General features: G+C 38.0%; 10 protein-coding genes and 1 long non-coding RNA gene across 13 annotated transcripts; 7 read left to right on the forward strand and 4 right to left on the reverse strand.

The window, feature by feature from the left end:
- Positions 1-7678: 7678 nt before the first annotated feature.
- On the reverse strand, positions 7679-86403 carry pax7a (paired box 7a). 3 transcript variants are annotated; one of them, XM_089124834.1, is made up of 10 exons: positions 85541-86403; positions 83945-84061; positions 82724-82959; positions 82437-82581; positions 82115-82243; positions 56270-56469; positions 42662-42827; positions 41075-41271; positions 14527-14770; positions 7679-10298 (listed from the first exon to the last, which is right to left on the reverse strand). In XM_089124834.1, the coding sequence occupies exons 2-10, from the start codon at positions 84027-84029 to the stop codon at positions 10183-10185; spliced, it is 1518 nt and encodes a 505-aa protein (XP_088980960.1). In that variant the 5' UTR covers positions 84030-84061; positions 85541-86403; the 3' UTR covers positions 7679-10182. The 3 variants fall into 3 exon arrangements, with proteins under 3 accessions (XP_088980960.1, XP_039530192.1, XP_039530191.1); XM_039674258.2 differs by lacking the exon at positions 85541-86403 and having other exon boundaries at positions 82452-82581; positions 83945-84619; XM_039674257.2 differs by lacking the exon at positions 85541-86403 and having other exon boundaries at positions 83945-84618.
- Positions 86404-88829: 2426 nt separating this feature from the next.
- On the reverse strand, positions 88830-97557 carry LOC148970493 (uncharacterized). The gene is made up of 3 exons (XR_016148528.1): positions 97445-97557; positions 93040-93167; positions 88830-89654 (listed from the first exon to the last, which is right to left on the reverse strand). It is a non-coding gene; the product is annotated as an uncharacterized LOC148970493 (long non-coding RNA).
- LOC120480834 (small ribosomal subunit protein bS16m) lies at positions 96033-97634 on the forward strand. The gene is made up of 4 exons (XM_039674254.2): positions 96033-96204; positions 96337-96363; positions 97108-97368; positions 97491-97634. The coding sequence occupies exons 2-4, from the start codon at positions 96351-96353 to the stop codon at positions 97604-97606; spliced, it is 390 nt and encodes a 129-aa protein (XP_039530188.1). The 5' UTR covers positions 96033-96204; positions 96337-96350; the 3' UTR covers positions 97607-97634.
- A 12813-nt stretch (positions 97635-110447) lies between these two features.
- LOC148970494 (uncharacterized) lies at positions 110448-134509 on the forward strand. Its single transcript, XM_089125008.1, has 18 exons — positions 110448-112226; positions 112842-113510; positions 114435-115249; positions 116171-116520; positions 117262-119433; positions 119476-119876; positions 120186-120744; positions 121006-121272; positions 121924-122250; positions 123835-126374; positions 126705-127062; positions 127324-127591; positions 127739-128082; positions 129343-131891; positions 132213-132835; positions 132983-134067; positions 134110-134192; positions 134498-134509. The coding sequence occupies exons 1-18, from the start codon at positions 110448-110450 to the stop codon at positions 134507-134509; spliced, it is 15201 nt and encodes a 5066-aa protein (XP_088981134.1).
- Positions 134510-135347: 838 nt separating this feature from the next.
- LOC120480337 (uncharacterized) lies at positions 135348-163381 on the forward strand. The gene is made up of 24 exons (XM_089125009.1): positions 135348-137541; positions 137584-137906; positions 138285-139107; positions 139252-139863; positions 141130-142275; positions 142528-143945; positions 144861-145671; positions 145816-146163; positions 148195-149895; positions 150154-151010; positions 151389-152190; positions 152335-152650; positions 152888-153168; positions 153211-153542; positions 154302-154380; positions 155056-155625; positions 155980-156101; positions 158765-158829; positions 158911-159113; positions 159485-159650; positions 160497-160673; positions 160747-160799; positions 160919-161015; positions 161926-163381. Coding segments are annotated over exons 1-24 (13497 nt in total). The 3' UTR covers positions 161927-163381.
- Positions 163382-164977: 1596 nt separating this feature from the next.
- On the forward strand, positions 164978-167978 carry LOC120480339 (small ribosomal subunit protein bS16m). The gene is made up of 4 exons (XM_089125090.1): positions 164978-165138; positions 165267-165293; positions 166033-166293; positions 167724-167978. The coding sequence occupies exons 2-4, from the start codon at positions 165281-165283 to the stop codon at positions 167837-167839; spliced, it is 390 nt and encodes a 129-aa protein (XP_088981216.1). The 5' UTR covers positions 164978-165138; positions 165267-165280; the 3' UTR covers positions 167840-167978.
- Positions 167979-183120: 15142 nt separating this feature from the next.
- On the forward strand, positions 183121-191737 carry LOC148970495 (uncharacterized). Its single transcript, XM_089125010.1, has 5 exons — positions 183121-184540; positions 186350-187587; positions 188617-189229; positions 191195-191625; positions 191723-191737. The coding sequence occupies exons 1-5, from the start codon at positions 183121-183123 to the stop codon at positions 191735-191737; spliced, it is 3717 nt and encodes a 1238-aa protein (XP_088981136.1).
- Positions 189376-190976, forward strand: LOC148970496 (uncharacterized; the record flags this gene model as incomplete). Its single annotated transcript, XM_089125347.1, has 5 exons — positions 189376-189688; positions 189722-189793; positions 190022-190057; positions 190277-190578; positions 190947-190976. Coding segments are annotated over 5 exons (753 nt in total), but the record flags the coding sequence as incomplete, so codon positions are not given.
- Positions 191734-205172, forward strand: LOC120480335 (uncharacterized). Its single transcript, XM_089125011.1, has 13 exons — positions 191734-192802; positions 192845-195618; positions 195799-196523; positions 196671-197376; positions 197479-197716; positions 198055-198176; positions 200301-200365; positions 200448-200650; positions 201015-201180; positions 202055-202231; positions 202296-202348; positions 202461-202557; positions 204203-205172. The coding sequence occupies exons 1-12, from the start codon at positions 191734-191736 to the stop codon at positions 202529-202531; spliced, it is 6369 nt and encodes a 2122-aa protein (XP_088981137.1). The 3' UTR covers positions 202532-202557; positions 204203-205172.
- LOC148970497 (uncharacterized) lies at positions 199113-200157 on the reverse strand. The gene is given in 6 exon segments (XM_089125193.1): positions 199113-199293; positions 199295-199326; positions 199398-199459; positions 199462-199526; positions 199625-199699; positions 199810-200157. Coding segments are annotated over 6 exon segments (588 nt in total). The 5' UTR covers positions 199983-200157.
- Positions 205173-209379: 4207 nt separating the features above from the next.
- errfi1a (ERBB receptor feedback inhibitor 1a) lies at positions 209380-216444 on the reverse strand. Its single transcript, XM_039673822.2, has 4 exons — positions 216307-216444; positions 212356-212554; positions 212118-212185; positions 209380-210611 (listed from the first exon to the last, which is right to left on the reverse strand). The coding sequence occupies exons 2-4, from the start codon at positions 212502-212504 to the stop codon at positions 209500-209502; spliced, it is 1329 nt and encodes a 442-aa protein (XP_039529756.2). The 5' UTR covers positions 212505-212554; positions 216307-216444; the 3' UTR covers positions 209380-209499.
- Between the last annotated feature and the right edge of the window lie 54503 nt (positions 216445-270947).

Here is a 270947-nt window from a genome sequence, read left to right on the forward strand (position 1 = left end):
ATAAACAATTCCGACGTGAAGATGCGCCGCGTTCCTCTCTGAACTCGAGGTGAGACGTGCTCTCGAGAAGTGGAGAACTTCTTTAGAAGTTGAAGACGCACTCGACTTCGACGAGGGCCCCCCGAGATGACAATGACGCATTCAAAACGAATCGACTTGAAATATCTTAATTCGACTTGCTTTTGCAAATTTAAGGCCTTACATGAAAAGGCAATATTGGAAGACGCTCTTTCGGAGATCTCCCGCTGCCAAAGATGAGACTGAAATCCCAGCTTACAGAGGCCTCTGTCTGCGCAAAGCTGGAGTCAAAGTAGGACGTCAGACAGGCCGCGGCGCAGGTACATTATGTATCGTGGAATAATTACGGGATTTAGAGAATTACGGGTCTCCGCAAGTGCTTTCACTGTGACAGCCATGACAGTCGGAAACAGCGCGGCTCTCTTAAGACACATAAGCCTCAGAGAAGAACACCTCCACTGTAATCTGACTGGATCAGGTCCTCGGTGGCTCTTTAAACCCTCATTTTCTTACATATATATGTAGATATAAAAAAGGCACTCTGCCTAGATGTGTTCAAATGATATCATGCCGATTTGTTGTTTTGTTTGCATCCACAGGCCTAAAAAAATCACTCTAGGATCCTATTTGTTTCACCTTATTGGTAATGAGATTGAATGGAGAGCTTCAGAAAGGCCGCATTCACACTGCAGGTCTTGATGCCCAATTCTGATTTTTTGACCATATCTGATTTTCTTACATCTTCTTTTAGAAGTGACCCATATCCGATATCTGCATTTACACTGGTGAAGCAAATTAAGGCAGACAAACTGATCCTGAAAAGCTTCCAAAAAAGGAAGTAAAAATGGCACTATGTGCTTTTTTCCTGCTTCCACGTTCGGTCGTATCCGATCCACGTAGGAGGAAAAATTCGGAGTTTGGTAACTTGGACCTGTAAATGAGGCCTTAATCGTGCTTAGATTGAAAGATAACACTGTAAAAACAATACACTGCCCAGATTTACTAAAAAAAATGTAGGCAATGTGTTTGGCCAATTCGACTTTACCTGTTTTCGACATGCATCTTTAACTACTAAAGCAATCACAATTTTCCATTTGAACACACTAAAAGTACTCTTAAAACTAAATTTAACAAGCTCCAATCAACCGGTAATGCTACGTTCACACCGAACGCGAATCGCGCGTCAAATTCGCGCCTGACGCGTCTAGTTTGATGCTTGACCACTTTGTGTTAATTCGCGTTTCAAGAGTGAAACTGACGCGCGTAAAAACAAAAGTTTGAAGCGAAATTTACGCGCGTGATGCGCGTCAGAATCGAAATCCATTGGCGGCCATTGTTTTTATGTCGACCGAGCATTCATCGAGAGATCACCGACCTGTATTTAGTCTGGAGAGCAGAACAGTAGCGTGGGGATCATCGTCGCCGTATGTTTGTGTCCTCCGGACCCTTCTGAGGTGAACCGTTTGGCTAGTTTCACCATTTGCTCGCTCCAGGAGCTGCGCTGGATGACGGCCGCTGTCAGCGCTACTTCCGCCTGTCCCGCGCCAGTTTGATGACATGTTGTCCCGCATCGGAGCGAAGATCACCCTCGCCCTCATCCACCTAAGCTGTCATTTATTTTTGTTTTGATGATAAATAGAGCCAGCTTCCAAAAGTTATTAACTTGTCCTGTGATTTTTTTTCTCTCTCACGTCCAGACACGAACTTATGCACATATGTTGATTGTCTTTACATCATAATACTATTTTATATAATCTAGATATGGAATGAATAACATTCAATACAAAATGAACATGTCTCGTATAAAGAAATAATGTTTTAAGTGATAAAATATTTGCTTTGTTGTGCATATTCCCACCATGCATTTATTACAAAATAATTTATTGAAGCATCCAGACACTTCACCACGTGAGCAAGCAGCTAGGCTCCTGATTGGTTAACGCGGCGCGAATTCACGCCAAAGTTTAGATTTTTCAACTCGGGCGGCAGGTGCGAATGGGCTATATGCACGCATAAGTTCCGCATTTGACGCAAGGATGCTCGTCCATTTCCGGTTGTGGAGATTAAAGGGGAAAACGGGATTATGGCAGAGTCTTCAATATATACTGTCCTCCAGTCTTTGAAACGAAACGTACATACGTTTAGATGTAATTTTATATATAGTTATGTTTATTTAATATAATTTTAAAAAGAAGCATAAACACAACGAGGGGTGTCTGTTTTTATCTGTTTTTGTGACTAACGTTTCTTTAGTATAACCATGGAGTATAAAATTCAGTATATATTCTCGGTATTGCATTGGACTCTACGATCAGCGGAAGTTATCGAGCATCCCTAATGCTTCACCGGAAATACCGCCGTGCATAGAGCCCATTCGCGTCAAACGCGTGAATGCACAATTGGCACTAACTGAATCATTCGCGCGTAACGCACTTAACGCGCCAGACGCTCAATTCGCGCCATTCGCGCGAACTTGACACGCGAATGAGGCGTATTCGCGTCTTCCGCGCCGCAGGAATTTTTTACGCGTCTTTGCATTGACTTAACTATTGAAATCATTCGCGCCTGACGCGCTGTTCGCGTCCGGTCTGAACGTACCATAAAAGCATCTCAAACATGTTTTTCTCACAACAACAGACGCAAACTTTTGCTCATCAAATATAATATCATGCAAATTTCTAGCCGTCCTGAACCTAAGCCTCTTCAACAGACTCTTCAAAATCCAACTCAACTGGGGAAAAACAAAAGACAAAGTTCATAGTTGAAACATTTTAAAGATGTCTGTAATCAAGACGTAATGTTTTTATACTAATCTGAGAGAAGGTAACTTGAATGAAAGTCTACGTGCTACGCGAGCAACCTTTGAAACGTTTTGCCGTTGTTCAACTCCAGAAAAAGTGGGGCAATCATGGCTTCATTAAACTGTCCTCCACTCAGTTTGTTGGCTCTCGCTGGGCCAGGTCCATCAACCTCCTCATTCTCCATGCCTGTCCAGTCCTGCTTCCTCACCGCTAGCTTTCCCTTAAATGAGATCCAAATCTATCAGCCGTCCTCTCTCCGAGCGGCCAGCTCAGTCTATGCAGATGCCTCTCGCTGTGGGGCCTGCGTCCTGGGAGATAGGAGTCCACCGGCATGCTCCTCTCCGCGGCTCAAGAGTTTCATTTCCATCCCTCTGATCTAAACAAGCCCATTACCGGCAGGACACAAGCCCGGGCCCCTGGAGAAAGCTCTCGGCTAAGCCACCGTGGCTCATAGCCACCTTCAATGGCCATACGTCTGGTGCAGGGACCACATATACGGGCCGGCACTTTATCAGAACCTCTCCAGAGAAGCGAGGGGAATTGGCTCTTGTGGGTCTCGTTGAATCCTCCTCCTGTAGTCAATCAATTACAGGATCAAAAGGGGAGAGAGGAGAGGGTAACAAAGACGAGGACACGCGGTCGTCTGGGCGGTGCCTCGTGGAGGAAGAGAATTGAAGAAGAGAGGCCCGAGGATCGGTGTTGCAGCCAGAACACATGCTTTCGCTTAATCCAGAAGAGACTTGAAACATCTCACACATGCATCCGAGGGAAGTTGATGATGAAAACACAAAGCGTTTGGGATAAAGACCGTCACACAATCATACGTGGCTGTCAAGAGGTTAAAACTCCAGCTCAACCTATTGATTTATGCTCCGCAAAGCCATTCAAATGAATCACCGTGTGGCACTAGCATGCATGAATGGGAATGCATGAACTGATCAAATGTATACCTTGAATGCAATGTATGATGCTTTGGATAAAAGCGTCTGCCAAATGCATAAAATGTCAAATGAATCATAGAGGTACTTTCACTCAAAAAAACTCATTGCTAGTAAATTTCACAATTATTCACAAAGAAACGTTACATTTTTGAAGTAGAAAGGCTGAAATAGTATTTTTGTTTTATTTGCAATATACTTGCAACACTAAACAGCTGAGAATCACACTCTACCAGACTTTTCAAGTCGAAAACAACAAACTTAAGACGCACGAAAAAATGAAAACAATACGCATTCTAAAATCAGCTCAAAATATCAAACGTGTTTCATATCCTCTGACTGGATGGAATCATAATCTGAAGCTTAAAAGTCTAATTCTGGACCCATCATATATGTGCGTTTGAACTAGTATAGTCCAGCCTTTACTTGGAAAGGGCCGGGCTTCAACTTAATGGTTTGAGAGGAATGCATACTTGCATTCTTTTTTTAAATACAAAAAATATACATAAAAATTAATTATTGTATTAAATATTTGAATGTATAATACACTCTCAGAAAAAAAGGTACAAAAGCTGTCACTGGGGCTGTACCTTTTTAAAAGGCACACTTTTGTACCCAAAGCCTGCATATTGGTACCTTAGTGGTACATATTAGCACCTAAAATGTACATATTAGTACATACGTGTACATATTAGCACCTAAAATGGACACATTAGCTCCTGAAATGGACATATTAGCACCTAAAATGTACATATTAGCTCCTGAAATTGACATATTATCACCTAAAATGTACTTAGCACCTAAAATGTACATATTAGGACCTAAAATGGACACATTAGCTCCTGAAATGGACATATTAACACCTAAAATGGACACATTAACACTTAAAATGTACATATTAGCACCTAAAATGGACAAAAGTTTACCTTTTGAAAAGATACAGCCCCAGTGACAGCTTTTGTACCTTTTTTTCTGAGAGTGTATATTTTTTTGCCACCATGCAAATGGCAAACACCGTTGGATTCACCAATGAACACTTTCTCACAAAGGAGAGCGTTTTGTTGAGCTTTATCAATCTGTCACTATAGGTACAATTATGGTTGATATTTCAGATATGAATCTGCCCTTGGAATTAGCTAATCAGGGTTATTCTTTTTTGACAGGAATAAAAAGGAGGCTGAGACTTATAATCTTTACAATAGCAAGCACTAAAGATGCCAGATCACATGATTTTCACAACTTTAAAAACTGTTTTATGGAGTTTTTCTCTACTTATTTTCTTCCCCGGAAAGACATTTCGTTAGCTGAACAATCGATATGTTGTTAAACAACAGTAATCAACCGTAAGTCTATCTCGTTTTCACTCGTCAAAAATAAACGGTGTCTAACCTTAACCAAGTTCTGTTCTGTGAAACTCTGATGGTGTGGTGATAAATACAGATTAAAAACGGCATTTTTATCAGAAAGCAACAATGGATCCATTGAGCTATCATCAACATGATGAATTGAAATCACCTACAGTGTGTAAAGTCGGTGTGAGGACAGCAGCAGCTGGTTTTGGTATCATGCGAATCGGTTTGGTATCTGCAGCATACCAGCAGTTCCTATGTGACGGCGTCACCCACATTCATTCTGCAGAACCTGCCACACGAGTCCAGGCCAAACCGGACCACAGACAGACTGGCAGTTCTGGAGGAATGTCATAACTGGACAATAAATGAATGACTTCCTACAGCTGTGCATTTACTGGAACTTGGGTTTCAGTGTCTATTCATGTGCACAAAGAACCTATTCAGAAAAAAAATATTTCAAATAATTTTATGGGATGTTTTTTTTTTGTCAATTCCAATTAATAATATGTACAGTAAGAAAAACTAGCTCTGACAGATCATTTATGATTTAAAGAACAGATTGGGGAGCCTGATATGCTGATATTTTCTGGAAGGAATGGAGCAATCTTATCGTTTCTAGAAAGAACAGAGGGTGCCGACCTCATCAATTCAACATGACGTCACACACGCACACAATGGGGGGCAAGACCTTTAAAGGGATTTTCACTTTGAAATTAATTTGTTGGTATGTTTTAGCTTACCTCAAGGCCAGGGCATCCAAGATGTAGGTGTCTTTGTTTCCGCAGTATTTTCAATTTTTTAGGTCAAACTGTTCGTGTCTGTCATATAATGCAGGTCTATGGTCACCACCTCAAAGAGCATGCACAGAGAAGTCCAAATTAAACAGGATTTAATGACTCGTAAATGTAAGCACACATTGATGGCCTAAGACACACAAAACGAGCGGTTTGTGTGAGAAAACGAACAGTATTTATATCATTTTTACCTCTTTTTTATTTTTATTGATGCAATATTTACAAACAGAATAAGTCGACACATACAAGCAGTATTCTATCAAAACAAGAAGAAATTATGAAACCGAATACATTAAGAGAGGAGATTTAAAAGAAATGTTCGTTTTTACCTCTTGTAACCACAGCCAGATCGTGATCTGAGGCCGCGGGCGCAAGCGCCGGAAGTGATCTCTCGCGCGATTGTGAAAAAAAAAAAATCAACATTTTCTGTTTATCTATGGTTGATATATCGAAATCGTCTTCTATTGCAATTTCTTGTACATCTAAATATGTTTAGATCTTCACAGTGAAAGGTAACGTTTTCGAAATCTCTGTGTAAACAATGAGTGACGTTCATGTGCGAGAGATCACTTCCGGCGCTTGCGCAGACCGAAGCGTCCGCACCCTCCGTGTACTTGGAAGTGACAGTGGTTAAGAGGTAAAAACGATATGAATACTGTTCGTTTTCTCACACAAACCACTCGTTTTGTGTCTTAGACTATCAATGTTTACTTACATTTAAAATGAATTTCAAGTTTCATGTGTTTCTGAGACCCAGGCAGACTGTTGTCCTCTGTATGTAACTTAGCGGATTTCTCTGAGACCATACAGTACATGTCACAGATTTTGCTCTAAATGTCTTGTAAATTTTTGGAGGTTTCACCATGACATGGTCTTTAAAAATGACTGACATTGACTGAATGATCACATTTACTCTTGAGGAATTATGATCATATTTTGTAATTATCATTTCAAACTGACTTTTTTTAACAAACTGTTTGCTATAAATAAAAAGGAAAAGGAAAACGTTATGGGGTTTAAAATAAGACTATGACTTTCCATTGCGAAACAGGGCATCGATTTCAACATCCAGTAGCACTTACACAGAATGTTTATCAGGCTTTTGGGGAGATAAGTGAATCTGGAAAGAAAATATATATTAATATTTCTTTGAAATATGAGATAAAAATGTTGCCAAGTTGCTACTCCCATTATTAGGTACACTTCTTTTTTCAGTACGCCTTGCCCCAAGAACACATTAATATGCAACTGTAAAAAGTTAAATAAAGATTTCAACTTTAAAAAGCAAGGGTACATGCTGCCTTAAAATTTTAAGTTTAGTCAAATTGAAATGAGAAGTTGTACCACTTAAAATTTTAACGCAGCACGAACACGTCTTTAGTTGATTTATTTGTATTTTTTTACAGTGATGCATGGTATAGAATGGAATTACCCATTTATGACTGTTTACACACACACACTGAATTAAGTAAAATAGCATATCAAATATGCAACCTATATGCCTGCAACCTAAAAAAATAAATATGAATAAAACATGTTTTTGCCTATACATGTCTTTTACATTTTTAAATATAGCAGCAGGTAATGTACTGTACAATATATGGATGACAAGTGCCCTAAACTTGCTTTCTTTGCATTTGCAAATTGTGTTTCAAAGAAACACAATTTCTTTGCATTCTATAAACCACAGAAAAACATGAAAATATGCATACAAATATAATCTAAAACCTTTTAAAATTTTGTTAAGCAAACTCAATACACTTTAAAGACAATGATCCTTATTTCAGTTTTAGATCTTTAATTGATAACATTTACGCCAGTGTTACAGTAAAGACACCAACAGGCTGAAGGTAGTAAATACCAAATACAAGGTTCCCACTAAAGCTACTACTTCATACAGCAGAATAAATTATACCATGGTAACGTACACACACATGCTGAAAGGAAATGGGAGGAAAGCATAAACACAAATGCTAACGAAAGCAGGTCCCCAGTTTGACGTCCCAGAGGGGCATGATGGATCATATTTTTAATATCCAAATGTTGATTAACAAAGGTGTTAGCCGTGAATGCTCTATACTAGAAGTCATTTCAGTTTTTTGATGGAGATATCGACAGCTGAAAGCCAGGGGACGGGGTTCGATAATCGCTCGAGGATTCGTTGTAAGTCAGAAGCAGTCAGTTAGCACCAAACACTGCTGTGTTTCCCACAGTCCATCAGTCACTTCCATCGCAAAGTTTCAGCTCCAAACGGGTCGAATGTCAATATTTCATCGCCACTATGGATCCACAAATGTGCTGAAGCAGAAGCACAGAATCATAAGCGATACACACTTCCGTTCAGTTTTAAGTGTTAATGTTTTTTTTATCGAGAGCTTCTCACACACACTTTGAATCCTAAGAAAAATGATACATACGAAACCAAAGCAGTAAATATAAACACAAAATTACAATATAAGACTTACAGATATCCCCTGCTTCATCTACCACACAACACCTTTTCTGTTTTAGTATAAAACATATTCTTTATAAACAAACAATAAACGATCTGCTTCATCTACTGTACAATTCCATTTATGTGTCAAAATGTCCAACGTTCTTTGTACAAACTTGTGAATGTGAGAGATCTTAATTACAGGAGCCCTGGGTGTGTTTTCTAATACAAAAAAGAGAAAAGGAAAACCGGAGAGGAAGAGAGCAACCAAGAAAGAGGTTAGGGTCGGGAATGTTGTCAAAATTACACACTAACACTCTAAAAAATGCTGGGTTGTTTCAACACAGATTTGGGTCAAATATGGACAAACCCAAATGTTGGGTTAAACATGTAAGTTGAACATTTTAAATGACATTTTTAACCCAACATTTGTTTTTGTTCATATTTGACCCAATTTTGGGTTGAAACAACCCAGCATTTTTTAAGAGCGTATACCATTCAAAACTTTGAGGCCAGTAAGACTGTTTTGTGTTGTTTTTGAAAGACAAAGATGCAATACATTGAACAGTAAAGATGTTTATAAACTCTTAAAAAAAATGCTGGGTTGTTTTAACCCAATTTTGGGTCAAATATAGACAAACACTGGGTTAAAATGTCATTTAAAAAATGTAACCCAATGGCTGGGTGTGTCCATATTTGACCCAGAATTGGGTTTTAGCATTTTTTTTTTTGTAAGTGTAATATTACAAAAAACTTCTTTTGTTTGTTTTCTGTTCATCAAACGAAATGTATCATGATTTCCACCAAAATATGAAGCAGCAAAAACTGCATTCAACATTTATCCAATAGGAAATCAGCATATTGGAGTGATTTCTGAAGGACACTGAAGTTTGATCACAGGAATAAATTACATTTTACAATATATTCATGTAGAAAACAGGTATTTTAAAGCAAAATAATATTTAGTGTTTTTATGGAGCACATAAATGCATTTTTGGTGAGCATAAGAGACTTCTTTAAAAAAAAAACAGCCAAACTTTTGAACGGTAGTGTACTTGGTCTAAAAAACACTTTCTACATAGTTAATAAAAAAGTTTGCATTGCTTAACTCAAAATCATAATATGCATGTTTGAAAAAAAAAAAACAGAATCTCTTGATTTTTTTGTCTTCTATAGTTCGAGGACAAAGTGTTGCTTCTTTCTAGAGAATTCAAGAATAAAGTTCACAATTGTTTTCCAAACAATGCTGTTTTCTCCCCCCTCCCCTCCTAGATGATCACTATAGACGAAACAGGGATTTGAGCGAGAGAGAAACGCCTGGTCCTCTAAACGCACAGCTGATTCCCAGCAGAAAGCCTAAAGCCAGGCGTCCCGCAGAGTGGCCATGGTTTGCATGGAATGTCAAGTGAAAAATGAAGCGGAGAAGGTCAAACCGCTCGGGGCGAGGGAACCCGGAAAGCGGAAAACCAGCAGTCACACTTTCAACACACACACACTAGCCCACTGCTAGCATTTCACATTAAAAAAAACCCTTAGTGTTCAAATGAATAAAAAAAATGCTACGTGTGGATCTTGAAACAGCGAAACGAAAACAATAGTTACGATAATCATAATTACAGCAACTGTAAGGGCAATCGTAATAACAATACCGATAGAAAACAAGCGAGATTATCCGTTGTAATGACACTGATTCATACACAACTATGCACAGCAAGGTGAAAGTACGTTTTGGGAATGCGTTCTGTCCGAGTTAGAGGTCCATGGCCCGAATCTCGGAATGGCGAGAGTCTCGTCTTGGGAATGAAGAGCTCCAGCTGGGGGACCTCAGGAGGTGTGTGTGAAGCTTCAGTAAGCCTGTCCTGTCTCCACCTGGAGGAGTCCCAGCACTGCCGAATGATCGCCCAGCTTCATCCTTCTCTGAGTCGACAGACTCACGTTCTTGGCCAGATAGTCCACAGCGGCTGTAGGAAACACACAGACACATGGCATGAGCAGCAAGTTCCACATAAAAGCGTCTGTATGATGTTTACTAAACAGTCTCGTGACATAAAACAATCTGGTGTATTTCTAAAAGGAGAAGAATTAGAAATCGTCTCGGAATTTAAGTACCTTGGTCTGACTGACCCTTGATTCTACATTAAGTTTTAAAAAACATGTCAAAAAAATATTGAATAAAGTAAAATTTAATTTACGAAATTTTAAACAAATTCGTCAATTTATACCATTTGGGGCTGCTAAAGTGTTTTTACATTCGATGATTCTATCGCATATGGAATATTGCTGTACCAGCTGGACTTTGACCGGTATGAACACATTTACAGTAAATCAATAGAATTACTCTATAAAAATGCCTTAAAAGTCCTTGATAAAAAGCCAATGTCCTTCCATATTTGTAAGATTTTACAAAAACACAACATATTAAGCATAGAGAATTAAATTTTTTTTAAATATGCCGGTTTTGTTTACAAAGTGTTACATGGATTAGCCCCACCCCCCTTGTTGGACTTTTTTAAACTAAACACTAAAAGTGGTGCCAGGACACGGGCCTCTGTTAGAGGTGACTGTGAAGTTCCGTTCAGAAGAACAGCCTTTGGACAGAATTCTCTGTCTGTGAAGGCCTGTAAGTTATGGAACAGTATCCCCATCTCTGTCAGGGAATGTTCCACATTTCCTATATTCAAAACCAGACTCAAAGTGTGGCTTATAGCAAACCAGTCTTGTGACCCCTAAGTGTTTTCTGTGTTTTTTGTTGTTGATTCCGGCTTGTAATTTTTATTTAGTTTTTTTGTTTATTTTGTTTTTGTTGTTATTTTGTTTGTTGTAATCTTTGTATTTTTTGTTATTTGTCTAGGGACTACGGATGTAAATTAGCCCTGTGGCTATAATCCGGCATGTTTACGTCTGTTTTGTTGTCTCAATTCAGAAGTTCATTAATGTGCATTGTCCCTATCAAATAAATAAATAAATAAATCTCACAGCAATTTATGCATTAATAAAACCTTCGTTCAAATGGTTTGTTTCAACGAACCGCTTCAAAAGCTGTCCAATTGTTAAAAACACATTCAAAATCACAATGCTTTTCATTTTTCATTATATATTGGTTGTTTTTAGCGTAAAAGACCTAATTATGCTCACGCCAAATGATGTTTTTAACATGTGTTAATACCAAGCACAGATTTTTTTACCTCATGCTTTGACACTGTAAAAATTTTGTTGTCAAATCAACTTTATAATAATTTATTTAGTTGAGATAACTTATTATTTTGAGTTTCTGATGGTTAAATTAATCTCCTTCATTGTATTAACTCACTTTTTCCAGTTCAATCAACTTAAAATTTTAAGGCAACCCAGGTTACTTACTTTTTTAAGTTAAACCAACAATATTTTTTTACAGTGTAGTAATCACAACATTTTTTCTTTTGTCAAACCAACTTAAATAATTTATTTAGTTCAGATAACATAATTTTGAGTTTCTGATGATTAAATCAGTCTCCTTCATTGAATTAACTCACTTTTTCCAGTTCAATGAACTTTTTTAAGTTAAACCATCAATATTTTTACAGTGCCGTGTTTTAATAGTTTAGTTTTTAATAGTCACGTCGTTTTTAAAAGTTTAGTAATTTTATTGTGCCTTAGTGTTTTAGATTTAAATTTAGCTTTATTTTTATTTGATTTGTTTTAGTTTTGGTAGCTAATTTTATTACTTAAACTTATTTCAGTTTTATTACTTTAACTTATTTAATTTTATTTTAAGTCTTCAAAGTGCAAGTTTTTAAAGTTTTTTAATTCATATTTTTATTTTGTTTCAGCTTTATTTCTATTGAATTGAAAGCCATTTTTAATAGTTTGAGTTAATAACAACACTGGTCCAACCGAATCATTCAAATAGAACCGACTCATCACATGAATGACTCTTTTGTGATTCAAAAATCATATCACTGATGAGCCCGTTCTCATCCCAAGGCCTCATATAGTGACGCTTTTGACAATGCATAGACATCCAACGCACACGCGACATATATAGGCCAGAAGGCGCCACCTAGTGGCCGAACCCTAACACTACCCCAGACCTAAACCTACCCATAACCCAAGCGTGGTTTATTGACGTTAAAGGGTGCCATGTGCGTTGGATGTCTACACATTGTCAAAAATGTCACTATATGACGCCCTGGGATGAATACCGTCATCGGTCACTTTTTTAAACCTCTGACCAGAGTGTTTACTCAAATAAAGAGTAATGAAAGATAACACACACACACTAAATTGAGCATTTAGCCATTCAAGGGCCAAAGAGACAGAGAAGTCCTGGTGTCATTCATTCAGCTCTCCCTCTGTGTGTGTGTGTGTATGTGCCAGTCTTTATTACTCTAAGCGTTTGAGATTTCATGCTTCATACTCGCCTCATTTCCAGCAGCTCTCTCATCTGACTCATTAAACAGATCAGTCCTCTCAATCTCACTCATAATTAACCTGACATTCGCTCGTCAGATCTCTTCAATCAAGCCTTCTGCACCTTCTGATGGACCTGACGCTACTTCACACACCCACACAATTATCTAGTTAACTAACTGGAGACAACCCATAGACCTCTGCTGTTCGTACCTCATTCATTATAACCCAAACTAGCAACATACACCTTAACAGAAAACTTTAAGCAGTTTTAACCATTTTTACCTTTGAAGACACCGAGTTTGCTGGAGTCAGATCACCTCAACACTACCATTCAAAAGTTTGTTGGACATATACGTAACGAAACACACAATACAAACACACATATAATGGCGGGGGAGAGAAGCCACTGACTTCTGTGGCAACATCAGCCTCTGATTATGTTAATTTAATCAATCAAATCTTTCCTGTCCCGAAGCTTGTGTGTGTGTGTGAGAGAGGTGAATAAAAGGACATTAGGACCCTAGGGGTGTAAAGTGGGCTTTGAAGTGCCCGTTTCCCAGTCAAGGGAAGAGTGCTGTGACTAACAGAGGAGCCCGGGGCCGATGCTGGGGTCTTTATCAGGAGCATGTGTGTGTGTGATGGGCACAGGGGTCAAAGTGTCCTGAGATGGTCAGTGTCGGGCACTGCTCACCGAAATAAACGAACTCGGATGGGCATCAGTGTGATAAAACAATAATGGCTTACCTACTGAAAATATCAGCATGTGTTGAGCTCCAAAATACAGTAAAAACAGCAATATTGTGAAATATTATTACAATTACAAATAACTCAACTCTATTTGAATATATTGTGAACTGTAATATATTCCTGTGATCAAAGCTATATTTCAGATCATTCAGAAATCACTCTAATATGATGATTTACTGCTTAGAAATGGCTTAATGGGCAATTTACTGAATAAAAGTTTACATTTCTTTTAAAAATAAAGAATAAATACAGAGGCAGTTTATAACTTGACTTTATTAAGCTGAATCTCAAATGTTCAACATGTTTTTAGCACCAAACACAAGCTATAGACCAAACTATGAAGTAGACGATGAACAGTTTTCATTGCTTTATCACAACGGTCTAAAAAAAAAAAGCCTTAACACTTAATGGTCTTAACAGAGATATATTACTATTGTTTAAAAGTTGGGGGTCAGTAAGATATTTTTTAAAGACATTTAAAACATTTATTCATTAAGGTGACAGTAACCACAATTATAATGTTACAAAATATTGCTGTTTTAATAATACTTTCTATTTATTTAAGAATCTTGAAAAACAAATATTACGGGCTGACAAAAAAATTAAGCAGTGCAACTAATTTCAACATTGATAATAATCAGAAATGTTTCTTGAGAAGAAAATCAGCATATTAGAGTGATTTCTGAAGGATCATGTGACTCTGAAGACTGAAAATTCAGCTTTGATCACAGGAATAAATTACATGAATTAATACAATTACGAATTACATTTAAAAAATGTAATTGCGACTTCTTATCTCACTTGCAATTTTGAGAATTGCGAGATAAAAAGTCACTTTTTAATTTTTTTTGTTGTGGCGTAAACACATACATACAAGACGGTTATTTTAAATTGTAATAATATTTCACAACATTACTGGTTTTACTGTATTTTTGATCAAATAAACCCAGGCTTTGTGAGCAGAAGAGACTTGCAAAAACATTACCGGCATTTACAACATTAGACATTTAGTCATATACACAGAGTGTTTAATGGCGGGACAGTACGTACTCTGGCCGTACTGGCTGTACTGGTATCCAGCAGTGACGGGGTCCACGCTGTAGCTGGTGGCGCTGTATGTGGGGGGACAGTAAGACTGGGACGAGGCCAGACTGTCCTTGATGGTGTCTGAACGCTGGCTACAGCTCGCTGAGATCGAGTTAGATGCCTCCAGACCACCGTGGAGAGGAGAGATGGAGAAATCGTGCTGAGACTGGGACGGGACGGCACTGGGGTTACTCAAAATACTCATCACCTACAGAGACACAGAGACAGAGGCGGGTGTTTAGAGACGGATCCGCTGGTTTGCGTCTAATTCTGCCCATCACTCTTAAAAATAAAGGTTCATTATTCTCATGGTTCTATGAAAAATATTTATGCATACACATTTTGTATAATAACAATAAGGTGCTTTATAGTGGAAAAAGGGTCCATAGAGATTATTACAATTCTTCACACTAAGAAAAACTATTTGTTCCCCTTAGGCAACAACATCAACAACTCTGTAGTGTAAAGGAGAAGGACTTCACCTGGACTTCAAGACACGTCACGTCACGTCAAGTCACGTTAAGTCACATCAAGACACGTCAAGTCACGACACGTCAAGTAACGTCACGTCAAGTCACGTCACATCAAGTCAAGTCAAGTCACATCAAATAAAGTCATGTCAAGTCAAGTAACGTCATGTCAAGTCAAGTCACGTAAAGTCACGTCAAGACACGTCACATCAAGTCAAGTCAAGTCACGTCAAGTCACATCAAATAAAGTCATGTCAAGTCAAGTAACGTCATGTCAAGTCACGTAAAGTCACGTCAAGACACGTCAAGTAACTTCAAGTAAAGTCATGTCAAGTCAAGTAACGTCATGTCAAGTCAAGTCACGTCAAGTCAAGTCAAGTCATGTTAAGTCACGTTAAGTCACATCAAGACACGTCAAGTCACGACACGTCAAGTAACGTCACGTCAAGTCACGTCAAGTCACGTCAAGTCACGTCACATCAAGTCAAGTCAAGTCACGTCAAGTCACATCAAATAAAGTCATGTCAAGTCAAGTAACGTCATGTCAAGTCAAGTCACGTAAAGTCACGTCAAGACACGTCAAGTAACGTCAAGTAAAGTCATGTCAAGTCAAGTAACGTCATGTCAAGTCAAGTCACGTCAAGTCAAGTCAAGTCATGTTAAGTCACGTTAAGTCACATCAAGACACGTCAAGTAACGTCAAGTAAAGTCATGTCAAGTCAAGTAACGTCATGTCAAGTCAAGTCAAGTCACGTCAAGTCAAGTCAAGTCAAGTCATGTTAAGTCACGTTAAGTCACATCAAGACACGTCAAGTCCCGTCACGTCAAGTCAAGTAATGTCATGTCAAGTCAAGTCACGTCAAGTCATGTTAAGTCACGTTAAGTCACATCAAATCACGTCAAGTCACGTTAAGTCACATCAAGTCACGTCAAGTCACGTCAAGTAACGTCATGTCAAGTCAAGTCATGTCACGTAACGTCACGTCAAGTAACGTCATGTCAAGTCAAGTCACATCAAGTCACGTCATGTCAAGACACGTTAAGTCACATCAAGTCACGTCAAATCAAGTCAAGTCAAGTCACGTTAAGTCACGTCAAGTCAAGTCACGTCATGTCAAGTCATGTCACGTAACGTCACGTCAAGTCAAGTCACGTTAAGCCACATCAAGACACGTCAAGTAACGTCATGTCAAGTCAAGACACGTCAAGTCACGTAACGTCAAATCAAGTCACGTCAAGTCACGTCAAGTCAAGTCACGTCAAGTAACGTCATGTCAAGTCAAGTCATGTTAAGCCACATCAAGACACGTCAAGTAACGTCATGTCAAGTCACGTCAAGTCAAGTCATGTCACGTCACGTCAAGTCACGTTAAGTCACCTTAAGTCACATCAAGACACGTCAAGTCACGCCACGTCCCGTCCAGTCAAGTCACGTCAACTCAACTCAAGTCAAGTCACCTTTATTTATATAGCGCTTTTTACAATACAAATTGTTTCAAAGCAGCTTCACAGAGATAACAGGAACATTATGCAACAAAGTTTGTTTCCAGAAGAAAACAGTGCCACAGTAAGTTCAGTATTTTTTCATTTTTGTTGCTAAAAAGTTATTAATGTAGTTCATTTATATATATATAGCTGCTCTGGAACATACCATGATGTCATCGTCCAGCTCAGTTTAGTTCTCATATAATGGCATCAATGCAGGGAGATCAATATTATTGTTGAATATTAAATTAAGGGTTAGGGCTATGAAAAATGCACAAAAATATTAGTTTAACTATTTATCTGAAATATTTATTTTCAAAAACACATTTTACTCTAAAACTGTAAATCTAAGTTGTGTTCCAAATTTGAGGTTGATATCTCAAAAAAGAGCTCGATTTTTTTTTTTTTTTGGCCGCAGTACCAAAAGTTGTCACTAGATGAAATTTGTCTCCCATTAATTTCCAATGTGCTCATTTTTCACAGACTATTTGTTTCAGGATCATTTAACCTTTTAGAATCATGTCCATTATTTGTGTGTGTTCACATAGCAAATGCTAAAACCTTTACCAAGTTTCGTACCATTTCAATGAAGAAAAAAATTATATTTTAATAAAAACAGTTAAATATTTTGGTCAAAAATGACAGAAGAGCACCATTAAAAATGGCAGGTGCCAATTCAGCCAATCAACATACACTCACATCACTGGTAGTTCCCATTGTGCTGGGTTAGACCCAATACAAGCTAAGTTAGTCCCCGCAAAAGGCATCAAAGAGTGGGCACCTCTGCCAGTGGTTATAGGAACTATGGAAACCACTCGTCTAAAATGACCAATAAACCACAGTTGGCTTTCCTGCAACCATTAGACAGCAGAATATATAGATGTGCTCAAGAATATGAGGTCATTCTCTGAGTGCAAACAGAGGGAAGGGACAGAGAATGAAGCACTGCCAGCGTCCCGGAGTGATTCGAAACGGCCAGAGAGAGTGATACAGCAAAAGAAAGAGACGAGGAGCGAAGCCAGACCCATCAGACCCCTGTACCGAGGCCTCCAGCACAACAAGCACTGAGGGAGAAGATAATCCCGCCCCCAGGCTCCAGGAACACCCCCACGCTCATGAATAATAATGAGCAGCGGTCTGACTCTGAACAGAGCCAAGTACATGATCTCCCATCCCGAACACAGGCCCGGCTCTTCAACCAACACCGATGTGAGCTCAAGCTGCTTGTATGTGAATTGAGAAACAATACTTTCACAGTTGGGTTGTTTCAAGCCATGTTTGGGTCAAATATATACAAACCCAACAGTTGGTTTACATTTTGTTATTCAATTTTACACTTGGTTTTGTCCATATTTGACCCAAACATGCGTATTATTTATTGGCAAACTCAATCAATGACTAAGTTTGACCTATTTTGACCTCCTCAATTCATCAAAATGTGTATACCATCAGAATATATTGTATTCCACAATGCAATGCACCATTCCTAGTGTCTGGGAATGACATTATTACACTTTCAAACAGCATTAACTAAACATGCATATTAGTAAGATCAAGTGACAACGACTACTATTATAAAGTATACAGTTTCACACAATGGACGGCATGCATGACACACAAACCAAATTTTGTGTCAATCGTCCATAAAGACACAGGAGTGATTTTATGAGTAATTATCACATATTAAATAAATAAATGTTTTTATTTAGGTTTTTATCACATAATATTCATTTAATATATATATATATACATACACGTATATAATTTTTTTATTTATAATTTATTTTAAATGTTTAATTTTATTTTGGGCCTATATATATATATATATATAAATTATACATTTATTATTTATTTTACATTTTTAATTTTATTTTGGGCCTATTAAAGGTAAGGTGTATATATATATATATATATATATATATATAATAAAAAAATAAATTTTTTAAATAAAATTTTAACATTTAAAAATAAAAATAAAAAAATAAAAAAATAAAAAATAAAATTAAACATTTAAAATAAATTATAAATAATAAATTTATATACGTATATATATATATATATATATATATATGTATGTATATATATACACCTTTAATAGGCCCAAAATAAAATAAAAAATTTAAAATAAATTATAAATAATAAATTTAAAAAAAAATTATGCCTACAGAATGCAGGAAACAGTGTGCCGTAAACTAGCATTTCTTTGCAAAGCGGTCAATTTAGTCAACTATATTCTAGCTATGTTGCTCATAGAAAAGGGGTCAGGTCAAAAGGTCATGCAAGAAAACGTATCATGTAAAAAACACATAAGAGAGAAATATGAAATAGTGTTTGGGTCTGGAGAAGTGTTTTCCAGGAAGCCTCACACATGGTCTTCCCTCTCAGGCGACAGAAAGCATCCTTCCCAGCATCAGGTTCACGTTGCGTCTCGATACGCTACGCTGACCTTTGACTCCCTTTGGCTGCTAAACCAATTAGACCATCACGGAGCTGGTTAAACACACACACAAACCGAGTTTAAACGCAGTTCACATCAGCTAACCAAAAAAAAAAAAAAAAAAATCAACCTGCAAAACAATCGGTGACAACGCGGCACACGCGAGCGCACGGGGGAAATGAATAACATTATGATAAATATTCCCAAAATGTCTTGCAGGAAATATGGAAGACTCGAGGCACGTCGGACGCATAACTCTGCTTAGTGGTTTCCTCAAGCTAATTCTATCAGTATGGAAGCCCCTTCCACGCACATGTGACATGCATCCACATAAGTGGGAGATTCATTGCCGTGTCTTTATAAGAGACACATGAGATGTGGCCATATGGCTGGAAGATTCATACGTTTCCTGATTATGGCAGACACAAGTAGCCCTTGTTGGTGGCCACACGAGGGGGCCGTGACGGCAGCTGCAGGGGTGGGACAGATTTAGTCAACGGTTAATTGAAGCTTGATTACACTGCTTCCTTCTTTATATGCACATTAAATTAAAGCGGCAGACAATCAGGACTGACTCCTCTATCAGCGCTTCTAATTATAAAACACCAAATTCCAGCAGCGCTTCCTCAACAGAGCCGCACTGACCTCCTTTACAGAGCGAATGAAGGGAAATCGCTGGACTTTTGCTGGAAAGTCTGCTAATGTTACACATTTACTTTAGATAAAATACTAGTGATGCATTCACATCACATTGTAGAAAGGATAGTAAATGGCTCAGTGTATAATTAGGGGTACATTTCACATAAACAGAAAAGTATGTTGGTTTCATTGTATACGTGTTTGCCACCACACACTCTGATTTTGCTATGGATCAGTCCTCAATTTCACAATTTTGATTATTTCAAATGCTACACAGAAACATTGTGCAACAGGCATGCTACACAAAAGAAAAAACTACTATAGCTTACTTAAGATTTGTTATCACAACATATTTTCTTTTGTCAAATCAACTTTATAATAATTTATTTAGTTGAGATAACTTATTATTTTGAGTTTCTGATGGTTAAATTAATCTCCTTCATTGTATTAACTCACTTTTTCCAGTTCAATCAACTTAAAAATTTTAAGGCAACCTAGGTTACTTACTTTTTTAAGTTAAACCAACAATACTTTTTTACAGTGATAGTAATCACAACATTTTTTTCTTTTGTCAAATCAACTTAAATAATTTATTTAGTTCAGATAACATATAATTTTGAGTTTCTGATGGTTAAATTAATCTCCTTCATTGTATTAACTCACTTTTTCCAGTTCAGTCAACCTAAAATTTTAAGGCATCCAGGTTACTTACTTTTTTAAGTTAAACCATCAATATTTTTCAGTGTATATACATGATTCCCAAGGAGAATCCTAACATTAGCATATCGCTAAGCTAATAGCAACACAATGCACAAAATAAACTTTTAGATAACCGCTCGTTTTGAGTCATTAAATCATGTTTAATTTGTCTTCTCTGTGCATGCTCTTTGAGGTGGTGACCATAGACCTCCATTATATGACTGACAGACAAGAACGGTTTGACAAAAAAATATCAAAATTGAAACTACTGCGGAAACAAAGACCCCTACATCTTGGATGCCCTTGGCTTGAGGTAAGCTAAAACACACCAAAAATTTATTTCAAAGTGAACTATCCCTTTAAGAGCTCTCCAAAAATGTCTAACATACTGAAATATTTATCAGTTTATAAGTCGTATAAGTCGACAACTACTTTTGAATGGACATCAAACGGGTCGGCGCGTATGGTTGGGTTGCGGAGAGTTTGTGAGATAGTGGTTTTCTAACACCGACTCCCGTATAATGGAAATCATTATGAACATCAGCTATGCTAATTATTTCCCATCTGCCTTTCTGCTGTTATCTCGGGACACTTGTCCCGAGAAAAATGGCGTTCGTCAGGTCCAGATTTGTCACAGGGATTTCGGATGCCCCAACGCCTGTGAAGAGACAACTCAACGCCGGCGATATGTTATGGCGCCGTTTATACATAAACAATATTTACAGTATATTTAATATTTATATATAAACAATATGAATGTAAGCCAGAGGAGAACTGGCCCCCGACTGAGCCTGGGTTCTCCCAAGGTTTTTTCTCCATCCAATCTGATGGAGTTTTGGTTCCTTGCCACTGTCGCCTTGCTTTTGGCTTGCTTGGTTGGGGTTATTTAATATTTTATATTTAACAATATTATTGATCTGTGTCATGTTATCACTGTGAAGCTGCTTTGATACAATCTGTATTGTGAAAAGCGCTATATAAATAAATGTGACTTGACTTGACATCAATGAGGAACGGTCTAGTTATGCCATACACGACTATGCTTGACCTCTATAGGATTCATACAAGGCACAGGGGCCAATGAAGAGACATTGGATGCATCCTTAATTAAAACGTTGTTCGGTTTTTTAAACTGTTATATTTCCACATCGGGAAACTGTGACCTTGACGCACACCTTGACCGCTGAACTTCGCTGCAGGGGAAAGATTAAGCTCAGCTGAGATTGTATTACAAATCTACCCAACCCAGAACATTAACACAGCTAAATAAACACAAATCAATATCATTCAGACTATTAATCTGATATGGGAGTGTGTGACATATCAGACTCCATGGCAAAACAAGCACCTCCGGCAAACGCAGCCTGTAGTTCACCAACTAAATCAACCCTCATTTCACATATTTGAACCCCCCCTCCTCCTCCTCCTCCCAAGAAGACTATACATTTCTTTCCTTTGTTTCTCTATTGGACTATATCTTCCTCAGCGCTTTTCTGGTTTGTTGTGCGTCGTGTGCGCGGCAGATAATGGAAGTCAGGGCTCCAGTGTTTAAAGGACACAGCCCACAAGCAATGCCAAATAGATTACTCCATAAATAATAATAAAAAAAACTAATTAATTCTCCAACTTCTGAGACCCTCCAGCCTGAGGCGGCGCAAACCCAGAATTGTAAATTGATACAATGTGCATCCTTTCAGATAAACAAATAGTGCATGTGCAACACACTAAAAGGGCTTCTTTCATAGCACTCTAATTTCCTTAACAGTCAAATTATACTTTTTTTTGTCTGCATAAATGTACGACGAGTCCTTTCGTGTTTAGTCAAGCTCTGGAGAAACAGCTCGACAACTGCGGAGCTGAAAGGAATCTGTCTGGTGCAGATGACAATGTTTCAAGAAGGCAATTTTCCCAAAAGCCAAACAACTGCACATGCACTCAATTTTACATCTTAGAAAAGGAATAGCACTGGAAACGAATCAGTATTGGAAAATGGAACTTTATACTTCCTCTATATTAACATTATAGCTTTTAAATTCTCCTTATTGGAGTCAAGAACCCCAAAGTTCTATTTGCACTGCAACATCCAACAATAACTAAAAAAAATTAGGGTTGTCAAACGATTAATCCAAAATAAAAGCTTGTGTTTACATAATATATGTGGGTGCACTGTGTATAATTATTTTATATATATATAAATGCACACACATTGCATTTATATTTAAGAAAAAAATATTATTTATATTTAAAATATTTATATTTATATATAATATAAATTATACATAAAACTGTATATACATGAAAAATTTCTTAAATATATAAAAGCATGTGTGTGTATTTATATATATAAAATAATTATACACAGTGCACCCACATTAACTGTATTATGTAAACACAAACTTTTATTTTGGATGCGATTAATCGCGATTAATTGTTTGACAGCCCTAATAAAAACTATATATAAAAATACACACACATGCTTGTATATATTTAAGAAATATTTTCATGTATATAGATTTATATATAATTTATATTATATATATATATAAATAAACATATTTTATATATAAATAATGTGTGTATATATATATATATATACAAAATAATTATACACAGTGCACCCACATATATTATATAAACACAAACTTTTATTTTGAATGCGATTAATCGTGATTAATCATTTGACAGCCCTAATAAATACAAACATTTTATATATAAATAATATTTTTTTCTTAAATATACATGCATGTGTGTGTATTTATATATATACAAAATAATTATACACAGTGCACCCACATATATTATGTAAACACAAACTTTTATTTTGGATGCGATTAATCGCGATTAATTGTTTGACAGCCCCCCGAAAAAATATAACAAATATCTTTTAGTGTCTCTTTCTGACCTCTGTTGTGTTCTTACAAATATGCCTTATGCTCTTTCAAGAGCTTGTTGTACATATCAAATTAAATGGCATCTACTTAGACTAAATCTGGTCACCGAGCTAAAAAACAGACATACAACATTTCCAAATGAAACATGCGATAAATGAAGCAGCAGATCCAAAGAGAAACGCAGACAGATAGAGGGATTTGAGGAGGGTTTTTTTTTTGGAGAGACAGGGGTTTTTTAAGAGTACAAAGACGCCAGTAGGACTGAGTTTGCCTTAGGGCCAGCCTGCCAACAGAGCAGATAGCACAGGCCTCTGCACCCTCGCCAGGCTCTCGGCCAACACACACACACACACACTACTCTTAATCTAGCCCAGAGTGGATTAGAGAGTTCCTCTCACCACTAACTTCCCCCAACCCCAATGCCCTCCAGTGGTACCTTCAAGTTTAGCACAGGTCAGGAGGGCAGACGGAGGGGAATAAGCCCACTCAGTGTGTGTAAGTTATCTGAGACTGACAGAATATCATCTCTTCCCTTCACAGATCTGTGCGACCGATAGTCGCCTGCACTGGAAATTGTGAGCGGGTTTTCACACTCCTGCTGTCGATTGTTTGTCTGTGTTTCAAAGGACAGTCCTGAGGCCAAGATTATGGCAAATAACGCTTTCTGCAATTTATCAACCCCTTCGACCGACACCCATTCAGGATTACTGCAGAGCAATGTAAAAGAGAGGACCTCGGGAAACAATTCAGCAATCAATTTAGTGAAATTATCAAAAATGTTTCAGGCACAGCAATGTCAATATTTAGTTTAATACTGCACTTGGTTTAGACCAACATATTGCTCAGTTAGACCAATTCATTGTCCAATATATGCAAATTTTTATATTTTCGTCATTGGTCGTTTAACAGAAATGTTCATTATACTCTAATTCTTACACTCTAAAAAATGCTGGGTTGTTTTAACCCAATTTTGGGTCAAATATGACCAAACACAGTCATTGGGTTGCATTTTTAAATTACATTTTTTACCCAATGTTTAAGTTTGTCCATATTTGACCCAAAATTGGTCAAAAAAAATTATATTTAAAAATAAAATTTGTATTAAGTTTAAATAAGTACCGAGTGATATTTATTTGTAATAAATATAATTAAAAAATATTATTCGAAAATATTTTATACTTTAATATTGTAAATAGAGATTGAGTAACATAAATAATAAATGCAACTTTTAAAAGACATTAACATTTAAAAAACTTTATTTAAAAAAATGCTAAAGATGGTAACAAAACATATATTAAAATGCTTTTTAATTTAAAATAGTTTTATTGACCGCCCTGCTTTTATAGATATTTAAAAACACATCCCAGGTTGAGTTACATTTTTGATTTTGATTTTACATATTTGACCCAAAATTGGATTAAAACAACCCAGCGTTTTTTAGTGTAGAGCCGTATCAAATGACATCTAAAAAAATTATATTTAAAAACAAAATTCGTATTAAGTTTAATTAAGTACCAAGTGATATTTATTTGTAATAAATATAATTAAAAAATATTATTTTTAAATATTTTTTGATTGAGTAACAAAAATAATAAATGCAACTTTTATTGAGTTAAAAGACATTAATATTGTTTAAAAAACAAATGCTAAGGATGGTAACAAAACATATATTAAAATGCTTTTTAATTTAAAATAGTTTTATTGGCCGCCCTGCTTTTATAGATATTTAAAAACACATCCCAGGTTGAGTTACATTTTTAAATTACACTTTTTACCCAATGTTTAAGTTTGTCCATATTTGACCCAAAATTGGGTTAAAACAACCCAGCGTTTTTTAGTGTAGAGCCGTATCAAATGACATCTAAAAAAATTATATTTAAAAACAAAATTCGTATTAAGTTTAATTAAGTACCAAGTGATATTTATTTGTAATAAATATAATTAAAAAATATTATTTTTAAATATTTTTTGATTGAGTAACAAAAATAATAAATGCAACTTTTATTGAGTTAAAAGACATTAATATTGTTTAAAAAACAAATGCTAAGGATGGTAACAAAACATATATTAAAATGCTTTTTAATTTAAAATAGTTTTATTGGCCGCCCTGCTTTTATAGATATTTAAAAACACATCCCAGGTTGACCATCAATCATGGCCATGCAATTAAATTAATATAAATTATTTGGGGGGATATTTATATATATATATATCATTTTTAAATCTCTCTCTACACATATAATCCACACGGATTGGCTTTTTAACACGACTATGGCTTAACCGCTCTCCTACACTTGCCATAGTGGAGCTCATCTGAGACAAAATGACTATTTAAAAATAACAGAGGTTGCATAAATTCAATTAGAGGCTTTTGGTCACGGTGGAAGAGGAGCGAGGGCCAATTAAGCAGCCTGGGAGCCCTGAGCCAGCCTGACTGCTGACACAGAACAGATGACGGGGCCGCTCGCTGTTCACAGGCGTAATTGGCCAAAGCACATTAATCAAAACTGAAAAGAGGCTTCTGAATAGAGAAGGGAAGGAGAGAGATACGAGGAAGAGAAATTGGGGAGTGGGGGTGAAAGTGAAATGAGAAAGATGGACAACGAGAGGTGAGAAAATGAAGGATGCACACAACTAGAACGTTCCTGTAGCCGTCTAACACAGCACAACCAACATAAGTGACTGATTTGGACCACTCTACAATAGAGTTTAGCATTAGCATTTTTCCAAGGCTTTTCTAAGGTTCGAGTCCCGGCTGAGTCGTCTGTGTGATGTTCTCACTGTGTCTGCATGGGTTTTCTCCCAGTGCACCAGTTTCCCACACAAAAACCAAAAAAACATGCAGTATAGGGGAATTGGAGACGCTATTTATCCATAGGTGTGTATGCGAGTGTGAGTCCCGAGCCATGTAACCTGGCGACCTTCTCCGGAAAAACATCACCAAGAAATTCATGGATAGCCCAATGCTATCTCTCACTCTAAAAATTGCTGGGGTATTTTAACCCAACTTTGGGTCAAATATGGACAAACCCAGCCATTGGGTTAAATTTTTAATTACATTTTTAACCTATAACGTTTGGGTTTGTCCATATTTGACCCAAAGTTGGGTTAAATCAACACAGAATTTTAAAGGGATACTCCACTTTTTTTTTTTTTGGAAATAGGCTCATTTTACCACTCCCCCAGAGTTAAGCAGTTCAGTTTTACCGTTTTCGAATACATTCAGCCGATTTTCTGGTAATTAGAAGAATATCAGTAACCAGACAGTTTCTGGTCTCATTGACTTCCATTTTTTTTCCTACTATGGAAGTCAATGAGACCAGAAACTGTCTGGTTACTGATATTCTTCTAAATATCAGAAACTCGGCTAAATGCTTTTTAAAACGGTGAAACCCAACTGTTTAACTCTGGGGGAGTTGTAAAATGAGCCTATTTCCCCCAAAAAAGTGGAGTATCCCTTTAAGAGTACACTCTAAAAAATGCTGGGTTGTTTTAACCCAATTTTGGGTCAAATATGGACAAACCCGAAATGTTGGGTTAAAAATGTAATGTAAAAATTTAACCCAACGGCTGGGTTAGTCCATATTTGACCCAAAGTTGGGTTAAAACAACCCAGCATTTTTTAGAGTGTACCAATTCGTACAAGTGGCAGATTTGTCTAGGTTTAGGGGCGGGGTCAGGGGTAGGTCATTCGTACGAATTCATAAACTCTAAAAAAAATAATGCTGGGTTGTTTTAACCCAATTTTGGGTCAAATATGGACAAACTCAAACATTGGGTTAAAAATGCAATTTAAAAATGTAACCCATATGGCTGGGTTTGTCCATATCTGACCCAAAGTTGGGTTAAAACAACACAGCATTTTAAGAGTACCAATTCGTACAAGTGATTAAAAGGTGGCGGATTTGTCTAGGTTTAGGGGCGGGGTCAGGGGTAGGTCATTCGTACGAATTCATAAACTCTAAAAAAAAAAAAAAAATGCTGGGTTGTTTTAACCCAATTTTGGGTCAAATATGGACAAACTCAAACGTTGGGTTAAAAATGTAATTTAAAAATGTAACCCAATGGCTGGGTTTGTCCATATTTGACCCAAAATTGGTTTAAAACAATCCAGCTTTTTTAGAGTGTACGAATTTGGCAACTCGTAAAACGATTTAGCAAAAAAATTGGTACAAATTAGCCATCTCGTAAAATTCGTACGAATTGCCGTGAGATCGGATTGGATGGCCCAGAGAATCACCAAGAGTCGGATCGGATGCGACTTAAAGGGTTAATCAATGATGATGATTTTACTGATTCCCCCTTGGATGATTGTTTCCACAGTGCATTCTGGGATTGCTGCCTTTGAATCCTTTGGAAGTCTTTATTCATTTCCATTTATTCATTTAGCTGACGCTTTTATCCAAAGCGACTTACTATGTCAGAGGTCGCACGCCTCTGGAGCAACTAGGGGTTAAGTGTCTTGCTCAGGGACACATTGGTGTCTCACAGTGGATTCGAACCCGGGTCTCTCACACCAAAGGCATGTGTCGCCATCACCACCCCATATCTTTATACCCATGAGCAGGGCGGCTGGTCCTCTGGAGGAGAAGGGAGTGTGTGATAATCCTGCTCCATTACACTCTGATTGACACTGACAGAATCTGGGCACGGACACACAGGACGCAGATGAAAGCCATTATCGGCCGCTGAAACAAGCTGTCAGTCCTCAGAGGATGTTTACTGTACTAAAGAGTGTGCATATCACCTCTCTCCTCGGGTCAGTCACACCTCAGGACAGCAAATACACTGACAAACACTGCTCCAAAAGGATGCGTGATGTCATATCGGCCAGGATTAGAGTTTTAAAATGATCGCTTGATTAGGCCGACATTGGAAGCATATAAAAATAAGACTTGTTTCAATTCAGTCAGCACACTTTTCTTTTATATATAAACATAAGCATGACTATTTTTTTCTACTGTACATTATACTGTAATATTTTGATACTTAGTGTGTAGCAGTACAATTCTAGATTGGATCCTTAGTGTTACAGACATAAAAAAACATCATGATTGGTTATCGTAACATAATCTGTTATCACCAAATTTCTATATTTCTCCATGGGTGCATCAAATCAATTAAAAAACTGATCAATATCTAATAAAATAAACTTGAGTAATATTTGGCTAAATCATATTTTTGCAGGTTGTATTGCCCAATATTTAAATACAATGGTGCATCTATAATCTGTTGCTGTAACTCACCAATAACTGATCATTCAGTAACATAAACTTATATAAACTTGCATAATATTGGCAACACAAAAATATTGTATGGTCCAGAATTTCTATATTTCTACATCTCTGTTCTATCTCTAAGCATATTTTCATAGAGATAATTAATTAAATTGATAGAATTTTGAAATTGATAATTGATAGAAATTGATAGAAAACTGATAGAATGTCAGAATAAGAAGCTTTTATATTTATAATCTAAAAAAATATGTTTAATCACCAATAATATTATTTTTGCACATTGTATCACCCAAAAGTCCTATTTGAGTGCATCTATAATTTTTTTAAAAAGTATAAAGTCAGTGTTTTTTTTATATTGACCTTATACATTTTTATACTGACCTTATACCCTATTTTAAATATCCCCAAGCACAGATCATGGCCGCAGTCTATCAGCTAACTGAAGGTTAATATGCCAACATGTGGAGTCACAATAGTCTATTCTTCTCCACTGATATGCTTGAGTGAGTATGGGATGGATTCAGCCACCAGAAACAAGCCAAACCACACACACACACACACGCATGCACACACAGAAACGCACACCAAAGCTCTCTCAGAGAGAGAGAGAGAGAGAGAGAGAGAGAGAGAGAGGTTTGTTTGCTAAAATCAGCAGGGGATCAGCACAGTGAAAAATGTCAGGTCAAATTGTTCTTGACAGTGTTAATATCTGCACCTCACAGCAATAATTACATGTAAATAAACAGCGAAATAGTGCTCAGCTGGAGTCTAAGAGGAAAGAACTGCTCGTGTGAGATAGCCAGCTGAGACAACCGCTTACAGGCTCGTTTTACAGAAAGTGAGCCAACATGAGAGGAAAAATAGACAAACTCAACTGAACTTGGGGTTCGCTAAGACAAGCATCACTTTTATTATTGCTTATACGTAAAGTTAGTGATCTGAACAAGCCCTAAATACTAAATACTTACCCTGTACTGTATCATATGTGATATGTGAATTTCTAAGGCCTCTAATTTATCAACATGATCAAACTTTGCTTTAAAACCTGTTGCACACAATACATGCTTTCTGTCGTCGGATTTATAGTTTATACATTTTAGCAAGTAAAAGGTGTTTCCTCCCCCTCCCTTCGACTTGTGCTTCTCCTGTCTTTTTGCTGTGAAATCTGCACTTTTGATCGAATAACTTTTATATTTTTAGTAATATTTCAAGATGAACACCTACTGGACTGAAGCAACTTAGGGTTACTTGAATATCAACACATAATAATAAAAAATAAATATTATGTTTTGCCTCCCATAATAAAAACTAGAGCTTTGATCATAATTATATGTAGACAAATTATTGGATACATAGAGTGACAACATATTTATATGCATTTTATGTAACTGTTATGCTGTTATTAAGATCTCCCTGATTTCCAAGATATAGAAATTTCATCTTACTTTTTGACCATAACAATTTCAGTATCTGCGTCAAAAAAATATTGTCTGTTTTCCTCCGCAACTATGAGCTTAATATTCTCGCTATATCATCACTCTCAGAAAAAAAAGGTACAAAAGCCGTCACTGGGGCTGTACATTTTTCAAAAGGTACACTTTTGTACCTTAATAGTACATATTCGCACTTAAAATGTGCATATTAGCACTTAAAATCGACATATTAGCACCTAAAATGTACATATTAGGACCTAAAATGGACATATTAACACTTAAAATGTACATATTAGCATCTAAAATGTACATATTAGGACCTAAAATGTACATATTAACACCTGAAATGTATATATTAGCACCTAAAATGTACATATTAGGACCTGAAATGGACATATTAACACTTAAAATGTACATATTAGCACTTAAATTGTACATATTAGGACCTAAAATTGACATATTAACACCTAAAATGTAAATATTAGCACCTAAAATGTATATATTAGCACCTAAAATGTACATATCAGGACCTGAAATGGACATATTAACACCTAAAATGTAAATATGAGCACATAAAATGTACATATTAACACCTAAAATGTATATATAAGGACCTAAAATGTACATATTAACACCTAAAATGTATATATTAGCACGTAAAATGTACATATAAGGACCTAAAATGTACATATGAACACCTAAATTGTATATATTAGCACCTAAAATGTACATATAAGGACCTAAAATGTACATATTAACACCTAAAATGTATATATTAGCACCTAACATGTACATATTAACACCTAAAATGGTCAAAAGTTTACCTTTTGAAAAGGTATAGCCCCAGTGACATCTTTCATACTTTTTTTCTGAGAGTGGACTATACGAGTCATAAAAGCATGATGCATCAGACATGAAACAACACATGTGCAATGTTTTTAATACTTTGTCTAATACACTTTAATACACTGTTCCCTTAAAAACAAAAATCTTATTTCCCTGTTATTTCACATGTCAGGTTTTACATGCGGTCAAACTCATGTGCGTAACTGTTCGTGCCTCATACATCATCACAGTTCAAATCACTTTTTCACGATCACACGCACACCTTTCATCCGGCAGATGATAAAATGGGTGAAACACAACTTTCATTGAATGAGTGAGACCAGAGCTTGGACACCGAGACGACAGCTGTCCCGTCCCAGTGTCCCGGCCCAGCCGGTGAGGGTCAGTCCGGAGTGTTTGGGTGTAGATGTGTGTGTTGGCATGGCGGTACACTGCTCATTGGAGTATTAATCACACCGGTGCACCTGTCAGAGTGGCATGTGGAACTAACACGACGCACATTTCACTAAGACGACATCCAAAAAGCCAAGGGATACCGAGGGAGGCTTATCTATGCCTGTTTAACCCCACGGTGACCCTGCAAAACCTCACCGGGCAAAGGTTGCCTGGCAAAAAACGGCTTCACCTGCTAATAGGTGTTAAAATCCACTTTTACAACAGTGACAATAAATTGCAGCGGCAGCAACCAAAAAGATACCGAACGTGCCTCTGAACTTGATACGCCTAAGCGTCGTAAACAGCGTTTTACTTGTGGCTACAAACGCTTTTGGACACTTGAGTCACCCTTAAAAATGTCGGAATGTCATTGCATTGAAAATCAAGGATCATTTCTCGTCTCTAACTTCATAATGTCTTTTAATCAGCAGGGGTTTTGGTTATTTTTAGTGCAAAGCTAGTTCTCAAGTTCACACAGATGTAGTTCATTAACAATGGCTATCAACACACTCTAAAAAAATGCTGGGTTGTTTCAACCCAAAGTTGGGTCAAATATGGGCAAACCCTGTTGGGTTAAAAATGTCATTTCAAATGATGGAATAACTTTTATATTGTTAGTAATAAGATGAACACCTACTGGACTGAAGCAACTTAGGGTTACTTGAATATCAAATACATAATAATAAAAAATAAATATTATGCATTGCCTCCCATAATAAATACTAGAGCTTTGATCATAATTATATGTCATAATTAATAATGGACATATTATTGGGATACATAGAACGACAACATATTTATGTGCATTTTATGTAACTGTTGTACTGTTAAGATCTCCCTTATTTCCAAGATATAGAAATTTCATCGTACTTTTTGACCATAACAATTTCAGTATCTGCGTCAAAAAAATATTGTCTGTTTTCCTCCGCAACTATGAGCTTAATATTCTCCCTATATCATCACTCTCAGAAAAAAAGGTACAAAAGCTGTCACTGGGGCTGTACATTTTCAAAAGGTACACTTCTGTACCTTAATAGTACATATTAGCACTTAAAATGTGCATATTAACACCTAAAATGTACATATTAGCACCTAAAATGTACATAAGGACCTAAAATGGACATATTAACAATTAAAATGTACATATTAACACTTAAAATGTACATATTAGCACCTAAATTGTACATATTAGGACATAAAATGTACATATTAACACCTAAAATGTAAATATTAGCACCTAAAATGTATACATATTAACACCTATTGCATATTAAAGTTAGTTCTCAAGTTCACACAGATGTAGTTCATTAACAATAGCTATCAACACACTCTAAAAAATGCTGGGTTGTTTCAACCCAAAGTTGGGTCAAATATGGGCAAACCCATATTTAAATTTTAACTCAACTTCTACTTTCAACTGTATTTTTTTTTAATTACATTTTTAAGCCAACATTTGGGTTTGTCCATATTTGACCCAAATCTGGGTTGAAACAACCATGCATTTTTTGGAGTGCATATCCATGAATCACAACCACATAATACTGACTCTCTTTAAAAACTACACCAGTTTTAGCATTTTAGATCTTTTTACCCAAAGCAATGACATTCAGAAATTTAAAGAGTGACTTCAGTGTTCAAATACTTTGTTGGGTCACTATATAATAAAAAAAAACTAGTCTAAAAATTGCTGGGTTGTTTTAACCCAACTTTGGGTCAAATATGTACAAACCCAGCCATTGGGTTAAATTTTTTAATTACATTTTTAACCCAACGTTTGGGTTTGTCCATATTTGACCCAAAGTTTTCTCGGAAAAATGCTGGGTTGTTTCAACCCATATTTAGGTCAAATATGGACAAACCCAACTGTTGGGTTAAAACAAAACAAAAAAATGTTTTCATTTAAACCAATGAGTTGGCGTTCCATATTTGACCCAAACATAGGTTGAAACAACCCGGCATTTTTAGAGTGTAACAAATCTAAGAAACTTCAATTACACAATATGAAATATAATAGATTTGGCCTTTGCTAAAACAATAAATATAAGTCATTCAGCATGTTGTGGTCTCTAAGTAATTGACATGGAAGATACGATCGGTGCATGTGTGTGAGTGTTTGTGTGTATAGGTGGCTATATGCTCTCCATTCTCCATATTATGGGCATTTCCAGTTGCGTGGGACACACGGCATATGAATTGGTCTCAGTCGTTCCCTCCTTTAAATCCCTATCTCCTAGGATTTGCTGAAATTTATATTGGCTGCCTCTGCAAGATAAATGTAAATCGCATTCCCTTATATTTGCTATTTATCAGGATGCGGCAGCTCACTTTCGGCAGGGGAAAATATCTCTCACCCGCATACAAACAGCCTTGCATTTAAATAGCATTTTTATTGTCCGCCGTAGCCTTTCATCTGAACGGCGGGAAAAGCGTCTTCCTCTCCAGGGGAAGGAGAGGGAGGGAAAAAGAGAGACCAACACAGAGTTGTCTCGAGCAGCCTTGAAGGAAAAAGTGCAGCGAAATAAATAAATAAAGAGCAGAACTCTTTTTCTTTGAGACGAGAGAGTCGGTATTGGACTCAACGGGTGAAGCCAAAGATGGAGGTTAAAGAACACAGACAGGCGTGACCTGAACTCACGAGAATGACCATCTCTGAAAACACCTGAAGAACTAAAATCTTCAATCGGACACCTACTCTTTTTTGCATTTTATATGCACGTGAGAGGTTTTGTCTAAACCCTTATAAGTGGTTTCTTTCGGGTCCAACTCAAAAGTCAACCCTCAAGTCTCCATGACATTCAGGAGCCTCCTATCCTTCAATGGAAATCTAATGGATTTTTTTAATCAACCACCAAACAAAATGTATCTTTTATATTCAAAATCTTTTTTAAAGAAATCTCTCATGCCCACAAAAGCTGCATTTATTCGATCGAAAATCCAGTGAAAACAGTTACGATCTGAAACATTTTTACAATTTAAAATCGCAGTTTTCTATGTGAATATATTTTAAAATGCAATTTATTCTTGTGATCAAAGCTGAATCATTACTTCAGTCTTCAGTGTCACATGATCCTTCAGAAATACGATGATTTGCTGCTCGAGAAACATTTCTGATTATCATCAATGATGAAAAAATGTTGTGCTGCTTAATATTTTTGTGCGTTCAGGTTTCATTGACGAATAGAACGTTCAAAAGAAAAACATTTAACTTGCGTAACATTATAAATGTCCTTTCTGTCACTTTTACTCAATTCAATGCACCCCTGCTGAATCAAAGTATTCATTTCTTTAAATTAATAAATAACCTGAGCCCAAACTTTTGAAGAGTATCATGCCAAATTTTATTACTTGCAAAAATCCGAGCTAAGTTTGAGACAACGCATTCTCATCCAACGCACATGGCACCCTTTAGCGTCAATATAAAGCGCATCGGTTATGGGTAGGTTTAGTTCTAGGGTATGGTTAGGGTTAGACCACTAGGTGGCGCCTTCTGGCCAAATATATATCTGCGTCTCATATTGACGCTAAAGGGTGCCATGTGCGTTGGGTGTCAAAAGCGCTTTGGAATGAGAACAGGCATGGTTTGAGAAACAGATTAAGTGACCCAAACGCTTAAAGTTCCGTTTGGAACCTAAAAGAGTTTTACTGTAGAACACAAAGACCTTTCTAATGTACTGATGCTTTAAAGAACCCAGAAACGAAGAACATTTACAGAATAGGTTCAATGGCCGTCAAACAAGTGTCCAAGAAAAGGTTTAGAAAATATATTAGCCGTCAATCAGGTATGGTGTGACATACTTGTCATCAGACCTTTAATGTCTTCTTCAGAGTGCCTTACACCAAACGTTTTAGTTGTTTAGCCTGTGGCGATGATTTTGGTTGTCTGATGTTCTTGGCAGCTGCCAAGCAGGTCTTGTTTTTTTTTTTTTTTTTTTTTTTTTTTTTTTTTTTGGAAAGCCTCTTATAGGTCTTTTCCATTACTGCCAAATATAAACAGTATCTGGCTTCTAATTATTAAGTATCAATTCACCCTCTCGCAGCGAGCGAGCGAGCGCGCGCGGGGTGCGGATAAATGCCGCGCGCTCATCCGCTTTGATTCGTTCGTCGCGAGAGCGTGCCAGCTGACACGGTGCCCAGTCTAAGGCTTAATGCACAAGTTTTTAATAATGTGTGGGACTACATGCGTCTCCGCGGCTCATTGATATTCACGTGCCTAATGTCTTGTCAAAACCGCGAGGCGAGGGAGCCGGCAAGAGAAGCGAGCACTTTAAATTTCTGAGGTAGGTTTCTTTCCTTTTTAGTCAACGCCAGCACAGGGTTCTTAAACGTAATTCATCCTCTTTTTTTCCAAGAAGGACTAATGGAAGAGGGAGAGGGTTGAAGCTTCTGCGCGCTTATCTCTGTCTGACAGTAGCGAGCAGCGGTTGGCGAGGGCTGGTGTTAGCGCGATGCTGTGCGGTGCGGTGCGGGCGAGCAGGCCCGGGGACAGGGATCAAAGAGAGGCTCGGGTGAGCGCAGTTTCTCTCTCTGATCCCTCCGGTGCCGAGACTCAACCCCGCTCGTGCGCACTCACTCACTCACTCACTCACTCACACACACACCCATCCGTCCGTCCGTGAGCAGAACCTCATTCCACAGCACAAACACACTTTACACACACCTAACCTACCCCTAAACCTATCCAGAAAACTTTCTGCGTTTTAGATTGTCAAAAAACCTCATTCTGCATGATTTATAAGTTGGTTTCCTCATGGGGACCAAAACAATTTCCACACAAGGACAAGGATTTTGTCCCCATAACACACATGAATCTCAAACAGACACACCGATGTCAATTACTTAGAGACCACAACATGGTGAACGGCTTATTTATTGTTTTAACAGAGGCCAAATCTATTATATTTAGTGTAATTGACTTTTTTTTTTTTTTTTTTTTTTTTTTGTACACTCTAAAAAATGCTGGGTTGTTTCAACCCATGTTTGGGTCAAATATGGACAAACCCATGTTTAATGGGAACATCACATAGGTAATGATTTTTATACTTTATACACTCTAAAAAATGCTGGGTTGTTTTAACCCAATTTTGGGTCAAATATGGACAAACCCAAATTATGGATTTAAAAATGCAATTAATAAATTTAACCCAACAGCTGGGTTTGTCCATATTTGACCCAAAATTGGTTTAAAACAACCCAGCATTTGAGTGTGTATATTCTCTACCCCTAAACCTGGCCATCATAGAAAACTTTTTGCATTTTAAAAATGTTAAAACATTGCATTTAGTATGATTTATAAGCAAAATGAACTGGTATTACTATCCTTGTGGGGACACGCCACGTTTTTTTCCTATACACTCCAAAAAATGCTGGGTTGTTTTAACCCAATTTTGGGTCAAATATGGACAAACCCAGCCATTGGGTTACATTTTTAAATTGCATTTTTAACCCAACGTTTGGGTTTGTCCATATTTGACCCAAAATTGAGTTAAAACAACCCAGCATTTTTGTTGAAAAAGTATTACACAAAAATTATTATTCTTATACGATATGATCGTTATGATATTTAAAATTCTCTCTGCAACAACCTTTTCAATCTTGCAACACTGTACTACTGATAAAAACTGTACTAAAAACTACTGATAAAAGTATTGGACTATAGCATTATGATATTGCCATGGTATTTTTTATTGGACATGTACCGTATAAATTGTGGGTCAAATTCAGTCAAAGAAAGCAATTAAAATGTTTTGGTTTTTTTTAAGCATCGCTCTTCCCCCCAATAAAAAACATTTTGAAATTCAATGTAATTTTCATATATGAAACAATGACTCCCCAGCTGAGTGTGCAGATGCTGTTTTCCTCTCTCTCCCAGCAGGTGTCCCTGTCAGGCAGAGCAGCGTCTCTGCCAAACAACACATTTCCCACTACCACTGCTAAAATCCCATAATAGCCAGCATGAGCACCTGACATCCCGATGTCCAGCGTAGTCTCTCTGGCGCTACCGTTCTCTGTTTAGAAACAGGAAACTTCTGCCTTATTTTCTCTAGATAACATCAATTAGAGATTTTATGCTTGGTTACGGGGCATATTAGCCACATCATATGGATAATTGGAGGGTCATCGGGACAAAATATAAAATGTTTGGAAAATAAACAGCTGGAGATTTGATATTTTGTCTATTGCAAACTTGTTTTCCAGCATCTTCACATAGTTTTGCATGTCTTCGGGGGAAAAAGTGTGACATCTCCCAGAGCACATGTCCTTATCCATCGCCTGCTGTGCGACAAAATGAAACGGGGCGATATGGCTCACCTCAACCCAAAAGCAGACCTGTGGACCAGCCAACTAATGCCTAATAGACCCCATCTGACACTGCATCACTCCCACAGCCTAAACTTCTAATCAAGGACTACGACAACAACAACCGCCGGTGGATGGCTTTTCTACCGGCCTGTAATGGGAAAATGTGCGCTGTCTGGATGGGTTACAACAAGACCTGTGCTGAGATCAGCGGGGGTCCATTACCGGCCACCACAACCCATTTACAGCCAATCGCCACATTTTGGTCAATCTGTACCAGCAACCAGTAGCCCATCAAAAGCAGACGTTAGGAGAAATAGGTCTGTGGTCTGAGCACATGCGCCTATCTCCGCCAGACAGGTGGTGTCTGCAAACTTCCAATATCAGGGAGTTATCTTTCATCTAAAAAATAAACACATTTTATTTCAAAAATACGCTTTTTTTGACATTGTCACAGGAGGCAAGGTTACATCTGATGATTCGGAAAGAGAAAAGGTTACCGGCAGCAACAGATCCACTTTCTTTTTATTGAACGACCAGATTTATTTTTACTAAACAACTACTGACATACGACCTCAAGTGCAAAAGAGCATAAAAAAACACCACTAAATTCAATAAATTGTTAAATATTATTAATAAAATTGAGCATACACAATTCTTCCACCTATAAATTGAACGTACGGGTTAATGAACAATTAACAAATGTATTGCTTGCAAGTTGCAGTAAAAAGTGATCAGTTGACTTGACTTAAAAAATTGAGGAAACCCATTGCATTAAAATTATTAATTAAATAATCTTCATGTAATTGAAAAAAAATAAGTTATGTGAACTTAACAATTCAACATGACTTATTTTTATTGCAAGCATGAAGTTTATTTACTTAATAATTTTAAGGCAATGAGTTTCCTCGCTTTTTTAAGTTGTCAACTAATCACTTTTTACAGTATTATATTATACCTATATAAATATTAATTGAACGTGAACTGAGTATTAAATGATTTTGAAGTGACGCCTGATATGACCTCAGCAGATGCTCTTGCACCTTGAGGATTTTCTCTCCTGTCAGAAACTGCATTTATCTCCTCACAACGAGAGCTTGATGACTCTCCCATATGGACGAGAGGTGCATAGAGAGAGAAAGAGGGGTCCCAGATAAAAAAAAAAAGACATTTTAAAAGAATAATTCAATTAAAAATAATGTACAAATGAGGGCATCCTTAAAAATATTATAATATACACTACTAATCAAACTCCATTAAAATAATTGAAATTATATTAAAAGCATTATTGCTGTCATTTAAAAAAACAATATATAATAGCCTATATTTACAAAAACATTATTATTATGATATAAAATAATAGTTATTAAAACTAAGAAAGCTAATTAGCGCGTTGTTTTTTTAAATAAAACAAAAATGTATATATAGGTCCAATTTATATGAATCAATAAAACTATCATAACACTTTGCAAAAAGGTCTAATTGGTTAACATTAATTAATGCATTAAATATATTTATTAATGTTAGGTTATAAAAATGTTCTTGTTAGTTCACAGTGCATTAACTAGATGCCACTTTTGATCTTAAAAATGTATTAATAAATGTTGTTGAGATTAGCATTAGCTAGGATAAGTCAATAATGTGTTGTTCCTTGTTAGTTCAACTAATTGAAAACTTATGGTAAAGCATTACCAAACTATATCAAGAGATCAAAACAAGCATTCAAACGTTGTTTAAAAATTCAAAACACGGCCATTGTAAACGTAAATCTCCTCCATTTAAATCCTGCATTAGGCAAGAAACATGTCGAGAACGTGTTTAAGAGCAGCTGAGAAGGAAGCGTGTGTTAAATGCTCCCATTAATAGAAAAAGACCTCCATGTCTGCTGGTATTTACGGAGGTTTGGAGCGAAGGCATTAGTGCTCAAAGCCCCTGTGCCACGATTAACAATCTCTCTCACTGTAAGACGCCCATGTTATCCTTCCGACGTTGTAGTTACGAGGGGAAAAGCTCTTTTTTGTCACCAAATCCTTAATTCTTTCTTCTCTGGAAAAAAAGAGGGTAATACAGAGAATGTTTCTCAATCTGCTTTGAGAGAGCAGCGAAGAGAAAAGGAAACCCCCAATAAAACATGTGTGAACGAAAGGGTAATTGTGGACAAATGCAGCATTGAAATTCATTTTCAACTCTTTACACACCATTTCAATCTTATTTTATGCTTGTTAGCCACATCTTGTTGGTGAGGGTCGGCAAGACTGCCCAGTATTGATGGATAATTGTGTATAATTCACTCCTTACATGCGATTTGCATCAATAAACATTATTTTTTTTAATGCTGGGGTATTTAAGACAAAACCATTTCTGGAGAAAGTCAGCCTTAATACTCATTAATGGGGACCAAAGAGGATCCCAGCAACAACAATCCAGACATGACACAACAACAGATCCGCAAAACACAGCATTCGTGTCAAAAACACATATTCTCCAATGCTTTAGTTTAGAGGAATAACAACTGAGTGTGACGTTAATGAATAAAGCGACATAGATTTCATTTTACCCAAACAATGTCTTTAGGTTTAAATGTTTAAACAGTCGATTTCCTCTTAAAATCAACATGGACATGATTACTTTATTTTTGTCACATAAGCCGCACAGGGATAAATGTCGTCCAATAGCGAAATTGTTATTCAGATATTGCTTTATAAAGATATAGAGATATATATATAAAAAAATGGAACGATTTGGGAATGATTATATTAAAGTTTATACATGACGCAGGTGCTCTCTATTGAAAAGCTGACTTTAAACTTAAAGGAGTAGTTCACTTTTAAAAAAACTTTTGCTGATAATTTACTCGCCCCCTTGTCATCCAAGATGTCCACGTCTTTCTTTCTTCAGTCGAAAAGAAATTAAGGTTTTGATGAAAACATTCCAGGATTTTTCTCCATATAATGGACTTCAATGGGGTCCAAACGGCTCAAGGAGTTTCAGTGCAGCTTCAAAGGGCTTTAAACGACACCAGACGATGAATAAGGGTCTTATCAAGCGAAACAATCGGTAATTTAAAAAACAAATAAAAAAGTTTGAGTTTTATAAGCACAAATGCTCGCCTTGCTCTGTTCTGTGATTCGAAATGACTCGAAAAAAGATTCATTCATTTTGATGAACGAGTTCGAACATTTGAGCAAGTCGAGCATTTGTGCTTATAAAACTCAAACATTTTTATTTATTTTTGAAATGAGCGATCGTTTCGCTTGATAAGACTCTTGATCTTCGCTTGATTCATCGTCTGGTGTCGTTTAAAGCCCTTTGAAGCTGCACTGAAACTCTCATTTGGACCTTGAACCATTTGGACCCCATTGAAGTCCATTATATAGAGAAAAATCCTGGAAAATCCTTAATTTCTTTTCGACTGAAGAAAAAAAGACATGGACATCTTGGATGACATGGGGGTGAGTAAATTATCAGCAAAAGTTTTTTTTAAAAGCGAACTAAGCAAACTTCACAGGGTTTGTGCTTTCTCCATCTCAGAGCAAACATGATCTGTTTCCACACTAGAAGCTGACGCTAGCTTAATTCTCCAGCGTTCTTGATCTCTGAAGCATGCTGGCGTTCATTCAACCTTAGAGGCGTCTGCACTAACCTGTGGCGAAAGGCCGTTGCTCACGGGATTCATGTGGTTGCCCGAAGCTGACGGACTCATGAACGTGTCTGAATAGCTGGAGAAGGAGTGTCGATTGGAGGAGAGCCCGTAGGCAGAGCCGGTGTCCGCCGAAAGCCCACCCTGATGCATGGAGGACGGAGGCAGAGGCTGTGGCCGGTGTAAAGTACTGCTGCCATCTGAGACACAAACACAGACACCGTGAGACGGGAACAGCTATAAATGTACTTACCCCTGTACCAATACGTAAGAAAGTACAGGGTAACATAAGGTGACTACATGGGTTAAGGTTAGGTTTAGGGGTTATCGTCTAACATTAAGTAGCACAATGTTACTGGGAATATTTTTGGACCTCCATATTAATTCAGATATGTACCATTTTATTGCATTTAATATGGTAAACATTTATAACATGAAACCAATTTGTGTAAGCACGTTGCATTTTTGGAAGAAGTCTCTTGTACTCACCAAACCTGCATTTATTTGATCAAAAATGTTATATTGTGAAATATCATTACAATTTAAAATATTATATTATATCAATATGTTGAATCAATATGTTGAAAGCTCAGCATCTTTTGTAACGATTTCTTTGCTGTCGCTTTTGATATGGAAGCTTGTTTCTGCCACAGAATGAAAAATAAAGGTAATTCCGACTTTTTATCTCACAATTCTGACTCTTTTTTTTCTCAGAATTGCGAGATATAAAGTCACAATTGCGTATTATAAAGTCAAAATTTGCAAGATATAAAGTCAGAATTGCAATCTAGTGTATCTCACAATTCTGAGAAAAGATGTCAGAATTTCAAGATAAAAACTCACAATTATGTGTTATAAAGTCAGAATTGCGAGATGTAAACTTGCAATTGTGAGAAAAAAGTCAGAATTGTGAGATGAAAAGTCGCAATTCTGTCTTTTTTCCCACGATTGCGACTTTATATCTCAGAATTGCGACTTATTTCTCACAATTCTGACTTGCATCCCCCAATTGTGAGATAAAAAGTCGCAATTATATATATATATATATATGAAGAGTTCAGATGCAAAAGCCTCTAAATGCCATTTGAAATTTTCTTCTTTAATGATGATTTTTATCAAACTTGTATATTTAAGTTCAGTGATTTCACTTAAATAACAATTAATAGGTAATTATCATAGCCATTTAAGTGAAATCACTGAACTTAAATATACAAGCTTGATAAAAATCATCATTCTAGAAGAAAATTTCAAATGGCACTTAGAGACTTTTGCATCTGAACTATTCATATATATATACAGTATATATACACTCTAAAAAAAAGGTTCTTCAGCGGTTCTTTGCGGTGGTTTTGGTGCTATTTAACTTAAAAGTGGTTCCCCTATGATTACAAGCCAATGAACCACTTTTAGTGCTATATAGCACCATTTTTGTTTATGTATATTTATTCAGTGGCAAAAACAAGCCTCCATATCAATTTAATGCATCCTTACAAAAAAAAAAGAGCCTATAAATGAAACTCTTACTGTCCACAAACTTTTAACCAGTAGCGTGCATCTACAGACAGGGGGTCATGGATTACTGTGCATTACCTTGCGAGAGAGCCGTGCCTGGATACGTCGACTCTGGAAGCTGATAGGTCGATAAGGTTGGCATGCCGGTAGGCGGAAACCCTCCGGGCAACAAATGGTTAAACGCTGCCAGCTGATTGGCTCCTGCTTGTTTGCGCCACCTTGCTCTTCGGTTGCTAAACCAGACCTAATGAAAGAAGATGGAAGCACAATTTAGAAAAATAAACAAGACGGACAGTTGTGCAAAGAAGATTTCATCCACATAACCTGTAGTCTCCGTTCATGACAGGTTGATGTGCATGTGTGTGGCAGAGAGCGCGTCCTCATGGGAAACCGTCTCTTAGCTCATGGCGAGGTCCCTGTTGTTCTAGTTAAGTGGCTAAAGCTGTGATCTGTATAAACAGGCCGCTTTGAGCTCGAGAGGTCGTAAACAGGTCAGAGGTAGCCCACACATCTCCGCAGACATCTCGAGTATGTTTATCTACCTGTCGGACACTTTAAAGACTTTCCTGCAGCAGTGTTGTGTGAAACACACACACATCCATCTTTCACATTTCACATTCATAATCAAGCGACCGGTGTCAATTTACTAAATTAATGCCCACTGTAAAAAAATATTTTCAAGATTTGTTATCACAACATATTTTCTTTTGTCAAATCAACTTTATAATAATTTATTTAGTTGAGATAACTTATTATTTTGAGTTTCTGATGGTTAAATTAATCTCCTTCATTGTATTAACTCACTTTTTCCAGTTCAATCAACTTAAAATTTTAAGGCAACCAGGTTACTTACTTTTTTAAGTTAAACCAACAATATTTTTTACAGTGCACTCACTGTAAAAAAAATAATATATTTTCAAGATTCGTTATCACAACATTTTTTCTTTTGTCAAATCAACTTAATTTATTTAGTTGAGATAACTTATTATTTTGAGTTTCTGATTATTAAATCAATCACCTTCATTATATTAACTCACTTTTTCCAGTTCAATCAACTTAAAATTTGAAGGTTGCCTCAAACAGGTTGCCTTAAATTGTAAGGCAACCTTAAAACCAGGTTACAACAATTTTTTTAAGTTAAACCAACAATATTTTTTATAGTGCCTGAACAAAACTACAAGTTTGAGACTTTTCTCATTTATTGTCATGAATGTGAACGCAAAGTTGACAGATCAGTGTGTCCTCCCTATGATGCCGTCAAATTGACATCCCATTGGTTTCTATGAGATTCGCCAAAAATCAACACTTGATAGAAAAGATTCATAACATTGAATAATCAATACTAGTAAATATCTAGTAATTATCATCATCCAGCTGTTTATGGATATACATATTTAACTTTATCTGCATATATTGCATATCTAAACTGCTTGATTGCTTGTATCGTTGCAAAACGTGAACTAAATTATCCTCCAGCTTTGCTAAATGAGACTATACATCAGATTTTATAAACATTAACATAATGATTTTCTGCGAAACAATGTGTATTTTTTTAAAGTGCTATATTAATACATTTTACTTGATTGATGTGACTGTATTGTAGATAGCCAAATATGAAATCTTTTATCATTTGAACCCAAGCGGAGGATCTATTTTAATCACCACAGGCACTTAAATGGCCCAAAAAAACAAGAAGATTTAATCAAAACGATTCAGAAGAAAATTTGAGTGTTGCTTGCCCATGCATTGCTTATTTGCCAATCCAAGTCCATCTAAAAGATCCAAACAAATGCTTATAAAGCACCAGAGAGTCGCAGTATTTACATTATTCAGGAAGTAAGTCGTGCACATTAAACAAGAAATGACTTCAACATTGAAAAAATGTCAGACCAAACTAACCAACCAGACTGACTTCAGACGAGGACAATTTGCACATTTTAAACAGCTTCCCCTCCATCAAAACATGAATATAATTAGCGTCTCTGAAAGCAGGGAGAAGACCGCGGGCCTGCGTATGTGAAAGGTCGGAGGACATTGATCTACGCCATGCACTGGCAATTCATCCGCGTTTAATACACTGTCAGGGCAGTTCATCTACCGTTGTGTTTAAAACGGGCCGGTCCATTGTGCGTCCAGATGAAAGGTGGGGACAAAGGCCTCTCCATACACCAGGCTGAAAAGTGTCCACAAAGGGTGGGCGTCCCTTTTTAAACGTGCTTTTAAGATGGTACGCACACAAGGACACACTCTATTCTGATGCAACGACACCGTAGACACACTCTACAAAACACACTGGCCCTTTCTTACAAAGCGCTGCTTACATTGTCCATGTGCAGAACTGTCAGGCCACTAACAGCTAGCATCTCATTCAGATGACTTCAATGGCTGGCCAACGTTTGATGCCACTAAAGATGACTCTTACCCATCTGTCATGCGTCGGATTCGACCGTAGGAGGAGACGCTTCACCCCCTCGTCTGCCTTGAGCCTAAACCTGGTGTTCCAGACTGATAAAAGATGCTCTCGCCTCCTGAACAAACTCGGGGAATGCATCGAACGTAGAGTGGGAATCGGTTTGCGAAGAATGGAAGAACGCTGTGGCCTTCCCCCACAAGTGTCCCGTTATTCTGTGCCTCCTGACCCATGACCTCTGAACCCCACACTCCAACCTTTCATCCTTTGATGGCCTCTTCCTTCTTTCAGACACTCTCTTCTGTGACATCAGTGAGGAACATTTAATCGTTGGTTTCTTCATGCACTGGTCCAATTTGGGATTTTTGGGCTATTTTGCTTGCTTAAAGGAGTAGTTCACTTTTGAAAAAACTTTTGCTGATAATTTACTCGCCCCCATGTCATCCAAAATGTCCATGTCTTTCTCTCTTCAGTCGAAAGGAAATGAAGGTTTTTGATGAAAACGTTCCAGGATTTTTCTCCACATAATGGACTTCAATGGGGTCCAAATGGTTCAAGGTCCAAAAGACAGTTTCAGTGCAGCTTCAAAGGGCTTTAAACGACACCAGACGATGAATAAGGGTCTTATCTTATTTTCAAATGTTTGAAATGTTGAAATTTTACTGATTATATACTGTTTTGTGGCTTCACTTTGTAAAGCACTTTGTGATTTTTATCTGTGAAAAATGCTCTATAAATAAACTTTACTTACTTACTTACTTATCAAGCGAAACGAGCGGTCATTTAATGAATAAATAACAAAGTTTAAGTTTTATAAGCTCAAATGCTTACCTTGCTCTGTTCTGTGTAGCGCGTTCGTGACTCTCCTGTTCGAACTCGTTCATCAAAATGAACGAATCTTTTTCCAAGTCAATTCGTTTGTTTTGTTCGTTAAATGAACCAAATGACTCGGAAAAAGATTCGTTCATTTTGATGAACGAGTTTGAGTCACGAACGCGCATCACAGAACAGAGCTTATAAAACTTAAACTTTGTTATTTATTTATTAAATGAGCGATTGTTTCGCTTGATAAGACCCTTATTCATCGTCTGGTGTCGTTTAAAGCCCTTTGAAGCTGCACTGAAACTCTCATTTGGACCTTGAACCGTTTGGACCCCATTGAAGTCCATTATATGGAGAAAATCCTGGAATGTTTTCATCAACAACCTTAATTTCTTTTCGACTGAAGAAAGAAAGACATGGACATCTTGGATGACATGGGGGCGAGTAAATTATCAGCTAAAGTTTTTTTACTCCTCCTTTAAAGTCCCTAAAACTCATCTTAGATCACCAAATTTTATATTTTTTCCTTGGAAAAAAAGTCGTCATGCCTTAAAACAGCTTGAATGTAAAACTCTACACCCTTGCCTCATTTAGTATGTGCAGTTCTATGAATATGCAAATGAACCCCATCTCCACTCACAGCGGCTCAGAGATCCACTGGTTGACGATCAGACGTTGATCTGATTGGTTACAAGGTCGTTTGTGACGTCAGAAACACCAGCGATTTCAAACCTCGTTTGGTCTTTGGTTCACTGCAGTTTTAAGGAGGAAATACTGTCGAATTTGCACGTGGTTTCTCTTAAAGGATAAACAAAAGGAGGACTTTGACATGTTCTCTTTTAAACTAGTAGAACGAAAACATCCAAATGTACGTTTTATGCATTTATTTTATTACACTATATTTGCATCGGGAGGCTGTTCTCTCAAACAGAGTTTTTTTACAGACTGATTTAGATAACATTTCATTCCTATAATCATGGTGATTTCTCTTCTGGCTGTTGACAATATTTTGTGGTAAAAAGAGAAAAAGCTTCTTTGTAAAAACCCAGGACTGCTGAGAAAGTCAATTCAATCATATTGACTTTAAGCAAAAGGTCATTTAATCTCGTCAAAGTCTAAGAGGTTTTGTTTTCTGCGGGAATATGTCAAAGCAAACTTTGATCGCCTTAAATAGTGGTTGTTTCTTCTCTTTCATCCTCGCACATAAACTAATCTCTGCACATGCAAGACCACACAATCTGTAAGATGCATAATGCTTTGACAATTCAGAAAGAGATTTCTGATCCATCGCTGTACGTGAGCCACGGCGTGCGTTCCTGTGTCGGAGCGTTTACAGATCTTGTGGCTTTACCATGTGCTCTGCAAAGACTCCCGTCTGCCTTAATCACACCAGCAGCCTGTCAAGCATTTCTGTCTAAGTGAATTTGCTGCTTTTGAAAACAACGTGGCGTCACAGAGGTACACAAGTTAACTCTTATCAAGTTAAACATTGATGCCTAAATAAATACAGTTCTGTTTTATAGCAGGGAGAGATGCGTCACCGCAGTGCCTGACCCCAGATTATGTGCGAGTGTTTTCTGGGTCGCTCCAGTCGTATCCTCTGAGCTGGATTTGGAGCCCAATCACAAAGTCACCTTGAACAGTCCCAGATCCCCCTTCTCGCTGTCTGCAATCCAGCCTAATTCCTCCACTGAGACGGTTTTCATCCAACCCACACCAAACCCACATGAGGAAGAGTTTCAGCGGCGTGACGCGTCCAACAGCGATTCTTAGTGTGCGATGACGGGCGAGAGGGAGAATGCAGAAACGATGGGGATGATACAGAATAAAGAGGTTGAAATAAATAGATGAACACGTTTGGTTTATATGGAAGCTTGTTTCCACCACTGAATAGAAACAAAATTGCGAGATATGAAATCGCAATTCTGAGAAATAAAGTCGCAATTGTGAGATAGAAAAAAGACAGAATTGAGACTTTTTATCTCACGATTGTGAGTTTACATCTTGCAATTCTGACTTTATTTCTCGGAATTGCGAGATATAGTCGCAATAGCATGTTATAAAGTCAGAATTGCGAGATGTAAAGTCGCAATTGCGTGAATTGAGATATAAAGTCAGAATTGCGAGACATAAAGTCAGAATTGATTGATATAAAGACAGAATTGAGACTTTTTTTCTCACGATTGCAAGTTTACATCTTGCAATTCTGACTTTATTTCTCAGAATTGCGAGATATAAAGTCGCAATAGCATGTTAAAAAGTCAGAATTGCAAGATGTAAAGTCGCAATTGCGTGAATTATGAGATATTAAGTCAGAATTGCGAGATATAAAGTCAGAATTGATTGACATTAAGACAGAATTGCGAGATATAAAGTCAGAATTGATTGATATAAAGTCGCAATCGCGTGTTATAAAGTCATAATTATGAGATATAAAGTCAGAATTGTGAGATATAAAGTCAGAATTGATTGATATAAAGTCAGAATTGTGAGATATAAAGTCAGAATTGATTGATATAAAGTCAGAATTGTGAGATATAAAGTCAGAATTGATTGGTATAAAGTCAGAATTGTGAGATATAAAGTCGCAATTGCGTGATATAAAGTCAAAATTGCGAGATATAAAGTCACAATTGATTGATATAAAGTCGCAATTGCGCGTTATAAAGTCAGAATTGATTAATATAAAGTCAGAATTGTGAGATATAGTCACAATTGCGTGTTATAAAGTCAGAATTGTGTGTTACAAAGTAAAAATTGATTGATATAAAGTCAGAATTTCGAGATATAAAGTCAGAATTGTGAGACAAAGTCAGAATTGCGAGATATAAAGTCAAAATTTGCGAGATATAAAGTCAGAATTGCGAGATATAGTCACAATTGTGAGATATAAAGTCAGAATTGCGAGACAAAGTCAGAATTGCGAGATATAAAGTCAATATTTGCGAGACAAAGTCAAAATTTGCAAGATATAAAGTCAAAATTTGCGAGATATAAAGTCAAAATTTGCAAGATATAAAGTCAAAATTTGCGAGATATAAAGTCAAAATTTGCAAGATATAAAGTCAAAATTTGCAAGATATAAAGTCAAAATTTGCAAGATATAAACTCAAAATTTGTAAGATATAAAGTCTCGCTATAAAAACAAATTTCAATTAAAATCAATACCAATGCATTCTTTAAAAAAATCTTCTTTCGGTTGTGCAAAAGAATGTAAGTAATAGAGGTTTGAAATTACACGTAAATGATGACAGAATTGACATTATTGAGTGCACTACTCCTTTAATCAATTACTCAGCTTCTCACACACTTCAAGATTTGCGGTGTGCCGAAGTGATGTGTGTCTGGCCGGTCGTGTGTACATTTGTTTTGATCATTACGGTCTATAAACCCAAAGACAGAGCAGTGTCTGCGGGTGTCTGTGGAGATTTGTGTTTACTGCACACCCCTGTCACGGATAAACGGGATAAACCTGTGTGTACACGCACAATGTTTCTTATTCATGTCTTTTATAAGACATTTCCCTTGTTTGTCCACTGTGGACACCAAAACACACACAAACACCTGTGCACTCCATACGTCAGCGCAAACAGTCGCCCGTAAATCCAGGATAGACTTGGACACGACGACGGTCTCCTCTGAAATCTGTTTCTTCTTTAGGAAAATGTTGTTAAGGGAAGGTTTCAGGCCGTTCACCTCGTGTTTCAAAGGAATAAACATTAAACAAGGGCGACATCTGTTTTTATACCAGCAAATGCGATTCAGTCTAACAAGCAATGTGTTGACTACATCAAACAATCATTTTCTTCTCTTTCTTCTGTGGCCTGCTTGAATTCTCTCACTCTCTTTCTCTCCGTCTGGCGCTATGCTAATTAACATTACTGGGAACGCGAATTGCAAAAAGGAGACTGGGATTACTTAGATAAGAATCGACGAACACAAAGCGGCTAAAAGAAAGTAATTTAAATTCTAATAATGCGAAACTGTTAGAACATTCTTACTGAAGCATTGCAACAATTTTGCTCTTTATACAGTCTTCATAAATCCTATTTATTCCTTTATGGTGCACAAGCTAAGACAGATAGGAACAGAGTTGCCTGTTGGGCTGGATGGGATTTTCTTGCTCACATTTTCCTGGTCTCTGGATGCAAGGAATAATATATACACTGTAAAAAATAACCGTGATTTTAACGGTAAAATACTGTAAAAATGCTACAGTGCAAAACTGTTAATTGGTAAACAGAAAGTTTCCGTACTATACACGGTAAATAACTGTGATATAATTTTACAGTAAAATACCGTTAAATTTACATTTTTTGAAAGTGACAAAGAACAAATCGTTGTATAATTTACAGTGAAAAACCGTAAATTGACATTCCCACAATTCCCTGTGTGACACTTCGCATTTGATGTATTTTTGTTGAAATAACTATAGTTCCTCATAGTTTTATTGTTTTTTTTCTAATCAGTTATGTACATTAGGGTTTTATGTTACATTTAATGTTGTTAAATTAATGTTTATTGCATTTTTTTACATTTAAATAGTGCTTAATGTTTGTGTGAATGACACTGTGCAGCTTCTTTAATTAAGTATTGCTTTATACGAGTATTCACTTGTGATGAGCTGTGATTGCTCATGTAACTCTCATCACTGCTGTGATGATTATTGGTTGTCAGTGTGTCACAACGGTCCAAAACAGATATCAATACATCAATAAGTTGGTAAATCAACATTTTACCAGAAAATAAATTACGGTTTATTACTGTAAATTTTAAGTTAAGTCTGTAAAACCATTAACGTTCCTACCGTATTTTTAACGGTAAAGTTCTGGGAACCAGAGCTGCCGTTTTTTTACCGTAAAATTTACGGTTTATTTTTTACAGTGTAGAATATTGCCGCAAGTTTGCATGCAGTGTGTGTTATAAAAACTGACATCAAAACATAATGCCTTCACAAAGTGCACTAATAACACATTTTCCCCCATCTTTTTATTTTTTGATTAATACAAAAATATCTTCAGCTGTATCCTGGCCAACACCTCCCCTTCCTAGCCTCTTAGCAGTTAGCTTTAAACACTAGCATTAAAACCGAAAACTCCCAGGTAGAGAACGGCTAACTTCCTGCCAAATTGATTTCTACGCTTCATAAAAGGAAATGCTCAGACCTTATTAGATTCTACTAACTATAATAGCTGCATGGAAAATGCGCACTGTGAAAGGGGATCTATGTCAGAAAGCAGGAGCCAGCAACGTGGCTCTCTTATGACTGCTAACTTGCTAACTTCAGGCTGAATTAGAACAGAATTCACTTAATCGTAGCTGATTTACAACAATCACCAGCCTTTCTGCCTCTCCATTGCTGGTTGAAAATTCACCTATAGCTTCACTGAGAATGGCCAGCAAAATGGTCTCCTCCTGCTAAGTGGCTTGGCTTCCTCAGATGTCACATGGCATTTATGTGGTGCTCATTCACCTCATGGAAGTAAAGCAGCAGGACTGTGAAGCCACAGGGAGACATATTCTGCTAGGCTACATAACCCTGTCACATCCCTTTAACAACCCGCTTCCATCAAACCAAACTGAAACCGAACCGGGTGAGATATGGTCTGGATTACCTGATTTGTCAGATAAAACCACAGAGGATCTGAGGAAGGTTGGGGTAGCTGGATGTGCTAAGGTCTCGATGAAGATGGACAGGATGGAGATCTTTAAATAACAGGAAAATCTCACTTGGTGCATCTGTTTTTAGAACAATTTAGGAATAACTTCACAACATTCAGCAATGGCCTACAACAACAATGTTAGCTAAAACTAAACTGAGGATCAACAAAATCAAACATGAACAATTTATATTCTATATACTCTTTCACAAGGTTGAGCAAAATTCAGAATTGTAGAATTGGCTTCCTTTAAATTCATGAGTGTGCATTTGAATTGAATTGGGCACATCCCACAGGAAGTGACATGTTTTCAATAGAGAGCCTAAGTCCCTCCCCTTCCTGTCGACCACCATGGGACCTTATTTCGGGAAAATATTCGAGAGACAACAAATATTTTGATCTGGTTTGAATTGTGCCCTGAATTACACATATGATGTTTGTCAATTTAAAATATACATTTTAAAGTAACAAAAGTCGCAGTTTGATGTAAAACCGTTGAGGTATCCACAAGTTTCCTACGCCCCATGAGGCCTTGCGTCAAAAGTGGGCGCGACTTCCGGTTGGAAGTAAACAAAGCACGATTTGACATGCTTGACACTCGTTCATTCAACAGTTGACAGTCATTCAAGTTATAGCGATCCAAACTAGCTAACAATGTGGGAACACAACCTCAACGAAATTAAAAAAGGTGAATACCTTTACCCTCCGCAGTAGTTGATTGGGAGTATTATAATAACATTATTAATAATCAATACTCATCAAGGCATGGTGACAGACAGTTGTGCGAGCTGACAAACAATTAAAATAAAAAATACACACTTAGTCATTGTGCTTTGGAGTTTATTCAAAATTATAAATGAATGTGCTACTTGAATACATTAACTGGCACATTTGGTATTCTGTCAACACAGGCTTTGATCCTGAGTTTAGGTGTAACATCAGTAGCAAACAGCCAAACACATGCTGATAAAAGTTTATAGAATATTAAGAATTTAAACAAATGTACACAGGAAGATTCGTCGTCTTTTGGGAGGTGATGGAAACTACAGTCGTTGGCAGGATCACTCTGATTTTGTTTTCAGCTTATGTTCAAAACAATCACGTTTAAGCCACTGAACTAGTTTAGTCCGGTTATACATACAACCGCGAACAGCACATGTTGTCCCTGAGCTCTGTAACGACATCTCTCATAAAGATTTGCGTCTTTAAATAGTAAAATAATTCTCCGAAAAACAGCTAGCCTCTTCGCTAACTAACACACAAAATACCATTGGAATGCTACTTCCGCCGCGTCACCGGAAGTTTCACCCACTTTATTTTTTACAGGAGCGCCCCTCGGAAACTTGTGGATAAGACTGTGAAAATACGTAATTACAAAGACTACAAACCCCAAAGGCGCACATTTTCTCTCAATGAATGAAGCTAACTTTACTGAGGCTAACATCTGTCATTGTTTCTATAGTCTTATGTTATAATCGTAACGTTACGCCGTCACGTCTGAGTGTTTTGTACCACATGAGCAGCGGATCTCACTCGTTGTTTCGCTTCGCGAGAGATGTAGTTCATTGAGCGATTTTCACATAAAAACTAAATGTTACTCTTCTGTTTTATGACAAACTGCGACGTTTTTGACTTTCAGAATTATCTTTTAAATTGACAAACATCATGTGTGTAATTGAGGGCACAGTTCAGACAGAATAAAAAGATAAGTTGTCTCTCGCCATTGACTACCATTCATATTTTTTCCGAAATAAGGTCCCATGAGCCGGAAGCGGAGGGGCGGGACTTAGGCTCTCTATTGCAATAGTTTGTTTTCATATGACGTCACGCCACTGCGTTGCGTCGTGTACCAAACGTTGTTGTTCATAAGTTGTTTTGTTGTTTTGGTTTTAAAATCCGATATGCCGATATATCGGCCGATATTTTTTATTTTTTTTCGAAATGCGCAGCAAAACATAAACAGATTTCCTTAACATAAGTTTTAACTAAAATATTATGATAATGCATTTTAAAAAGAAACTTGTTTCTTTTATTGTCACAACAGAACAGACTGATGATAGTGGCGTTAGCTAGCTTTGTGGTTAGCTAGTCTATGATGAGCCATAATTTAGCAATTGATAACGTCATACTACAAAGTGTAAAACATACATTTTCAATACAACAGGCCGAGGAGAGATGATACGTCTCATTGCTATAACGGTCACGCGCTATTAAAGAAATGCTTCAGTCATATTGTCAAAAGTTAAAAGGACAGTCAGTCAACCACACTGTAACAACGTAACGTAATTAGCTAATTCCGCTTCACTCTCGGCTTATTTAACAGCACCAAAACTGGACATGATAGTCACAAATTCTGTCATGCTTATTTGAGTTCAGAGAACTGATGGGGATGTTCTTTTAATTGTTATTTAAACAATGTATGTCTCGTCACCAACTCAACGAGTGTTGCCAACAGGGACGGTGTAGAGCGCCCTCTGGTGGACAAACTATACAACTCCAACACTCGTGACATGGTTCAAGCGTGTTTCGTCCGTTTTTTTTTTTTTTTTGAAATATTCATTTATCAGTCGTTATAACTGCCGATACCGATAGTTTGGGAAAATGCCTGATATCGGCCGATAATATCGGCATGCCGATATATCGGTCTGGCTCTAATTCAAACCTTCAAACTTTAAGGCATTAACCATTTTCAAAACTTTCAACCACGGCTTTGAAAAGCAAATGTTGCTGGTTAAACCTACTTCGTTACATTCAAATTTAAATTGGAATTCTGTATCCTGTTTTCTACCTCAATTCAAACTTTGGAATTTAACGGCATTCTTAGTTGAATTCTGAACGGTGCACAACCATGCTCTTCATTTTACTTTCCATGCATATCAAGACTGCAGAAGGAGGGCTGGAGTTGATGATCCAGGGGTGGAGAGGCCCCTCTTTTGGCCCCTGTCTCACCCCAATGGCCTCTTCTCCACTCCCCATACACTGACATCTGCCAGATGGGTCTGCACAGCTGTGGCGGAGCAGGTCACCAGCCGGGCCAAAGGTCTGATCTCGCTGTGGCCTGGAAGGAATCTCTATACAGAAACCTGCCGACATACCCAAAGCCAAACCAGTGGGAACCTCTGCGAAACCAGTTGAAGGTTGCATTCTTGCCAAGTGTTTATTAGAACACTTGAAGAAGTCTCTGCCAATGCAGCTGGCATAGCTTGGCATGTACGAGTGGTGGAATGTCTCGTGCCAACACCTCTCTGAATTAGGGTTTCGGGGTCGCCCTTTATTGTCAGTCCAATGGGAGGTCAAAGTGTGAGCTGCACTTTTCTGAGTAAATCTACATGAGTACTCCACCAGACTGACTCTGTTAACAGTTGAACGTCAATGGAAAAACCCCATTTGGAGGAGGACAAGAACATTCACAATAGAGAAATGGCACAATCCCCCCTAAACACTGGACCAAGCGCCGAACTACATTGAAGACTTATGGCTGTTGTTTAAACCAGAGTCCCTTTCTTACGGTGACCTTTTTGGAAGATTCAGTTTGAGTTGACCTTTGGAGATTTTCAAAGTGTTCCAGAATTAGATTATGAGGAAAAATTGCATTAACAAATTATATCCATGACTCGAATACCTCAGCTTTTCACATGATATCCCTTTAGCCCTATTATGTGAGAGAGGGGGAGATGTGTCCTTTTGGTTCTTCTGCCTCTATCTCTTGTCATTTACATCAGTTACCATAAATAACACCAAGCAAGCACCCACAGGGATTCTTGCGGGCCAAGAAATGCACAATTGACCTACAAATATGGCTCATTCTTTGCCATAACACGCTGGAACAGAAGACGCCTGTCTTTGACAACCATGTGGCTTTTCATTGACCAATTAGAGGTGTTTTTCACACTCGCTGCTAATATGGATCTACCAGTGACGATAATGAACATAAGACCAACTCGGGACTTTCCCCTTTCACCCGTTAGAAATCCCCAAGACGCCACTATGGTTTGCAATGCTTTTCAGAGCTTAGCAGACATAAACCTACAATCAATGCAAATCGGTCCCCTAAACACATCATGTGTGAAATACTGCAAGAAAACAGGCACAGCAAAAATCTCCCAAGGGTGTGGAAGCAACCATTTAGACACATACGTCTTCTTTCTTGAACGCTAAGAGACGGACAAAGACATGTGTTGAATCAGTTAACATGCGTTCTGGTGAGGAACCTGAGGATAGATTGTGGAGATCTAGAGAGTTTGGAGAAACCTAGACCCCCCGACCCCCACCTTGCCGAGTCTTTTACAAGCGCTTGATTGATTAATGTTGTTGTCAGGGAACAGAGTCCCCAGAGTAAACCAGAGGGATCCTTTCTGATATGTAGAGGGATTTACAAGTAGCGGCCAGCTTTCAAGTGCTGGGAAGCGATCGCCGGCCAAGGGAAGAGATGAGAAATCCATCAGGAATGCATTTAGTCTGTTCCTCTTTCTTCCCTTCTCTCTTTCCCCAATCCCTCTTTTTGTCTCCCACTAGTTGGGAGTGCAGCTGCTGCTATAATTCTACTGTATTTGCTTTGCGATGATGTTACATAAAACTACAGGGTTCACAAACGACTCGGGGGTGAAAGTAATAGGGCTTCAACTGACATCTGACCATGAGTGATGTACTCCCCGAGGTCAAACAATTAGTCTCTGCAGAATAAATAAATATGACAAACACCGGCAATAAACAGAGGCATGCGGATGACAAGAGAACAAATGACTTTGACAAATGTGATGGTACTCAAACCCCGTGCAAGTGGGCGTATCTCACCTGTACACGAGCCTCGGTCAGTTTGGTCCTCTGTGCGAGCTCCTCTCGGGTGTAGATGTCGGGGTAGTGTGTCCTCTCGAAGGCCTTCTCGAGCTCCTCCAGCTGCTCCGCCGTGAAGGTGGTACGGCTGCGTCTTTGTTTCCGCTTCAGGGGCAGGTCCGGCTCCGACTCTATATCTGAACCCTCGTCCGTACGATTACCTGTGTGCACAGTTTGGAAATAAGTCTTTGAGTGGCTTTATAGGTGCTGTTCGGTCATTTTTGACCGAAAAATTTTCTGTTTTGAATTATTAAAAATCACAGCTTTATTGGAATGTTACGAAACTTGGTGACTTTTATGGCATTGGGTATGTGAACACACAAAAAAATTGAGGTCATGATCCGAGCATGCTAAGTGGTCGTAAAAAAATAGTCACACTTGTGCTCTTCGGTCAAAAATGACCGACCCATAGGAAATGAATGGGAAATTGACAAAAACACAAAAACTTTGAGAATTTTTGTGTGTACAATCTACAAATCGGCCATGATGCAGAAAAAAGTGCTCAGCATTGAAGGGGTGACACTCTAAAATATCAAGAGTGCAAAACAGACATACACCCACACATACACACACACTTTTATACACAAAAACACCAATAAATTGTGATTAAAGAAATCTGTTTTGAATATTTAAAAATCACAGCTTCTTCAGAAAATTACGAAACTTGGTGACTTTTATGGCATTGGGTATGTGAACACACAAAAAAATTGAGGTCACGATTCGAGAAATTTAAGTGGTCGTAAAAAAATGAGTCACACTTTTGCTCTTCTGTCAAAAATGACCCCCATAGGAAATGAATGGGAAATTGTAAAAAAAAATAAAATAAATAAATAAAAAAAAAAAAATTCTCTGAATTTTTGTATGTGCAATCTACAAAATCGGCCACAATTCTAAAAAAAAAAAAAAGTACACCGCAGTAAAGGGATGACACTCTACAACATCTAGAGTGCAAAACAGACACACACACACATACAAACACACTTTTATACACATACACACCAATAAATTTTGATTACAAAAAGTATGTTTTGAATTTTTAAAAATCACAGCTTCATCGCGATGTTACGAAACTTGGTGACTTTTATGTCATTAGGTATGTGAACACACAAAAAAATTGAGGTCATGATCTGAGCATGATCTAAGTGGTCGTAAAAAAATAGTCACACTTGTGGTCTTTGGTCAAAAATGACCCCCATAGGAAATGAATGGGAAATTGTAAAAAAAAAAATAATAATAATAAAAAAAATATTGTGAATTGGTTTGTCAATTTTTTTCTATAAAAAATAGTTTTTGAGATTGTTTCAACTATATATTCAAATCCACCACCAACAACAACAAAAATGTGTTCATAAACAGCTGGGTAATTCACATGCCTCTCCACAGAGAGCTGTACATGCCATCTAGTGGTTACACCATGATTGTACGCTTTTTCTCTATACTGTAACCAGATGGTGCTAATTTTCTTCAAAAAATGTTTTTTTTTTTTTTTTTGAAGGCCTAGACTCTATATTAAACTAAAATACTGCATTAATATTTTTTTGAAAAAATAATAATTTATATATATTTGTCCATGGCAAAAATAAACAATAAATATTGTATAAATATTAATAAATTCAATTAAATTGTCTCAAAATACTAAATTAAAAAGAATAAATATTATAGAACAAAAATAAATTGCATTGGTTTTAATGGGATGGAGAAAGTTTCATTTTTAGGTGTCCGGTCACTTTTGACCGGGAAGATAACAAGTGTGACTCCGAAACGAAGAGCACCTGAGGGTTAAAAAAAATTTGATGCAAACCGTCAGCCGTCATCTTTAAGCGGGAGTAGAGCGGCACACTGCACGTCAACGGAAAACGAGCGGCTATCACGACGATATTAATGCTTCCGTTATCTCCACGTGTCAATGGAGCGCTAGATACCGTTTTATTGGGTCTTATTCATATGTGAGAAGTCTTCAGACACATAATCCTGCCACTGAGCCCTGGAGAGGCCTGGGGGACGTAACTGTGAGGGTTAGGGTAATCTACACCAGACACCTTGCTCTAGCACGTCCGCCTTATTCTCTCTTCAGCGGCCTGGGGCTAACTCCTAAGAGCAAGTGTTTGAAATAAGAATGTATGAGACTTCTGGGCCATTGAAGCCCTCCCTTTGTGTTTCGAGCTAGTGTTCGAAATATATTACAACATATTTTACATTACTTTTTTTTTTTTCAGGCACGCAGTCAAAGACAAGTGCAGATCGCAGTTGGCAGTTTGCATTTTAGCCAGAGGAGTATTTCCCCGGCACAAAGACGAACACTACCGCGACCGAGCCAAGAGGAGCGTTTGTAAGGGGAGATATGGAGTGTGTTAAGATATATTACTGAAATACATTACCATGATAATTGATTCTAAAATTGCATCATACTTTATTTGTGAGCCACCTCTGTATATCTATTCACGGCAGCAGAAAGCTCGTGAAAGGTCCTGTCAGAAAAATCACACTTCTACATTTGCTTTCTTAAAACGCATGAGTGCTAACAAGAGTCTTGCTCCAGGCCCTGTGGTCTTGCATCATCCACGGGGGAAAGACAGAAAAGAAGGGCTTCGAGCTCCTTCCCCCGCAACGCCGCAGCTGCCACGACGGAGACAAATCTCCTTTGAGCCATCGTGCGCGCTCTCTGCCCACTGCTGATCAGCAGGTTCCTGCACCCTGGACCACTTCACGCGACTTTTCCTGCATCTCCGTTTCCTTCTGCCAGACCAGAGCCTGATCATCTCTCCCAAACCCCCATCTGCCAGGCCTCTTCTATGGCTGATAGGCTGCCAGGAAAAGAGGCTACAAAAAGGCCTGTGGGAGTGCGAAAGTGTGTGCATATTAGTATGTGCATGGGCGTGCGAGTGTGTCCGTGCGTATCGGCGAATGCATTCCTCTCGGTGTTGGGTGCACTTGAAGCTGACAACAACCACCTAATGCAATGCAACCATAACAATAAACTGCAGGCGTACAAGTGGTTTGGTGGCGTATCCATGCATGCATTCATCTTCTTGGTGCATGTCAGTTTAGGTGAACTAAATCGTTGCACAGTAGAAGAAGCAAAATTTAGTCATCAATAAAACTCTGCACACACAAGAATAATAGTGCATACTATTTCTGGTTTACGTGGATGCACATGGAAATAATAAATATAAAAGACCAAACAATATAAGGTTTTGTGCACTTGAAACTGACAATAGAGGAAAAACAACCACCTAACGCAATGCAACCATAACAATAAACTGCAGGCGTACAAGTGGTTTGGTGGCGTATCCATGCATGCATTCTTCTTGGTGCGTGTCAGTTTAGTTGCACAATAGAAGAAGCTAAATTTAAAGTTCTCAATAAAACTCTGCACACACAAGAATGATAGTGCATACTTGTGTATCAAGAAACGCATTATTTCTGGTACACATGGATGCACATGGAAATAATAAATGCAAAAGCCTCTAAGTGCCATTTGAAATTTTCTTCTAAAATTATAATTTTTATCAAGCTTGTATATTTAAGTTCAGTAATTTCACTTAAATGGCAATGAAGATTACCTATTAATTGTCATTTAAGTGAAATTACTGAACTTAAATACACAAGCTTGATAAAAATGGTCATTCTGAAACAAAATTTCAAATGGCATTTAGAGGCTTTTGCATCTGAACTCTTCAAATATAAAAGACCAAACAATCTAGGGTTTTGTGTATTTATGTACTCGTGCACTCTTATCTGTGCATGTGCAAGTGTTGGGTACACTTGAAACTGACTATAGAGGAAAAACAACCACCTAACGCAATGCAACCATTACAATAAACTTCAGGCGTACAAGTGATTTGGTGCATGCTTGCGTAGCGTATCCATGCATGCATTCTTCTTCTTGGTGCGTGTCAGTTTAGTTGCACAATAGAAGAAGCTAAATTTACAGAATGATAGTGCATACTATTTCTGGTACACGTGGATGCACATGGAAATAATAAATAGAAAAGACCAAACAATCTACACTCTAAAAATGCTGGGTTGTTTTAACCCAACTTTTGGGTCAAATATGGACAAACCCAAACGTTGGGGTAAAAATGTAATTAAAAAATTAAACCCAATGGTTGGGTTTGTCCATATTTGGCAAAGGTACAAAAGCTGTCACTGGGGCGGTACCTTTTCAAAAGGTACACTTTAAAGGGTGCATATTGGTACATGAAGGTACAAAAAGGTACAAAAGTGTACCTTTTGAAAAGGTACCGCCCCAGTGACAGCTTTTGTACCTTTTTTTCTGAGAGTGCAGTGTAGGGTAGTGTTGTAGTCGAGACCACCTCACTCGAGTCCGAGTCGACACCGAGACCAGAGAGAGTCGAGTCCGAGTCGAGTCCGAGACCAGAGACGGTCGAGTCCGAGTCGAGACCGAGACCAGTGAGGGTTGATTACCTAATTTACTTTTATTTACTTAGAGAAATCCTTTTTTTATTTTACTGAATTTACTTAGAGTTTAAAAAATATGATCAGTTTAGGGTAAAAAGGCCACATAGTAGGTGGTGTTAAAAGTAATTTTATTACAATTTGTTATGCGCAGTTGCGCACTAGAAAATCACCAATCACTGGGCGTGTCAATCAATTTAAATAAATATTTTATTAACATACATTAATAATCATGAAAAATATTTTGAATTGAACTCGAGTGGACTCGGGAATAAGTCCGAGTCCTAAAAAAAACAAATGTTCGAGTACGAGTCAATTCCGAGTCCAAATGGACACGAGTCCATGACAAGACCAAGACCATTAAAATACGGTCTCGAGACCGAGTCCGAGACGAGTCCGAGTCTCGAGTACTACAATACTGGTGTAGGGTTTTGTGTATTTACTCATGCATTCTTCTTGGCGCATGTGCAAGTGTACGGTGCAACGACATCAACAACAGAAGGAAAAAAAAACGCAACCGCTTCAAGACGAACCAAACTGCTGCATTCTCCAGACCGGCTCTGGAGTTTAATTAAACAAGGAATTAGCGGATTATATGGAGACTATCATTACAGACCACTCGAGCAGTCTTCACAGAATGTCTTTTTGTCTCCCCAAGCTCTGGCTCAATGATTCTCAATGGATTACATGCGACCGCAGGACATGAGTCCGCATTCATTAAATCAATTCCTCCATCTTCCCCCATTTAATAAAGATTGATTTTTTTTTTTTACCAACACTGCCTGGCACTCCAGCACACGAAAAAAAAAAAAATCTTGAATATACAAAGTTGAATATGTACATATCCTGGATATCCCTTTGTTGGTTTTCATGAGGATGCGCCAGAGCGATTTGTCGCTAACACACCATGACAACACTTGAGACTGGCGCAGTGGTCTACGGATCACTTTCCAAAGTCACCTCGGCATCCTGAGGGGGAGGGAGAGACGTGCCGCTGTGATTTTTGTTTCATTGCACAGTTTCGCCACATGATTCAAGAGGCAAGATTCTGTCCTCACGCCACAAGACTTTTTGCTTTAACTTACAAACATACTGTAACCGTATCCAATCCCACCGCACGTCGTTTGTTCGAAACACGTGTAATCAAGGGGCAAAACTCAGGTTGTCGTTGCCGTCTCACAAGCTCCAGCTCAGCCGCGTTGCGAGCCCAAGACTGAAGGTCAACAGGCCCCCTGACAACAGCAAAGGATTATGGTAATGAAACAGATGCTGGCAGAGATAGAGCAGTGAGAGGGGCACGATACAGGCCCGAAGTGATCCACTGATTGGGATGCTAGCTTTAATCAAAGGAACAGAAGCCCCAAATGGGTTCAGATAGGTTATGGCAGTCATGTAATGTTACAAGCATATGGTCTCTGCTAGCTGCCAATGTAAGCGTTGAGGCTGACTGTTTAAGTGCAAAACGAGATGGCTGAAGTTTGAAACCAATACTTCATAATATATGGCTTTTTATTCCTTGTTTAAAATGCACTATAACCACCACCGTAATCAGGGGACAAAAAAAAAGCAGCCGTTAATTCGCACTTTAAGCCCAAGAAGATGTGAGGTCAATTCACAAGAACTGTTCCCTGTTTTAAAACAATAAGGTACATCCTGACTAATCCTCCACACAATAACCGAGCTGTAATTCTATTTGAGGGTTCTGGGGATATTGATAAAGTCCTCTGCTCATTTATCAGCCAATTAAAGCCTAATTATGCTCCATTCATTCTGTGCTACAGCCTGAATATTTTTCCTCCAGGGCCCGACGTGATCTTTAACGAAATGTTGACTTTGTGCCGAGTATTTAATTTGCAACAAAATCAGGTGCGTACAGATTGCTCTGACGAATTTTAGATTGTATTTCCTTTAAAAACCAAACCCTTTTGGAGCAGAGGGCTGGAAGAAGATAACCCGTTACAAGAGGCTTCTCTAAATTCTGCATTCCAAATCTTATCCATTTAGGGCCCATTATCTGCAACAGTTAAGCCAACATATACATTTAGCTCAACCGTTTATGTTGGTTTTAAGGGATGGCTGACCCGAAACTTAAAACACTGTCATCATTTACCCCCCAAACCAGTATGCATTTCTTTCTTCAGAGGAACGCAGAAGATATTTTAAAGAGCATTTGTTTTTAAACAACATTGAAGTATTTTGAGATCCCCAGCAAACACAGAACGTTCCCCTGACGTTCACGAATGGTCCCATGAGGTTATTTTTTTGGGAACCAAAGAAGAACGTTATAGGAACGTTCCATGTAGGTTATTTTTAGGTTCCATTTTTATAAAGTAAGGAGAATGTTCCGAGAACGTTCCCTTAACCTTAAGGGAATGTTCTAGGAACCTTCTGGGAACTAAAAACGTTCCCAGAACCTATATTTGTTTGCTGGGGAGTTCTATCCCTTTAACAGTAATGCGACCATATCACAAAAGTCCAATCTATTTAACTATTGAAAAAGCCTACTGTATGAAATGATCTTGGGTATTGATTTTTTTTGTGCTTATAATTCCTATTTTAAGTAGCTTACATACAGTGGTGTGAATAAGTTTTGGCACCCATGCTAAAGTTGCCTAAAAAGAGGAATAAAAAATCATCTTTTGGATATTGATCTTAATGCCTTAATTATAAAAATGAGGAAAACTCCAACCTTTAAGGACACCAATTTTCTTTGTGAATGAATAATGTATCATATATAAATAAATGTTTTTCCTTAAAATACAGGGTGCATAAGTCAGGACACCCCTATATGTTAAATTCCCATAGAGTCAGGCAGATTTTTATTTTTAAAAGCCAGTTATTTCATGGATCCAGGATAATATGCATCCTGATAAAGTTCCCCTGGCCTTTGGGATTAAAATATCCCCACATCATCACACACCTTCCACCACACCTAGAGATTGGCATGGTTTACTTCAGTTCGCCTAATAGCTGGTTTGATTTGCATTGAAAGATGATCTTATGGAAAGTACCTCATGCCAATCTCTAGGTGTGGTGGAAGGTGTGTGATGATGTGGGGATATTTTAATATTTATATTAATATGCATATTATCCTGGATCCATGAAATAACTGGCTTTTAAAAATAAAAATCTGCCTGACTCTATGGGAATTTAACATAGGGGTGTCCTGACTAATGCACCCTGTATTTTAAGGAAAAACATTTATTTATTTATGATACATTATTCATTCACAAAGAAAATTGGTGTCCTTAAAGGTTGGAGTTTTCCTCATTTTTCTAATTAAGGCATTAAGATCAATATCCAAAAGATGATTTTTTATTCCTCTTTTTAAGCAACTTTAGCATGGGTGCCAAAACTTATTCACACCACTGTACACTTGTGCTAAATGGAGGTTTTTGCAGAGAAGAACCATTTTCGGGTCCGATCAGTTCTTAAAAGAACCATTTTGATCATCTAAAGAATCATTTTCCACTATAAAGAACCTTTTATCCAATGGAAAGCTTCCATGAATGTTAAAGGTCCATTATGGAACCATCGATGCCAATAAAGAACCTCAGTGTTAAAAATCCACAAGACATTCCTTTAAAAAAGTAACCAGTGAGATAAAGGGATAGCAACAAATACTATGGAAATGAACGGTCTGGTGCAGCATTCTTCAAAATATCTTCTTTTGTGTTCAATCAGCAGAATAGAGAAGCTCATTTTGGTTTGGAGTAAAAGATGACAGAATTTTAATTTCTGGGTGAACTATCCTTTTCCTGCTCCACAAAGAGGCCTGACCGAATGCCTAAATAAAAATACGACTTTACTCATTTAGTTGCATGGTCTCGTGTTATATGCCACAGTACCTTTTTGTAAGCGAAACACATTCATGGATAACTAAATCCCAGCCTTCATGTTCTATCTATATCGTTTTAATTATATCACCCAACAGCATCAAAAGTGATTTGCGCAGCTCATCTGAAAATAGACTACGATATATCATTACCCAACCTAAGATCCTAAAAGGATGTCAAAGATCTTATAGGAAGAAAAAAAAGACAATTGAAAAGCACGATTGAGCCAGAATTCAAAGTGCAGCTTTTGACATCATCAGAATCCCAGGAATTAGTCAGGGATGGCGGATAATAAAAAGCCTCCATGACACAGAGAGAAGGAGGTAGAGGCGTCTCCAACCTCATCTGCTAAGATTGCCTTTGAATCAGTATTAGCTCAACATTACCACAAAATTCTTTGCAGCCTTTTTTTTTAATACCGTAACCAATGTCCTCAATATCAGCTGTACCTTGCAAACTACCCAAGACAGAGTGACAAAAACAGACAGGGCTTTTTGCAGTGCGGCATTAGCTCATAATGGCTCATTTTGAAAAGCATATTAGTTCCAGCATAATTACAATCAAGTCTTACGCTTGCTATTTTACAGGCATTCAATGGGACCAGCCTCGGAGCTGCAAATGACACCAGTTGAGTGTAACTGACAACACATCTTCCCCCTTTTCTTCCTTCGGCATCTCTTCCTAAACCCCCCACGTTCCCACAGGACAAAAATAACAGCGTCCCTGCTTCGTTTTTGTTTACATGTTTATTTTGTACATGCCTTTGTGAGAGTCACTGGAGCAATTATACTTTTTGTCACTCCAGGAGGAGGTGAGGGGAATCATAATGCCGAACAGCCCGTAATGAGCCGAGTTTTCGCCGTGCGATCTTGATTTGATATCTCTGACATCCATCTGCCTCTCTTTGCAATCTCTCTGGCTCGCGGCCTGAATATAAAACTCTGCGTGTTTCCTCAGGTCTGTTTAGGGATTGAACCTTTGATACTGGTGTGCCTACGGTGAGAGAGGGAGGTGGAGAAGCAGCGATATCAAATAACTGACAGAAAAATTTGCATTGTTGAAGACGGAGCAGCTTGAACGTACTTTTACGGTCCTGCCCCCACAGGGTTAAGGCAATCTGACGAAATGTTCAAACATTTAAATAAAAAATAAAAAAAGTCCATGAAAAGACTTGGATTAACAAATACATACACATACACACACAGAAACACACGCTATGATGAAATATTGCATGCTCACAATGAAAAGAGAATCCCTAAAGGAAGGTTGCATCAATCACTTCATTTCAAGTTTTTTTTTCCCAAAATGCATGTCTTTAAAAAAATCTATGCAAATGAGAGAATTGTTGAGATACATTGCAGCTCAGATCATTTGGAACAATTTATGAGAAATGCTCATATGGAGATCTCTGACCGTGATTACATGCTTATGATCACCATTGTTGAGATAAATTCACAAACGTCAACTAAAAGAGCTTTTTCTTCAGGGGAACTGTTGGAGAAGCACGAGATGTATCTTTTTACCAATTCAGCTACTTAAGACATATATGTGAGTTTGCTTTCCTACAGACAATACCGGAAAGAAGACATTTAAATGCATTGTTAGATAGAATAAAACATAAAAACAAAGAATTTTAAAATGCAAATACTGTAAAGTGCAAGTATTAAAATACGAATTGAGCACTCAAAAATGTTGCTCTATTGCATTATTGGGTCAAATAAATATAAGACCCAAACATAACTCTTGTTACATATCCTAATGCTAATGAGAATTTATACTTTATCAGGCAGTTGAAAGTTCTGCTATCGGAGTTAAAAGTTAATATTTATTCAAGGTAACCTATGAAAGTCAACGATTCCACGGCGAGCTTTAGTTGAACAGTCTCTTGTGTCTCATTGCCATTGTCAAAAGCAGTCTCACAGGAACGTTCCTCTTTTGCTTCCCTTTTCACAACATTCGGGATAAAAATCACATCCTTTAGAAATGACGGAGAGAAAGACGAGCCCAAAGAAAATAGACGAAAGGGAAAAGGAGCAAAGGGAGGGGAGGGTCTATAATCTTTGGCTCCCACAACAAACAATTAGAGCTTTTTTTCTTTCAGGGAGGTTGAAAAAAGAGGTTTAAGAGAGGCGCAGAAGAAGCAGCTAAGGCGTTGGTCTTTTATAGCTCTTGTCATGTGGGTGAAGGCGCAGGGCGGCCATAGGAACACACGCCTAACGTCCAACAACAGGCTGGGCCCCGGGCCCCTTCGCGCTTTCAGCCTGCATAGACACTGCACCTCAGGGGGCCATTAGAGCCTGAATAGGGCCCTGACAACCCCGCGTAGCTCAGTGGGCTATCGATAAATGCTGACATATTGACTCCCTATGCCCCAGTGCCAGGGGACAGGCGTGCCGAAATATGAGCGTGAAGGACTTGAACGGCAGGATTTTATACATAAAACATCGATACAAATGTACAAAAAGACCGACTGAGACCTATACTCTTTTGCATTCAGTTATTTCACTGCAACATCATATTATTAGGATTAAAATTTCAGTGGGGAGTCACATCCTCACAGTGTTTTTTGTTTAAAGTTTGCTCAAAATTGCTCAAATGTTAAGAGTCCAAGAGCAAACTCTTGGAAAAAAAGGGTTCATTGGGGGTCTATAGGGTTCTTTACTCAACTCCAAAGAACCTTTATAGTAAAAAAGGTTCTATAATGACAAGAAAGTACCCTTTTGAGGGTTATAAAGGCTCTTTATAGGCTATTATTCATTCATATATTACGTTATTCTGCAACATTTTGTAGTTTTTAGTAAATTATTGTTTATTATTACGGTTTTAATCATGCTGATTTTTGGAGGAGAAAAACTGAAATAGCACTCTTCGTGTGATATTGATTAACTACATAAAATGATATGAATATATACATTTTCTAACCCCATTTTGTGATCATTCACATGCATTCATAAATACATTTTAGGGTTTCGATGATTGTCAATAATATGACGGAAAGGACAAAACAAATGATAATGAATGAACCCAAAAGGTTCCATATAGAACCTTTTTCCTGGTTACAAAGAACCCTAAAGGGTTCTTAAAAATGGTTCTGTTTAGAACCTTTTAGGGGTTCCAAATACGTTGCGCTGATACAACCTTTTAAGGTTCTACATAGAACCTTTTCTTCTAAGAGTGCATGCATTGCACCATGAATAAACATAAATTCTGAATAACACAATTGTTTTGCTGTTTGCTGACTTTTCAAAAATTGTGTTATTAAATTAAAATTTGGTGAACAGGAAATCTGTAGTTGCCTTGATGGATTTATTGGCTGAATGAGGCATTTTGTATTTAGTTAACGGACAAATTCAAATAGATAAAACAAAGTAGTGTTAGAACAGTTTTTAAGACGATAGTTGAGAGAAACTGAAAAATCTGAATTGCATAGAATTTCTCCAAAAAAAATTCAACTTTGACAATGCACACGCACCACAGGGAGCGAGAGAAACGAGGAATGGCTTCCCCGAGCCGTTTTCTTGAGGGTCACCCTACCTACCTCTGTTCCGAGGGAGCGAGGCTTAGTTTTCTCTTGCCAAAATGGGATTTTGTTTCCTGGGGTTAGGTCCCTGCTAATTAAGGTCACAGCTAAAGTAATGAAATTAAGAAGGACCACAAAGCGAAAAAGGGAACCCAAGGGGTCCGTGCCAATAGTGCTGAAGCCCCTTCAGAGGGCTGTGAAGAGAGAAAGCAATTCAGGAAATCAAATACTAACTCTGAGCTCTGAGAAGCGCCTGTTTATTTTATCCAGAATGTAAAAGGATGGAGTTTAGGTAGGAGACAGAATGCACTCAAGGATTGAGATATGTGCCTGAAGGAAGGCTTCGGAGTCAAGGCATATAATTCTTTCATCATAAAGTGGTTATATAGTACAGTCAAAACTCAGTGTGAGTTCACTCTGGAGGAGAATATTGGCCCAAAAGATATTATGGCTAAAAATATATATAATTTCCATCCCAATTGTTAATCTAACCTTATCAAAAAGATGCTTTCCTGGAAGGTACGAAACTTGCATGGATGACCCTTTCAAAGCTGATGTAATGTTACGTTTCATGCTAAAATTTCTCTCAAAAATCTCCCGAAGAAAAAAAAATAATCTTTTTTTCACCATATTTTCCAGAAATAAAATGGTATATAAATCAGGGGGGACGTTGTGTGAACAAACGCCTCGGATAGAGATCGGAATAAAACTAAGGTTTGGTGAAGTGAAGAAGTGAAATCTACTGGCACAAATAGATCATGTGTAATCAAATAAACACTTAAAGGGACAGTTCACCCAAAAATGAGAATCCTGTCATCATCTGCTGAAACAAACAAAGAAGAACATGGGTAACCAGACCCCAGTTTTCATTTTTGGGTGAGTGTTTATTTCAGATAAAATATTATTGAAGCCCAAAATCTCAAATTTGAGCAATGCATGAAAAAAACAACAACAACAGTGTTTTTACCTGCATGTGGTGTCTTGTGCATGGCAGAATAATTTAAAGAGAAATGTTCATATCGAGATCTTATTTCAGACTTTTTCTCATAGAAAATTTGTGAGAAATGTCTCAAAGTTTTCTCACTCCTGTCTAAAACTAAAGCAATGTGATTTATTGATTCAAAACTTATCTGTTTTCAAACATCAATCCCTATCCTTTTCCCTTTTCCGCTTTTGATTCAATGCATACTACATGAAATTCCCAATACATTCTTCAGGACATAAGGAGGTCTTTAATATTTCCTGTTTTTTGAGTTTACATCCACGAACAGTCACAGAAGCTGACGGTAAAGTCAGAGATCAGCGCTCATATTGTGTCTTTGGACCGTGCGGGCATTTCAAAATGAGAGTGTACATTCCCCTAGGGAGGGTCCGACAGGGGACGCCTTAAATAAACCCATTAGTTAAAAATGGAAGGCTTGGCTTTTTTCCTTTGAAGTTCCAGGGATTGCTCGCTCTTCACCGCTCGCTGTCTCTAAGCTCACCGGTCCACGCTTGCATATTTTTTTTAACTTGGTGGAAAGAAGAAACACATTTCTGATTTGCAACACTCTAGGAACGTGTTTATTGTCTTTCTGCACGGCCTTAAAAACGAGCGGCCGCACGTTACATGAAAATAATGAAGAATCCATTTGCGAAGCAGGTCAAAAGCATAAAATGGGCGATGTTATGGCCGTAAGTGGCATGAGCTAATGGTGATTTTAAAGCAGTCGAGCATGGTGTGAATGGCTCTAATTCATCAGCTCTGCGACTGGGCACACGGCTCCAAACTTAATTAGTGTTGCACATTATATGGGGCATTTTCTCCATTGTAATAAAATTAGAGAGAATGCTTGCTGTACTTTCTAACACGCCTTGCTGTAACGGGGGATGACAATATAATCCGCCGCTGTCCGTGCCAACTGTCAAAAACTTTGACATCTATGGCAGACGGGGAGAAACAGGGAGGGATTTAGACATTTTTTAGGCATTTAGCTCCTGTGTTTTCTTCTTTTTACGTAGTGAGGAAACTCTTTAACTCAGACGCACCAATTATGTCTGTCACCGAACGTGCATTTCAAGCCAATCCCCTCCGATATATCAGTGGAGAAATCACAACGTGCCGAATGTTTTCATAAGCAGTGGATGAATGTAAATATACCACCACAAATATAATAGACCACACAGATCTTAAGAGACACCAGATCCAATCCAAACAAAGCCAACTATTTAAATACGCTGCTTTGTTTATAAGGGATGCTGTCAGATGGAGGATGGGGGAACTTAGATGTTCTTGGTCTAGTTTTATAAAAACACTGGGCACTGACACAATTATATATCTTACAGACTTATTTACGCTCTTTTGGTATGAGTAGATGCTTCACTGATTGAACAATACAGCACATTTCAAGACTTTTAGTCCATTGAAACTTGATGCAATGATTATGTGCATGAAGTGTGCAAACCAGACCAATAAATGAGCAAGTTTTGAGAATTATACATTATTGCAGACGCATGATTATAAAACACTGAGAAAATGTGTCTTTGTGAAAACAATACCCATCATGCATTGTATTATCTGTGATGAATACACTATTAGAAGAAATGGTTCCATCCCCCGCTTCATATATGGAACTCCAAGAACCATTTTTTTTTTTTTGGTAAAAGGTTCTATTGGCCAAGTATGGAACCCCAGGGTTCTATATAGAACCCAGAGGAGCCATTTTTTTAAGAGTGCATAGAACCTTTTAGGGGTTCCAAATACGTAGCACTGATATATAGAACCTTTTCTTCTAAGAGTGTATAAAGCTCTGTGGTCAAAATTTAAATGACATTTTTAACCCAACATTTGGGTTAGTCCATATTTGACCCAAATTTGGGTTGAAACAAGAAGTGTAAGAATCATTTTTTGAGCCAGACAATTCAATCACAATGTGCTTCACATAAAACCCTGGAGAAAACAAGAGACACTTTTCCCTTCTATTTGTTTTCAGAGAGCTATCCTCAGTGTGTCACACAAAAAAAAGAGTCTAAAACAACCAATTAAAGCAAAATTGCCTTCAGTCTAGGAAAAACATCGAGTCAGAGCCCCATGGGAGCTCCTATAGAGCGCTGAGCACTCTTGTCCTTTCCAATGGCACGGTCAAGATCCGCCAGACAAGCGCAGATAGATGGATAGGAAGATAGATAAATGGCTTTTGGAAACATTGTTTTTCTTGTCAACACATTCACTTACAAACCTGATGTCAACTCACTCCTTAACCATCTCCTCCCGCCTTGAGTCAAACCTTTGTAAAATGAAACAACACTTTCATGACACGACCGAGACCGATTACCCCTATGATTACAAAATATGTCCATAAGTTTCCAGTTTTCAAAGTCCAGCTCTCTACAAAAAATGCCATTGCAATAGGCTGAATACACAATAGGAATATGAGATCTCTTTAATATGTCGGTTGTTTTTCTTTGACAGCAATTAGATTGCATGGAAAGCTAATAGAAACTCTATTGAAAAATAAATATTCTAAAACTGTTTTTGAAATATATTTTACTCCAAGAAATTTACATATTTATGTACTTAAATACCCTGCAATTCGACATAGATTGGTGTACTTTAAGTCTGCTAAATTGGAATTAAAGTTATCCTGAAATAGTGCTGAAGTTCAACTGAATATATACTTAATACTTGCAATATATACTTGCAAACGTGGAACTATTGCAAGTATTGTGCATTTAAAGACTGATATTATACAGAGATCATCCTTATACTAAAACACTTTTAGGCTTAATATTAAGAAATGCGCATTGTGCACTAAAGAAGTACTCCAAATAAAGTTTAATTATAATATTTATATCAGTAAGTCTCAAGCGATATGTCAGCAAATCTGTTAATGGATTTGTATACTTTGCAAAATAAATGTATTTAAATACATTTTGGTAATGTTTTTCATTTCTCATCTCACCTTTTACACATACACATTTATTTTTTTAGATCTCTTACTACAGTATATGTCAAAAATATACTTCTTTGTGTATATTATAGAGAAACAAAGTTAACTGAGAATGTTTCTGAGCCATTCAAGTGTTATAAATGTGCATTCAAATAATCAGCTGAACATAGCAAATATGATTTGCGCCCAAATTGGATTGTCAATAACACTAGATCTCTAATGAGAATAATAATAATAATAATAATAATAATAAAGAAAAAAACGGGTACTTGAGATCCATCATGGCTAAGCCTAGAAAACTAACACATTATTGATCTTTTCTTGGGTTTCTTTCTCTCCGCTGTTTGTTTAGAAGAGCCTCATCCCCACTAATAGCTGTCTCAAAGCATAATCTCCCTCCTCCCCTCCGTAACCTCTTCACGCTCCTCTTTTCACACAGTTAAAGTTAGCCGCCTCGCTGCGGTGATTGTGTTGCTAATGTTGACACCTGCCAGAGCGAGGGCTGTGTGTGCTCCAGATCATCTCTACCAAACACACGCTTTACTCTACAGTCCGACACAGTTGAAAGACAGATACAGAAGAGTTTCAGATTGTGGGTGCGCAAACCTGCAATCACTAAATATGAAAGAAAAGTTCACAGAATGAGATTATTTAAACCTGGAAATACACAGGGAGTTTGGGGATTTTAAGGGGGAAATAAAGAAAATCTAACATTGTGCGCTATTTATGTCTTTAATCAAATGAGCAAATGAGTAACATGTGACTGATTTTCTTGCTTCTAATAAAGAAGATGCTCTTAGGAAAATCGCAAATAATACTGGAGAACAAGATCATCAGGTTTTCTATGCTGTGAATGCTGCCACAGAGAAAAAAAATATTGATGGTTTAACTTAAAAAAGTAAGTAACCTGGTTGCCTTAAAATTTTAAGTTGATTGAACTGGAAAAAGTGAGTTAATACAATGAAGGAGATTAATTTAACCATCAGAAACTCATAAGCTCAAATGCTCGCCTTGCTCTGTTCTTTGATGCGCGTTTGTGACTCTCCTGTTCGAACTCGTTCATCAAAATGAACGAATCTTTTTTCGAGTCATTTGGTTCATTCAACGAACGAAATGAACGAATTGACTCGGAAAAAGATTAGTTCATTTTCGAACAGGAGAGTCACACAGAACAGAGCAAGGCGAGCATTTGAGCTTACAAAAATGAAACTTTGTTATTTATTTTTTAAATGAGCGATCGTTTCGCTAAGGGTCTTATCAAGAGAAACGATCAGTAATTTCAAAAATAAATAACAAAGTTTGAGTTTTATAAGCACAAATGCTCGCCTTGCTCTGTTCTGTGATGAGCGTTCGTGACTCTCCTGTTCGAACTCATTCATCAAAATGAACGAATCTTTTTTAGAGTCATTTCGAATCACAGAACAGAGCAAGGCGAGCATTTGTGCATATAAAACTTAAACTTTTTTATTTATTTTTTAAAATGAGCGATCGTTTCGCTTGATAAGACCCTTATTCATCGTCTGGTGTCGTTTAAAGCCCTTTGAAGCTGCACTGAAACTCTCATTTGGACCTTGAACCGTTTGGACCCCATTGAAGTCCATTATATGGAGAAAATCCTGGAATGTTTTCATCAAAAACCGACTGAAGAAAGAAAGACATGGACATCTTGGATGACATGGGGGTGAGTAAATTATCAATTATCAGCAAAAGTTTTTTTTAAAAAGTGAACTACTCCTTTAAGACAGATGACTCGACTCGCACTGGAATAAAAGAGAGCAGCACCGCAAATCATTCCCTGGACAAGGCCTAGAAGGAAAAACAGCTCTTGGTGGCTTCCGTCTCAGTGCGTTGGAGTGGGGATTCACCCCCGGTCCCTACAGATGTTCATTAATGCAGACAACACACTGAGCCCGTCTCTTCCACAAGCCCTCTTCACCAAACAGGCTGCTGTCCAGCCCCATCGTGTCAGTTTGAAGCCCCCATTCAGAAGTATTCATGCATCTGCCTTCGAGGCACAATGGCCGCTAGTTTATAAACTGTCTGCCTGCGAGCCCAAAGGCTTTAGTCCACATTGTTTTCATACCCTTAATAAACTTTTTGAAGGAGTTCATCAACTGGCCTGAATAGCCTGTGCACTGAATCTCAAGACAGAAAATAACAGAGATCTTTTTTTCTTCTGCTCTTTTCTTTCCTCTTTAGGAGCAGTTTCTCTGACAATGGAGAGAGAAGGCTGTTAGACTTCAGAGGAGTCTTAGGCCCAACACACACACAAAAAAGAAGAAGGCAGCATTCAATTAAAAGAACAAAATGCTTTCCATAAAGGGGAAGGAGACAATTGATTTTTTTTTCCTCCATTCAAAAGTGAGAGGATGATCCGAGCATCACTTCATATCTTATTCCAAAAGAGAAAAACACACATTCAAATGCGTGTGAGAATGCATTGCAAACAGAGTAAATATGTTCACAATGAGAGAGATCATTTCAATTCTGTAAAAAAAAAAAAAAAATATATATATATATATATAAATGGATGCCTGAACCATCACCTGCTTCATTTTATTCCAAGCATGAGGAATCTGTTTGTATTTGTTCATTTTTCTAAGTGCCTCCTGTGACACCCGTTAGACAGGCAGGACAAATTTCAAAGAGGCAATAAATTTCAGCATTGGCTATAAGCCATTAATCCATTCTCATACCTTTAAAATGTGTGGAAAACTTAAATGTCTTAAATGGGTGTCTTCTCTAATGAATTTCATCCCCAATTAAAACGGATCGCCAGAGTCCACGTCTCGTCTTTTCGCCTGTGGGGTCCGGAACGACTCCAAAAAAAAAACGCACAAACTTGCGAAATGAACAAAATATAAGGCGCAAAATTGCTGTCTACTCCGCCTTTCGTGCTTCACTAGCTAAATAAATAATTACATTTATTGATAATAATAATATAGATGTTAATAAAGTATAGTATAACAATAAATACATATATAATAATAATACAGGAGATAATAGAAAATACTTAGGCCTATAATCGTTCGTGTCTGTAATTGCGAAAGAAGCGTTAAATTAGATTTGATAAGTTCAACGCGTTTGTTTCGGTCTCTGAAAGTCAAGTTTAACAGTGTGCCGACTTCAGGTTATCAAATAATAATGATTATAATACATAAAAATAATAATGATTATTAATATTATTATAAAGCAATGTATTGCACAATATTGTACCATTTTATTTTAATGTGCAACTAACCATAAACCGCAAGCCCTAATTTTACCCTACATAAATAATTATTACTTAAATGTATAATTTAGGTAATAATTAACGGAGACACATTAAAATAAAGCAACCTAAAAATGTATTAATAATGAACATGAAATCGAAAAAAAAACCCGACATAATGTTAAAACTATGATTTCGGTTTTTTTTTGTTTCCTTTGTTTTCGTTTTGTTAATATTTCCTATTTGGATATATATGTTGCAGCGGCTTCAATTAATAACTCTATTCATCAAATCAGAGTGATTTGACTTTTTCGGATGCAGAATTGTCTGGGCTCAGCGCATCACTTGTTGCTGAATGACTTTCTCAGCGGTGACTCTGAGCTCGATCAGCTGCGCGTACTGAAGCGCGATGACCTGCCCGAGTGTGAGAGAGGTCACCGGTCACTGCCATTTACCGCATCCCGGGATCCTCCATTGTTCCTAAAATCCATTTAAACGGATCCTCGTCTAAAACACCGACCAACGGGACTGAAACGCTCCATTAGTTAAATCCACACGCGCGCCCTGGAAAAGAGTGCGTAAATGATTGCTAAGACAAATGCGTAAAATACAACGGAACAGATCCCAAATACAATTCTCCCAGACTATTGAACAATTATTGCACAATGCATGAACAAAAATATAATAAATGTTTTAATGATAATCCTAAAACTAACATGGCTTTTCATCAACGTGGGCATTCAATTATCTCGTCTTCTGACACAGCATTTGGCATAAAGAGCTTATTTTATTACACAAATAAGAATTTTTACACTGCGCATAAGAATGTTGCGCTCTGATTCTGGAACACACAACTATTGTGTGTTCTGAAGCACAATCCATATAATTTCCATGTGCTATTGACAACAATAAAATATTTTAGCAACACACGAATCTTAATGATTAATTTGTTCAAAACGACAGCAAAATGAACACGATTGCGCATTATAAGTTTCGGATTCATCTTCAGGCCCCCTCCTCACACACACACACACACGCTATAATGAGGCATGCTCTCATCTGTATCGCAGCTTGTGTGTGTCAAGTGTGACCCGCCCTCGCAAATCAAATGGCTAAAACGGAAATGACAATTTACATGTCAGAATCAATTGTGTATTTAAGCCCCCATTACAAACATTAACCAGATACGAACGCATCCATTAGAATTGCTCGAACGAAGAGGGAATTACGCACAAAGATCCAAGCAGATATACAGTATTATGTGCGGTCCATGTAGACCTATTACATTTGGGGTTCAAAGCACTTAAAAAGTTGAAAAATGAAATCCTCTCTGGTTATTAGCACGAGCAGATAACACGCGTAAAGTCCTCTGCGCACTCCAGAATCACCCCGTTCACAACGGAGGAGTGAAACCCGCACCATTACAAGAATTCTCTCAGATATAAGAGAACGATATTCTCCATAACATCTGCGCAGAGATTTGCACTGTCCCACATGGCAAACCGCGTTTAATGAACAGTCAGGCAGACTTGTCAGGCAGTAATGTGAAGTCGCTTTGTACTGCAGTAGTCTCAAGTGTTTCTGATGAGCAAAAGACATCCACGGATCAAAGATCATAAGCTTCTCAATTTCCCTTGAACCGCCTGAGCCCTCATTCACATCATCTTTACCCACTTTTGGTTATTTTTAAACATCTCTACAACACATCAAAACTCGCGCCCTGTCTGGAGTTCACGGATCGAGAAACAGCATTGTTAACTGGTCTATAATCCCTGTGAGTAGACCAATTACAGCGGAGTCAATAAAAGACACATTAAAATAGCAGTTTGCATTTTTTTTTCATTCTGGATCACTAGCACGAATTATTATGTATTGTTCATTTCCTCGCATTTCATTAAATATATAGTCGTGCCATATGGATAAAGTCAGTGCTCTGCATTGATAAACTGTTACCTTCCCAAATACAGCAATCAATCCAAAGCCTCAAGACAAGGATTTCACACAAATAAAAACAATTATACTATACATAATAGGTTATAGGTGTCATTGTTACAGTAATTATATATTTAAAGAAAGAACTTCAAGTACTTCCGGGTTAGGTTGAGGGTTAGTTGAATGTAATTATGCATAATGTTCTGTTATTAGGCTACTACACTCAAAAAAAAAAAAAAATACTGGTTGTTTTGACCCAATTTTGGGTCAAATATGGACAAACTCAAACATTGGGTTAACAATTTAATTTAAAAAATGTAACCCAATGGCTGGGTCTGTCCATATTTGACCCAAAATTGGGTTAAAACAACCCAGCATTTTTTAGAGTGCTGAATAATAATTAACTACAGAGTTACTATGGGTCAGGGTTTGGTTTAGGGTTAGGTGCATGTAATTATGCTAATTTATAAATACGTGTAACGTGTAACAAGGACACAATAAAATAAAGTGTTTCCTTGAAACAATAGGCTATATACGATAGAATGTTATTATTTAACATAATGTAAATGATTGTTGTAATTAAATAATATTATAAGCATCAAATTAACAACTAAATAATATATTCAAACATCTAATGCCTGGGTTAAAAACGTATAGTAGCCTATGCTGATCTGTCTTTTTTTCTTCTTCTTCTTCTTTTTTTTAATGTCACCATCACAAATGCTTGAATCCAAATCATAGTCAATTGCATCTGGTTCGGTACATTTTTCGCAATTAGAACTGCCTTTATCTGAATTTTAAGTAATGAGCAGCACTGTAATGGCAAAATCACATGCAGTGTAATATTATTACACACTCATGCGCGCACACAATGTGTATGTGGCGCTTTGAGATGACAATGCGTTGATATATATATATATATATATGCACTCCATATATATATATATATATATATATATATATATATATATATATATAGCCTATTATTATTATTCTTATTTTATTTTTTTGAAACGCTGTACACTAAAGAAAATCCTACGCCAGTGAAATTGTGGAGCTGTGTTGAGACAGGGTGACGGGAGAGAAGAGGTTAATCCGTCTTTAATGCAGTGATGGTCCACACTCTGATGGTTATGTTATCTCTCCCCAACATTTGGGTATCCTACAATTTCAGCCCAGCCAAAATAGCTGCAAGAAAGTGCAGATGGAGTCACTCTCGACGCCTGAGGAGAAAAAAATATTAATAGCTAAATAACTTCCCCTTACTTTCACTTAATCTTCCTCTCTCTCAGTGTGTGTCCCTGTAACATATTCTATTCCAGATTGATTTGTTTAAAATGTCTCCCTATGCTTCTCTTTCACCGCGGCTTTGGGCTCGAGAGTATTTGCTTTATTTTCATATAAATGTGAAGCAAGAGTGAGAATGCCCTGCTGGTGCGCGTCTGGGGCGCATACACCGAGACTACGTGAAGCCGCGCGCTCTTTTCCAGAATATTCTCGTCGTGCTTCATCATTGGAAAATGTTGCATTTTAAAAACACATTTTTTTCCTGTTTTCTCAACGCATTCTCACCCCAAGGCGTCACCTTTGACCATGCTTCAATATTTGACGTTTTAGGCGCCCTTTAGCGTCACTTACATGACGCGATCCCACGGCGTCATCTAACTGACGCCAAAGGAAAGCGTCAGTTAGAGGACGCGGTTAGGTTTAGGTGTGGGGTGGGGGTAGGGTACACGCGATCCCAGGGCGTCATCTCACTGACGCTAAAGGGCGCCTAAAGCGTCAGATATTGAAGCATGTCCAAATGCTTCCCAAGGCGTCAGTTAGGTGACGCCTTGGGAGTGAGAATGGGCTGGTTTTCTTCTAAATATCGCTGAGTTCGTGCACCCTGTGTAGCTTACAATAGGCATTAGACTGCGCAACGCTCACAGCCATCTCGCCTACAGGTTTTTGATCACCATTATCCCATAACAACACTCCTAAACCCCTAACTGAAGTCTGTTTGATTAGTCTGAAAACCTCAGGTAATCCACAGATTTGCTGAAGTGTCCAGTGCCACTCTCACAAATAGGCGCGCGCTCGCGTTTAACTGGTGCTCCTCCAGACAAAAAGAGCACCAGGTGAGCTGTCAGGCGCGGGGCTGTAACCCATTAAACACTAATTAAGTTTGGCAGGTTTGTGCTAACTCTGCTGTCGCTCATCATATTTTTTATTTCCGTAACGAGGATGGCAGGTGCACAAGATTATTATTATTGTAATGGCCACTAAACCAAATGTGGAAGTCATGGTTAAGGCTATTAAGGTTAGGCACTTGGAGATCTGCTCAGGGTGGAGGCAATTTAGACCCCCCCCCCCCCCCCCCAAAAAAAAAGGTATTAGACAAAACATGTTTTTAAAAAGTTTGGCGGGAAAAAAAATCCTACAAAATTTTTGTAACTAACTAGCCTGATCAGACTAATAAACACAAGCCATTAAATAGGTAAATATAAAGTTGCATGTATTTTAAATGCAGCAAAAAGTCAAACAAGATTTTGACATTTTGATTGGTTTGATTAACTAGATTGTCCAATGCGTAATTAGTGTAAGACCCTATAAATGCATGAAATAAATAAATAATGTATATTGTGTGTACACGAGATTCCATCAATGTAATAATGTTTACATGCATTTTGTATGCCAAAAATTTGAGGTCTGACTTTTTTTTTATTTAGACTTTGTAATTAATTGAACACCTTTTAAATTAATGAATAAAAAATAATGTATGTTGTACAACCCCAAAAATAGGCTACAGGAACCTATATCAATGTAAACATAAAAAATTAAAATAAACAAATGTTTGCATAGGCCTATATTATGTATGCCACAAATGTCAACAAAAAGAAAAAAATGTGATTTTTTTTTTTAAATATGCAGGCCTAGCAATTTAACATCTTATAAAGACATAAATAACATAAATAATGTATTTTGTATTTTAAAAAAAAAGTTTGCAAGAATCCATCAGTGTAAATAAATAAATACCAGATCACATTAAATAAACACAAAATCTCATGAATTTACGCCCTGGGCGAGTCCCTGTGAGCCGTTTAGAGATGAAAGTGAAAAGAAATAAAGGGGCTCAGTTTAATCAGGGCTTAAAAGCTCTTCTACATTAGGGTTTGTGCGCGAAGAGCTGCTGGAGGATCAGTGTGTTTCTCACCGGTGCCTGCGAGCTCTTACACTCCTCAGCGACACAGACACCCATTCAACACACCGTCCGCAGCTCTAATAGTCTTAACATTATTAAATGTTATCCGGATGGTAAACTTCAAGAATCCCTTCAAAGAATTTAACAGTGAATTCAGTGTTTGTGCCGAAGATGAGACACTGGAAATGACAGATTTATGGAATCATTAACCCAGAGATGACGCATTCACAGCATTCCCAACAAATGAACAACTACAACCAGTGGACAGAAACAGCATGCATGCATTTGTTTAAAAACGAATATCAGTTTTTCCCTAGTATCGGGCATAATTTAGATCATGCAATTATTCAACAAATTAATTCATTTATTTATCATTCTATGGCAATTAAACTCAATCCGTCATATATGTGCAAACGAAGCTTTACTTTGTCTTAAAGCAACCGCGCAGTTACGCGCAACTAAACCCGCACAAAAGACGTCGTTTTGCACCATGAAATGTTGAGCTTACAATTCTAAACGCTCCTTCATATTACAAAACTATCTAGCAGCAGGGAGCACTGAATAATTTATCTGCCTTTCTTTTCTTATACCCTTTGTACAAAGTTTTCCCCTCTTTTCTGGGATCTTTGAATGGGGGTCACCGGTCCAGTTACTCTTTTCGCTGCCCGGCTCCAGTGCTTTTTTTCTCTTTTTGTATCTCAGTCTAAAGGTTACAAAGGCTTAAAACGAGATTGTTCATAACCACGTTTGGGGGAAGCGTAATGTGACCTGTTATAAATATAATATTAAATAGATTTTTTGACCTATAAGAATGTTAATACAAATAATAAAAATAATAATAAAAATATAAATATAATATTAAATAGATTTATGACCTATAAGAATGTTATATTTCGAATTAAAATAGTGTATGTTTAATTCTAGCTACACTCTAAAAAAAATGCTGGGTTGTTTTAGCCCAATTTTGGGTCAAAAATGAAAAAAAAAAAAAAAAAAAAACAGTCATTGGGTTAATTTTTTAAATTCAAATTTTAACCCAATGTTTGAGTTTGTCCATATTTGACCCAAATTTTGGGTTAAAACAACCCGGGATTTTTTATAGTGTATATTAAATATATGACCTAAAAATAAAATATTAATATAATAATATATATAATATAGTTGTGAAATTCAATTAAAATGTTTTCAATTCACATCATGAAGGTCATGATATAATATAATATAATATAATATAATATAATATAATATAATATAATATAATATAATATAATATAATGTTGCCAAAACAAGTCCCTCCAGCGGGTCCACATGTCCCGCGTAATGTAGTTGCTTAAACTGACATCGATTCTCAAATGGGTCAAACTGTCAGTTGTCGTTTAGGGGCTCGTTAAAACGCAAGGGAAATGGAATGTGCCACACAAATTAATTTACCAGGCTAAATACCTGACGTCAGGGCTCACATAAATAATTGAGTAAGTACCGAACAGCTAGCAGCATGAATAATGAGAGCTATTTGTGCCATTTTTTTTTTCCAAGGGGGCGCACAGATTCCCCCTGGCGAGAATGAAGGACTGCAGCATCTGTCCCTTTCAAAAACTACTTAATGAAATATCAATTGCAACAGCAGCACCAATTATAGCACCAGTCCATCATGATCTGTCAATGCAACCGATCCACACCTCAAAAAGCACAGTTCGAGTTTTAACACACAACTTTTACGCACCACGTTTCCTCGCGTCTTTTCGCACACAATGAGAAACGTAAAGGCCTCTGACCTTTGTCCCCGAGAATCCCATCGATGCTGTGTTTGGTTTTCTTTTCTCCGTCTTCATCTTTTTTATCACAGTCGTCATCGTCATCTTTCTTGCCAAAACGAGCTCTCAAAACCCGACTAATGGAGCTAACTATAAAGAGAGATAATAATCACTGTAGCGCCCAATCATAACACGAATATAATGAGATCATTTTTTTTATTTATATATATCAAAGCACACTAAAATCCAAAATCCCAAATTTAATCATGATCCATTATTTAAAAAAGATGCAGTGAAATGCGTAACGTCCTCTAAATATCAGTAAGAAAGAAATGGTGCTTACCGGAAGAGGCCTCACCTGAAGGAACCGTGCCTCTGTCACACACCCCGTCCTTCAGCAACTTATCCCGGATTTCCCAGCTGAACATCCCGGGATTCTCGCGTTTGTATTCCTCGATTCTCTTTTCAACGTCGGGTGTTGCAACTTGCTTTAGTATAGAACAAAAAAAGAAAATGTAGAGGCGGAGAGAAAGAAATGCGCATTCTGTTGACTAGAAATCCTTGTTTCCATATAGATTTAAGAAACTATTCTCCATTGCGAAACGCTTGAGAGTGAAATCGTTCACTCACCCTGGGTTTGCTTCCACCTATTGCTCCCGGACGAATGGAGCCGGTCTCCTGGTACCGACAGAGGATTTTGGACACGCAGCCGTGTGAGACCCGCAGTTGTCTGGAGATCACGCAGGGTCGGATGCCGTGATGGGCCATTTCCACTATTTTGTGTCGGATGTGATTCGGCAGTGGCCTTCCGTTGATGAAAACTCCACCGAGCTGGTTCACTCGACCTTGACCCAGAGGCGTTGAGACTGCGGGAAAACATTCAGGCCCAAAGAGGGAAACAACCGTAAGATAACGAAAGTAACACTTTACAATACCCATTTTATACTTTGCAATTAAATATGTGATATTGATTGCCTTTTGTTGAACATCTTGCAATTACGCATTATTTTTGCGCAACGTAAAAATACGCATAATGTTGTCAAATATTAAATAACACACTTTACTTGTGGATCATTTTAGAGTTTTGAGGATAAAGTCATCTAGGCTTTGCGCCGAATTTATCACAAAAACATCTGCATGCTGTCATTCTGATTAATCATATCATATCAGCTAATATCATTTATCACGTAATCGTGCGTAACGCCTTGTGTTTATTGGAAGATGCGAATAGTGATTAATCAAAGCCTGCAGAATCAATCGAAAAAGTACATTTTCTTTCCAGAAAGAATCCTTCTATACTATCATCCTATCTGATGCGTTAGGAGAGGATGTAACACTTGAGGACACTAATTGCCATTCAAGAGGCACTAAAGATGTGCCACTTTAAACCTCGATTATTCCCAGTCATGCAACACAAATATTAGTGTGATGCTTTGAGCCAGTTTTATTTCCCTTCACTGCTGCGAGATACTTCTGCAAATCCCACAGATTGCCGGATTCGTGGGTTGGAAGGCTTTCGTCAAACTGCTCTTAAGCACGAATTCACTCGATAGGAAAGATGTTCCCATTTAATGCGCGAGCTGCGTATGGAAATCATACGCCCCGACTGGAGCATTTTACTCATAATAATCACTTATTCATAAATATGAAATGTGTGTTTTTTTTTGTTTTTTTTTAATTGAAAACTGTTGTTCGGTCACATTTCATTTCGTTTCTTTAATCGTATCACTATCGCGTAAAAGAGTGCTTGACAAAAATATATTTTTTTTCTAAAAACTCAGTATTTTAAAATTATAATTTGATTTTTTATTTTTAGTATAAAAAGAAGAAGAAAATAAGTAGTTGTCGTACCTTCTAATGGGAATCCGGTTCTGGGGTAGTTCTGGCCTGGAGCTGGCCGCATCATTCGAGGAACTGTTCCTGGTAAAGTAGCCATTCCAGCTACTCCCAAAACTATTGAAACTCTCACTAATAAATGAAAGAAATCAATCACACAGAAAGATCCAGTGCTGTTTGCGCCGTGGAAACTGTAACGGATCCAAAGAATTTAAAAACAAATCCAAACACACACACACACACAAGCGCGCGCGCACCAGTGTGCAGAAGAAAAGTTGTTCTTACAGTGAATAACCAAAAACAAGGGCAGAGTAAAGCATGCAGTGTGCTCTGAAGCAACTGTGTGTAAATATTAGTGAGAGGATCTGCTAGTTGTGATTACAGCTGCTGTTTGCTGCCTGAGAGGAGTTTAAGTGGCCAACTTTGGCGCACATAGTGGGAGGAGGAAGCGCGCGCTGCCATAGGCTCTTCGGCACTCTTTTACAGCATGGAGAGGAAGGGTAATGCCCGACATCTCTCGTCCAATCGGGAGGAACTTTGCAGAAAACACACAAGCACACTGCCCTCCCATTCCCTCTCTAAATCAACACAGGAAATGTTACAATGAGTTTTCATTCATCTCTCATTTGAACTGAAACGTCAGTTTAATGCGCTGGACTCTCTCTGTAGACACACACACATAGGCTAATATATAATATAATATAATATAATATAGCCTAATATAATACAAAAAACTACTCTTGAAAACAATAAAACTAACATTTGCCATAGTGGGAAAATCAAATGTGTGCATTACGCGAAAACGATTGTTGTGTATTTTAACTTGACATTTGTGAATATATCATAACTATTTTTATTAATATATTCACAGTGAGCAAATGTTAACATCATTATTAAACAAGATAAAACACTCAAAATTTTGAGTATCACGGCGGATTTCCATAAATTTGGGTAAAATATGGGCAAACCCAAATGTTGGGTTAAAAATGTAATTTCAATTTTAACTCAATTTCAACTTTCACTTCCAACTGTAGGCTACATTTTTAACCCAGCATTTGGGTTTCTCCATATTTTACCCAAATTTTGTTGAAACCCAGCATTTCTGATTCTGATTCTGATAAAGAACAGAAGAAACAAGAGTGTTTTGAAACACAGTTCGCAAGAACTGATGAAGATTTAGAAATTTGGCCTGAAACATTTGACATATTCAATATAGATAGAATATACTGAATTAATAATGATAAATGATATAGAAAAATGAAAGGTATGACAAGTATACCTTTTACCTGGATGGAGTTGTTGAGTTGACTATATGGTATGTTCTTTAAAGATTGAACAAGTTGGTCACGCTTTAAGTTTTCTGTGTTACAGTGTAATAATATTAACTGCGTACTTACTATAGGGTTTGGTTAAGGGTTAGTTGCGTGTAATATGAACATTTTATAGTAGTATATGTAACTAGTGTAACAAGGACACTAAAACAAAGAGTTGCAAAAAGCCAATATTTCAAAGGTTCTTCCGTAGATGCCTTTCTGAAATATTCATTATGATCGAAATACCCTCGTCGTGACTCTAGCTGAAACTTCATGTTATGAGTGTTAGTCACTTCACCTGTTTTTCCGCGAGACCTGGGAGTCGTTTAACAGCACATTTGATAAAATCCTCCAGAATCTTTAGGTTGAATGGCCGTGCGCGTGTCCGCCTCTGTGGGACCGCCGCGCGCTGAGATTGTGTGGAAATTGCCGTGGCGAACACTCCTGGTGGAAAGCAATTTCACAAATAATTTTTACAACAATTAGGGAGTGTGGCGGGGTGAAATGGCGATTTCACATGCAGATGTTCCGGTAGGGAAGGACCTGGTGCCCGGCAGCGGAGCTCTAACCCTCAGTGTCCGGCGCGCGGGTCAGAGACGCACCGGTGATAATAGGTTACTATCAAAACAGAACTTTAGGATTTAGTCAAAAAAATTATAATAATATTTTCAAAACTACACAACTGCACACTAACCTTTCTCTCCCCATACAACATTTTGTCAGAACATTGACTTTCCAAAAGTGCACATAATTGAAGGTGTTCATAAATTGATTGAGTTTTTTTGTGTGCTGTGCACTCAAATTTGTTATAAATCATCTCTTTTATTTCTGCAACACTGAAGTCTATGTAGATCTTAAGATCGTTCTGCAGACAAGTTAGAATGCCTGTAAAAAAAATGCTCAGATTTCTTTCCAGAGACACTCAAAAGTGATGTCATGGATAATGTTATGAAAACATGAAACTTTAAAGTTAATATCCGGTTGACTTGAGCGTGGATAATTTATAGGTTACCTTTGAGTCGATTATTTATAGAGCATATATTTCAGCTTTAAATGTCTGTTTTTTATTTAAACATATTTGTGTAACTACCATCCTGCAATATCGTCTAAAATTGTTCGTTTAAAAGTGTACAAAAAAGGGGTTCTTCATCTGAACATTTAAAAACCATCTAAACTGATTTAAAAATCATTATCAAAAGCTTAGCCTACTATCAATTTTAAATAAGAGACATTGGAAATAAGTCAAAAGAAGGATAATGTTAATTTAAAGAAAAAACAATGAATGAAAAATAAAAGAATATAAACGCATCTCATTGTAATCGCATGAAGAGTATTGCCACTAGACCTATAAATAAAGCCAAAAGAATATAGGCCTATGGATTAATTGTGCATTAATTATTTAATCATTCAAAACTTGAAATAAAGCAAAAACACCTGCACAATATTTTTACAGCCCTTGACAAATATTGGGACTGAAGAGGAATTCACTCCATGTGTAAATGAATGTGTGTGTCCACTAGCAGGCGATATACAGTAGGTTAACTATGACACATAAGATGTTCCAAGTCTGGTTTTACATCCTCCTTGATATGGAAACATTTTATAAGAACAACACATGAAGCATGATACTATTTGTGCACCTGGTTACAGGCGCATCAGACATTCCTTGAACGTAAAACCCCTTTCTTAAAGGGACAGTTCATCCAAAAATGACAAATCTTTCATCATTTACTCACCCTCATGTTGTTCCAAACCGGTAGTAAATTGTGTCTTCTGTGGAACACAAAAGAAGATATTTTGAAGAATGTTGGTAATCAGACAGTTGATGGACACTTCGCCCGTGACATCATGACGCTCTGGTTTGCAGAAAAGTAATGGCCGTTTGCTGCACAGCATTATAAAGTCAAACGTTAACCCAAAGATTGGGTACTTTACTGTGTAGAATCTGTGTACTTACCCTTATAAATTAAGGGCAAATTATTGTATTATTTCCTTTGATACATTTTTATGTATATTTTAACTAATTTTATATCAGAGGTAAGATAATTTTGATTCAAAATATAGCCCACGGACAAATTACACCTCTATTTTACTCGTAACACATTTACCAGTTATCCTTAGTTAACATAAGTAGCCTAATAATTGTAAATATGACTTATAGGCATCTAAAAAGTAAGGCTTCATTGATTGGTAAAGATGGCGTGTGTCGAAGAGATACAGGTAGATGTGTCTTTTGCTCTAATTCTCATATGGATCAGGCAGAGAACATGAACCCTGGTTATACCTTACCTTATATCTCATTTTAGCTTCTTCAAACAAAGAATTATCCTGCTGACAAAAGTGCAAATGTTTTGGTTTTTTCTGCCAACCAGTTCGCGCCCACGCCCGTATCGTGACGTCACTTTTGACTCCGGCGAACATCAGCCCCACCCCTTTTCAGCGCTGCGCTCGTTGTCATTTGTATTTTCACAGTGATCTTGCTTATTTATGAATGAACGGCTTGTTTTAAAATCTTCCCAGTCTACTGACATTTGTTAAGACATCTGCTCTAAACATTACAATCCTCATGATAACGTTCGTTAACTTTACATTAAGTAAATCAACTTCAGAAGCTAGTTACTTCTGGTCAGCAATACAGAGCGACCGCGAAAACGGAAGTTCAAAGACAATATTCTAAAGATGGCGGCGCCCTTGTTTCTCTGGTGCATAAGGTTTATAGGGGGAAAATACACTATATAGCTACTCAAATTGAGGGCGAGTGAGTGATGACATTTTTTTTTCCATTTTTGGGCAAACTGTCCATTTTAAAGGCAAAAGCAATGGGGGAAAGAAATGCTGAACTTGCATCTTCGAGTCCTGAAAGAAAAAAAAACAGACTATTATGGCTCTAGTTTACTAGGGTGTAAACTGTTTTGTCCTGTGTTTCTCAATCCCAGTAATATTTGGTCTTTGTTAAAATTGGGCAACCTGCTGGATCTGTGTGTGTGTGTGTACACACTGGACGAGCTCCAGACTTTGCTGGCAAGTTTAGAGAAGCGCTGGGGAACCCGGTACACAAACCGCAGCTCGGTAAGGCCTCTTCCTCTCTCCTTCACGCTGTCCACACTCCCCACAGACTCTTGTTAACTTGCTAAGGCTTGCTCACATCTGCTGAGAATTATCACAATGTGTTATTGCTTACCAAGCAGAATTATTTTATCAGACGGAGAGAGTGAAAGTGTGTCGAGTTGGGTCGCTGCGGTAACTTCACAGTTTCTCTCGCTTTTAGAAATGACACGTGACATGCATGAGGAAATATTAAGAGACAACTATATCAAAAACTAAACTCAATCTCAACTTGTACCCACCCCACTCCAATGTTTTAAAAAACAGCTATTTCTACAGGCCATACATTGGATTTAATAGCCTACTGTAAATTTACCGCTAAAAAACAAACAAAACAAAAAAAACACTTTTTCCAAAAAGCAAAGCAAAGTAGAGAGAGAGAGGGGGGACCAAGAGGGTATGTTAAACTGCAATATAAACACTAAACAGCTTTAGTTGATAGTGCATAAACTTTAAAAAAAAAAAAAAAAATTTAGAATGCAATTTGAATTTTCTGTAGAAAATTGTGTGCTTGTCCATGCAAAAGCATGTTAATTTATGGCTGATATGGGCTGCATCCTAAATCCCATACTCTCTTAAACATCTACTATTATTACATCATGATCACCACTAAAAAAAAAAATGTTCTATATAGTATGAATTTAATCCGTACACTCACGTTATCACTGTCATGTGACCTCCAGTGTCGCTTCACTGCCTTTCACAAATCCTTTCCCGTGGCCTCATGGGATACTAAAGTGTCCATCGTATGCACACTCAGAATCCGTCCAGAAGTACTAGGTCATCCCCTTTTTTGAGCACTGTGAATTCAGAGATACTCGTCGCATACTGATTGTTTGCCAACTATATGATATTTCGGATGCAGATGCTCTCTTGATCAGTCCCTCCTTCAATGTAAGTATTTTTTACCCATGCACTTCTTGGTGAAAGGTGAAATCAAAACCAAAAAAATGTGTTGCAACATACATTAAGCATCGCATCTCATGTTCACATCGTCTTGAAGTTTCACTTTTTCCCAAGTGCAGTTTTGAAAGTAGATGTTGCAATTCCTTTACATGGAAGGCACTAGTATGCCTGGAAGCACATGCATCTGGAGACTCTGACAGGCTTTAGAGGAGCGCAGTAGGAGGCCGGCTGGATTGCAGAGATGGAGTGGAGTGGAGGAGAAGAACCCCTCGTGTTTGAGGGGACTCCTTAAGGAACACAGGAATGTGGGGGCCGATCAAGGCGAGCTGCAGACGTCTTAGACTTATTGGTAAACAGCAGTTGAAAAGATAGTCCTCTGCATTGCCAGAATGCCTTATCACCTAAAAGCAGACGCGTCACCTGTCTTTGTCATTTAAATACAAAGATATTTCAAACGAATCTTGCTTTAATGCCTAAATATGAATGGAATGTGAGGGTGCTTCTTTAGAGAGTGAGCAATGAAAAAGTAGCATAAATTAGCTATAAGTGATTGTAGAAATTCACCCATAGAATCCAAAATGGCTTTATAAAGTCAAGAAGCCAATGCCCTGCACTAATAATCCTCAAAATGTGCTAAGACGTGAAGCGTAGATATTGACCTATTGGCCCACGGCAACATTAAACTCTATCAAAAGCAACTTCCATTACCAGAAGAACAGTTTAGCTTTGTCTGGTAGCTTTTTTGTGTTGTAATATCATTCATCAGGTTATTTTTAAAAAAAATAATATTTATTTTACTGACTAAAATGACTTGAGATCAATGTTTCAATTAAAACATGCTCATGAATATTTTAATTACATTTTATCTCACAAATGAAGTTCCAATTATGAATTCTGTCAAACACATTCCAGTGCCAGAAACTAACACTATGAAAGGCATGAAACATTTGGTTCAGTTTCATTCAGTTGCATTAGTGATTTTATTAGCCATCTCTTGCCATACGTGAGAGATTGTATATGAATTTTCTTCCCAGGGTCTTTCCCTGACCCTTCCCATTACACGGGACACACAAACACGCATGTATTCACACTATAGCGTCTCCAATTCACCTATACTGCATGTTTGTGTGGGAAACCGCAGCACCGGGAGAAAACCCATGCAGACACATGGAGAACATGCCAACTCCACACAGAAATGAACATTATTCTTTGAATACAGCAATCTAGATCTATCTAAAGTTAGTCTTTAGGGTTAGAAAAACATATTGCAGCAGGCAAATCATTGCTCTGCCCAGAACACCATGGGCATTAAACTGATATCAAGATCTATTGACCCAAATTAAGATCCTGCTGTGTTCCTGATTACCCCTTTTGACATGGGATAAAATTGCAATTTTCTTAAAAATGAGCCCATTCTGTTCAGTTTATGTTCAAAACAAACAAAAAAATCAGATAAGAACACCGTTGTGTCACCACATATATACAAATCTAAGATTTAAAATACCAAAAAAAAAAAAATAAAAAAAAAAATCTAAATCATGTTTTGGGATTTCATGTTATAAATGAATAGATTTAATTTAGTTAGAAAAAAACCACTCTTAAAAGAAAAGGATTCAGAACCTTAGAAGGTTCTATCAGCGCTACGTATTTGGAACCCCTAAAAGGTTCTATACAGGAGCCTTTTTAAGGGTTCAATAAGGGTTGTAACCAGGAAAAAGGTTCTAAATGGAACCTTTTGGATTCGTTCATTATTTGTTTTTGTCCTTTCCGGATTAAATATTTCATATTATTGACAAACATCAAGACCCTAAAATTAATGCATGTGAACGATCACAAAATTCAAGATATGGGGGTTAGAAAATGTATATATTTATATCATTTTATGTAGTTAATCAATATCACACGAAGAGTGCCATTTCAGTTTTTCTCCTCCAAAAATCAGCATATAAACAATAATTTAATTACAACTATGGATAATGTAATCTATGAATGAATAATAGCCTATAAAGAGCCTTTGTGCCAAAAGGGTTCTTTCTTGTCATTATAGAACCTTTTTAAGCATTAAAAGGTTCTTTGGAGTTGAGTAAAGAACCCTATGCTTCATATATAGAACCCCAATGAACCTTTTTTTCTAAGAGTGTGTAGATGCTCTTTTTTATTTGTCATTCAGAATGCCTCAGATGTATCGCGCTCCATTCGCTAGCCTAGATTTATGTATGTTTTTGAAGAATACGACCTTGGTTTTCTACAAAACTGTCTTTGTGATCTCAGCGAAACTTCAGACGAACTATAGGGCCATATCCTCTTGCGTCCTGCGAACTGAAGTCTGACCTCTTGAACCTGCGCGCTCAAACAGGGTCTGGACACTCCAGAGTGTGATCAGGTCGCGACCCAGCAGGGAGGTCACAGCGAGTTAAGTATCGTTCTTAAACGTAGGGGTGAGAGCTCTTATCTTTAATGAAGTGTGACTATCCTGCGCTGCCACTGTCTGGCCTGACCGCCCTCTCGGCTAAAGGCACGCTATGAAGAGGAGACGAGATCTCATCTAATCTGCCCGACTCAAAAAAGAGACGTCCATAAAGCCCTTCAATGGGAATGATTTGTTTCCATCATCCTCCAGGACAAATCTACGTATATAAGGCCACTCAAACTGTAAATGAAAGAAATGAGAGAACGATGCCAGAGATCAGATGCCACATTCACATGCAAATTGCTCGATGAAGGCCGTTTATTAAAGTTTACATCAAGAAACAAAGTGAAGTTGCAATGTTACAACTCTTGGATTGTTGCCATTCATATGAATAATAGAATAGATTCATGTGGTTTGCTAAATAAACTTGCTATGCATAACTGTAATATCATGAGCACTTCAGTTTGCCATTAACGCATATTTAAAGGGATAGTTCACTTTGAAATTAATTTTTAGTATGTTTTAGCTTACCGTCTTTGTTTCCACATTAGTTTCAATTTTGATATTTTTAGGTTAAACCGTTCTTGTCTGTCAGTCATATAATGGAGGTCTATGGTCACCACCTCAAAGAGCAGCACAGAGAAGACAAATTAAACATGATTTAATGACTCGTACATGTAAGTTCACATTGATGGCCTGAGACACGAAACAAGCGGTTTGTGTGAGAAAACGAACAGGATTTATATCGTTTTTACCTCTTGTTACCACAGCCACGTCCAAGTGATCTGAGGGCGCGGGCGCTTTGTGGCCGTGGAGGTAAAAACGATATAAACACTGTTCGTTTTCTCACACAAATCGCTCGTTTCGTGTCTTAGGCCATCAATGTGTACTTACATTTACGAGTCATTAAATCATGTTTAATTTGGACTTCTCTGTGCTGCTCTTTGAGGTGGTGACCATAGACCTCCATTATATGACTGACAGACAAGAACGGTTTGACCTAAAAATATCAAAATGGAAACTACAAAGGGATACATCTTGGATGCGCTTGAGGTAAGCTAAAACATATCAAAAATGTATTTCAAAGTGAACTATCCCTTTAATATTTTCTTACCCAATCAAGAGTTTTGACATTGCTAGTGTGAAATATGCGGTATAACAGTTTCTGTTTACACCCTCTGATATAGAAGTGTAGGCCCTGTAAATCAAACATTAATCAAAAGTTACAAACATGAATGTATAAGCTTGTGTTTTGCTCTTAAATAAAAGAGTCATGAGACTCTTACAAAGCTTAATAACATGTGATAAACATTGTGAGATGTCTTAATCAGTTAACATCCCTCTTTTCACCAGAATGAAGGAAACTCTCTGTTTACCCATGATGAAAGTGGCAGGATCCATTTTGCATGCAGTCCGAATTAGTTTCAGTGAATCCATCCAGAAGCCCATGACAGATAAAACAGATCATTTGATCCATGACTCGTGAAGCCAAACTCTCTTCACCCTGTGAGATAACAGATCACATGCTCACACTTAAAACAGTCAAATCGGTAAAACAGACAGTGAACGCAGGTATAATATCAGTTATTTTAATGAGGAGTTCCCTTATCTGGATATTCTTCTTACTTCAAGTTTGAATCATAGCAAATGCCCGAAGAAGGCGTTTAAAATAAGTATCAAGCTCCTGAACATGTTGGTGCATTTGTGACAACTTGCCCCATGTAGCTGGTATCGTCATTAAATCCAAATTTTGGACAACAGATGTAAGTAAATTGTATAAAATTGCAAGAAAACACATGAAAACTTGCCTCAACCAGACCTTGTCAGTTCAATCATTTGTTTAATATCTATCTTCTCACTCTTAGAAGAAAAGGTTCTATATAGAACCTTAAAAGGTTCTATCAGTGCTACGTATTTGGAACCCCTAAAAGGTTCTATACAGATTCTTTGTAACCAGGTAAAAGGTTCTATGGAACCTTTTTGGAATCATTCATTATCATTTGTTTTGTCTTTTCCAGATTAAATATTTCATATTATTGACAAACATCGAGACCCTAAAATATATTTGAATGCATGTGAATGATCACAAAATTCAAGATATTGGGGTTAGAAAATGTATATATTTATATCATTTTATGTAGTTAATCAATATCACACAAAATCAGGTGATTAAAATGTCATATAAAAAACAATAATTTAATTGCAACTACAAAATGCTGCAGGATAATGTAATCTATGAATGAATAATAGCCTATAAAGAACCTTTGTGCCAAAAGGGTTCTTTCTTATCATTATAGAACCTTTTGTAGCATAAAAGGTTCTTTGGAGTTGAGTAAGGAACCCTATGCTTCATATATAGAACCCAATGAACCCTTTTTTCTAAGAGTTGCAAACAGTACATTGATTTAAAGTATGCCAATGTGGTTACTATAGCACAAACATGATGGTGTTTGAATCGAACATTTTAAAATGAGTCAAAATCTTATAGTTCCCAAAATATAGTCCATAACCAGCTTCTGTCTTCTCCACACCATAATGTTAAAAAAGCAGATTAAAACCATTACGATGAAAATGGTGGCATATAATGAGTCAATCATCTTCAGTTTGGATTGTATTTATGATGATGGGCATAATAAATTCAGTGGATTTGCTTATTTTCTATTCATTCTGGGGTTTATTTTTCATTTTAATAAATATTACATTGATATTTGGCACAGGAACAGTGGATTAAAGTTGCTTGAAAACTAAAACTGAAGGTCTTTATGTATACATTATCAGTCGATTTATGATGCATGCACATGTTTCCATCTCTGCTGTGGTCTCATAGCAAAATCATTTACCACTAATTACAAAACTTTGAAATGATTTGACACTGCGGCTCAACCACTTATAAACATGGTATAGAGGGAATATCAAAATCTTGTTTCCTGCTTGTTGCTTTAAACAGACCTTGTCCTTAAGTGAGGAATTCTCTTTTTTCTGGTGCGTTATCTGGTCATCCGAACAAGCCCGACAGGACAGTCACGGATGATTACGGCCTTAAAAGCTTGTCTTATGGTCCACGGGAGCATGAGATCTTCACAAGAGCATCACACACACACACGTGAAAAGAATGGGAGTTTTCAGCTCAAATTTCTCTGCTGATCCACCATTAAAGATGCATTTGGTTTGCCCTGTATCTGGATCTGTTCATTCACTGTCTATTCATTTAAACACTTACGTCAACTTTCCACCCGACAATAAACTTTATAAAACAGTGATGTGGGAGTACACCAATCCATGCTGGTGTGAGGCTACTTTAGTCTGACAGCGTGAAAATAATAGACAGTACTGGTCAAAATTTTGTTTTTTTTAGTCTCTTATGCTCATTCAGCCTGTATTTTTTTAAACATACTATTGTGAAATATTATTACAATTTAAAATAATGGTTTTCTGTTACTTTAAAATATAATTTCTTCTCAAAGCTGCATTTTCAGCATCATTACTCCAGTCTTCAGGGTCACATGATCCTTCAGAAATCACTCTAATATGATGATTTATTATCAATGTTGGAAACAGTTGTTAATAACATATATGACAACAATTAGTAGTGCTGCCTAATATTTCTTTGTACCTTTTTTTCAGGATTCATTGGTGAATCAAAAGTTAAAAAGAACAGCATTTATTAAAAATAGAAATCTTTTGTTTTGAGGTCAGTATTTTTTTAACGAAATGAATATTTTTATTCAGCAAGGATGTGTTCAATTTATTTAAAAGAAAAAATATAGTAAAGATCAATGTTAGAAAATATTTCGATTTTGAATTAGAAAAAACACTAAGCAGCACTTCATATTTCCAACATTATTAATGCGTCATCATATTAGAGTGATTTCTGAAGGATCATGTGACACACTGAAGACTGGAGTAATGATGCTGAAAATTCAGCTTTGATCACAGGAATATATTATATTTTAAAGTAGCCTGTATTAAAATAGAAAATTAATTCACAATAATATTTAATTTAATATTTATAATAATAATTTGCAATATTTATTTTCTTTCTCTATTTTTGATCAAATAAATGTTTGAGCATTAAATATTTATTTTAAAATATTAAAAACAGTAATGTTTGCAAACATTTTCCTAATTTAACTTCCTTTGAAGTCTGAAGAAATCATAGACAGTAAATGAATAAACTATTTGCTAATTCGTGTTTTCAAAAAGCAAAACAGGTCTTCGTAGAGCAATACCGTCACCTAGTGTGTATACTTCACATTACACCAACGCAGCGTAGAAACATGAATATTAATGACGTCACGCTACTAGAACGTACTGACGTCAAGTAAAGTACTTAATATTCATAAGCAACGCCTTTTCTTTTGCCATAGTAGGATCAAGAAACACTTCCGGTCCACAAGAAAACATGGCGGCGCCCTCGCGAATGTCATGTTGTAGACTGTCTTTATAACGTTATTGTGTGTTCAAGCGCTACCACAAACACGTTAAGCTTATATTTGTATAAAATTACACACGTTTCTGCATGCAGTTACTGGATTTATAAGGTATGTGGGGGTTATTCGCGAAAACCGGCTCATATTATGCATGCTGTCAATTATTTTAGTTGGTAATTACGACATTTTATAAACATTTACTTCTTATTATTACTAAATATTACTCTCTTTTGTTGTCAACAGGGAACCTGTCAATCATGGTCCATTTGTGTAAGTATTGTTAATGCTATGGCTCTCTATGTTGGTCCTGGAGACTCACATTTGGGATGTTTCCCTAATCTAATGCTGCCCACTCGGAAATATCCTTTCACTTCTGAAGTCGTGATCTTATCGCATTCAAATTTTGACTTGAGAGGGCGTTCGTGTCCTATTTAGTAACTAGGGAACTAGTATTTACGATAATTCCGCTAGCACGTGAAGGCAGCATAACACACAAGATTGAAGTTGAAACTCCATATTTTGAAATGTTTGTCAAATAAATAAAAAAAGGCACCTAAAACTTAGCATCCATGACCAGGAGTCTTCCTGCTTTACTTCAGAATTAAAGCCTCATGTTTCTGATACAAAACACTGCTGTCCTAGTGGAAAATAAATAGCATAAAATAAATGTATTACTACGGAGCCCTTAAAGGGACCTTTGCAAAAATAAAAATATACAGACTTTCAGAAACGTATCTCGTGAGCACGTGAAAGTCTGTATATTATTATTTTGCCAAAGGTCCCTTTAGGGACTCCATATATTTCAAATTCATTTTTGGTGTAGCCGGTATACCAGAAATACATTTTTCATATGTATGTACTTAATAAAAAAGTTAATTAAAAAAAGCGCCAAAGCGTTGCAGTGGAAAAGCACCAATAGTCTCAAGCAATGTGTTAATGAATTTGTAGTAGTATGAAGTGATATTTTAAATACATTTTATTCACTAGGGTTTTTATGCATTGTCTTTGTTTTAGCATCTTACCTGCTCAAGAAATATCACGGTGGGCATGTGGTCATCAGGCTGGCATTAGGAGGCGCCACTAACAGACCTTTCTACCGCATTGTGGCTGCGTATAATAAACGGTCAAGAGACGGTAAATATATCGAGCAGCTGGGCTCATACGACCCTCTCCCGAACATTCACAATGAAAAACTTGTCGCCTTCAATTACGAAAGGATCAAGTACTGGATTGGATGCGGCGCCCACACAACACCACCAGTGGACAAACTTCTAGGTAAGGAGATTTCTTACTTAAAAAAAACAATGCTTGGTGATTACAGCAAAACTCAAGTCACCTGATAAACGCATACCTTACCACACATTCTGCGACACTGATCCTTTTTTTCCTCCGGGTAGGATTGGCTGGATTTTTCCCACTGCATCCAATGACAATAACGGAAGCAGAGCGGAGACAGAAAGCCACTTTAACAGAAGAAGTTAAAACGGACAGTCAAGACCAAGTGGAGCAGTAAAACCAAAATAAAGTGCAAATCAATAGTGTTTATTTTTCATTTTGTTCATATTTTAAGGGTTTCGGCAACCAGCGTAAACTTCACATGTGATTCAAATTTCCTTGTTACCCAATAAAATATCAAACATCTTGGAAGATAAGAGACTGAAAGTGAATTCTGTAATCATTAAACTATTGTAAACACATTCTCACGTTACTGAGAAATGATGGCAGTTAACAAAAGAAATTAATAAATGATCTGGCCCTGGGAAACTAAACTGAAAGTTTCTGTTCTTTGTTTGAGTTCAGGTTAACTGATCTGAACCTATACACACAATTGTGTAACTCGTTTATAGAAAGCCATGTACTGATGTATTGAACTGGATACACCCATTTTTATAATTTGTCAGAGGGCACAGATTCTTTCTGAGGTCAGCTTATTAAGTTCAATACTAATAAACATCAGCTATAAGCCCAGAAAATGCATTGTGTAAGTCTATTAAATAAATCAGAGGGATGCTGGACGGAGCTTGTTAACGGACACACACACACCATATGTTTCTTAATCCTCTGAAGCTGTCTGCTCATTCTTTTGTTATATACTACGTTAGTGAAAGTTTTTGATTTTACTTGGCTCTGTAATACAAATGTAATGTAAATACAATGTAAATTGTGTATTTCTAAAGAGACATACATAATATACTATACAAAACATTCCCTATACACAAATGAATTAGATTGTTCTCTTTAGAAATGCACAATTCATTGTAATACTGGCTCAGACATAATTGATAACACTTTAAAGTTAATAATTCTTCTTGGGAAATTTCATATTCATAAAGCCAAAGTAATGTCTATAAAACCCTCTTTTAATTTCTTTTGTAAAGATGTTAAAATATTCCATGACTCTTTGATTTCAACTACTAGAAATAAGAAGTGCATAAAAACATCTCAAATTTTGGAAAAAATAGTTTGTAGAATTTAATGTTTTACTCTGTACAATGTAAGATCTGTTATGTGTTTTCCCCATTATGTGTTTGTCTTTTGTTGTAAAATGTCATTATAAGCTTTTATAAAAGTTGAATATATATAAAAAAAAGAAATGCACAATTTAATATTTAGTGTTGCCTATTATAGAGCATAAGACAGAAGGTTAAATTAGGAAGACTATCATTTTTGCTTAATTGCTGCTGCTATATTTTTACATTCCAATGACTTTAAATATGTAAATGGTTTTAGAAGAACGTGCTGTTGAGACTATATGACGTTTCTGTGTAAATGAATCTGATTGCCGTTCAAAAGATATGATGCAAAACTGTTTGAATACCATCTTCTTATCTTTTATGATGGTTGTAAAATGCTTGTATACTGTAATTCAATTTATCAATGGTGTGTCAAAAGATTGTTTAAATGGATGTGTATTCTGGCTTGCCAACATGAGTAATAGCTGAAATACAATAAAGTCTTTCCAACGGAAATCAGATTCACTACATTTACACAGAAACGTCATAATTTCAACAGTACGTTCTGATAAAACCATTTACATATTTAAAGAAAAATATAGCAGCAGCAATTACAGGGCCAAGCAAAATAATAGTTTTCCTAATTTAACCTTCTGTCTTATGCTAGGCAACACTTAATAAAAAATTGTGCATTTCTAAAGAGAACAATCTAATTCATTTGTGTGTAGTGTATGTATTCTCTTTAGAAATGCACAATTTTTTATTTAGTGTTGCCTATCATAGAGCATAAGATAGAAGGTTAAATTATGAAAACTATAAGAAAAAGATTTCTCAAACTTCACTCTTGTTGTTGTTACCTAAAAAAATAATTTCTTTATTGAAATAAAGCTGACATAAAATGAAATATAAAACTTAAACTTCTCATCTTTTATGATGGCTGTAAAATGCTTGTACTTGCGTTACTTTGCAATCTAATTCATTTGTTTATTGAGAATTATGTATGTATTCTCTATAGAAATGCACAGTTTATTTAGTGTTGCCTATTTTATATATATGGTTAAATTAGGAAAACTTTTAAGAAAAAGATCTCTCAAACATCACTTTGTTGTTGTTAAGTAAAAAAAATAAAATATTTCTAAAATAAAATATAGAATATTTCTTTATTGAAATAAAGTTGACGTAAAATGAAATATAAACCTTAAACTAAAAAAACAACCTTTGATTAAAAAATAAGAAAACTTAAGTTAAACTAACTAAAAATTAACTAAAACAGGGATACAAACAGCTAAATAGAAATACATTTCAAAAAAACAAAATGAATAAATAAAAAAAATGACGAAAACACATCACTAAATCAACCTAAAATGAACTATAATATATACAACTAAAAGCTAATTCAAATAAATGTATAAATAATACTATAAAAAAACAGAGTCCAAAACAAAGAAAAAAACGAGTCCACACCCTGAAATACACATTGTCATGGAACGAGGAAACGTGAATGAGATTTCATGTCCGTTCTTTCCAGCCATTGATGTCAGCTTGTCTTACTCATTATTTATACACAATTGTGTTACTTATTGCTCTTAAATTGAAATAAGTCAACAATTGAAAGTCATAACAGTTCTAAATTCATCAGCAAACTACAAATTAAATGAATCACACTACTTAAAAAATACATGCATATAAAGGTAACGCCATTATTTTTTCAAAAAAGAATATTCAGAATTATTGGAGATTTAAGCAAGACTTGACATCAAATGAAATGTAAAATTAAAAGCAACAAATGTATCAAACTATTTGTATGTATAATCATAAAAATGCTTTGTGGGAGACAATACACTTTCTACAAAATCTTATAAATTGAAATCTACATTTCAGAAACAGAAATAAGCACAATACTGAGTCAGTTTCACTGTTCCACCCATCCTACAGTGTAGGAGCCAATCTAGCTCTTCCAAATCTCGCTTTTCTTGCTTAGTTCGGGACACTTTCCCCGGTTTCACAGACAAGGCTTAGACTCTAAATGCATGTTTCAGCTGAGAGTAGCGTGCACTGCTATAACTTAAAACATGTCAGTGTCATTGTTTTCTTTTACAATCTCTTACGTATAATGTACTTATTGTGCTCACGTTGTATTGTAAAACATTTTTGCTGCTATTGACGTTAAGGTTAGGGACAGGTGTGGTGGTATGGGTCGGTTAAAGTGTAAGGGAAGGCGTTAGCTGTGTATTTAGATATAATTACATAAGCTGCAATTACATGCTGTAGGTACTTTTAAAATATAAGTACAATGTAAAAACATGCATGTACACAATAAGTCCATTGTATCAAATTATCCGTTTCAATGCAAGTACATAGTCCTTAAAGCCACTTAAAGGGCACGTATTATGCCCCTTTTTACAAGATGTAATATTGGTCTCGGTTGTCCCCAGAATGTATTTGTGAAGTTTCAGCTCAAAATACCCCATAGTTAATTTATTATAACCATTTGAAAATGTCATTTTGGGGCCTGTTTGAAAATGAGCTGTTTTAAAAGGCATGCCACTTTAATGCAAATGAGCTGCATATCCCCGCCCTGCCTTTGGATGAGGGCGTAACTTGATACCTAGTTGATGTCATTCAGCGTATGTTTGAATCAGAATATAAATAGCACAAAGAGACTCCGGCAGAATAAACATATGAGAATGGACGAGTACATCTCGGTATGGTTATTTGATACATTTATGTACTTACAGAGTTGTAATCGCGTCCTCTTTGCAAGTATGGAGGAGCAACACACACACACAGACACAAACACTGACGCTGGCGCATTTTTTTAAAACTAACGTTACATACACATGCTGTGATAAAGTTTGCTACGTAACTTACAAGCGAAATTACATTTATGCGAGGGACCTGTGGCGTCATGTTTAGCTACTTGTCATACAGGTGCTTCTGTGGCAAATGTGAGAAGATGGCTAACTTACAGAACAAGAACATATATGCGGTTTTTAATACAATATCTTTAAAAATATATATATATTTATAAACGTGTGGTTACACACTATACAAACAAGGTTTAAATTATATACACTGACATTCTACAACGACAACAATTTTAGACGCTTTTGTTGTTGAATTGGCTGACAGACTGAAAAGACTATTTGCTCAAAAATCATAAAACACACTTACTGTTACTGGAGGTGTCGTTGGATCGCAAACAGTAGACGACGATCCACACTTGAGGATTAACTTTTAAGCCACAACAACAGGATTAACCCACGAGTCGATAAGTTATGTTTCCAAGAGACATTACCGACTGTCGTTGAAACAATGGAGGATGGTGTGTACAGATCACCGAGGGCGGGGTCTAGGCCACAGCCACACTGTCAATCAAACCCCTTTCTCACTTTCTACGTCACAAAGAGCTGAATCTCAGAACAGCTCGTTCTGAGGCAGTGGATATGATTTATTGAGATTATAAAAAAAACACTGGGTGGATTTTTATCATTCTAGGGTGGTTTTGCTCACACACTGCCAACACACATTTATGTTCAAACACCATGTAAAAGTGAATTTTCCATAATAGGTGCCCTTTAATATAAAGTGGGACCGTAATTTTTTTTCTAAGGCACATTTAAGGTAATTAAAATGTCCTTATTGATTTAACGCAGAGACAATTTATACAGAGACATGCCACTTCCTCAATCCTCAATACAACTATATAGGGGAAACCTGTAACGCCAAAGATGGCGGTTGTATGCACATAGTTTTGCTGTAGTTTAAATCAACACTGAATCAACACTGAACTGATTTCAATAATGACTGTTTAAGCTAATATATTGTCTTTCTCCAACACATTCTCATCCTATGGCGTCATATACGACGCTTTTGCCAATGCACATGGCACCCTTTAGCGTCAATTTACCACGCTTCGGTTATGGGTAGGTTTAGGTCTGGGGTAGGGTTAGGGTTACACCACTAGGAGGCGCCTTCTGGCCCATATATATCTGCGTCTCATAATGACGCTAAAGGGTGCCATGTGCGTTGGATGTCTAAAGCGTCAGTATTACCCCTTGGGATGAGAACGGGCTGCTTTCTCAGAGCTGCTTTACAGCAGAATTGAATCCTGTTTGCATCATTAAATCATTATATTTCTGCTTATCACTGTATTGCTTTGAAACAATCTTGCATTTCCCAAAAGCTGACTCAGACTGGTCTGTTGGTAGGTCAGACTGGAAACCAGTTGACTGCTTAGCTAAACACCAGGGACCTCATGTATAAACGTTGCGTACGCACAAAATGGGCATAGAAATATGCGTACGCATTTTTCCACGCGCACATCGGGATTTATAAAAAATAAACTTGGCGTAAATAAGTGCGCACAGTAAGGATGCTCTTGACCGTGCGTACGCACTCTTTTAGAAGAGTGTGTGTTTTGGCGACACCGATGTTGAGCTGGAGTTAAGCGTCTTTTTGGTCACTATTAGACAGAGAATCTAAAGAAAATTATACATGTACAGAAATATAATTCAAATATAATTTCACAAACCTATCATCACTTGAAGCAAACATGGATCCCTTCTTAAATGACTGCGCCAGCACACGCGTTTGGTGAAACTGATGCACATATAGCCTATAATCTAACGGCAGATGGAGTAAAAGCGTAAATCTTCATTATGAGTCCAAATCATAAATACAATGCATGTTCAAAATAACAGTTTAAATAAATAAAAGAATGATTTAAACTAGTTTTACTTCTGATATAAACATTTAGCTTAGATTAAATATGCCATTCTCATTAATGGAGTTAAACACGTAAACTACACGAAATCATTACTGAGAAGTTACAAAAAAATATATATATTCAATAAATAGAAATACTAATAGACCTATTTGTTATGGATGCAGTGCTTTTGAACACTTTTCTTCTGGCCTGCTGTGTTTTAACGTTTTAACTAGAGATAATTGCTAATCATGATAATAGCAGATTGTCTGAGAAAATTGTTTCGTGCAAATCTGTTTCCATTAAAATATAAATAAATTAAAAATACTATTTGGCCAGTGGAAAAGATTGAGAAAAACTTTCTCTGAAATGTATTTAACACTATTTGATTTATTTATTCAAAAACAAGGCAAGGATATAGACTACTAAAAAAAATTATGTTTGTAATAATGTGACGGCACATCCGCATCTTGTACCATTAAACTTGGTATCACGTGGATATATAATCATATGCAAATGATATGCAGATGAGGATATGAATATTTAAACTAGGCGTTGTAATCTCCATATATGGTTATTTCGGGGTGGAGTGCGCGCAATCTCCCGATTTATAAAGTGAATTTTACGAACGGTTTTATAAATCTGAAAACTTTTGAAACTTTTTGAAAAATTTGCGTATACGCAAATTCTGCCTTATGTGCGTACGCACACTTTAAGGATGAAATCTACGCAAAGTTTTATACATGAGGCCCCAGTTCTGCCAAGCTAGGAGAACATCTTAAACCAGCTAAGACTAACAATCCCAAGACTGGTTTAAACAGGGTGTGTGTGTGTGTGTGTGTGTTACTGTAGGTATGTTTTTGTGTTTCATGAAAATGCTTACTGTTAAAATCCAACTGTTTTAATCCATTGTTTGAGCTCACCTCCCGTGTGGACGGATAGACAATGTAATGTCTCTAAACCATCAATTATAGTACTCTGATGTAGTACAGATTTAAAGGTGTCGTTTATGTGGAAATGGCCTTTGGTTTTATGTACTATTGACTATGGATATTCTCAATGACTCAAAAAAACGTTTAGATAGCAAAAAGGTGTGGAAGACATGAGCATAGGTCAAGGACCTACACATACTGTCGAGTGATTCATTGTTTTACTGTGGTTGCCATAAGAAATTGATTAACACAAAGTGAATGTTGCTATTTATAGAATGTCACAAGGAGGAAGGAACAAACGTTACTAACATCAAGTATTAGATTTCAAGCATAAGTCGTCCTGCATTTCTTTGTGTGTGTGATTTTCATAAATGATATTTAATATCATGTGGCTGGTTGAGGGGAGGTGTTGCTGATTTACGACTTTTTTTTTCTGGCAGACGATAAAATGGGTTGAAAAATCATTGAAGGATTGACGTAAGTCATAGTTATGCTCATCCTAGCAACCTCATATCAACTTCAAGTAAACTGTAAACTCTTTAGTTCCAGAAGAATGTAACATGATTATGTGAAACAGTAGTTTAACACTCGGATGCCTATTCGGCAATAACAAAAATTGTTGACTTTAAAACAAAGCATCAACTTGCTAACTAAAACACCCCTTCAGTCCACGCTATATCTCATGTCTGTGTAGTTTTGGGAAATAATTCATTTGGATCTTTGAATGCCAAACTCTCAGGTAATCTTTGGATAAACTGTATATTCACTATTATTATGACCGACAAAATGTTAAATAACCATGGTTGTTTTAAATTGAACACTGAACTGGAACGATAACTACACTTCATCTTACCGTCTTATGGAATTGCATTAATACTATTTCTGAACGTTACCAATTATTAATCTGTATTTTTTGTGCATGATTATGCTGCTGTGTGCTGTCTATGTAATGCCCTTTAATCTCTCCTTTATTATCACCTCTTCTTTAATCTTCTATTTGATCATATTCTTCTCTGCGTATAACAGTCTGTCATCATTATCTATTGTCTGTTATCTTTTTCTTATGGGTACTTTATAAAGCGTACTTGAGAATTATTAGTAATATTACCATGTGTTTTAACAGTTTCTCTTGTCTTTAAGTATAAATAAAATGAAACAAGTAAAATCGAGAACAAAATATTCAAAGAGATGCACAAATGAAAAGGAGAAAGTTTCATTTTTGTCTTGATGAGATTTCCTAGGAAAGGGTTTATAAGGTGAAGGTCACATGGCTGTTCAGGAATTTCAAAGGCACTTGCGCTCCCAATCAGTGTGGCTTACATAAGGCGTGAACGTACCTTTTTATTAAAACAAAAGTGCCCACACCTGATGACTTTTATTGCTTGCAGGAAGCACACACACATCATCTTCATCAGGTTGATGTTGAAATTGTAACAGACTGATGGCAAGTGCATTTGGCTGACTGGTTTCACATGAATTTTGCTGGATAAAGCAAACCTCAAAGCAGAGATAATATTTATTAATTTTAAACAAACAACCATCTCACAGAAACTCTCTCAACATGACTTTCTGGAAAAAAACTTTCTTTGCTGCCTCAATCCTGCTGGTATATTTCAGCCTTCGAACAACATCAGGTAAGTTTCAAAAGCCTCTCATAATTGGTTTTATTTATTTAACTAAATTGATTCGTTAAAACCAAAATGTTGTAATTTTTTTGTGGGGAAAAGAAGCTGGTAGAAAAAAAAACTAAGGAAGCTTGTTTTCACCACGGAATAAAACAATTTAAAAGATAATTGTGACCTTTTTTCCTCACAATTGTGAAAATTCAGATTTTATATCTCACAATTCTGAATTTTTTTCTTTCCATTACAAATTTATATCTCACAATTCTGATATAAACGTACAATTGCGAGTTTTAAAATCCAAATTCTGAAAATAAAAATATGTTATAAAAATTTGAATTGGGAGATATAAACTCACAATTCCGATTTTTTTTTTTCTCAAAATTGTTTTTTGCGTGAAAAAAAGTCAGAATTGTGAGTTTATATCTCCCAATTCAGACTTTATAACACATAATTGCGACTTTATATCAAGTAATTCCAACCTTATTACTCACAATTCTGACTTAAATTGCAATTGTGAATTTATATATTCTGACTTTACAAGTTTATATCTGGCAATTCTCACTTTATAACATGCAATTGCAACTTTACATCATGCAATTCTGACTTTATAACTTGCAATTGCAAGTTTATTTCACACAATTTGAAATTGTGAGATGTAAACTCGCAATTGTGAGAAAAAAAAAACTTCTCGAAATCTGAGAGTTGTTCATTTGTATTTTACAGCATTGGGGTTTATGTCAAGTAACCTTTATTTACACACTTTTTTACAAAAGCATCTTTACTGAGATAACAGGAAAATAATGTTGTAATAATATTGTTAAATATAAGATTAAATGTCCGACAGTGGCATGGAACCAAAACTCCTTGGGAGAATCCAGACTCAGTCAGGGGGCCGGTTCTCAATAAGGCATGACAACTTATGTTTTTATGTCACTTTAACTCATCAAAATAAGTTAAGCAAATTTCAATGTTTTAATTGAAAATTGTTGGGTGCTCTTGAAGGGCCAGTTTCACTCCAACACACTGGCCTGGAAATTTCTAGCGAGTCTGAAGATCGTGATTAGCCAGTTCAGATGAGTTTAATTGGGGTTGGAGCTAAACATATATACATATATATATATATATATATATATATATATATATATATATATATATATATACTGTATATATCAGGGCTCCAGACTAACTTTTTTCACCTCCGTCCTGGAACCGTCCTGAATGACAATTTGAACCGTCCTAAAGTGAATGTCAACCGTCCCAAAATAAAACTTTTGTTTCTGTACCTGCTGTTATCATCCATAGCTGTTAGTTAACTAAAACAATTCAGATGACTAAAATATAATGGGTTTAGTTCAACTGTATGCATTAATTTAGAATTTCTCTAAAATTTCCAAACCTACATTCCAGAGAAAAAAAATCAATTAAGCAGTTAATATGAATGATTTTAAAGTTTGAACATGATACAGATTTAACTACTGTGACTTAAAAAAATACCTTATTTTTTTCCAAACAAAATTGTTGTTTATCTTGCCTGAATGTTTGCGCTCATTGCATTTTTACAATGGGGAAATGTTGTTAAAAATTTACACAACACAAAGCTTGATTTAAATTGTTCAATTAAATTGAAAAAAGCACAAATAAATACAATAAAGATACAAATAAAGACAAATAAAGAGAAAAGTTTTTGAAGGCCTAACACTATATTCATAGACAGAAACTGAATAAAGTAATCAAATGGAAAATAACACTGGATATTATTTTAGTCCAGAATAAATTAAATAGGCCTACATAGGCTATCAATCCTGATTCCTTTAACTTTAATTCCTTAAACTTGTTATTTTGACGACAAAATTAATGACCGAGGCATATGGGTGCTGTCTCTTTAAGAGCTATGGCATGGATTCTGTGTTCATTATGCTGGCATGCGTTTTATGCTTATTAAAGACAAAACCGACTATGTTTAGACTATTATACTCACGAAGTCCGAAATTGACACAGTTTTGCATGTTAAATGCAATATAATCCGTGAAAAATAACTTGTGTTACTGGCTAGCTGTTCTTGAGGCAGCCCAGTCTCATCCCAAGACGTCATATAACTGACGTTTTGGGACGTCTTTTGACCATACGTCAATATCCGCCTTTTTAGGGCCCCCTTAAACGTCGGTAGATGAGGTTATGGGATCCTAACTCTACCCCATACCTAAACCTAACCCTAAACCTAACCCGTCACCTAACTGACGTTAAAGGTAAAGCGTCAGTTGTATGACGGCCCGGGACCACCATCTACCGACGTTTAAGGGGGCCCTAAAAAGGCGGATATTGACGTATGGTCAAAATACGTCCCAAAACGTCAGTTATATGACTTTTTGGGATGAGACTGTGTTACTTGAGGCGGATTTTCTATGAATGTGCGCATCATCCCAGAGAGTGCGCGAGCACTGATCAGTTTAAAATCGCCTGAATGTTTAAACTGGTAAAGACTTAAAAAGACGTGCAAATGGTAAACTTCATTCACGATGCACTGCTGGCCCGATTGTGCAAGTGAATATCCCGTCATGTCCCGACTCCTGAACGCGAGTGTGTATTCTCGCAGCAGCGACTGATGCTTGCCTTCCACTACATTTTGAGAGAAGAGAAGACGCGGCACCGCTGAATTTCACGCTGTTTGTGAAATTGCGTCTGGCATTTTATCTATGTGGATTACGATTGCGGGAATATCCCGAATTTTAATTAGGAGACCTGCGGGAATGATTAGAATTATGCGCAATACCCGCACCGAAATTCGAGCCCTGTGAACACACATACAAAATGTCTTTCGTCCTGTAGGCGTCCTGGAGAATATTTCTGTTCGTCCTAAACACATTTTCTATCGTCCCCAGGACGATAGGACGCCGTTAGTCTCGATCCCTGATATATATATATATTAGGGCTGTGCAAAAATTAATTGCGATTAATCGCATCCAAAATAAAAGTCTGTGTTTACATAATATATTTGTGTGTGCTGTATATAATTATTTTTTATATATATAAATACACACACATTCATGTATATATTTAAGAAAATGTGTTATTCATACATAAAATATTTATATTTATATAATATAGATTATGTATTTATATATATACAGAATTTAAGTGCAAATAATTCTTAAATATATACATGCATGCATAGGTATTTATATATACAAAATAATTCTATACAGCACACACAAATATATTATGTAAACACAGACTTTTATTTTGGATGCGATTAATCGCAATTAATTTTTGCACAGCCCTAATATATATATATATATATATATATACATACATCTCATCCCGATCACACTAAATGCATCTTTATAGCACGCATGTGTATTGTCGTGTAATTTATATGCTAAAGTGAGTTTTTACGTGCATAGCATTGGTTGGTTAGGGTAGGTTTAGTAGTGGTGTGGGTTGCTGTAAAAACACATTTTAAAGTATAAATTACACGACAATAGACGATGAGTGTTATAGAGACGCATTTACGTAAGAACAGACTGTATGTATATATATATATATATATATATATATATATATATATATATATAGCCTATATATATATATATATATATATATATTACGGAGGCGTATTGCATTCACTTGAAGAAAAAAAATCTACTCTGTTTTTCTGAATTAATGAGTTAATTTTTCATGAGAAAAAAAATATTTTGCTCTGTTTTTCTGAATTACACGAGTTAATTTTTCATGAGAATTTTTTTTGCTGTTTTTCTGAATTAATGAAAACAGAAAATCAGAAAAACCGAGCAAAATATTTTTTTTTTCTCATGAAAAATTAACTCATTAATTCAGAAAAACAGCAACAAAAAAAAAAAAATTCCATGAAAAATTAACTTGTTAATTCAGAAAAACAGCAAAAACTTTTTTTCTCATGAAAAATTAACTCATTAATTCAGAAAAACAGAGCTTTTTTTCTCATTAAAATTAACTCGTTAATTCAGAAAAACAGAGTAGATTTTTTTTTCTTCAAGTGAATGCAATAGGCCTCCGTAATATATAGTAATGTTAGTCAATACAAAAAATATCTTGAAACACTAAGATTAAGAAAGACAAAAAATGTGTAAAAAAAATGCATGCAGGACAAAAAGTTAATGGAAATAATATTTAAATCTTGCATTTAAACATTAAAGGCCCTGTTTAATAATACAATTAACAAATGAAAGAATATATAAACTTTTCATGAATACGACCTTGATACAACCACAACTAAAAGTCAGTTCAAGTTGAGTAAATTCAAGTAAAAATACATCCTGATCTCAAATAACATCTAGAAAAATTATGTCAGAATCTAGTTCATGTGCCAAATAATTCTCTTGAATTAGTTAAAAATGAATAAATAACTACAGAAATTTTAACCAGGCAAAAATACACAAACAACAAAAATCAACATTTACAACTGCTTCATCCAACAGGTACCTCTCCAGCTTCTACAACAGAAAGTACATCAGAACTGACTTCATCTACAACAGAAATATCTTCAGCTAGTGTAGGACAATCAACAAGCCAGCAGACACAAACCTCTACAGATACTTCCAGCACAGAAACTGAATCAACAACGACAGTTTACTCAACATTTACAACATCTATGTCCCCTATGAGCACAACCACAATAGAATCATCTACAGGTGAAAGTGGTTCAACACTGGAAACTACAATATCCACAACAGGTACCTCTCCATCTTCACCGTCTTCTACAACAGAAAGTACATCAGAATTGACTTCATCTTCAACAGAAACATCTTCAGCTACAGTAGAACAAACAACAAGCAAGCAGACACAAACCTCTCCAGATACTTCTAGCACAGAAACTGAACCTACAACGACAGTTTACTCAACATTTACAACATCTATGTCCCCTATGAGCACAACCACTTTAGAATCATCTACAGGTGAAAGTGGTTCAACACTGGAAACTACAATATCCACAACAGGTACCTCTCCATCTTCTACAACAGAAAGTACATCAGAATTGACTTCATCTTCAACAGAAATATCTTCAGCTAGTGTAGGACAATCAACAAGCCAGCTGACACAAACCTCTCCAGATACTTCTAGCAGAGAAACTGAATCAACAACGACAGTTTACTCAACATTTACAACATCTATGTCCCCTATGAGCACAACCACAATAGAATCATCTACAGGTGAAAGTGGTTCAACACTGGAAACTACAATATCCACAACAGGTACCTCTCCATCTTCACCATCTTCTACAACAGAAAGTACATCAGAACTGACTTCATCTACAACAGAAATATCTTCAGCTAGTGTAGGACAATCAACAAGCCAGCAGACACAAACCTCTCCAGATACTTCTAGCACAGAAACTGAATCCACAACGACAGTTTACTCAACATTTACAACAGCAATGTCCCCTATGAGCACAACCACAACAGAATCATCTACAGGTGAAAGTGGTTCAACACTGGAAACTACAATATCCACAACAGGTACCTCTCCATCTTCTACAACAGAAAGTACATCAGAATTGACTTCATCTTCAACAGAAATATCTTCAGCTACAGTAGAACAAACAACAAGCCAGCAGACACAAACCTCTCCAGATACTTCTAGCACAGAAACTGAACCTACAACGACAGTTTACTCGACATTTACAACAGCAATGTCCCCTATGAGCACAACCACAATAGAATCATCTACAGGTGAAAGTGGTTCAACACTGGAAACTACAATATCCACAACAGGTACCTCTCCATCTTCTACAACAGAAAGTACATCAGAATTGACTTCATCTTCAACAGAAATATCTTCAGCTACAGTAGAACAAACAACAAGCCAGCAGACACAAACCTCTCCAGATACTTCTAGCAGAGAAACTGAATCAACAACGACAGTTTACTCAACATTTACAACATCTATGTCCCCTATGAGCACAACCACAATAGAATCATCTACAGGTGAAAGTGGTTCAACACTGGAAACTACAATATCCACAACAGGTACCTCTCCATCTTCACCATCTTCTACAACAGAAAGTACATCAGAACTGACTTCGTCTACAACAGAAATATCTTCAGCTAGTGTAGGACAATCAACAAGCCAGCAGACACAAACCTCTACAGATACTTCTAGCACAGAAACTGAATCCACAACAACAGTTTACTCAACATTTACAACATCTATGTCCCCTATGAGCACAACCACAATAGAATCATCTACAGGTGAAAGTGGTTCAACACTGGAAACTACAATATCCACAACAGGTACCTCTCCATCTTCACCGTCTTCTACAACAGAAAGTACATCAGATTTGACTTCATCTTCAACAGAAATATCTTCAGCTACAGTAGAACAAACAACAAGCCAGATGACACAAACCTCTACAGACACTTCTAGCACAGAAACTGAATCCACAACGACAGTTTACTCAACATTTACAACAGCAATGTCCCCTATGAGCACAACCACTTTAGAATCATCTACAGGTGAAAGTGGTTCAACACTGGAAACTACAATATCCACAACAGGTACCTCTCCATCTTCTCCAACAGAAAGTACATCAGAACTGACTTCATCTACAACAGAAATATTTTCAGCTAGTGTAGGACAATCAACAAGCCAGCTGACACAAACCTCTCCAGATACTTCTAGCAGAGAAACTGAATCAACAACGACAGTTTACTCAACATTTACAACATCTATGTCCCCTATGAGCACAACCACAATAGAATCATCTACAGGTGAAAGTGGTTCAACACTGGAAACTACAATATCCACAACAGGTACCTCTCCATCTTCTACAACAGAAAGTACATCAGAATTGACTTCACCTTCAACAGAAATATCTTCAGCTAGTGTAGGACAATCAACAAGCCAGCTGACACAAACCTCTACAGATACTTCCAGCACAGAAACTGAATTTACAACGACAGTTTACTCAACATTTACAACATCTATGTCCCCTATAAGCACAACCACAATAGAATCATCTACAGGTGAAAGTGGTTCAACACTAGAAACTACAATATCCACAACAGGTACCTCTCCATCTTCACAGTCTTCTACAACAGAAAGTACATCAGAATTGACTTCATCTTCAACAGAAATATCTTCAGCTACAGTAGAACAAACAACAAGCCAGCAGACACAAACCTCTCAATATACTTCTAGCACAGAAACTGAATCTACAACGACAGTTTACTCAACATTTACAACATCTATGTCCCCTATAAGCACAACCACAATAGAATCATCTACAGGTGAAAGTGGTTCAACACTGGAAACTACAATATCCACAACAGGTACCTCTCCATCTTCACCATCTTCTACAACAGAAAATACATCAGAATTGACTTCATCTTCAACAGAAATATCTTCAGTTACAGTAGAACAAACAACAAGCCAGCAGACACAAACCTCTCCAGATACTTCTAGCACAGAAACTGAACCTACAACGACAGTTTACTCGACATTTACAACATCTATGTCCCCTATGAGCACAACCACTTTAGAATCATCTACAGGTGAAAGTGGTTCAACACTGGGAACTACAATATCCACAACAGGTACCTCTCCATCTTCTACAACAGAAAGTACATCAGAATTGACTTCATCTTCAACAGAAATATCTTCAGCTACAGTAGAACAAACAACAAGCCAGCAGACACAAACCTCTCCAGATACTTCTAGCACAGAAACTGAACCTACAACGACAGTTTACTCGACATTTACAACATCTATGTCCCCTATGAGCACAACCACAATAGAACCATCTACAGGTGAAAGTGGTTCAACACTGGAAACTACAATATCCACAACAGGTACCTCTCCATCTTCACCATCTTCTACAACAGAAAGTACATCAGAATTGACTTCATCTTCAACAGAAATATCTTCAGCTACAGTAGAACAATCAACAAGCCAGCAGACACAAACCTCTACAGATACTTCCAGCACAGAAACTGAATTTACAACGACAGTTTACTCAACATTTACAACATCTATGTCCCCTATAAGCACAACCACAATAGAATCATCTACAGGTGAAAGTGGTTCAACACTGGAAACTACAATATCCACAACAGGTACCTCTCCATCTTCACCATCTTCTACAACAGAAAGTACATCAGAATTGACTTTGTCTACAACAGAAATATCTTCAGCTAGTGTAGGACAATCAACAAGCCAGCAGACACAAACCTCTACAGATGCTTCTAGCACAGAAACTGAATCCACAACGACAGTTTACTCAACATTTACAACAGCAATGTCCCCTATGAGCACAACCACAATAGAATCATCTACAGGTGAAAGTGGTTCAACACTGGAAACTACAATATCCACAACAGGTACCTCTCCATCTTCACCATCTTCTACAACAGAAAGTACATCAGAACTGACTTTGTCTACAACAGAAATATCTTCAGCTAGTGTAGGACAATCAACAAGCCAGCAGACACAAACCTCTACAGATACTTCCAGCACAGAAACTGAATTTACAACGACAGTTTACTCAACATTTACAACATCTATGTCCCCTATGAGCACAACCACAATAGAATCATCTACAGGTGAAAGTGGTTCAACACTGGAAACTACAATATCCACAACAGGTACCTCTACATCTTCACCATCTTCTACAACAGAAAGTACATCAGAATTGACTTCATCTTCAACAGAAATATCTTCAGCTACAGTAGAACAAACAACAAGCCAGCTGACACAAACCTCTCCAGATACTTCTAGCACAGAAACTGAACCTACAACGACAGCTTACTCAACATTTACAACATCTATGTCCCCTATGAGCACAACCACTTTAGAATCATCTACAGGTGAAAGTGGTTCAACACTGGGAACTACAATATCCACAACAGGTACCTCTCCATCTTCACCATCTTCTACAACAGAAAGTACATCAGAACTGACTTCGTCTACAACAGAAATATCTTCAGCTAGTGTAGGACAATCAACAAGCCAGCAGACACAAACCTCTACAGATACTTCTAGCACAGAAACTGAATCCACAACGACAGTTTACTCAACATTTACAACAGCAATGTCCCCTATGAGCACAACCACTTTAGAATCATCTACAGGTGAAAGTGGTTCAACACTGGAAACTACAATATCCACAACAGGTACCTCTCCATCTTCACCGTCTTCTACAACAGAAAGTACATCAGATTTGACTTCATCTTCAACAGAAATATCTTCAGCTACAGTAGAACAAACAACAAGCCAGATGACACAAACCTCTACAGACACTTCTAGCACAGAAACTGAATCCACAACGACAGTTTACTCAACATTTACAACAGCAATGTCCCCTATGAGCACAACCACTTTAGAATCATCTACAGGTGAAAGTGGTTCAACACTGGAAACTACAATATCCACAACAGGTACCTCTCCATCTTCTACAACAGAAAGTACATCAGAACTGACTTCATCTACAACAGAAATATCTTCAGCTAGTGTAGGACAATCAACAAGCCAGCTGACACAAACCTCTACAGACACTTCTAGCACAGACACTGAATCCACAACGACAGTTTACTCAACATTTACAACAGCAATGTCCCCTATGAGCACAACCACTTTAGAATCATCTACAGGTGAAAGTGGTTCAACACTGGAAACTACAATATCCACAACAGGTACCTCTCCATCTTCACCATCTTCTACAACAGAAAGTACATCAGAACTGACTTCGTCTACAACAGAAATATCTTCAGCTAGTGTAGGACAATCAACAAGCCAGCAGACACAAACCTCTACAGACACTTCTAGCACAGACACTGAATCCACAACGACAGTTTACTCAACATTTACAACAGCAATGTCCCCTATGAGCACAACCACTGTAGAATCATCTACAGGTGAAAGTGGTTCAACACTGGAAACTACAATATCCACAACAGGTACCTCTCCATCTTCACCATCTTCTACAACAGAAAGTACATCAGAACTGACTTCGTCTACAACAGAAATATCTTCAGCTAGTGTAGGACAATCAACAAGCCAGCAGACACAAACCTCTACAGATACTTCCAGCACAGAAACTGAATTTACAACGACAGTTTACTCAACATTTACAACATCTATGTCCCCTATGAGCACAACCACAATAGAATCATCTACAGGTGAAAGTGGTTCAACACTGGAAACTACAATATCCACAACAGGTACCTCTCCATCTTCTACAACAGAAAATACATCAGAATTGACTTCATCTTCAACAGAAATATCTTCAGCTACAGTAGAACAATCAACAAGCCAGCTGACACAAACCTCTCCAGATACTTCTAGCACAGAAACTGAACCTACAACGACAGCTTACTCGACATTTACAACATCTATGTCCCCTATGAGCACAACCACAATAGAATCATCTACAGGTGAAAGTGGTTCAACACTGGAAACTACAATATCCACAACAGGTACCTCTCCATCTTCACCGTCTTCTACAACAGAAAGTACATCAGAATTGACTTCATCTTCAACAGAAATATCTTCAGCTACAGTAGAACAAACAACAAGCCAGCAGACACAAACCTCTCCAGATACTTCTAGCACAGAAACTGAACCTACAACGACAGTTTACTCGACATTTACAACAGCAATGTCCCCTATGAGCACAACCACTTTAGAATCATCTACAGGTGAAAGTGGTTCAACACTGGAAACTACAATATCCACAACAGGTACCTCTCCATCTTCACCATCTTCTACAACAGAAAGTACATCAGAACTGACTTCATCTACAACAGAAATATTTTCAGCTAGTGTAGGACAATCAACAAGCCAGCTGACACAAACCTCTCCAGATACTTCTAGCAGAGAAACTGAATCAACAACGACAGTTTACTCAACATTTACAACATCTATGTCCCCTATGAGCACAACCACAATAGAATCATCTACAGGTGAAAGTGGTTCAACACTGGAAACTACAATATCCACAACAGGTACCTCTCCATCTTCTACAACAGAAAGTACATCAGAATTGACTTCACCTTCAACAGAAATATCTTCAGCTAGTGTAGGACAATCAACAAGCCAGCTGACACAAACCTCTACAGATACTTCCAGCACAGAAACTGAATTTACAACGACAGTTTACTCAACATTTACAACATCTATGTCCCCTATAAGCACAACCACAATAGAATCATCTACAGGTGAAAGTGGTTCAACACTAGAAACTACAATATCCACAACAGGTACCTCTCCATCTTCACAGTCTTCTACAACAGAAAGTACATCAGAATTGACTTCATCTTCAACAGAAATATCTTCAGCTACAGTAGAACAAACAACAAGCCAGCAGACACAAACCTCTCAATATACTTCTAGCACAGAAACTGAATCTACAACGACAGTTTACTCAACATTTACAACATCTATGTCCCCTATAAGCACAACCACAATAGAATCATCTACAGGTGAAAGTGGTTCAACACTGGAAACTACAATATCCACAACAGGTACCTCTCCATCTTCACCATCTTCTACAACAGAAAATACATCAGAATTGACTTCATCTTCAACAGAAATATCTTCAGTTACAGTAGAACAAACAACAAGCCAGCAGACACAAACCTCTCCAGATACTTCTAGCACAGAAACTGAACCTACAACGACAGTTTACTCGACATTTACAACATCTATGTCCCCTATGAGCACAACCACTTTAGAATCATCTACAGGTGAAAGTGGTTCAACACTGGGAACTACAATATCCACAACAGGTACCTCTCCATCTTCTACAACAGAAAGTACATCAGAATTGACTTCATCTTCAACAGAAATATCTTCAGCTACAGTAGAACAAACAACAAGCCAGCAGACACAAACCTCTCCAGATACTTCTAGCACAGAAACTGAACCTACAACGACAGTTTACTCGACATTTACAACATCTATGTCCCCTATGAGCACAACCACAATAGAACCATCTACAGGTGAAAGTGGTTCAACACTGGAAACTACAATATCCACAACAGGTACCTCTCCATCTTCACCATCTTCTACAACAGAAAGTACATCAGAATTGACTTCATCTTCAACAGAAATATCTTCAGCTACAGTAGAACAATCAACAAGCCAGCAGACACAAACCTCTACAGATACTTCCAGCACAGAAACTGAATTTACAACGACAGTTTACTCAACATTTACAACATCTATGTCCCCTATAAGCACAACCACAATAGAATCATCTACAGGTGAAAGTGGTTCAACACTGGAAACTACAATATCCACAACAGGTACCTCTCCATCTTCACCATCTTCTACAACAGAAAGTACATCAGAATTGACTTTGTCTACAACAGAAATATCTTCAGCTAGTGTAGGACAATCAACAAGCCAGCAGACACAAACCTCTACAGATGCTTCTAGCACAGAAACTGAATCCACAACGACAGTTTACTCAACATTTACAACAGCAATGTCCCCTATGAGCACAACCACAATAGAATCATCTACAGGTGAAAGTGGTTCAACACTGGAAACTACAATATCCACAACAGGTACCTCTCCATCTTCACCATCTTCTACAACAGAAAGTACATCAGAACTGACTTTGTCTACAACAGAAATATCTTCAGCTAGTGTAGGACAATCAACAAGCCAGCAGACACAAACCTCTACAGATACTTCCAGCACAGAAACTGAATTTACAACGACAGTTTACTCAACATTTACAACATCTATGTCCCCTATGAGCACAACCACAATAGAATCATCTACAGGTGAAAGTGGTTCAACACTGGAAACTACAATATCCACAACAGGTACCTCTACATCTTCACCATCTTCTACAACAGAAAGTACATCAGAATTGACTTCATCTTCAACAGAAATATCTTCAGCTACAGTAGAACAAACAACAAGCCAGCTGACACAAACCTCTCCAGATACTTCTAGCACAGAAACTGAACCTACAACGACAGCTTACTCAACATTTACAACATCTATGTCCCCTATGAGCACAACCACTTTAGAATCATCTACAGGTGAAAGTGGTTCAACACTGGGAACTACAATATCCACAACAGGTACCTCTCCATCTTCACCATCTTCTACAACAGAAAGTACATCAGAACTGACTTCGTCTACAACAGAAATATCTTCAGCTAGTGTAGGACAATCAACAAGCCAGCAGACACAAACCTCTACAGATACTTCTAGCACAGAAACTGAATCCACAACGACAGTTTACTCAACATTTACAACAGCAATGTCCCCTATGAGCACAACCACTTTAGAATCATCTACAGGTGAAAGTGGTTCAACACTGGAAACTACAATATCCACAACAGGTACCTCTCCATCTTCACCGTCTTCTACAACAGAAAGTACATCAGATTTGACTTCATCTTCAACAGAAATATCTTCAGCTACAGTAGAACAAACAACAAGCCAGATGACACAAACCTCTACAGACACTTCTAGCACAGAAACTGAATCCACAACGACAGTTTACTCAACATTTACAACAGCAATGTCCCCTATGAGCACAACCACTTTAGAATCATCTACAGGTGAAAGTGGTTCAACACTGGAAACTACAATATCCACAACAGGTACCTCTCCATCTTCTACAACAGAAAGTACATCAGAACTGACTTCATCTACAACAGAAATATCTTCAGCTAGTGTAGGACAATCAACAAGCCAGCTGACACAAACCTCTACAGACACTTCTAGCACAGACACTGAATCCACAACGACAGTTTACTCAACATTTACAACAGCAATGTCCCCTATGAGCACAACCACTTTAGAATCATCTACAGGTGAAAGTGGTTCAACACTGGAAACTACAATATCCACAACAGGTACCTCTCCATCTTCACCATCTTCTACAACAGAAAGTACATCAGAACTGACTTCGTCTACAACAGAAATATCTTCAGCTAGTGTAGGACAATCAACAAGCCAGCAGACACAAACCTCTACAGACACTTCTAGCACAGACACTGAATCCACAACGACAGTTTACTCAACATTTACAACAGCAATGTCCCCTATGAGCACAACCACTGTAGAATCATCTACAGGTGAAAGTGGTTCAACACTGGAAACTACAATATCCACAACAGGTACCTCTCCATCTTCACCATCTTCTACAACAGAAAGTACATCAGAACTGACTTCGTCTACAACAGAAATATCTTCAGCTAGTGTAGGACAATCAACAAGCCAGCAGACACAAACCTCTACAGATACTTCCAGCACAGAAACTGAATTTACAACGACAGTTTACTCAACATTTACAACATCTATGTCCCCTATGAGCACAACCACAATAGAATCATCTACAGGTGAAAGTGGTTCAACACTGGAAACTACAATATCCACAACAGGTACCTCTCCATCTTCTACAACAGAAAATACATCAGAATTGACTTCATCTTCAACAGAAATATCTTCAGCTACAGTAGAACAATCAACAAGCCAGCTGACACAAACCTCTCCAGATACTTCTAGCACAGAAACTGAACCTACAACGACAGCTTACTCGACATTTACAACATCTATGTCCCCTATGAGCACAACCACAATAGAATCATCTACAGGTGAAAGTGGTTCAACACTGGAAACTACAATATCCACAACAGGTACCTCTCCATCTTCACCATCTTCTACAACAGAAAGTACATCAGAACTGACTTCATCTACAACAGAAATATTTTCAGCTAGTGTAGGACAATCAACAAGCCAGCTGACACAAACCTCTCCAGATACTTCTAGCAGAGAAACTGAATCAACAACGACAGTTTACTCAACATTTACAACATCTATGTCCCCTATGAGCACAACCACAATAGAATCATCTACAGGTGAAAGTGGTTCAACACTGGAAACTACAATATCCACAACAGGTACCTCTCCATCTTCACCATCTTCTACAACAGAAAGTACATCAGAACTGACTTCATCTACAACAGAAATATCTTCAGCTAGTGTAGGACAATCAACAAGCCAGCTGACACAAACCTCTCCAGATACTTCTAGCAGAGAAACTGAATCAACAACGACAGTTTACTCAACATTTACAACATCTATGTCCCCTATGAGCACAACCACAATAGAATTATCTACAGGTGAAAGTGGTTCAACACTGGAAACTACAATATCCACAGCAGGTACCTCTCCATCTTCACCATCTTCTACAACAGAAAGTACATCAGAACTGACTTCATCTACAACAGAAATATTTTCAGCTAGTGTAGGACAATCAACAAGCCAGCAGACACAAACCTCTCCAGATACTTCTAGCAGAGAAACTGAATCAACAACGACAGTTTACTCAACATTTACAACATCTATGTCCCCTATGAGCACAACCACTTTAGAATCATCTACAGGTGAAAGTGGTTCAACACTGGAAACTACAATATCCACAACAGGTACCTCTCCATCTTCACCATCTTCTACAACAGAAAGTACATCAGAACTGACTTCATCTACAACAGAAATATTTTCAGCTAGTGTAGGACAATCAACAAGCCAGCAGACACAAACCTCTCCAGATACTTCTAGCAGAGAAACTGAATCAACAACGACAGTTTACTCAACATTTACAACATCTATGTCCCCTATGAGCACAACCACAATAGAATCATCTACAGGTGAAAGTGGTTCAACACTGGAAACTACAATATCCACAACAGGTACCTCTCCATCTTCACCATCTTCTACAACAGAAAGTACATCAGAACTGACTTCGTCTACAACAGAAATATCTTCAGCTAGTGTAGGACAGTCAACAAGCCAGCTGACACAAACCTCTACAGACACTTCTAGCACAGACACTGAATCCACAACGACAGTTTACTCAACATTTACAACATCTATGTCCCCTATAAGCACAACCACAATAGAATCATCTACAGGTGAAAGTGGTTCAACACTGGAAACTACAATATCCACAACAGGTACCTCTCCATCTTCACAGTCTTCTACAACAGAAAGTACATCAGAACTGACTTCGTCTACAACAGAAATATCTTCAGCTAGTGTAGGACAATCAACAAGCCAGCAGACACAAACCTCTACAGATACTTCCAGCACAGAAACTGAATTTACAACGACAGCTTACTCAACATTTACAACATCTATGTCCCCTATGAGCACAACCACTTTAGAATCATCTACAGGTGAAAGTGGTTCAACACTGGGAACTACAATATCCACAACAGGTACCTCTCCATCTTCACCATCTTCTACAACAGAAAGTACATCAGAATTGACTTCATCTTCAACAGAAATATCTTCAGTTACAGTAGAACAAACAACAAGCCAGCAGACACAAACCTCTCCAGATACTTCTAGCACAGAAACTGAACCTACAACGACAGTTTACTCGACATTTACAACATCTATGTCCCCTATGAGCACAACCACAATAGAATCATCTACAGGTGAAAGTGGTTCAACACTGGAAACTAAAATATCCACAACAGGTACCTCTCCATCTTCACCATCTTCTACAACAGAAAGTACATCAGAACTGACTTCATCTACAACAGAAATATCTTCAGCTAGTGTAGGACAATCAACAAGCCAGCAGACACAAACCTCTACAGATGCTTCTAGCACAGAAACTGAATCCACAACGACAGTTTACTCAACATTTACAACAGCAATGTCCCCTATGAGCACAACCACTTTAGAATCATCTACAGGTGAAAGTGGCTCAACACTGGAAACTACAATATCCACAACAGGTACCTCTCCATCTTCACCGTCTTCTACAACAGAAAGTACATCAGAATTGACTTCATCTTCAACAGAAATATCTTCAGCTACAGTAGAACAAACAACAAGCCAGATGACACAAACCTCTACAGATACTTCTAGCACAGAAACTGAATCCACAACGACAGTTTACTCAACATTTACAACAGCAATGTCCCCTATGAGCACAACCACTTTAGAATCATCTACAGGTGAAAGTGGTTCAACACTGGAAACTACAATATCCACAACAGGTACCTCTCCATCTTCACCATCTTCTACAACAGAAAGTACATCAGAACTGACTTCATCTACAACAGAAATATTTTCAGCTAGTGTAGGACAATCAACAAGCCAGCTGACACAAACCTCTCCAGATACTTCTAGCAGAGAAACTGAATCAACAACGACAGTTTACTCAACATTTACAACATCTATGTCCCCTATGAGCACAACCACAATAGAATCATCTACAGGTGAAAGTGGTTCAACACTGGAAACTACAATATCCACAACAGGTACCTCTCCATCTTCACCATCTTCTACAACAGAAAGTACATCAGAATTGACTTCATCTTCAACAGAAATATCTTCAGCTACAGTAGAACAAACAACAAGCCAGCAGACACAAACCTCTCCAGATACTTCTAGCACAGAAACTGAACCTACAACGACAGTTTACTCGACATTTACAACATCTATGTCCCCTATGAGCACAACCACAATAGAATCATCTACAGGTGAAAGTGGTTCAACACTGGAAACTACAATATCCACAGCAGGTACCTCTCCATCTTCACCATCTTCTACAACAGAAAGTACATCAGAACTGACTTCATCTACAACAGAAATATCTTCAGCTAGTGTAGGACAATCAACAAGCCAGCAGACACAAACCTCTACAGATGCTTCTAGCACAGAAACTGAATCCACAACGACAGTTTACTCAACATTTACAACAGCAATGTCCCCTATGAGCACAACCACTTTAGAATCATCTACAGGTGAAAGTGGCTCAACACTGGAAACTACAATATCCACAACAGGTACCTCTCCATCTTCACCATCTTCTACAACAGAAAGTACATCAGAACTGACTTTGTCTACAACAGAAATATCTTCAGCTAGTGTAGGACAATCAACAAGCCAGCAGACACAAACCTCTACAGATGCTTCTAGCACAGAAACTGAATCCACAACGACAGTTTACTCAACATTTACAACAGCAATGTCCCCTATGAGCACAACCACTTTAGAATCATCTACAGGTGAAAGTGGTTCAACACTGGAAACTACAATATCCACAACAGGTACCTCTCCATCTTCACCATCTTCTACAACAGAAAGTACATCAGAACTGACTTTGTCTACAACAGAAATATCTTCAGCTAGTGTAGGACAATCAACAAGCCAGCAGACACAAACCTCTACAGATACTTCCAGCACAGAAACTGAATTTACAACGACAGTTTACTCAACATTTACAACATCTATGTCCCCTATGAGCACAACCACAATAGAATCATCTACAGGTGAAAGTGGTTCAACACTGGAAACTACAATATCCACAACAGGTACCTCTCCATCTTCACCATCTTCTACAACAGAAAGTACATCAGAATTGACTTCATCTTCAACAGAAATATCTTCAGCTACAGTAGAACAAACAACAAGCCAGCTGACACAAACCTCTCCAGATACTTCTAGCACAGAAACTGAACCTACAACGACAGCTTACTCAACATTTACAACATCTATGTCCCCTATGAGCACAACCACTTTAGAATCATCTACAGGTGAAAGTGGTTCAACACTGGGAACTACAATATCCACAACAGGTACCTCTCCATCTTCACCATCTTCTACAACAGAAAGTACATCAGAACTGACTTCGTCTACAACAGAAATATCTTCAGCTAGTGTAGGACAATCAACAAGCCAGCAGACACAAACCTCTACAGATACTTCTAGCACAGAAACTGAATCCACAACAACAGTTTACTCAACATTTACAACATCTATGTCCCCTATGAGCACAACCACTTTAGAATCATCTACAGGTGAAAGTGGTTCAACACTGGAAACTACAATATCCACAACAGGTACCTCTCCATCTTCACCGTCTTCTACAACAGAAAGTACATCAGATTTGACTTCATCTTCAACAGAAATATCTTCAGCTACAGTAGAACAAACAACAAGCCAGCTGACACAAACCTCTACAGACACTTCTAGCACAGACACTGAATCCACAACGACAGTTTACTCAACATTTACAACAGCAATGTCCCCTATGAGCACAACCACTTTAGAATCATCTACAGGTGAAAGTGGTTCAACACTGGAAACTACAATATCCACAACAGGTACCTCTCCATCTTCACCATCTTCTACAACAGAAAGTACATCAGAACTGACTTCGTCTACAACAGAAATATCTTCAGCTAGTGTAGGACAAACAACAAGCCAGCAGACACAAACCTCTCAATATACTTCTAGCACAGAAACTGAATCTACAACGACAGTTTACTCAACATTTACAACATCTATGTCCCCTATAAGCACAACCACAATAGAATCATCTACAGGTGAAAGTGGTTTAACACTGGAAACTACAATATCCACAACAGGTACCTCTCCATCTTCACCATCTTCTACAACAGAAAATACATCAGAATTGACTTCATCTTCAACAGAAATATCTTCAGTTACAGTAGAACAAACAACAAGCCAGCAGACACAAACCTCTCCAGATACTTCTAGCAGAGAAACTGAACCTACAACGACAGTTTACTCGACATTTACAACATCTATGTCCCCTATGAGCACAACCACTTTAGAATCATCTACAGGTGAAAGTGGTTCAACACTGGGAACTACAATATCCACAACAGGTACCTCTCCATCTTCTACAACAGAAAGTACATCAGAATTGACTTCATCTTCAACAGAAATATCTTCAGCTACAGTAGAACAAACAACAAGCCAGCAGACACAAACCTCTCCAGATACTTCTAGCACAGAAACTGAACCTACAACGACAGTTTACTCGACATTTACAACATCTATGTCCCCTATGAGCACAACCACAATAGAACCATCTACAGGTGAAAGTGGTTCAACACTGGAAACTACAATATCCACAACAGGTACCTCTCCATCTTCACCATCTTCTACAACAGAAAGTACATCAGAATTGACTTCATCTTCAACAGAAATATCTTCAGCTACAGTAGAACAATCAACAAGCCAGCAGACACAAACCTCTACAGATACTTCCAGCACAGAAACTGAATTTACAACGACAGTTTACTCAACATTTACAACATCTATGTCCCCTATAAGCACAACCACAATAGAATCATCTACAGGTGAAAGTGGTTCAACACTGGAAACTACAATATCCACAACAGGTACCTCTCCATCTTCACCATCTTCTACAACAGAAAGTACATCAGAATTGACTTCATCTTCAACAGAAATATCTTCAGTTACAGTAGAACAAACAACAAGCCAGCTGACACAAACCTCTCCAGATACTTCTAGCACAGAAACTGAACCTACAACGACAGTTTACTCGACATTTACAACATCTATGTCCCCTATGAGCACAACCACTTTAGAATCATCTACAGGTGAAAGTGGTTCAACACTGGGAACTACAATATCCACAACAGGTACCTCTCCATCTTCTACAACAGAAAGTACATCAGAATTGACTTCATCTTCAACAGAAATATCTTCAGCTACAGTAGAACAAACAACAAGCCAGCAGACACAAACCTCTCCAGATACTTCTAGCACAGAAACTGAACCTACAACGACAGTTTACTCGACATTTACAACATCTATGTCCCCTATGAGCACAACCACAATAGAATCATCTACAGGTGAAAGTGGTTCAACACTGGAAACTACAATATCCACAACAGGTACCTCTCCATCTTCACCATCTTCTACAACAGAAAGTACATCAGAACTGACTTCATCTACAACAGAAATATCTTCAGCTAGTGTAGGACAATCAACAAGCCAGCAGACACAAACCTCTACAGATGCTTCTAGCACAGAAACTGAATCCACAACGACAGTTTACTCAACATTTACAACAGCAATGTCCCCTATGAGCACAACCACTTTAGAATCATCTACAGGTGAAAGTGGCTCAACACTGGAAACTACAATATCCACAAGAGGTACCTCTCCATCTTCACCATCTTCTACAACAGAAAGTACATCAGAACTGACTTTGTCTACAACAGAAATATCTTCAGCTAGTGTAGGACAATCAACAAGCCAGCAGACACAAACCTCTACAGATGCTTCTAGCACAGAAACTGAATCCACAACGACAGTTTACTCAACATTTACAACAGCAATGTCCCCTATGAGCACAACCACTTTAGAATCATCTACAGGTGAAAGTGGTTCAACACTGGAAACTACAATATCCACAACAGGTACCTCTCCATCTTCACCATCTTCTACAACAGAAAGTACATCAGAACTGACTTTGTCTACAACAGAAATATCTTCAGCTAGTGTAGGACAATCAACAAGCCAGCAGACACAAACCTCTACAGATACTTCCAGCACAGAAACTGAATTTACAACGACAGTTTACTCAACATTTACAACATCTATGTCCCCTATGAGCACAACCACAATAGAATCATCTACAGGTGAAAGTGGTTCAACACTGGAAACTACAATATCCACAACAGGTACCTCTACATCTTCACCATCTTCTACAACAGAAAGTACATCAGAATTGACTTCATCTTCAACAGAAATATCTTCAGCTACAGTAGAACAAACAACAAGCCAGCAGACACAAACCTCTCCAGATACTTCTAGCACAGAAACTGAACCTACAACGACAGCTTACTCAACATTTACAACATCTATGTCCCCTATGAGCACAACCACTTTAGAATCATCTACAGGTGAAAGTGGTTCAACACTGGGAACTACAATATCCACAACAGGTACCTCTCCATCTTCACCATCTTCTACAACAGAAAGTACATCAGAACTGACTTCGTCTACAACAGAAATATCTTCAGCTAGTGTAGGACAATCAACAAGCCAGCAGACACAAACCTCTACAGATACTTCTAGCACAGAAACTGAATCCACAACAACAGTTTACTCAACATTTACAACATCTATGTCCCCTATGAGCACAACCACTTTAGAATCATCTACAGGTGAAAGTGGTTCAACACTGGAAACTACAATATCCACAACAGGTACCTCTCCATCTTCATCGTCTTCTACAACAGAAAGTACATCAGATTTGACTTCATCTTCAACAGAAATATCTTCAGCTACAGTAGAACAAACAACAAGCCAGATGACACAAACCTCTACAGACACTTCTAGCACAGAAACTGAATCCACAACGACAGTTTACTCAACATTTACAACAGCAATGTCCCCTATGAGCACAACCACTTTAGAATCATCTACAGGTGAAAGTGGTTCAACACTGGAAACTACAATATCCACAACAGGTACCTCTCCATCTTCTACAACAGAAAGTACATCAGAACTGACTTCATCTACAACAGAAATATCTTCAGCTAGTGTAGGACAATCAACAAGCCAGCTGACACAAACCTCTACAGACACTTCTAGCACAGACACTGAATCCACAACGACAGTTTACTCAACATTTACAACAGCAATGTCCCCTATGAGCACAACCACTGTAGAATCATCTACAGGTGAAAGTGGTTCAACACTGGAAACTACAATATCCACAACAGGTACCTCTCCATCTTCACCATCTTCTACAACAGAAAGTACATCAGAACTGACTTCGTCTACAACAGAAATATCTTCAGCTAGTGTAGGACAATCAACAAGCCAGCAGACACAAACCTCTACAGATACTTCCAGCACAGAAACTGAATTTACAACGACAGTTTACTCAACATTTACAACATCTATGTCCCCTATGAGCACAACCACAATAGAATCATCTACAGGTGAAAGTGGTTCAACACTGGAAACTACAATATCCACAACAGGTACCTCTCCATCTTCTACAACAGAAAATACATCAGAATTGACTTCATCTTCAACAGAAATATCTTCAGCTACAGTAGAACAATCAACAAGCCAGCTGACACAAACCTCTCCAGATACTTCTAGCAGAGAAACTGAATCAACAACGACAGTTTACTCAACATTTACAACATCTATGTCCCCTATGAGCACAACCACAATAGAATCATCTACAGGTGAAAGTGGTTCAACACTGGAAACTACAATATCCACAACAGGTACCTCTCCATCTTCACCATCTTCTACAACAGAAAGTACATCAGAATTGACTTCATCTTCAACAGAAATATCTTCAGCTACAGTAGAACAAACAACAAGCCAGCAGACACAAACCTCTCCAGATACTTCTAGCACAGAAACTGAACCTACAACGACAGTTTACTCGACATTTACAACATCTATGTCCCCTATGAGCACAACCACAATAGAATCATCTACAGGTGAAAGTGGTTCAACACTGGAAACTACAATATCCACAGCAGGTACCTCTCCATCTTCACCATCTTCTACAACAGAAAGTACATCAGAACTGACTTCATCTACAACAGAAATATCTTCAGCTAGTGTAGGACAATCAACAAGCCAGCAGACACAAACCTCTACAGATGCTTCTAGCACAGAAACTGAATCCACAACGACAGTTTACTCAACATTTACAACAGCAATGTCCCCTATGAGCACAACCACTTTAGAATCATCTACAGGTGAAAGTGGCTCAACACTGGAAACTACAATATCCACAACAGGTACCTCTCCATCTTCACCATCTTCTACAACAGAAAGTACATCAGAACTGACTTTGTCTACAACAGAAATATCTTCAGCTAGTGTAGGACAATCAACAAGCCAGCAGACACAAACCTCTACAGATGCTTCTAGCACAGAAACTGAATCCACAACGACAGTTTACTCAACATTTACAACAGCAATGTCCCCTATGAGCACAACCACTTTAGAATCATCTACAGGTGAAAGTGGTTCAACACTGGAAACTACAATATCCACAACAGGTACCTCTCCATCTTCACCATCTTCTACAACAGAAAGTACATCAGAACTGACTTTGTCTACAACAGAAATATCTTCAGCTAGTGTAGGACAATCAACAAGCCAGCAGACACAAACCTCTACAGATACTTCCAGCACAGAAACTGAATTTACAACGACAGTTTACTCAACATTTACAACATCTATGTCCCCTATGAGCACAACCACAATAGAATCATCTACAGGTGAAAGTGGTTCAACACTGGAAACTACAATATCCACAACAGGTACCTCTCCATCTTCACCATCTTCTACAACAGAAAGTACATCAGAATTGACTTCATCTTCAACAGAAATATCTTCAGCTACAGTAGAACAAACAACAAGCCAGCTGACACAAACCTCTCCAGATACTTCTAGCACAGAAACTGAACCTACAACGACAGCTTACTCAACATTTACAACATCTATGTCCCCTATGAGCACAACCACTTTAGAATCATCTACAGGTGAAAGTGGTTCAACACTGGGAACTACAATATCCACAACAGGTACCTCTCCATCTTCACCATCTTCTACAACAGAAAGTACATCAGAACTGACTTCGTCTACAACAGAAATATCTTCAGCTAGTGTAGGACAATCAACAAGCCAGCAGACACAAACCTCTACAGATACTTCTAGCACAGAAACTGAATCCACAACAACAGTTTACTCAACATTTACAACATCTATGTCCCCTATGAGCACAACCACTTTAGAATCATCTACAGGTGAAAGTGGTTCAACACTGGAAACTACAATATCCACAACAGGTACCTCTCCATCTTCACCGTCTTCTACAACAGAAAGTACATCAGATTTGACTTCATCTTCAACAGAAATATCTTCAGCTACAGTAGAACAAACAACAAGCCAGCTGACACAAACCTCTACAGACACTTCTAGCACAGACACTGAATCCACAACGACAGTTTACTCAACATTTACAACAGCAATGTCCCCTATGAGCACAACCACTTTAGAATCATCTACAGGTGAAAGTGGTTCAACACTGGAAACTACAATATCCACAACAGGTACCTCTCCATCTTCACCATCTTCTACAACAGAAAGTACATCAGAACTGACTTCGTCTACAACAGAAATATCTTCAGCTAGTGTAGGACAAACAACAAGCCAGCAGACACAAACCTCTCAATATACTTCTAGCACAGAAACTGAATCTACAACGACAGTTTACTCAACATTTACAACATCTATGTCCCCTATAAGCACAACCACAATAGAATCATCTACAGGTGAAAGTGGTTTAACACTGGAAACTACAATATCCACAACAGGTACCTCTCCATCTTCACCATCTTCTACAACAGAAAATACATCAGAATTGACTTCATCTTCAACAGAAATATCTTCAGTTACAGTAGAACAAACAACAAGCCAGCAGACACAAACCTCTCCAGATACTTCTAGCAGAGAAACTGAACCTACAACGACAGTTTACTCGACATTTACAACATCTATGTCCCCTATGAGCACAACCACTTTAGAATCATCTACAGGTGAAAGTGGTTCAACACTGGGAACTACAATATCCACAACAGGTACCTCTCCATCTTCTACAACAGAAAGTACATCAGAATTGACTTCATCTTCAACAGAAATATCTTCAGCTACAGTAGAACAAACAACAAGCCAGCAGACACAAACCTCTCCAGATACTTCTAGCACAGAAACTGAACCTACAACGACAGTTTACTCGACATTTACAACATCTATGTCCCCTATGAGCACAACCACAATAGAACCATCTACAGGTGAAAGTGGTTCAACACTGGAAACTACAATATCCACAACAGGTACCTCTCCATCTTCACCATCTTCTACAACAGAAAGTACATCAGAATTGACTTCATCTTCAACAGAAATATCTTCAGCTACAGTAGAACAATCAACAAGCCAGCAGACACAAACCTCTACAGATACTTCCAGCACAGAAACTGAATTTACAACGACAGTTTACTCAACATTTACAACATCTATGTCCCCTATAAGCACAACCACAATAGAATCATCTACAGGTGAAAGTGGTTCAACACTGGAAACTACAATATCCACAACAGGTACCTCTCCATCTTCACCATCTTCTACAACAGAAAGTACATCAGAATTGACTTCATCTTCAACAGAAATATCTTCAGTTACAGTAGAACAAACAACAAGCCAGCTGACACAAACCTCTCCAGATACTTCTAGCACAGAAACTGAACCTACAACGACAGTTTACTCGACATTTACAACATCTATGTCCCCTATGAGCACAACCACTTTAGAATCATCTACAGGTGAAAGTGGTTCAACACTGGGAACTACAATATCCACAACAGGTACCTCTCCATCTTCTACAACAGAAAGTACATCAGAATTGACTTCATCTTCAACAGAAATATCTTCAGCTACAGTAGAACAAACAACAAGCCAGCAGACACAAACCTCTCCAGATACTTCTAGCACAGAAACTGAACCTACAACGACAGTTTACTCGACATTTACAACATCTATGTCCCCTATGAGCACAACCACAATAGAATCATCTACAGGTGAAAGTGGTTCAACACTGGAAACTACAATATCCACAACAGGTACCTCTCCATCTTCACCATCTTCTACAACAGAAAGTACATCAGAACTGACTTCATCTACAACAGAAATATCTTCAGCTAGTGTAGGACAATCAACAAGCCAGCAGACACAAACCTCTACAGATGCTTCTAGCACAGAAACTGAATCCACAACGACAGTTTACTCAACATTTACAACAGCAATGTCCCCTATGAGCACAACCACTTTAGAATCATCTACAGGTGAAAGTGGCTCAACACTGGAAACTACAATATCCACAAGAGGTACCTCTCCATCTTCACCATCTTCTACAACAGAAAGTACATCAGAACTGACTTTGTCTACAACAGAAATATCTTCAGCTAGTGTAGGACAATCAACAAGCCAGCAGACACAAACCTCTACAGATGCTTCTAGCACAGAAACTGAATCCACAACGACAGTTTACTCAACATTTACAACAGCAATGTCCCCTATGAGCACAACCACTTTAGAATCATCTACAGGTGAAAGTGGTTCAACACTGGAAACTACAATATCCACAACAGGTACCTCTCCATCTTCACCATCTTCTACAACAGAAAGTACATCAGAACTGACTTTGTCTACAACAGAAATATCTTCAGCTAGTGTAGGACAATCAACAAGCCAGCAGACACAAACCTCTACAGATACTTCCAGCACAGAAACTGAATTTACAACGACAGTTTACTCAACATTTACAACATCTATGTCCCCTATGAGCACAACCACAATAGAATCATCTACAGGTGAAAGTGGTTCAACACTGGAAACTACAATATCCACAACAGGTACCTCTACATCTTCACCATCTTCTACAACAGAAAGTACATCAGAATTGACTTCATCTTCAACAGAAATATCTTCAGCTACAGTAGAACAAACAACAAGCCAGCAGACACAAACCTCTCCAGATACTTCTAGCACAGAAACTGAACCTACAACGACAGCTTACTCAACATTTACAACATCTATGTCCCCTATGAGCACAACCACTTTAGAATCATCTACAGGTGAAAGTGGTTCAACACTGGGAACTACAATATCCACAACAGGTACCTCTCCATCTTCACCATCTTCTACAACAGAAAGTACATCAGAACTGACTTCGTCTACAACAGAAATATCTTCAGCTAGTGTAGGACAATCAACAAGCCAGCAGACACAAACCTCTACAGATACTTCTAGCACAGAAACTGAATCCACAACAACAGTTTACTCAACATTTACAACATCTATGTCCCCTATGAGCACAACCACTTTAGAATCATCTACAGGTGAAAGTGGTTCAACACTGGAAACTACAATATCCACAACAGGTACCTCTCCATCTTCATCGTCTTCTACAACAGAAAGTACATCAGATTTGACTTCATCTTCAACAGAAATATCTTCAGCTACAGTAGAACAAACAACAAGCCAGATGACACAAACCTCTACAGACACTTCTAGCACAGAAACTGAATCCACAACGACAGTTTACTCAACATTTACAACAGCAATGTCCCCTATGAGCACAACCACTTTAGAATCATCTACAGGTGAAAGTGGTTCAACACTGGAAACTACAATATCCACAACAGGTACCTCTCCATCTTCTACAACAGAAAGTACATCAGAACTGACTTCATCTACAACAGAAATATCTTCAGCTAGTGTAGGACAATCAACAAGCCAGCTGACACAAACCTCTACAGACACTTCTAGCACAGACACTGAATCCACAACGACAGTTTACTCAACATTTACAACAGCAATGTCCCCTATGAGCACAACCACTGTAGAATCATCTACAGGTGAAAGTGGTTCAACACTGGAAACTACAATATCCACAACAGGTACCTCTCCATCTTCACCATCTTCTACAACAGAAAGTACATCAGAACTGACTTCGTCTACAACAGAAATATCTTCAGCTAGTGTAGGACAATCAACAAGCCAGCAGACACAAACCTCTACAGATACTTCCAGCACAGAAACTGAATTTACAACGACAGTTTACTCAACATTTACAACATCTATGTCCCCTATGAGCACAACCACAATAGAATCATCTACAGGTGAAAGTGGTTCAACACTGGAAACTACAATATCCACAACAGGTACCTCTCCATCTTCTACAACAGAAAATACATCAGAATTGACTTCATCTTCAACAGAAATATCTTCAGCTACAGTAGAACAATCAACAAGCCAGCTGACACAAACCTCTCCAGATACTTCTAGCACAGAAACTGAACCTACAACGACAGCTTACTCGACATTTACAACATCTATGTCCCCTATGAGCACAACCACAATAGAATCATCTACAGGTGAAAGTGGTTCAACACTGGAAACTACAATATCCACAACAGGTACCTCTCCATCTTCACCGTCTTCTACAACAGAAAGTACATCAGAATTGACTTCATCTTCAACAGAAATATCTTCAGCTACAGTAGAACAAACAACAAGCCAGCAGACACAAACCTCTCCAGATACTTCTAGCACAGAAACTGAACCTACAACGACAGTTTACTCGACATTTACAACAGCAATGTCCCCTATGAGCACAACCACTTTAGAATCATCTACAGGTGAAAGTGGTTCAACACTGGAAACTACAATATCCACAACAGGTACCTCTCCATCTTCACCATCTTCTACAACAGAAAGTACATCAGAACTGACTTCATCTACAACAGAAATATTTTCAGCTAGTGTAGGACAATCAACAAGCCAGCTGACACAAACCTCTCCAGATACTTCTAGCAGAGAAACTGAATCAACAACGACAGTTTACTCAACATTTACAACATCTATGTCCCCTATGAGCACAACCACAATAGAATCATGTACAGGTGAAAGTGGTTCAACACTGGAAACTACAATATCCACAACAGGTACCTCTCCATCTTCACCATCTTCTACAACAGAAAGTACATCAGAACTGACTTCATCTACAACAGAAATATCTTCAGCTAGTGTAGGACAATCAACAAGCCAGCTGACACAAACCTCTCCAGATACTTCTAGCAGAGAAACTGAATCAACAACGACAGTTTACTCAACATTTACAACATCTATGTCCCCTATGAGCACAACCACAATAGAATTATCTACAGGTGAAAGTGGTTCAACACTGGAAACTACAATATCCACAGCAGGTACCTCTCCATCTTCACCATCTTCTACAACAGAAAGTACATCAGAACTGACTTCATCTACAACAGAAATATTTTCAGCTAGTGTAGGACAATCAACAAGCCAGCAGACACAAACCTCTCCAGATACTTCTAGCAGAGAAACTGAATCAACAACGACAGTTTACTCAACATTTACAACATCTATGTCCCCTATGAGCACAACCACTTTAGAATCATCTACAGGTGAAAGTGGTTCAACACTGGAAACTACAATATCCACAACAGGTACCTCTCCATCTTCACCATCTTCTACAACAGAAAGTACATCAGAACTGACTTCATCTACAACAGAAATATTTTCAGCTAGTGTAGGACAATCAACAAGCCAGCAGACACAAACCTCTCCAGATACTTCTAGCAGAGAAACTGAATCAACAACGACAGTTTACTCAACATTTACAACATCTATGTCCCCTATGAGCACAACCACAATAGAATCATCTACAGGTGAAAGTGGTTCAACACTGGAAACTACAATATCCACAACAGGTACCTCTCCATCTTCACCATCTTCTACAACAGAAAGTACATCAGAACTGACTTCGTCTACAACAGAAATATCTTCAGCTAGTGTAGGACAATCAACAAGCCAGCTGACACAAACCTCTACAGACACTTCTAGCACAGACACTGAATCCACAACGACAGTTTACTCAACATTTACAACAGCAATGTCCCCTATGAGCACAACCACTTTAGAATCATCTACAGGTGAAAGTGGTTCAACACTGGAAACTACAATATCCACAACAGGTACCTCTCCATCTTCACCATCTTCTACAACAGAAAGTACATCAGAACTGACTTCGTCTACAACAGAAATATCTTCAGCTAGTGTAGGACAATCAACAAGCCAGCAGACACAAACCTCTACAGATACTTCCAGCACAGAAACTGAATTTACAACGACAGTTTACTCAACATTTACAACAGCAATGTCCCCTATGAGCACAACCACAATAGAATCATCTACAGGTGAAAGTGGTTCAACACTGGAAACTACAATATCCACAACAGGTACCTCTCCATCTTCTACAACAGAAAGTACATCAGAATTGACTTCATCTTCAACAGAAATATCTTCAGCTACAGTAGAACAAACAACAAGCCAGCAGACACAAACCTCTCCAGATACTTCTAGCACAGAAACTGAACCTACAACGACAGCTTACTCAACATTTACAACATCTATGTCCCCTATGAGCACAACCACTTTAGAATCATCTACAGGTGAAAGTGGTTCAACACTGGGAACTACAATATCCACAACAGGTACCTCTCCATCTTCACCATCTTCTACAACAGAAAGTACATCAGAATTGACTTCATCTTCAACAGAAATATCTTCAGCTACAGTAGAACAAACAACAAGCCAGCAGACACAAACCTCTCCAGATACTTCTAGCAGAGAAACTGAATCAACAACGACAGTTTACTCAACATTTACAACATCTATGTCCCCTATGAGCACAACCACTTTAGAATCATCTACAGGTGAAAGTGGTTCAACACTGGAAACTACAATATCCACAACAGGTACCTCTCCATCTTCTACAACAGAAAGTACATCAGAATTGACTTCATCTTCAACAGAAATATCTTCAGCTAGTGTAGGACAATCAACAAGCCAGCTGACACAAACCTCTCCAGATACTTCTAGCAGAGAAACTGAATCAACAACGACAGTTTACTCAACATTTACAACATCTATGTCCCCTATGAGCACAACCACAATAGAATCATCTACAGGTGCAAGTGGTTCAACACTGGAAACTACAATATCCACAACAGGTACCTCTCCATCTTCACCATCTTCTACAACAGAAAGTACATCAGAACTGACTTCATCTACAACAGAAATATCTTCAGCTAGTGTAGGACAATCAACAAGCCAGCAGACACAAACCTCTACAGATACTTCCAGCACAGAAACTGAATCCACAACGACAGTTTACTCAACATTTACAACAGCAATGTCCCCTATGAGCACAACCACAAAAGAATCATCTACAGGTGAAAGTGGTTCAACACTGGAAACTACAATATCCACAACAGGTACCTCTCCATCTTCTACAACAGAAAGTACATCAGAATTGACTTCACCTTCAACAGAAATATCTTCAGCTAGTGTAGGACAATCAACAAGCCAGCTGACACAAACCTCTACAGATACTTCCAGCACAGAAACTGAATTTACAACGACAGTTTACTCAACATTTACAACATCTATGTCCCCTATAAGCACAACCACAATAGAATCATCTACAGGTGAAAGTGGTTCAACACTAGAAACTACAATATCCACAACAGGTACCTCTCCATCTTCTACAACAGAAAGTACATCAGAATTGACTTCATCTTCAACAGAAATATCTTCAGCTACAGTAGAACAAACAACAAGCCAGCAGACACAAACCTCTCAATATACTTCTAGCACAGAAACTGAATCTACAACGACAGTTTACTCAACATTTACAACATCTATGTCCCCTATAAGCACAACCACAATAGAATCATCTACAGGTGAAAGTGGTTCAACACTGGAAACTACAATATCCACAACAGGTACCTCTCCATCTTCACCATCTTCTACAACAGAAAGTACATCAGAATTGACTTCATCTTCAACAGAAATATCTTCAGTTACAGTAGAACAAACAACAAGCCAGCAGACACAAACCTCTCCAGATACTTCTAGCACAGAAACTGAACCTACAACGACAGTTTACTCGACATTTACAACATCTATGTCCCCTATGAGCACAACCACTTTAGAATCATCTACAGGTGAAAGTGGTTCAACACTGGGAACTACAATATCCACAACAGGTACCTCTCCATCTTCTACAACAGAAAGTACATCAGAATTGACTTCATCTTCAACAGAAATATCTTCAGCTACAGTAGAACAAACAACAAGCCAGCAGACACAAACCTCTCCAGATACTTCTAGCACAGAAACTGAACCTACAACGACAGTTTACTCGACATTTACAACATCTATGTCCCCTATGAGCACAACCACAATAGAACCATCTACAGGTGAAAGTGGTTCAACACTGGAAACTACAATATCCACAACAGGTACCTCTCCATCTTCACCATCTTCTACAACAGAAAGTACATCAGAATTGACTTCATCTTCAACAGAAATATCTTCAGCTACAGTAGAACAATCAACAAGCCAGCACACACAAACCTCTACAGATACTTCCAGCACAGAAACTGAATTTACAACGACAGTTTACTCAACATTTACAACATCTATGTCCCCTATAAGCACAACCACAATAGAATCATCTACAGGTGAAAGTGGTTCAACACTGGAAACTACAATATCCACAACAGGTACCTCTCCATCTTCACCATCTTCTACAACAGAAAGTACATCAGAATTGACTTCATCTTCAACAGAAATATCTTCAGTTACAGTAGAACAAACAACAAGCCAGCAGACACAAACCTCTCCAGATACTTCTAGCACAGAAACTGAACCTACAACGACAGTTTACTCGACATTTACAACATCTATGTCCCCTATAAGCACAACCACAATAGAATCATCTACAGGTGAAAGTGGTTCAACACTGGAAACTAAAATATCCACAACAGGTACCTCTCCATCTTCACCATCTTCTACAACAGAAAGTACATCAGAACTGACTTCATCTACAACAGAAATATCTTCAGCTAGTGTAGGACAATCAACAAGCCAGCAGACACAAACCTCTACAGATGCTTCTAGCACAGAAACTGAATCCACAACGACAGTTTACTCAACATTTACAACAGCAATGTCCCCTATGAGCACAACCACTTTAGAATCATCTACAGGTGAAAGTGGCTCAACACTGGAAACTACAATATCCACAACAGGTACCTCTCCATCTTCACCGTCTTCTACAACAGAAAGTACATCAGAATTGACTTCATCTTCAACAGAAATATCTTCAGCTACAGTAGAACAAACAACAAGCCAGATGACACAAACCTCTACAGATACTTCTAGCACAGAAACTGAATCCACAACGACAGTTTACTCAACATTTACAACAGCAATGTCCCCTATGAGCACAACCACTTTAGAATCATCTACAGGTGAAAGTGGTTCAACACTGGAAACTACAATATCCACAACAGGTACCTCTCCATCTTCACCATCTTCTACAACAGAAAGTACATCAGAACTGACTTCATCTACAACAGAAATATCTTCAGCTAGTGTAGGACAATCAACAAGCCAGCAGACACAAACCTCTACAGATGCTTCTAGCACAGAAACTGAATCCACAACGACAGTTTACTCAACATTTACAACAGCAATGTCCCCTATGAGCACAACCACTTTAGAATCATCTACAGGTGAAAGTGGTTCAACACTGGAAACTACAATATCCACAACAGGTACCTCTCCATCTTCACCATCTTCTACAACAGAAAGTACATCAGAACTGACTTCATCTACAACAGAAATATTTTCAGCTAGTGTAGGACAATCAACAAGCCAGCTGACACAAACCTCTCCAGATACTTCTAGCAGAGAAACTGAATCAACAACGACAGTTTACTCAACATTTACAACATCTATGTCCCCTATGAGCACAACCACAATAGAATCATCTACAGGTGAAAGTGGTTCAACACTGGAAACTACAATATCCACAACAGGTACCTCTCCATCTTCACCATCTTCTACAACAGAAAGTACATCAGAATTGACTTCATCTTCAACAGAAATATCTTCAGCTACAGTAGAACAAACAACAAGCCAGCAGACACAAACCTCTCCAGATACTTCTAGCACAGAAACTGAACCTACAACGACAGTTTACTCGACATTTACAACATCTATGTCCCCTATGAGCACAACCACAATAGAATCATCTACAGGTGAAAGTGGTTCAACACTGGAAACTACAATATCCACAGCAGGTACCTCTCCATCTTCACCATCTTCTACAACAGAAAGTACATCAGAACTGACTTCATCTACAACAGAAATATCTTCAGCTAGTGTAGGACAATCAACAAGCCAGCAGACACAAACCTCTACAGATGCTTCTAGCACAGAAACTGAATCCACAACGACAGTTTACTCAACATTTACAACAGCAATGTCCCCTATGAGCACAACCACTTTAGAATCATCTACAGGTGAAAGTGGCTCAACACTGGAAACTACAATATCCACAACAGGTACCTCTCCATCTTCACCATCTTCTACAACAGAAAGTACATCAGAACTGACTTTGTCTACAACAGAAATATCTTCAGCTAGTGTAGGACAATCAACAAGCCAGCAGACACAAACCTCTACAGATGCTTCTAGTACAGAAACTGAATCCACAACGACAGTTTACTCAACATTTACAACAGCAATGTCCCCTATGAGCACAACCACTTTAGAATCATCTACAGGTGAAAGTGGTTCAACACTGGAAACTACAATATCCACAACAGGTACCTCTCCATCTTCACCATCTTCTACAACAGAAAGTACATCAGAACTGACTTTGTCTACAACAGAAATATCTTCAGCTAGTGTAGGACAATCAACAAGCCAGCAGACACAAACCTCTACAGATACTTCCAGCACAGAAACTGAATTTACAACGACAGTTTACTCAACATTTACAACATCTATGTCCCCTATGAGCACAACCACAATAGAATCATCTACAGGTGAAAGTGGTTCAACACTGGAAACTACAATATCCACAACAGGTACCTCTCCATCTTCACCATCTTCTACAACAGAAAGTACATCAGAATTGACTTCATCTTCAACAGAAATATCTTCAGCTACAGTAGAACAAACAACAAGCCAGCTGACACAAACCTCTCCAGATACTTCTAGCACAGAAACTGAACCTACAACGACAGCTTACTCAACATTTACAACATCTATGTCCCCTATGAGCACAACCACTTTAGAATCATCTACAGGTGAAAGTGGTTCAACACTGGGAACTACAATATCCACAACAGGTACCTCTCCATCTTCACCATCTTCTACAACAGAAAGTACATCAGAACTGACTTCGTCTACAACAGAAATATCTTCAGCTAGTGTAGGACAATCAACAAGCCAGCAGACACAAACCTCTCCAGATACTTCTAGCACAGAAACTGAACCTACAACGACAGCTTACTCAACATTTACAACATCTATGTCCCCTATGAGCACAACCACTTTAGAATCATCTACAGGTGAAAGTGGTTCAACACTGGGAACTACAATATCCACAACAGGTACCTCTCCATCTTCACCATCTTCTACAACAGAAAGTACATCAGATTTGACTTCATCTTCAACAGAAATATCTTCAGCTACAGTAGAACAAACAACAAGCCAGCTGACACAAACCTCTACAGACACTTCTAGCACAGACACTGAATCCACAACGACAGTTTACTCAACATTTACAACAGCAATGTCCCCTATGAGCACAACCACTTTAGAATCATCTACAGGTGAAAGTGGTTCAACACTGGAAACTACAATATCCACAACAGGTACCTCTCCATCTTCACCATCTTCTACAACAGAAAGTACATCAGAACTGACTTCGTCTACAACAGAAATATCTTCAGCTAGTGTAGGACAATCAACAAGCCAGCTGACACAAACCTCTACAGACACTTCTAGCACAGACACTGAATCCACAACGACAGTTTACTCAACATTTACAACAGCAATGTCCCCTATGAGCACAACCACTTTAGAATCATCTACAGGTGAAAGTGGTTCAACACTGGAAACTACAATATCCACAACAGGTACCTCTCCATCTTCACCATCTTCTACAACAGAAAGTACATCAGAACTGACTTCGTCTACAACAGAAATATCTTCAGCTAGTGTAGGACAATCAACAAGCCAGCAGACACAAACCTCTACAGATACTTCCAGCACAGAAACTGAATTTACAACGACAGTTTACTCAACATTTACAACATCTATGTCCCCTATGAGCACAACCACAATAGAATCATCTACAGGTGAAAGTGGTTCAACACTGGAAACTACAATATCCACAACAGGTACCTCTCCATCTTCTACAACAGAAAATACATCAGAATTGACTTCATCTTCAACAGAAATATCTTCAGCTACAGTAGAACAATCAACAAGCCAGCTGACACAAACCTCTCCAGATACTTCTAGCACAGAAACTGAACCTACAACGACAGCTTACTCGACATTTACAACATCTATGTCCCCTATGAGCACAACCACAATAGAATCATCTACAGGTGAAAGTGGTTCAACACTGGAAACTACAATATCCACAACAGGTACCTCTCCATCTTCACCATCTTCTACAACAGAAAGTACATCAGAATTGACTTCATCTTCAACAGAAATATCTTCAGCTACAGTAGAACAAACAACAAGCCAGCTGACACAAACCTCTCCAGATACTTCTAGCACAGAAACTGAATTTACAACGACAGTTTACTCAACATTTACAACATCTATGTCCCCTATGAGCACAACCACAATAGAATCATCTACAGGTGAAAGTGGTTCAACACTGGAAACTACAATATCCACAACAGGTACCTCTCCATCTTCACCATCTTCTACAACAGAAAGTACATCAGAATTGACTTCATCTTCAACAGAAATATCTTCAGCTACAGTAGAACAAACAACAAGCCAGCTGACACAAACCTCTCCAGATACTTCTAGCACAGAAACTGAACCTACAACGACAGCTTACTCAACATTTACAACATCTATGTCCCCTATGAGCACAACCACTTTAGAATCATCTACAGGTGAAAGTGGTTCAACACTGGGAACTACAATATCCACAACAGGTACCTCTCCATCTTCACCATCTTCTACAACAGAAAGTACATCAGAATTGACTTCATCTTCAACAGAAATATCTTCAGCTACAGTAGAACAAACAACAAGCCAGCAGACACAAACCTCTCCAGATACTTCTAGCAGAGAAACTGAATCAACAACGACAGTTTACTCAACATTTACAACATCTATGTCCCCTATGAGCACAACCACTTTAGAATCATCTACAGGTGAAAGTGGTTCAACACTGGAAACTACAATATCCACAACAGGTACCTCTCCATCTTCACCATCTTCTACAACAGAAAGTACATCAGAATTGACTTCATCTTCAACAGAAATATCTTCAGCTAGTGTAGGACAATCAACAAGCCAGCAGACACAAACCTCTCCAGATACTTCTAGCAGAGAAACTGAATCAACAACGACAGTTTACTCAACATTTACAACATCTATGTCCCCTATGAGCACAACCACTTTAGAATCATCTACAGGTGAAAGTGGTTCAACACTGGAAACTACAATATCCACAACAGGTACCTCTCCATCTTCTACAACAGAAAGTACATCAGAATTGACTTCATCTTCAACAGAAATATCTTCAGCTACAGTAGAACAAACAACAAGCCAGCAGACACAAACCTCTCCAGATACTTCTAGCACAGAAACTGAACCTACAACGACAGTTTACTCGACATTTACAACAGCAATGTCCCCTATGAGCACAACCACTTTAGAATCATCTACAGGTGAAAGTGGTTCAACACTGGGAACTACAATATCCACAACAGGTACCTCTCCATCTTCACCATCTTCTACAACAGAAAGTACATCAGAATTGACTTCATCTTCAACAGAAATATCTTCAGCTACAGTAGAACAAACAACAAGCCAGCTGACACAAACCTCTCCACATACTTCTAGCAGAGAAACTGAATCAACAACGACAGTTTACTCAACATTTACAACAGCAATATCCCCTATGAGCACAACCACAATAGAATCATCTACAGGTGAAAGTGGTTCAACACTGGAAACTACAATATCCACAACAGGTACCTCTCCATCTTCACCATCTTCTACAACAGAAAGTACATCAGAACTGACTTCATCTACAACAGAAATATCTTCAGCTAGTGTAGGACAATCAACAAGCCAGCAGACACAAACCTCTACAGATGCTTCTAGCACAGAAACTGAATCCACAACGACAGTTTACTCAACATTTACAACAGCAATGTCCCCTATGAGCACAACCACTTTAGAATCATCTACAGGTGAAAGTGGTTCAACACTGGAAACTACAATATCCACAACAGGTACCTCTCCATCTTCTACAACAGAAAGTACATCAGAACTGACTTCATCTACAACAGAAATATCTTCAGCTAGTGTAGGACAATCAACAAGCCAGCTGACACAAACCTCTACAGACACTTCTAGCACAGACACTGAATCCACAACGACAGTTTACTCAACATTTACAACATCTATGTCCCCTATGAGCACAACCACTTTAGAATCATCTACAGGTGAAAGTGGTTCAACACTGGAAACTACAATATCCACAACAGGTACCTCTCCATCTTCACCATCTTCTACAACAGAAAGTACATCAGAACTGACTTCGTCTACAACAGAAATATCTTCAGCTAGTGTAGGACAATCAACAAGCCAGCAGACACAAACCTCTACAGATACTTCCAGCACAGAAACTGAATTTACAACGACAGTTTACTCAACATTTACAACATCTATGTCCCCTATGAGCACAACCACAATAGAATCATCTACAGGTGAAAGTGGTTCAACACTGGAAACTACAATATCCACAACAGGTACCTCTCCATCTTCTACAACAGAAAGTACATCAGAATTGACTTCATCTTCAACAGAAATATCTTCAGCTAAAGTAGAACAAACAACAAGCCAGCAGACACAAACCTCTCCAGATACTTCTAGCACAGAAACTGAACCTACAACGACAGTTTACTCAACATTTACAACATCTATGTCCCCTATGAGCACAACCACTTTAGAATCATCTACAGGTGAAAGTGGTTCAACACTGGGAACTACAATATCCACAACAGGTACCTCTCCATCTTCACCATCTTCTACAACAGAAAGTACATCAGAATTGACTTCATCTTCAACAGAAATATCTTCAGCTACAGTAGAACAAACAACAAGCCAGCAGACACAAACCTCTCCAGATACTTCTAGCAGAGAAACTGAATCAACAACGACAGTTTACTCGACATTTACAACAGCAATGTCCCCTATGAGCACAACCACTTTAGAATCATCTACAGGTGAAAGTGGTTCAACACTGGGAACTACAATATCCACAACAGGTACCTCTCCATCTTCACCATCTTCTACAACAGAAAGTACATCAGAATTGACTTCATCTTCAACAGAAATATCTTCAGCTACAGTAGAACAAACAACAAGCCAGCTGACACAAACCTCTCCAGATACTTCTAGCAGAGAAACTGAATCAACAACGACAGTTTACTCGACATTTACAACAGCAATGTCCCCTATGAGCACAACCACTTTAGAATCATCTACAGGTGAAAGTGGTTCAACACTGGGAACTACAATATCCACAACAGGTACCTCTCCATCTTCACCATCTTCTACAACAGAAAGTACATCAGAATTGACTTCATCTTCAACAGAAATATCTTCAGCTACAGTAGAACAAACAACAAGCCAGCAGACACAAACCTCTCCAGATACTTCTAGCAGAGAAACTGAATCAACAACGACAGTTTACTCAACATTTACAACAGCAATATCCCCTATGAGCACAACCACAATAGAATCATCTACAGGTGAAAGTGGTTCAACACTGGAAACTACAATATCCACAACAGGTACCTCTCCATCTTCACCATCTTCTACAACAGAAAGTACATCAGAACTGACTTCATCTACAACAGAAATATCTTCAGCTAGTGTAGGACAATCAACAAGCCAGCAGACACAAACCTCTACAGATGCTTCTAGCACAGAAACTGAATCCACAACGACAGTTTACTCAACATTTACAACAGCAATGTCCCCTATGAGCACAACCACTTTAGAATCATCTACAGGTGAAAGTGGTTCAACACTGGAAACTACAATATCCACAACAGGTACCTCTCCATCTTCTACAACAGAAAGTACATCAGAACTGACTTCATCTACAACAGAAATATCTTCAGCTAGTGTAGGACAATCAACAAGCCAGCTGACACAAACCTCTACAGACACTTCTAGCACAGACACTGAATCCACAACGACAGTTTACTCAACATTTACAACATCTATGTCCCCTATGAGCACAACCACTTTAGAATCATCTACAGGTGAAAGTGGTTCAACACTGGAAACTACAATATCCACAACAGGTACCTCTCCATCTTCACCATCTTCTACAACAGAAAGTACATCAGAACTGACTTCGTCTACAACAGAAATATCTTCAGCTAGTGTAGGACAATCAACAAGCCAGCAGACACAAACCTCTACAGATACTTCCAGCACAGAAACTGAATTTACAACGACAGTTTACTCAACATTTACAACATCTATGTCCCCTATGAGCACAACCACAATAGAATCATCTACAGGTGAAAGTGGTTCAACACTGGAAACTACAATATCCACAACAGGTACCTCTCCATCTTCTACAACAGAAAGTACATCAGAATTGACTTCATCTTCAACAGAAATATCTTCAGCTAAAGTAGAACAAACAACAAGCCAGCAGACACAAACCTCTCCAGATACTTCTAGCACAGAAACTGAACCTACAACGACAGTTTACTCAACATTTACAACATCTATGTCCCCTATGAGCACAACCACTTTAGAATCATCTACAGGTGAAAGTGGTTCAACACTGGGAACTACAATATCCACAACAGGTACCTCTCCATCTTCACCATCTTCTACAACAGAAAGTACATCAGAATTGACTTCATCTTCAACAGAAATATCTTCAGCTACAGTAGAACAAACAACAAGCCAGCAGACACAAACCTCTCCAGATACTTCTAGCAGAGAAACTGAATCAACAACGACAGTTTACTCAACATTTACAACATCTATGTCCCCTATGAGCACAACCACAATAGAATCATCTACAGGTGAAAGTGGTTCAACACTGGAAACTACAATATCCACAACAGGTACCTCTCCATCTTCTACAACAGAAAGTACATCAGAATTGACTTCATCTTCAACAGAAATATCTTCAGCTACAGTAGAACAAACAACAAGCCAGCAGACACAAACCTCTCCAGATACTTCTAGCACAGAAACTGAACCTACAACGACAGTTTACTCGACATTTACAACAGCAATGTCCCCTATGAGCACAACCACTTTAGAATCATCTACAGGTGAAAGTGGTTCAACACTGGGAACTACAATATCCACAACAGGTACCTCTCCATCTTCACCATCTTCTACAACAGAAAGTACATCAGAATTGACTTCATCTTCAACAGAAATATCTTCAGCTACAGTAGAACAAACAACAAGCCAGCTGACACAAACCTCTCCAGATACTTCTAGCACAGAAACTGAACCTACAACGACAGCTTACTCGACATTTACAACATCTATGTCCCCTATGAGCACAACCACAATAGAATCATCTACAGGTGAAAGTGGTTCAACACTGGAAACTACAATATCCACAACAGGTACCTCTCCATCTTCACCATCTTCTACAACAGAAAGTACATCAGAACTGACTTCGTCTACAACAGAAATATCTTCAGCTAGTGTAGGACAATCAACAAGCCAGCAGACACAAACCTCTACAGATACTTCCAGCACAGAAACTGAATTTACAACGACAGTTTACTCAACATTTACAACATCTATGTCCCCTATGAGCACAACCACTTTAGAATCATCTACAGGTGAAAGTGGTTCAACACTGGGAACTACAATATCCACAACAGGTACCTCTCCATCTTCACCATCTTCTACAACAGAAAGTACATCAGAATTGACTTCATCTTCAACAGAAATATCTTCAGCTACAGTAGAACAAACAACAAGCCAGCAGACACAAACCTCTCCAGATACTTCTAGCAGAGAAACTGAATCAACAACGACAGTTTACTCAACATTTACAACATCTATGTCCCCTATGAGCACAACCACAATAGAATCATCTACAGGTGAAAGTGGTTCAACACTGGAAACTACAATATCCACAACAGGTACCTCTCCATCTTCTACAACAGAAAGTACATCAGAATTGACTTCATCTTCAACAGAAATATCTTCAGCTACAGTAGAACAAACAACAAGCCAGCAGACACAAACCTCTCCAGATACTTCTAGCACAGAAACTGAACCTACAACGACAGTTTACTCAACATTTACAACATCTATGTCCCCTATGAGCACAACCACTTTAGAATCATCTACAGGTGAAAGTGGTTCAACACTGGGAACTACAATATCCACAACAGGTACCTCTCCATCTTCACCATCTTCTACAACAGAAAGTACATCAGAATTGACTTCATCTTCAACAGAAATATCTTCAGCTACAGTAGAACAAACAACAAGCCAGCAGACACAAACCTCTCCAGATACTTCTAGCAGAGAAACTGAATCAACAACGACAGTTTACTCAACATTTACAACATCTATGTCCCCTATGAGCACAACCACAATAGAATCATCTACAGGTGAAAGTGGTTCAACACTGGAAACTACAATATCCACAACAGGTACCTCTCCATCTTCTACAACAGAAAGTACATCAGAATTGACTTCATCTTCAACAGAAATATCTTCAGCTACAGTAGAACAAACAACAAGCCAGCAGACACAAACCTCTCCAGATACTTCTAGCACAGAAACTGAACCTACAACGACAGTTTACTCGACATTTACAACAGCAATGTCCCCTATGAGCACAACCACTTTAGAATCATCTACAGGTGAAAGTGGTTCAACACTGGGAACTACAATATCCACAACAGGTACCTCTCCATCTTCACCATCTTCTACAACAGAAAGTACATCAGAATTGACTTCATCTTCAACAGAAATATCTTCAGCTACAGTAGAACAAACAACAAGCCAGCAGACACAAACCTCTCCAGATACTTCTAGCAGAGAAACTGAATCAACAACGACAGTTTACTCAACATTTACAACAGCAATATCCCCTATGAGCACAACCACAATAGAATCATCTACAGGTGAAAGTGGTTCAACACTGGAAACTACAATATCCACAACAGGTACCTCTCCATCTTCACCATCTTCTACAACAGAAAGTACATCAGAACTGACTTCATCTACAACAGAAATATCTTCAGCTAGTGTAGGACAATCAACAAGCCAGCAGACACAAACCTCTACAGATGCTTCTAGCACAGAAACTGAATCCACAACGACAGTTTACTCAACATTTACAACAGCAATGTCCCCTATGAGCACAACCACTTTAGAATCATCTACAGGTGAAAGTGGTTCAACACTGGAAACTACAATATCCACAACAGGTACCTCTCCATCTTCACCATCTTCTACAACAGAAAGTACATCAGAACTGACTTCGTCTACAACAGAAATATCTTCAGCTAGTGTAGGACAATCAACAAGCCAGCAGACACAAACCTCTACAGATACTTCCAGCACAGAAACTGAATTTACAACGACAGTTTACTCAACATTTACAACATCTATGTCCCCTATGAGCACAACCACAATAGAATCATCTACAGGTGAAAGTGGTTCAACACTGGAAACTACAATATCCACAACAGGTACCTCTCCATCTTCTACAACAGAAAGTACATCAGAATTGACTTCATCTTCAACAGAAATATCTTCAGCTAAAGTAGAACAAACAACAAGCCAGCAGACACAAACCTCTCCAGATACTTCTAGCACAGAAACTGAACCTACAACGACAGTTTACTCAACATTTACAACATCTATGTCCCCTATGAGCACAACCACTTTAGAATCATCTACAGGTGAAAGTGGTTCAACACTGGGAACTACAATATCCACAACAGGTACCTCTCCATCTTCACCATCTTCTACAACAGAAAGTACATCAGAATTGACTTCATCTTCAACAGAAATATCTTCAGCTACAGTAGAACAAACAACAAGCCAGCAGACACAAACCTCTCCAGATACTTCTAGCAGAGAAACTGAATCAACAACGACAGTTTACTCAACATTTACAACATCTATGTCCCCTATGAGCACAACCACAATAGAATCATCTACAGGTGAAAGTGGTTCAACACTGGAAACTACAATATCCACAACAGGTACCTCTCCATCTTCTACAACAGAAAGTACATCAGAATTGACTTCATCTTCAACAGAAATATCTTCAGCTACAGTAGAACAAACAACAAGCCAGCAGACACAAACCTCTCCAGATACTTCTAGCACAGAAACTGAACCTACAACGACAGTTTACTCGACATTTACAACAGCAATGTCCCCTATGAGCACAACCACTTTAGAATCATCTACAGGTGAAAGTGGTTCAACACTGGGAACTACAATATCCACAACAGGTACCTCTCCATCTTCACCATCTTCTACAACAGAAAGTACATCAGAATTGACTTCATCTTCAACAGAAATATCTTCAGCTACAGTAGAACAAACAACAAGCCAGCTGACACAAACCTCTCCAGATACTTCTAGCACAGAAACTGAACCTACAACGACAGCTTACTCGACATTTACAACATCTATGTCCCCTATGAGCACAACCACAATAGAATCATCTACAGGTGAAAGTGGTTCAACACTGGAAACTACAATATCCACAACAGGTACCTCTCCATCTTCACCATCTTCTACAACAGAAAGTACATCAGAACTGACTTCGTCTACAACAGAAATATCTTCAGCTAGTGTAGGACAATCAACAAGCCAGCAGACACAAACCTCTACAGATACTTCCAGCACAGAAACTGAATTTACAACGACAGTTTACTCAACATTTACAACATCTATGTCCCCTATGAGCACAACCACTTTAGAATCATCTACAGGTGAAAGTGGTTCAACACTGGGAACTACAATATCCACAACAGGTACCTCTCCATCTTCACCATCTTCTACAACAGAAAGTACATCAGAATTGACTTCATCTTCAACAGAAATATCTTCAGCTACAGTAGAACAAACAACAAGCCAGCAGACACAAACCTCTCCAGATACTTCTAGCAGAGAAACTGAATCAACAACGACAGTTTACTCAACATTTACAACATCTATGTCCCCTATGAGCACAACCACAATAGAATCATCTACAGGTGAAAGTGGTTCAACACTGGAAACTACAATATCCACAACAGGTACCTCTCCATCTTCTACAACAGAAAGTACATCAGAATTGACTTCATCTTCAACAGAAATATCTTCAGCTACAGTAGAACAAACAACAAGCCAGCAGACACAAACCTCTCCAGATACTTCTAGCACAGAAACTGAACCTACAACGACAGTTTACTCAACATTTACAACATCTATGTCCCCTATGAGCACAACCACTTTAGAATCATCTACAGGTGAAAGTGGTTCAACACTGGGAACTACAATATCCACAACAGGTACCTCTCCATCTTCACCATCTTCTACAACAGAAAGTACATCAGAATTGACTTCATCTTCAACAGAAATATCTTCAGCTACAGTAGAACAAACAACAAGCCAGCAGACACAAACCTCTCCAGATACTTCTAGCAGAGAAACTGAATCAACAACGACAGTTTACTCAACATTTACAACATCTATGTCCCCTATGAGCACAACCACAATAGAATCATCTACAGGTGAAAGTGGTTCAACACTGGAAACTACAATATCCACAACAGGTACCTCTCCATCTTCTACAACAGAAAGTACATCAGAATTGACTTCATCTTCAACAGAAATATCTTCAGCTACAGTAGAACAAACAACAAGCCAGCAGACACAAACCTCTCCAGATACTTCTAGCACAGAAACTGAACCTACAACGACAGTTTACTCGACATTTACAACAGCAATGTCCCCTATGAGCACAACCACTTTAGAATCATCTACAGGTGAAAGTGGTTCAACACTGGGAACTACAATATCCACAACAGGTACCTCTCCATCTTCACCATCTTCTACAACAGAAAGTACATCAGAATTGACTTCATCTTCAACAGAAATATCTTCAGCTACAGTAGAACAAACAACAAGCCAGCTGACACAAACCTCTCCAGATACTTCTAGCACAGAAACTGAACCTACAACGACAGCTTACTCGACATTTACAACATCTATGTCCCCTATGAGCACAACCACAATAGAATCATCTACAGGTGAAAGTGGTTCAACACTGGAAACTACAATATCCACAACAGGTACCTCTCCATCTTCACCATCTTCTACAACAGAAAGTACATCAGAATTGACATCATCTTCAACAGAAATATCTTCAGCTAGTGTAGGACAATCAACAAGCCAGCTGACACAAACCTCTACAGACACTTCTAGCACAGACACTGAATCCACAACGACAGTTTACTCAACATTTACAACAGCAATGTCCCCTATGAGCACAACCACTTTAGAATCATCTACAGGTGAAAGTGGTTCAACACTGGAAACTACAATATCCACAACAGGTACCTCTCCATCTTCACCATCTTCTACAACAGAAAGTACATCAGAATTGACATCATCTACAACAGAAATATCTTCAGCTAGTGTAGGACAATCAACAAGCCAGCTGACACAAACCTCTACAGACACTTCTAGCACAGACGCTGAATCCACAACGACAGTTTACTCAACATTTACAACATCTATGTCCCCTATGAGCACAACCACAATAGAATCATCTACAGGTGAAAGTGGTTCAACACTGGAAACTACAATATCCACAACAGGTACCTCTCCATCTTCACCATCTTCTACAACAGAAAGTACATCAGAATTGACTTCATCTTCAACAGAAATATCTTCAGCTACAGTAGAACAAACAACAAGCCAGCAGACACAAACCTCTACAGATACTTCTAGCAGAGAAACTGAATCAACAACAACAGTTTACTCAACATTTACAACATCTATGTCCCCTATGAGCACAACCACAATAGAATCATCTACAGGTGAAAGTGGTTCAACACTGGAAACTACAATATCCACAACAGGTACCTCTCCATCTTCTACAACAGAAATTACATCAGAATTGACTTCATCTTCAACAGAAATATCTTCAGCTAGTGTAGGACAATCAACAAGCCAGCAGACACAAACCTCTATAGATACTTCCAGCACAGAAACTGAATTTACAACGACAGTTTACTCAACATTTACAACATCTATGTCCCCTATGAGCACAACCACAATAGAATCATCTACAGGTGAAAGTGGTTCAACACTGGAAACTACAATATCCACAACAGGTACCTCTCCATCTTCACCATCTTCTACAACAGAAAGTACATCAGAATTGACTTCATCTTCAACAGAAATATCTTCAGCTAGTGTAGGACAATCAACAAGCCAGCAGACACAAACCTCTATAGATACTTCCAGCACAGAAACTGAATTTACAACGACAGTTTACTCAACATTTACAACATCTATGTCCCCTATGAGCACAACCACAATAGAATCATCTACAGGTGAAAGTGGTTCAACACTGGAAACTACAATATCCACAACAGGTACCTCTCCATCTTCACCATCTTCCACAACAGAAAGTACATCAGAATTGACTTCATCTTCAACAGAAATATCTTCAGCTACAGTAGAACAAACAACAAGCCAGCTGACACAAACATCTACAGATACTTCTAGCACAGAAACTGAATCCACAACGACAGTTTACTCAACATTTACAACAGCAATGTCCCCTATGAGCACAACCACTTTAGAATCATCTACAGGTGAAAGTGGTTCAACACTGGAAACTAAAATATCCACAACAGGTACCTCTCCATCTTCTACAACAGAAAGTACATCAGAACTGACTTCATCTACAACAGAAATATCTTCAGCTAGTGTAGGACAATCAACAAGCCAGCAGACACAAACCTCTATAGATACTTCCAGCACAGAAACTGAATTTACAATGACAGTTTACTCAACATTTACAACATCTATGTCCCCTATGAGCACAACCACAATAGAATCATCTACAGGTGAAAGTGGTTCAACACTGGGAACTACAATATCCACAACAGGTACCTCTCCATCTTCACCGTCTTCTACAACAGAAAGTACATCAGAACTGACTTCATCTACAACAGAAATATCTTCAGCTAGTGTAGGACAATCAACAAGCCAGCTGACACAAACCTCTCCAGATACTTCTAGCACAGAAACTGAATCTACAACGACAGTTTACTCAACATTTACAACATCTATGTCCCCTATGAGCACAACCACAATAGAATCATCTACAGGTGAAAGTGGTTCAACACTGGAAACTACAATATCCACAACAGGTACCTCTCCATCTTCTACAACAGAAAGTACATCAGAATTGACTTCATCTTCAACAGAAATATCTTCAGCTACAGTAGAACAAACAACAAGCCAGCTGACACAAACCTCTCCAGATACTTCTAGCACAGAAACTGAACCTACAACGACAGTTTACTCAACATTTACAACATCTATGTCCCCTATGAGCACAACCACAATAGAATCATCTACAGGTGAAAGTGGTTCAACACTGGAAACTACAATATCCACAACAGGTACCTCTCCATCTTCTACAACAGAAAGTACATCAGAACTGACTTCATCTACAACCGAAACATCTTCAGCTAGTGTAGGACAATCAACAAGCCAGCCGACAACTCAAACTACATTTACAACAGCAATGTCTCCTATGAGCACAACCACATTAGAATTGTCTACAAGTAAAAGTGGTTCAACAGTGGAAACTACAATATCCACAACAGGTACCTCTCCATCTTCACCGTCTTCTACAACAGAAAGAAGTTCAGAATTGACTTCATCTACAACAGTAATATCTTCAGCTACTGTACAACAAACAAGCCAGCCGACAACTCAAACTACATTTACAACAGCAATGTCTCCTATGAGCACAACCACATTAGAATTGTCTACAAGTGAAAGTGGTTCAACACTGGAAACATCAACAAAACCTCCTTTATCCACAACTTTTAGTTCAGTTTCAACAGCTCAAAACTGTCTGGAGCAATGTCAGTGTAATGGATCTCCATGCATTTTCAATGTAACAACTGGGAAATGTGAATGTAAATGCAATCCTTTCACTTATGGAGATTATTGCAATTTCGCAAATGACTCTTCTACGGCTATTTTGTGTAAGTTTTTATCATACTTTCTTATTTTATAATTATTACACTTGCTGTTGTCTATTTCTTCTTATTTTCCACATATGTTGTAAATAATTATTTCACTGTACTGTGTGTATTGAATCAATAGAAAATCAGCCACTAAGATACTTGTAGCCAATAATTTTTTCATCTGAAAGTTATTTCCTGCATAAATGTTTTAGAGCTAAAATGTTACACAACCCACGTAAATACTTGAAGTCCTTAAAGTTCTTTTATTACAAAAGGTTTAGCACAATAGTTTCAATTTGCAGCTTACTTATGTCTCTCATGTTTAAATATCAAAGTCTTTCTAATCTTTCTAAATCTATTATTTATTTGCAGCTGAAGGAATACCCGCAAGAAAGGCAAATATCTCTCTTCGAATTTTAATGGAATATAATCCTGCGTATGGAAATTTGAACTCTTCCCAATCAAAACATCTAATTTCCATTTTAAAACAAGAGGTACATTTTCTTACTTTTCCTGAAGTAATTTAAAGCTCACAAAGTTTTTAAAAAAATATATTAAAAAAATACTTTTTTTTTTGATACAGTGGACCTATAAGTATTCAGATTTTTAAGCCAAACTTATAAAATACATCAAATCAAAAATATATGAACGTTATTTGCATTTGACAGAACAGAGGGCTGTTCCATAAACCAAGATTAGAGTATAAGCCAGGCTTATTTCGGTTAGTCAGGCTTATTTTTGGTAGATTCGGTTTCATAAATCAAGCTTAAAAAAGTTGTTACCCCGGCAACTTATGCTGGCAAATTAACCTGGTCCGGGGCAGGCTAACTGTCAGGCTAAGTCTGAGTTCAGGCTTAACGAGCATACCATTTATACTCACCTGCTGGTATTTCGATGTCATTTTATTTTACTTAACATATTATTAACAATTATTAATAAAATTTTTTTAAATAAATAAGAAAATTAACTTTACTAATAAATGTAAGTAATTATAAGGTATAAATACGCTAAGAAATGTTCAAAACTTTAATTGGTGAGTTTGTTTAATGAGTTTGTTAATTAATTAATTAATTACAAGTATATAAATAGGGAGCTGAACTAGTTTCCAAACTTAACCATGGCGTGTCCTTTGATAGATGAGGTGTTGGATGAGGGAGCTATAGTCTTGTGGAGGGCATTTCAAAGAGAGAGAACTTTCAAAGACAGGTCAGACCCATTGGCATTTAATGACAGCTACCTGTATGAACGATATAGGTTCTCAAGAGATGGGATTGCATATATTTGTAGATTACCAAGCCCACACATATGCAAATAATTATTTTGTTTAATATGGTCTAAACCATGACTGTGTAGCATTTAACCTTTTATTTTCCACTGGCCCTTCAACTTTCTCCTTAGTTGAACAAACACAGAGAAGTCAAAGTATCTAACGTGTCTTTATTCAGAGTGAATCTGCCTGTTAGGGGTGAAAACACACAAATAAATGTTGTGAATGATCAAAAAGATCATGTTTTTTTTTCTTTTCCTTTTTTAAAAATGGTAGTTCTACTTGCATTTTTCTGTAGCTGTTGAATTTCCAGCTCCATCTTCCTCATCTTCAGTTTTTTTATACTGGATGTCGACATCAATTGCTTCCAGTTTAGCGTTTATACACTCCTTTTATGTTTTCTGGGTTCTGTAGAAACATAGATTTAAGTTATTTCATTGAATACTCTTGTCACATTGTTTTCATTTCTTAATACTCACTTTGTCACATGTGGTCCCAGACTGAGAGGGCTCTAGAACAATGTCAGGATCCTGAAAACACATTATGATCATTTTGGCACACAAGTACACTTTTTAATATTCAATACAGTATAGCATGGATGGAAGCTGTGAGTACCCCCTCCTTGAACATACAGACACAGTCTCCTCATCCTCCTCAACTGATGGGCCTTCTCCCTGTCTGTGATCTGTGACCACTGATTAGTTAAACTCATTAGCTTACATGACTGATTTAAAAGGTCTCATACTCACAGGTAACATGATGTCTGGTGGATCCATAAAGCATACAGAATCTTGATATATTTTTTTTACCCAAATGCACCATTACAGTAGCACAAGTACCTCTACCTGACATTACTGCTATGATGTACCTAAGGAAGGAGGAAATCAGTTAGTCAGGAAGGAATAATGATAATAAAACACAGACACCTTTTATATACTCACTCCGTATACTACATGATATCATTTTAGATGATGTCCCACCCTCTATTCCCTCAAGGACGGGCCTCCCTTTATTAATTTCCAAAGCCAGCTTCTCTGCAGGAGTGAAGCTGGCTGGTGGTGGCCTTCTCCCAGTGCCAGCAACCTCAGTCTTCTTTTTGGTCGCTGCAATAAAAAAATTTTTTTTTTAAACGTGAATAGTTGTAACTTCAAGCTGGCATTGATTACATATCTACATACCATTAGATTTACTTACCATTCTTGAACTATATTGTTTATTTTCACCTGCTGCCAGGGTCTTTTTCCTTCACGTAAGTTGCTGCTGCGTGAAAGAAATTAAGGTTACTGTTATTCACACACAAACTTTGCAATGTATTGTGACACTTATTAAAGGTTGATAAAGTATTTTAAATAGTTTACACTGCTACTTACGCATTGAGATGATCAGCAATTTCCGGTCAACCTTTCTCACTTGCTTTATTTATTGCCGCTGTATTGCCTTTTTTGGTGATGACATCTTTAAATTCGCAAACGCAAACGCTGTTCCGTTGCCGTGAACATCGCTGCTCTTTTCCTTTTGTTGCCATGGTAGCCCACAGTAAATCGATTGATCCATGCTCGACTTTTCAGGACTTTTAAAGAATGGCGTGTATGCGCAATTATCTACACTATTTAAACCCGACTCAAGTTAGTAAGATCATATGATCCTCAACTTACTGTTATGGAACCAATTTAAGCGCGGATGTTTAGGTCGGCTCATTCAAGTCAGGTTTTGGATTTTAATCCCCGCTTTTCTAAGCGGCTTTTATGGAACAGCCCCCAGGTCTTAAAAATCAAATTAGATTAAAAAACATTAGTTAATTGCACAAGTTAATATCTGCATTTTTGCAAAATATATTGTATGACTATTTATGCATGAAAAAAAAACGTATTTTTGATTTTTTTTTAACAGCTTTCAATCCTTTGCAAAAGAGCAAATCCACAAAACTTCAAAGATGTGCACATTGTTAGGCTAATGTAAGTTAATTTATCTTGAATTTCATACATTTACTAATACATTTGCAAAGCAAAACTTATATGTGGCATGTATTTTTCAAGGAGAGGGAGTGTCATTGCTGAAAGTGTTGCAGAATATAACTATCCCAACAACAACTCACAAATAATGATGTTAAATACAAATCTGGGACCCACACTGGAACAAATATTTGAAGACCAAAATTCCCTGAAAAATCTCAGCGCAGCTCTCGGTAATGTTCCCATCGAATCTAGCAATATTACCATGGAGAATGCTACAGTATTGGGTAAGTTACCTTTTAATTTTTATCTTACCTTTTTATCTTAAGACATACTTATTCATTGCTGCGTATGAGTCCTGAATGTTTAGTGATTTTATGTTTTTTGTATAGTGGTATTACTTCTTATTGTTTTGTATTGTTTACATTTTATCTTGTTGTACAGCACTTTGATGGAAAGCGCTCTATAAATAAATGTATTATTATTATTTTAAAAACAGATATCATAATTTAACATATTTTAGTAAGAAACAAAAGGTAGACTTCCTTTAAGGGACACATGGATTACCGTTGTACTATTATTTCTAATTTTTCTGTAATATGGCTCTTTTGTATTAATTTATTAAGATTTTTAATTTGCATGTCTTTGTCATGTGTAGATATTTCAGAACTAAAACCATTTGTGAACTGCCCTGAGAATTTTGCTAATTTAACGGAGGAGATTGAAAATGGAGTATGGGTGTGTGTGGGATCATGCAAAAAAAATGTCAACTTCTGCAATCAACATGGTAAATGCCTAAATGAAATAACTGGACCACAGTGCAAGTAAGTGCTTCAATGCAAATTTCTAATAATTACAAACTGCTCAGTCTTCAGTTAATCAAATGATATTTTCCTAAAAAAATAAAAATAAAGGTACACTATGTAACTTTATATTTTGTTCAGTATTTATTAAATAAGAATATACAGACGGAAAAATAAATAATTATTCTAAAAGGATAATTTTATTTAGCAAAATATCTCACCATCACTGATGCATCCAGGTCGCACTCAGTCACCATATGTTTGGTCTAAAACGCAACTGCTCTCCTGTATTGCCGCAGGACAGCAAATGTCAGTTACATTTTCTGTAATCTTTGCAGGACTGTGATATGAAGAGTGTGCAAATTAACATATTTTAGCATCAGTGTAAAAGTGAATAGCACATAACAGGCACTATTCCGGTTAAAATGAATATCTATTAGTACAACATGGATCACATGACTAAACTTAAAATACCTCCGGCTTCCACAGTCCACACTACAACGTGAAAACGGCATTTTCGAATTTATCCGCTTTCCAAAAGCGACGTTTACATTGACTTAACACAGTCTCAGTGTGGATGGAAGGCCAAACAAGAGAGAAAAATATACGTATTAGTGTGGACATGGCCCCCAGGCATTAGTTGACGATGTTAGAATTTATTTTATGGAAATAGTGCGTATCCATTGGTCGTATTAGTGGTGTAAATCTACACTAGAGACGCATTAATAAGTATCTTAAACAGCAAAAACACAGTCCTGTAGTCTGCCGTTGTCAAGTACTCGTGCACGCACTGAAGACGTATTACGCATGCGCATGACATGCATTTCTTAATAATATCCTTTCCTCCTCTTTTTGCCAACTGTCCAGGTGTTACAGTTCTTACTTTGAGAAGTACGAAGGAGCTCATTGTGAGCTGTACAGCAGAGGGGCTGGTTTCTACGCCGTTCTCTTCGGCAGTTTAGCAGCTTTTGCTCTACTTATGATTGTTTCAGTTGTGATGGTTGTGGTGCTCTACAGGGCCAAGAGGTCAGTCGAACTTTTCCTGTGACTTAAGCTTTCAAAGAAAAAAAAAAGAAAAAAAATCAAAACAAATAACTCAATAATCTAATTTCAACAGAACACGGAAGCTATCATTTTTTGATGATGTCGCCTTTGATTTCTCATCAAGAGGTATGATGTCATATTGTTGCTAATTGCTATACGCATGCACTCCAGCAGAAGTACAGACTCTCAAATATTAGAAATGATGTGACGTATTATAATTGAAAATATTAACTATATTATTGCAGGACCCATTGACAGAGGCTATTGGCATCAAAACTTTTCAGCCACAGAAGACTCAGAACCAGGGTCTTATGGAGAGCACAATTATCATTCATCTGCATGGTAGGATACGAAATTATATATATAAATATATATATATTTATTTTATTTTTTTATTTTTTTTATGAGAAAGGGAAGAAGCATAGCAAACATAAAATCGGCAGTCAAAATGACTACGCTATATTAAGATCATTAATGACGCTAAATAGCGGGTTTTCACCGACGTCACGTTCTGGGCGGTAACCCGGATGAGCGGCCATTATGGAGGCACTCGGATGTAAACAGCATGGATTGCACTGTTTATGTACTACTGAACACATTGTTACACTAAAAAAAACACAGAAAAACCCGTGGTAGGTGCGAAATCATATAGAGAAGGACTTATCAATCAGGAGAGAGCGCAATATTTTGACAAACTAAAGTTAATTTGTGAGGTTCGAACGAGCTAGCTTCTCTAGCCCGTACTGCAATTCTTCCTTCCATTTCTTATCCCGACATAAGCTACGCTCAGATTGTCAGTCCAAAAAGCACATAAAATCCGTTTCAAGCTGCTACATTCATACGTGGTTTGAAATCATATTAAAATACCAGGACATATGCCTCAGTCTGAATGATCGGATTTCGGTCAAAGCTTCATTTACACATGTGACCGATGAGCTGATGCTGTGCCTCTCTCAACCACAAATTAATGCTTTCTTTCATCATTTTTGCACTCTTCTCTTTAACTTTTGGCAGTCTATAGAACTCAAAAGGTATTTTCCTGATGCGACCGATTAGTATAGACCAAAAACGCGACCATTTTTCAGCAGAAATAATCAGCCAAATTTGCGAGTCCGTTCAGTTGGCATTGTTTATGTTCTGTGCCTCCAAAATGGCCGACTTCCGGATTGATGACGCGTCGTGAAAACCCTCTCGGTTGTTTTATTGATTATTTAATCACAATATTAGAATCTTTTTTTCCTCTCTGCAACAGATCAACAAACAGACCAGAGCAACTGAAGTGATGGATGTCTGGTTTGCCACGCCGACACAATCAATCACAAACACGGCCAATCAGAACAATCCTCTGTTTGCGCACCCTATCCCTCTGAAAACTAAGCACACATACCTTGTATGTCCTATGACTTCTGTGATGCTTCATGCTTTTAATGGTGTATTGTGTAATGTCCTCTTGTAAACTTTACGCAATCACACTCCATGTTTGGTAATTATGAGTTGCTTGCACATCGGTCCAACGAGCCGTTATGTGGGCGGGGCTTCCTGCTCAACGCGCATGCGCGCACACATAAACCATAATGCTCGTCGGAAAACAAGAGCTGAAGAGAAATGCAGAGAAGTATGAGAGGGTGATACTCTGGGAATAGAAAAATGATAATAATAATAATAATCATCAACATAAATCTACATAATAATTATTTCCCCTTGAAAAAGTAATTTAAGGGATTAGCTACTCTACATTTTTTTGTAATTTAATTAGTTACTTCTGATGTAATTACATTAAATACTGTGTTGGCTAGAACAAACAAAAGGGGATGTAATATCTAACGTTAAAATGTTGCCTATATTTTTATGTAACTATAGCCTATTCAAATAGCCTACTTTGGTAAGGTCAATATTTATCCATGCAATTTTATATTATTTATTTGAAAGAATTAAAAGAGCAGTTTCATATTTTGTATTTGTTCAACTGCTAAATGTTGATATGGGACTTAAAGTAATAATGCAATTTGGAGAGACTAAATAGTAGGTCTATAGTAATATAATTACATTGTGTAATTGGTAATAGCCTATAAAGAGCCTTTGTGCCAAAAGAGTTCTTTCTTGTCATTATAGAACCTTCTTTAGCATAAACGGTTCTTTGGAGTTGAGTAAGGAACCCGATGCTTCATATAAAGAACCCAATGAACCCTTTTTTCTAAGAGTTGCAAACAGTATATTGAGTTAAAGTATGCCAATGTGGTTACTATAGCAAAAACATGATGGTGTTTGAATCGAACATTTTAAAATGAGTCAAAATCTTATAGTTCCCAAAATATAGTCCATAACCAGCTTCTGTCTCCTCCACACCATAATGTTAAAAAAGCAGATTAAAACCATTACGATGAAAATGGTGGCATATAATGAGTCAATCATCTTCAGTTTGGATTGTATTTATGATGATGGGCATAATAAATTCAGTGGATTTGCTTATTTTCTATTCATTCTGGGGTTTATTTTTCATTTTAATAAATATTACATTGATATTTGGTACAGGAACAGTGGATTAAAGTTGCTTGAAAACTAAAACTGAAGGTCTAAAAAGCATTCATGTATACATTATCAGTCGATTTATAATGCATGCACATGTTTCCATCTCTGCTGTGGTCTCATAGCGAAATCATTTACCACTAATTACAAAACTTGGAAATGATTTGACACTGCGGCTCAACCACTTATAAACATGCTATAGAGGGAATATCAAAATCTTGTTTCCTGCTTGTTGCTTTAAACAGACCTTGTCCTTAAGTGAGGAATTCTCTTTTTTCTGGTGCGTTATCTGGTCATCCGAACAAGCCCGACAGGACAGTCACGGATGATTACGGCCTTAAAAGCTTGTCTTATGGTCCACGGGAGCATGAGATCTTCACAAGAGCATCACACACACACACATGAAAAGAATGGGAGTTTTCAGCTCAAATTTCTCTGCTGATCCACCATTAAAGATGCATTTTGTTTGCCCTGTATCTGGATCTGTTCATTCACTGTCTATTCATTTAAACACTTACGTCAACTTTCCACCCGACAATAAACTTTATAAAACAGTGATGTGGGAGTACACCAACTTAGAACTGGGCTTTTCCATGCTGGTGTGAGGCTACTTTAGTCTGACAGCATGAAAATAATATACAGTACCAGTCAAAATTTTGGAAATTTTACCTTTTTTTTTTTGTCTCTTATGTTCATTCAGCCTGCATTTTTTAATCAAAAATACAAGTGTATAGTAGTGAAATATTATTACAATTTAAAATAATGTTTTTCTGTTTTAATATACTTTATGAAATATAATTTATTCCTGTGATCAAAGCTGAATTTTTTCATTATTACTTCAGTGTCACATGATCCTTCAGATATCATTCTAATAAGATGATTTATCATCAATGTTGGAAACAGTTGTTAATAATATACTAACAACAGTTAGTTGTGCTGCCTAATATTTTTTATAACCTGTAATACTTTTTTCAGGATTCATTGATGAATCAAAAGTTAAAAAGAACAGCATTTATTAAAAATAGAAGTCTTTTGTAACAATATACACTATCGTTCAAAAGTTTGGGTCAGTATTTTTTTTTTAAATAAAGGAATATTTTTATTCAGCAAGGATGTGTTAAATAAATTGATTAAAAAATTATAGTAGCTAAAGATCAATGTTTGAAAATATTTCGATTTTGAATTAGAAAAAACGTTAAGCAGCACTTCATAGTTCCAACATTATTAATACGTCATCATATTAGAGTGATTTCTGAAGGATCACGTGACACACTGAAGACTAGTAATGATGCTGAAAATTTGATGACAGGAATATATTATATTTTAAAGTAGCCTGTATTAAAATAGAAAATTAATTCATAATAATATTTTATTTAATATTTATAAAAATAATGTATTTTATTTTCTATAATATTTATATTTATTTTCTTTCTCTATTTTTGATCACATAAATGTATGAGCATTAAATATTTATTTTAAAATATTAAAAATAGTAATGTTTGCAAACCTTTTCCTAATTTGACTTCCTTTGAAGTCTGAAGAAATCATAGACAGTAAATGAATAAATAAACTATTTGCTAATTCGTGTTTTCAAAAAGCAAAACAGGTCTTCGTAGAGCAATACCGTCACCTAGTGTGTATACTTCACATTACACCAACGCAGCGTAGAAACATGAATATTAATGACGTCACGCTACTAGAACGTACTGACGTCATGTAAAGTACTTAATATTCATAAGCAACGCCTTTTCTTTTGCCATAGTAGGATCAAGAAAAACTTCCGGTCCACAAGAAAACATGTCGGCGCCCTCGCGAATGTCATGTTGTAGACTGTCTTCTTTATAACGTTATTGTGTGTTCAAGCGCTACCACAAACACGTTAAGCTTATATTTGTATAAAATTACACACGTTTCTGCATGCAGTTACTGGATTTATAAGGTATGTGGGGGTTATACGCGAAAACCGGTTCATTATGCATGCTGTCAATTATTTTAGTTGGTAATTACGACATTTTATAAACATTTACTTCTTATTATTACTAAATATTAATCTTTTGTTGTCAACAGGGAACCTGTCAATCATGGTCCATTTGTGTAAGTATTGTTAATGCTATGGCTCTCTATGTTGGTCCTGGAGACTCACATTTGGGATGTTTCCCTAATCTAATGCTGCCCACTCAGAAATATCCTTTCACTTCTGAAGTTGTGATCTTATCGCATTCAAATTTTGACTTGAGAGGGCGTTCGTGTCCTATTTATTAACTAGGGAACTAGTATTTACGATAATTCCGATAGCACGTGAGGGCAGCATAACACACAAGATTGAAGTTGAAACTCCATATTTTGAAATGTTTGTCAAATAAAAAAAAGGCACCTAAAACTTCGCATCCAGGACCAGCAGTCTTCCTGCTTTACTTCAGAATTAAAGCCTCATGTTTCTGATACAAAACACTGCTGTCCTAGTGGAAAATAAATAGCATAAAAGAAATGTATTACTACAGAGCCCTTAAAGGGACCTTTGCAAAAATAAAAATATACAGACTTTCAGAAACGTATCTCGTGAGCACGTGAAAGTCTGTATATTATTATTTTGCCAAAGGTCCCTTTAGGGACTCCATATATTTCAAATTCATTTTTGGTGTAGCCGGTATACCAGAAATACATTTTTCATATATGTACTTAATAAAAAAGTTAATTAAAAAAAGCGCCAAAGCGTTGCAGTGGAAAAGCACCAATAGTCTCAAGCAATGTGTTAATGAATTTGTAGTAGTATGAAGTGATATTTTAAATACATTTTATTCACTAGGATTTTTATGCATTGTCTTTGTTTTAGCATCTTTCCTGCTCAAGAAATATCACGGTGGGCATGTGGTCATCAGGCTGGCATTAGGAGGCGCCACTAACAGACCTTTCTACCGCATTGTGGCTGCGTATAATAAACGGTCAAGAGACGGTAAATATATCGAGCAGCTGGGCTCATACGACCCTCTCCCGAACATTCACAATGAAAAACTTGTCGCCTTCAATTACGAAAGGATCAAGTACTGGATTGGATGCGGCGCCCACACAACACCACCAGTGGACAAACTTCTAGGTAAGGAGATTTCTTACTTAAAAAAAAAACAATGCCTGGGGCCTCATGTATAAACGTTGCGTACGCACAAAATGGGCATAGAAATATGCGTACGCATTTTTCCACGTGCACATCGGGATTTATAAAAAATAAACTTGGCGTAAATAAGTGCGCACCGTAAGGATGCTCTTGACCGTGCGTACGCACTCTTTTAGAAGATTATGGGTTTTGGCGACACCGATGGTGAGCTGGAGTCAAATGTCTTTTTGCTTACTATTAGACAGAGAATCTAAAGAAAATTATACATCTACAGAAAGATAATACAAATATAATTTCACAAACCTATCATCACTTGAAGCAAACATCCATCCCTTTTTAAATGACCGCGCCAGCACGCGCGTTGGGCCGTTTGGTGAAACTGACGCACATATAGGCCTAGCCTATAATCTAACGGCAGATGGAGTAAAACCGTAAATCTTCATTATGAGTCCAAATCATAAATACAGTCCATATTCACAATAATAGTTTAAATAAATAAAAGAATGGTACTATGTTTTACTTCTGATATAAACATTTAGATTAAATATGCCATTCTCATTAATGGAGTTAAACTCTTAAACTACATGAAATCATTACTGAGAAGTTACAATATATATATATATATATATATATATATATATATATTTAATAAATAGAAATAGACCTATTTGTTGTGGATACATTGCTTTTGAACACTTTTCTTCTGGCATGCTGTGTTTTAATGTTTTAACTAGAGATTGTCTGAGAAAACTGTTTCGTGCAAATAATGCACAACCATGTCTATCTCTTCCATTAAAATCTCTTCCATTATCCATTAAAATATAAATCAATTAAAAATACTATTTGGCCAGTGGAAAAGATTGAGAAAAACTTTCTCTGAAATGTATTTAACACTATTTGATTTATTCATTCAAAAACAAGGCAAGGATAGGCTACTGTATCTGTATATATCTGTATAGGCTACAAAAAAAAAATGTTTGTAATAATGTGACGGCACATCCGCATTTCATATTTTCCTAACGTCTTGTACCTACCGTTAAACTTGGTATCACGTGGATGAATAATCATATGCAAATGATATGCAGATGAGGATATGCATAGTAAAACTAGGCGTTGTAATCTCCATATATGGTTATTTCGGGGAGGAGACGCACGTGCGCATAATCTCCCGCTGACTGGGATTTATAAAGTGAATTCTGCGCAGGTTCTGGCGTACCAACGGTTTTATAAATCTGAAAACTTTTGTGCGTACGCAAATTCTGCCTTATGTGCGTACGCACACTTTAAGGATGAAATCTACGCAAAGTTTTATGCATGAGGCCCCTGGTGATTACAGCAAAACTCAAGTCACCTGATAAACGCATACCTTACCACACATTCTGCGACACTGATCCTTTTTTTCCTCCGGGTAGGATTGGCTGGATTTTTCCCACTGCATCCAATGACAATAACGGAAGCAGAGCGGAGACAGAAAGCCACTTTAACAGAAGAAGTTAAAACGGACAGTCAAGACCAAGTGGAGCAGTAAAACCAAAATAAAGTGCAAATCAATAGTGTTTATTTTTCATTCTGTTCATATTTTAAGGGTTTCGGCAACCAGCGTAAACTTCACGTGTGATTCAAATTTCCTTGTTACCCAATAAAATATCAAACATCTTGGAAGATAAGAGACTGAAAGTGAATTCTGTAATCATTAAACTATTAGGCTTGTTTGAGATGAGCAAAATCTGCGCAGAACCGATCACCGGTGATCAGCGCGAGATGCATGCCGGTTAGAAATGTGTCCGAGAACGGTCCGCCTGGCTCTGATGTCATGTCGACGTATGTCAAAAAAACTCTCGCGAGCGCAAGGCGCACCTTTCGGATTCTGCAGTCGCGCGCAGTTGCTCTCCACCGACTGCGCTGATCAAAAGCATGATGGGAAACGACTTGCTGACGACACAGCTTAATGCTCATTGGTTTAAACAACCGTGATGTATTTTTCTCTTTTAACATGTTTGATTTTAAAACTCTGATATCATGTTTTATGTGTATACATATTTGTTATGGGTGAATAAACTCTCAGACAGTGCCATATGGGTTATTATGTGATGTCACATATGATATTTTTATGCACATGATATTTTTATTAAAATAATATATAAAAACACATGTCTGTATTAAAGAAAAAAATATTTATAAACACATATTTGGAATGTAATTAAATAACAAGTATTTTTGGTGTCTTGTTCGTTATATTTATTTTCATATAAAAGCAACAGAACTTAAAATTACATTTAGTTTATTAGCAACACGTGCACGAGCGTGAATCCCATGAATCCCGCGATATCAGTCTTTGATCTCACAGGTGTCAGACCCGCGAGAACCGAGATTTGTCCGGCTTGATTGCGCTTTTTTCACTCCTCCTCTAACTGAGGACTACATTGCAGGCGAGGCGAGGCGCATCTCAAACAAGCCTCTTGTAAACACATTCTCGCGTCACTGAGAACTGATGACAGTTAACAAAAGAAATTAATAAATGATCTGGGGCCTCATTTATAAAACTTTGCGTAGGATTTGCGTCAGAAGTGGCGTACGGATGAAACATAGGACGTGCGCACGCACATCCTACGCAATGTTTCCCTTCATAAATCACAATTAGGCTTGTTTGAGATGCGCCTCGCCTCGCCTGCAATGTAGTCGAGAGTAGGCGGCTGCAGTGAGGGGAGGAGTGAAAAAAGCGCAATCAAGCCGGACAGATCTAGGGTTCTCGTAGTGAATCAGACACCTGTGAGATCAAAGGCGGATATCGCGGGATTAACGGGATTCACGCTCGTGCACGTGTTGCTAATAAACTGGATGTGATTTAAGTTCTGTTGCTTTTATATAAAAATAAATATAATGTAAATAAAACCCAAAGTACTTGTTATTTAATTACATTCCAAATAGCCTATGGTTTATCAATCTTTTTTTTCTTTAATACAGACGTGTTTAGCCTATTGTTTTAACAAAAATGAAATAACCCATATGGCACTGTCAGAGAGTTTATTCACCCATATGTATACACATAAAACATGATATCAGTTTTAAAATCAAACATTTTAAAAGAGAACAATTCATCTGTTGTTCTTTTATTTTTATTTTTATTTATTTTACTTTTTTATTAGAATGCAAGTTACAAACATAGCCTACCGACAAGCACCACAATTCGTGAAACAAATAGGCCTATTATACAGCGACAAATACATAAACATCAGAATAAAATTAATAATAAAATAAATAAATCAATCAAAATAAGCTTAGCTTAAATAGACAGACTTACAAACTTCATCATCTATAAAATGAGAGCTATTTTTCACTTGAACATTTTAGAGTAGGCCTATAGTATATTTGAGTTACTGACTATAGCTTTCTTATTTTTAACCCGTTTAAGAGATTCACAATATAGATCAGTTTCAATTTGAAAAAAATAAATAAATAAAACATGGCCTTGATTTGGAGAATTTAGCTTAATGAATATGGAATTTACCTTCATCACTGTTGTTTAAACCAATGAGCATTAAGCTGTGTCGTCAGCAAGTCGTTTCCCATCATGCTTTTGATCAGCGCAGTCGGTGGAGAGCAACTGCGCGCGACTGCAGAATCCGACCCTTCCGCCTTGCGCTCGCGAGAGTTTTTTGACATACGTCGGCATGACATCAGAGCCAGGCGGACCGTTCTCGGACACATTTCTAACCGGCATGCATCTCGCGCTGATCACCGCTGATCGATTCTGCGCAGAATTTGCTCATCTCAAACAAGCCTATTCAGTTCTAAATGTAGCGCAGCTTTTGCGGCTTCATGCCACGCCCATAGTTGCCCATAAATAGTCCGTGAAACGCCTAAAAGTTAATATTCATGAATTGCGAAATCATGTTAAACACAGAGAGGAAATAAAAAGTAACTTCACTCAATGTGAAGTAGAAGTTATCGTTGGCAAGGTGGAAAAGAGGAGAAAAATTTTGTTTGGAGGGCACAGTGTGGGCATTACTAATGCCAAAAAGGCACTTGAGTGGCAAAAGGTTGCAGACGCCGTAAATGCTGTAGCCTCACAACCTCGGACTGTGGCCGAAATAAAAAAGAAATGGTCGGACATCAAAGTCGAGGCAAAAAAGCGTCTAGTCATTAATTCAAGAGGTGGCCAAGGAGTTGGGCGAAATCAAGACTGTCCTAACTGAAGTAAACTGCATAATAAACTGCATAATTCTTGAATAGGCTAAATAATATATTTTTCCACACCTTTTGTTGTGAAGATGATGCGTTCACTCCGAATCCTTCCATTTAATCGCCACGTCTTCTAAGAGCTCAAGATCAGCCACTGTGCGTCATTATACGCATTGTGATGGGGCATTTTATTTACATCCATTTAATTCTGCATCTGACAAGCTACGGATGTCGGTTATAATCTACTTGGAAAAGGGAAATAGTTCAGCGCAAATGTAATTTCTTGCAGCTTTCTGAATGGTTGAGACACGTCATACGTTATTTTATCAAAAATAAAACAAACTAAATGCATATACCATGATTCCGTAGATTATGAAGACATTTTTACTATGAAAACATGAACTTTTCCCAGTGGACAAATAATATTTATCGATCTATCTATAATCTCCCTAATTATCTATCTATCTGACTGACTAGGCTATCTAATTGCTCCGTTAGATGGACATATTGGCGAGAATATTAGTTTTGTACATTATTTCGTTCTGTTTACCATCTTATTTATGAGGATGAATTGCATACCAATATTATAGCAGAAAATATTTCACTTTCTTTTTGGAAATATGTTATTTGCATTTCTGATACAGATCGATCAAACGGGTGTTCGCGTAGGATGTTAATTGTAAGCTGTTAAGACTTGCTTTGTGAAGTATTCGTGTTATTTATGAGAGGCAGTATTGCAATTTATTTTACACAACCGTCTACAGTTTCACACACTTTCACGTGTTTTTTCCAAATGCCGACGGTGTCGCCATTTCTCATTTCACCCGTTTTTGTGCGTACGCCTGGGTCAGAGCTTGCGTGAAGGACCGCACATTTTACCGTCAGGTTTGTTTTTTATAAATACCAACTATTGCGTAGAGAGCGTCTTTTGTGCGTACGCAACGTTTATAAATGAGGCCCCTGGCCCTGGGAAACTAAACTGAAAGTTTCTGTTCTTTGTTTGAGTTCAGGTTAACTGATCTGAACCTATACACACAATTGTGTAACTCCTTTATAGAAAGCCATGTACTGATGTATTGAACTGGATACACCCATTTTTATAATTTGTCAGAGGGCACAGATTCTTTCTGAGGTCAGCTTATTAAATTCAATCCTAATAAACATCAGCTATAAGCCCAGAAAATGCATTGTGTAAGTCTATTAAATAAATCAGAGAGATGCTGGACGGAGCTTGTTAACGGACACACACACACCATATGTTTCTTAATCCTCTGAAGCTGTCTGCTCATTCTTTTGTTATATACTACGTTAGTGAAAGTTTTTGATTTTACTTGGCTCTGTAATACAAATGTAATGTAAATACAATGTAAATTGTGTATTTCTAAAGAGACATACATAATATACTATACAAAACATTCCCTATACACAAATGAATTAGATTGTTCTCTTTAGAAATGCACAATTCATTGTAATACTGGCTCAGACATAATTGATAACACTTTAAAGTTAATAATTCTTCTTGGGAAATTTCATATTCATAAAGCCAAAGTAATGTCTATAAAACCCTCTTTTAATTTCTTTTGTAAAGATGTTAAAATATTCCATGACTCTTTGATTTCAACTACTAGAAATAAGAAGTGCATAAAAACATCTCAAATTTTGGAAAAATATTTGTAGAATTTAATGTTTTACTCTGTACAATGTAAAATCTGTTATGTGTTTTCCCCATTATGTGTTTGTCTTTTGTTGTAAAATGTCATTATAAGCTTTTATAAAAGTTGAATATATATATAAAAAAAAGAAATGCACAATTTAATATTTAGTGTTGCCTATTATAGAGCATAAGACAGAAGGTTAAATTAGGAAGACTATCATTTTGCTTAATTGCTGCTGCTTAACGTGCTGTTGAGACTATATGATGTTTCTGTGTAAATGAATCTGATTGCCATTCAAAAGATATGATGCAAAACTGTTTGAATACCATCTTCTTATCTTTTATGATGGTTGTAAAATGCTTGTATAATGTAATTCAATTTATCAATGGTGTGTCAAAAGATTGTTTAAATGGATGTGTATTCTGGCTTGCCAACATGAGTAATAGCTGAAATAGAATAAAGTCTTTCCAACAGAAATCAGATTTACACAGAAATGTCATAATTTCAACAGTACGTTCTGATAAAACCATTTACATATTTAAAGAAAAATATAGCAGCAGCAATTACAGGGCCAAGCAAAATAATAGTTTTCAATTTAACCTTCTGTCTTATGCTGTATAATAGGCAACACTTAATAAAAAATTGTGCATTTCTAAAGAGAACAATCTAATTCATTTGTGTGTAGTGTATGTATTCTCTTTAGAAATGCACAATTTTTTATTTAGTGTTGCCTATCATAGAGCATAAGATAGAAGGTTAAATTACGAAAACTATAAGAAAAAGATTTCTCAAACTTCACTCTTGTTGTTGTTACCTAAAAAAATAATTTCTTTATTGAAATAAAGCTGACGTAAAATGAAATATAAAACTTAAACTTCTTATCTTTTATGATGGTTGTAAAATGCTTGTTTACTTGCGTTACTTAGCAATCTAATTAATTTGTGTATTGAGAATTATGTATGTATTCTCTATAGAAATGCACAGTTTTTTATTTAGTGTTGCCTATTTTATATAGAAGGTTAAATTATGAAAACTTTAAGAAAAAGATCTCTCAAACATCACTTTGTTGTTGTTAAGTAAAAAAATTAAATATTTCTAAAATAAAATATAGAATATTTCTTTATTGAAGTAAAGTTGACGTAAAATGAAATATAAACCTTAAACTAAAAAAACAAACAACCTTTGATTAAAAAATAAGAAAACTTAACTAAACTAAAACTAACTAAAACTAACTAAAACTGGGATACAAACAGCTAAATAGAAATATATTTCAAAAAAACAAAATGAATAAATAAAAAAAATGACGAAAACACATCACTAAATCAACCTAAAATGAACTGTAATTTATACAACTAAAAGCTAATTCAAATAAATGTATAAATAATAGTATAAAAAAACAAAGAGTCTAAAACAAAGAAAAAAAGGAGTCCACACCCTGAAATACACATTGTCATGGAACGAGGAAACGTGAATGAGATCATGTCCGTTCTTATTGATGTCAGCTTGTCTTACTCATTATTTATACACAATTGTGTTACTTATTGCTCTTAAATTGAAATAAGTCGACAATTGAAAGTCATAACAGTTCTAAATTCATCAGCCACACAATCACACTACTTACAAAATACATGCATATAAAGGTAACGCCATTATTTATTAAAAAAAAAATATTCAGAATTATTGGAGATTTAAGCAAGACTTGACATCAAATGAAATGTAAAATTAAAAGCAACAAATGTATCAAACTATTTGTATGTATAATCATAAAAAAACGCTGTAACAAAAAAAAAAGGCAATACACTTTCTAGAAAAAAAATATAAATTTAAATCTACATTTAAGAAACAGAAATAAGCACAATACTGAGTCAGTTTCACTGTTCCACCCATATCCCTACAGTGTAGGAGCCAATCTAGCTCTTCCAAATCTCGCTTTTCTTGCTTAGTTCGGGACACTTTCCCCGGTTTCACAGACAAGGCTTAAGTCTATAGTCCTAAACTCTAAATGCATGTTTCAGCTGTTTCAGCTGAGAGTAGCGTGCACTGCTATATCTTAAAACATGTCAGTGTCATTGTTTTCTTTTATAATCTCTTACGTATGATGTACTTATTGTGCTCATCTTGTATTGTAAAACAATTTTGCTGCTATTGACGTTAAGGTTAGGGACAGGTGTGGTGGTATGGATCGGTTTAAGGGTAGGTTAAAGTGTAAGGGAAGGCGTTAGCTGTGTATTTACAGATATAAATTACATAAGCTGCAATTACATGCTGTAGGTAGGCCTACTTTTAAAATATAAGTACAATGTAAAAACATGCAAGTCCATTGTATCAATGTAAGTACATAGTCCTTAAAGCCACTTAATATAAAGTGGGACCGTAATTTTTTTCTAAGGCACATTTATAAAAGGTAATTAAAATGTCCTTATTGAATTAAAGCAGAGACGATTTATATCGAGACATGCACTTCCTTAATCCTCAATACAACTATATAGGGGAAACCTGTAATGCCAAAGATGGCAGTTGTATGCACATAGTTTTGCGGTAGTTTAAATCAACACTGAATCAACACTGAACTGATTTCAGTAATGACTGTTTAAGCTATATTGTCTTTCTCCAACACAGTCTCATCCCAAGGCGTTTTGCCAATGCACATGGCACCCTTTAGCGTCAATATACCACGCTTCGGTTATGGGTAGGTTTAGGTCTGGGGTAGAGTTAGGATTAGACCACTAGGAGGCGCCTTCTGGCCCATATATATCTGCGTCTCATATTGACGCTAAAGGGTGCGGTGTGCGTTGGATGTAGACGCATTGTCTAAAGCGTCAGTATTACGCCTTGGGATGAGAACGGGCTGCTTTCTCAGAGCTGCTTTACAGCAGAATTGAATCCTGTTTGCATCATTTAAAGGGATAGTTCACTTTGAAATTAATTTTTGATATGTTTTATCTTACCTCAAGGGCATCCAAGATGTAGGTGTCTTTGTTTCCACAGTATTTTCAATTTTGACATTTTTCAGTCAAACCGTTCTTGTCTATCAGTCATATAATGGAGGCTAAGGGGGTCCACCAAAGAGCAGCACAGAGAAGTCCAAATTAAACATGATTTAATGACTCGTAAATGTAAGTACACATTGATGGCCTAAGACACGAAACGAGCGGTTTGTGTGAGAAAACCAACAGGATTTATATCGTTTTTACCTCGTGTAATCAGTGATCTGAATCAGTTGTTCAATGTCCAACTGAACCGAACTGAATCAGTTCAATGTTACGCCGGGAGTGATCGCTTGCGTGTGACGTCACTCAATATTTACACGGAGATTTCGGAAGTTTTACCTTTTACTAAACATATTTAGATATACCGAAATCGTCTTCCATTGCGGTTTCCCGTATATCTAAATATGTTTAGTGAAAGGGAAAACTTCCCAAATCTCTGTATAAACAAAGAGTGACGAAGGCTGGCAAGCGATCACTTCCAGACCGAAGCGCCCGTGCCGTCAGATCATTTTGTCATGGCTGTGATTACAAGATAAAACGATATAAATACTGTTGGTTTTCTCACACAAACCGCTCGTTTCGTGTCTTAGGCCATCAATGTGTACTTGCATTTACGAGTCATTAAATCATGTTTAATTTGGACTTCTCTGTGCTGCTCTTTGGTGGACCCCGTTAGCCTCCATTATATGACTGATAGACAACAACGGTTTGACTGAAAAATGTCAAAATTGAAAATACTGAGGAAACAAAGACACCTACATCTTGGATGCCCTTGAGGTAAGATAAAACATATCAAAAATGTTTGACTGCTCAGCTAAACACCAGTTCTGCCAAGCTAGGAGAGGAGAACATCTTAAACCAGATAAGACTAGCAGTCCCAAGACTGGTTTAAACAGAGTGTGTGTGTGTGTGTGTTACTGTAGGTATGTTTTTGTGTTTCATGAAAATGCTTACTGTTAAAATCCAACTGTTTTAATCCATTGTTTGAGCTCACCTCCCGTGCGGACGGATAGACAATGTAATGTCTCTAAACCATCAATTATAGCACTCTGATGTAGTACAGATTTAAAGGTGTCGTTTATGTGGAAATGGCCTTTGGTTTTATGTAATATTGACTATGGATATTCTCAATGACTCAAAAAAAAAACGTTTAAAAGGTGTGGAAGACATGAGCATAGGTCAAGGACCTACACATACTGTCGAGTGATTCATTGTTTTACTGTGGTTGCCATAAGAAATTGATTAACACAAAGTGAATGTTGCTATTTATAGAATGTCACAAAGAGGAAGGAACAAACAATACTAACATCAAGTATTACATTTCAAGCATAAGTCGTCCTGCATTTCTTTGTGTCTGTGCGCGATTTTCATAAATGATATTTAATATCATGTGGCTGGTTGAGGAGAGGTGTTGCTGATTTACGACTTTTTTTTCTGGCAGACGATAAAATGGGTGGAAAAATCATTCAAGGATTGACGTAAGTCATAGTTATGCTCATCCTAGCAACCTCATATCAACTTCATGTAAACTGTAAACTCGTTAGTTCCAGAAGAATGTAACATGATTATGTAAAACAGTAATTTAACACTCGGATGCCTATTCGGCAATAACAAAAATTGTTGACTTTAAAACAAAGCATCAACTTGCTAACTAAAAGACCCCTTCAGTCCACGCTATATCTCATGTCTGTGTAGTTTTGGGAAATAATTCGTTTGGATCTTTGAATGCCAAACTCTCAGGTAATCTTTGGATAAACTGTATATTCACTATTATTATGGCCGACAAAATGTTAAATAACCATGGTTGTTTTAAATTGAACACTGAACTGGAACGATAACTACACTTCATCTTACCGTCTTATGGAATTGCATTAATACTATTTCTGAACGTTACCAATTATTAATCTGTATTTATTTGTGCATGATTCTATGCTGCTGTTTGCGGTCTATGTAATGCCCTTCTATATATATTCTCTCCTTTATTATATCATGTCTGTTATCTTTTTCTTATTGTATGTAGGGTACTTTATAAAGCGTACTTGAAAAATATTATTAATATTACCATGTGTTTTAACAGTTTCTCTGATGAAACAAGTAAAATCGAGAAACAAAATGCAATATTCAAAGAGATGCACAAATGAAAAGGAGAAAGTTTCATTTTTGTCTTGATGAGATTTCCTAGGAAAGGGTTTATAAGGTGAAGATCACATGGCTGTTCAGGAATTTCAAAGGCACTTGCGCTCCCAATCAGTGTGGCTTACATAAGGCGTGAACGTACCTTTTTATTAAAACAAAAGTGCCCACACCTGATGACCTTCATTGCTTGCAGGAAGCACACACATCATCATCTTCATCAGGTTGATGTTGAAATTGTAACAGACTGATGGCAAGAGCATTTGGCTGACTGGTTTCACATGAATTTTGCTGGATAAAGAAAACCTCAAAGCAGAGATATTGAATAAATATTTAGTAATTTTAAACAAACAACCATCTCACAGAAACTCTCTCAACATGACTTTCTGGAAAAAAACTTTCTTTGCTGCCTCAATCCTGCTGGTATATTTCAGCCTTCGAACAACATCAGGTAAGTTTCAAAAGCCTCTCAAAATTGGTTTTATTTATTTAACTAAATTGATTCATTAAAACCAAAATGTTGTATTTTTTTTTTTTTTTTGTGGGGAAAAGAAGCTGGTAGAAAAAAAAACTAAGGAAGCTTGTTTCCACCACGGAATAAAACAATTTAAAAGATAATTGTGACCTTTTTTCCTCACAATTGTGAAAATTCGGACTTTATATCTCGCAATTCTGAAATTTTTTCGTGCAATTACAAATTTATATCTCTTTTCACAGTACTGTGAAATATGAACTCACAATTGCGAGTTTTAAAATCCAAATTCTGAAAATAGAAATATGTTATTAAGTCTGAATTGTGAGATATAAACTCACAATCAGTCCCTCCAGAAAAACGCGATTATGCGATCGCTGAATTCAATGCAAAATCAGCCAAAGTCCGCATATTTATGCGGGGCCGCAATTTTTCAAATACGCCGCACTTTCGCCGCATAAATTGCAGATTTCCGTGCAAAATATGTGGGGTTTGCATAATTTCATAATCCTCGCATTTTCGTTGCAAAAAAAGTCACATGCATCTTAGCAGAAAGTTGAAAAATGTGCGTTTGCTTCACACAAGAGCAGCCATTTCCCCGTTTCCATGGGGACGCTATTACGCGACGCCAGACAGACTCACGGAGGCGATCGACATCTCACAAATCGAACTCGTATAACTGTCTGTCACACGTTCTACCGCCACGTCGTTCCTTAATAAACAACAATATAAAAGTAGCATCAAACAGAAATTACCCACACACATGGGGTGTTTGAGACACTGCAGAGAGTTCAACAGGGAGCGCGCAGCTCTTAAAGGGGCCACACCTTATTTACACTCGTTACAGTCTGAAATAAAACAAGATGAGAAATTAAATATTCCCAGCACTTTCTATGATGTAGTATGCTTGCTTATCAAAGGAAGTAATAAGAAATGACTCTTACATTAGCCTAGTGAGAACAGGATGTTGGGGGAATCACTTTTTTTCTCTTTTTTATCAAAAACCGCAATTTTTGCAAGTTCCCTCAATTTTAGCAAATTCCTGCAATTTCATCCCATAAAATTGCATAAATATCCCGCATGTTCTTTCCATCGCATTTTTAAAGAAAACGGGCCACGTAATCAAGGATTTTTGCCCGCAACAATCACAAAAAACTCCGCGTTTTTCTGGAAGGACTGAATACTATTATGGTAAATGTTATATGTAAATCGCAAATTTTATCACAAATTTTTGGAAATTACCGCCACAAAATCAGTCATTTTGATCGCAAAAATCACAAAAAAAAATCGTGAAATCCTGGAGGGACTGCACAATTCAGATTTTTTTCTCAATATTGTTTTTGCATGAAAAAAAAAATCAATTCTGAGAAAAAAAGTCAGAATTGTGAGTTTATATCTCCCAAATCAGACTTTACAACACATAATTGTGACTTTATATCAAGCAATTCCAACCTTATTACTCACAATTCTGACTTAAATTGCAATTGCGAGTTTATATATTCTGACTTTACAAGTTTATATCGGGCAATTCTCACTTTATAACACGCAATTGCAACTTTACATCATGCAATTCTGACTTTATAACTTGCAATTGCAATTCTGACTTTATAACTTGCAATTGCAAGTTTATTTCACACAATTTGAAATTGTGAGATGTAAACTCGCAATTGTGAGAAAAAATTTTTTTTTCTCGAAATCTGAGAGTTGTTAATTTGTATTTTACAGCATTGGGGTTTATGTCAAGTAACCTTTATTTACACACCTTTTTACAATACAGATTGTTTCAAAGCATCTTTACTGAGATAACAGGAAAATAATGTTGTAATAATATTGTTAAATATAAAATTAAATGTCCGACAGTGGCAAGGGACCAAAACTCCTCGGGAGAATCCAGACTCTGTCAGGGGGCCGGTTCTCAATAAGACATCAGTCATAAAACCCATCGAATCCTTGTATAAAGACTGTCTCGAAATTCATGAAAAAAAAAAAAAACTAGTCATTATCATCACTGTAATATATTGGTCAAATATGAGTTACTTAGTCTAGATAATTTAATAAAACACTCGAATGTGTCTTTGATACATAAAATCATTTATAGTGCTACTGCTCCCCCTCTATAAAAGTTTATAACACTTTGCTCTGAAAAAAACAGAGTGATTAACTAGAAGTGTCACAAGGGGTGAGTGTAACCTCCCTCACCGTAAAACTAAATTTGGGAGCTCCTCTTTCTCAAACATCGCTATGAGTCAGTGGAATACGCTCCCCAACTTACTTTATGCACAGATTAACACATTTTCAGGTTTGTTAAAGAGTTGGTTGCTAAGTAAGCAAGTTTGCACACATTGTTAAGATTGTGTGTGTGTGTATACTGTTGGGATTGTGCTATACTGTGTTTAAGATGCTGTTGGGCTGATGGTCTCCCTGTGTCATTATTGCTACCTGTATCATAATCATGTGTTTTCAGAATCATGTGCAATTTTAAACTTAATTTTAATTTGTTATACCTGCCCAGGGACTACAGGTGGAAATTAGCAAATGTTGCTATAACCTGGCCCAAGACATATTCTCTTGTTTTAACAAGTTTAATGTTTATTGTGCATTGTCCCTGTTTCAAATAAATAATTTCCATCCATCCATGACAACTTATGTTTTTACGTCATTTTAACTCATCAAAATAAGTTAAGCAATTTTCAATGTTTTAATTGAAAATTGTTGGGTGCTCTTGAAGGGCCAGTTTCACTCCAACACACTGGCCTGGAAATTTCTAGCGAGTCTGAAGATCGTGATTAGCCAGTTCAGATGAGTTTAATTGGGGTTGGAGCTAAACAAGGAAAGTGGACCAGGTTTGGACACCCCTGGTCTGAATAATTAAAATGTTGCTTCACAAAATCTTTCACATATTACCAGTAATTTGTTAAATAAATAAATTAATCAAGTTGGATGCATTTAAACTAGTACACAAATGCTGATGTTCATAGCATCCATGCTATTCTAACAGTGGTATGTAATCAATATACTTATTGACAGCTCTATATTGCAAATTTTATATATATATATATATATATACATACACACACACACATATATATATATATATATATATAGGGTTTTCACAACTACTGATTTTTGCTAGTCGACTAGTTTTGCATAAACAGTCGACGCCTAGTCGTTAAATGGTTTATTCTAGGGGTGTGCGATATCACGAATAGTAAATGTCTCCACGATCTGCTTTTGAAGAAATATGGTAGTATCTATCAGTTCTGGTGCCTCTGTCTCAACAGTACAACACGACGTAGCCTACACATCACATGTTAACATGGGATCACATGGGACACTGCAATTCACAAAAGTTCATTATTTGCATAAGCCTTGCCGGTTAAACATTTAATTCACGCGCTGTTCTAACGTGCGCTTTCCTGAGCGCGCGGCATATCACCGACGCTCACAGGCACTAGAAGCCTGTCAAACAGCGCCTGAATACTGGACTAAGTTATCTTTCGAGTCTTATTAATACTGTTAAATACACACAATGTTTACATAAACAGAATTGGCTATGTCTAAAGTGAAAGCAAACATTTGAGAGAAAATCTGGTGCTAATATGCGTCTATATTAAACACGTCGCGTGCTGGTCTAAAAGCGAGAGTAGTACTCGTATTTTCCGCACTATAAGGCGCACTTAAAAGCCTTTAATTTTCTCAATCCGGCCTTTTCTCAAGCCTTATAATCCGGAGCGCATTATTTATGGATCAATTGCTCGCGCTCGTGTCCATCTTATGCCCGCTTTGTCACACAGCCAGTTCAACCTCGTATAAATCAAGTTATGTGTGTCTCCCGCTCACGAACACTCACTCTTAATACACACACACACACACACGAACAGACACACTGTCCCCGGTTCTGCTCACGCGTCACAGAATGTCCATAAAGCGTTCCCCGTTCACAGTAATCGGGTCGTCTCATTCAAAACAGCCAGCTGTTGCTGTCAGCGAGTCAGGCTGCGATTGTATGTTACGTGCCCACGCTTACTAAATAAACGCCTCACCTCCGACCCAGTCAAACCTTTGAAAAATGTTCTTAAATTAATCATTGAAGGTGCGCCTTATAGTGCTTATAGTATATAGTACTGCCGCTTGTACTAAAATGGATAGTTCACAAAAAATATATATCTATATATGTCATCATTTTGTTTCCGACTAGTCGACTAAGGGCAACAGCGCCAACTAGTGGTTGTGACAGTCGACTAGTTGATGAAACCCATAATATATATATATCATCCCAATCACACTAAATGCATCTTTATAGCACGCATGTGTATTATCGAGTAATTTGTATGCTAAAGTGAGTTTTTACGTGCAGAGCATTGGTTGGTTATGGTAGGTTTAGTAGTGGTGTGGGTTGCTGTTTTCATTTTAAAGTATAAATTACACGACAATATACGATGCGTGTCATAGAGACGCATTTACGCAAGAACATATATATAGTAATGTTAGTCAATACAAAAAATATCTTGAAGCACTAAGATTAAGAAAGACAAAAAAATGTGTAAAAGGTTAATGAAAATAATATTTAAATCTTGCATTTAAACATTAAAGGCCCTGTTTAAATATTAACGTTGAAATGCACTTTTTATATGATTCCTAGATTAGTATTAATAATACAATTAACAAATGAAAGAATATATAAACTTTTCATGAATACGACCTTGATACAACCACAACTAAAAGTCAGTTCAAGTTGAATCAATTCAAATAAAAATAAAAACATCCTGATCTTAAATAACATCTAGAAAAATTATGTCAGAATCTAGTTCATGTACCAAATAATTATCTTGAATTAGTTAAAAATGAATAAATAAATAACTACAGAAATTTTTCACAGGCAAAAATACACAAACAACACAATCAACATTTACAACTGCTTCATCCAACAGGTACCTCTCCAGCTTCACCATCTTCTACAACAGAAAGTACATCAGAATTGACTTCATCTTCAACAGAAATATCTTCACCTAGTGTAGAACAAACAACAAGCCAGCTGACACAAACCTCTCCAGATACTTCTAGGACAGAAACTGAATTTACAACGACAGTTTACTCAACATTTACAACAGCAATGTCCCCTATGAGCACAACCACTTTAGAATCATCTACAGGTGAAAGTGGTTCAACACTGGAAACTACAATATCCACAACAGGTACCTCTCCATCTTCACCATCTTCTACAACAGAAAGTACATCAGAATTGACTTCATCTACAACAGAAATATCTTCACCTAGTGTAGAACAATCAACAAGCCAGCAGACACAAACCTCTCCAGATACTTCTAGCACAGAAACTGAATCTACAACGACAGTTTACTCAACATTTACAACAGCAATGTCCCCTATAAGCACAACCACTTTAGAATCATCTACAGGTGAAAGTGGTTCAACACTGGAAACTACAATATCCACAACAGGTACCTCTCCATCTTCTACGACAGAAAGTACATCGGAATTGACTTCATCTTCAACAGAAATATCTTCAGCTACAGTAGAACAAACAACAAGCCAGCCGACACAAACCTCTCCAGATACTTCTAGCACAGAAACTGAATCTACAACGACAGTTTACTCAACATTTACAACAGCAATGTCCCCTATGAGCACAACCACTTTAGAATCATCTACAGGTGAAAGTGGTTCAACACTGGAAACTACAATATCCACAACAGGTACCTCTCCATCTTCTACGACAGAAAGTACATCGGAATTGACTTCATCTTCAACAGAAATATCTTCAGCTACAGTAGAACAAACAACAAGCCAGCAGACACAAACCTCTCCAGATACTTCTAGCACAGAAACTGAATCTACAACGACAGTTTACTCAACATTTACAACAGCAATGTCCCCTATGAGCACAACCACTTTAGAATCATCTACAGGTGAAAGTGATTCAACACTGGAAACTACAATATCCACAACAGGTACCTCTCAATCTTCACCATCTTCTACAACAGAAAGTACATCCGAATTGACTTCATCTTCAACAGAAATATCTTCACCTAGTGTAGAACAATCAACAAGCCAGCAGACACAAACCTCTCCAGATACTTCTAGCACAGAAACTGAATCTACAACGACAGCTTACTCAACATTTACAACAGCAATGTCCCCTATGAGCACAACCACTTTAGAATCATCTACAGGTGAAAGTGGTTCAACACTGGAAACTACAATATCCACAACAGGTACCTCTCCATCTTTACCATCTTCTACAACAGAAAGTACATCCGAATTGACTTCATCTTCAACAGAAATATCTTCACCTAGTGTAGAACAATCAACAAGCCAGCAGACACAAACCTCTCCAGATACTTCTAGCACAGAAACTGAATCTACAACGACAGCTTACTCAACATTTACAACAGCAATGTCCCCTATGAGCACAACCACTTTAGAATCATCTACAGGTGAAAGTGGTTCAACACTGGAAACTACAATATCCACAACAGGTACCTCTCCATCTTTACCATCTTCTACAACAGAAAGTACATCCGAATTGACTTCATCTTCAACAGAAATATCTTCACCTAGTGTAGAACAATCAACAAGCCAGCAGACACAAACCTCTCCGGATACTTCTAGCACAGAAACTGAATCTACAACGACAGCTTACTCAACATTTACAACAGCAATGTCCCCTATGAGCACAACCACTTTAGAATCATCTACAGGTGAAAGTGGTTCAACACTGGAAACTACAATATCCACAACAGGTACCTCTCCATCTTTACCATCTTCTACAACAGAAAGTACATCCGAATTGACTTCATCTTCAACAGAAATATCTTCACCTAGTGTAGAACAATCAACAAGCCAGCTGACACAAACCTCTCCAGATACTTCTAGCACAGAAACTGAATCTACAACGACAGCTTACTCAACATTTACAACAGCAATGTCCCCTATGAGCACAACCACTTTAGAATCATCTACAGGTGAAAGTGGTTCAACAATGGAAACTACAATATCCACAACAGGTACCTCTCCATCTTCTACATCAGAAAGTACATCAGAATTGACTTCATCTACAACAGAAATATCTTCACCTAGTGTAGAACAATCAACAAGCCAGCTGACACAAACCTCTCCAGATACTTCTAGCACAGAAACTGAATCTACAACGACAGCTTACTCAACATTTACAACAGCAATGTCCCCTATGAGCACAACCACTTTAGAATCATCTACAGGTGAAAGTGGTTCAACACTGGAAACTACAATATCCACAACAGGTACCTCTCCATCTTCACCATCTTCTACAACAGAAAGTACATCCGAATTGACTTCATCTTCAACAGAAATATCTTCACCTAGTGTAGAACAATCAACAAGCCAGCAGACACAAACCTCTCCAGATACTTCTAGCACAGAAACTGAATCTACAACGACAGTTTACTCAACATTTACAACAGCAATGTCCCCTATGAGCACAACCACTTTAGAATCATCTACAGGTGAAAGTGGTTCAACAATGGAAACTACAATATCCACAACAGGTACCTCTCCATCTTCTACATCAGAAAGTACATCAGAATTGACTTCATCTACAACAGAAATATCTTCACCTAGTGTAGAACAATCAACAAGCCAGCTGACACAAACCTCTCCAGATACTTCTAGCACAGAAACTGAATCTACAACGACAGCTTACTCAACATTTACAACAGCAATGTCCCCTATGAGCACAACCACTTTAGAATCATCTACAGGTGAAAGTGGTTCAACACTGGAAACTACAATATCCACAACAGGTACCTCTCCATCTTCACCATCTTCTACAACAGAAAGTACATCCGAATTGACTTCATCTTCAACAGAAATATCTTCACCTAGTGTAGAACAATCAACAAGCCAGCAGACACAAACCTCTCCAGATACTTCTAGCACAGAAACTGAATCTACAACGACAGCTTACTCAACATTTACAACAGCAATGTCCCCTATGAGCACAACCACTTTAGAATCATCTACAGGTGAAAGTGGTTCAACACTGGAAACTACAATATCCACAACAGGTACCTCTCCATCTTTACCATCTTCTACAACAGAAAGTACATCCGAATTGACTTCATCTTCAACAGAAATATCTTCACCTAGTGTAGAAAAATCAACAAGCCAGCAGACACAAACCTCTCCGGATACTTCCAGCACAGAAACTGAATCCACAACGACAGTTTACTCAACATTTACAACAGCAATGTCCCCTATGAGCACAACCACTTTAGAATCATCTACAGGTGAAAGTGGTTCAACAATGGAAACTACAATATCCACAACAGGTACCTCTCCATCTTCTACATCAGAAAGTACATCAGAACTGACTTCATCTACAACAGAAATATCTTCAGCTAGTGTAGAACAATCAACAAGCCAGCCGACACAAACCTCTCCAGATACTTCTAGCACAGAAACTGAATCTACAACGACAGTTTACTCAACATTTACAACAGCAATGTCCCCTATGAGCACAACCACTTTAGAATCATCTACAGGTGAAAGTGGTTCAACAATGGAAACTACAATATCCACAACAGGTACCTCTCCATCTTCTACATCAGAAAGTACATCAGAACTGACTTCATCTACAACAGAAATATCTTCAGCTAGTGTAGAACAATCAACAAGCCAGCCGACACAAACCTCTCCAGATACTTCTAGCACAGAAACTGAATCTACAACGACAGCTTACTCAACATTTACAACAACAATGTCCCCTATAAGCACAACCACAATAGAATCATCTACAGGTGAAAGTGGTTCAACAATGGAAACTACAATATCCACAACAGGTACCTCTCCATCTTCACCATCTTCTGCAACAGAAAGTACATCAGAACTGACTTCATCTACAACAGAAATATCTTCAGCTAGTGTAGAACAATCAACAAGCCAGCCGACACAAACCTCTCCAGATACTTCTAGCACAGAAACTGAATCCACAACGACAGCTTACTCAACATTTACAACAGCAATGTCCCCTATGAGCACAACCACAATAGAATCATCTACAGGTGAAAGTGGTTCAACAATGGAAACTACAATATTCACAACAGGTACCTCTCCATCTTCACCATCTTCTACAACAGAAAGTACATCAGAACTGACTTCATCTTCAACAGAAATATCTTCAGCTACAGTAGAACAAACAACAAGCCAGCAGACACAAACCTCTCCAGATACTTCTAGCACAGAAACTGAATCTACAACGACAGTTTACTCAACATTTACAACAGCAATGTCCCCTATGAGCACAACCACTTTAGAATCATCTACAGGTGAAAGTGGTTCAACACTGGAAACTACAATATCCACAACAGGTACCTCTCCATCTTCACCGTCTTCTACATCAGAAAGTACATCAGAATTGACTTCATCTACAACAGAAATATCTTCACCTAGTGTAGAACAATCAACAAGCCAGCCGACACAAACCTCTCCAGATACTTCTAGCACAGAAACTGAATCTACAACGACAGCTTACTCAACATTTACAACAGCAATGTCCCCTATGAGCACAACCACTTTAGAATCATCTACAGGTGAAAGTGGTTCAACACTGGAAACTACAATATCCACAACAGGTACCTCTCCATCTTTACCATCTTCTACAACAGAAAGTACATCCGAATTGACTTCATCTTCAACAGAAATATCTTCACCTAGTGTAGAACAATCAACAAGCCAGCAGACACAAACCTCTCCGGATACTTCTAGCACAGAAACTGAATCTACAACGACAGCTTACTCAACATTTACAACAGCAATGTCCCCTATGAGCACAACCACTTTAGAATCATCTACAGGTGAAAGTGGTTCAACACTGGAAACTACAATATCCACAACAGGTACCTCTCCATCTTTACCATCTTCTACAACAGAAAGTACATCCGAATTGACTTCATCTTCAACAGAAATATCTTCACCTAGTGTAGAACAATCAACAAGCCAGCTGACACAAACCTCTCCAGATACTTCTAGCACAGAAACTGAATCTACAACGACAGCTTACTCAACATTTACAACAGCAATGTCCCCTATGAGCACAACCACTTTAGAATCATCTACAGGTGAAAGTGGTTCAACAATGGAAACTACAATATCCACAACAGGTACCTCTCCATCTTCTACATCAGAAAGTACATCAGAATTGACTTCATCTACAACAGAAATATCTTCACCTAGTGTAGAACAATCAACAAGCCAGCTGACACAAACCTCTCCAGATACTTCTAGCACAGAAACTGAATCTACAACGACAGCTTACTCAACATTTACAACAGCAATGTCCCCTATGAGCACAACCACTTTAGAATCATCTACAGGTGAAAGTGGTTCAACACTGGAAACTACAATATCCACAACAGGTACCTCTCCATCTTCACCATCTTATACAACAGAAAGTACATCCGAATTGACTTCATCTTCAACAGAAATATCTTCACCTAGTGTAGAACAATCAACAAGCCAGCAGACACAAACCTCTCCAGATACTTCTAGCACAGAAACTGAATCTACAACGACAGTTTACTCAACATTTACAACAGCAATGTCCCCTATGAGCACAACCACTTTAGAATCATCTACAGGTGAAAGTGGTTCAACAATGGAAACTACAATATCCACAACAGGTACCTCTCCATCTTCTACATCAGAAAGTACATCAGAATTGACTTCATCTACAACAGAAATATCTTCACCTAGTGTAGAACAATCAACAAGCCAGCTGACACAAACCTCTCCAGATACTTCTAGCACAGAAACTGAATCTACAACGACAGCTTACTCAACATTTACAACAGCAATGTCCCCTATGAGCACAACCACTTTAGAATCATCTACAGGTGAAAGTGGTTCAACACTGGAAACTACAATATCCACAACAGGTACCTCTCCATCTTCACCATCTTCTACAACAGAAAGTACATCCGAATTGACTTCATCTTCAACAGAAATATCTTCACCTAGTGTAGAACAATCAACAAGCCAGCAGACACAAACCTTTCCAGATACTTCTAGCACAGAAACTGAATCTACAACGACAGCTTACTCAACATTTACAACAGCAATGTCCCCTATGAGCACAACCACTTTAGAATCATCTACAGGTGAAAGTGGTTCAACACTGGAAACTACAATATCCACAACAGGTACCTCTCCATCTTTACCATCTTCTACAACAGAAAGTACATCCGAATTGACTTCATCTTCAACAGAAATATCTTCACCTAGTGTAGAACAATCAACAAGCCAGCAGACACAAACCTCTCCGGATACTTCCAGCACAGAAACTGAATCCACAACGACAGTTTACTCAACATTTACAACAGCAATGTCCCCTATGAGCACAACCACTTTAGAATCATCTACAGGTGAAAGTGGTTCAACAATGGAAACTACAATATCCACAACAGGTACCTCTCCATCTTCTACATCAGAAAGTACATCAGAACTGACTTCATCTACAACAGAAATATCTTCAGCTAGTGTAGAACAATCAACAAGCCAGCCGACACAAACCTCTCCAGATACTTCTAGCACAGAAACTGAATCTACAACGACAGCTTACTCAACATTTACAACAACAATGTCCCCTATAAGCACAACCACAATAGAATCATCTACAGGTGAAAGTGGTTCAACAATGGAAACTACAATATCCACAACAGGTACCTCTCCATCTTCACCATCTTCTGCAACAGAAAGTACATCAGAACTGACTTCATCTACAACAGAAATATCTTCAGCTAGTGTAGAACAATCAACAAGCCAGCCGACACAAACCTCTCCAGATACTTCTAGCACAGAAACTGAATCTACAACGACAGTTTACTCAACATTTACAACAGCAATGTCCCCTATGAGCACAACCACTTTAGAATCATCTACAGGTGAAAGTGGTTCAACAATGGAAACTACAATATCCACAACAGGTACCTCTCCATCTTCTACATCAGAAAGTACATCAGAACTGACTTCATCTACAACAGAAATATCTTCAGCTAGTGTAGAACAATCAACAAGCCAGCCGACACAAACCTCTCCAGATACTTCTAGCACAGAAACTGAATCTACAACGACAGCTTACTCGACATTTACAACAACAATGTCCCCTATAAGCACAACCACAATAGAATCATCTACAGGTGAAAGTGGTTCAACACTGGAAACTACAATATCCACAACAGGTACCTCTCCATCTTCACCATCTTCTGCAACAGAAAGTACATCAGAACTGACTTCATCTACAACAGAAATATCTTCAGCTAGTGTAGAACAATCAACAAGCCAGCCGACACAAACCTCTCCAGATACTTCTAGCACAGAAACTGAATCTACAACGACAGTTTACTCAACATTTACAACAGCAATGTCCCCTATGAGCACAACCACTTTAGAATCATCTACAGGTGAAAGTGGTTCAACAATGGAAACTACAATATCCACAACAGGTACCTCTCCATCTTCTACATCAGAAAGTACATCAGAACTGACTTCATCTACAACAGAAATATCTTCAGCTAGTGTAGAACAATCAACAAGCCAGCCGACACAAACCTCTCCAGATACTTCTAGCACAGAAACTGAATCTACAACGACAGCTTACTCAACATTTACAACAACAATGTCCCCTATAAGCACAACCACAATAGAATCATCTACAGGTGAAAGTGGTTCAACAATGGAAACTACAATATCCACAACAGGTACCTCTCCATCTTCACCATCTTCTGCAACAGAAAGTACATCAGAACTGACTTCATCTACAACAGAAATATCTTCAGCTAGTGTAGAACAATCAACAAGCCAGCCGACACAAACCTCTCCAGATACTTCTAGCACAGAAACTGAATCTACAACGACAGTTTACTCAACATTTACAACAGCAATGTCCCCTATGAGCACAACCACTTTAGAATCATCTACAGGTGAAAGTGGTTCAACAATGGAAACTACAATATCCACAACAGGTACCTCTCCATCTTCTACATCAGAAAGTACATCAGAACTGACTTCATCTACAACAGAAATATCTTCAGCTAGTGTAGAACAATCAACAAGCCAGCCGACACAAACCTCTCCAGATACTTCTAGCACAGAAACTGAATCCACAACGACAGCTTACTCAACATTTACAACAACAATGTCCCCTATAAGCACAACCACAATAGAATCATCTACAGGTGAAAGTGGTTCAACAATGGAAACTACAATATCCACAACAGGTACCTCTCCATCTTCACCATCTTCTGCAACAGAAAGTACATCAGAACTGACTTCATCTACAACAGAAATATCTTCAGCTAGTGTAGAACAATCAACAAGCCAGCCGACACAAACCTCTCCAGATACTTCTAGCACAGAAACTGAATCCACAACGACAGCTTACTCAACATTTACAACAGCAATGTCCCCTATGAGCACAACCACAATAGAATCATCTACAGGTGAAAGTGGTTCAACAATGGAAACTACAATATTCACAACAGGTACCTCTCCATCTTCACCATCTTCTACAACAGAAAGTACATCAGAACTGACTTCATCTTCAACAGAAATATCTTCAGCTACAGTAGAACAAACAACAAGCCAGCAGACACAAACCTCTCCAGATACTTCTAGCACAGAAACTGAATCCACAACAACAGTTTACTCAACATTTACAACAGCAATGTCCCCTATGAGCACAACCACTTTAGAATCATCTACAGGTGAAAGTGGTTCAACACTGGAAACTACAATATCCACAACAGGTACCTCTCCATCTTCACCGTCTTCTACATCAGAGAGTACATCAGAATTGACTTCATCTACAACAGAAATATCTTCACCTAGTGTAGAACAATCAACAAGCCAGCCGACACAAACCTCTCCAGATACTTCTAGCACAGAAACTGAATCTACAACGACAGTTTACTCAACATTTACAACAGCAATGTCCCCTATGAGCACAACCACTTTAGAATCATCTACAGGTGAAAGTGGTTCAACAATGGAAACTACAATATCCACAACAGGTACCTCTTCATCTTCACCGTCTTCTACAACAGAAAGTACATCAGAATTGACTTCATCTTCAACAGAAATATCTTCAGCTAGTGTAGAACAATCAACAAGCCAGCAGACACAAACCTCTCCAGATACTTCCAGCACAGAAACTGAATCTACAACGACAGTTTACTCAACATTTACAACAGCAATATCCCCTATGAGCACAACCACTTCAGAATCATCTACAGGTGAAAGTGGTTCAACACTGGAAACTATAATATCCACAACAGGTACCTCTCCATCTTCACCGTCTTCTACATCAGAAAGTACCTCAGAATTGACTTCATCTACAACAGAAATATCTTCACCTAGTGTAGAACAATCAACAAGCCAGCTGACACAAACCTCTCCAGCTAGTTCTAGCACAGAAACTGAATCTACAACGACAGTTTACTCAACATTTACAACAACAACGTCCCCTATGAGCACAACCACTTCAGAATCATCTACAGGTGAAAGTGGTTCAACACTGGAAACTACAATATCCACAACAGGTACCTCTCCATCTTCTACATCAGAAAGTACATCAGAATTGACTTCATCTACAACCGAAATATCTTCAGCTACAGTAGAACAATCAACAAGCCAGCCGACACAAACCTCTCCAGATACTTCCAGCACAGAAACTGAATCTACAACGACAGTATTTTTAACATTTACAACAGCAATGTCCCCTATGAGCACAACCACTTTAGAATCATCTACAGGTGAAAGTGGTTCAACAATGGAAACTACAATATCCATAACAGGTACCTCTCCATCTTCTACATCAGAAAGTACATCAGAATTGACTTCATCTACAACAGAAATATCTTCAGCTACAGTAGAACAATCAACAAGCCAGCCGACACAAACCTCTCCAGATACTTCTAGCACAGAAACTGAATCTACAACGACAGCTTACTCAACATTTACAACAGCAATGTCCCCTATGAGCACAACCACAATAGAATCATCTACAGGTGAAAGTGGTTCAACAATGGAAACTACAATATCCACAACAGGTACCTCTCCATCTTCACCATCTTCTACAACAGAAAGTACATCAGAACTGACTTCATCTACAACCGAAATATCTTCAGCTACAGTAGAACAATCAACAAGCCAGCCGACACAAACCTCTCCAGATACTTCTAGCACAGAAACTGAATCTACAACGACAGTTTACTCAACATTTACAACAGCAATGTCCCCTATGAGCACAACCACAATAGAATCATCTACAGGTGAAAGTGGTTCAACAATGGAAACTACAATATCCACAACAGGTACCTCTCCATCTTCACCATCTTCTACAACAGAAAGTACATCAGAACTGACTTCATCTACAACCGAAATATCTTCAGCTACAGTAGAACAATCAACAAGCCAGCCGACACAAACCTCTCCAGATACTTCTAGCACAGAAACTGAATCTACAACGACAGTTTACTCAACATTTACAACAGCAATATCCCCTATGAGCACAACCACTTTAGAATCATCTACAGGTGAAAGTGGTTCAACACTGGAAACTACAATATCCACAACAGGTACCTCTCCATCTTCTACATCAGAAAGTAGTTCCGAATTGACTTCATCTACAACAGAAATATCTTCACCTAGTGTAGAACAATCAACAAGCCAGCAGACACAAACCTCTCCGGATACTTCTAGCACAGAAACTGAATCTACAACGACAGTATACTCAACATTTACAACAGCAATGTCCCCTATGAGCACAACCACTTTAGAATCATCTACAGGTGAAAGTGGTTCAACAATGGAAACTACAATATCCACAACAGGTACCTCTCCATTTTCTACATCAGAAAGTACATCAGAACTGACTTCATCTACAACAGAAATATCTTCAGCTAGTGTAGAACAATCAACAAGCCAGCCGACACAAACCTCTCCAGATACTTCTAGCACAGAAACTGAATCTACAACGACAGCTTACTCAACATTTACAACAGCAATGTCCCCTATGAGCACAACCACTTTAGAATCATCTACAGGTGAAAGTGGTTCAACAATGGAAACTACAATATCCACAACAGGTACCTCTCCATCTTCTACATCAGAAAGTACATCAGAATTGACTTCATCTACAACAGAAATATCTTCACCTAGTGTAGAACAATCAACAAGCCAGCCGACACAAACCTCTCCAGATACTTCTAGCACAGAAACTGAATCCACAACGACAGCTTACTCAACATTTACAACAACAATGTCCCCTATAAGCACAACCACTTTAGAATCATCTACAGGTGAAAGTGGTTCAACACTGGAAACTACAATATCCACAATAGGTACCTCTCCATCTTCACCATCTTCTACAACAGAGAGTACATCAGAATTGACTTCATCTACAACAGAAATATCTTCACCTAGTGTAGAACAATCAACAAGCCAGCAGACACAAACCCCTCCAGATACTTCCAGCACAGAAACTGAATCTACAACGACAGCTTACTCAACATTTACAACAGCAATGTCCCCTATGAGCACAACCACTTTAGAATCATCTACAGGTGAAAGTGGTTCAACACTGGAAACTACAATATCCACAACAGGTACCTCTCCATCTTCACCATCTTCTACATCAGAAAGTACATCAGAATTGACTTCATCTACAACAGAAATATCTTCACCTAGTGTAGAACAATCAACAAGCCAGCTGACACAAACCTCTCCAGATACTTCTAGCACAGAAACTGAATCTACAACGACAGCTTACTCAACATTTACAACAGCAATGTCCCCTATGAGCACAACCACAATAGAATCATCTACAGGTGAAAGTGGTTCAACAATGGAAACTACAATATCCACAACAGGTACCTCTCCATCTTCACCATCTTCTACAACAGAAAGTACATCAGAACTGACTTCATCTACAACCAAAATATCTTCAGCTACAGTAGAACAATCAACAAGCCAGCCGACACAAACCTCTCCAGATACTTCTAGCACAGAAACTGAATCTACAACGACAGTTTACTCAACATTTACAACAGCAATGTCCCCTATGAGCACAACCACAATAGAATCATCTACAGGTGAAAGTGGTTCAACAATGGAAACTACAATATCCACAACAGGTACCTCTCCATCTTCACCATCTTCTACAACAGAAAGTACATCAGAACTGACTTCATCTACAACCGAAATATCTTCAGCTACAGTAGAACAATCAACAAGCCAGCCGACACAAACCTCTCCAGATACTTCTAGCACAGAAACTGAATCTACAACGACAGCTTACTCAACATTTACAACAGCAATATCCCCTATGAGCACAACCACTTTAGAATCATCTACAGGTGAAAGTGGTTCAACACTGGAAACTACAATATCCACAACAGGTACCTCTCCATCTTCTACATCAGAAAGTAGTTCCGAATTGACTTCATCTACAACAGAAATATCTTCACCTAGTGTAGAACAATCAACAAGCCAGCAGACACAAACCTCTCCGGATACTTCTAGCACAGAAACTGAATCTACAACGACAGTATACTCAACATTTACAACAGCAATGTCCCCTATGAGCACAACCACTTTAGAATCATCTACAGGTGAAAGTGGTTCAACAATGGAAACTACAATATCCACAACAGGTACCTCTCCATTTTCTACATCAGAAAGTACATCAGAACTGACTTCATCTACAACAGAAATATCTTCAGCTAGTGTAGAACAATCAACAAGCCAGCCGACACAAACCTCTCCAGATACTTCTAGCACAGAAACTGAATCTACAACGACAGCTTACTCAACATTTACAACAGCAATGTCCCCTATGAGCACAACCACTTTAGAATCATCTACAGGTGAAAGTGGTTCAACAATGGAAACTACAATATCCACAACAGGTACCTCTCCATCTTCTACATCAGAAAGTACATCAGAATTGACTTCATCTACAACAGAAATATCTTCACCTAGTGTAGAACAATCAACAAGCCAGCCGACACAAACCTCTCCAGATACTTCTAGCACAGAAACTGAATCTACAACAACAGTTTACTCAACATTTACAACAACAATGTCCCCTATAAGCACAACCACTTTAGAATCATCTACAGGTGAAAGTGGTTCAACACTGGAAACTACAATATCCACAATAGGTACCTCTCCATCTTCACCATCTTCTACAACAGAGAGTACATCAGAATTGACTTCATCTACAACAGAAATATCTTCACCTAGTGTAGAACAATCAACAAGCCAGCAGACACAAACCCCTCCAGATACTTCCAGCACAGAAACTGAATCTACAACGACAGCTTACTCAACATTTACAACAGCAATGTCCCCTATGAGCACAACCACTTTAGAATCATCTACAGGTGAAAGTGGTTCAACACTGGAAACTACAATATCCACAACAGGTACCTCTCCATCTTCACCATCTTCTACATCAGAAAGTACATCAGAATTGACTTCATCTACAACAGAAATATCTTCACCTAGTGTAGAACAATCAACAAGCCAGCTGACACAAACCTCTCCAGATACTTCTAGCACAGAAACTGAATCTACAACGACAGCTTACTCAACATTTACAACAGCAATATCCCCTATGAGCACAACCACAATAGAATCATCTACAGGTGAAAGTGGTTCAACACTGGAAACTACAATATCCACAACAGGTACCTCTCCATCTTCACCATCTTCTACAACAGAGAGTACATCAGAACTGACTTCATCTACAACCGAAATATCTTCACCTAGTGTAGAACAATCAACAAGCCAGCTGACACAAACCTCTCCAGATACTTCTAGCACAGAAACTGAATCTACAACAACAGTTTACTCAACATTTACAACAACAATGTCCCCTATAAGCACAACCACTTTAGAATCATCTACAGGTGAAAGTGGTTCAACACTGGAAACTACAATATCCACAACAGGTACCTCTCCATCTTCACCATCTTCTCCAACAGAAAGTACATCAGAACTGACTTCGTCTACAACAGAAATATCTTCAGCTAGTGTAGAACAATCAACAAGCCAGCTGACACAAACCTCTACAGATACTTCTAGCACAGAAACTGAATCTACAACGACAGTTTACTCAACATTTACAACAACAATGTCCCCTATAAGCACAACCACTTTAGAATCATCTACAGGTGAAAGTGGTTCAACACTGGAAACTACAATATCCACAACAGGTACCTCTCCATCTTCACCATCTTCTCCAACAGAAAGTACATCAGAACTGACTTCGTCTACAACAGAAATATCTTCAGCTAGTGTAGAACAATCAACAAGCCAGCTGACACAAACCCCTCCAGATACTTCTAGCACAGAAACTGAATCCACAACAACAGTTTACTCAACATTTACAACAGCAATGTCCCCTATGAGCACAACCACAATAGAATCATCTACAGGTGAAAGTGGTTTAACAATGGAAACTACAATATCCACAACAGGTACCTCTCCATCTTCACCATCTTCTACAACAGAGAGTACATCAGAATTGACTTCATCTACAACAGAAATATCTTCAGCTAGTGTAGAACAATCAACAAGCCAGCAGACACAAACCTCTCCAGATACTTCCAGCACAGAAACTGAATCCACAACGACAGTTTACTCAACATTTACAACAGCAATGTCCCCTATGAGCACAACCACAATAGAATCATCTACAGGTGAAAGTGGTTCAACAATGGAAACATCAACAAAACCTCCTTTATCCACAACTTTTAGTTCAGTTTCAACAACTCAAAACTGTCTGGAGCAATGTCAGTGTAATGGATCTCCATGCATTTTCAATGTAACAACTGGGAAATGTGAATGTAAATGCAATCCTATCACTTATGGAGATTATTGCAATTACGCAAATGACACTACTACGGCTATTATGTGTAAGTTTTTATCATACTTTCCTATTTTATAATTGTTACACTTGCTGTTGTCTATTTCCTCTTATTTTCCACATATGTTGTAAATAATTATTTCACTGCACTGTGTGTTTTGAATCAATAGAAAATCAGCCACTAAGATACTTGTAGCCAATAATTTTCTCATCTGAATGTTATTTCCTGCATAAATGTTTTAGAGCTAAAATGTTACACAACCCACGTAAATACTTGATGTCCTTAAAGTTCTTAGCACAGTAGTTTCAATTTGCAGCTCACTTATGTCTCTCATGTTTAAATATCAAAGTCTTTCTAATCTTTCTAAATCTATTATTTATTTGCAGTTGAAGGAATACCCACAAGGAAGGCAAATATCTCTCTTCGAATTTTAATGGAATATAATCCTGTGTATGGAAATTTGAACTCTGCCCAATCAAAACATCTAATTTCCATTTTAAAACAAGAGGTACATTTTCTTACTTTTCCTGAAGTAATTTAAAGCTCACAAAGTTTGTAAAAAAATACTTAAATACTTTTTTTTTTTTGATACAGTGGACCTATAAGTATTCAGATTCTTAAGCCAAACTTATAAAATAAATCAAATCAAAAATATATGAACGTTAGGGAGCTAACGTTCAGAACAGAGAGCTGTTCCATAAACCAAGATTAGAGTATAAGCCAGGCTTATTTCGATTAGTCATTATTATTTTTGGTAGATTCATAAATCAAGCTTAAAAAAGTTGAAACTCAGTTACCCCGGCAACTTATGCTGGCAAATTAACCTGGTCCGGGGCAGGCTAACTGTCAGGCTAAGTCTGAGTTCAGGCTTAAAGAGTATACCATTTATACTCACCTGCAGGTATTTCGATGTCATTTTATTTTACTTAACCACTATTAATACAATTTTTTAAAATAAATAAGGAAATTTACTTTACTAATAAATGTAAGAAATTATAAGGTATAAATACACTAAGAAATATTCAAAACATGTGTATTTAATTGGTGAGTTTTAATGAGTTTGGTAATTAATTAATTACAAGTATATAAATAGGTAGCTGAACTAGTTTCCAAACTTAACCATGGCGTGTCCTTTGATAGATGAGGTGTTGGATGAGGGAGCTATAGTCTTGTGGAGGGCATTTCAAAGAGAGAGAACTTTCAAAGACAGGTCAGACCCATTGGCATTTAATGACAGCTACCTGTATGAACGATATAGGTTCTCAAGAGATGGGATTGCATATATTTGTAGATTACCAAGCCCACACATTTTGTTTAATATGTTCTAAACCATGACTGTGTAGCCTTTAAAATTTTCCACTGGCCCCTCAACTTTCTCCTTAGTTGAACAAACACACAGAAGTCAAAGTATCTAACGTGTCTTTATTCAGAGTGAATCTGCCTGTTAGGGGTGGAAACACAAATAAATGTTGTGAATGATCAAAAAGATAATGTTTTTTTTTTCTTTTCCTTTTTTAAAAATTGTAGTTCTACTTGCATTTTTCTGTAGCTGTTGAATTTCCAGCTCCATCTTCCTCATCTTCAGTTTTTTATACTGGATGTCAACATCAATTGCTTCCAGTTTAGCGTTTATACACTCCTTTTATGTTTTCTGGGTTCTGTAGAAACATAGATTTAAGTTATTTCATTAAATACTCTGGTCACATTGTTTTCATTTCTTAATACTCACTTTGTCACACACACCTTTTATATACTCACTCCTTATACTACATGATATCATTTTAGATGATATCCCTCAAGGATGGGCCTCCCTTTATTAATTTCCAAAGCCAGCTCCTCTGCAGAAGGAGCCTTTTTGCTGCAATAAAAAAATAAAAATAAAAATAAATAAAAAAACGTGAATAGTTGTAACTTCAAGCTGGCATTGATTACATATCTACATGCCATTAGATTTACTTACCATTCTGAACTATATTTTTATATTTTATTTTCACCTGCTGCCAGGGTCTTTTTCCTTCACGCAAGTTGCTGCTGCATGAAAGCAATTAAGGTTACTGTTATTCACACACAAACTTTGCAATGTATTGTGACACACATTAAAGGTTGATAAAGTATTTTAAATAGTTTACATCGCTACTTACGCATTGAGATGATCAGCAATTTCCTGCCAACCTTGCTTTCCTGCTTTATTTATTGCCACTGTATTGCCTTTTTTGGTGATGACATCTTTAAATTCGCAAACGCAAACGCTGTGAACATCGCTGCCCTTTTCCTTTTGTTGCCATGGTAGCCCACAGTAAATCGATTGACCCATGCTCGACTTTTCAGGACTTTTAAAGAATGGCGTGTATGCGCAATTATCTAGACTATTTAAACCCGACTCAAGTTAGTAAGATCATATGATCCTCAACTGTTATGGAACCAAATTAAGCGCGGATGTTTAGGTCGGCTCATTCAAGTCAGGTTTTGGATTTTAATCCCCGCTTTTCTAAGCGCTTTTATGGAACAGCCCCCAGGTCTGAAATCAAATTGGATTTGACTAAAAACATTAGTTAATATCTGCATTTTTGCAAAATATATTGTATGAATATTTATGCATGGAAAAAAAATTTATTTTTGATTTTTTTAACAGCTTTCAATCCTTTGCAAAAGAGCAAATCCACAAAACTTCAAAGATGTGCACATTGTTAGGCTAATGTAAGTTAATTTATCTTGAATTTCATACATTTACTAATACATTTGCAAAGCAAAACTTATATGTGGCATGTACTTTTTCAAGGAGAGGGAGTGTCATTGCTGAAAGTGTTGCAGAATATAACTATCCCAACAACAACTCACAAATAATGATGTTAAATACAAATCTGGGACCCACACTGGAACAAATATTTGAAGACCCAAATTCCCTGAAAAATCTCAGCGCAGCTCTCGGTAATGTTTCCATCGAATCTAGCAATATTACCATGGAGAATGCTACGGTATTGGGTAAGTTACCTTTTAATTTTTATCTTACATTTTTTTTACCTTTTTATCTAAAGACATACTTATTCATTGCTGCGTATGAGTCCTGAATTTGAATAGTGGTATTACTTCTTATTGTATTGTTTGCATTTTATCTTGTTGTACAGCACTTTGATGGAAAGCGCTCTATAAATAAATGTATTATTATTATTATTATTATTTTAAAAACATATCATAATTTAACATATTTTAATAAGAAACAAAAGGTAGACTTCCTTTAACAGAGACATGGATTACCGTTGTACTATTATTTCTAATGTTTCTGTAATATGGCTCTTTTGTATTAATTTATTAAGATCTTTAATTTGCATATCTTTGTCATGTGTAGATATTGAAGAACTAAAACCATATGTGAACTGCCCTGAGAATTTTGCTAATTTAACGGAGGAGATTGAAAATGGAGTATGGGTGTGTGTGGGATCATGCAAAAAAAATGTCAACTTCTGCAATCAAAATGGTAAATGCCTAAATGAAATAAAAGGACCACAGTGCAAGTAAGTGCTTCAATGCAAATTCTAATAATTACAAACTGCTCAGTCTTCAGTTAATCAAAGGATATTTTCCTAAAAAAAAAAAATTAAAGGTACACTATGTAACTTTATATTTTGTTCAGTATTTATTAAATAAGAATATACAGACGGAAAAATTAATAATGAAGTTATCGTGCAATTATTCTAAAAGGATAATTTTATTTAGCAAAATATCTCACCATCACTGATGCATCCAGGTCGCACTCAGTCACCATGTTTGGTCTAAAACGCAACTGCTCTCCTGTATTGCCGCAGGACAGCAAATGTCAAGTTACATTTTCTGTAATCTTTGCAGGACTGCGATATGAAGAGTGTGCAAATTAACATATTTTAACATCAGTGTAAAAGTGAATGGCACATAACAGGCACTATTCCGGTAAACATGAATATCTATTGGTACAACATGGATCACATGACTAAACTTAAAATACCTCCGGCTTCCACAGTCCACACTACAACGCGAAAACGGCGTTTTCAAATTTATCCGCTTCGGAGAGCGTTTTCCAGAAGAGACGTTTACATGGACTTACCACGGCGTCTCAGTGTGGACGGAAGGCCAAACCGGAGAGAAAAATATACGTATTAGTGTGGACATGGCCGCCAGGCATTAGTTGACAACGTTAGAATTTATTTTATGGAAATAGTGCGTATCCATTGGTCGTATTAGTGGTGTAAATCTACACTAGAGACGCATTAATAAGTATCTTAAACAGCAAAAACACAGTCCTGTAGTCTGCCGTTGTCAAGTACTCGTGCACGCACTGAAGACATATTACGCATGCGCATGACGTACATTTCTTAATGACATCCTTTCCTCCTCTTTTTGCCAACTGTCCAGGTGTTACAGTTCTAACTTTGAGAAGTACGAAGGAGCTCATTGTGAGCTGTACAGCAGAGGGGCTGGTTTCTACGCCGTTCTCTTCGGCAGTTTAGCAGCTTTTGCTCTACTTATGATTGTTTCAGTTGTGATGGTTGTGGTGCTCTACAGGGCCAAGAGGTCAGTCGAACTTTTCTTGTGACTTAAGCTTTCAAAGAAAAAAAAAATCAAAACAAATAACTCAATAATCTAATTTCAACAGAACAAGGAAGCTATCATTTTTTGATGAGGTCACCTTTGATTTCTCATCAAGAGGTAAGATGTCATATTGTTGCTATACGCATGCACTCCAGCAGAAGTACAGACTCTCAAACATTAGAAATGATGTGATGTATTATAATTGAAAATATTAACTATATTATTGCAGGATCCATAGACAGAGGCTATTGGCATCAAAACTTTTCAGCCACAGAAGACTCAGAACCAGGGTCTTATTGAGAGCACAATAATCATTCATCTGCATGGTAGGATACGAAATTATATATTTTTTTAAAAAAAAAAATATGAGAAAAGGAAGAAGCATAGCAAACCTAAAATCAGTAGTCAAAATGACTAAACTATTAAAGGGTTAGTTCACCCAAAAATGAAAATTCTGTCAGTATTTACTCACCCCCATGTTGTTCCAACCCCGTAAGACCTTCGTTCATCTTCGGAACACAAATTAAGATATTTAAGATATTAAGATCGCTCCTGCATACAGTCCATAGGCTTCTTGAGGGACTGGCTCTTGCTGTCCACGAAAAGTCATTAAAGACATCGTTAAAATAGTCCAAGTGACTACAGGGGCTCAATCTTAAGTTTATCAAACGACGAGAACACTTTTGTGCGCAAAAAAACAACAAAAATAACGACTTTATTTCAACTATTCGTTTATTTCTCCCTCTGCGTGAGTCAGGTTACTAGTTTAATAGCGTAAGCTTCTGTTATTGTACGTCACACGCATCACACACACATGACCAGCGTCGGCCAATAGTGAGCCTACGTGTGACGTAGCTCTACGCTATCACACTACGTTAACTGACTAGAGGCGCATAGAGAAGGAAGTGAATAGTTGAAATAAAGTCGTTATTTTTGTTGGTTTTTTTGCGCACAAAAGTGTTCTCGTCGTTTGATAAACTTAAGATTGAGCCCCTGTAGTCACTTGGACTATTTTAACGATGTCTTTAATGACTTTTCGGGGACAGCAAGAGCCAGTCCCTCAAGAAGCCTATGGACTAGTATGCAGGAGCGATCTTAATATCTTAAATATCTTAATTTGTGTTCCGAAGATGAACGAAGGTCTTACGGGGTTGGAACAACATGAAGGTGAGTAAATACTGACAGAATTTTCATTTTTGGGTGAACTAACCCTTTAAGATCATTCACCGACGTCACGTTCTGGGCGGTAACCCGGATGAGCGGCCATTATGGAGGCACTCGGATGTAAACAACAGCATGGATTGCACTGTTTGTACTACTGAACACATTGTTACACTAAAAAAAACACAGAAAAACCCCGTGGTAGGTGCGAAATCATATAGAGAAGGACTTACCAAGCAGGAGAGAGTGCAATATTTTGACACACTAAAGTTAATATGTGAGGTCCGAACGAGCTGGTTCGCTAGCTGCAATTTCTTATCCCGACATAAGCTACGCTCAGATCGTCAGTCCAAAAAGGACATGAAATCCGTTTCAAGCTGCTACATTCATATGTGGTTTGAAATCATAATAAAATACCAGGACATATGTCTGAATGATCGGATTTCGGTCAAAGCTTCATTTAGCTACACATGTGACTGATGAGCTGATGCTGTGCCTCTCTCAACCACAAATTAATGCCTTCTTTCATCATTTTTGCACTCTTCTCTTTAACTTTTGGCAGTCTATAGACCTCAAAAGGTATTTTCCCGATGCGACCGATTAATATAGACCAAAACGCGACCATTTTTCAGCAGAAATAATCAGTCAAATTTGCGAGTCCGTTCAGTTCAGTGGCATTGTTTATGTTCTGCGCCTCCAAAATGGCCGACTTCCGGATTGATGACGCGTCGTGAAAACCTTGCTGTATTTGTGGTTGTTTTATTGATTATTTAATCACAATATTCGAATCTTTTTTCCTCTCTGCAACAGATCAACAGACCAGAGCAACTGAAGTGATGGATGTCTGATTTGCCACGCCGACACAATCAATCACAAACACGGCCAATCAGAACAATCCTCTCTGTTTGCGCACCCTATCCCTCTGAAAACTAAGCACACATACCTTGTATGTCCTATGACTTCTGTGATGCTTCATGCTTTTAATGGTGTATTAATTGTGTAATGTCCTCTTGTAAACTTTACGCTATCACACTCCATGTTTGGTAATTTGTACATTATGAGTTGATTGCACATCGCCCCAATGAGCTGTGATGTGGGCGGGGCTTCCTGCTCAACGCGCATGCGCACACACACAAACCATAACGCTCGTCGGAAACAAGAGCTGTGAAGAGAAATGCAGAGAAGTATGAGAGGGTGATACTCTGGGAATAAAAAATGAAAATAATAATTAATAATCATAAATCTACATAATAATTATTTCCCCTTGAAAAAGTAATTTAAGGCATTACTCTTCATTGTTTTGTAATTTACTTAGTTACTTCTGATGTAAATGCATTAAATACTGTGTTGGCTATAGAACAAACAAAAGCGGGTGTAATATCTAACGTAATATTGCCTATATTTTTATGTAATTAGCCTATTTAAATACTTTGGTAAGGTCAATATTTATCCATGCAATTTTATATTATTTATTTGAAAGAATTAAAAGAGCAGTTTCATATTTTGTATTTGTTCAACTGCTAAATGTTGATATGGGACTTAAAGTAATAATGCAATTTGGATAGATTAAATAGTAGGTCTAGGCCTAGTAATATAATTACATTGTGTAATTAGTAGCTAGTAATTAATTTGTTGTGTTGATTGTTAATGATTGTTTTTGTTGTACATTATGTCTATGTCTACATGACTTTTGATATGATAGCAGGGAATTTACATTCAAATGAATATTTATAAAGAAAAGAACTGTGTTGAATACATGTTTGCAACTGAAATTCTTAAAATAAAGCATTTATTGACTATTGTGCGCCATCATGTTGACTTTCGGTAAAAAAAAAAAAAATGTTGGTTGCAATGTCGTTGTAAGGTCACTAGGAGGCGCTGCAGACTTAATAATAACACGGCAGCTAATCTTGGCTGCTGCGTCTTTTTCTTGTAAATATTAGCCTACTGTAGCCCATTCATACCTAAACAAAACATTTCCCTCACTTTGCTAACAGTCCCTGGTTTACTGACTTGTCATTTAACGGAGGCTTTCTTTTATCCAAAGTTACACTTATAATTCAGGGACAGTCCCCTTGGTAAGTTAAGTGTTGCTCCAGACCAGACCAGGACACAATGGTGGTAGTTCATGGATTGAATTGTTTGAACCTACAACCTTTCATTTGCCAATGGGCCACACCTGATTGCAGAAGACGACAGAGACATGAACAAAAGTCTACGTACTGTACTGCATGATGTTCAGAGAATACCGAATTAAAAAGAACTCACATTTAGTCGATTTTCCTCAACAGTGACTAGGAAGTTAATAATTCTTGCAAAACGTAGGCCTAACATTAACTTTGTGATGATTTCACAAATCAATCATTTCAAAAGCACAACTTATATAAACTATAATCTCAAGAGTGTGAGCGTTGAGGTATATGAAGAGTTCAGATGCAAAAGCCTCTAAATGCCATTTGAAATTTTCTTCTTGAATGATGATTATCAAACTTGTATATTTAAGTTCAGTAATTTCACTTAAATAACAATTAATAGGTAATTATCATTGCCATTTAAGTGAAATCACTGAACTTAAATATACAAGCTTGATAAAAATGATAATTCTAGAAGAAAATTTCCAATGGCACTTAGAGGCTTCATATATTTGTAAGGTGTTCACTGTGAAATGGGTGTAACTGATCAGCACTTTAATTCTTTAGACCGCAGGAAGGAACTCATTCACATTTTTGTCCTGGAAATGAAATGCATTGGTTTACATGACAAGTAAATGTGTTTCTAAATTCAAAAAATGTAAACCATTTTCTTTTAGGAACAGGTTAAGGGTGTGGGCTTGGGTTAGTCTGTAATCATCATAATTGGATGTATATAAAACAACAAAAGTCTATGGTATGTCCTCATTTAGATAGCCAAGAAACCACGTGCGTGTATGTGTGTGTGTGTGTGTGTGCTTTCATAGGGTTGACAGATAATAGATTTGAGTCAAAGCCATCTAAACAAGATGTTTGCTTATTATAAACCGTAATATATGTGGTTCAACCATCTTCAGTCCCTTCCTTGTGTCTGATTTTGATCAGGCTGTGATTAATCAGGAAGCTTATCTTCCTTTAAGAGTTGATTTACTGGTTTGCAAAGAGTCATTTCCATTTCCATTTTAATCGACTTACATCACTGAAATGACTATTCTGTGTCATTACTGTATATTTTAGTACATATATTATTACACAATAAAAAATAATGGATTTTTAAAGCTTAGACAGCATCAACTGTTCAATGTTCCTTAGAAGTCCATGTTGTAATTGTAAACCAAAACAACATTTTTGAAAATTATTTTCGTTAGAAATAAAGCTGGAATAAAATAAAAGAACAAACTTACAGAAATCTTGCCTTGACAACTAACTGAAACAAATAAATGTATTAAAAATACAAAAGATGACTAAAATTACAAATGAAAGCTAATAAAATGACCTAAACCTTGAATATAAAAAGGTAAAATGCAGAAGGTGACTTAATTTCCCGTTATCCGAGCCAGATTTGTTAAATGGATCGGTTCTTGGATATTATAGTTGCTCACTTCAGCGGCTTATCGTTTCATCCAAGGCTTTAGCGCCAAAAAAAGACCAGAGAAACAGCATTTCCCCCAGTCATCAAGGCAGAAAATACCCGTCTATGCGAGTAATTCCCAGGTTTGCTATAGATAGTGCCCTGTAAACACACACATCCCTTCAAACCCCACAGACCTGATCCAAGATCAGTTTTAAAGTGCAAAAGACCAGTTCACCTTCCTCCTGTCTGGAGCCAGGCCAGTAGTAATGAGGCAGAGCGCAGGGGCGTGGATGTGATAAAACAGGCAAAACAGCTATATCTGTGTTCCACAAAGATACGACAAACTTCACAGAACGAAATACAACAGAATATCAGATAACAACAAACTTGATTCATAAATAAGTATTTATTTCTATTACTTTAAAGGATACAATCCACTAAGAACTATTCAGTTTGGGTAAGAGGACAATGTTAAATACTTTTACACATCACAACATACTGTTTTGTCAGTGCACTTTGCTTTATATCTATATTTTAATACACACACACACATACACAACACAGCAGAGATGTCTATTTCTTCTTGAACCTGCCTTCATTTTTAGGTAAGACTGCAAAAAGGAAAATAAAAACAATGTAAACATTTTTTTTTTGATACAGAAACTGGTAAAATAAACGAAAAAAGAAAAAGCATGGCATCAAATGAGTTCAAATCCCTTTGTGAGGTGGAAAGTTGCATTGACCTCCGAGCGTCCAAACAGCATGTCCTACTCTCGTCTTTTCAAATTGCATGGAAATTGCTACATTTGCCGAGTTATCACGATGGTTCTGGAAACAATATAGAATAATAAAACATCTCATTCACCAGCTGCCAGCAGCCAAAGTCTCAGATGCCCACACCCATTGTAATCACGTCTGACAGGAATGCACGTACAGTAACAGGAAGATCAGTATGTGTGAGCTTGGCCAAACGCAACACATATGGACTTTAACTCCACATAGCTCTTAAAATCGGTCGAAGTTGCGTTTTCATTGAGGAAGTGTTAATGACTGACTGTAGGGAATGGGCAAAACATAAAAGAAACACAGATCAGGGGCAACTGTTTCCTCGTACGGACTCGGGAGATCGTATTCGTTGAGTCTTTGTAATCCGTAGTTGGGAACTATAATGGGAGGTAGTACTCGAGAAAATCCTATTCCAGACAATGGCTCACAGCTTCACGTGGAGACAGCACTTTAAAAGATGAGATAAACACATTCACAGGTTGCTTTTTGTGCAACAAAAGAACACACTACACCTCAGCAAGAAGCCAGGGATTGGAAATACTCCGTTCATTCAGAGGGCAACATTTCAGCTGCCGTTTTAAGCAGCTTATAAAAGCAGTGCCAAAATCGGGCAAATGTAACACATTCAGCTCCCGTCTCACTCACACACTCGAGCAATACTTAGCCTGCTCCTATGTAACACACACACACCACACGTTTTACAGACAGGCCACACAAAAGCGCACCAAAGAGGCTGAGAGAAAGAGCTGCGAAATTGCGTACACGCAATGCAAAAAGATGGAATAACCTTCACTTAAAATGGCGGCCGCAAAAAAAAAAAAAAAAAAAAACAGGCTGCTTTTATACTTCATATATGGTAGACGACATAAACGTACAGAAGAATTACTGACCCTATGTCCCCGTGATCGGATGAACGTTATCATCAAGGCGATATAAAATGAGACTACGAAAATTTACAACACTGAAGAATGGAGGTACCAGACCAGCTAATACCCAACAACTGCACCATGTCATCATTTCAACACTTACATTTCACATGAACAATGAAATAAAAATCGTAATTTCCGAGCTCGCTCTGAGAGAACTAGGTTGAGAGCAAAACAAGAGAAATCCCAGTAACTGCAATTCATACGTAACTCGCTCGAATTTACGAGCGCTACAGCAAAACCGCAACAAAGCAGCGACAAAGTCTTCGGACAAACGTGTCCCAAGTGAAAGCTTCGGGCCTCGAACCCGGGTCTCCGGCATCTCTAACAAGGAGGCTAAAGACTGCAGCCGCTAGCATCTGTCGCTAGAGAGCCTATTGAGATCAGGGGAGTGAGGTTTACTCGCTAGCTGGCCTCCGTTGCACTCGCCCCCCTAAACCTCACTCTCATCCGGGTCACGGCACCAATGTAACCCCTCCACCCGGGTCCAACTCGACCCGCTCCAAGCGGGCCTCGAACCTGGGTCTCCGGCATGAGAGTCGGGCGCTCTAACAAGGAAGCTAAAGACTGCAGCCGCTAGCATCTGTCGCTAGAGAGCCTATTGAGATCAGGGGAGTGAGGTTTACTCGCTAGCTGGCCTCCGTTACACTCGCCCCCCTAAACCTCACTCTCATCCGGGTCACGGCACCAATGTAACCCCTCCACCCGGGTCATACTCGACCCGCGGGCCTCGAACCCGGGTCTCCGGCATGAGAGTCGGGTGCTCTAACAAAGAGGCTAAAGACTGCAGCCGCTAGCATCTGTCGCTAGAGCGCCTATTGAGATCAGGGGAGTGAGGTTTACTCGCTTATTTCACACCAAGTCTATTTGGTGCGTCGTTTTCTTTTTGCCTTGACAGTCCCAGTCCGAACTCGAATCGGAGGCATCCGCGCCTCGACCCGCTGTGCTGCTGTCCGTTAAATACTTCTCGTGTTTGTCCAGGTATGGCGGGCGCTGTGGCAAAAGGAAGTAGTGCGTGTTGCTGGCTTTCCTGCCATTCTCCATGACGGGCAGAATGCACGGGGAGCCTTCACTATTCTGCCGTTGCAGACCGCGACTGACGTATTTGGGATCTGGGGCGAAGCTCTGGGTAGGGGGCATGATCCCGTTGAGGTACATTGGGAGGCTCTTTGGGCTCGGGGTGCGGGAACTACTGGTGGAGAAAGGTTCTCTAGGGGGAACTTTGGGGGGCCGGTCATCGTCACTGTTGGCTCCCGATGAGACTTCGGCTGACCAGCGCCGGTGGTCTCCCGTTTTGATAGGTCGTGGGGGAATAGGAACTCTCGGAGGAACTTCTGGTTTATCCAGGCCTTGTGTATTCCGGTGGTGACTGGATAGCCGGAAGGAGGTGGATTTGTTGAAGCAAGCCGGGCCAGAATGGGATCGTTGCAGCTTTCTTTGCGTACGTTTCTCCTGCTGTCTGAGACAGTTCTGTTGTTGCTGTTGCTGGTCGCGGAGCTCCTGTTCCCTCTGCTGGGTTTCCCGCTCCAGCCGTAGCTTCTGCTGCTTCAGCTGGGATGTCGGACCTTCAAAGTAGGCGTAGTTAATCTGTCCACAGCCCCTGAAACTCCTCCTACTAGGCATTCCATACCGGAAAGGAGAGTGTTTGGAGCAAGGTTCGGAAACCAAGCAGCGATTGTCATCCCCGTTGAAGAACTCTACTTCACTGTCCACAACCTGATCCGGTGAAAGCTCATCTGAACCGGGAATTGGAGGAAGGGGTTTGGTGACTCGGCTCGGCGTCTGGGGAGGACTGATGCGCTCAGATACGGTTAGACGTTGAAAGCAGGGAACCACTTGGTCGTTTTTGGCAGGGCTAGACGTAGAAAAGTCTGTGTGCAAGGTGAGCTGGGAAGGTCTGGGCTTTTTGGGGGGCAAGGGCTGGCCTCCTGGGCTGTTTGGTGATTGAAGATGAGTCTGCTGTTCTGTTTGAATGGAAAGATGGCAGAGAATGAGAATACAGCAGGTTTAAGACTGAAAATAATCAATAGCTTGTTTTCACGTGACGTCACGAAACGCAGACGGAGGGCTGGAAGTGATTTTCTATATTTAGGAAGCACTATAACGCACTCAAAATGCCTATGGTTGCTCAAATCGACCAAACCACGAGGAGTTTTTATCGTGTGCCCAAAGTTGTTGTTCATAAGGGGGGAAAATATAAGAAATTGACAGAAAAACACCGGGAAAAATGCCTACGTCTGCGGTCGGGAATGGGAAAATGCCTGTGTGTGTGTGTGTGCAGTGATCACTTCGTCAAATGTGAGTTAATTCATTATTTATGTGGCTTATGGTGTTTAAATACACTTATGTGGCTGTTTGTGTAACGTACAGGTTTCCGAACTTTGTAAAGTCAAAGTATGTCTGTAAGACGAGTTAGATGCTGATATCTACAGGCAAATCTCTCAATTCAGTTGAAAATCAATCCTCTTCATAACGTAAGGATCACGTCCAACATGTGTTTCGATTTTCTGTTTATAAATTTCTCTTGTAATAGCGTCTAAAGTAGTACAGTACGGATTTTCCTCCATCTCGTCCATTGCGCTCTTCACTCCTTGCCCTCCATCTGCATTCAGCGCGTCAACACAATCACGTGACTGCAAACCACCTATTAATCAACTTATATCTTTGCATTGCTTCGACGAATCAAAGATATTTTGATAAGTTCCCCTAACTGTTGCCGTCCGATGGTTTTAAGAAAAATCTGGATAGTTAGGATCCAAAATACAAATTAACTTTTAGCGCCACCTAGTGTCAGACGAGTGTGTGTGCATGAGTAGTGGGGCAAGTTTGGGGTCTCTGCGATCTACGGTCTCTGATGCACTTTCACTTTCAGGACAGATAAATAATAAGAAGAAAACCAGTACCTATTGTTCTTTAACGCAAACTTTACAAATCACTAGATGTAGCCGCAAGTGGAACAAAAAATACACTTCCTCTTAAAACAGTATTACATTAAGTTATTTTACATTTGGCAGGGACTTTTATCCAAAGAGCATTTCAAGAAATATCAGTTTGAGCATTCCCTGGGAATCAAACCCCGTGACCTTGGTGTTGCTACCAGTTTAAGGAATAGTTCACCACAATTATTGTTTATTTCAAGTCGTTGCAAAATAATATACTAAAAAATACAAGAGGATAATTTCGTGCAACTCTTTCTATACACAGACCGTTCACCTCTGTCCATCTCCAAAAAGGAAATTGCAAGAAAAGCAGCGTAAAAGTATCACACACGCACTATATTTCACTAAATTAGTCTAGATGTCGCATGTTGAATACTCTACTACTTTGAAGGTTTAATATGGTGCAGCTGGACAGTCATGGTTGCTATCAATTTTCTTTTTATGTATTACAAAAAAATTGTTGGGAAGAAAATACACCATAGAAGTTTAAGGAGTGAACTAACTAACAATGATGAGACTTATGTTACTTACTTTCCGCTCCTGAAAATGATGGCAGCACCTGTTGCTGGGATTGATGGTTAAAATCCCTGAAGCATAAGCTGCAAATTAAGAACAGGAAAGCCAATCAGATTAGTGCACAAATCCAAGGTTCATTAACATCATGAAAAAAAAAAACACTTTTCTGTTCAGTCATGCAATGCATGTCCAAGGTCTTATAAAAATTAATGCATTTTCAACTCTGAAAACATGTGAAAAATTTTGCACTCACTTGGGTAGATCATGGTATTTCCAAGAGGGCTTAGCTCCGGCCATGCTATGCCAATGGCTGCCCCGCAGGAAAAGGCTTTGCGCGGGTAAACAGATCTCCTGGGCCGTCAAGCCTGCAGTGGACATGCTCCAGCTGCAGTCGGTTCGCATTCAGGCCAGGAAATGTTCCTCCCGCCAAGCTGGCAGCTGCTGGCCTGTACCTGAAACACAGCCACGAGAGGACGAGAGCATGAATCTCTGGAATATAGCTTCTCAGATTTTCTTTCTTAAAGAGAAAAGGACCTAAATTGTAATGCATCTTATCCAGAGCTCTTACACTTAAGAGCTTATGATTGAAATTGAGACCTTTCCAACGTCTCATTTTTTCTCCTATACTGCAACGAGCTTAAATGGAGATCAAATTGAGACTTTCCGAGGAAAAATGCCCTCGTTGAGAGACGTTGAGGTCTCTCCTGAAACTCAAGAGATCTCAATATGTACTCAAACATTTCTAAATCAAAATGATCCACTTCCATTATATAGCCTAACTCTCTACTCTTACTGTACATCAGCTAGTGTCTTTTTTACAATTACGATTTACAATTACAATTATGCATCTGGCAGACGCTTTTATCCAAACCAACTTATTGCATTCAAGGTACACATTTTCTTTATCAGTTCTTGCTTTCCTTGGGAATCGAACCCATGACCTTAGTGTTGTTAGTGCCTTGCTCTACTGATTTAGCTACAGGAAGATAGTGAAAGTGAAATTTTCCAGTGAGATCTCCCTATTGACTACAAGCATTGCCTTAAACTAGAGCCAGACCGATATATCGGCCGATATTAGGCATTTTCCAATATATCGGTATCGGCAGTTATAATGGCCGATAAATGAATATTTAAAAAATAAAATAAAAATGGACGAAACACGCTTTAATCATCTCTCCTTGGCCTGTTATATTGAAAATGTATGTTTTACAATTTGCAGTATGATGTTATCTATTGCTAAATTAGACTAGCTAACCACAAAGCTAGCTAACGCCACAATAATCAGTGGAAGACCGCTAACGTTAACATTAATGAGCTTGGAAACCACAATGAACTTTTTCTGCCTAAATAAAGTAATGATTACTGTATTTATAACTAGCATATCTCTAGTTACAGTCCCTGCATTGTAAAATGTAAGTTATACCTGCGAGGAGTGAACATTTAGACATAGAGAAAAAGTATCAAACGTATCTTGTGCAGAAAAGTTAGCTTTTCTTTTACACGACGTGTGTGAAATCCAACAATATTTAATAATAATAATAAAAAAATATCGGCCGATATATCGGATTTTAAATCCCAAAAATATTTGTATCGGTATCGGCCTTCAAAATGCAATATCAATCGGGCTCTACCTTAAACTCCTAATTACTGCTTATAATAGTAAGCATTAAGGTGATTGTTATGTTAAGGTATTAAGACGTATTAGGGGATGTCGAATATAATCATGCAGAATAACGCATTAATATGTGCAAATAACCAGCAAAATAGTAATCAATGAGAATTGGACCCTAAACTAATACCGAACATGCAAACCTAATTGAGATCACCTAGGCATCATTGCAATGGTTTTGTTGTTGTGAAAAAACAGATATCTTGTCAAGCTGTTTATGGAGCCCAGGGCTTTCAGCACGCCATCAATTCACGTCCTCCTCGCTTCCCCTCGCTTTGCAATGCAGTCAGCCATGTGCACGGGACTCCAGTCGCGCTCTTTAGAGAAGAACATTGAGCAACATTCTGCTGAGCTTCACAGCCTGTGGTATGACAAGCGTTCAGTTTGACATGTATGCCCCCAAAGCCTTGAGGATAGTGCCAAACTGAATGCTCTCACACACAGATACAAAACAGCCCACATTTCACGGCAAGACTCATGCTCAAAAAATACTGCGGTGCACAATTTATCAGTTTTCTGCGTTAGATGAAATATTGCACTGTAATCTTGTCCGCAAGCACGATTGTGCAAATGCTATTCTCACAGAGGAAGTCTAATATCAAAGTATATGTGCAAACGAGTCTCAAATTTCCTGCCTCGGGAACACATCTTGTGTTTAAAGGAAATTGCATCTCCTATTACTATTTAGTGTAACACACAGCAGTTGCTTCGAGAGTAGAATCCAAAAAAACACTTTTCACTCTTTGAGAAACCAGCTTTACACCCTTGAGAACTTGAAGAGTGATGGACCTGGAGGCAAGGTTCATCCTGGTTTTAGCTTACAAACACATATCACGCTCACAAGCTATCAAATCGCCAACATTACGACAGTCTTCCAGTGATAAAACAACTCATGTAACCTATTACAGAGCAATTAGCACTTTTATAGAACAATTTATTGCAGGGCTGTTTTACAAGGCAATGCATTTCTGCAGAGCTGATTGTGATATGTATGCAACAGAATCAATATTACACTGTAATAACCAATACAGATTTGTACATGATGTCAAAGAAAGCAATGCAAAGCCTCTTCATAAATGGGTATATGCTTTGACCGTCCCTGATCCGGTGCATAAATGCAAACAGTTTTGCCTCCTGAAAGCTTTGGACCTTGGATACGGTCACTATGAGCACACAATGCAACCTGATCTGTGATAAAGAAACCCACGGGACGAGCGCTTCCTCTCACAACAGGTGCAAGACGGACAGACTTCCTAGTGTCCAGACTTTTCTCGATGCTTTCGGGAAGACAATGCCAGTGTGTTGCACAGACGTCAAGTAAACAAAGCGTGCAAAATGTGTTCGCTGTGGCATTAAACCTCCTTCAAAACACTTACAGATGCATATTAACTAATTCTACCCTCTTTTGCATTTAAATCTGACATTATGGAGATATTTGGTTGCATTGTGCAAGAAATGCATCACATTTATTATTATTTTTTTATTAAATCAGCATTCAGGCCACATGCAACATACACTGCAATGATACAATAATCTTTTTATTTCTTATATGCATTACAGTAAATAAAATTACAGAAAACAGTTTTGTATTTGGAAAATCATGTCAGAATGAAAATAAAGTACTTTACACTTTACAGTCAGGTTCAATTTGTTAACATGAAAAATACGTTGCTCATTGTTCGTTTCTATAATATTAACTAGCCTACAACAAAAATAGGCTTTAATTCCTTCATGCAATATAATGTCTTCATTTTGCTGTGAAATGTGGACATGTTCTTGACAGATAGCATCTGATGGAAATACCTGAAATACTGCTTATAAACACACAGCACTTCAAAATCTACTGTAACGTGTGCATATTCAGAACACAAACACACATCCCGTCCCCTTATTTTGACCAACAACAAAAAAAGAGGTCCAATAATAAAGTGTAAAGTCATAGTACATGGACACAAATTACGAAATATCTGCATCCTGACGAACTACCGATATGACATTGTAAGAAGGTATGAAGGAGAGACAGTCTCGCGCGTTCACGCCCCGCCGCGGTTTCCAGGCAACCATACCCGATCTACCTGTCCGCTTCCGCAAACTGGCGGGATGAGTCACTTAAACTCTATCACACCTGACGAAACACACCTCACACATTTCTTTCAGATAAAAGACTGATGTTCCACGAGATGAAGCAACATGGATTTCATCGTCACATATTATGACGCTGACTGCAGTGGGATTTTTTATCAGCTGATAATCATCAGTTTTGTTGTTATTGTAATAACAAACGCTTAAAAAATAAAAAAAAAAATGAAACGAAAATATAAATTAAATAACGATTTAATACGTAAATAAATAAATAAAATTGTTTTAGAACGATGGCTGCGATTCCCTCCTAATTGAGCGCACACTCTTTATCAGATGTCCTGTCACAGAATCTGATAATATCGTTACACACGTCACTGTCGTCATCAACACGCACGCACACACATAGCGAGACAGACAGACCACAAACACTGTAGCAAACACATTAAAATTCACCTTAATCTCCTGGTAGATTCTAGGTGTCCCGTATTAAATGATCATAATGCCGTAATGATCCCGTTCGGTCCGTTTGAAAGCTGTACTGTATCTCTATGGATGCGCGAGGGCTTTCATTACAGCGGTTGAGTGCTTCGTTAAACGGGTCTCAGTGTGCGCGGTGCTTTAAATGCTCACTGCAGTCAAAGGACGCGCAAGCCACGCCCCCTCAGACGAGATTTAAAGACACAGTACACACAATGGTGTTCTATATGTGACTGTCTCTGCATCATTGTTACGCTTTCGGTGTTATGTATTTGTTTAGACTATTTGTTATATATATAAATATGAGTGCCATTTGAAATTTTCTTCTAAAATGTTCATTTTTATCAAGCTTGTATATTTAAGTTCAGTAATTTCACTTAAATGGCAATGAAGATTTCCTATTAATTGCCATTTAAGTGAAATTACTGAACTTAAATATACAAGCTTGATAAAAAATGACCATTCTAGAAGAAAATTTCAAATGGCATTTAGAGGCTTTTGCATCTGAACTCTTCATATATAGCCTAACACATATTGGTTTGGGGGACTGTTTGGGGGACAGTAATACTGTGAAATATTTTTACAATTTAATAATATACTTTCAAATATCATTTATTTCTGAGATGCAAAGTTGAATTTTCACAAACACAAAAGGTATGAGAACTGTTTTTCCAGGTTGATAAGCCTGTAACTGTCCATCATCTTACAGTAAACATGCACAAACACTGGAATGAGATCTGTTCATCTCACGTACACATGGGCATCAGATAAGACTAAATCAGATGTGTATTATATATGATATACAACAGCTGTTATCTACACCACAGACCATAATGAAGAGACATCACCAATATCCCTCTAGCCTGCAGACAACACGGGCTCCATCATCTCGACAGCAGGTAGATATAATGTAGCAGTAAAACATCGCAGTGTTTGCTGTATGTTCTTTCTTATCAGCAATGGAGCCACCTTTATGTCTGTCTCAATGTCTGTGTGGGTTCACCGGGGCCGTGATCCCTTATTTTCTTCATTCTGTGCATTAAATGCCTCTGTTTGCACGTCTCTCTGAGGTTCTGTATAGCCTTGCATGGTCTTGTCTGTCTGTTCAAATAAGTCTTCTTGACTCCAGGGACTGTCATGTCATGTTAGCAGTCTGTCTGGTTTTAGCTAATGTTTATTTGCTGTGCTGTCTGCCTCAAAGCCACATTTTTTATACTTTATGGTTATATCATGTTTTAATATTTTTGATGCACAGGTTTGTTTAAACTACGGCTCTGAAACAAACCCTTAATAATCTATTTTCTGACTCAGGTATTGTGTTTTTAATAATAGAGAGGAAAAGGGGATTTCAATTTTAATAGCGCTTTACTTTGGGGAAAAACAAAGACAAGTTTCTATTTAGGCAAAACAGACCATTTGTTAAGGCTAATAGTCTAAACTAAAAAAAAAGGTTTATCTTTTTGGAAATGCATTTGTGTTGTGCATGGATTAGTGGCTGTGTGCTGTTATTTTTTTAAGTGTGATTTTTAATATTTTGATGAGTTTATGTAGCATATTATATTATTTACTGTTGAATATATCATATATATATATTTATATATGAAGAGTTCAGATGCAAAAGCCTCTAAGTGCCATTTGAAATTTTCTTCTAGAATGATAATCACGCTTGTATATTTAAGTTCAGTGATTTCACTTTAATGGCAATGATAATTACCTATTAATTGTCATTTAAGTGAAATTACTGAACTTAAATATACAAGTTTGATAAAAATCATCATTAAAGAAGAAAATTTCAAATGGCATTTAGAGGCTTTTGCATCTGAACTCTTCATATATATATATATATATATATATATATATACACACACATACATACAGTCTGCAATGTCACATGATCCTTCAGAAATCATTCTAATATTTGCTGCTCAAGAAACATTTATTAAGCAAGTTAAGCATTTTTTCCCAGGACTATAAAGTTCAAAATAACTGCTTTTATTCAAAAAAAGAAATCTTTTGTAACAAAATAAGTCTTTACTATCACTTTTTTAATGAATTTAACACATCCTAGGTGAATAAATGATACATATCTTTGAAAAAAAGAAAGAAAGAATTTTTGTTTAATTTAGTATTGTTTCAAAATAATTCTTTTTTAAGTGAAAGCTGATCTTTTAAACCCTGTATTCATTAAAAAATCACCTGTATGAACCTGTATTCAGAAAATGTAAGCAGCACAACTGTTACGGAAATTGTTAATAAATCATCATATTAGAATGATTTCTGAAGGATCATGTGACACTGAAGACGAGTTGTGTTTTTTAGCGACTACTGTGGGCTTCGACCGAAAACAGGAAGTAAATACGGGTATGTGAGCTGGCTGATCATCATTTTTTAACATCATTTTTATTAATATCTTTCACATCTACTGCAGTCAGATTGATCTTAATAACACCATGCACTCGTAATAACAAGTCAAGGATGTTAAGAGGCTAAAAGCAGGTTTAGAAATCAACAGGGTGCGAATTTTAAAAAGAGGAGAACACGGTGTAGGCAACAGCGATTTTTGTCGTTTTTGTCTGTACTGACAATATTACTCAATGTTAAAATTGACCGGAGTTCTCCTTTAAAATATACAGGCCAACATGGACAAGATGAGTAACACATTCACTCATCCTCAAAAACCATGAAAACTTCTTGAGATAAGAAAACATGCATTCTACATTAAATACAAGCTAAAATTAGGACAAACATGGTTTATGTTTTCATGTTTTTGTATTTATTATTACTGCATGAACCCACCACTAAACACAACAAATATTTTAAAAGTGTTAAATGAAATCTGGCAGCTCACTAAGGCTACTTTAACTTGTATACTGAGAGTGAAGCCTTGCATACGGTCAAACACAATGCCACACAAAAAAAACTCAAAGCGCTAAACAAACAGAGCCGAGAGGCAGGAATGCAGCAGGAACAAAATGTGCTTGTTACAGTGTTGCAAATCTCCGTGTCTGGCCTTGGCCCCCCAAACCCAACAGGCTTATCATCCGATATTTGGCCGTGGATGAGCCGACTCGCTTTAATCCCCTTATAATTTCAAGAACATTCCTCACATTCCAGCGGACCAGTTGTGGCCAGCAGGAGAGCGAATGAACCGTCCATTTTTGACACAGAGAATGGTGAACGTGCATGCGATGCGTGAATCGATTGTTAAGTTTGTGAGTGTACATGCGGGTCCATAACAGCATGGTTTGTATTTAATTGTGAATTTGTGCATTCAATGCAAATCTTCGTGTAAAAGAAGCAGTTCAAGTAGCCCATTATTTGCATTTGTCTATACATTAACCCAGCTAAATCAGAAGTTGTCCATCTGAAATTGCTTGCATTATCACAGGACTAAAAGCCAACTGTTCCTGTGTCATTCGATGCACCTCGCTTTGCAATCAGGTGCAGAACTGAACTGATCTGAGCTCAGATTGCCTTGTGTTGATGGCCATGAACTTTCCTCCGTTGCCAGATCCCTCCCAACTCCCGCTTCTCATACACACACACGCATACCCAGAACACACACTCCACTGTTGATATGATGTCATCCTATGCACACATAGGAAGTGCCTTATAAAGTCAGGCTGTGCACCTTTGGAGCAGAAAGGGTCACTCAACCAGGCTTGAAACCATAACATCACAGTGAGGTGTTTCTTACAAAAACATATTTTTGCCTCATGGTACGCCTATTAAAAGTGTTTATATTTTAGAGCTGTCTGGATGATATTACCATAAGCCACTGTGTTTACGAGGATACTTTATGCATTGTGCATTTTGACATAATTTTGCGTGCATGTGTCCGTTCATGCACAAATGTGCCCATTTGCGTCTTCTAGCACTTAAATGTTTAAACTCTAAATTACGTGATAAAAAATATATAGAAACTTGATGGTTAAACTTTGCATTTACCTGCCAAGGGACAGCGGATGAAAATTAGCCAGTGTGGGCTAAATCTTGCGCATTTTAAATTATGTATTATTAACGTGCAATGTGCCTGATTAAATAAACGAGTTGTAAAATAAATAAAATAAAATAAATTAAATGAAACCCTTGAATCACATTCATTTCGAACCACGAGGCCTGGTCCGATCCCTATACTTGATATCGTTCATTCACGCCGCCATATCGATGCTATAAAGATATATATATATATATCGTGCGTCCCTAATTTGAAATGTTATAAAAGCGATGCAGAGATGACATATTTATTACTCAACAGGTGAGTAAGGTATTTTATTGAACCATAAACCGCCATATGTATTGAGTTCATTGTAAAGCGTTATCTTTTGTGAAGGGTCACATTCATCCGCACAGTCACACAGAACAGAAACACAAACCAAAACAATGTTCTTCCACAAAATGCATGCAGTTTTGTTTTTTAAACAGCTATAAAGGGCCAAAACATTATGTATTTTTAACAAGCTGAAAAAGATTACGCTTAAAGACAACAATGCCGAGCGAAACACGATATTCAATGAGAAAAAAATCGATTTTGAAAAATATGCCAGGAAGTTGGAATTGGAGAGAAAATGATGACATTCTGATGAAAGATTGCAATCGTGGTTTTCTTTGGAGTAATATGCAATTACAAAGATTCACAAAATACTAGAACCGTGTGAATAAAGATCTGATTTTGATGGCATGCTGACTTTAAAATGTGGTTTAAAACTAGAAGCTTCTGAATGTGATCAATTCCCCAAATTACACAAGAAACTCAAATTAGATCTTTAAAAAATCTTCTTGCCAGCCATGAGCTGAAACTGAGAGCATTTCTCACATTTTTCTTCTGAGAGAAGTGTCTCATCTAGAGTTTCAAAAGATATCAATGTGTCAAAGTCTTAAATCAGAGATCTCATTTTTTTTTCTCATGAAACAATTTCTCTGAATGAAACACCTATACGACAAAATAAATCATTTAAAGAGAATCCAAATCTCTTGAGATTTAAAAGAGCAGCACCTATTCAAACCATCTCCAGGTGGAGATGGTCTCTCTTTACAAAACCACATGTGTGCCGGGATATTGTCATGGAGTTCCTCATGGAGAGGGTGTGCCATTATGAGGGAAAGGGGTGAATCATCATGCATGAGGTTACCAGGTTAAGGCCTGCACCTGTTGATGTAATCTCACTTTGCACATTCCCAAAGACAGGATCAAAGTTCAACGTGAAGATAAGGAGAGAAGCCAACGAATGTGAGATGGATAAAAATCATGCAAGCTGTTTTAGAGGTTATTATACCAAAAAAAGTCAGGACCTACAACACCTACAGTAACCCTATATTAAACTTTTTGTGCTACAGACTTCAAATCACGTGGGCATGATGAGGTGAGATAAGTAATATTACGATTTTCATCTTGTGGATGATAAAACGGACAAAATAAATCCCATTATGAAGATGCCAAAATGCAATAAACATTTTCAAACGGTTTCTTTGGGATGTTTACTGTTAAAACAACACCTAAACCACCGAGAACACCCTACACTGAAACAAATAACTGTAATTTTAATGGTAAAGTGCTGTGGTAAAAACATGTTAATTGGTAAACGTAAGTTCCCATGTACGGTAAAAATGGCAAGAGGTCTAGAATCTAATTATTAGCAATGCTCTAAGAGCCAAAACAACACCAGTCTAGCATACACACTCTTAGAAGAAAAGGTTCTATATAGAACTTTAGAAGGTTGTATCAGCGCTACGTATTTGGAACTCCTAAAAGGTTCTACAGAAGCCTTTTTAAGGGTTCAATAATAAGAACCATTTAGGGTTCTTTGTAACCAGGAAAAAGGTTCTATATGGAACCTTTTGGGTTCATTCATTGTCATTTGTTTTGTCCTTTCCACATTAAATATTTCATATTATTGACAAACATCAAGACCCTAAAATGTATTTATGAATGCATGTGAATGATCACAAAATTCAAGATATTATTGGGGTTAGAAAATGTATAATTTACATCATTTTATGTAGTTAATCAATATCACACGAAGAGTGCCATTTCAGTTTTTCTCCTCCAAAAATCAGCATGATACTACAACAGTTTAAACTACAAAATGTTGCAGAATAATGTAATATATGAATGAATAATAGCCTATAAAGAGCCTTTGTGTCAAAAGGGTTCTTTCTTGTCATTATAGAACCTTTTTTAGCATAAAAAGGTTCTTTGGAGTTGAGTAAAGAACCCTATGCTTCATATATAGAACCCTTTTTCTAAGAGTATACTATATGTCAATGAGTTTTGCACAGGCATGCACCATTTTTTAAAAGCATTTTCTCCAGAAATGACTACAACAATGTAACGCTGTCTATGGCAGCGTGGGCTAGAACTAACTATGAAGCTGGAAAACTTTGTTTTATTTGAGTGAGAGCAAACATCTGATTGATTATGCATAAATGGATACATAAACTTTACATGTTGGACAAGCTCTGCCTCTAACATGTGGCCTGGTTTACACAGTCCAACTATAACAAATGTTTGATGATGATGATGATGATGATGATAGCGCCAGGCGGTCTGATTCAAATTTGTTTAGTTGTATAAGGACGTAAGCCTGGCAGACATGCTTATGCACAACTCACACACACACTTACATTTTCATATTACAACACCGACAATGATTACAGAAACCTTACTCAACCTTTTCTTCCACCCACGGCGAAAATTAATCATTTTCTCACAAGCAATTAATAGGGTTGTTCCTGGAAATGATCTTTAAGACACATTGATGTCTAGCTCAGTGAAAAAGCGTGGGGGTTTCTGTTTGTTTTTTCATTTAAGACGAGTGCTGCACTCGTCTCGTTCAAGCAAAGGTCAGGAATCAATAGTAAAGGGGCGGAGCTGTGCTTGTTCAAGCCAGGGTGTGTTTGGTCGGTTTAGAGAATACTGCTTTCTGACTTGCTGGCAGCAGCATCATGTGTTATGACATAAAGTGTGAGCCGTCTCATTTATCTTACTCTTGTTCTCTCTTTGCTCTTGCTCTGTCACTAATGTTAGAGTGCATCGTATTTACATTGGTTGAAGAACATTTGAGTGGTGCAAAACCCTGGGCATCTTCAGTGAACCTCACTTGACATATCAAAAACCTAGACGTCCTTTATGATAATGACACACTGGCAGGATCATCTGTCTCACATGTGGCTCACCTCCCACGTTTCTCTCTCAGGATGGAAATGTCTCCACATCAGACAGAGTCATAGAGAGGAAGACTGTAAAATCCAGCGACTGCGGTCTGACCAGGAATGTCCCGACACAAGTCAGTCTCCTTTATCCCTGTTTTATGGCCAAATAAAAACAAAGGAACGCTATTAAGCTTTTAATTAGTGGTGCTTGCGAAGTCAGGTCACCATCATTCATATAGCGCTTTTAACAATATAGATTGTTTCAAATCAGCTTTACAGTGAAAGTAAAGTAATAAAGATTGTTTTGGCTTTACAGCAGCTCTAGAAAAAAGTTATATATATATATATATGTCGATACCGAAGATCGGTATCGGCATCGGCGTGAAAAAAAAACATGTCGGACGACCTCTAATATATATATATATATATATATATGAAGAGTTCAGATGCAAAAGCCTCTAAATGCCATTTGAAATTTTCTTCTAAAATGATCATTTTTATCAAACTTGTATATTTAAGTTCAGTGATTTCACTTAAATGGCAATGATAATTACCTATTAATTGTTATTTAAGTGAAATCACTGAACTTAAATATACAAGTTTGATAAAAATCATCATTAAAGAAGAAAATTTCAAATGGCATTTAGAGGCTTTTGCATCTGAACTCTTCATATATATATATATATATTAGAGGTTGACCGATATGTTTTTTTCACGCCGATGCCGATACCGATCTTTTGAAATCCGGGTCGGCCGATGGCCGATTAATGCTGCCGATTTATTTTGTCGGATATTTGCTTGGTTTTTAACCTCTATTTCAAAGATATAATGTAAAAGAAATGATAATTCCTTAACATTGACAAACTTTCTCAAAAAAAACATTTCATCCTCTCAAAAAATGTCCTGAAACATGTATTTTTGGTTTGTTTTGTTTGTTGACGGACAAAGACAAATGGACATAACCTAATTATCACAAAAAAGGAGAAAAATTATTTTTATATATATGATTTATTATATTTTATTTAATTTAACTTCTAACAATAACGTATTTCACTAGTAAATTGCTGTTGAACGACAAAAACAACCACCAGATGGGAAAATGGGAAAACAAACCCTAGGCTGCCCACAGATGCGCCTGTCTAATAATATCGGCTTGATATACTTGGATATTGGCCGATGCCGATTATTAGGGTTGGGCATCGTTTGAATTTGAACGATTCTGATTCCGATTCCGATTCCTTGTTTCGATTCCGGTTCCTAACGATTCTCGATTCCGATTCTTTTAAGAGGCAGGGTCAAAAAAGTTTAGCTAACCTTGCTAACCAACGGCCTTTCTGAAAGAAATAATCCTTTCTGAAGGAAATACTCCTTCTGTAAAAATACTCTTTTTGTCACAAATTTTGCATTTTGCCGAGATTTCGTTATTTTTAAAAAAGTGAAGCCACACTTTGGATCGCCGACGTAAGGTACTCGTGTTCGACTCGCGTGGTTATGCCAACACTTCCGGTAGACGCTTCTTCGTTGGTGTTGTTCAGCGGTTTCTTCTTCCGCTCGGCGGACTGTGAATATCGAAACTAGGAATCGAAATTTTAACTTTTGAACGATTCCGGGAAAAACTAAAAGTTAGTCTCGGTTCCAATCGATACTCGATTCTCGATACCCAACCCTACCGATTATGTTAAAAAATACCAAAAATCGGCAGATTAAAATCGGTCTACCTTATATATATATATATACAGGAAGGGAAGAGAGAAGAGCACAGGACATTCACTTTGCTTGCCAGATTCAAACCCATGTCTTCCACGAGAGCACCACACAGCATCAATGTGTCAGAACACTGGAGCGATTTTGCTTTCGTTTATCGGCAAACCACATGTTTATGTTGAAACGGTTAACATCCAGCATCCTGGCACGGGGGCGATGAAGATTCCAGGTTTTTGCTGTGTTTCCTGCAGGCGTCTTTAGAAGTCAAGATCACGCTTCATTAATGCAGCAATCAGTTTGAGTAACGTGAGAGCTGACGGATGAGGGAGTCACTCTTGCTCTGTTCCGGAGGGCCTCGGGGACACACTGGAGACCCATACATACTGCTAATAAAGATTTCAGATGTGCTGCCCGGAGGGAAACCACCGAGGTTGGTTGTGTACTACACTCTTAGAAGAAAAGGTTCTATATAGAACCTTATCAGCGATACGTATTTGGAACCCCTAAAAGGTTCTATACACTCTTAAAAAAAGGGTTCCTCTGGGTTCTATATAGAACCCTGGGGTTCCATACTTGACCAATAGAACCTTTTACCAAAAAAAAATGGTTCTATATAGAACCATTTTGGAGTTCCATATATGAAGCGGGGGATGGAACCATTTCTGGTTCTAAACAGAACCATTTCTTCTAAGAGTGTATGAAATGCAAGGTGAGTTTTTCACAATATACGGCTGTGATTCACCGGGTGTACATCATATAACACCATTGTACCATTGACAGCTCTTGGAAACGTGTCTCCTGAAATGTAACCTTATAAGGAATTCAGCCATTAGACAAAATGCAGGTGTGACTTGGTGATGCAATCGTCTAACAAAAGTGAAACACATTGTTATGGCATCATTGCCAACATTGAAAAGAGTTTAAATGAAATCTATCAAACCCACTGGCTGACTAATGATGGATACCGTGGAAGTGCACTACAAAAAAAATGTTTGTTTTCCATTAACATTAAGAAAAATGACTTAATATCTTTCTGAAAAAACAAACTTGAATGAGCTTAAAAACAAGAAAAGATATCTGTCAGTGGGGTAAGAAAAATTATTTTGCTTCCTCCTTGAATTCTATTTATTTTTCCTGACCCCACTAGCAGATACTGTTCTTGTTTTAAGCATGAATGTGATTTTTGACACATTTTGACAATTTTTTTCTGAAAACAAGACTTGATAGGCTCTTGATTTCAATAATAGAAACCAAAAATACTGAGGAAAAAAATCTTTTTTTTTTTTTTTTTTTTTTTGCAGTGTGGTTCCTTAAACCTAATAGGCATACAAACCCAAGTGGTTACTACCTATCTCTTACAAAACCATAGCCAACAACATACATTAATTCCTGACAACACAGCCACCCACACATGAGCACAGAACAGCTTAATGAGGCCCTGTCCCGGCCCCTCGGGCTCACCGACTTCACTTTTTCCAGCTTCTAACACAAAGTGTCCATGTGAACGCATCTGATCTGGGCTAAATGAAATGCATATAGGGGAGTTTAAATGCACAGTCTCGAATGAAGCCTTATCATCATGGGGACAAGTCGAACTAAACCTACTGAACTACTAAACAAGCAGCCACAATAGAGTCCGTGTTTATTCAGATAGGCACCTTTGAACAGAGCACCGTGCTTAAAGTATGCTAGAGTCGTCACACCCACCCTCAAAACCTTTACCTTTAAGCATGACTTCAGTAAAATGCAAAGATTAAAAAAAGAAAATGTTTGTATAACTGACCAGCAATGCATATTTAAAAACTCGAAAGCATGCATGCAAACGCCTGATCCCATTCAGAGTTACATGACATGAGAGAATGGTCTTGCACAAACACAATGTGCTTCTCAAAAGAGAAACTGAAGCAATGTAGCTACTATAGCAACTCATTAAGAAAAAGATGTTGTGAATGCATTCTGGGAAAACTAAATCGGTCATATACTGTTATTACGAAATCATAACCTTAATGAGACGTGTTATAAAACCAGATCTGCAATGCAACTATGCACACAGATGCACACAGCAGTGCATACAGAAACAATAAAATGCCTGTTTCCAAAATAAGTTTGTATCAAACAAGGTCTGACTGGTAAGTCGTTTGAATGTAATTGTTTAATGCACTAGCTAAGCAACGCTGATTGCGCTAATGTATGTTTAGCTGCTAAGCAGAGATAATGGTGTCGTAAAGGTGTGCCGTCACTGAGGGAGGATGTTTTACTGGACGTGTGGCTCTTGTAGGACTCATAAATTACAGCGAGACCTGAAGGTCTTTTATGCCTGCTTTCCGGGCTCCTGCAAACCTTTAACCCTCCAAAGGGCCAGTCGTCCACAGCAGGAGGTAAAGGTCGGGAATGGTGCTCACATAATGGGCTTTGGGTGTTTAAAGGTGTGTTTAAATGCTCACATGCTAGAGCTCATCTAACCAACACACACACACAAACTCTTTACTACGTGGCACAAAATGACTTTTGTATCCTGTTCATTATATTTAACATTTCATGAATTTATCAAACTGCAAAATGCTTATTTATTATATTACAAACAATGCATTTATTTGCACAAATGACTTCCTTTTCTGAATAAAATTAGTGATTAAAAAACTATCACCACGATGCTAGGTTGTTGCTTACTGACCAAGTAAAGAATTAAAGTCCATCCTCGATACTGTATCTCTATGATATTCTGGTATCTGACAATATCATTCAATGTAATTTTAATGTTTCCTGGGTAATGGATTAGAAAAGAAACAGCATGCTTTAATGAGAGACACGACATGAAGAATCAAACCCATTTTAAAACATAAAAAACATGTTTTTATGCATATACACTGAAAAAAAAATATTGATGGTTTAACTTAAAAAAGTAAGTAAGCTGGTTGCCTTGGAATTTTAAGTTGATTGAACTGGAAAAAGTGAGTTAATACAATGAAGGAGAATGATTTAATCATCAGAAACTCAAAATATGTTATCTGAACTAAATAAATTATTTAAGTTGGTTTGACAAAAGAAAAAATGTTGTGATTACTACACTGAAAAAAATATTGTTGGTTTAACTTAAAAAAGTAAGTAACCTGGGTTGTCTTAAAATTTTAAGTTGATTGAACTGGAAAAAGTGAGTTAATACAATGAAGGAGATTAATTTAACCATCAGAAACTCAAAATAATAAGTTATCTCAACTAAATAAATTATTATAAAGTTGATTTGACAAAAGAAAATATGTTGTGATAACTTTTTTTACAGTTATATAAACATATGGTTATTCAATCTTGTTGAATCAATGCCACGTACACTGTAAAAATGAATATGCTTTATCTAATCAACAAAATTGTGGCAACAGATTACAAGCAATATTATTTATTAAATTGAACAAATTAGAATTGAGTAATAGTTAATCAAATTAACATTCTAATTAATTCTAATTTGTACAATTTAATTAATAATATTGCTTGTAATATGTTGCCACAATTTTATTGATTAGATAAAGCATATTATTTTTTTCAGTGTAGAATTAAGGCAGTTCTGAAGGCGAAATGGTGTCGTGTTCCTAATAATCCTTTAGGTGAGTGTAAATGCAACCTTTGTGAGCATTAGATACTTCTTCAAAAAAAAAAATATATGTAAAAGAAATACAGACAACAAACTATCACATTTCGTTACTACCCATTTAGATACTCGATTAACTCGAAGTGGAGAAATGACAAAAATAATGGTAAAATTGTCAAGCTCTAATGCCAGAAACCTCCAGCTGATGTTCAGTTCATCCACCTTAAACAGGAGGAGGCCGCTCGCTCTGACCTCACACTTTACAGTTTTGGCAGAGTAAATGAGAAACATGCAGCAGTGATTTCATGGGATGATGGCATTAGTGCACACACACACACCCTGACCTCTAACTCACATTCCCCACCGCGCACACGTTTATTTATCTAATGACTTCTATTGTTTATATTGAAAGCTAAATATAATTAATACAGAGTTAACCACTAACATAAAGTCTTCGTATTATTTGTATTTATATTATATTTATAATAACAGTGTCGATGTTGCAAAATTTGTTGAATTTTCAATATGGTGAACTATCCCTTTAAGGAGATTTAGCTTGCTTATGCCTGGTTACACGATTTTAGCCCGATTTTGGCACGATCCGTTTGACGTAGGGTGTCGTGGGGGTTCGTAAACGATCTCGTATCGTCTCGTATAATGTGTCATAGTGGGCGACAACCTACGTCGCGTCTCCGATGCTTCACGACATCACGACAAAAAGACTTGCATGTTTAATTTTTTTAACGGCCGTCCACGACGGTTCCGTCACATGTGACGGAATCATTTTATCATTTTTGCAAGAAAATGATATCTATGAAAAATTCCAGTCAGGATTCAGACCGCATCATAGTACAGAAACTGCGCTAGTTAAAATTACAAATGATTTACTTTTAGCTTCTGACCAAGGCTGTATCTCAATACTAGTCCTACTTGATCTTAGCGCTGCGTTCGACACTATAGATCATAAAATACTCTTGGATCGACTACAAAACTTCACCGGTGTTCAGGGACAGGCATTAAGCTGGTTTAGATCGTACTTATCGGACCGTTCTCATTTTGTCTGTTTAAATGGGAAAAAATCAAAGATAACGTCAGTAGACTATGGAGTACCGCAAGGATCAGTTTTAGGCCCTCTGCTATTCTCAATATATATGCTGCCACTTGGTAATATTATAAGAAAACATGGAATTAATTTCCACTGTTACGCTGACGACACTCAATTATATATTTCATCACGACCAGATGAAAACACTAACTCATCTAAAATGACAGAGTGTCTCAAAGATATAAAATGCTGGATGACGCGTAATTTCCTGCTATTAAATTCAGATAAAACGGAGGTATTACTTATTGGTCCAAAAAACTACTCACAAAACCTCTCACAATACAACTTTAATATAGACGGATGTCCTGTTACTTTATCCACAACAGTAAAAGACCTGGGTGTTATACTAGACCGCAACTTGTCTTTCGAAGATCATATTTCATATGTTACAAGAACAGCCTTTTTCCACCTTAGAAACATTGCTAAGCTACGTAACATGCTATCTATTTCTGATGCAGAAAAATTAGTTCACGCATTCATGACCTCGAGACTAGATTACTGTAATGCTTTATTAGCTGGTTGTCCTGCATCCTCAATAAACAAGCTACAGTTAGTACAAAATGCAGCTGCTAGAGTTCTTACTAGGTCAAGAAAATATGATCATATAACACCGATTTTATCATCTCTACACTGGTTACCTATTAAGTTCCGCATCAACTACAAAGTACTGCTACTGACCTATAAAGCCCTAAATGGTTTAGCACCTATGTACTTAACGGACCTTCTTTCGCCCTACAATCCACCGCGTTCCTTAAGATCACTAAATTCAAGGCTTCTGGTCATTCCTAGGATATCGAAGTCCAGTAAAGGAGGGAGGGCGTTCTCGCATTTAGCTCCAAAACTCTGGAATGGCCTTCCTGATACGGTCCGAGCCTCTGACTCGCTGACACAGTTCAAAACTAGATTAAAGACGCATCTCTTTAGTCAAGCATTCACATAATGCTTACCTTTTATTCCTCTGTTATGCCATACGGAACCGTTTGCCACTGAAACTGCTTAACGCACCAGTGGGGCTCGACAGCCTTTTAGACAAACGGGTCGGCGCGTATGGTTGGGTTGCGGAGAGTTCAGGTTACGGAGAGTTTGTGAGTTATAACGGAAATCATTATGAACATCAGCTATGCTAATTATTTCCCATCTGCCTTTCTGCTGTTATCTCGGGACGCTTGTCCCGAGAAAAATGGCGTTCGTCAGGTCCAGTTTTGTGTCCAGCCTCTCACGGGGATTTCGGATGCCCCAACGCCTGTGATGAGACGACTCAACGCCTGTGATGAGACGACTCAACGCCTGCGATATGTTATGGCGCCGTTTGATTCATAAACAATATTTATATTTAAACAATATGAATGTAAGCCAGAGGAGAACTGGCCCCCGACTGAGCCTGGGTTCTCCCAAGGTTTTTTCTCCATCCAATCTGATGGAGTTTGGTTCCTTGCCACTGTCGCCTTGCTTTTGGCTTGCTTTGAGCTTGCTCAGTTGGGGTTATTTATTTAGTGTTTAGCAATGTTGTTGATCTGTGTTGTGCTACTTACATGTTATCACTGTGAAGCTGCTTTGATACAATCTGTATTGTGAAAAGCGCTATATAAATAAATGTGACTTGACTTGACTTGACATGTATGAGGTTGACCAATAGGAGCACAGAAGCTCTTCCGTACACAACTTTCTAAAAAAAATGGCGAAACGAAAGAGAGACGATGGTGCTAACGTTAAAACTAAAAGTAAAAATATATAGTATAAGAAAACAATATTTTAATATAATAAATTCTCTTTGGTCCTCTTCGAGCAATCCAGGAACGTGTCCATAGTCGGGTTTTCTTTCTTTTTTTACTTTTTTCTGAGCACAGGACAGCCAATACAACACTCACCGCTTCATCCATTTGTTTACGTTCGTTTCCGGAAGCCACTCGCTACTAGTTTTGCCTTCTCGGTGACATCACATGCGCCATTAAAGATGGTATGCGATGACTGGTGAGGAAGCAACACGATTTTAAGAGTCAAAATGGCGTAATCTGACACAGTGACTATCGTAACAGACAAAAAAATGTGTGTAATCTGAACCAGGCATTACAGAGACAATTCTCCCCAAACTATAGCTAAGAAAACCCACACACACCACCCTCTGGATATCTTAAAGTTATTATATAAGCGAACTGTATAATGACTTCCCCATCCAAGGCACATTTCATTTTAAGTTAAATGTCACAAGGCTGCGTTTACAGTCCGACCTCTGATCTGCTTATTTCTCTTCTCAGCTGGTGTGTTTTTAAGATCAAACGCACTGTCCTAAAAGCCTCGGTTTGCTTCAAATGCTGACTGAACTGTGAGATAAACACTGCATGCTAATTAACTCTCCAACTTTCTAATTATGGAAATGGCAATGTCTGATAATGCGTACTAACGTGAATATCGGTGGACATTCGCTGGTCATGGAGGGCTTATGTGTTCTTGCCATTATAATAACGTATGCGTGTAAATGTGCGAGTACACGCACGTCTAAAGACATAAATGCCCTTGACGTCTCGGAGTGGGTGGATTTGTGGGTTGTGAGAGCTCATGAGACAAAGTCCCAATGCACGAGTTTAAAGTGCCATGTGTGCCTCCTTGACATTGACATTTCAACATAAACACTGACACCTCATCAATCCCAATAGCAGGAGACCGGAGGTGAGCTCCAGAACATGTGTGCATGAGTCACAGCCTTGCAAACCCTCCCTGGACCCACATATGGACACCAAGCATCTGTCTCACGCTTCATTTTGGGAAAGAAAACAAGATGGCGGAGAGCTGGCCGCTATGATGCATAGGGTTCAAAATCAGAAAACATTCTGCTATACACTATAGCACAGTATATTTAAGCTATATATTAACACTAGAACTCCCAAGGCAGTCATTTTCGCCGTTGCCTAGCAACAATTTCTTGAAAATTTTGAAAAGTTTGAAAATTCCAAATCTGTGTTGTATATCTGACACAAAAGAAGATATTTTGATGAAAATTTGATGGGTGCCATTGACTTCCATATTATTTTTCCATAGAGCCAATGAGACTTTTCTTCAAAATATCTTCTTTTGTGTTTAGCAGCAGAAATAAATTCATACAGATTCATACAGAATTTTCATTTTTGGGTGAACTATCCCTTTGAGTCTGTTTGTTGTTTCTAATTCAAGTGATGAATCATGTAAACCATCTATTTTATTCATTTGTTATAAACAATCTGGTCTTTTGGTTTGCGTCCAACAAATTCCAAACGATACAAGAAAAACATAAAAATTGATGCACACTCTTAGAAGAAAAGGTTCTATATAGAACCTTAAAAGGTTCTATACACTCTTAAAAATGGTTCCTCTGGGTTCTATATAGAACCCTGGGGTTCCGTACTTGGCCAATAGAACCTTTTACCAAAAAAAAAATGGTTCTATATAGAACCATTTTGGAGTATGAAGCGGGGGATGGAACCATTTCTGGTTCTAAATAGAAGCATTTCTTCTAAGAGTGCATCTTTAATTTTTGAAATATTTGATTAATTGGATTATCAAGAAAAGGCATTATCCAATTTATACAGTTGCTTACAAATAAATCTATACATCTTGCTATACATCTTTATGATGTAAAAGATTTGTAAATATATCATGTTTTTTAGCTGTAAATTCACAATAAAATTGAATGTTGGCAAGCATTCTGCATCTTAAACTTAAAACTAAAAATACCTGTAAAAAACCTTTTTAATACCTACATATACACAACATCACGATACTTTTTTTGTAAGAGGCAAAGGCATCAGTCGTCCCAGTGGCACAAGATTTCAAAGACACATTTCAACTTCACCCCATTAAGAGTGTGGTTAATGTGGCTTCAGGTCTCTGGTGTCATTCGTATACAAGATGACACTGTGTTTATAGCAAGACTGCAAATCATGATAAAAACATCTGTGTTATACCTCCCCTAACAAGAACAAGAGCAGTCGTATTTATCAGACATAAGCAGGAGGGCTGAACTGACAGAGGAAGTGGCCGACACTGTTTACATTTCTGTCTCTCCGAGACACGGAGCCAAAGTTTCCCACGCACCAGAGACGTCTTTCACCAACACACATTACGCTCCTAAACTTATCTTAATGAAAACATCCAATGTAAAACTGCAAACGAAAACAAGCTTGTCTTCAATCAAAATGACTTTTTTTTTAAATTTGAATGCTATTATTTGGCCAACACCTGCAGAAGTCCGTTTAAACAACATTGATTATTTGACATGTCCCGATCATTAATTCTTAAACAAAGCGTGCTATTGTGAGGGCACTAATATTTCTCCTCAATAAACTTTGGAAAAAGCAGGCTGACCGTACGTTTCATTATATTTCATTCTATGGTTCACAAAAGGAGTGGCTATGTGGCCAAGAACAACATGCGTGGGAAGCCTTGTATGAAAGTATAAAAAGAGATGATTTCAGGCAGAGTGTCTAGACGTTGTGAGGGAGGAGAGCGATTCTAAAAGTAGACGTACGCACGAGTAATAATTAAATTGTCCTAGGGCCTACAAGCGCTCTTGGCTTCCACTGTTTTGTTCCTATTCTCTTTCCTTCACTGTTTAAAGCAGTGCCGGCGAGTTCTTCCCATTTAAATTACCAGTACAGATCGTCCTAGTAGAACAAACGATTCACAGGAATCCTAGGCTATAGGATATATAATAAGAAAACTATAACAATTAGGGCAATTTCATTAGGATAATGAAAATAATGAATTCCATTATAGATTAGTCACGTCTTTGCACTTTGCATAGAGATTCACTTTAAAGTAGTGAAAAACACATTCAAAGTAAATTCATATATATTCATAAAATGAAAGCTCATACAAACAACAAAGAAGGAATTAAAATTCACAGTGACTGTTAAATTTAAAATACAGAAAAAGGGAGCTCAATCATTATGTCAGATTTATTGTTTTTAAAAAAAAAAAATTATTAAGGAAACAATATAATTACAAATTAGTACAAGAAAACAAACATAACAGTAAGAGAAAAAAAAAAACAAAGCAAAAAAAACATACAAACAAACACTCATAAGATAATAATACAAGAGGAGACAAGTGAGCCAACATAAACAAATATACAAACAAAATCGACAGAGGGCAATACGGATGCACCTATATCTCTCTTACCTACACATATAGACCCATACACGTGCACAGATTTGTTGTTTAATAGATTTGCATTGTGGCTTTTGTCAATATTATCAGCTTGTTTGGGATACGTTTGTCACTGAAGATGTTTTAAAGGATATTGGTGAACAAACATTTTCAGTTCCCCATTGACTTCCATAGTATTTCTTTCATAAAAAAAAAATGTGTTCAATATACGGTTGCCAGAAATTTACCGTATTTATAAAATACAGTAGTCAGACTTTACGGTAACAAGGTTTTACAGACTTAACTTAAAATTTACAGAAATAAAACATATTTTATTATCTTATATGTTAAAATACCAACCTATTGAAGTATTATTATCTGTTTTGTAATACACTGATAATCACAGCAGTGATGAGAATCACATGATATATGGAAGCACATCACATGCAGATCTTCCACAAGAAACCTAATATTAATATAAAGAAGCTGAAACATTAAACGCCATCATGGTAACACACATAAAATTTTAAAAAGCAATTAACATTAACTTGACAACATTAAATGTCACATAATGTACATAACTGATTAGAAAAAGACAAAGATAACTATATGAAGAAACAAGTGATTTCAACAAAAATACACCAAATGTGAAGTGTCACGCAGGGAATTGTGGGAATGTCAGTTTACGGCTTTTCAACGTAAATTATACAATGAGTTGTTCATTTTCACTTTCAAAAACTGTACATTTAACAGTATTTTACAGTATGAAATTTACCATTAGATCTATCACAGTTATTTACCGTATATACACTGGGTTGTTTTACCCCAACTTTGGGTCAAATATGGACAAAGCCAAACATTGGGTTAAAATGTGATTAAAAAATTTAACCCAGTGGCTGGGTTTGGCCATATTTGACCCAGAGTTGGGTTAAGACACCCTAGCAATTTTTTGAGTGTAGTAAGGAAAGGTTCTGTTAACCAATGAACAGTTTTTCACAGTAGCATTTTTCTTTTACCGTTAAAATCACGATCATTTTTTACAGGGGCCAGTTTTGTTAACCACATTCTTGTTCAACAGAACAAAGAAACTCATACTGGTTTAAAATTGAAGGGTGCATGAATGGAGAACTATCATTAAAAAAGTGAACTATCCCTTTAACGGTAAGTAGAGCTAAAATAATGAATGCAATACCAAAAGCAATTGAGATATTAAAGAGATCTCATTCGTGATTTTCCATTCCCGCAGGCAAGAGCATGGGGTTTCCATGTCCCAGTGGACACATACCAAACACTGGCCAGATAAGATTGGGAGTTGGTGAGAATGGCCCATTACCTAAACTATCCCATCCAGTGTAAAGCAATCCATCCAGAGCTATCATCCCAGTTCCAGTATCAGCACAGGAAGAACCCTACAGGATGGCCACCCTTCAGTTCCCTGGACACCCGGAAAACTGGTGACAGCAAATGCGTCAAAGGGAAGAGAGAGAGAGGACCTCTGCTTTATTTTAGGTCAATGTGCGTGAGAAAACGAGAGAGTGGTGAGGAATGGAAAAAATATGAAAAGAAGTAGTTCTCATGAGTGTTGACGGACATGGGCGGTCAATCGAACAGCATTGTTTTTATAGTGACTTACGAGCATGTGACGTTGAACGGGTTTTGAACTTTTTGCCAATTCATCAGCCATCGTGCACAGTTTCACCCTTGTGAGCAATCAAGTAAACCAAGACCGCAGTCAAAAGCGCAAGAAATAAATTAAATCTCATTAGGGAAATTATTTTGATATATACCGTATAAACATTCAAGACAAGTCTGTGTGATTTCAGCTCCATTAAAAAAAGTTTAATAGCCAAATGTCCAGTAAAGAATTGCACGACCCATACACTCTAAAAAATGCTGGGTTGTTTTAACCCAGTTTTGGGTAAAATATGGACAAACCCAGCCATTGGGTTAAATTTTTTAATTACATTTTTAACCCAACGTTTGGGTTTGTCCATATTTTACCCAAAACTGGGTTAAAACAACCCAGCATTTTTTAGAGTGTAATTTTGAGAACAGTTCAACCAATCAGAGAAGTCAAAGATACTATAAAGCATTGTGAATGACAAACCATCAAAATATATAAAATATTTTGCCACACTCAAAAAAATGCTGGGTTGTTTTAACCCAACTTTGGGTCAAGTATAGACAAACCCAGCCATTGGGTTACATTTTTAAATTACATTTTTAACCCAATGTTTGATTTTTTCCACATTTGACCCAAAATTGGGTTAAAACAACCCAGCATTTTTAAGAGTGCATGCACTTAAAATATATTGTTTCTTAGATTCAAAAATCAACTACAAGTCAATAGATATTTTCTTAAGCAATTATATAATTCGCAATGGTAAATTTTCCCTTTGGAGAAAATGAATGAGAAAAGTCAAATTTGCACTTTAAAATCTAATGGCTTCAAACATTTCCAGTAAAAAAAAACAAAAAAAAAACAGGTACACTATCAGTCCATTTTTATGAGGCAAACAATCATCCGCTGCACATTATACTGTAGGTCGTTGACAGTATTTACAGACTCATGTTTATTCTTTTGACAAAGTGGCGCCATCTACATTGGTGATTCACATGGGACAGTCTAGTGTGAAGGGAACCCGCGGTTACTGTAGAGACCGAGGGTAAAGAGACACCTACACTGACCACGGCACAGTCTGTGAGTCATGAGAATGAGGCTAGTTCACAGGAAACGCATCCCACACAAGCCCCGTGGGCTGAGCACATTGGGTCAATCAGCTGTGCCAACATGAGTGGAGGAGGTACACCATTAGACATGTTGTCTCTAGGTGGGAAATTTTCTCTAACACACATGTTTTTATAAAGTCAGTTTCAATAATCCAAATGTCACTCATGCAGTGTGATGTAATCTGTGCAACTGGGCGTTTTGACGGCATGCTGTCAACCCCTGAACATGACCTAACTCTGTTTATTTTAGGCCTGGGAGAACTCTAATTGGCACACTTGGTTGGATATGCACCACTATAACTTTTTGTAGACATGGTCAACCACTGGTCAATGGAAGTGGGAAAGTTTTAACATTTACACTTGAAATTTAGCCTGACTTTGATTATGAGGCATGTCTTAACCAAACCAGGAAAAAAAAATCTCTGCACTCAATTGGATAGTCGGTAGACCTACAACCAATCAGAGCAATGCAGTAAGTCAACTACTTTGCATATCACAGTTGTCAACAGAACTTACTTTTTTTAGAAGTAAAATACCGAGTGTTGCTTCTTTTACTTGGTTCTCCGTGAGTGCGACCAAAGGAGAAACCACAACGACCACAGGCTTTTCATTACGTCCCATCTTCTTAGCGGCCGTCAGAGCCAGCCGATAAGTTACACTTTTGCCGAATCGGCAAAAATATCTTTCCGATCGACAAATGCCTTGATTGCAGTTTTCTGTTTGTCTATTAAAATTAATGTGCTGTCGATTTATTTCACAACAGACGCGACAGTGGAATCTATACATCTCAATTCTCCAGCTGCAGTCATCTTTGAGGGAAACCAGTGATGATTATGTCCATGCAGATCATCTGTCCATCATTGCATAAAGCCCGCCCTGGCAATTTGATTGGCCCGATCATTTTTCGTCAATTACTCCTCAATGGATCGAGTCCAGACTGAACTTCCCGACCAAAAAATGTTGTGGGCGGAGTTCGGACTGGCATCCACACTGTAAAAAATATTGATGGTTTAACTTAAAAAAGTAAGTAACCTGGTTGCCTTAAAATTTTAAGTTGATTGAACTGGAAAAAGTGAGTTAAAACAATGAAGGAGATTAATTTAACCATCAGAAACTCAAAATTATATGTTATCTGAACTAAATAAATTATTTAAGTTGATTTGACAAAAGAAAAAATGTTGTGATTACTGTAAAAAAATATTGTTGGTTTAACTTAAAAAAGTAAGTAACCTGGTTGCCCTAAAATTTTAAGTTGATTGAACTGGAAAAAGTGAGTTAATACAATGAAGGAGATTAATTTAATAATCAGAATCTCAAAATAATAAGTTATCTCAACTAAATAAATTATTATAAAGTTAATTTGACAAAAGAAAATATGTTGTGATAACATAAATATTTTTTTGAAATTGAAATTTAATTGAAATATATTCTCAATTTATCATTTTCATTATTATATTTTCAACATCCTAGAATAATTGAAAACTACTAAACTCTTAAAGAACTTTAAAATCTTCTTTGGCAAGATTACAACTCCGCTAACTCTGGACATTCATCATGCAAACCAACATCCTAGGATGTTTTTAAACTATATTGAAGTTGGTCATTACATGTAATTTCAAGTAACAAAAGCATTAAGGTTTTTAAGATTATTACAACATAAATTTAGTCACACATATCCAGACTTTTGACTGGCAGTGTACCATTGAGAGACATCCAATGGACATTTAACTTGATGGCAAAGGTCCTGTTGTTAACGTTTTCACCGTTTTGCAGCAGTACAGTAGCTCTGTTCAGGACCGGCTGATAAACTAGAGCGCTGTGCACTGAACTGAGCGAGTGGGAATTGAACAATGGCCGTATTATTGCCAGTGTCTTGGGTTGTACGCTGGCAGGCTAACAGCGTCTGACACAATGTGCGTTTGTTGAGATGGTTCCGTCTCATACACCATTCATATTATATAACAGTCTGTTCGGTTCTCAGAAAGATGCAAACAGTATGTGTACCCTGAATATTTAAGATTTGTCATTTTTGGCGGGTGCTTTGCATTTTCTTGAAATCTTTTGTGTAACGTTCTTCAAACAGGTACATGCCGCAAAAATTACTGTCCCGGTTGTGTTTACCTTTCTCCCTGGTGCTGAGTGTTCCCAGGACATCCACACCAGCTTCCATCTACCTACAGTTCTGATAAAACCCAGTGTTATGCACACACTGAGATAAGGCTCACAAAGTCAATACCCAAATTTCCTCTTTAGACAAAAACATTCTCCACATCTTTACACAATAAAATCTGGTTTTGGAATGGAATGGATGTGGGAGTAGCTAAAGTATTAGTGACACTACAAACTTTTTAAGAAGTGTTTTTCAGTACACTCTAAACATTGCTGGGTTTGTTTTAACCCAAATTTGGGTCAAATATGGACAAACCAACCCAATCTCACGGGAATTCGTATACATTTTTTGCTAAATCGTACATATTTTACGAATTGGCCAATTCGTACGAATTCGTACGAATGACTTACCCCTGACCCCGCCCCTAAACCTAACCATCACGTGGGTTTAGACAAATCGTATGAATTCGTACGAGTGATTCGTACGAATTAGCCACTTTTTAATCACTCGTACGAATTCGTACGAATTGGTCGTGAGATAGGGTAGGACAAACCCAAATGTTGGGTTAAAAATGTAATTTAAAATTTTAACCCAACTTCAAGTTTCACTTTTGACCGAACATTTTTGAATTGCATTTTTAATAGGGCTGTCAAACGATCAATCGCAATTAATCGCATCCAAAATAAAAGTTTGTGTTTACATAAAGTATGTGGGTGCACTGTGCATAATTATTTTAAATAATAAATAATATTTTTTCTTGAAATATACATGCATGTGTGTGTATTTATATATATACAAAATAATTATACACAGTACACACGCATATATTATGTAAACACAAACTTTTATTTTGGATGCGATTAATCGCGATTAATCGTTTGACAGCCCTAATTTTTAACCCAACATTTGGGTTTGTCCATATTTGACCCAAATTTGAGTTGAAACAACCCAGCAATTTTTTTTTACAGTGTAATGTGTTTTAAAACACATTAGTAACAAATTACTAAATATTTATTACTAAATAAATTACTAAATACTAAATAATGACATTCAACAAATGTCATTTTTAATGTCTCTCCCTTACATGATGCCATCCCTAAATTGCAAAATAGCAGTGTTCATTCTATTAAATGTATTCATTCAGTTTGCAAATTTAGGATAAATTAATAATAACATAAAATTAACTTTGAAACAAAAGCATTCTACTAGCACCATGTTCCCTATCGTAGTCACTTCGAGTTACGTCAGAAGTGACGGAGATTGGAGATTGGGGGTTTCGCATAGAAAGCCAATCCTCTTCGAGTATTAAAACACGAGCCAATGGCATGCAATGCCTTGGGGCTGCGGAAATTTGCATAGCGTACTCCGCCCTACTCCGTGAGTATAAAAGGAGGAAGTGAACGCAACCGCAGTATGTTTTCGCTTCGGAGCCAAGAGAACCTCTTCACTCCTGAAAGCACTGTTCAAGACTCTTCGAGACGAGCGTCCTCTTCAGTGTTGGTGTGACGGCGGTACCCAGCGAGATTCTGCATCGCCTGCGATCTGAGCAGTGGTCTGCCAGACTTTGCGCTTCTCCCTGGTCGCTTCAGCGCTGAAAGAGTGAATTTCCTCCTCTCATTGAAAGAGCTGCACGCGCACGTCTTTTTAAAGACGGTTCGCCCGTGCTCTTCTGGGTGTGATTGATTTCTGTCGTCATCTGATGGTCACGATCGCTGCTTTGTATGCCTGGGCATTTCAGCATGCAGCAGCAGCGTTCGTGGATGACTCATTTTCCTTCTGTGGGAACATGACCATCTCTACACTGAGGTCGAGACTCAATGATCTCACTTGAGTGAGAGTCCCGGTCCCCCCCGCTCGATCGGTTTCCTCCATAGGGGGCCCGTCGACCCGGGGACCTGGTGATTTACGGTGATGGTGTGGATAAGCCCCGACGATTTCTCGGGCCACACCTCCCGCCTCAGTGCGAGAGCCAGCGAGCGTTAGTTCGATTCAGTCGGTTGCTTCTTCGGTGGCACCGGCTGCTTCGGGCAGCGCTCCAGATGATGATGCGATGTCGATCACAGCATCACTAGGCGGGCTTGACTCCTCGGGAAGTGAGGATGCGGCCGCGTTGCCTCCCTCGGGAGCGTCAGCGCCGCCGTGTCTGATCCCGCGATGATGGCCGTGCTATCTCGGGCGTCCGTGAGCATCGGGTGGGGGTGGAACTCCGCCCCTCCCCGATCTCTCGCGGCTGAATAATTGGTTTTTGGGTAACGCTGCCGCCTTACGGCCACGGCCAACCCCAATTTCCTTTTTTCCCCGAGTTGCATGCGGAACTGACACGCACTATAAAAAAAAAAATAAAAAAAAAGCGTGCTTAGTTCCCCGCCCTTCCTCCCCTCGGCGATGCGGCTGTCTGTGGGTACGCTGGGGCTCCCCCGGTCAACCGGCGGTTGCTCTCAGATGCCCCTCCAAAGCCTATGGGTTCTCGTCGTCTATGGCGGCGCGATTCTGTAGAGCGGCGGGACAGGCAGCCTCCGCCCTGCATATGATGAGCACCTACAAAGCTAGCTGCTCAGGAATGTGCACGAGGAGGTGACGGACCAAGCGAGCTGCGAGCCTGTCGCCTACCTTGTCCTTAAACGGGTCACGGAGGCGGTCGCTCGCTCCCTTGGTCAGGTGATGCCCACCGCTGTGGTCCAGGAGCATCATAATGTTCGGCGGTGCGGTCCAGGACTTTGCCCAGCACTTCTCGACCGCCTAGGAGCAGACGAAGGCGGTTTCTCTGCCCCGACGGCCAGCTGCTGCCTCCAACCAGCCGTCGGCTCGGACGCCTCCGCCAGCTCGCCGCCGAGGACGCCCCCCTGCGGCTCCCTTCCCTCCCACGCGGCCTCAGCAGCAGCCTTCAGCCGGTTCGCGTCGCGGAGGAGGCCACAGGTAAGCGTCCCAAGAAAAGAGCCCCCCCTCAGGCCGCGTGCCCCGCTAGATGCCAGGCGAAGCGATGTTCCTGAGGCGGGCCGCTCAGTGATAGTGTCATGGTTTTTCTCAGGAGGCGGTGGCAGGGCCCCTCCTTCCCCGGTGGAGGGCCGGTGGAGAATCTTTTGTTCTAGCTAGCTCCCTGAGCTGGTTGAGGAAAAGCTGACACTGTCATTGAGCACACAGACTGGAATGAGCGCGCACGACGTCCAGTGCGTCGCCCCGTTCATTCCTCTCTGTCTCGGAGGGCGCGGAAGGGTGCGTGTGTCGTCCCCGGGCTACGCCAATCCCTTCCCCCTCTGTCGCCAGACCCCCGGCAGAACAGACCCCAGTGGAACGCTCTGCCTTCCCTGGTCTCTTCTGTCGGGGAGCGGGTTTCGACGGTGCATCCGGACGGGGTAACTCCTGCACGCATGCCGGTCGACCCGCCTCGCTGCCCCTCCGGGGGGACGTCTGTGGTTCGCATGACCCCGTTGGCTCACTTCCTGGAAGCCTGGCTAGCGCTTCCCGGGGTTCCCGCTGGGTCATCAGAACGATCGGATTCGGCTACGCGATTCAGTTCGCACGGTCTCTTCCCCGCTTCAGGGGAGTTCGCTCCACGATGGTTGGTGGCAATGCCCCAGTCTTGAGAGCGGAGATTGCGGCCCTGCTGGCGAAGGGTGCAATCGAGACGGTCCCTCCAGCCGAGGTGAGGTCCGGGCTTTACAGCCCCTACTTCATTGTCCCCAAGAAAGACCGGTGGGTTACGACCGATCCTGGACCTGCGCATTTTGAACCGTTCTCTCCATCGACTACCGTTCAAAATGCTCACGGCCAAACGCATTTTCGAATGTGTTCGGTATCAGGATTGGTTTGCAGCGATCGACCTGAAGGACGCGTACTTCCATGGCTCCATTCTCCCTCGACACAGACCGTTTCTTCGGTTTGCCTTCGAGGGCCAGGCATACCAGTACGCCGTTCTCCCATTCGGGTTAGCTCTGTCCCCTCGCGTCTTCACGAAGATCGTCGAGGCAGCCCTTGTTCCCCTTCGCGAACACGGGGTTCGCATCCTGAACTATCTCGACGACTGGCTGTTACTAGCACACTCTCGAGCTCAGGTTTGCGAACACAGAGACCTGGTGCTACGGCACCTAGCCCGTCTGGGCCTTCGGGTCAACCGGGAAAAGAGCAAACTTTGCCCCGTGCAGAGGATCTCTTTTTTCGGCATGGAGATAGACTCGGTCGCCATGTCCGCGCAGCTCACGAACGAGCGCGCGCACTCACTGCTGGCTTGTCTTCGACAGTTCGAGGGCAAGAGTGCGGTTCCACTGAAACTATTTCAGAGGCTCCTGGGGCATATGGCATCCGCGGCCGCGGCAACGCCGCTCGGTTTGCGTCATATGAGACCGCTTCAGCTGTGGCTTCGCGATCGAGTCCCGAGGTGGGCATGGCATCGCGGCTCGCTCCGAGTTCCAGTGACTCCGACGTGCCGCCGATCCTTCTTCCCGTGGTCGAACCTCAGCTTTTTACGGACAGGGTCCCTATTCAGCGAGTTTCCAGGCATCTCGTTGTCTCCACGGATGCGTCTACCACGGGTTGGGGTGCCATGTGCAATGGGCATGCAGCCGCCGGTTCCTGGACAGGAGCCCAGCGCCTCATGCACATCAATTGCCTCGAGCTGTTGGCAGTACGGCTCGCCCGGCACCGCTTCCGAGCGTGCTCTAGGGCCAGCATGTGTTGTCCGCTCAGACAACACTACGGCAGTAGCGTACATCAACCACCAGGGGGGGTCTACGCTCGCGCCGGTTGTCGCAGCTCGCCCGCCACCTCTTGATATGGAGTCAGAAGCACCTGAGGTCCCTTCGTGCAGTTACATTCCTGGAGACCGGAACCGGGCAGCCGCGAGCTGTCCCGGGCCCGTCCCATCTCCTGCGAATGGCGACTCCATCCCCAGTCGGTCCAGCTGATTTGGGACCAGTTCGGGGAGGCACAGTTAGACCTGTTCGCCTCTCGGGACTCGTCCCACTGCGCCCAGTTATTCTCTGACCCGCGGCTCTCTCGGCTCGGATGCGCTGGCGCACAGCTGGCCACGGGGCCCACGCAAGTGTGCGTTCCCCCAGTGAGCCTCCTTGCACGGGTGTTGTGCAAGATCAAGGAGGACGAGGAGCAGGTCTTGCTGGTAGCCCCCTACTGGCCCACCAAGACGTGGTTCTCCGAACTCTTGCTCCTCGCGACAGCACCTCCTTGGCCTATTCCTCTGAGACCGGACCTACTCTCTCAGAGACGGGGCACTCTGTGGCACCCTCGTCCCGATCTTGGAGGCTGCACGTGTGGCTCCAGGACGGGACGAGGCAGGTTTGAGTTCGCTGCCACCTGCGGTGGCGGCAACCATCACTTCCGCAAGAGCGTCGTCCACGTGACACCTTTATGCGTTGAAGTGAAACCTCTTCGTCAATTGGTGTTCTTCTCGCTGAGAAGACCCCCGGAGATGTTCGATCGGAGTCATGCTTCCTTCCTGCAAGAGGGGTTGGAGCGCAGGCTGTCGCCCTCCACCCTTTGGATTATGTCGCGGCCATTGCCGCGTCTCATGATGCAGTGAAAGGTAAGTCTATGGGAAGCATGACCTGGTCATCAGGTTCCTGAGGGGAGTGAGGGGGCTAAATCCGCCTCCCTCCCCTCCTGCCCTCTGGGGACCTCTCAGTAGACCTGGGTGCTCTGCAGAGGCCTCCCCTGGAGCCTTTGCAGTCGGTAGAGTTTTTGCCTGTCCTATGTGACAGCACTCCTGATTGCATTGGTATCCATCAGGAGAGTAAGGGACCTGCACGCACTCTCTGTTGACGAAGTGTGCCTGGAGTTCGGGCCGGCTTACTCTCACGTATTCCTGAGACCCCGGCCTGGATATATGCCCAAGGTTCCTACCACTCCCCTCCGGGACCTGGTGGTGAACCTGCAAGCGCTGCCCCTGGAGGAGGCAGACCCAGCCTTGGCACTGCTCTGTCCGGTACGTGCTCTCCGCACCTATGTCGACAGAACGCAGTGTTTCAGGACCTCAGACCAGCTCTTTGTCTGTCATGGGGGGAGCCAGAAGGGAAGGGCTCTCTCAAAGCAACGGCTGTCCCACTGGATAGTGGATGCCATTGCTTTGTCTTACCAGCAGCAAGGCCTTCCGTGCCCCCTTGGTGTGACGGCCCATTCCACTCGGAGTGTAGCCTCCTCTTGGGCTTTAGCGCACGGCGCCTCGCTAACAGACATCTGCAGAGCTGCAGGCTGGGCGACACCCAACACCTTCGCCAGATTCTATAATCTGCGAATTGAGCCGGTATCCTCTCACGTACTCGTTTCGGCCAGTTCTGGATCCGCTCAGGTGTCTTCGCTTGCTCGCCACTCCACTCCCCGGACTGGATAAGTGCGATATTTCCTCAGTTCTTCCATTGAAGTCTTGAGTCCTCCAGCACCGACGATGCGGGCACCACTGCGTTGCACTGGATGCTAGCTAGGTGCCTCCATGCGCACGGTTCCCCATGGTAACCGTCTCATGTGTATTATCCACTGTAAGCCTCTCTGAGCATGTGTCTTCCCTTGGCAAGCCATCTGCCACCCCTGGAGTTTAAATCAGTAGCCACCTGCGGTTGGTACTCCAGTGTTCCATATGCGTTCCTATGTGGCCATATGTGTATCCTTAAGTCCTCCCTTCGGTAGGCAGCTGGTAGCATGTCCCCTTCGGGATATGTTTCCCAGTGTACCTTGGTAATCCTGTGTCAAATTCGGATCCCCAAAAAAAAAAAAAAAAAAGAGGTAAGGCTCGGGGGTTCAGTCTTTCGCAGGGCACTGGAAGACAGCTTGAAGATGGCGTGATGGCACAGACCCCCAATCTCCGTCACTTCTGACGTAACTCGAAGTGACTACGATAGGGAACGTCTCGGTTACGTATGTAACCCTCGTTCCCTGAGTAGGGAACGGAGACGTTACGTCTCCCTGCCACTTCTGCTGTATCGCTGGGTAGAGGCCGAGTTCAGTCTTGGCTCCTCAGCGAAGACATACTGCGGTTGCGTTCACTTCCTCCTTTTATACTCACGGAGTAGGGCGGAGTACGCTATGCAAATTTCCGCAGCCCCAAGGCATTGCATGCCATTGGCTCGTGTTTTAATACTCGAAGAGGATTGGCTTTCTATGCGAAACCCCCAATCTCCAATCTCCGTCACTTCTGACGTAACGTCTCCGTTCCCTACTCAGGGAACGAGGGTTACATACGTAACCGAGACGTTTGAGCTAGAGGAATGGTTTTGTTTCAAAGTTAATTTTATGTAATTACACTACATGACCAATTCGTACGAATTCATACGAATTCGTATGAGTGATTAAAAAGTGGCTAATTCATACTAATTCGTACGACCTCACTCGTACGAATTCATACGATTTTTCTAAACCCACGTGATGGTTAGGTTTAGGGGCGGGGTCAGGGGTAGGTCATTCATACGAATTCATACAAATTGGCCAATTCGTAAAATATGTACGATTTAGCAAAATCGTACTAATTTGTACGAGTGAGGTCGTATGAATTGTTACGAATTAGCCACCTCGTAAAATTTGTACGAATTCCCGTGAGATCGGGTTGGTTTGTCCGTATTTGACTCAAATTTGGGTTAAAACAACCCAGCTATGTTTAGAGTGTACTGAAAAATACTTCTTAAAAAGTCTGTAGTGTCACTAATTGGATAAAACTCACGTTGGATAAAAGAGTCTGCCAATTGTATAAATGTAAAGTCACTTCCCCAACACTGCTGCATTAATACAAATGCTCACACGCACACGTCTGTTTTTCTGTTTGCCGGAGGGTCAGCCGTGCACTGCTTGACCGAGCTAATAGACAAATAACAGGCGCACTTCTATGAATGATGGTGAACTGCTGACTGTGATGATGAGGGGGGTTTTTCTCCAGAAAACCACTGCTAATTGGTTGGGCTGTCAGATATGGAATTTGTCAAACATTGCGGTTGGTCTAGCCTGCAGCCAAAAAAAGTGACTGGTGTCCTTCTAAGAAAACCAAACATTTGATTTAATTGAAAAATGGTTTGTCGAATGAGACGTTTGTGACTGAATTGTGAAGCATTAATGGCATATAGTGTGGTACTGAATACATCTGTCTGCATAGATTAGATTTATTCAGCTCCAAATGATCTATTGACATTCACTATGTAAACATTACAACAACAACAACAAAAATGTTTCTTTGGAATTGGAACAGCCATTGTCAAACAACCAAACCTGCAAATTTCCCAAAAGATGACTGGTTTTGTTTAGACGTGTGCTATTCCTTCTTAAGGAAGCTGCTATTTTGATCAACCCAACTGTGAATGGCAATTGTAGGTCTACTGTTTCATCTGCATGCAAAACCCACGCACTGTTTGTTTTACTGGTTTCCATAGCGATGTTGTCATCCATTAGAAGCTGAACTCAATAGCTCAGGCTGAGCAAAGATAATAGTCCTGGAAGTGTTTGTGTCTGTCGGATTCCTCACATCGTTTACATTGTTCAACCACTCGATGAGACCAGTGTTACTCACTGACCCCTTTTCCGGTGTATTAGAGGAAACAGCATGACTCAGATGGTTTGCCTAACCCCCCCTTCCCTTCCGCCCAATTCACCCAGCTTAGTTGGGGAACTACAATGCAAAGATGTTGCTTATTTTCAACTGCTTTCAAGGAAACGACTCTTGAAAAGTGACATATCTGGTCAAATATAGCCTTAGGAGAGACATCCTAATATTGCTTTTCTTGTGCATTTAGAAAGTACTTGACTTGTCAACCTCAGAAGTTTTATTATAGTCTGGTGAAATAAGTATAACCGTAAATACAAGTAGCTGTTGCTAATAATTTGCCAAGTTGAGCCACCATGTAACATCAGAAGTGGGACGATTCGGCCATAGCCTAACTTAACTTTATGAATCTTTTATCTGATCAGAAAGATGTTTTATGGCTCATTGGCACTTGCCTGTCTGTCCTAGATACAATCTTCACCGATAGCTTTAATAACATGACATCTGCAAGTCTCACAACAGGAGATCGACTCGAGTATATTGTCCTTGCTGCAAAATACAACATTTCAAACTTCAGTTTTTACTATAAAACACAACGTTAAAGGCTGAACTCCAGTCAAGCAAGCTGTGATTTGAAAATAGATGATTATGGTGTTCTCTGTGGGAAAAGCACTTTCTGAGCATTTCGTACTTTGAGTTGGATAGCAAGTTTTCACATAATGACAAAACATGATGGCTTTAACATAATAATGAATATGTTAGATGGAGGGGAAAACAGCAAGACGCAATACAAGGGCGAAAATATGTCTCTATGATGTATGTACAGACATTTTTCAATTGCCTGACCTTTTATCTTTCAAATCTAACTTTTTCTTCAGCATTATTGCTCAGAGATTGTCCACCTACCCAACATGACATCATGACTTTAGCGTAAACATACACGCCACTTTCGAGTCAAGTGGCGTGTTATCTCTACGTATTTTGAGCTATCCGCGTGTATGCGCGTGTATGTCTCTGTACACGACGTCAAATGTCCGAACGAAACGAAGTAAATTGTAGATCTACATCTGGGGAGCGATCTTTTTTTTTACCTAGGATGGTAAGGGAACACTCATAAATGCCATTAACCCCAGTGACGGGTAGGTATATTTATATATACAGTAATAACGCAAAATCCACTTTTTTAGCCATTAAATGCATTTTGTTGTATATTTGGAGTGTTTATAAGTACAGAAAAGATTAAATTATTCTCTTCAGGTGCTTCGTTTATATCTTTATATTCTGTTTTGGTCGTATTTTTCAACCTGTTCAGATTTTTCTGTTCTCTATGACGTTTTTTGAACAATTACGTCACCGTATTTGCAGAAGTGATCGCTTCGTCACTCTTTGTTTATACAGAGATTTGGGAAGTTTTACCTTTCACTAAACATATTTAGATATACGGGAAACCGCAATGGAAGACGATTTCGGTATATCTAAATATGTTTAGTAAAAGGTAAAACTTTCCGAAATCTCCGTGTAAATATTGAGTGACGTCACACGCAAGCGATCACTTCCGGCGTAACATTGAACTGATTCAGTTCGGTTCAGTTGGACATTGAACAACTGATTCAGATCACTGTGATTACACGAGGTAAAAACGATATAAATACTGTTGGTTTTCTCACACAAACCGCTCGTTTCGTGTCTTAGGCCATCAGTGTGTACTTACATTTACGAGTCATTAAATCATGTTTAATTTGGACTTCTCTGTGCATGCTCTTTCCCTTAGCCTCCAGTGTATGACTGACAGACAAGAACGGTTTGACTGAAAAATGTCAAAATTGAAAATACTGTGGAAACAAAGACACCTACATCTTGGATGCCCTTGAGGTAAGATAAAACATATCAAACATTAATTTCAAAGTGAACTATCCCTTTAAGTTCTAAAATGTATATTTCTAAAAAATAATAAATATGTGAGAAAACCAAGATAAGCAGCAATACATTTTTCTAACTAGCTCTGCCTTTATCTACTGGTCCTAAAATGGTGACAAAATTACTTTTTTTTCCACTTCTGCAATTCATTTTTGTTCTATAGAAATTCAACAGCACAGTAAGCAGGTGCGTAAATCTCAAGCCTCGGAAGCTAAGGGCAATTCCAGAGGCCTGTCCTCGTGCACTTGCAGAACCAGCTCTGTCGGATATGTCCTTTCCCCTGTCGCTGTGGGTGAGGTTTGAATGAACCTTGGCTGTTGTCGCAAAAATGGTTTTCACAGCCGGATAGTCATCAATTAAAACACACCAAGGGCTGCTTTACATAACTCGGCTAATAGCGTCTCTGTGACCCTCCATTTGCAGCTGAGATACTGTCTGTATTATACATAAATCATCATGCTCTGATTCGTGGCTAATTTATCACCAAGTTTATTAGGGTAAAAACTTAATGTTCCTGATTAAGTTTATGCTTCAATGAGTTTTCTTCCTGTAACAGTTAATATTTAGCTTAGCTACACCTTGCAAGCGCGTACTCTTATTCCGTAAAGTGTGTTAACCTCTAAATATGTTTGTGTACGTGTGTGTCTCCTTGGGTGGGTTTGCATGTCTTCTGTGCTGTATGTGTTTGTTGTAGGCTTACGGTTTAAGTGGCTGCTTGTATCACTGTTTGTGACTGCAAATGTGTGTGTGTGTGTGTGTGTGTTTGCTATTATACACACCTATTTGAATGGACTAAGCCCATCTTATCCAGGTCATTTCTCTCCATGTGTCAGAATCAAGGTCATGTGTTTAAATGTTGCTAAAAGAGATGGAGAGATAGATAGATGGATAGATAGAAAGAAAGAAAGACAGAGGGAAAAAAAGAACAAAAAGAAATGGTCAAACTGGAAAGTCAGGATTTATGAAAGCAAGAAAAAAAAATGTGCGAATGCAAGGATCTGATGAGAGACGAACAAGACATACCCTTCCTGCAACCTAAAACTACATCTGTGTCACTCTTAAAGAAGTTAACAGTATATTGAATAACTATTATTTAAAGTTTCCTGTTACCATGTCATTTACTATTACACAATTTGTCTCCCTACGGTCCGGCTTCAGCCTGTAGACAGGCTTCAAAAGGTCAAGAGGTCACATTCCAGGAACCTCTTAGCATTCTTCCACGGGGATGTGCTCTATGTGTGTGTACTGCAACGTTTTACACATGGTGTGTGACTTTGTGTGTTGCACATATGAGAACATGTTAAAGTGCAGATTTTTTTTGGGACAACATTCCTGCTGAATAGCAAAATCAAGTCTGCGACAGGTGATTAATGTGCTACAGTTCGACTTCTCTCTGTTTGGAGTACTTATTATTCTGATTGGTCCATTACAGCATTCGGTGGTCAAATATTTTTGTGTAATAATGCTAAATTGTATAACGTTGTCCCAAGCATCTGAAGCTAATCTACATACAACTAATGTAAACTCAAATCAACCTCATGATAATTCGCATGAATTTATTATTGTCCCACACATACAATCAGTGTTGGGTAATTTACTCTAAAAAAGTCATTAATTACTACCTCTTCAACTGTGTAGTTAGATTACTGTACTAATCACTCTCTCTAATTACTTTCAAAATCCCATATCAATCTCAACCAGCTGAATAATACAAGGATAGACTAATTCTTTCAAAAAAAAATACTATAAAATTGCACGAATTATCCTTAAACTGACCACGGTGGAGAAGGTTACATTATAAAAACATACTATTTAGCATCAGACAATACATTTTGATGTTAAACCCACTATTGTTTTATGTCTGAATTTCATATATATTTTACAATAATTAATACGAATTTTTACGAGTGCGGTCGTACAATTTAGACACCTCATAAAATGCAAACGAATCGCTGTGAGATCGAATTGATTTACCTCAATTACATTAATTAAATTACAGAAAAATGAAGAGTAATCCCTTAAAGTAATTAAATTACAGTATCTAATTACTTAGTAATTAGATACACCCAACACTGCATACAATGAACTTTTCAACCACCAAAGACTGAAAACTTGTCTTGTCAATTCTGTCATTATTTACTAACTCATATATCATTACAAACGATGACTTAATTTTGCATATAAAAAACCCGAAATGAGGTTCAATGCAATGTGGACCTTTCTTAGTTTCTTTCTTGATTTCTATTATTGTTTATTATTATGTATAAGTTGAATTGCTCTCTGAATTATGAAAGTGATGCCAAACTTACAACCTTACTGCACTTTTTCCAATCGCATCGAATTACTGATTAATTTGATTGCATGTATTTCAAATTACCGATCAAGATGAATTCTAAGTCTAACTCGTAAAAATGCCAAGTTAAAGATGTCGCAATGATGAAAAGTCTTTTATAGTCAAACAATTATGGAGGACTTATCTGCCCAATTCAACACATCTTGGATGAGCATTGTGACATCACAGTTTAAGCATTGACGTATTGATTTCAAGTATCTCCTCTGTCATTCTAAAGTCCACAATCAAAGTATAAATCCATATGTCGTGTAGTCATATCTTTGCCATTTGTCACTAAGGTGTAACCATGCCTGGGTGGCTCCATCATATTTTTCAGCAGTGCAATCCTGATTTACAATGTGAGAAGGAGGAGCTCCTTAATGGACCCGATGCAGAGGGTTTCCCCAAAACTCGGCAGATCAGCCGGTTCTGAGTTTTTAAAGGTGGAGTGCAAAAGCCAGGGAGGTGTAAGCACAGGTGTTTGTTTTGACAGCATGCTAAGAAACAAGAGACAAGAGGCCTGGCTAGCCCAGGTAATCACAAACACATGGAAGTACACACTGATATGAGCACGCTTGCAAGTGTACACTGCTATGGATGCCTGCTTCAGACACACAAAGGTGTGGTGCATTAGTACAACTTGTCTCTCCACTCGTTCTCTTTGAATGGGTCACTTGGGCACTGCTTATGTCATCATTTCCAGCCTTTGCCACCCTAGAACACAAAATAAACAATGACAAAAAAAGAAGGCTCATGTTAAGATAAACATGATGGGGAGCGCGCTAGACCTTACAAACACACTACTTCCTCGCAATGACTCAGTGTTTAGACTGATACTCTTAATTTAGTGTTTGGCGGCACTAAACACGTCACGAAATCTCGAAGCAGTTACCGGAAATCTGAAATAAGGCAACAAGTGACCCCCATTAAGGGAAGCAGTGTGTGTGTGTGTGTGTGTGTGTGTGTGTGTGTGTGTGTGTTAATCTACACATACTGACAGACACATTGAGCCAGCAGTCACATTCCACTGGAGTCAAGCAGCAATTTAGCCCACTATCCTGAAACACACACTCTTGCTGCTGTAATTACTGCTGTTTGATAGAGCAAACATCCCTATTACTGTTAGGGTTACGAATCTGAACAAAACCCCTCTACATATCAAACTAGAGCATATAAATCCTTTTTAGGAGAGTATGCGATTACTTTGCTGAGCACTCAAACTCGCGAGTTCTTTCAGCCATAATTGTTCAAATTTATAATGTATTCAATGCATTGCGTCAAAAAACCTCCAATATTATTTAGGGGAGGTGGTGGGTTGGGGGGGGGGGGTTTATCCCTTTCAATATTACAAATCCATATCAATGCCATTGTCTCATATAGGAAGTGTACGTAAACAAAACGGCACATCGTCATTTCTGCTGGGAAAGCCCACCCTCGGGACAGTCACATCCAACCACCTTCAAGCCCAGATTAGGGGGAGCCAATGGCTGCACACTAAAGCCAAAGGAATCCACATGAGTCATATCCAGTGAGAAGTGACGTATAAAATGGAGGAATACTATTGCTAATGTGCAACACAACCGAGTTCTGAAGTGCATCTCAGGGCAAGTGGTTTTCCACAACGATTATCAACAGGCAACACAGAGAACGTGGCCGAATCCCAGGGGCCGTAATTTTAAACATATGTGTTGCCCAGGCAACTTAATTCTGTTTAGCATCATTGTTCAAATTACATCTGCTTTCAAACCGATGGAGAGGAAAGTTTTATTGCTTAGAGGCTGCACTTTCATAGATCAACTAGTTTGAGTGTCAAGTATCAACATTGATGTTTCAGATGTTTCTCCTAAACAATAAAATAAGAAATAAAGAATACAATAGTTGATAATAATGAGAGTATAGAGCTACTGGATAGCATTCGGGGTTAATTTATACATTTTATAAATGACAAGATATCTTGGCATGTAGTGTTGTAGTACTCGAGACTCGGACTCGGTCTCGAGACCATATTTTAATGGTCTTGGTCTTGGACTCGTGTGCATTTGGACTCGGAATTGACTCGTACTCGAACATTTTTTTTTTAGGACTCGGAATTATTCCCGAGTCCATTTGAGTTCAATTAAAAATATTTATCATGATTATTAATGTATGTTAATAAAATATTTCTTTAAATTGATTGACACGCCCAGTGATTTTCTAGTGCGCAACTGCGCATGACAAATTGTAATAAAATTACTTTTAACACCACCTACTATGTGGCCTTTTTACCCTAAACTGATCATATTTTTAAACTCTAAGTAAATTCAGGAAGAAAAAAAAAGCATTTCTCTAAGTAAATAAAAGTAAATTAGGTAATCAACCCTCACTGGTCTCGGTCTCGACTCGGACTCGACCGTCTCTGGTCTCGGACTCGACTCGGACTCGACTCTCTCTGGTCTCGGTGTCGACTCGGACTCGAGTGAGGTGGTCTCGACTACAACACTGTTGGCATGCGATTAACCAAACTGTCCCTATGCAACACATTTCAAAGACCCAGGGCCCTATTTTAACGATCTAAAACGCAAGTGTCCGCAACTTTGTGGGCGGATCCCGGCGCTGTTGCTATTTTCCCGGCGGGATAAATGACTCTTCCGCCTGGCGCAAATCTAAAAGGGGTTGGTCTGAAGTAACTTCATTATTCATAGGTGTGGTTTGGGCGTAAATAAACCAATAAGAGCGTCGTATCACATTCCCTTTAAGAGCGTGATGAACGAGGTGCGCTTGTTCCATGGCGCAATACTATTATCGGCGCATTTAGCAGACGAGCTTCACAATCGGTTCACAGCCAAGGAGATCGATGTTCTCGTCAGGGCCGTAAAAGAAAGATAAGGGACATTGGGGACGGGACAAACACACACAAATTAGCTTCGGTTAAACATGCATGTAATAACTTGGGTAAATGTGTAAGTTTCATGCCTATTTTTCCCATCGTCATGGACACAGCAATGATTTCCCTCATGTTTATATATTTTTTCTTATAATAATGTATCATTTGCAAAAAGTAAAATGCATCTGTGTAGATGAGAGAATCATCTACAGTGTATGCGCGTTGTTCACTATGGCCAAGCAGGCGCGCTTAAAATAGCATTATGAACAACGCGCAACGCGCCACTGACTTTAGACCAGGTTTTTTCTGGTCATTGCCGCAAGTGTTTTCTGGAACTGTAAAATTGTTTGCGCCGACACACGCCTCCTTTTTGCGCCGATCCGCCCTTGGCTACGTCCACATTAATCCGGATACATTTGAAAACGGGGTTTTCGTTTAAAAACGCTCTCCGTCCACACTAGCGTTTTCAGCCGTTTTCCGACGTTTCAGTGTGGATGAGAAACTTCTAAATTCACTTTACTGCGCATGCGTAAAAATTCACAAAAGCTCACTGAGATGATACAGATGGGCAAATAAATAATAATGTTATCGCACAATAACAGGATAATTTTATTTAGCAAAATATCTCGCCATCACTGATGCGTCCAGGTCGCATTCAGTCACCATATGTTTGGTCTAAAACGCAAGGACAGCAAATGTAAGTACATTATCTGTCATCTTTGCAGTACTGAGCTATGAAGAACAGCACATATTAAGTAACATAGAAAGTAACATATTTTAGCATCAGTGTAAAAATGAATAACAAATAACAGGCACAATACCGATAAACATGAATATCTATTGGTACTACATGGATCACATGACTAAACTTACGTCATCGTTTTCACAGTCCACACTACAACGCCATTTTCAAACTTATCCACTTTGGAGAGCGTTTTCGTTTTTGTTGACTTAAAACGCCGTCTCGGTGTGGACGGAAGGCCAAAACGGAGAGAAAAATATACGTTTTCAAACGAAAACGTATTAGTGTGGACATGGCCTATGCAACACATTTCAAAGACCCAAACTGTTTATTTCCTAGAACAGCTTCTCTAGAGTAGTTTTGTTATGTCGAGTTCAGTGATTCAGGCAGTTTACCACACAACTTAATTTTAAAGTTGAAAAATCGGATTTATTAATCACAAACGCATGCAGGAATATTGACTCACATTTCAGACTCGACAGAGCTCACGAATTGGATCCGTGCTGAACCTTAAATGACCTTATTGCGATTTCTCGTTAACCCTTTCTCTTTAGGATTACATATTTTGAGGATTACATTTCCTGTCTTCTGCAAACATAACCCATTTCCCTCTTTATGCGTCTTTTGCATGTATGTGTGTGCGTTTGAAGTCTGTCTCGCTGGGCCTTGATGTTGCCCCGAGCGGTGGGCGTGGCTTTGGCAGAGGTGTGATTAACTCCGGCTGACTCAGGTACAGGTGTTTTGAAAGTAGAGGGACGCACCTGTAACATCCTCCTGCTTATTTTAGTTTCAGACTGACAGTCGGCTCACTCCTTCACACGCAAGCCTCTGCCATGACCTAAACACACACACATAGGCCTAGAGCAATTGTGAGCAAACATCACGGCATTGGTAATTTTACATTATGGTAACAATAAATAATACAATATAGTTGTTTGGCTGGAAATACAACTAAAAATATGGTTTATATTAGGGCTGTCAAACGATTAATCGCGATTAATCGCATCCAAAATAAAAATTTGTGTTTACATAATATATGTGGGTGGTCTGTGTATAATTATTTTATATGTATAAATACACACACAAGCTTGTATGAAATATTTTCATGTATATACTGTCTATAGATTTATATATAATTTATATTATATATAAATATAAAGATTTTATATATATAAATAATATTTTTTTCTTAAATATACATGCATGTGTGTGTATTTATATATATACAAAAACAGTGCACCCACATATATTATGTAAACACAAACTTTTATTTTGGATGCGATTAATCGTTTGACAGCCCAAATGGCGCACAAAATAAATATAGTTAAAAAAATAAATAAATAAATAACACATTTTATTGGATGAGCCACACAGCTTATATACACATACCTATGACTTGTAACTCCACAAGTTATATATTAAATTGTGAAAGTTCTTCCTTGTTATATTTTGAGACATTTTGTATTTTCGCATTTGATCCTGTTTCTTTGTCGCACATGTGTAAATAACATAAAATAGTCCTACCCATTGCCATATAAATGGTCAAATTTACCAAAACCTTGTGAATTCTTTTCTAACTTTGTATTATACCACCCAGATCGAATCCACACACACGTCTGCTCTGGTACTCTTCATCAACATAAGCAGAGTTTCTGGGATCTTAGATTACGAACAGCTCATTTCACAATTTAAACTGAGGCTACGGCCATTAAAAGAACAAATGACACGTGTATCATTTTGGCACGATCCATCTGTAAAGTGACATTGAGTGCTATTGTGATCAGCATTCAAGTCATGTGGAATTTCCTGTAAGATGGCCATTGTGACGTAAACGGCCTAGAGAGTCAAAAGAACTGATTGAGTCATCAGGCACTACAAAGTGAAGGGAGGTAAACTAAAGGTGATGGACTATTGTTTGAGAAGCGTGCACAGCTAAATTGATTGTAATGTTGGATGATATCATCCCCACCTGACGATTCATTCAAATTTTTCAATATAAGCACTTGTATGCTACGGATTTGCCATACCGGAAAACAGATGAGTTACAATTAGATAAAGATCTTGCATGACTGCAGACGAATCAGATTCTCTTCACCTCCTCCACTTTTTCAGATGACACTATTTCATGTTATACTGCCAAAAGGCTTGCGGCTACAAAACCCATTTTGGAAGAGTTTTTCATGTCATCTTGTTAAGATGCTTCTGTCACTAAAACTAATTAAAAACAAGTCAAGTCAATTTTATTTATATATTATTTAGCAATATTATTGTTGATTATTAAACTAAATGTTAAATTTAATGTCCACAACTAAGCAAGCCAATGACAACAAAGGGGCAAAAAGGCGAAAAAGGCGACAGTGGCAAGAAACCAAAAACCTTGGGAGAAACCTCAGTTCTCCTTTGGCCAACGAATATGGATATTTTTCTTACACAAACACATTTCTTCACTTCTTAAAGGAGTAGTTCACTTTTAAAAAAAACTTTTTTCGGATAATTTACTCATCCCCATGTCATCCAAGATGTCCATGTCTTTCTTTCTTCAGTCAAAAAGAAATGAAGGTTTTTGATGAAAACATTCCAGGATTTTTCTCCATATAATGGACTTCAATGGGGTCCAAACAGTTCAAGGTCCAAATGAGAGTTTCAGTGCAGCTTCAAAGGGCTTTAAACGACACCAGACGATGAATAAGGGTCTTATCTAGTGAAACGATCGGCCATTTCAGAAATAAATAACAAAGTTTAAGTTTTATAAGCTCAAATGCTCTCCTTGCTCTGTTCTGTGTGACTCTCCTGCTCGAACACGTTCGTCAAAATGAACAAATCTTTTTTCAAGTCATTTCGTTCATTTTGTTCATTGAATGAACCAAATGACTCAAAAAAAGATTCGTTCATTTTAAATCAGCGATTGTTTTGCTTGATAAGACCCTTATTCATCGTCTGGTGTCGTTTAAAGCCCTTTTTGAACAGTTTGCACTGAAACTGTCTTTTGGACCTTGAGCTGTTTGGTTCCCATTGAAGTCCATTATATGGAGAAAATCCTGGAATGTTTTCATCAAAAACCTTCATTTCTTTTCGACTGAAGAAAGAAAGACATGGACATCTTGGATGACATGGGGGCGAGTAAATTATCAGCAAAAGTTTTTTTAAAAGTGAACTACTCCTTTAAGGCCTTCATACCCATTCACTCCCATTATAAAGCTTGGAAGTTAATATATATTTAATTTAACTCATCTGAAAGAACAACGTCATATACACCTAGGCTAGGAGGCTTCAGGGTGTGTAAATCATGAGCTAGTTTTAATTTTTGTGTGAAATATCCCTTTAATGGTGATAGCGTACAGTAGCCCAGACAACTTTGTGCTGGAAAAATTTGAGTTAATTTACTGAAATCTTCTTGACAAATCTGAGCACAGTTTGTGAGGACTTCTTATGAAACTTCAAAATCTGAGGAACAAACTCATTGTTTAATGAGTTTAAACTCAACATTTAATTTCATTGCTGTCTAAGAGATGACTATACTGAAGTGTTAAATGCATCACATTGGAGACTTCGCTCATTATGGTTATATGTCGAAGTTCCAAGCAAAAATAATGTCATCATAAACCTGCTTGCATTTTTTATTTTGTGGAACAGAAAAGAAGATATTTTAAAGAATGTCCGAAACCAAACAACATTGGAGCCCATAGATATCAGTCGTAAGGACAACAAAAACAGTAAGACATTTCTTAAATTTCCACAGAACAGGTTAGGAACCACATGGGGGTGAGTAAATGCTGACAAGTTTTTATTTCTGGGTGAACTAATCCTTTAATGGTACCAACTATACATTGTTCATCCTTGTAACATTCTACCTCCATTATAATTTCCACCCCAGGAGCTATCTTTGCACTGAAATTAGCCCTGTAATAAAAACCACACGTTTAATGAACGTTCTGTTTGCAAATTGGCATAGCGTGATCTCATTGCAGTCTCATAAAAGTCTCAAAACGCCCACTCTTATGCTACAATTATAGTTTTTCTTTTAAATGAGAATATTATTCACCTATCTGTCATACAGGATGCGCCTACACATCTGAAAGATGACTAACTGCTCACCTGGAGTATAATTAAAATCCCTCCATTCTACTGAAGGCTTTTGAGAATGTATGAGGCATAAAGGGTCTTGTGACTCACATCCAGTCAGGTAATCAGCCTGCCTTGAATGAACAGGACGGTGACGAAATCAAAGCCAGATCCGTTGCAATAAGCTAAAAAAAGCCTGGGGTGAAAAAAGCATCCATACCGTTTCCAGATTGCAGGTGTGGGTCCGGGAAAAGTGGTTACGTGAGTCAGAGGGGGTGAGAATGAGTCTCGACAGGTGGGATTTCCCAATGGATTATTCAATTTCCATGTAGAAAGATGAAAAGAGGATTGAAAAAAACATACTGTATCTACTGTACAGGTCCTGTAGCTGTCTTTAAATGTCACATTGCATTATTTTAGTAGACTGGAAGTCTACAATTTAAAGGGTTAGTTCACCCAAAAATGAAAATTCTGTCAGTATTTACTCACCCTCATGTTGTTCCAACCCCGTAAGACCTTCGTTCATCTTCGCAACACAAATTAAGATATTTAAGATATTAAGATCGCTCCTGCATACTAGTCCATAGGCTTCTTGAGGGACTGGCTCTTGCTGTCCCCGAAAAGTCATTAAAGACATCGTTAAAATAGTCCAAGTGACTACAGGGGCTCAATCTTAAGTTTATCAAACGACGAGAACACTTTTGTGCGCAAAAAAAACAACAAAAATAACGACTTTATTTCAACTATTCACTTCCTTCTCCATGAGCCTGTAGTCAGTTAACGTAGTGTGATTGCGTAAAGCTACGTCACACGTAGGCTCACTATTGGCCGACGCTGGTCATGTGTGTGTGATGCGTGTGACGTACAATAACAGAAGCTTACGCTATTAAACTAGTAACCTGACGAGGCAGAGGGAGAAAAAAACCAATAGTTGAAATAAAGTCGTTATTTTTGTTTGTTTTTGCGCACAAAAGTGTTCTCTTCGTTTGATAAACTTAAGATTGAGCCCCTGTAGTCACTTGGACTATTTTAACGATGTCTTTAATGACTTTTCGATGCCAGAAGAGTCATTCCCTCAAGAAGCCTATGGACTGTATGCAGGAGCGATCTTAATATCTTAAATATCTTAATTTGTGTTGCGAAGATGAACAAAGGTCTTACGGGGTTGGAACAACATGAGGGTGAGTAAATACTGACAGAATTTTCATTTTTGGGTGAACTAACCCTTTAAGACTCTCCAATTGAAATCTATCCATTAATGTCCTGTATGGACCACTGAGAAACACTTGCATGCCTGACCGCTCTTGGGCCACTTAAACTCTTACATAAGCTTGATAATTGCACTTAAACATGCACACACACGATCCTTTCGGCATCAGCCTGTGGCTACAACACAGGGGTTCGTACAGTTCTCAATTAACCTAGAATGTTTTCACCCCTGTTTACCCATAGGCTGTTCTAGTTTACCTGTGCTTTAAATGACAGGGTCAAATTTCCAAGAAAAACTGCCTGTGGAGGTCCATGCAATTATGTTGAACACTAACTCGCAGAGGTCATTCTTATTGATTGCCTTAACCGGGTTTTGGGAACTCCTTTGAGCTAGTGCTTTGAAGTGTTAAACAAATCTTTCTGTGGATTCTGTGGAAGCAACACTGCTATTATTAATAATAATGTAATAAATAAACCCATAAACACAAACACTGTTTGAGCTACAGACTTGAAACAAACTGCATCAAATCTTTCTATCTACACTCTAAACAATGCTGGGTTGTTTTAACCCAAAAAGGTGGCTCAGGGAGATGGTACTGAATATGTCAATGGAGAAAATAACATATATTATTAAAGGAAAGGGTAAGACTTTTGAGGATGTTTGGAATCCCTTTAGATCATTGAGGATCGTGACCTGTTTAAAGAGACAATTGAAGATATGTGAGTTTATAGGATGTATTTGTATTAGGAGGCATTAATAGTTTGTATGTGTTTTTTTATTTAATTAAAAAAAATTATGTTCATTAATCTTAAAGATGAGAGTCCTGTACAAATTGAGATATGCTAAGTTGTAATGATGCGAAAGACATCAATATGTGTCTACTATACTGTATTTTGTATTTTTGTTCTGTGTGTGTGTGTGTGTGTGTGTGTGTGTTTTATATGTTGGTAAAAAGTTAATAAATATATTGAAAGAAGAAAAAAATATATAATTTCACATTTTAACTCAACTTCAGCTTTCCCTTTCAACTGTACATTTTTAACCCAACATATGGGTTTGTCCATATTTTACCCAAATTTGGGTTGAAACAACCCAGCATTTTTTTTAGAGTGTATTCAATAACTGGATTTATGATGATTGCCTGGTGGACAATAAAATAGGAGAAAAAAAAAATCCCACTAAATAATAATCACTCAAAACACTAAACATAACATTTTCACAATCCACTCTTTCTTACTAGAAGAAGGGCGCCTCAGTAACTAGCAGCCAAACACGTATGGGCTTGTAGACCCAGGTATAGGTATACTTTGACCCATGACCTCACCATGTCTACTGTTGGAGCTACAGGAATGCCCGAAAATATCCTTTTCATAAAAGCTTTCCAAACTTTGTTTTAAGTTTAAGGCCAGTTTCTTCAATATAAACAGATTCACAGATTCAAATACATTTCAAGAACAATTCCCAAAACTGCAGTCTGTAATAATGAAGTTTGCTGGAGGTCCCTAATGCTCATGGAGGAGCCTAATGATTTACTATTTAACAGTAGGGAGCAGCTACTATAAATTACGACAGCTCATAATTTATGCTTCATTACATCTAAAAATTAAATTAAATGAGCAGTGCTGAATTCATTCAAGTGTGCATGCCAAGTGGGAAGCAGCTTAGAGCAGATTATAAGAAGCACGTATTCTTGTTGCAGGGTTAGATTGCTCATCACAGCTTCTATATTTGTAGGTGACAATTGGGTGTTCAATTCTGAGCTCATCTAACTTATGAAATGCTGTATAATTATAGCACAGAGAGGGAACCAGGTTTAGTCCATTAGACGAAAACACATTATAAGTAAAACTGTGGTTATTTCTGAAGAGATTAAGCTCTAACAGACACCACGGCACACTTGACGATCTCATTAACACTCTTTTATCTAAATCAACTTAAAGTGCATTTAAGGTTGTATGTAGCCTAATAATAACCTTGGATGTCATGAATATCCGTTCTGTTTATATGCAGCTTTGTTGTAGTTTACAAACTGAGGTGCAATATGCCAACCAACTAAAGCAGCTGCAAGAGATATATTTTGGATATGATGCTCACGGATATTAGTGTCCTGAGAAATCTGTGACAGTGTTTGACTCTGAATTCTGTTTGGTCTGATGTAGAAATTGTTTGTTACTTTAAACACAAAGAGGTTGAAGGGTTTACCATGCTATGGTGTGGACGGGACAGCTCGAAATTGACCAATCATTTTGTGCCAACTTGAAAGTTACTCACTGCAGTATATAAACTATGCTTTGAGTTTATGATGTGCAACAGATTTCATATATATATATATATATGAAGAGTTCAGATGCAAAAGCCTCTAAATGCCATTTGAAATTTTGTTCTAGAATGATCATTTTTATCAAGCTTGTGTATTTAAGTTCAGTAATTTCACTTAAATGACAATTAATAGGTAATCTTCATTGCCATTTAAGTGAAATCACTGAACTTAAATATACAAGCTTGATAAAAATGATCATTTTAGAAGAAAATTTCAAATGGCACTTAGAGGCTTTTGCATCTGAACTCTTCATATATATATTTATAATCAGGTTGTTTTATTTTCTTTACCTCCTCCCTCTTCTGTCAAGCTTTATTTTAATTAGAGTTTGTATTTGATATGCGACATGTGGGTTAGTATCCTCACTGTAAAAAAAAATATTGTTGGTTTAACTTAAAAATATTAAGTAACCTGGTTGCCTTAAAATTTTAAGTTGATTGAAATGGAATGAGCTCACTGAAAGCTCATTTTTTGAGATATCAACCTAAAATTTGAAAGCCAATTTTTGGCTTCGATTTTTTAGCAGTTTTATAGTTGCCAGGTTTTGAAAATATTTTTTTATATTGTACACTTTCATAAACTCAAACTTCTATAACTTTTTTTCTGTTTCACATTCTTAATTTATTTCACTTCTACAAAAATCTGCCAAATGTCTTCTTTAAAACGCAACCAATCTTACGTCTATATTCCAAAGCATTCTTGACTTACAACCATTTAAGTTCGAAATGTGCATTTTCATCTATATTCAAAAAAGGGGGGGGGGCACTTAAGGGGTTAATACAATAACGGAGATTGATTTAATCATCAGAAACTCAAAATAATAAGTTATCTGAACTAAATAAATAATTTAAGTTGATTTGACAAAAGAAAAAATGTTGATTACGAATCTTGAAAATATTTTTTTTTCCAGTGTAGCTACATGTATGGTACATTACAATATGTTTAGTTGTGTTTTTGGCCATGACTATGTATGTGTGTGTATGTGCGCGTGAGTCACACACACACACACAAAGTGCATACAGTAACACACAGCCCATGTGAACCAGAAGAACAGGTCAGACAACTGTAGATAAAGGGGGACAACAGGAAACAAGGATGAGTCTTATGTGTTTAACAGACTTTAGCCAACACACAAAATCATCACTTAACACAAAACATGCATTTTCTTGTATTACACGTTAGAATACCAGATGTCCTAATGCATACACCCAATTAAATCGACTTCAGATAAAATCATTCAATTTTATATAAAACAAAGTATACAGGCCAGCTACAATTTGGAATGTCAAAATAAACCTTATCATTCCAATCTGTATTAACTAGCATTTCTCTCATCCAACTAAAAACAGATTCATGCAAACACAGTGTTCTTATTTGCACTTTGCAATCTTATCTCAAACCCTGCAGGTGATGCAATTTCTGCACTGGTACTTTTCCTTAAAGGTGCTGTGTGCAATTTCACTACTGTACTTTACTGTGTAAACCAGTGTTATCAAACGTCAGGCATGCTCATTCTTCAGAAAAACGTGCCAAATGCTAACATATTGCAGAGCGCTGAGACATATACAGTATTGGGGAAGTTACTCTAAAAAAGTAATTAATTACTAGTTACTAATTACCTCTTCAACAGTGTAACTAGATAACTGTACTAATTACTCTCTCTAAAAAGTATTTAATTACTTTCAAAATCCCATATCAATCTCAACCAGCTGAATAATACAAGGATAGACATGAATCTGTTTTAATGCTTTCAAAAAAAAAATACTATAAAATTGCATGAATTATCCTTAAACTGACCAAGGTGGAGAAGGTTACATTATAAAAACATACTTTAACATCAGACAATACATTTTGATGTTTAACCCACTATTGTTTTATGTCTGATCTCACACATTTTCATACATATTTAACGATAACTCGGTGCGATCGTACAATTTAGACTTCTCATGAAATGAATATGAATCGCTGTGAGATCGGATTGATTTACCTCAATTACATCAGAAGTAACTGTAATTAAATTACAGATAAATGAAGAGTAATCCCTTACTTTACATTTTCAAGGGAAAAGTAATTAAATTACAGTAACTAATTACTTAGTAATTAGTTGCACCCAACACTGGACATATATGAAGACAAAAGAAGGATTTTCAGAGCAAGTTGGAAAAAGAGCAGACCAAAGGATCAAGTGAGGCAGAGAACGAGAGTCTAGTTAATAATTTGTCAGCGACCGTGGTGGATCTAGCCAGCGTGTTGACAACGAGCCCAGTGTTCTCTGGGTCCACCGATGGAGATTAGAGCCGGACTCATCCAACCATTCACGGGGGGAGAGAGAGCAAGGGATTTGGATGCAACACAAATGGAAGTTCAACAGAACAAGGCAGTGAGTCCACAGGGAATCTCAGCACTCCCCAAAATGCTCAAACACTCCACTGCTTCCAAATGCAACTGTGCACCTTCTCTGACGTTGGTAAACTGATGCTTTTTGGAACGGTTTCATCATGCATTTGTTCTTTTACTGAAAATACAGTACAATACACACCACGACACGCCGTAAACCCAAGCAATAGCGGCAGCAGAACATTCTTACACAATCTGTAAAATCTCAGGCTTAAACTAGACACCAGGGAACAACCCAAACACACATGATGTTGACAGAGTAATTATCTGCTGATAGGACAAACAGACTCATAACCGGTCACATCTCTGTTCCCTGAAAGCAGGTACATTTAACCCATGACATCAGCTGTCCAAACACACTACTGTACCCTTGTACGGCCTCGAGGCCATCAGCGTCCACCCACGCATGTCTTTTTTGCCCTCTCTGTGCATATCACTAATCCATATGCCTATCACTCATTTCCTTAATCAGATTAGATGAGTGTATTCAGCTGATAAATGTGCATTAACCTTCTTTACCTTGTGTATATATATATATGTTTGTTTATTGGAACAAACAGTAACAGCATGCGGTTGTTAAGCACTTTAATGAGCAGTAGTCTTGAATATTGTGCAAGCAGGGCACATCAGGACGCATGCTACGATGCATCTGCAAGCCATGTTCACTGCATGCATGCTGTTTGCACTGTTCTGCCACCTAGTGGCTTCCTGAGGTGAAATAGGTGTGCAGTACCAGATGATACATGAAAGGTTATGTAAGCTTATGACTGTGTTAAAGGATTTGTAAGCAAAATAAGCTTTCAATCTTTCTTTTTCACCATGTTAGAAACTTGCATGAATTAAAAGTCTGACTAAAGACAGTGTAAGGTGTTAGGAAACTTTGAATGAGGGGCAACATACACTGTAAAAAATAAACCGTAAATTTTACGGTAAAAAAAAACGGCAGCTGTGGTCGCCAGAACTTTACCGTTAAAAATACGGTAGGAACGTTAATGGTTTTACAGACTTAACTTGAAATTTACAGTAATAAACCGTATTTTATTTTCTGATAAAATCTTGATTTACCAACTGTTTTAGACCATTGTAATACACTGACAACCATCAATCATCACAGCAGTGATGAGAGTTACTTGAGCAATCACAGCTCATCATAAGTGATTGCTTATTTATGTAATACTTATATAAAGAAGCTGCACAGTGTCATTCACACAAACATTAAACACCATCATGGTAGCACACATGAAATTAAAAAATGCAATAAACATTAATTTAACAACATTGAATGTAACATAAAACCCTAATGTACATAACTGATTAGAAAAAACAAAACAATAAAACTATGAGGAACTATAGTTATTTCAACAAAAATACATCAAATGTGAAGTGTCACACAGGGAATTGTGGGAATGTCAATTTACGGTTTTTCACTGTAAATTATACAACGATTTGGGGGGGTTTTTTCACTTTCAAAAACTGTAAATTTAACGATATTTTACTGTAAAATTATTTCACAGTTATTTACCGTATATAGTACGGAAACTTTCTGTTAACCAACAGTTTTGCACTGTAGCATTTTTACTGTTAAAATCACAGATATTTTTTACAGTGTAGTTATTAAAGACCTGGGTTGATAACTAAAATTAACTTTTCTAAGTTGACAAACTTTCTTTTGAAAATAATTTTGAAGGTGATACATGTTTTATCTCCCCCTAAATTATGCAGATTAATACTAAAATGCACATTTTAGTGGTATATAAGGTATACCTTATTAATTATTGCCAAATTACTGCCGCAATAACAACCTGTTGTTGGCTATAAAACTACAATTTACAGTGTGCTTCAAGTCACTAGGATGGTGTAGCTATAGATGCCAAGATTTTGTCCTTTTTGACTGAGTATGTGTGTGTGTGTGTGTGTGGGTTAAGGTTAGGGTTACAACCTCCCTGTTTAAAGCAGCCTCAGAGTATAAAAAAACAAAGAACATATGCATGTTCATAGTAACTCACACGAACCCACACCTACGCACACACCGGCTCATCAACACCTACGCATGCAGGAAGAGGGAAGGAGGAAAATCCACCTACGCATGTCTAAAACACACCCATGCAGTGCACTCGAGGAAGGCTGTCCAAACATGCAGCTTCTTCTGCAACAGGGCAACGTACAGTACAAATACCCCTATGCTGACATCTTCACCTGAACATCAAACCCAAAACAAACTGAAGGAGAAAATGTGTTTTATGCATATGTTCCAGTCAGCGAACATCTTTTCTTTAAAAAAAAGAAAGCATACTGTACATACAAACTAAAGAAGAGAGAAAGCAAAAGTAAATGGTCAAAGATAGCAAAAAGCTTTGAGGCAGATTTAAAAAACGCAATAGATGTTTATGTGCCTTTACCGGTTGATATCAAGATCTCCAGGGAGATAAAGACAATTTTGTCCCTTTTTTCATTTTAGAGAAGATCTTGATTACTAATCTTCAATTAAAACATCATTTCGACCTCTGCTGGTAAGTGACGTAAGAGATATAATGGATTAAGTGAGAGACTGAAAGGTTTTATCAAGTTGCTATCAAGGGAGCTTTTGTTACATTTCTATGCAATAGAAATATGTCTCTATCCAATAGATCTCTCAAATGTTTCTCATTTCAGTCATCATCTGGATTCAATCCATGCAACTACAATAATCCTGTGTGAGATTTACAAAATAAGATATAAGCAAAAACTAACACCAATGAAAATGTAAGAGAACAATGCTACCCTACTCCAAATGCATGCAAAGCACTTGTAAACCTGTGGCTAGGACGGGAATTCAATGCAAGTTCATCTTAACAAAGTCAAAATTGAAATGCAAATATCTGACCAATAGTTTTGACAAAGGCTATGTCTGATGTTACACTTATGCAAACCCATTTAGTGCCCACAGTATTAAGTATGTACGTGACTAGATAACTTGCAAATACAATAGACACGGAATAGAAATCTATATTGTTATATTCAATAATATCCATATGAGTTGAAGGTCACAAAATCAAAATAACTGATCTATAAACGCTTCATTAGTTTTTTCTGTCTTTCGATGTTTAATTCGTTATTCATGCATGGGCTATAATCCATCATGAAGCACTTTCTATCAAATCCACAAACAACTTCTGTATGAATGCATTGTGCAAGCACCACATTTCTATTGTTTATTCCACACACATTATTTGTACCAGAACTCTTTTCTATGCTTGTGTTCTCTCACTGCACAACACAACGTGTTTCTGATCATACAAGTACTGTTACTGGGAAACAACACCCAGTTTGAAAACAAAAAAAACAGTAGGCCATTCCTAAAACACTTTTTCCCAAATGTATTTAAACTGTCTTTATATACCAATACACATTTAAAATGTAAGTATAAAACTTGAGTGACTTTAATCAACTCAGGGCTGCAATAAACACAGCTACGTATTCCATTCGGAACGAATGCAATGATTGGCTGGGCGGCTGTCACTCTCCGTCGCTACCATGGCGACCACCCCTGCTGCTACTAGAGCCGCCCACTCGGTTGACTCACTCGTTTCGGAAGAGGAGAGGCTCTCATCGTGGAAGCTCTTACATGCAAAACACCGAATATGTTATGAATCTCATGAAATTAATCTTCATCACAGTGTAACTAGGCTTGGGTACCGAACACGGTGCCAATAGGGAACCGGTTCCGACGTAAACGGTAGTAACCAGACCGAATAAGAACGAAAATTTCTGTGCCTGATTTCGGTACCCGAGTCTCTGTATCATAAGGCGCGCACACGCAAAGTCTCTCGCGCTCTCCCTCTCCGCCGTGCGCAAACTACACAGTTTTGAGCACATTCATTTCTGTCTTGCATGCACGCTCTTGCTCGCTAGCTCTAGATTTTGAGAGATTTTAACTAATTTGCAGGCATAAAGGAGCCGTTATCAATATGCGGGAGACTCCCGGAAGGTCTGATTGCGAGAGGATGATTAATGAAGATGCCCAAGATAAAACGCTTCAAGGTTTGGCTGCATTTCACGTGTAATATTACGCGTCAGAACGCCCCCTTTGGGTTTACCGATTGTCTGAAGCCCATGTAGAATCACGCCAATCCTTTGGCTGATGGCGCGGGCGCCGCCTTGACACTCTTACGTCATCATATTACATTAGTGCGTGGATCATCAGCTCCTCAGATTTCTCTGCTGAAAAAGGAAGCTTGCCGAGTTTGGCAGCGAACGCAGCGTCTCGTTCCCTATTCAGAGACCATGGGTTACACCAGTAACCAGAGACGTTCTCTTTCACAGGTTTACTCAAAGCTGCGTAGCTAAGATGCAGTGGGAATGAAATACCAAACCAAAAAATGTGTGCGGTTTCGTTAAGTTTTCTTAAGTAGCCTACCATTTCAAGAACTGTTTAAGCACCGGAACCATTGAAAAATACCGAGTGGGCACTGGTGTTGGATAAAACCCAAACGATACTCAACTGCGCTCCTCTCCGCTCGGCGCTGGTAAACGGCAATGCGTCCTCCAGTTCCTATTGAGTTTGATTCGGTGACGAGCGATTCAACCGAGTGCGCGCATGTGGGCGGCTCTAGGGGTGGTCGCCATGGTAGCAAGGGAGAGTGACAGTTGCCCAGCCAATCATTGCATTCGTTCCGAATAGACAACATGACATCATGACTTTTGCATAAACATACACGCCACTTTCGAGTCAAGTGGTGTGTTATCTCTACGCATTTTGTGCTATCCGCGTGTATGTCTACGCCATTAACGTTCGCGTCATTCCGTGTGTCTGTAAACGC

This window comes from Pimephales promelas, chromosome 21 (assembly GCF_988280905.1).
Source record: "Pimephales promelas chromosome 21, fPimPro1.hap1.1, whole genome shotgun sequence".
NCBI lineage: Eukaryota > Metazoa > Chordata > Actinopteri > Cypriniformes > Leuciscidae > Pimephales > Pimephales promelas.

What these genes read in the sequence shown, in the direction of transcription:
- LOC120480339 (XM_089125090.1), top strand. An exon ending in ACCAGTGGACAAACTTCTAG is followed by an intron (nt 166,294 to 167,723) that starts GTAAGGAGATTT and finishes TCCTCCGGGTAG; the next exon opens with GATTGGCTGGATTTTTCCCA.
- LOC148970495 (XM_089125010.1), top strand. Translation starts at nt 183,121, where the DNA reads ATGTCCCCTATAAGCACAACCACTTTAGAATCATCTACAGGTGAAAGT. An exon ending in ACCATCTTCTACAACAGAAA is followed by an intron (nt 184,541 to 186,349) that starts GTACATCCGAAT and finishes CTTCTACATCAG; the next exon opens with AAAGTACATCAGAACTGACT. An exon ending in GCACAACCACTTTAGAATCA is followed by an intron (nt 187,588 to 188,616) that starts TCTACAGGTGAA and finishes AGCACAACCACT; the next exon opens with TTAGAATCATCTACAGGTGA.
- pax7a (XM_089124834.1), bottom strand. Translation starts at nt 84,029, where the DNA reads ATGGCTACTTTACCAGGAACAGTTCCTCGAATGATGCGGCCAGCTCCA. An exon ending in TAGGTGGAAGCAAACCCAGG is followed by an intron (nt 82,582 to 82,723) that starts GTGAGTGAACGA and finishes TCTATACTAAAG; the next exon opens with CAAGTTGCAACACCCGACGT. An exon ending in GTACAGCCAGTACGGCCAGA is followed by an intron (nt 10,299 to 14,526) that starts GTACGTACTGTC and finishes TGTTTCCTACAG; the next exon opens with CCGCTGTGGACTATCTGGCC.
- LOC120480337 (XM_089125009.1), top strand. Translation starts at nt 135,348, where the DNA reads ATGAGCACAACCACAATAGAATTATCTACAGGTGAAAGTGGTTCAACA. An exon ending in ACCATCTTCTACAACAGAAA is followed by an intron (nt 139,108 to 139,251) that starts GTACATCAGAAC and finishes CATTTACAACAG; the next exon opens with CAATGTCCCCTATGAGCACA. An exon ending in GGAGAATGCTACAGTATTGG is followed by an intron (nt 159,114 to 159,484) that starts GTAAGTTACCTT and finishes TGTCATGTGTAG; the next exon opens with ATATTTCAGAACTAAAACCA.
- LOC120480335 (XM_089125011.1), top strand. Translation starts at nt 191,734, where the DNA reads ATGAGCACAACCACTTTAGAATCATCTACAGGTGAAAGTGGTTCAACA. An exon ending in CACAATAGAATCATCTACAG is followed by an intron (nt 192,803 to 192,844) that starts GTGAAAGTGGTT and finishes TATCCACAACAG; the next exon opens with GTACCTCTCCATCTTCACCA. An exon ending in CTTACTCAACATTTACAACA is followed by an intron (nt 195,619 to 195,798) that starts GCAATGTCCCCT and finishes TCAACAAGCCAG; the next exon opens with CCGACACAAACCTCTCCAGA.
- errfi1a (XM_039673822.2), bottom strand. Translation starts at nt 212,504, where the DNA reads ATGCGAACCGACTGCAGCTGGAGCATGTCCACTGCAGGCTTGACGGCC. An exon ending in AAATACCATGATCTACCCAA is followed by an intron (nt 212,186 to 212,355) that starts GTGAGTGCAAAA and finishes CTTAATTTGCAG; the next exon opens with CTTATGCTTCAGGGATTTTA. An exon ending in ATCATTTTCAGGAGCGGAAA is followed by an intron (nt 210,612 to 212,117) that starts GTAAGTAACATA and finishes CCATTCAAACAG; the next exon opens with AACAGCAGACTCATCTTCAA.
- LOC148970494 (XM_089125008.1), top strand. Translation starts at nt 110,448, where the DNA reads ATGAGCACAACCACAATAGAATCATCTACAGGTGAAAGTGGTTCAACA. An exon ending in TCTTCTACAACAGAAAGTAC is followed by an intron (nt 115,250 to 116,170) that starts ATCAGAACTGAC and finishes GACATTTACAAC; the next exon opens with ATCTATGTCCCCTATGAGCA. An exon ending in CCATCTTCTACAACAGAAAG is followed by an intron (nt 127,592 to 127,738) that starts TACATCAGAACT and finishes TACAACATCTAT; the next exon opens with GTCCCCTATGAGCACAACCA.
- LOC120480834 (XM_039674254.2), top strand. An exon ending in ACCAGTGGACAAACTTCTAG is followed by an intron (nt 97,369 to 97,490) that starts GTAAGGAGATTT and finishes TCCTCCGGGTAG; the next exon opens with GATTGGCTGGATTTTTCCCA.